The sequence below is a fragment of the Epargyreus clarus genome, unplaced genomic scaffold (genome assembly GCF_041222505.1).
Source record: "Epargyreus clarus isolate Ecla_fem2 unplaced genomic scaffold, WU_Ecla_fem_2.2 ptg000003l, whole genome shotgun sequence".
Lineage (NCBI taxonomy): Eukaryota > Metazoa > Arthropoda > Insecta > Lepidoptera > Hesperiidae > Epargyreus > Epargyreus clarus.
Window position 1 is genome coordinate 1,569,329 of NW_027332211.1, and position 253,874 is coordinate 1,823,202.

Here is a 253,874-nt window from a genome sequence, read left to right on the forward strand (position 1 = left end):
GCTCAATTTGATACAGTATTTTTAATTAAATAGACGGATATCGACTTCAAATTCAACTGATGATAGATTTATAGTTTGTAATTATAGATAATTAAGTTTCATTAAGGAAAATAACGATTAACTTTTAATAGACCAATAAATAGTTGGTAGGAAGTAGTTTTGTTATTTTCTATTAAAACACAAAACCATCTACATTTTAGGAGTAAACATCACATGTTATTCAGTACTAAATTGTTTATATTCTCGGAAATCCTATCATATTATGAATTCGAAAAACGAAAAATAAAGGTTCATTTCGATTTATTCAAACAGAGGAAAACGAGGCATTAAAGTTACAAAAAAATACAACTTTTACCCACCAACAATAGATATATGTTTTTTTAATAATATAGGAGTAGCAGACGAGCATTCAGGCATGTCATTGTAAGGGGCTACTGCCGCCCATGGACAACTGTAATCAACCCCAGATAGGATTAGATATTCCTACCTGAGGTCGGCCACAGATGCGCCGCTACCCTTAACGACTAAAAGGAAAAGTATTACCTTACCACACCGTTCATCCCAGAACACAGTAACGCTTAACGCTGCTGTTATGAGGCAGAAATACGTGTGGCGGTGGTGCCGCCGGAGTCGAATCACATAGGGTTCTACCGCCTTCAAAATAACTTTCCTGGCTACAGTTTAGCTTTATTTTATAATTTAACGAGCTTTTGCCCGCGGCTTCGCTCGCGTTACGAAGTAATATTTTCATTCCCTATTTTATCCCCTTGGGGGTAGAATTGATCAAAATCCTTTCTTAGCGGATGCATGCGTCATAACATCTACCTGCATGCCAAATTTCAGCCCGATTCATCCAGTGGTTTGGGCTGTGCGTTGATAGATCACTATGTCAGTCAGTCACCTTTGAGTTATATATATTTAGATAAAAATACTTTATCATATGCAAGTATGTGGTCAATTACGTTATAATTTGATTAAATTCTTTAACAAGTGAAACAAGTTATTATAATAAAGTGTTAATTAACTTTTGATTGTGATTTTTTGCCCTTTACCTCTGATTAATTGATAACAATAATTGTCCTAGGTTTCCGACGTTTATAGAGGCAATTTACTTCCGAAGTCGAATACGGAAGAAAAATTTGGTACTTTAATAAATAATATACAAAATTCTTAAGTATAAATAATTGGCCAAGTGCGAGTCAACAGGGAGGGTTCTGTATCTCATTTTTTTATTTGTTTTCATATTTTTAGTATCTGATAGCTTAGCAGCCATTGAAGAGAATGCATTGAAAATTTTAATTGTCTATTACGGTTCAATAGATAAAGCGAAAAACGTCGAAAAATAGTCCAGTCTCCATTATGGCGACCGCCACTTAGTTTGAATATTTTTTATTTTTAGTATTTATGGTTATAGCAGTCACCAATAATGGTTAATGTGTGTGTACAAACAAATTCTGTAAAATCTTCAAGACTATCTATTACCGTTCCAGAGATACAGCCCTGTGACAGACGGACAGACTGATAGACAGCGGAGGTTTGTAACGGTTCCGTTTTATGTACGGAACCCTAAAAGGTTATGATTACGATTATTTATACTTAAGAATTTTGTATAGTTATAGTTCTCTCATTCTTTTTGTTTGTGTAAAAAGACATTTACAAATACCTACACCAGAAATCAGGTATTTACACGGTTTAAACAATAGTGTTTTCCGATTTTAACGCAAATCAAAACATCAGTATAATTAGAACATTGCGATTATTTATGGTATTACATGTTTATAATATTTTTATACTTTTTGTAAAGCTTCGGTAAATAATCCCAAATAGATCAGTCCTATTCCTATAGTGGTCAACTATGGATGCGTTACGATACAATTTGGTACCTTAGGGGCATTGTCGGATAATTGAAAATTAGACGAGCTTACCTGTAAGCGAAGTCTGATTATAATTTTATGAATGGTGATCTGAAATATAATTGAGAATTACAATGTAGTATCCTTCTTCCCACTCGTCGGCATCGCGATTGTTTAGCCTTTTAAAAACAAAAAAGTTTTAAGACCTCTGACACTGCGTATGACAGTGACACTATATTGACAGCTACCTCACTTAATTTAGAGTCTATCATTTCCAACTTAGTCTCCTTGATAATATGCATGCTGTCTATATCTAGGAGACTCTTTTGTTCTTATTGTTGCAGTATGGGTTTTGATTTTTGGGAGGGTGGGTAATTATATTTCAGATCACCATTCATAAAATTATAATCAGACTTCGCTTACAGGTAAGCTCGTCTAATTTTCAATTTTATTTCATGGTGATCTGAAATATAATTGAGAATTACAATGTAGATGTTTAGAGACAACTGCAACAATGGAACATGTAATTAAATTAAAGATTTATTACCATACATATATATTATTATATGGATTTAATTACATTGCTGAATATTTATTCGTTCTGCATCATATGGATGAGATGTTGTGAAATCCATAGTGCTTAGTGAGATTTATTCTCAATAATAAAATATATATAAAAATACAACATGAAAATATCATATTAATAAGAAATTTTTGTCTTAATTAGGTATATACATAATATTATAAAATATACATAATTATTTACACATATCATTATGAAATGATAACAATTTCAGTTTTATTGTAACTAACATAGACATTATAAAGACTTAAGTGCAATAGCAATTCTCATATTATGCTTGTCTTTATTCCAGGGTTAATGGGCTGCTGTGTTATTTGTTGACCTGATGACTGGTGTATAAATGTATGATGCATGTTTCTATATAAACCCGGTGTTGCTAAAGGAAATGCTTAAGCAACAATATAAATAATATATTATTATTTGATTGCATTTTGTAATGTTGGGAGTACCAGGCTTCTGTTGTAAAACATTACATAGGTACTACCAATCTTTAGTCAATTTTTTTCATGATGATCAACCTCATATTTTAGGCAGTTATGTACAGTAAAAGTGAAAAATATGTGCAGATATTTAATAATTAACCATATGTTTGTGGACTGAACTTCCAAACCTTTAATTATTACTGTATTTATTCCTATTGAGTCACTGAAAGATAAGTGTAACGAAATCTAAAATGTTAATTTTGTATAAATTCTCACATTTGTACATAAAGTTCACTCTTGACATTCACATATTTGCATTTATGTCACATATGCCACATAAATAAGTAATACTAAACAAGGTTTTTGAATTATTTACAAGTATGGACATTTATTATTTAGCACATTTGTATTGTTATAGTATTGCAGGTATTGTTATAGTACCTGGCCTTAGAATAAATCATAAAGGTATTTGTGTCCAAAGATAACTCCAGACTTCTGGATTGATTTTATCACTGTAAACCAGTGTATTAAATAGATAATTTAAAAACTTCAATTCAAGTTACATCTATATATAATAGAGTTATATATATTATGTAAGCTCAATGACTTTAAGTAGGTACTCTGTACCAGTAGTTAAGTGGTGCATTATAGTTCTGATTGTACTCCTTGATACAAATCTCCTTAGAGTTATACCTTAACAATACGAGTATTTCCTGAAATCCGCAATATCTTGAAATACACCTAATCTGGATGTTAGGATATTCATATATACCTAGCCCAAAAGATATCAAATCAAACAGCTTTATATAGCTGGTAACTGATTAACTTTTATTATACATAATTTGTATATATGTGAGTAAGAGGTACTACAATATAACCCATGTAATATTGTTTACTTTGAGCCATGTATAGGTACCTGTTATTTGCTTATAAAACAGCTGAAATTGAGTAGGAACTATAGAGTATCCATAACAAATCAATGAACTCTGCTCGATTGTGTTGAGGTATTAACACAGAATGCTACTATCAAAGCTAGGACTTCAGACGCTGGATCCAATATATGGGATACTTATAGTATTCTTTCTTCATGTGACTAAAAATATATTGGACAGATATGTGTCAGTATCAATAAGCCGGAGTCTTGTTTGCTTAATCATTGTCCTCCTGATGTGGTTCTTTTGAGAGAACATGCCTTCCGTTCTATATCAGGTTAACATGAAACAGTTGTCATGTATATACACCAGTGTGTATGTGATAATGTGAAGAGCACATCTATTACCATTTGAGATCGAGCATTGGATTAACTAGTACACAAAAATAATTTTGTCATCAATGTTGTAAGATTTTTATCTTGACGCCATATATTAAATTTTAATATCATATAACACAATTGATTTGTGTGGAACAACCAATCTCAACCAATTTAAAATTGGCAACGGGGTGCTGCATAAAACATTTATGTCACAAATGTCTATTTTAGACATTGTTTTCTGATAAGATAGCTAGTCTTCTATCATTTGTAATGCAGCTAAGTGAGTTTCAATGTCTTCAGTATGATTCCGTTACATGAGCTAATGAGCATCATGCTGTGCAGTGAATCCTGATAAGATTCTTATATGCACGGGGTTATATTTGTTTTGGGTTAGCGCACCAGCAATGTGATGATTCCTATTTTCTGTTCTCCACCATGTATTACATATATTTTTATCGTGTGTATTGTGGTGGAGCATAAATGACCTATTATGACCTTTATAGGTAGCACTAGTTAAAGTGTTATTCTGAGAAGAGCATCAAAATGTACCAGGTTGATTCCCTCAGTTCTCATTGGAATATGTCATTCATCCAGTTGCTTCACACATACCTCCCAATTTTAGAGAACTCTGATGATATTATTGTATTCACTCGTTGTCCCAGTATGTTGACATAATATTTTCCATTTCTGTTAGGACACTGTTTTGTCATATAGTTACAAATATGTTTTGCTATTTGCAATAACTCCATGAATGATTCCTGAAATTATAGCTGGTTCTGAAAATTATTTTGTCAGAGTTGGTATAACAGGGTTGGCATAACCTTGTGTTGTAGCAGCTCTAGCTTGGTGCTTATAAATCATTCATGCTTTATACTGTGTATTGTTAGTGCAATAGCTAGTGATGGAAGCATTCAAGCCATTTGTCACATATAAATGTTAGCGCAGGTATCTCATACTCAATGGCGAATGAGTGAAACGTTTAGTGTCAACAAAGTAACACTTGGAGTATCTCGTACTCGACGGTTCTGATGCTTTGTATATTCGACCACTTGCCACATAGAAATGTTAGCGCGAGTATCTCGTACTCAATGGCGAATGAGTGAAACGTTTAGTGTCAACAAAGTAACACTTGGAGTATCTCGTACTTGACGGTTCTGATGCTTTGTATATTCGACCACTTGCCACATAGAAATGTTAGCGCGAGTATCTCGTACTCAATGGCGAATGAGTGAACCGTTTAGTGTCAACAAAGTAAAACTAGGAGTATCTCGTACTCGACGGTTGTGACTCTTTGAATATTCGAACATTTGTCACATATAAATGTTAGGGCCAGCATCTCGTGCTTAATGGTGAACATGGGAACCATTTAGTGTCGACAAAGGGGCGCCACGAGTATCTCGTACTCGGGTGGGTGGTACTCGTGGCTCGGGTGCATTTTATATTTGGACTATTAATTGCTAAATTATATGCATAAAAATGCAAGCATCTTACGGTTAATGGCGAATATGAGCACCGTTTGGTGTCTGTAACGTGCAACAGCGAGATTGGCGTGCGTGAATAGTTTTGAGGTTGTAGATACGAGAAAGTTTTTCGAACAATATAGTTTCTTTCTGAGCATATGTTAGTTATTTAGGCATTTTTATAGTCGTGCACACATACTGTAAAATGTGAATAATGCATTATTTTCTTACATACCTGGTAAGTAATTTGTACATAACCTCTGAACCGGTGATCCAATCCGAAGAAGTGCTTCGTAAATTCCTGCTACTGCGACTACAACTACGCAGACGTGATTCTTCATTCCTAGTTTCCATTTTCTTCATTTTTTCACTAGCTTTGCTTCACTATACACGTTTAACAAAACTTTGAAAAAATAGTATCACGATGCCTTGGAAGCGCGAAAAAGAAGTGAGGTAGCTGTCAATATAGTGTCACTGTCATACGCAGTGTCAGAGGTCTTAAAACTTTTTTGTTTTTAAAAGGCTAAACAATCGCGATGCCGACGAGTGGGAAGAAGGATACTACATTGTAATTCTCAATTATATTTCAGATCACCATGAAATAAAATGTGGGATTTTTGCTTATTAAAAACCCTTCGGTGGCCGTCCCCAGCGACATGTAGAGGACTTCGGGATCTCCATCGAATGCAGTTGAAGTACTCTGAGCGCGGAGCCCTTACGTTCATTGCTCAACCGCCTTTCGGGGGATCACGACGGCTTGCGGCCTCAAATACTGTCTTCTTTTCTGGAGTCGCTGGCTGAGCGGTACGAGTTTTCACCCCAGTCCCTGCAACCCTGAAAAATAACCCACATTTATTAAACTAAATTGTAACGCTCCCTGTTAGTGCAAAACTATGCGGCAAGCAAGATTCAAGGGACTTCATACCCACCGGTCTCTCATATGCCGCGTCTGCGGTTGGAAATGGGGGTGGGTAGGGATTATTCGGGTCTCGAGGGTACCCTCTTTGCCCTGGCAAGTTCTGAAGAGGGTGAATACCCCCCGGATTTTATAATATTATTATTTAATAATATTATAATATAATGAGACAATACTAAAATTATACCAACCCCGCTGTTTGGCGGGGGGAGGTAGAAATAGCTTGATACTACCTCAGTTACCACGGAAGTTCTCCACCTTCCCAATTTATTTCATTTATCTAGATATTTACAATTACCTAGCATTTCCTTAACTTTTGACTGGCCAACCTTGACACCTGGCATTCGCTTCTAGAAAGTCTACGTCTCGCCACATTTCACAATGTTTGGTACGAGGAATGTATTGTTTAAAGTTTATTTTAATTGTGGCGGTATGAATGAACCGGCGTCACATGACTGGCGACTGGAGACTCATTACGCTGGACAATATTGTAGAGGAAATTCTTGAATACAATAGAAATTACACCACCTGCCTCCCTGTTTGTTTATCTATACTAATATTATAAAGAGGAAAACTTTGTTTGTTTGTTTGGTTGTAATGAATAGGCTCAAAAACTACTGGACCGATTTTAAAAATTCTTTCACCATTCGGAAGCTACATTATCTACGAGTAACATAGGCTATATTTTATATGAAATATATTTAATAAATAGATTTTGAGGCGGTACAAAGTTTCTATTAAATAGGAGGTTGCTTTGCTTTTTATGTAGTGTAGCAAATGAGATACAGTCTGACGCATGAAGACTAGGATAGAATGCTTCGTATAAGTGTTTTAACAACATTACATCTCCCGCCAGGCAAAGCCATCTTACTCGGGGAGCAGCCGTACTCCGACAATGTTAGTTCGGAGCTTGTATATGTACCTACCTACAAGATGGTGTGAAAACATAGATAGCCTGATTCAGAAACGTCTAGCGCCATCACTTCACGACTAGTGGGTAGTCGCCACAGTGTCTTTCCCAACTACACCCTATAAATCAAAACAAAGCAGCGCTGAAAACTACTGCTATTCAGCAGAAATATGTGTGACATGGTACCTTTGGAGTCAAACCCCAAGTGGTTCTACCCTCTTCGTTTGATAACAACCGCCGTTAACCGTTTCTACCCAGTAAATTAGAAATGATAACATAACTTATACTTCGTTACAAAATGAAACGACTTATATTTTTGGTAGTTCGGGTCATATGTTTATTTTATTTGCGGTATGAAAGATGCGCGCGTGATCCCTCACATGACGATGCGACTCATTTACGTTATTTTTGTCCAGGGAGAGCTCTGGTTAGTTTCACTGTGCATTATAACTACCAATGACAAATAGTTCTAAAATTTGTCTGCTTAGTAATACTGGGCTGCAATTCTTTTTATGTTCCACTATTTGATACGAGATTCTCTTCATAATGATATGAATGTGGTAGAACCCTTTGTGGTTCGACTCCGGCGGCACCACTGCCACACCTATTTCTACCTAATAACAACAGTGTTAGGCGCTGCTGTGTTCCGGTTTAAAGGGTGTGGTAAGGGAGACAGACTTATCCGAGGCGTTCCACCTTAGTTCTCAGGGGTAGCGGCGCATCTGAGCGATCCGACCTCAGGTAGGAATATCTAATCCTATCTTGGGTTGATTACAGATGTCCGTGGGCGGCAATAGCCACTTACCATCAGGTGGACTGTATGCTCGTCTGCTACTACTATATTATAAAAAAAATCTAATTAACAGGAATACCTGAAGTGTACTTCACCACACTGCTCCAATGAACTGTTATATGCGAAGACGTACTCATCCAGTCCTACGTAGTCTTCAGTGGCCAACCTCAGGTAGGAATCTAATCTTAACAAGGATAGTTTACAAAATATGTCCATTGACGGTAGAAGCAAGTTACCATCAGGTGCCCTGCATGCTTTTTCCACTTCTATATTTTAATTCTAAAACCTTACAAATTGCATTATCAAAGCAACCTTTATTTCAAATGCTACGTCATTTCACGTCGCAAAAACACTGAGATAACCAAAACAGCCGAAAATCATAAACTGATGTTTCATATAAACAAGATTAGATGCGATATTTGCAGCTAAAAATAAATATGACCACTTCACAATCTTGTTGCAGAGTTTTCTCCTATGCATATTACATAACAATATCTTAAAAGTTAGTTATGTAGTAAGAACTTATTACTTACAACTATCTTAGTGTATACCTATTGGTCTATTCTATTAATATTCTGTTGTGATTATCATAATTATTTTTACGTTTTTAATACTCGAAGCGGAAATAGCATCCTAATGGAAGTTCTATTCACAAATAAAGTGGAACGTCTCTTCCGAGAGTCTCCTAGTTTAGTTTTATTCACAAAATGGAACCTCTCTTCCGGGAGCCTCCTAGTTTAGTTAGTTTTAAGTTTTTTATAAGATAGTTTGCCACCATATCGACATTTGGAGCAGAAAATCTTAGGATTTTTCTTTAGAAATCAGGTAATATATATAATAGGTTAAATTTAAAAATCAATGCAATTATAGTAATTGGCCAAAAAAAATCCTATACCTGGCACCTACATTATTTCTTCATTTCACCTCATTTTCAAATCCATAGCACTTTAAACAAAAATATATTTTCTTTGCATTTTTTATACTGATCTTTTGCAGGAAATATTTTCAGTTACGTCTACAACTAGATACATCTAAATCCAAATGCCTGTGATTTGTCACCGACTTTATTATAAAACTCAAAGCCATCGCCGACGCTTCCAAATTCGTTTCTAATCTGGTCTAATTAATGATGTTATATGTTACAACGACAGTAATTCGATAAACCCTCTCGACGGTCCCGAGGGAACGCTTTCATCATAATCCTATAACGGAAATATATCATAGACCACCCAACGGTTTGTTTTTTGTCAGTTTGTTTATGTCATTATGTTTTGTTTGTTAGTCGTTATAACAGCAGCAAGCGCTACTGTTCTGGGACAGGGTAAAGGGGACCTATCCATGAGAACTTACCGCCGTAATTAATAATCAACCAATTGTTGCCGACCCAAGATCGAAATGTATCAATTTATTGTAGACAGACCATGTCGAAATTTGGTTGGTTAAGTAATGCATAGATTGATTATTAAAAACGAGAAATACTTCTCAGGGGAGTAACGCATCTGCGACTGACGACAAATGTGGTTAGTCAATCGTAGGACTCTAATCGTTATTTACGACTGAATCCATATAACTATGAGCACATACCATCAAGACTATATTCTTTACCTATTTATATTTCATTAAAGGCATAATGTAACAATGTAAAATAATTATCATATGCTTCAGGCGATTCAGTTTCATCTGAATTAGGTAACGGTCACATCATATAAATAGACATTAACTACTTTTATCACACACTAGCTGACCCGGCAAACTTTGTACCGGCTCATAATCTATTTATCAAATATACTTCATATAAAATATAGCCTATGTTACTCGTGGATAATGTAGCTTTCGAATGATGAAAGAATTTTTAAAATCGGTCCAGTAGTTTTTGAGCCTATTCATTACAATCAAACAAACAAACAAAGTTTTCCTCTTTATAATATTAGTATAGAAAATATCAATAACAATTACAAGATTTATTTATTTATTTAATACATACATAGGCTTAAAACGAAAATCACAAGTAAGCCCAAGTCGTTAGTGCACCTAATTTTCCAATTAATGATTAAAGTAGATAATGTTAATTAATTAAATTAGCAATACGATAATCATTTCTAAATATTCAATACATAATTACAATGATGCATTAATTTACTTTAAATGTCATCAAAAACGGCAGTAAAGCAATAATAATAAAAAGTCGTGCAAATATTATCAATGGATTATAAATTATACAAGACGACTCCATACTTGTAATTTCTATTTATTAAGTTACAGTGAGACTACAAAGAAACAAATGTACTTATATATACGAAATCATGATTTTATCGCCTTTAAAAAAATGTTTTACTTTATTTTATGTGTCTCCACATACCACGAGACTATGTCGTCATACTTTACGACAACCGCAGCTAAAATGGGGATATTTATGTGTATCTGTGTGGTTTCAATGTAACGAGATGAAACACATTGTTTAGTATACTTGACTCTACATTTTTGTAAACTCAAAATTTCTGGAATCTTTTAAAAGTAGTACAATTCCATCACCACACCATGACACCATCTCAAATAATTCTACAATAGTTTTGAAAACACCAAGATTACTTATTTCAAAAGATGTCAAAATTGGAAATATTAACGTTAACGCAACCTATCTTATGGTTTGCCTATCGAAGATCGACATTTAACAACTTTCTGTGCACTACAATTTTTAAAATTTCGATCTCTAGTGACAAAAATGAAATAGTTGAAGTGTTGTACTAACAGTCATAATTTGAATGTAAGTAAAGTTAAATATCCGGTTGCTTGAGAAACAAATTTCTTGTCTATAAAAATATATAAGTAAGCACCTATTATATCTTAAACTTAGAATGGGACACTTTGAGTCATCATATCACACATTGAAATATTTATGCGTCGTAACAGATTTAAATATATTATATGTTCGCTGATTTGACAAAACATCGACGTAACGTTGGCGCCACCGACACAGCAACATGATATTAAAATAATTGAACAATGCAACTCCCCGATTCCGATAAAATCTAAATACGTGTTAGAACTTCTCAGAATTTTCCAGTTACATAAACAATTTGTGATTTATCTGTCAATTTATTAAGGTTTTTCTTAGATGAGTAAAATACATAGAATGATCACTCCTAACAAGACAGTGTAACCAGTTTTGAGAATTGAAATTGTTGCGTAAATAAAGTGCCACGTCTCCGGTCTAAAATGTCCCTGAAATGTTTGAAATACTTATTTATTTATACGTATATTTTCTCTAAAAATGTTCTTTATTTGTCAAGAATTCAAACACTATATGATAAAATCATCCTTTTGTGGCTTCATTCAATTTCAAGGCGGTGAAGTATCTACCTATTTTACCTATCATAGAGGTTTTTGTACACCTTGCGTTTATCAGTGAAGGCAAGGAATTTTCCGCAAAAATAGATATTAACTTAAGCATTACAGCGACTAAGCATTTTAGACCGAATCTAGCTGAGATTAGATTGCAACAAGTATATATACATTCTATACTAAGTGGCAACAGAGTTTTTATTAATTATACGAATACGTTAATCTGTGAAGATGTGTCCTAGGTAAGTAAATTTAATTAATATAGATGACATTACATACAAGTATCTATCTAATACCTTTAAATAAGCAATTCTTGTGTATATGTATACTAGCTGACCCAGCAAACGTTGTGTTGCCATATAAATAAAAAAATGTTAAGGGTGAACAACCCTTATAACTTAGGGGCATGAAAAATAGATAGTCGCCGATTCTCAGACCTACTGAATATGCATATAAAATTTGGTGAAAATCGGTAATGCCGTTTTGGAGGAGTACGGTTACTAACAGTAACACGAGAATTTTATATATAAGATAATCTGAATCTCGAAAGCGACTCCAACGATTTTTATGAAATGTAGTATGCTTTTCGGGGACGATAAATCGATCTTAGCTAGATTCATTTTTATTTTTGTTTAGATTCGTTGCATTTTTAAAAAAACATCGTTTTATAAAATACCGCAATGGTCGGCCCTTACGTTGCTACGCAATATGTGCTTGTAGTTGTGCGCAACAACTTCAGAGCGGACCAGGAGTTTGGCGCGGACTGTACTATGTATTTATGTGGAAGTTATTTATGTTAAAGTTCTCTGGGGTGACAAGGAAGAGGTAGGATCAGTGGCCGACTTCAAAAAGGAATCTAATCTTATCTGGAGGTTGATTACAGATGTCCATGGGTGGCAGTAGCCACTTACCATTAGGTGGATCGCACGTTTGCTACTGCTATATCGATTATAAAAAAATCTAAAAGTGTGAACTCTCGCAATTAACAACTCACCCTGCGAGGATATTAATACCCTATATTATAACAGTAATGGGTTCATGAGCAAACAGACAGAACTTTTTATATATACTCTCTAGACTACCCTAATACAACGAGGCTTTAAGTGACAACAGTACTATCACAAATATAATCAGAAAAAACCATTACAACACATCATTTGACTTATCGACAAATAGTGTAGCTTAGCCGAGTGGGGGGCCGATAGCGTAATGTGTAAGAGGCTTACGTATTTATAAATAACACACAAGTAGAAATAGACTTCAATAAAAATGAATATGGTAGAGTTTGGTCTGCGCGCTACCGTAAGGCCGCAGCCACATTAAGCATAATACCAGGTGTTAGGTCATTTTATATGCAAATCGACGATAATATCCAATTTGTTAAACTATTTCATAGTAATCCCCATCCTTTTATTGGTATGTGGTAAAACCTTTATAAATATCTTATGGTAGAAATTGTGTACTATATTATAACAGAACCGCTAGCACCTCTTGTTTCCAGAACGAGAGGTTGCTATCCGATGTCGGCTGATCTGTCCCCTAGGACGAAAGCTTGAAGGAGTTTAGTGGGTTGGCTTCCCTTAAGGATTGTCCTTTCAGGAGCCCCGAACTCCCCAGGTACCGTCGTCAATGTACTTAAGTTTAAAAATTATATAAACAGTAAATCGGCTCGCATGGGGGATAGATAATGATCGTATACACAGAGGGTGCGAAGTGAGATGTCTGGCCGAGCAGATATCTTAATCTGATATTAATGTTCTAGATCACGGTGTTTCCGTATCATCATTTGATTGCGTGTATATCCATGACCCCCACGACACGTGATACCTTAATATAAGATTATTTATAACTTGAAATGCTTTATGTATTTACCCAATGAAATATGTAAAGGAAGCAGAAAAGAGCATAAAGCCCATCGAATTTAAAATTTTGCAGTCGTCACTGCCATTCGTGGACATTTGTGACTAACTCCAAACAGATAAAACTTTTATCACAGGGCAATCATTGATGCTTTATTGCCCTAGAGGTCTACCATATAGCTATATAAATATATGCTCTACCGTACACCAAATCAAAACTGCTCCTATAAAATACATACAGGCAGTCCTCGACTTACGTCATTTTGATTTACGTCGAACAATGTTTTGACACTATTCCTCAAGCATACGTCAATTCTTTCGACTTACAGCAGGAAGATTCACTTGTCGCGAGGTCAATATAATTATTTTAAGGACTTTTAATAATAAAGTATCCTTTGTTATAATTACAGTGGTTTGTAATTTTGAGTCCTTGGGCATCCTAACCCTAGAGTTTTGCATTTAAACATAATATGAAAAAATATGTATTAACTTACGTTGCTTCGATTTATGTCGCGTACATCGAGAACCTAACATGCCGTAAGTACGAGGACTGCCTGTATAAAATACCATTTTATAGTAATCATCAACCCATTGCTGTCCCACTGCTGGGCACGGGTCTCCTCTCACAATGACAAGGTTTAGGCCATAGTCCACCACGCTGGCGGAGGCGAATTGGTAGACTTCACTTACCTTTGAAACCATGTTCTCAGGTATGCAGGTTTCCTCACGATGTTTTCCTTCACCGTTTAAGCCAATGATAATTAATTAACTTCTAATACGCACATAACTTTGAAAAGTCTGACGTGCGTTCCTGGGATTTGAACCTCGAACCCCTCGATCAAGAGGCCGCGTTTCTTAACCACTAGGCTATCACTGCATTTTATAGTAAACAAAAAGTAAATAAACATATTTTACATTGTATGCATGTGCCCTTAATGTCACACGTGGAACATTTTTCCTGCTTCTTGTTTAAAGATATAAATGTATGTTTACTAAACACTTTCCCTCATTTATTATGACGATACAGGAGTAATTAGTTCAAACGTATTTGCTCTTCGAGAAAGATAAGTAATACTTTACCACATAAATAACGGAGGAAAGTTTAAATCAAGTACAACGAACTTATAAGAAGGCTATGCTCAGTATTTCATTAAAAAGATACTTCACCGCCTTGAAATTAAATGAAGCCACAAAAGGATGATTTTATCATTTATTATTTGAATTCTTGACAGACTTGAATTTTAAGGAAAATTAACGAATAAATAACCAATACTACGTAATTTCCGTAATAAATAAGTATTTCAAACATTTTTGGGACATTTCAGAACGGAGACGTAGCAACACCATTTACGCACACAATTTCAATTCTTAAAAATGGTTACACAATAATCTGTGTTAAAAAAATTACAATGAATTTTTTATAAAAGTCAAAGTACTTTTAATTCAAGTGTTTTTTTATAATACATGAGTAGGAGACGAGCAAGCAGTCCACCTGATGGTAAATGGCTACTGCCGCCCATGGACATCTGTAATCAACCCCAGACAGGATTAGATATTCCTACCTGAGGTCGGCCACAGATGCGCCGCTACGCCTGAGGACTAAGCTGGAACACCTCGGAAAAGTGTGTCTCCCTTACCACACCCTTCAAACCAGAACACAGCAGCGTTAAACACTGCTGTTATTAGGCAGAAATAGGTGTGGCGGTGGTGCTGCCGGAGCCGAACCACAAAGGGTGCTTCTTACAAAATACTTTTCAAATTTATTGTGCATATATTTCGTCACTTGTCATTGACGTAATGTTCCTGACTTATTATCACGAAACGTTGAAAGCCACGTGAGTTGCATATGCATGTGTAAAAAAGCGTGACAAATCCAAAAATATAATCTGACATTTCTTTTATCAAAATAATCAAGTGTAGGTGCTATCTATTTGTTTGAGCATTGATATAATCTCTAATAAAAGTGTAAAATCTATTGACGCCTTTAATATTTATGACTGTAAAAGAATCGTTGCCTTATAACTTTATTAATATCTAATCTTTCTAAATTTTGCCTATCAGAGATCGAAATTTGAAAATTTCTATAATGTATAAAAATACGATTATATTTTTTGTGTATGCTCTCTGACTGATGCAATCTCCGTTACATAGGCAAAAAAAGATGAAACTTTTGAAAATCGTTGCAACGTCAAAATTATCTTTTGATCCGCGACATACAAGTCTTAACCGGTAACCGGCCGATAACGCATAAAAAATTAACTAAAGTACAATTTGATTGAAAAGCTGTCATTATCGAGGCTCATTATATCGAATCTATTATAAGCCTCATAACAACAGCGCTAGTCTCCCTTAGGAGACATATTTTGACGCTATACTTCTTTTAGCACATTAGGGTAACGGGTCGTAGTATATATCATCGGTTAAATAAAATAGGATATTTTATCTATTTTTTATCTGAGGATATTTGTACCGTGGAAGGAAGATGCGAGTAACGTTGTCACATTTTTTTACCATCGTTGTGTCTTATGTACAATAATGTACATACTAATACGAATATAGACAGTCATGGAAAAATAATTAGTGTTCTTAAATATTTAAGATTAAATTTTTAAAATTTATGATTCCTGGTCTGATCGATCACAAAAACCTATGGGCCAATGATTTGACGTATAATTTGATATATGATAATCAGTTCTGATACAGTCCGCTGGGGGCGCTGATTGGAAATGTACGGGTAAATGCGTAAATAATACGAAAACACTCATTTTTGTAAAAAACGTTAAAATTCATACTAAGGGTACTTGTCTGATCGACATTAAAGAAAATAATGTTTGTGACGCGAATACGCGGTATTTCTATGTTCTCTATTCTATGGTTACTTGTGACTAAAAATCGAGCTAAAAGGACGCGTTTGAAAGGTCACGTACCCACGTTTTAAAGGGTAAAGTAAGGGAAATACACAGAAATATTTGAACCAGGGAATCCTGTGCGGAAATATTTATTTTTAATCTATCCTTGTGGTTGGGTTATCAATTTTCTCGCAATTCTCCCGTACCTACAGCTCGCGGGTCACGTAGTTCTTTACTTGTTATTTTTAACTTTGACTTTTGACTTCAATAATGTGAATAAATCTGTAACTGAAATATTTTTTTAAAAGAACCTCTTGTAATAATTATACTTATTAATTTTCGCCTGTTTGTCTAAATACATTTTATCGCTCATCACACGATACTTTATGGTACTTTTAGTAAAAATAAACAAATACAGGAAGAATCACCATACGCATTTTCAAATATTTGTTCTTTTACTAAATTTGCGTGACAGGACTATAAAAATCTTTCGAGTCGTTTTTACATTACCCTAGAAGCAGTACCCTTAATCATAATGATATACATTAATTTAAAACTGCCAATATATTTTTCTTTTAATTTTACAGATTGTATCAATGTCGTATTCTATCGATTATATCAGTTGCGGTTGATCAATTTGTTATGCACTGATATGAATGCTGTGAAGCGAGATAATCGTTACAATCTGCTCTTCCTATCTCAAAGGGTACTGTGACCTGAAATCCCGTAGATGCCTTAATCATTAATGGATTACTGTAATTGGCAATTGCTGCTGGACACTTGCTTTCAAATTTAAAATAATTTGATCAAATAAGAAATTAAGAATCCAAAACATTTTATAGATCCTTTTTTCCATTTCATTTTATAGATCCTAACAGCAAGAAACAATTAATTTACCTTACACCCATTTCAATAGGTTATAGGTTATAAACCAAGCAATATAACATCATCATCAACTTCCCATTAACGTCCCACTGCTGGACACGGGTCTCCTCTCAGAATGAGAAGGATTAGGCCATAGTCCACCGCGCCAAGTGCATATTGGTGGATTTCACATAACTTTGAGATGTTTTATATAAATCTCTCAGGTATGCAGGTTTCCTCACGATGTTTTCCTTCACCGTTTAGCAATGTGTGATAATTAATTTCTAATACGCACATAACTTTGAAAAATCAGATTTGAAGAGGCCGAGTTTCTTAACCACTAGGCTATCATTGCCTTATTTATTCATTTATTATTTATTTTAAATAGTAATGCTATTCAATGTTTTATTCCTCGTAGTTTAAGGCGTGGTTTAGTGCGTTTAGTGGTTCTTTCCCTTCCCCGATCCCGATGTTAATGATCTTAAAATCCTTCTTCGTCATTCAAATTTTTCTGATGCCTTTATTTCACTTTCTAACCGAGTTAAAATGGTTTTAGTTAAATATTTTAGATCCCCTTTTGATGTATTAATTGTAACATAGTTTAGTTTGTTAACATGTATAAAGGAAATGTTTATTTGTCCTGAGTAAATACATTTGAGCCAAGCTAAATAATCTACTTAAAATAACAATAGTTTTTCGTCTGTAAGAGATACTGGATCACCATTAATTATTTGAAGTATTAACTATTTAAAGCTTATTTGAAGGTGGTAGAACCCTTTGTGGTTCGACTCCGGCAGCACCACCGCCACACCTATTTCTGCCTAATAACAGCAGTGTTTGGCGCTAAGGTTGTGGTAAGGGACACATACTTTTCCGAGGCGTTCCAACTTAGTCCTCAGGGGTAGCGGCGCTTCTGTGGCCGACCTCAGGTAGGAATATCTAATTCTATCTGGGGTTGATTACAGATGTCCATGGGCGGCAGTAGCCGCTTACCATCAGATGTACTGCATGCTCGTCTGGTACTGCTATTATAAAAAAAATCTTAATTTGTCAATCTATGATAACTGTAAGTTATTTCTAAGTACACGCATTTTCACTTACGTAAAAACCTTTTCCTTATTGTCTGTCCCCTCCGCTCCTACATGTAGGTACATTAGAAACTACTACATCAATTTTGACATAAGGTCCAATACACACGAGTAATCATATTATGTAATACATTTCATAACCCATTGAAGTATCTATGTACTAAAGACAATATCCTTATGTCTTTATTTCTCAAATCGTGCGTGAAATACATGCACGGCTGACCGAGGGAGCGGTGCGTGCGCAGTTTTTAAAACAAGATTCTTTGTTTAGTTACATTTCAATAAAATTAAGGTTTTATGTCACATGTCTACCACAATGGAACCTGATTTATATTTTGAGTGTGATTTCTGACGTGCGAAGTGTAATAATCGTAGTGGGAATACCACCAAGAAGATCTTACAGGAAAAGTTTTCTACAAGCTTATTTCAGCTTTCTATATTTTTTATTATCTTTCGGGCACACTAATGTAGGATATTTCAATAATTATACTTCATCATTTTCGACCTAATTAGTTATGAAAATAATAGAAATCTCCGTGCTGTAACTATGGAGATGCTACCACCATATTTACTCCGCCTCATACCTGGGATTGTTTACATATATCAATGAGTAGTCACCATTTACTATCTATCAAGTCATAAAGTCCGTATGATCATTAGCCACTTCTATATTATAAAGGGTTAAATATGTTACTATTCGTTTTCTTTTTTGAAATCGTTGGATCACAAGCTGAGATCACGAGTCATAATAAATTAATGAAGAGGACGCGCCCAGCCGGATTTGGAGGGAAAATCCAATCTGCTATGAAAACGTGCTTAATGCCTTTTATGGTTTTTATAATCTATTTTTTGTGATGCTTATGACAGCATGCACAAATATAAATTGGAATTATATCTAACATCCGTCCACCCATAACTTGTTCTAATTTTCTCTTAATATAGGGACACTGCACTGAAAAGACGAAGAAAAGTGACCTGACATAAGTTCAGGCCAACTAGGAAATTCCTTTTAAGGTCTGCTTTACCACATACCTACCTATATAATTCAAAACAAAACATGGTAGCGCCTAACATTGCTCTTTCAAGGCAGATATACATATTTTACAGGGGGTAGAACTCTTTGTGTTTCGAGTCCGGAGGCACTATCTCCACATCCATTTCTGCTTCATTGTGGGTGTGGTAAGGATTACATACGTATCTGAGGCGTTACAGCTTAATCCCCACTGGATTACAGATGACGATAAGCGGTCGTAGCCTCTTACCATCAAGCGGACTACAAGCTTGTTTGCTACTTCTATAGTATAAAAAAAAATGGTATAAAAAAGACGATTTTGTCGTAAAACCATGATACGACCTTCGATCAAAAATTGGTATTTTTGATCAAAGGATACCACTCATCAATTTAATCTGATTACAAATTCATGTTGATTCATGAGTAAACAGATTGGTCATGTTGCACAAAATAACAAAATTAAGTCATCATATAAAAGTAGGGAGTGTCTGTCTGCTACGATAATAAAACTGTAAAATATATCTGTGATAACAAAGTAAATATTGTACTCATTACGATAAATTGGTGTACTATTTGTTTTTATTAATGCATGATAGAGAAAACAAATGTTATTAATTGTAAGATAACTAATGTTATCGTATCCAGTGTTCCTTACAATTCTTGGAATTATTATTGGGATAGTCCTAGTTCAGAATAAACCTGAAATGTAGTTTAAGGGAAAACCAAATTAAAATTGATGTGAGATTTTAAGTTATACAATTATGTATGAGCTTGCAATATAATTCTAACTTTCAAATATCAGACGTACTTGCTTGGGAATCGAACCTTTGACCCCTTGTTTGAGAGGCTAAGTTCTAAGTACCACTCGCACTACACTTTACAAGATTCTAACTACTACACTTTACTTAATCAATCTCTAAGATTTTCACTCTATTATATATTTATTTGTTAAATATCATTAATTGGAAATATTTGGTAAATACAATAACATCACACTCCAAATTCATAACTCATTATTATGCAGCGGTTAAAAATAGACTGAAATGTGGTATGGGAGTATACTTAATACGGACCAATTTAATTCCAGTAGAAGCCATAACATATGTAATAGCAATACAAATAACAGATGTGAGACGGTAAAATAAACATTACTCCCTCTGTTTACTTTATTATATGTAACCAGCTATAATTATTTAACAATAGAAATGGTTGATTTTTAATATATAGGAGTAGCAAACGAACATGCACCATGCAAACATGCACCAACGAGCGTCCAGCTTATAAAGAGAGACTACTGCCGCCCAAGGGACATTTGTAAATTGCCCCAGATAATATGAGTTTCCTACCTAACTCCGACCGCAGATGCGCCACTACCCCTGAAACTAAGCTGGAGTACTAACTAAGCCTGAGAATAGTATGTTTCCCTTGCCACAACCTTCAAATCAGAACACAGCATCGCTTAAAACTGCTGCTATTAGGTAGAAATAAGTGTGACAGTGAAGCCGCCGGAATCGAACCACAAACATTCCACCACCTTTAAAAAACCTGGCATGATTAAGAGCAGATATGTTGTCCACGAGCGGCCGTAACCCCTGATCAGATGGACGGCAAATCCATTGTATACATTCATACTTCCTCAACACAAAAACAAAATATAGTAGGTACAAGGAAATAAAGTAAACCTATTTCGCGACCATAAACCACAATAAAAGCAAAATAAACTAAAAATAAACTTTATAACTCAATATATCGCAGACGGCTCCCTTTATCAGTAAATAAAGCAAACGATATCGAAAAGTCCCTAGAGCCCAAAACACAGACTTCAGTACTAAATTTTATTGATTATTCGCACTAAATGCACTATTACCACGCTAACACACTTTAGTTCAAATATTGTAAGAAATAAACATACTTTCTTATGTCCATAAAGTCCTTAAAGTAGTAAATGTGCATGCAGTCCACCTGATGGCAACTAGTTACCATCGAGATAGATATCTTTGATCAGCTCCATATAGGTTTGAAGTCCTACCTGAAATCGGCTAAAAATAAAAGTACAGCAGCCATTGATAAAAAAATCTGTGTCTTATGTGTAAAGAATGATTCCTGTAAATAGTTGGATAAACAAATCGTTGTTTTCATATTGTAAATGATATTTGTAAAGGCTTACAAAAAGTTTACAATGAGAATAATTTTACTATGATTAAAATGAACTTGCGGAAAAATATTACCTAATTTCATATTGTTCTAATACTACACTTTTCCCAATACTAATAGTAAATTGTTTTCTTATATATCAATCAATAAATAATATCCATAATTATTACAGTAGCGCTACATAAACCACCCATTTGCGCCAACGTGTGAACACGGGCGCCCGTATCAGCGCCGGCGCAGGCTTATCGCTGTAGGAGGGGATACGATTTAGTCGACTTATATTCGTGATCGCGCCCGTTCTCAGTCTTAAACCCGCGCTGTGCCTGTTCGGACGTACCGTGAATTTCAAAATGTGTAACGTTTGCACCAGAGATGTTGAGCCGCAGGTCGTGGCCCAACCGAAACCGAACCGCGCGTTGGAGCGAATGAAGAAGAAGCACAACATTGTCACCGACCCCACCAATGAGGAGATCCAGAAAGCTGTCGCCTACCAACCAGACCTCCTAGCAGTGTCCACCCAGTACTCCAAGATCGCGTACGACATCTTCAAGCAGGTCTTCGTGCGGCTCCAGGAGTCCAAGGCTTATGTGTAAGTACCTTATGTCGTAATATAGAAAGTAGAAATTAAGTCGATAAGGAACGTGCAGAATGCAGTACTTTCTTTGGGATTAAAATTTTCTTTTCGTACTTTCAAATTGACATTCGCGATTGATAAGATACAATCCAGGTCACGTGTAATGAATGCTAATTAATATAAATACTGTTATATTTTAATCTGATTTGGCAATCAGCTTAAAACTTTACAATGGAGCTTCGTGGTGGAGATTGCCTTAAAATTTCATTTATAAATACATATATTTACAGTTACAACGAATATAGATTGCCAACAAAACATTAATTTGCGTGAATACACAGAAATAAGATCTTAAAAATAGATAATATATAATTGCATGTTCTCAATTAAAATACATGTAATTCCATTATTACGAAATAATGCAGAAAGCATAAAAATAATTAACTCTAATTAGTCACTCTGATATTAATACATTTCTCCCAAGGTTGCGCGTTGAAACGTTCTATAGAGAACTCTACTTTGGAGTAGAGTCAACTCTATTAATGATAATAATAACAATGACTATGAAACGTCTAAATTGTATTAAAAACCTTTCTATTGATAAGATCTAAGTAAATGACCTAACATAGATATAGAACAATAACATAGTCATAGAAAAATTACCTATTTTAGGCATAAATAAAAAATCAATTGGCTATAGTCATTAGTAAAGGAATGACCGGAAGGGTCAGCCACCCTACAGTCTAGACTCTAAATAGTACTTATTTATTAGGCAAATTAAATTTAATATACGGCAAAGCAATATCTACCGCCTCCAACCGACCGATGTTTTTACGCTAAGGATATAAATGTTGAGCACTGGTGCTTTCCGGTTTAAAGGTTGTAAAGGGAGATATCTTATCCGAAGCGTCCAACATTAGTCCTTAGGGGTAGTGCCAACCTTCGATAGGACACATATCTTATGTAGGATTGATTACTGCTAGTAGTCTAGTACTGCAGTACCATCAGGTGGACGGCATGTTAAGGGTGGTAGAACCCTTTACTGTTCGACTCCGGCGGCACCACCGCTACACCTATTTCTGCCTTATAACAGTGTGAAATGCTGCTGTGTTATGGTATACTTTTACGACGCGTTCCAACTTAGTCTTCAGGGAAAGCGGCACATCTATGGCCGATCTTATCTAAGGTTTAATTACAGATGTCCATGGGCGGCAGTAGCCACTTACCATCAGGTGAACTGCATGCTCGTCTGCTACTCCTATATTGTAAAAAAGTACGTTTCTTACTTCAATATTATATAAAAAACTAATAATCCAAGTTAATTATCCACTTGTTTGCAACAGCTTCTATGTATATAAAGTAGTTTCATGATTGTGTTAAATTTTTTGCGGGCCACATAAGTGTATTATCGGACTTACACGTTTTGTGGTCACGCGTCACCAGGCCGTCCGCTTGCGGCGGACTTTATATCAATTCGATATCATCCTACATGTATACTGGAACTAAAGTAATTAGGATTGAACGTTCATAACAGTTGTTCTGATACCATTAACATAACTTAATTAAAGTATTGTGGATCGGTTGAAAAATTTTAGGATAATATAATGCCCGTTCTTAATACTTCATTTATCAATTTGTTGCCTATCGAAGATTGGCAATTGACAATAATTTTATACAAGAAATTGTCAAATTTCGATCTTTGGTAGTCATTTAGATAGACTGAATATTAATAACAAACTTAAGTATATGTAATCATATTTCATTTTTTACTTATAAACAAAGTGCGTATGTAAGGGCATGTAATTTAATGTTCGACCCCGGCCAGACAGATTTATAAATGATGTATATAGATTTCTGTTCCTGGGTCTGAGTGTTTGTGTATTATACTATGTGTGTGTCCATAGCACCCACGATACAGGGAATCCTGGTGTGGGGCTGAAGTGACTGTGTGAGTGTAGAAGGCGTTAAAAAAAGCTTTAAAATTGTCGAAGACCCTATGCGCGATTTGAAAACATCTGACTGATCTTAGCGACCCTCCCATGGTCTATACAATCCACTTCGCCTACATACCTATACGTGTTTCTCAGGCGGCAGGATATAAAAGGGATGCACTTCTGACAGCAAGATAACACTCCATCTTGCTGTCTGAAATGCAGTGCAAACGCTGCTATGCATAATGCTAGCTAGGAAAACCCCTGAGTAGAATGCATAATTTATTACCATGCATTTTCTACTAAAGTTTATAAATGACTAATTGTATATTATAAAATCTACGAACAATAGCATATTACATATGTTAAGCACATAATTAATGGGAAGTATGATATAGATGACGATAGATTTATAACATATAGGTTGATAACAAAGGATTTGTTCTTTTTCGTTCATTCTCTCGTGGTTTTTTTTCACTCTTTTCTACAAATCTTCGTCCTTGAACATTCGTAATAACAAGGATCAAGGAAACGAAATCCTGACCGCTTTGTTTCTTTTACAAAAAATAAAATACAACCTGTGGGTTTTTAAAACAAGTTTTAATATACTTCTTCTAATCACACTTGGTGCTAAATCTTCCTCATCACTTACCGTCAGCTGCAATCGAGGTTAATCGCATGTCAATTTCGATGTAAAAAATTGATACTTTGCCTCTTAATAAATTTAGTTCCATGACAATTATTTTGGTTTGTGTCTTGTGGCTTTTTCCGACACGGGTTTGTGCGTGCGGTTCTGCATGCACTTGTATTGTTTTTAGATACTTTTCCTGTCGCGTCAGCCACAAGAGCCCTATGACAAGAATAACGCCCTTAGTCAGGCAACATTCAATTTATTACTATTTTACTGAACAAAAGCTTGGATATTGAGACTAACATTAAAATGAGTTGGGTAAAATAAATCTGGAACTTTTCCTTGATGAACCTCAGATATATTTCATAAGTTCCTGGTTCTGACGAAATTTGCCCAGTGAATAAGGATAAATATCCCTATTATTTTTAATGCCTCCCAAAACCACGGAAAGTTCTATCTCTTTAAAAAAAACAAAACAACATTATTTTTGTCGGCTCAAGAATAAATGTTTCAAAGTATCGTGTGACGGTCTCTTGAGTAAGATTGACATTGAGGGCATGTCAATTTGGAGCCGGGAACAGAATCTCTTCACGCGTTGCGACGATAAAAAACAATTTTACTGTTGTTTTCTAAACATTTTTTATATAGACACATATTATTACTGCATATAATTAAAATTTACAGATATAAAAAGAGGGAATTTTAAGAAATAGATTTTATGGAATTAATTGGATATAATAAAATAATAACTTTAAAAGAAATATTGTAGCTTCTGTTTCATGTACAGAATAAAATTAATTAACATCTGTACATCATCCATTAACGGCTTCCGTAGGATACCTTCTATTAAGACTTAAATAAACTACATAATTTACTTGTTTGCGTGATTAGTGAAGTACGTGAAGTATCAACTTTCGAAAATAGTTACTTACTTCTAAAGAAAGGTAAAGTTACTTTACCGACTAATGCTATAACCAAAAATCATTTACTAACTTTAATACAGGTAAATATTCTCTCCAAAACTATATAATAACCCGATATAATCTACGTTGTATACCACAGCATAAATAAGCTTAGAAAATGGCATAAATTATACGAATGTTTATTTCTATTATACGATATTCGACTGTGAGATATAGCTCCAATCAATTCATATTATATTAGTACTGTGAGCAAACTTTCTAGCAGTTAGCCAACATTGTTGATGGACCAATGTGAGAGATAAAATCGAAGAATACAATGGTTTGTTCACATTGATTAATTCAGAAAAATTATCATGAGTCATAGAACACGGCTTGACTGTGATACTTATGGTAAGCAGTTAAATTAACGAACCTTTAAGTAAAGGGAAAGACAGAATTCGGATATTCGGAGAAAACTAAATCTTTTTTATGAAACTAAAGTAGCAAAGAAGCGTGCCGTTCATCTGATGGTATGTCGTTGGTGCAGCCCATGGATATCTAATTATCTATATTTGGTCGCAGCCTAATAAAATTAGATCTAAATCGGCGACAGATCTGTTTTTTCCGCTCAAGGCTGTTACAACGCCTCCTGCAAGCGCATCATAGCCTAAAAACCAGAACACAAGAACGTTTAATTCTACTTTTGTAAGGTGCAGATGTGATGGTGTTATGGTAAAGTGAAGCACGAAGGGTTCAATCTTTTTGTTAAGACCAAAAATCTTATTTAAGGTGAAATAAGTGACATCGGCAACATATTTATACATATCTTGAATTAAAATGTGTTTTACAACTTTATCACATTATTTATTCACAAATTCTATTACCTTCGAAATAAAAGTTTAAATACAAGTTTATAGCGTATTTATTACTTTATAATAGTAATAAATATATTTATCATAAGCGTGGGCAAGAGAAAACTGCGTAGGTAGACCTTAAATTAATTTAGACACATACAACGCCTATCAATCGCAAATCTTGTAACATGTCTCCAAACGGTATATTTATGCAAAACGAAACGATGAATGGAAGTTTAACTGAAGTTGACACGTACGGCGTGGTAACCGTATGATAACTGTGTGCAATATCGCTACGGGTTCATTCCCTGGTCGGGCACGACCACATAATGAGTATAGTCCTGTTCTAAGTCTGGATTTTCTGTAGGACATTGGTGCAATACATACTACAAAATACTTTATACGAATACAGTACCAATACAGTTACAATAACCGTTACTGACGTTAACCTTTAAAAGTTAAAGATTATATTGGTCCACCTTGCATTCAAAGAAATTAATATTTTAATGTAGTTACGTAAGAGTGCCTGTTCCAATATTTTGTACATACATCGACCACACACAGGCCGCATGCATAATATCTCCTATACAATACATTTTTATCTAAGAGAAAGTAAATAGTCCTCGGTCGTAATGTGGCCGTAATCGGTCTTAAGTGGAACCCAGGGATAATAAGTTCATGTCTTAAATAAGTTACCTGCCTGCTAAGCTATGCCTACTTTCTCATAATTTCGACCAGTAGTGCAACTGACTGCTTTGTGATATCAAAGCTGAATCCGCCGTGAAATGTCACGGCGTCAAGTGACAAAATAAGATAAAATAATATGTTTGAAGAATTCTATGTATTCGGTATTATGTAAGGTTATTAGCGTTGCATTGTTTTAGAAACATAAATTCACTGTTTCATCATCAACTCATTACTGTCCCACTGCTGGGCACGGGTCTCCTCTCAGAATGAGAAGGATTAGGCCATAGTCCACCGCGCTGGCCAAGAGCGTATTGGTAGACTTCATGTACCTTTAAGATTTTTATCTCTCAGGTATGCAGGTTTCCTCACGAAGTTTTCCTTCAGCGTTTAAGCAAGTGATAATTAATTTCTAATACGCACATAAATTTGAAAATCAGAGGTGCGTGCCTGGGATTTGAACCTCGGACCCCTCGATCGAGAGGCCGCGTTTCTTAACCACTAGGCTATCACTGCTATGTCTAATAACAGCAGTGTTAAGCGCTGCTATGTGGACTGAAGGGAGTGGTAAGGAAGAGATCCTTATATGATTCCAACTTAGTTCTCAGAGGAAACAACGCATCTATGCTTATCTAATTGTAACTCTCTTATAGGTATGATGTAGCCAAATACCATCCGACGGACACAAGATTGTATGCTCCTACAATTTTATCAAAATCAAGTTTATGACGTATCGTGACTCGAATTCGAGTTTGTATTAAAATGTTGTATTGTGTTCGAGTTTGTAGAGAATAGCGACCTGACCCCGTATCGCGATGCGTTCAATGGCCCATCGGCAGTCCACAAACAAATTGCATTTGATTGCGCTCCGAGGTGGAGACATCCGCATCCGCTGTCGTATGAGTGTTTCGAGGAATTGGAACGGTTTGCTTCCGAAATGAGTCCACAATAGTCAAACTACACCTGTGTAACTTAAGTAGTGTTTGACCTGTTACGTGTGGAAATATAAAGGGTTACGTGTTACGAAGAACTAAGTTTTAGTTTTCCCAAATCTCTCGTAATCATCAATTATCGTAATATTTGAATATACTATGACTATATTGCTCAATTAAAATTAGTTAAATTTTAGTTGGTTTAAATTTTAGGTATTTTGAAATCTCGTACGTATTTCTATGTTATTTTTACCCGACTGTTATTTCTTTCTTTGTTGTTTTTTATCGCATGGTTGTGTACATGTTAATGCATTACCTTGCCTTATCCGGTAAAGGAGAACCTTTAGTTTATCATGTTTACTACCCGAAGGTTGTTTGGGTAAAATCGCATCTCTAATGATAAGACCGTCTTTTTATGATGATGACTAAAGTTTGAGTAAAACAAACATTTTTTAGGTTTTACAGACAGTTCTGATATCTCATTCATAGTATTCTATTACCTCAATGAGTCCTATTTGTTTTGGTCAAATATTGAATCTACTTTAGCGGCCGAACTAAATGGAGTCGAGGCCGTCTGTCCGTCTGTCACGCCGTCACCTCGAACGTAAAACTAAACATATCCTGTGCGAGTTAAGCGTAATATGTTAAAAGTTATTTTGTTAAAGAAACCTAAGACGGAAATGATAAATGATCTGTTAGCTTTGGAGAAGCGGGAACCAAGTTGGATGAATTTACTTCGGTATAGCAACATTTCGAAGTTTGAATAAGTATTCAAGAAATACATCTAATTTTAATCTTAGAAAAATAACCAATGCAAGTGCAATTTTTGTAAGAAATCAATGAAATAATATTACTCTTATTGATTGCAACAAAAATTTAGACACACACAAAAACAATATACGATGAACCGAATATGGACGATACATTTTACGAGTCAGATATTATTTGTTTATGGCATTGAGTATTTGGCTACTAGAAAGTAAGGTCAAACGAATACTTGGTCAAAGTACAGTATAAAATACTTTGCAAATCAATTTTATAATATTGGTTATCGTCGAGACAAGCTTATGCAATATTGGCGCCACTTAAAAAGCGAATTTAATGGCAGCCTAACACTTAAACTTTAATTTTACATTTACGATCCATTGTCTTGTGTCAAATAATAAATTTTAATATTCTTTGAAATATTAAAATAAAGGATGGCGCCAGACTACAAAAGAGAAAAGATAAGATAATGCAATATTGGAAATGAAGCATTGACTTTGTTTCCATATTTTAAATAGCAGTTTTAGTGTGAAGGATGTAAGAAGTATATTTATGGATAAAAATTTTAATTAACGTCAAAAAAACAGTAACCAAAGATATTGTTCTAAAAGAAATATAATTACTCGCTTTAGATACCTCTAACTATTAACATAAAACAAAGTTTCACGAATAACAGTCTCCAAAATAAATGAGACAATTATTATGCAGGCGACAAAAACAAATTCAAACTTGAAATTATTTTTGTTTCGGCTACTTGCCAGGAGTGCGCTCTGACGTCATATTCAAAGTTTTCAGATTTAGGAAAACTGTAACGGCAACGTACACAAATTAAATAAATTGGCCAAAGAATTATTTATACTATTTAATGTTATTTTTGCAATTAAATATATTTTTTGTTTTTAAATTGTCTATGACGCAAATTCGAACCAAACAGGAAATAGGGCGGTAATTAACTACCATCTTTAAACCTTAAAGATTAATGGCCTCTATGATAGACGTATATTCAGTTATTTTTGGAATAAACTCTTTCCAAAACTAACAAAAACAATATTTAAAACGTGATAATTATTTAAATCCACATAGTTTTATAAAAGCATACTTTTATATCATAAACAACTCAAACGCATGGAGTGTTAGAAAATTTGAAAACTGTAATTTGTAACTGTTACTTATCTGTCTAATCCATAGACAATAAATAATAGCTTGGATTATGCGCACTTAAGCCCAAAGAGGATGTTTATCTTGTTGAGTAATTTAAAATTACCATCTGAGGAAGAGTTTTCTAATTCGGGACGCGGATAAGTTAAAGATAATAAACTGTTTAAAGTTTGAAACGATCGATAGTTTCGGATAAATTTACAAGCCGGAAGAAAATCGGACGTATGTTGTGTGTAAGTTTCAATATAAATAGAAAGCTGTACATATTTTTATGATATTTATGCAAAACGAGGAAAAACATTCACTTACTAATTACAAATCAAATGATATTGTTAAGTGTTTCTTTAGGCATACGTAACGTTGATAGATTTTTTACTTAATAGGTATCGCAGACAAGATAGACTTTATTCTGAAAATCTATAGAGCTTTGCAATGAATATAAAAAATAGACCACATTAAAAATTTATGTTTTGAAGGTGGATAATTTAACGAATACGTCAGGTGTATAGAATCTTTTGAAAAAGCGCGACGACGAAATGATTGTATTACCTTACTATGTTCTCATGTAAGTGACAACTGTCTTTATGAGAATAAATTTCTTTAAACACATAATTTTAAAGCATTTAATGACATGTGTTCCCAAAAAAGGGATCAATAATGTGAGCCTATGAGTTCATGTTTGTTTCAACTATAATCAAATAAAGTTTGAAGAACCCGAGCCTCGATCATACATCGAGACGTGATATTGACTGACGTGTGACTACCAATCCGAGTGTGTTTTATCAAACATAGTATCAGATGACACTCAAATTGGATGTACCTGGAACCTTCAAACTATTATGGAGGAACATACCCATATTGGGGTAGATGATGTTGATAGTTCTGATCTTAAATAAGTACATGATTTATCTAAAACAGGCATGGGATAAACCACGACTCTACTATTAAATAAAAATAGGTCCAGATTTATTTTTAAAACGAATTATTAAAATTGTCTTTAAAAAAGTTGAAGACAAATTAATTAATTAGAGAAAAAAACAATGTAATTTTAACGTGATTGTGGTGGTATTCCTACATTATAAAATCAAAAAAGTGTGTCTACATATCAGCGTAATTAATACGAGTAAAATAATGTTATACATATTCAAAACAAATAAATTATGTGTTACATCGGCGCGCGCAACTCTGACCCACTCTGAAAATATTCCCTGATCTGCCTTCCAACACTTAAAACAATAGACGGGATCCTGTGAATTCGTGTGTTTAATCTCTGCACCAACTACAAAGAACTTACACCATAGCGCAACTTTCTGTATGTCAACACACCTCACATTCGCAAATGAAATCCGCATATACGTGCTCGCAAGCACGTAGGTACCCGATGTTTACAATGCATGGAGCAACAAGGCTCCAGCTCCTCGCCAACTATAGTCTTTAAACGTACAAGAACAAAAGCCTAATTGGGTCGCCGAAGTCGTGAATGCAGGCGCGTGCTATATTTTCACACACTACTGACTCGCGGACAGAGAACTGTATATGTAGAGGTAAAACACATCTAAATGTAATGCATGTAACTCAGGTATTAAGCAATCATGCCAAAAATGTAAAACAAGAATCCTGCTCTAAATCGATCATAGACACGCTGCTGCTTCCAAAATCTAGGAAAGAACGTCCCAAAAAAGTGAATAAGATTTACCACATCATTCATTTTAAAACTCAACAACACACCACACACTTCAGTGGCACCATCGTCACTCTTTCTTTCTTATAGTAGTAGTTGTGTGTTAAGGTTGGCTAACACCAGACATTTCAAACATATGTAGGTACAGTGCAGTCATTCAGGTAGTCCCCAACGATTATGCTTCCTACAAAACATAATAAAATTGTGTATTTATAATGCGAGTGTAGTAAGCATCAAATAACAATAGTCCCTCTACAGGTATATTAATCTGTGGTCGGAAGCGATTTCAGACAAGTTAAACACATTGATGTATCGGTGTCGGCGGCTCCACCGAGTTTCGCAGAGACTGTGGGTGGCTTGTCATAGATTTATAGAATACAGTGCGGGTTCAAATCCACACTGTGATTTTTGAAAGTTGTATACAATTAATTAAAATTTTGTTTGAAGAGTAAAGAAAAACATTGTATGAAAACTTGCATATCTGATAACTATGTTAAAAAAAATGTTGGAAGTCTACCAATTTGCACTTATAGTGGTAGACAATGGCCTTCTAAGAGGGGTATTGCCCAGGAGTGAGATAATAATCTACGCAGAATTGATGAGATTTAATCGTAATATCATGATTATTGAAGCTGAAAGATTATCAATTAATCACAGATTACCTAGAGATAAGCTCTGTAATGATAATTAACAGATACAATAGATAATTTCCATTCAGATACTCAGACTCAATAAATTTTCCAAGATATTTTCTTGTTAACACGAGGAGTTCTCGTGCACAATAGTTGGATGAACCTTATTGATACCATTGTGATATGAACGTGTAAGATCTCCGTGCCAATCTAGTCTATTGTATATCATAGTGATGCCTCGTTACTCGTGTAACTTGCGTCATCTCTACGTAATAACACGGTCTTGAACGCGGGTTGGTCTCTTTTGACCAAGTTTCACACACAGTCACATGTTTGGAAAATATCACTACATATTTTTGTCGTAATAACATTTTCACGCAATTTTAAGAAAAATGCATGCATGCATGTACAGAGTGTACGCGTGCGTGTACGTGCTTGTGTGTATGTAGGTACACACCATCCCGATTAAAAATAAATCCACCTGGGTGTGTATACTAGACATGTTACTATGTATATAACCCTAAATTTTGTCGAAATCTGTAACAATCGTTAGGTAATGGTATACAATTCTATAGAATAGACATATAAACTACAAAGAAATTAAAAATACGCATACAAAATTTAAAACTTGAATCATACAAACGAACGAAATCATTGGTAAAATCAAGTTAGTCATTACAATATGAGTAATTAAGTGCCTGAAGTCCTTTTATTAAGTGGATACTTAAGTGATTTAACCCCAAACTGATAGTCAGTAGGTTCTTACGCAAAACGATGACAAAGCGTGAAATCCGTTACTACACCATCCATCATAATGACTATAAAATCTGATTCCTAGTACTAGTACTATTGCGAGCTATCTTATAACTAAGTAGTATTGTCACCCAAGTAATAATGAAGCTTACCATAAGTAACTTAAAATTATCCGAATTCATAAATAATTGTCGCAATACAGTTTAAGAAAAAGACCTATTTTCATGAAGTAACTGAATCTTTAATCAGATAAAATCGGATCGGAAATTTTTAGGAAAAAAATCCTTAACTTTATTTTTTATTTTTTTTATTACACCACAAACTAAAATGAACGCAACTATACCAAAGTCCATCTAAACATAACAGGGCCGTATTCAAGTGTCGATAGCGTCCATTGATGTAATAAAATAGGCGAAGGGCTCCTTTGATGTATTACCCTTTAATTCGGGAGGATCGAAGGTCACCTTCCGAATCCATTCGTCTTCATTCAGCCGATCAGTCACAAGTGACTCGGTGTAGAGTTCATTCACTTCGTTATACGTTGTCGTAATCAATCTTATCAAAGTTCCCTATCGATAGAGACTAGATCATGTTTTTGATTAACGTACATAAAAAATATTTTAATGATGTGACTAATTTACTTATAACGCGACCATTTTAGTCATCAGTAGCAACGCAGCTGAGATTGAGGTAGATCCCCTGTTCTTGGTTACAGGTGTTGATGGGTGGCAGTGACCACCTAACCATCAGATGGATTGCAAGCTGGTTTAGAACAACTTTAAAGCCATGTTTTTAAGTCTGTAATTTTATATTCAGTCCTGAATTAGATTTTTAATGAAAAACCTTCATGAACCTCGCGAAGTAATATTTAGATCTCCCCTATAATGAAAGAGAGCCCAGCAGTAATCATAAAAAGTGTACAGCCAAATGAAGGAAGCCTCTCGCATTACTTATTATTAGTAATTTTCCACAAGCTATAGGTAAACAATAAATATTCTTAGTATAGGAACTCAAATTTAAAATATGACAAATTTAATTCCGCTAAAATCCATAAAGACGTGTATCTATTCCAGACATTCAATAACGTACCGGAATCAATAGATATGATGATATTTCATCTAATCTCTTGCCTGTCAGATATGTACTCGTATGTACCAATTCATCTTGCTTTGTCTCCGTTCAGTGCTTTCTCGTGATTTGATGACGTCGCAGATAGAGGGATCTAATATAGTCGTATATTGTGAAATATAGGTAATCTTCCTTATATTAAGTAGTTACCCAAACTAGCCTATGAATAATAGACGTGAAATAGAATGGCATTAGAAAGTATAACTCTAAATAGTTTAGCTGCCACGACGTCGACATGTAAGGGTAGGTAACACACGAGCGTCAGTGACTTAATACCCGAGCAGTTCCTGTCGGAGACAGTCGACTGTCAGCTTTGACGTCGGCGACCGACCATGGCCGTCAGCGTGAGCTGTCGCTCTTGTGGTAACTCCCTTATCCGCTAGGTAGTATTTGAATAGTACGTAAGGTCCACGCGTGAACCCAATCGTATCTAAAGGTTACAGACCATGCACATTAGCCATAAGTATTATACTTATTACGTTTTTAAAACCAAAATGCAAGAGAGCTACGATGTAGATAAAACAGAAATACCTAAGTCTAGTGGTGATCTTAGCGCTATATCCACGATGCTTTATTGTAGAATTCACTAGAATCAGCATGTTTTTTCGTCAGATAAAAACTAATCCTAAGTGGATTAGTTCTCTGTTTATCTCTAAATCTAATACGTCAACGAGATGTTATTGCCAGACCAGTCAATCACATTTTATCTCTGATATTGGATGGAAAATTTTACATACCTACTAGGTATAGGCCTATCTTAATGTTATAAAGGTTGCAATCTTATCATATCTCTAGTTTTTGATTACAATAAATAGTAGTAGAAGTTAGAGCCTCCAAAGTTAATATTCCAGAAGTTACGAATTTATTTTTCTTTGAAGACGGTGATTTTAGAAAATTTTATCTTTTTATTAAATCTTTTTGATACACTGCAGAGGGTAAAGAATTTACCCTCTGCAGTGTATCAAGCATCAGAGTCAAAATGGCATGACGTATTTTAATGTATGAGATGTCGTTGCATCCATCTAAATTGCGGGAGTAACCATAGGTATTGCGAGTGTAACTATATATTTTTAAATATTCGGGCTTTGTTTTTATAACAATTGTTAGTCCATTATATATTAAATAACCCATACGGATGCATAAGAATATTGCTTGCATGTGTAAAATTAGCACGTGTGGGCGCCGTCGAGAGAATTTCTTAATGTAAAATCCTTACGTAATTTTGTCACAATGGCGAAAACTTGTAGCGAAAACAGTTGACTCAAATATATGTATTTGACCTATTTTCAGTCGTTTGTCAATGCAGTATGGAGAAATTTTCAGACAAACTAAAAATATAAACGGTCACGTTGACATCTCGCAGGTGAAAAACTGAAAAATCTAAAGCACTCTTTGCACTCTCGGTTTGCTATAATATAATCCGTATAACACAAAGATACTCGTATTATACCTATTTAAAGGGCTATAAAGCGGATATTGTCTTTCATACAAGCCTCATCCCGCTCCACACTGTCGCCACCATCTTACATGAGAGATTATTGAGTCATTATGTCTCTCTACATTATTTACGGAAATATTTTACTATGATAATTTCCTTATTTAAATTTAATAGAATCTATTAGTTATCTTAGTGTACTGTGTACACTACTGTTACTATGTTCCAACTACTCGAACGTTCGAGTAGTTAGCACTACTTTTAACATTTCATAAACAACTTGACAATATAAGGTACCTAAGTGAATCATTAATTTTATATAATACTAAATATAAGCCATAAGCTTGTGATCGTCAAAAAGAATTTAATGATAAAGTTTCATTAACTTTGATTTGGGATTCAGTTATCACAGTTACGGGTATGACATTGACACACATAGACTCACAAATTAATCAATGATTTATTTTCAGTATCACATCTAATCAATTTTCATTTGAGTCTTTAAAACAAAGAAAATAATGTAATATTTGAAATTTTCGTATATAATACTAATGGATAAGCCTAATACTAACTGCATATTATTGCATTGCGAACAATCATTATAGACAACATTCATAAGCAAAGAACAATATTGACTAGACATAAATCATAGTCAACAGTATTGCGTGTATGCGGGCGGCCTATAGATAGTTCCTCTTAGCGTCAATAGAGATCATCCTTATTTAGACGGAGAATACAATTAGTTTATGAGGCATATATTTATAGACTGTTTGTTGTGCCGCCTTCAATGAGAGTGCATTTTATTTGGTACTTGATTGCCTGACTAGACTTCGGAAGTTCATTAATCTTTATCAACTTTAAACTTAAGCATGGTTATTTCTCAACCATTGATGAACTCTTTGGCAGTACTTTTCCGTAGTTTATTAATAGTTTCAAGGTAGTTACTTTGACAAAATCATAGATTAGTAAAGATACTTCGCCGCCTTGAATGAAGCCACAAATGGCTTATTATCGTAAGTTCTTTGTTTGAATTCTTGACAAATAAAAACATTTTTAGAGAAAATTTACGAATAAATAACTAATACTGCGTAATTTACATGAATTTACATAATAAATAAATAATTATTTCAAATATTTTAGGGATATTTTAGCACGGAGACGTGGCAAGTTCTAGTTAGGAGTGAGTAATCTTTACTAATCTATGGACAAAATATACTAATTTATGAGCAGTGATAGCTTAGTGGTTGAAGGTCTGCCTCTTAATCCAGGGATCCGCAGTATGAATCAGGCACGCATCACTGATTTTTTAAAGTTACATACTATAATGTAAAAATTCACCAACTTTATTGAACGTTTTATTTAAATACTTTTTTTAATCAGCATAATAATATTATTAACTTATGTCTTTACGGTTGGTCTTTTGATATATTTGTGATTGAATATGCGATTAGTTTCAAAATTGCGTGATATCACAACAAAGGGCTTCAATGGGATTATTCAAATATAAATGCATTATGAATGCCTGATTGACTGATCTGTGTCAAACATTAGCATAGGTACACATTACGATCTGTCAGAGTCAGTAAAGTATCATACGCTTAGCATATATTAACTGTAGCATAGATAACATAGTTAAATACAGTAGTAAGCTTGCTTTTGCATGCACATTATATGTTAAGAAAATTGATCACTACTGAAGCTAGAAGGTTGAAGTATTCTTCTATATTGACCTATACATTTTTCTATAATTATGGGTCTAGTTACAAAACATTATTATGTAGTACAAACACTTTATTACATAATCGTAACATTAATGGTGCGTAAGGATCGGCGCTGCTTTGATATTCGCGTAGCTTGTATGTTAAGAATGTTGAGGAAACTTCGATGGCGTGATTCAGAACACGTGTAATTTCTTGCCAAGTTGGGGAATGTCGCCGACCATCAGATTGGCCTAAGTGAAAAAATAAAGAACACTGCTCCAATGAAGAGGAATAATCTCTTATACTAAATGTGCAACGACAATGAAATTTTTTTAAACTAAAATTGAAATTATTAAATATTAGAAAATAAAGTTTTTGAAGTGTAATAAAAAATAAGGCTTTGTACACTCATCGTCCCATATAAGTGTTTTCAGTATGTATCCAGTAGGTATGTATAATGTAAAAGACATAAACAGATATTTTTTATAGCCTATATAAAGAATTTGTATCAAAACTTTTATATTCAGTTGTTTTGCTTTATTCGAACGTTTGTTTTGGTTAATTTGCAAACAATTGGCGTGAACCCGCAAGTGTGTGGGCGGTATTATTATTGGCACACGACAACATCACGTAATATATGTATGAACTGCTACTATGTTACTCTTTATATTTATATCTTACTGGCAGGGCTGGCTACTTTACTGAAAGAAAAGATATGCCTATTGAATATAGGTAGTTCCGTTATTGATGATCTATATTATCTATTTAATTTGTGACAGTTCCTTGTATGTTATAGTTTATATTATTACATTATGTAGATTGACATCTACTTCTATTGCTGCGGCACTTATAAAATATTGCTATTTATTTAGTAGTAGAGTGGTCTGGAACAATTCCTGAGGAAACATTCATAAAAATAATAAAGTTTTATAATTTCGTAGGAAGTATTAAATTCAAGTGCTAAAGAAAGCTTCGCTTCAGTACTTGCATTTGACGGGAAATCGATTCCTTCCCTGTAAATAAATACGGTAGCTGCTCTACATAAAGTCAATTTAATTGTTTCCGTTACGTTACACCCGCCACACTGTCATCTTCAATATTGAACCCTTCATAATAACGGAACTATAACGCTTCAGAAATGGTATGACGGAATATCACGTAACACTCTGATGAAGCGTAATTTTCCGTGCGCTCTGGCATACTCCATAGTTTACAATAATACCAAAAATATACGTTGCTGCAAACGTACAAATAGGATTTTCAAATTGTATGTACACATCGCGTCGTAATTCCACGGTAGGTACTCACCACCCATCAACCCTACAACTGCTATTTATTGTCACTTACAATAGGAACGGGGTCGCAATGAAGTGTTAAATCTGTAAAACGATTAACAGTTTAAAAAAAATTGAGCTTTCATTATGTACCTTATTGTAAGAAAGCCTTGTTTAGGTATGTAATTTAATACATTGAGGAAAGTTTAAAGACAACAATAACATCTTATTCTGTATATTGCAAATATATATAGGCAATATCAAATATTAACTTAACTTTTACGAAGAAATTATTTTATTAATTTTAAATAGAAAATACACGAACTACCTAATATTTACAAAAAAAAATTGACTATATTTTCCTTAGCATTAGCACCAGTAAATGTACCTTAGAGATTGGTGCTGAAATTTTATGAGCGATAATCTAATTTCAAAATCTGATTACTGATTAGTAATTAAAAAAAATCTTCCACGACATATTCAACAAAAAAAACGCCAACCGTATTCGCGGCGTATCAACTTTCTACATCGGCTCGTGGATGGACTTATGGACTTAAGCTCGTTAACGCTACCCCAAATACGTCAACCAACCGGTTTTTATATATCAATCTAAAAATAAACTTGACCATACGTCAATCACTGATCATTCATTCAGCATTCCTCCCCTCTTCTCTCCTTGACCAGATCTTAAAGTTAATTTACGAGTTATGACGGTATGTAAACATCGTCTGCATAACTTATTTCTCATTTGCATAATATAGAGGTAAAGTACATGTATGTATGTCTAGATTTGGTAACATGAATTAAATGAGACACGGAAAATGTGACGATTTTTATCGACTTAAAAAAGCAAATTTGCGTCTATATATTGAGTCTGCATAAAAGCTTCGTATGGAAAAACACATATAATGATTGAAAAGAGCAATATCAAAAGTTACATTAATATTTATTTAATAATTTTACAAATTATATAAATTGTTATTTGTACGAAATATATAAATATATTATTAGTTAAACCTATTTTTAAGTGATCTCCTTGACTTCTTGCGGACTGTTTTAATATTTATGTGAAATTCGCAAAACGATATGACGTTGATTTATGCGGGGAATATAATTTGAAAAAATAAAAATAATGCAAAACTCGCGAATTGTGTAACTAAAGAAAAGTTATAATTATGTGCTAATATATTTTCGGAGGTCACTGGTACACTGACTGGTAATTAAGAGTTGTGATTGATCGGTGTGCAAACGCCCTAATTTCGCGATCCTTAAATTACAACACCTGCTTTTTAATTAAAATTTTTCGATGATATAGGTAACACTTGCTCTTTTTAATCTTGGGCTCATTTAAATAACAACTCTTTGGAAAAACGACATGTCATATGGTTCATACAAAGGTAAAGATGGAACAACCATTCGCGATTTATACATTACCGGCGTCTAATAAAGCTGATATCCTATTTGAAGTTAATTAATTTATGGGCAACAGTAGAGAACCAGCCAAATGATCTTCATAATTACTTGTTACGTCCTTTTAAAAAACGCAATCTTCAATGAAATATTTTTGCCAGATAAAAAACAGAGATTTCGTAGTTCGATATTTAAAAATCAGGGTAAAATCCCTCAGTCCAGCTACCGAACAGGTTTTACCAAGATAAAGTAAATTACCAGTGTTTCGTGGAAGTCGTTCAGGTTTATCATTCGGTTTTGCCGCGCTCGACACAAACATAACTACAAATTAATGTCTTCTAGAATCCGCGTAGACATCAACCGATGTTGTAGGATTAGATAGTAAATGAGAGCAATGTATTCTAGCACTATTTCTCTGTTTGGTACAACCCGTGTTTAGCGTGTTCTAATATTAGTCAAGTGGCTTTGAAATCACGAGCGTTTAGTCTAAGTCGTCTAAGCTATATTTGCTTGTTTGTTCAACCAAACACCAAAACAAAAAACTTGATTATTAAACTTCTCGAAGTTATAGGCAGTACTTTTCGCGCATTTGCGTGTCTGTTTTTAGAGTACAACGAAGTTACGCGTCGCCATGTAACACATAATTTGTTTGTAATATTTATTTTCATCTATTACTTGTTCGCTTAGTTAAAATGTGTTTGAATACATTTTTTAATTACGCAAAAGATATATAAATTCTTACGTGTAACAAGGACACACACGTTGTTTTGTAAAAATACGTAAATACGATTTTCCGTTAGCATTTGTATGTCGTAAGAGGGATAACAGTATCTACTCTTTTGTAATGTAAATTTATATGCAGTTCACGTGTTAAGCGGGTCACTGAAGCCAATTGTCACCCACAACCAATTGTAAACAAAAACATCGCTATGAATGCATTGTTACTGCAAGAATATGAATATTTACTCTCAGGACAAAGAGCTAAACATTTTTGAATTTTCTGAATTCTTTTCTCTGAAGTCATTTATATTTTTCATGAAAATATTGGGCTTATGAATTTCAAATCATCATGAACTGGAATCACAAAAAGAAAACGCGAGATAGCATTGCCAATTTGATCGTGTTTTTTTTTTCGATTCACGACGTAGATTTCCACGACACGACATCGCAACATTACACGACTAAACGACACGTCACGATGCGACGACGTATCGAGTGTCGTGAATCATGACTGACTTATTATAATAATCTGTAACATATTTATTTTAGAGTACTATCATGAAGCATGGAGTGCGTGACCAAATTCCGAAACGCATATAGCTTATATTCTTACAACCATAGACTTAGAATTTTTTCGCTATGACATCCTATATCTATGCTTACAACACAAAACATTTCAATGTGTTAGTTCTACCGTGCACACATACAGACGTCGCAGTAAAACTGCAATGAGTGCTGCAATGATAAACTGGAATACGCATAAAGCTAGTCATATAAATATTGCGATTGATAATCTACCACTCCGCCAACCACTCATGTGCATATTATAAATCAGTCAGTCGGCAAAAACCCTGGAGTTATGAAGTGGACCGCCCATTCTCGAAAGTTTATTATAAAACTCCAATCTCAGATTTATGAAGACACCTCACCCACTATGCAATACCTTCACAAGTTACTTGATGTATTTGTGTAATTGCAACATTCATACACTATATTTATTTTTGTATGAACTTTCCGAATAATATTTCATTGATGTTGTAAAGATATTCACTTGAACATAAATGCCTCGTGTACAGTAAGTCCTGTCATTTTATGGTGATAATAATCACGCCTTTTGAATTAAAATGATTTCTGACTCGTGCTAAATATGTAGTCAGGCTTTTAAGCATTTTTATTTATTGAAAACAGATAACCCAAAAAGTCTAAGACAATAGTAAAATAATGGTAAAATCAACACGTTTGACCGCGTTATAACATTTTGATAAATTACCAAAACAAAACACACCGTAGCGTGTATAGCCGCAACATTTAAGATTGAAAATAAATTTATTAATTAAAAGACTTTACTGATTGTACTTGTAATAAAACAAAGATCGCTTTTTGTAAACTTATTTAGTTTAGTACAACGTTTTGAATCCTATAAATCTTCATTACCTTTTAATTGCAAAAAGCCGCTAACAAGAATGTAGAGTTATCACACTAACAGTATGTGCATAGCAATGGCTTGATAACACAGCGTAACGAACTTCTCAATTCCACAGAATTAATCGGAACACGCGAAGATAACTACATTATTCATCAACTGGGAATCAATTTTATACACGGAAATACACGGAACCGTTTCATACGAATTCAATATTAATATGACCAGCAAGGCAGACACTTACATAGATCAATTACAGTATCTGTAAAACATTTACGAACCAAATAAGGCACTGCACTCGTATTCGCCCTAAATAAAAGTGAAAAATACTACAATGGCCGACCAGTTTTAATTTGTTGAAATAACGGAGAAATGTCAATAATGTGCAGTTACGTGTGATAAAGTTACAAAAGTTACACTGCAAAGTATCTTGCCAACTTCGTATTTTGACGTTATGTTTTCGTCCTTATTTTTGTGAATGGGATCTCCAAATAGGGTGTTTTAATTTATTTACCTACGAGTACTTACGTCAATATATCGACCGAATTGCATGGATCGCGGTCATGGCAAAATCAATCCCTAGTTATTTCCAGGAAAAAATATTTTAACATATTATGTTAATGTTATCCTTATAGAAGGTACGACGATATTATCGTTAGCAGGTTTAGCTATTCTCACAATAGGTACATGAATATAATTGAAAATTCAACATAATAATAGAAATAGCACATTAATAGGCAGATGTGACAAAATTTGTACTACTATTACTGTGAAGTGATAGAAATAATAGAATAAGTTAAATCGACCGTGAATATTCCCGATATTTCAAAGATTCACTTATTATCTTTCTCTTATTACTAACCATTACCATTTATTTAAATATTTTGCATATGATACACACATAAACCGCAATTTATGCAAAGGGCCCTAGAAATGTAAAACTAATTTGTGGTTACACATTTCCGTAAAGTAAGGAATCCCTCTTGCCTACTTTAAAGTCAATACGCAACCAGTACACAATCCATTCCAATAGATTATTTTAATATATTTAAATAATTATATCGTGTTGTAATATAATAAATATGGTACTACATATTATTTTTTACTGCCTACAAACTATTACCTATCTATATTTGCATACAACTAAAAATAGCATAAAGTTCTTCGTATAGTATGATTCAGCAATGACAAAAGCAACTATATTTTTTTACAACTTTTCTTAGAATACCTTGGATTCCTTTCTTTCTACCTAACTTAACCTTTTTTCGTTTCGAGTTAACAATAAGTTCATAGACAAAATGACACGCCGCTGGCGGGCTGTCGCGTTGTCGTGACGTCGTGACCTTGCCGCGTCACGCTGCGTGTCGTCGACCTAACTGTACCGCGGTGTGGGTGGGGCTGAAGATCTGATCACATGTACAATGTGGCATGATTAGTCGGACATATGGATTCAAACATAGACAAGAATTGCAATCATTGCACATCATGCACGGATAAACCGTAAATAGTCTAGCGGCAAAATATTTTTGGAAATTGTTTTAACTTGTATCACGTATTGTATTGGAAGTTGGAACAGGTGTTATATTACTTCTGTATCCAGTATGTGCCGCTTTTAAAACGAGATTATCATTATTTATCATATCGAAACCAGACATCGGACATGCATATAAAGATCCATTAATATCACCCAAAAATGTAAGGCCACTAGTGATATAATTAAAATCTAATCAGTTGTACATACAACAAGAATTATTTTAAATTATCTAGGATATAATCTAAAAATGCAACCTCCTATCGCTTTAAAATTACACATATGGTTGGCCACGAAACATCAAAGATATTGGCCCCAATACTGCGTTACAATTCCAATGATTGGTCACAATTAGTCTGTCAATGACAGTTACAATTACTTTAGTGACTTGACTACAATTTACAATGCCCAGTATTTTTGAAGTAGCACCTAGTCTGCTACTAGAGGCAGTATGTCACGTAGAACTAGGTAACGTGTATCGAGCTATCTAGAGTATTGTTATAATAATATGATCACTAGGTAGTGGCATCTATTGGACATCATTTTGTTGTATAGAACAGGACTCCTATATTAAATCTATCACAGATGCATCGTTACATCTTATACCTGATGAACCACGATCACTTTTCAAATCGAAATTCTTCTTTGTTGCTGTAAGGCAGACATCAAATAGACCCCTTCGTCTACCCCATTAGTTACCTATTACCATCCCACTACTAAGGCGGGCTCGCCTCATAATGGGCCAAGTTACACCATAATCCACAAGGATTGCGTAGCTATTAAATATCTACGAGTATTTACTAACTTAAATATGTGGAGACAATAGCTCGTACGTGTTAAAGCACCCACTCGATTATTAAATTATAGGTCGTAATCAATTGTGCAAACAGTTTTAAGGTTTGTTTGCACTTACAATACATCCTTGTAATAGAAATGATAATGTTTTCCGCCAGTTGCAACACGATTTCATAACGTTGTTTGCACAATCCTTAATATCTTCCCTGCAATCCATGTATTTGATGAATGACAACTTATCAACGTAATTAATTATAAAGTACAATTGAGTGATAATTAAATATACTTGTTCGATAAATGACGTCAAGGGTTTTTCAAGTAAAGCCATATTTATTAACGGAACGTTCTCATAGAAGTTTAAGAACGATGGAATTTTTCATGGCTATTGGGACTATCATCATTCCTCGTTTTGATGTCTAGCAACAGTGTAAGCCCTAGCGTTCCTGGCAGCACATTCAACATTCTAACCTAATTCTCCACAATATACTATTGTGTAAACAACCGCGAGATTGCTGCCTAGGGTACATGCTCGGACATGCATGATTCTAATACAATTGATTAAACAGCCATGGAAAGTTGGTATTATCATATCTTCACTTACCATTTAGAAGAGGTAGAAAGTGAAATAAATCAAAACAAACAACACATCGAGACAATACAGCCACAAACAAAAGCGAAAGCAAAGCACAATGGCCACGCCGGCCACCCATTCAACGCTCATGTTTGATATCGAATTAATTCAATTTCCGCTTCTGCAAAATTAATTTTCACAAAAACCTTTGAAAAAGACCACCTTACTCCATTATTCATCAAGCCACAAACTTTTTGTTTCCAGTCCCTATTCTTTCTTCGTCACACTCGCAGAAATTGACTACATCTTGCTCGCTCTAACATCAGTAGATGCCGCCGCTTATTACATCCAAAACATTGTCCCACGTCGTGTGAGAGATTTTGATTTAGCATTACATTTCTGTTTTATTCATCGCCCATCAATTTGTCGGTTCACATTTTTTGCCAACTAAATTCGCTTTTAAATCTTCATTGATGGAAAATTTCATTCAAGATAAGTTTAACCAAAAACAAGTTTGGAGATGATAATCTTGAAATAAAAATCGTAAATGAAGATTGCAGACTTTTTAAATTGCAGATTTTTTTGGGTTGATAGAAGTGTTTAGCATTGCTACGTTCTATTTTGAAGAGTGTCGTAAAGAAGAACAATTTTACGAGACGTTCTAATTTAGTTCTCAGATAAGTAATTCTATCTGAGAGTAATTATATTGAGATATTTAATTAATAATAATAACATTTACGTAACATATTTTATAAGGAGATTGTAAGGACAAGTAAGTCTTATATTTAACTTGATATGTCGTGTCAAATGTGTTGAAATATAATCAATATTGGCACATTCCACACAAATCAAAGAGATAGTGCAACTTACTAACACAGATTAGTAACTATTACTCACTCCTAACAAGAAAATGTAACCAGTCTTGACAATTGAAATTGCCATTGTCATCTATTTTCGTGTTTGAAATGTAGTTTTTACATCATTTACATATGAAGCGATATTTCTCCGCACTTTTTCTTCGATTTCGTGTCTTAACTGCGCATTTAGGCATTTTTCCGCGTAAATTACACCATGACAGCCGTTTAAGCCATTTAATGGCTTCCTTCAATTACAAGGCAGTGAGATATCTATACTTATTTATGCTTACTAATCAATCGATCAATTTATAATGAGATCTGTATAATGCAGAAGTAATAATATACACTAAGCACATAATAGGGTAGCTACATCGTTAAAATGAAAATGTTTATAGTGGTATGCGGCGTACATTAGTACAAAGTCGATCGCTGGACGGTAGACAGGAGACACTGCATTTTAAGTGAAGTGGCAAAATCCATTAAGTGTTCTTAAAGTTAAAACTCATTTACAAAGGCGGTTAATGGAACTCACATTTCCCGCCGAAATGGACAGTTCATTACACACAGTTGTACATTATCTGCTTTCAAATAAAGAATAAACTTCAATGGTCAATATTTCCTTGCGTTTGCTTTTTTATCTGTTTTACCGCCTTTTATTGACGCTCAAGGAGTTTGTTTATTTCTTTAATTAAGCAGACAAAGGCTTTCTCGTAAAGAGCTTGCTGACCTTTAGAAGTGTACGCTTCGGAATTATTTTTAGTATTGATCATCCAGTCACGGTAATTTAGCTGAGCCGACCAAGGATGAGCTTCCACTTTTAAAACTTGCGCATATTACGTATCACTAGTTTGTTTATTATCTATATTTTATTATTTTTATCAATGTCCTTTCCTGCAGACGAGCAGTTTTGTTAAAATACTTCCGTTTTTCGTATAATTGATAAAATTGCATATCCGATGTTTTATCTTATCTATAGGCCAACGACATTTATTTATTACTAACTTTAAAACAGAATCTATCACACTATCTATCTATTTATACAAAAATATAATATTTTTTTCATGTCATTTTGCATGTCTTGAGCACGCGTTCATTAATTTTTATTTACGAAATAATCATAATTTAGTCCAATCATCATATAAGGCTAGATTAAGTCAATAAATTGATAAAACCTGTTGATTCATATTCCTACAAATCATTTTACACACACCATAACATCAATATAATACAGTATACAACATAAATAGGAAAACAAAACATAAAAGAGATTAGTTTGCTATCTGCATTTGCTTAATTTTCTTTAACATGCATAATCTGTATTTGCTTAGTCTCGTCTAGACTGTAGTGTTTTGTGTACTTATCTAATTGTTAGATTACTTCATTGAGGATTACGATGATGATAAGTAAACACTAGTAATTAAGTTAAGTATACTCTGATGATTTATACCTAGTAACTGAATGGGTATACGAGTACATTTCTTGATGATTGATGGTAAAAGAATAAAACTAATGATCAATGTCAATAATAAAAATGTTGCATAAAATAATGTTTAGTAATAAAATCTATTTTAAATGTATTATAATTACCAGAATGATACTTGAGATGGTAACGGCTTGTATAAATTTGCGCTGCAACACTGGCATTTCATCATAAGCCATTGTTCTATAACCTCTAATCATAACTGCATTAATTAAATCGTTATCAACCATAACATTTTAATCACATGAATCTTATGTTTCACTTTATGTTCATGTCAGTTTAAAAGTTAGTACGATTTTTTTATCCTCGTAAGCCTTTTTTGTGTAGAGTTCAGAGAAATTTGGGTCATCCGTTTACAATAAATATATTGGTTATCTTATTAAGCCTCAACCTACCTAAAACAACAATGAAGTGTGCCCCTTCACGCTCCTCAACAGTGTATTATCTCTTACTACAATTGAGGAAATAAACTTGTAATATAATAAAGGAGGATATAAATATATATTTAAAAACATTAGCTTGAGTAGGTGCATCAGTCAAATCCTGCATAACGACACGCGCTTAACTCTACGTATCATTACTTTACACATACTAATACAATCTGTAGTACGATTCACGAGATGACCTCCAGTTCAAATCTAACTGTGCCGTTAGCGCTAGAACGAGGCTAGGTCTAGGCGCCACGTGCGCCCAGGCACGTCGGCAAGGCAATTTAATTCCTATTGATAACACGATACGTAATCAGCGCGATAAATTGAACCGCGCGTGGCTACAGTACTTGTAACAGCAAGCATGATGATATTATGTACACACGTAAGGAACTCCTCAGCGCCACTTCACCTACTTTTATCCTAAATAGTATTAACTGTTCTGTTGTGGTTTGAAGAGCGTGGTAAGACTAACACAAGAAGTTACAACTTACTCTTCAATTAAGAATCCGCAGTCGAACATAAAATGCAATATTTGGGATTGATTATAGATGCCCATAGGCGGCAAAGATCACTTCCTATGAGGTTAACAATTCGTGTGCTACTTCAACTTCATCAAATTAATTTTATTATTTTATACTAAGTAGAAACATTGCTGGGGTTCCACGAATCATCTTAAATGGTCACTTTAGCTCATGACCTTTTGGCAGAAAAATTAGCTATTTTTTCTGCCAGAAAAATTAGCTTGTATATTGTTGACTACAAGACTAAATTCAAGGATTTTCTAAGAATTGTATGCAATTACGTGATTATTAATTATTGTTTATAAATCCAATTTTAGACCGAAAAGCAAGAGAATACTGGAACAGCGTGGGGAATGGCGTCAACAGCCTGCGGGCAATAGAATATATTATTCCAGTCAATGTCATGATGAAACAATAGTATAATCGCAGAAGAAATCAGCTAAATAAAAGCCTACACATGTTCAAACCCACACAACGGAAAATTTCTAATATGCTGTTATCGCTATAATCAATATGTGCCAACGCATGCAATTCGTTATCGTGTTTGTGAACGTTAACTTTCGAACTTTTTATCAAATCTGATGTAAAGGCACTTAGTTTTTAGCTAGTACTTAATGACGTACATAAATGATGAGTATGACGACCTGCCGCAGAAGTGGCAACGCAACTGTAATAGATTTCAACTAGAACCCCTGTTTTATATGGAATATAACCGCTTATACTGTTTATATACCGCTCACTATTCCCGTGCACCTTCATGTAAACACAAAAATTGTAATTAGGAAATGTTAACTTTACTTCAAATAAATTGAAAAAAAAACCATGCAAAAAGGAGAATCAACTGAAATACACGTACGCCCATAAATCCGCACTAAAATAAATCTTCGCCCTACGTCACGCGCTCGAACGTAACGACCATGTGACAGCGGCGGCGAGCCACGTGACGTCACGCGCGATACATTTACTGACAGATGAATTAGTCATGTTACATATCGACTACTATCCTTGACACTTCGCAGAAGAGTTCAAGAAGATGTGAATAAACTCTAAATTAAAACATTATCACGTAAATGTCATTTAAATAATTCGTGTCATTAATATTGTCTGTTGAAATTAATAATTTCAACAGACAATATTAATGACACGAAATCTGTCAATAAAATTACTTTCACCTTTAAACTTACACAACACATAACGGCTTGACAAACATTGTGACGTCATCTCATTTAATCAAAACTGATAATAGACCTAATAACATGTTGACGAGCCTTGATAAATTATGTACCTACCATTTGTACCGACAATATTCGATATGCACGATGCGATCTAACAACAACACTGTGTGATAACAGGCTGTTCGCTATAATGGTTATCATTTGTTTTATAGGTAATTAATTAGGGGTAATGGATAAAACCCATGATAAGTCTGTCTTTTGGACTATGATCTTTTACTAGTTTTAAACTACGACATCTTGGTCGTTACTTATGTCCACCTAACGCTTGGTTAAAATACACATACAAATTTATACAACGATTATATAATATTTAAATTTCATTTATACCCATTAGTTTAAGAGTGCTAATGACACGTGTGTTGACGTTTTCAGTTATACTCTGTAGTTGGTGTCGGCCTAATATTTTGGCACCTAACCCGCCAAATAATATTTATCATTTCCTTTCTTGGTGGTCAACAAACAGTCACGATTTGCAAATTTCTTAGGAGTTTCTATTTAACTTAAATATTAGAAGTAATTAGTTGCCAGACAGTTGTTTTAACGGAAAAGTTATTTAAGTTAGTAATTTTCAGGATAGCTTCGTTCAGCGCGACAGTAGTTTGTTTCTAATTAAAACTAATTAGTGAGCTAACGTATAGTTCTTCTGGTTCTGGTGTTGTGAAAAATACAATGCGTTATAGTGAATATTATTCAAACTATTCGCGTTTTTATTTCGTAGACAGCTACGAAATTGGCTACGACACTGCATTTCATCTATGACTTTTATTACTATTATTTATTCATTTCTATAATATTATTTATTTATTTCTATTCTATTGTATAATTAAATTCAGATGAGAGAGATGTTAGGGTATCTAAAAAGCATATAAAGTTGATATACGAATACGAAATACTATATTTCTACTAGAATTGTACTGGCTACTACCTATATAGATGTTATAAATAAATTACTCCGGATAGTTTATAAGAATAAATGTTTTTCTTCAAATAAGTTTATGTGATTAGGCAGCGTCTAAATGTAAACGACTTGTAGTTAAATCGAAGTTCTCATGCAGAATATATCTTTACATCCTGATGGACCTAATACAAAAAAATTAAAACTTAAGTCACGCACAATCAGGCAACACTTCTACAAAACCACTTTCACAATAAACAGTGATATCCAAACTTACTACGAAACGTAAGCATCAGCATTACTTCTCCGTAATAGTAATTGTACTCAGTACTCAATTGCTACATGCGCAAATTCAATCAACGCCCATTCCACGTAGGAACCCGAATAACAATAAGCCCTTCAACCGATTAACGAATCACTCACAAGGATTACTAATCAACTACTTATAAGGTCTAAAAAGCCGACACCTTGAAATATAGTTATATTTCGTTATACGTTATTGTTATAATATTCCGCTATTTTATTTACGCTATTTTTTAATCATTGATGTATTTTTCTACAACGCACTGATTAGGTATTTTTATAAGTTAAAAAAAATAAAAAATAATCGATCGATTAAATCAGTTAAAACAGTTATTTTATGGTATTTTATTAGTTATTTCAACATCACAACTTAGCCGAACAAGTCGTTAAGTCTAATAGTTTATGATTATGACAAGCATAAGGGTTATTACACCTTATGCACAAGAAAAATATATTATGTGAAGTAATCACAGATGCGTTGCTAACGAAACTGAGTTTCCCTCACCACTAATACAAGCTACGTTCTTATATCGTTAGCGTGTGTTAGAGAATGTTGTGTCGCCATCTAGCGTTAACTCGAGCTGTAATATCAGCGAGCTACCTGTCTTAGACACTAGCGCACTCTACCGACTGTTCATATACTTCAATTCATAGCACAACCTTTCGAACTTCGAATACAACCGTAATAGAACTTAACGCACGTTATAGACGCTATTTAGTCGTTTTTGATAATATTAGTTTTACAACCGTTTCGTTTTATTTGTTTGAAAAAAAAAATATGGAATTTCTATTCAATTACCTAGGTCTAAGTTAGACCCCATTTGTAAAGTGTAAACTAATTTTAAAAGTGAAATTGCGTAGCTCCAACTACAATTACTTGTATCTCTTCCAGGATCGCGACACGAACGTCGCAGCCTTTCCACGTGCTGCTGGCGGTGCTGGTGATAGCGGCATGGCTGACGCGGCCCGGCACCAGCGGGAACGTGCGCGGCTGGCGCGCGCTGTACGTGGGCGCGGTGGCCACGCACCTCGGCGCGCAGATATGGATGACGTTGGTTTCTGGTAAGTCGAATTTTACGGGGTAGACTCATAGATAAGTAAAGATACTTCGCCGCCTTGAAATTGAATGAAGCCTTCTTAGTAAGTTCTTTTTTTGAATTCTTGACAAATAAAAACATTTTAGAGAATATTTACGAATAAATAAGTAATACTGCGTAATTTACATCATTATTAAATAATAATTTCAAATATTTTAGCGACATTTTAGCACGGAGACGTGGCAAAACTTTTTTACGCAACTATTTCAATTCTCAAAACTGGGTACATTTTCTTGTTAGGAGTGAGTAATCTTTACTAATCTATGGGTAGACTACAAAGATTTTACTAGGTAATTATGACGTCTAGTAAAAAGTATCAATCTTCTACCAGTAACTAGTTTCATTTAAAAATTGTAGACACATATGACAGTAACTTCGGCCTGATTATTACATTTATTCAACCGATTTTTCAAGACGGACTATAGCTACAGCTTTTCGAACAAATTCTAGTGATAAACATCGACGTATAAATCCAAAATATTCTCACGAAATAAATGTTTCCTTTCTTATTTTTCTAGGACAAGTAATCAATACATGCAATGTAGGAATAGTACTAACGGGAGAAAGTTAAACCATACATTTTCTTTACACGCTCAAAATTGAAAATAACTTTCTAAAACATGATAATTACTTCCAAATGTTGTAAATAATCTTAATAACATTAAGATAGTGAAGTCGACGCACGGTTACCTCGATAATTAGACATTTACTGCACATTTCGCTCAAAACTGCAGTCAGTTCCGAGACTTCCGAGAAATACGTTACCGCGGTGGCCGGAGAGCAATGTACTGGAAGAGATTCTCATTCTTTATGACAGTGTAGAAGTACCTGCATACTATACAAACATATAAATTATGTTCTGTAGGTTCAAAATTAAGCCATTTCAAAGCTCGTTAGCTAATTTTAACTAAAATAACCATGCAGTTAGTGTAAACAATTTAATGTTATCTTGGTTTTCCAACGGCTAGTAGATTTAATGTATATTACGTTAATCTGATTATTTTCTTTTGTTTTATGACTTAATTGTAATAGGACTAGTAATCAATCAATTACCATTGAAAATAGGCAGGTACATAGTTACTTACACAGACCAGGTAGAATACAGGTATGTGGTTACTTAATTGTACCTTTGTTCTAAATCAGGTATTTAAACAAAATAAATTCAGTTTCAGTTGAGTTTTGGTCATGGAAATAACAATATTTACAGTTAAAAATTAAAAATGTGAGGAATTAAGTTAACAAATTTTATTCAACAACTGATTTGTTACTCCGATACAATAAACAATGCTACAGCATTTTCCCATCAGCAACAGGATCCAGCCGCTGATATCCTTGCAAATAACCCGCTTTTTGGACCAGTTCAAAAACAGGAAGTACTTAAAAGGCTCTCACGGGCCCTCGCTGGATTTTTCAACTAATTGAAAAAATAAGAATGTTAATTGTGACAAATACGTCGCGATGTTTTGATTAATTAAGTTCTTGATAATTTCAGGACGTCAAAATTTAAACCAAATATACCTACTTAATTACAAAATAAAAAATATTATGTTAGAACGTCTTTTGATATTAAAGCGTTTTATTAATCATATTATGTAATTACATTACTTAATAAGATTTTATTTTAATATTATAACTAATTATAGCTAAATAAAAAAAAAAAAAAAAAATTATAGCTAATTAAATATTATTAGAATAAAACGACATACAGTGTTGACATTTACGACCAATATCTAACATTACAGGCCTTCCGCGGAATTTTCTTTATAAAACGTTATGATATATCCTTAATTTATATGAAAAAGATGTATTAACGATCACATTTTTTCTAAAGCAATTTCGGTACTTTCTTCAAGCCGTCGATAGCCCTGCACATTGACACATATGAGGTAATGCAGACCGTAATTACACACTGCGCCTTGCACGGCTCGTGTTTCTTTTCATTCCTCGAACCCACCACACATGGCAACAACGTTGCATCAACCTGTCATGTAATTAGATCATGTTTTAAAACTAATTGGCTATGGTATGTTTCTCCTCGGCTCTAACCATAAAGAAACTCGAGCCATAAACAAATATATCAAATAGGGCTGTGAATATAAACATGATGTGAACACGCCGTTCATATGATTATATCATAACCTTCTGGACATATTTAATTATTGATAAAATCATACAATATAAATTGTAAATCGACATACTTCCATTTTTACAGCGAATATCTACGTAGTTTCGGAAACGGAGTAACCGGAAAGTTTTAAGTGTAAATATTAATCAGTAGCGAGTTGTTTACTTCAATAAAATTCACAATAAAATACAAGATATTTAAACTTCCAAGACCTACATAATGAACACGTAAAATGCAAGTACATACGAAGTGGTTCTATAAAATGTGTTTTATGATAATTCACTTGTGTATAAATGCACTTTTAATAGCAGAGTAGGTACAGTTCTCAAGTGTATAAAAATAAAGAGAAAATCGTGAACTCAATTACCTGTCGTTTCTTTATTTTTGAAATCCCTCTCACTGTAATAAGTAATAACACGTTCATATTATGAAGAGGTATTTTAGCCAATGTAGGAAATTTTGTCAAAATGCATTAAAAAAGGCACCTGTTCATTAAAAATGCACCTGATAGTAAGTGGTGAGTGGCGCCAAATAATTTACAATATAATCGACTCAAAAAAATATTTCAGCATTTTTGTCCTAGAAGTCGTTCAAAGATGTCCTAACGACCAAGTTAAAACATATCCTATAGATAACTGTGTTACCACACCCTTCAAATTAGAACACCTTAAAATTACTAATAAGGGAGATGATTAGTTAGCCAAAGGCAGCAGTGACCTAAAAATACTTCGCCATACTTATTTGCAACAAGAAAATTCCACCACAAAAATTAGTACAGGTATATAGGTTCGACGTGACTAGTCTCACACTAGCCCGATACTAATCGCTTCCGAGGACAATTTGTGACGCGATTCTTCCCGATTCTATTGATTCGACCTCTAGATCATCGGTGTTAGTAATGACTCAAAGGAACTAGCGACAACGTTACCGTGCAATTTAGTAGTGATTTGCTTGAAGTCGTATAACACATTGTAAAATGTATTTTACAAAACAATAAAATATATCGTAAATAAGTAGGTGCATGGCCGGAAAGTCAGACACGTGTAAATTAAGGATACGGCCGGATGAACGGATGAACTTTGTTACGTGTTGCGTTGATTTTTCAAGTTTACGTCGGTTTTAGTTTTTAACACTTTATAATTTGAATATTATGCTATGAATTTTCCACTGTTTCATATCACTTTGTTCTTTGGATGATAGGCTTTCGAATTGTGTAAATTTTATGTCGAAAGATGCAATTTTTCTACACTTTCCGTTTTTTTTTTCCACAAGACGTGCACAAGTTAGTTGCGTTCCGTTTAGCGGCTCGCTCGTCACTCTTAGATAATAAACTCTCCATACCTCTCTATAACTCTCCATACCATTCCGTCAAATAATAAACTCTCCATACAAACTCGTCCTAGTCATAGGAATAAAATAATTTTCTCCGATATTTTGTTTCAAAACCGTCTTCAAACATGCCACACCGTTACTTAACTTCTGAAATGTTATTAATTCACGGATAGCCGTATTTGTCACACCTGAATAAATCTGATTTAAAACCTAAAGTCATTTCGAAGATGACACTAATTTTGCAATAAATAGTTCTTCCGATTAGTGATGTAAATGTTATTAGTCAAGGTCGACGTAACTGTCTTTGTTATGGTTCCGTGACTTCCATGGTTTTATTTTTGAATAGTTGAATAATTATATTCAGTTTTTTATTCTACAAAAAAATTACCGCACTGACAGTTTTTTAATGAACTGGATTATCGTAGTTAACATAAAACTACTTTAAACTTTTATCGTTAACACTCCTGTAACTATGCTAGTGGTGCTGAAGTCGAACCTTCATTTGTGGTTTTTACAACCCGCAAACCCGGTAAAATTAGTCGTTAGACGATGTTGTCTACGTTCAAACTTTATTCATCACCCTAAACCGCTGATCGGGACGTCAAGACCGTTTAAACATACAACGTCATTTCACGTATCCTTATCTCCCCAGGTATAGTGCTGTACTTCTCCCTCCCCCGGCACGAGTTCGGGCGCGTGCAGACGGTGCTGTTCCCGGTGTACTACGCGTTCAACTCGCTGGTGAGCCTGCTGGCGCTGCTCGCCTACTTCCGCACGCAATGCCTCACGCGCTTCGAGAATACTTCCTGGGTACAGGTGAGCATCAAATTCTTCTGACCAATGGCGTAGGTTAAAGCCGCCTCTATGACTAAGCACCTTCGATCTACCAGTTTTTGTAGTAGGTAGAAGTTGACAAATTTCAATATTTAATAAGAAAACATTGATAGAAAAATTATGAATAATAGGAGTAATACTAATACTAATACCGTGTAAAGTAGTTGGCACAATTGTTATAATAATACGTCAAGAGTTAACAGCTGTGTAAAACAAAACACAACAATATATTGTTCTACATTTGTAATTAAAAACAATGAGCAGTTACTACCTATATAATCACTAAAAAAAACAGTAAAAATATATGATTTGAATTTGTTTAAATTCTGGTCATAAATTAAATTGCTGTTAATTCCCGCACACGTTTATCACTCGTGATAATGCATTTAACGGAATCATTATTTCATTTATTTAAATCGCCAAGCTGGGTGGTTTTAAAGACCAAGAACTTCACTCCAAAATGAGCCCACACTGCAATGAAGGTTGCAAAAATTCTTTAAAATTTAACACGACAATATTTTACGTCGTTCCGTCATTTACATATGTATATCCAGTTTGCGCTAATTGTTGTGCATTAATTATAGGCTTTCTTAATTTAAATAATTAAAGTAATTGATGCTAGGGTTGTCAAGTAACATTGTCTTAAAAATATTAACAAGACAAATGAAAAAATAAATAAACAACTATCACATAAGTACCTACTTAGTTTCAAAAGTTTATTACTTTAATCTATTTTATGACGATATTATATATAAGCATCAGAAGAAATGGCTTAACCAATATATAATTATAACCACTGACTGACATATTTAATTACATTGATAATAATTGGTTTAAAGGTTATAGAACCCTTTGTGGTTTGACTCCGGCAGCACCGCCGCCACACCTATTTCTGCCTCATAACGGCAGTGTTAAGCGCTTCTGTGTTTTGGTTTGAAGGGTGTGGTAAAGGAGACATACTTTTCCGAGGCGTTCCAGCTTAGCCCTTAGGGGTAGCGGCAGATCTGTGGCCGACCTCAGGTAGAAATATCTAAACCTATCTGGGTTTCATTACAGATGTCCATTGGCGGCAGTAGCCACTTACCATCAGGTGGACTGCATGCTCGTCTTCTACACCAATATTATAAAAACATCCAAAAATGATTATATAATGTATAATATTTAATAATTATTACGTATCAAAAGAACCGCAATTTTTTTATTAAAATTGGCAATACTGGACGGCGCCAGTGTTCACCTTGATCTTTTCACTTCGATTGGTATTATTGACCTCAATGATTAACGGATTAAATAGCCAGCTTTAAGCTAAAGGGTTTTAATATTACATTTTAATTAATGGAACCTTTAGAACCCGCATGACTTCCTTATTATCGATAACTATTTTAATTGCAAAAATTAATCATGATCATTTTGTCATTGAGTGGTTTTATCATAATAGAGAGACTAGAATTAAAATAACTATAAATTTTATTATAGTACCGACATGGTAATAAAATTACCCGTACATAAAATATATATTAATAGACAGTGATCACCTGCCTACGCAACATAACCTTCTTTATGTTGTGCTATGTTTTTAGTTATTTAATAGTAAGAGTTCGTTTAATTTACTAGTTGAAGGAAAAACTAATTAATTGAAAATCATGTATATCCTTAAATGAATTTGTCAAGTATGTTGTTTGTTTGTTTGTTAAATAGTGTCAATAATTATGAAATAAACTATATTCATAAGTAGGTGATGGGTACAGTTAGAAGGAAGTTCAATAAAACTGATACTAATAAATTGATTGCATTATTGATATGCATTCGTAGTCCAAAGGTACGAATGTAACCTTGGGTGACAATCATTATACAAGCACTTAATCGTAACCTGTTCACTTTCAAACAATTTCTCTATTGCCGTTATTTAATCCACATTAAAATAACGATTACACATAGACCACTCAATGGTAAATCAATTTGATGCATTTAAATCATTTTCAATGACGTTCACAAAAAAAGGTTTTGCCAATTTGTTTTTAGAATAGTTTCTTTCCCGCCAAGGTCTCGCAAATTGCAAAGATCCGGTTGAAGGTTTTAAGATGTCTCACCAACAACGAATAGTAGCATTGTAGAGACAAGGACATCGATGTTTAGTATAAAAAACTCGTAATAACTGAAAAGTCATTAGTAGAATAGGGTGTCTCTAAGATAGTGAATTGTACATTCTATATTCTATTCTATTTTAATTTCCCTTCCCTTTAGAGATGTAAATCTAACGAACAATTGTCGCATTTACAGTCACTGCCATAAGTAGCTCTATGTGCTATCAGGGTCTTCAAGGATGAAACTAATGGCAAGGAAGATAATTATTTTCTTTAGCGATAAACTTATTGTCGCTTATATCATCACAGTGGAACGTGAGAATATAGCAAATTCATGACTGCATGACCGATAACAGTGTTGCCATTCAAATCTATATTTGATTTATGATTGCACTGCCATTTAGATTATGCGATATAACATTACAGCTTACAAATTAATATAATTAGGATGACCTTGTTACAAATGGAAATATAATGATTAGGTGTAGATCTGAAGATGAATGTGTATAATGCATATAAATTTTGCACTGGTGATTTTTACACTTTCGATTATAATACGATGTTGGTCTTGCCTTTGAATATTGACCATTGAATATTAGTCACGCTTTCAATGCAAAATTAGTTTCATTCATCATTAATGTTACCTTCATCGCAAATTAGCCACATCTTTAGCAAATTTTCAGCCTTTTTTTAAAATAAAAATGTTGTTTTGCGATCTTTAACATAATGCTTGGATTTAAATAACTGAAGTACATAGAAATAACCTTCACATATGTGACGCCAAGTAACATTCAAAATCATGTGACGAAAAATATTTGATTGATTTATCTTACGGATATCTGTCGTGACAGTCAAAAGCCAATTCCACTTATAAGTATGATAAAACAAGGAAAAGGAAACAGTTTCTAATTTTATGTGTTGAAACTTATAAATACTAGGTAAATAATTATTACCTAAAACAAGTATTGTATGACTTATTTGAAGTTTTTGACCTATTTAATTTATTCACCTTGCTCATAACTATTACAATTTAATTTTAGTGGGCAAGAATTTTCCATGTACCAACTTTTACGTTATACTCTTAATATTAAAACTTTGTGACAGAATTTTTATCTTTTCCTTTTCATATTTTGATATCGATAACTAAATCTTTGGCAACTGTCAATAAATCATTGACTTTAGGTCAACAGGTGGATAAGTATTGGTCCAAAATAAATATTTACTCATATTAATCCACATATGAGTAATTTTCTTACTGTAATTACTATAATCTACTTTCACTTTAAGCTCAATTTACCAAGGCTCCCAACAACAACTTAAAAGTTAAAAGTGAACTTTTAAACATTAATTAAATAACAACCTGAATACTCATACGTAGAAATAAATTCCCAAATGTTAGATATTAAACCTGTACAGGAGCAGCGTAGTACTCCTGTTAAAAAATACCTAGTCTTATAATTTCTAGAAAGAAAAAGCCAATAACAGTGTTTTTTTCTTGTCCACAGCTAGCGTTACTGCTAGTCGTATTCAGCATCGAAGCTTACGTGCGGTTGGGGCTGGTGCGGCCCATGCTGCGCGCCAAACACGTCAAGACCCAGATGGAGGAAGCCGCTGGTGGGGGACAGGAGGTGAGTCACTTCTTTTGTAACTAACTATGTATATTAAAAATACAACATGTAACCAAGATTCTTGGATGCTAATTAAAGGTTTAATTTGATCATTGAAATTGACATAATATTTCCATATACAAACATGGGAACAGTAATAATATGTAGTAAGTGTAACTCTCTCTTAACCTAAATACAATTTACGTGCAACAACCACTTTACAGTTGGAAGCTAACCCAATTTACTTTTTGCGAACACCTATTAAAGTGCGCGCTAACCGTAAAATAGTTTCATAATATAACCGGCTTTTCATTTGTTTCAGATTGGCCACTTAGTCCTTGGCGAGCTGGCCCATTGCCCCCGCTACCTCCGCGTCTTGAAGACCTTCCGTGCATACCACTCGACTATAGCCATGGGCACCATGATAGCACTGGGATGCTCCTTCTACTCCACCATGATATTGGTTGACTCTATGTGCCAATAAACGAATTTATGTAGAAAAATATAAACGCCAAATCGGGAAAATAAAGCCCGATTCCTGGCAACACTGAAAAGTCAATGCCAAATTTTGAATAAGTTCGACCGGAACTCACGTGACTATTTATCGAATCTGTAAATTATAATTTTTTAAATAAATGTCCTACAAAAGCACAAGCTTTTTATGTTTTGTACTTTTACAACGCCATCATCGGGCTTTATTTTTCTGTCTGTAATATAACTTAAACCTTCTCGGTATGTGTGCAATTGAAATGTATTTACGACTTGTTTAATTTCTTCTAATGTAATTTAGTGCTTAAATCGATGATGGAAGAGGAAAAATAAGTGAATCGATCGAGATTGTTTAAGGGTGCATTTCTTTAATGCAATTATAATTACTGTATCAGGCTGTGAAGTCTGTTATTTCACATAATTATTTTATATTAATTTGTAGCGAATTAACATTTTGAAGTGATTTTGTCGGGGAAAAAATGGTCTGCGAGGCGCTGGTCGCACGAATTGTTTTCTTGAAAAACAGGTATATTTCGTTCCAAAATTATGTAGATAGATAATAATAATGATTAAGGCTTATTGACGTGAGTAGAGTAGATTAAAAATATTTAATAAAAGATAGTATCACGTCTGAAATTATATTGGTAAAATTTATCGAACTTTGAAGTGAATTAAGTTGGTAGTTAGCCGTATTCTCATGGTAGTTTGCGGTAAATGTATTCTTGCCAATAATGGAACTAACTATGAAAAAGTCGCAAAATTAATAGCATTTACAAGCGACCGCAGCCATCACACCTATAAGCTGCTTGATTCTACTGAGCTCGAGTTGACTGCTCTCTAATTCCTGCGATACTGCCATAAAATAGTGTTAGAATGTAGATTAAGTTTTGTACAGATGTAATCGTCGGTATTATATCGAGTACTAATCGTAAAAGCGCTCCCTGAATGCAGGAATTTACGAGGCATGCAACTTTTTATAGTGCGTTCCGTATGTATTTTTTTCTCACCTGTAGGTATCTAACAATTACCTACAAACTTAGAAATCATGATCGTTGCCTTTGTGGGTGTCGAGTCCAGTGTTAAAACGAAATTATTTTATTGAATATCTTAGATATAGTTTCATGTAAGCATCATTACTTTAACAAAAAATCTGTTCAACACTTTTTGCGCTGGACCTGACCAATTTGGACTTCATACGAAACATTTTTTGATCGCCCATAACTCGTCCTTGGCATGTTATAGGCGATCATTAGCAGCAAGATCTAGTCAGTAATAAACGGAGTGTGGTCGTTAAATCGCAGTATTATTCGCGTAATGCATCTGGATGGAAACGAAGCTTAACATGTAATGATTTGAAATGATCGCACTCAATTAGTGGCATGCGATCAAGCAGCTTTGCCATTGCGGCTGATGGCTCACGAAATGAATTTAAACATTAATTACATGTTACTTGTGTATGTATGAGTGGATTTAGATTGAACGAGCGAATGCATTGTAGCGGTAACGAATTATTTTGGTGTTACAGTATTCTTTCGCATTTGAAGTGCAATCTTTAGAAAATTGAATATTGCTCTTGCGATGTAAGTTTGTTTATTCTAAATCCATTTTATAGTGTATTTTAGTGTAAGTGAGTGTATTGGTATTTAATTAAATCTATAGAAATTTATTATTATCGATGATCTGAATGTTATTATGTAAGATTTTGTTATTTATTCGGGAGCGTGATGAACGTAATTGATGAATTAAATAAATATAGACTATGAAGGCGTTCGTTTATTACTTATCCTCATACCTTTTTTTATTACCTAAAAACCCTAAAAAAACCTAAGTGCAATGCGTGCCTCGTAATCTTAATGTTAAGTGGTCACTGCAATCAAAGTAACATTATAGTAAACAAGAAAATAAATATCGGCAATAAACTTAAAATATACAGAAGTCCTATTGAACGTTAATAACAAATGCGTTGTTACCTATGCCTGGGACGTAGATAAGAGCTCCTTCGAGAACACTGAAGTGCCAAAAACTATCTTAAGACTAGGCTGGCACCGCTATCTTAGTAAAATTCTACGAGTTTCTGTCCATTTTTTATTTAATATTTAATTAACATTCAATTACTCATAGAAAAACACAAATTATACTTTGAAGATGTCACACATGTAGCAAACTTCAGGAGAAAAAATATATGAAGTAAAACTTGAATATTTTTAAAAATCATTACACAATAATTGCTAAGTTATTGAGACCATCGGCTTAAAAAATTCGAATGCATTTTAGAAGTTATCTAATTTTCAACAATAAACCTAAAATAAAGACTACTTTTCAATAATCCGCTATTATAATGGGTAGTAACGAATAATCGTCGTAAAGTCAAGTTATCCTGATGTTTTGGAGTGCAACACGTGTGGTGATACCACAGCCCTGTATCTCTGTGGGTGATAAGTTAAGTGATGTATATGATTTTGCATTAGAATTGAGTAGCTCGCGAGTGAGTGATATAAAAGATATATATCTCCAACCAAAGAGCTAATCACGCATCAACTCCGACATTCATATATAATTTCTTGCCAGTTTTGTACTAATTATAGGAATCAAAAATGTTGTCAAAACATTTTGATCTGATTCTTTGATATACTGATATAAAATGTCGCTTATATCTTTACAGAGCTACTGAGCTAAAGTGAGTTACTGAGCTAAAAGAGAGATATATATCACTGAGTAGAAAAGATATATCTCTCTCTTTTCACTTCAGTGATATATATTGCGCACCTCTATTTTGCATACGCACCTATCATATTGCGGAGATTATACCATTGCCCGCACTTATAAATATTATGTCATCGAATTTTGTCTGTACTAATCATTTATCGATAAGCGAACCACCGCACACTTCCCTAGCGCTTCGATCTTATTGCCCCACTGGCTTCGATCACTAATAAACGATCGAAGCCCACTGGTATAAATGTTCGAAAATACACTTTTGACGAGTGATATTTATTATCTAGTCTCGTGAACTTTAACCGCGAGAACAAAAAGAAATATAGGCTTAAAGTTCAAATACAATTTGATCAAATTATTATCACCACGTTCCTAAACGTAATGTAAATGTCATTTAATGTATGCTGTCATCTGTCAATTGTCACTGCTGTCACACGACAATGGCCTTACGTGTTTTTCTGTTATTAGTGTTTCCAAATATTTTTGCAATACAATATGAAATCTGATTTATTTACTGCAACTTCCGCGAAGATTTTATCAGTCAGTGGGCGTGTAAGTGATCACAACGACCATGTTGTTTATAGGTAGGCCACAAAATCCCGAAACCATGACGTCTAGTTTTCGAAAACAGTTCGAATCCAAAATGTTCCTGGAGAGATGCAAAACGGTGTTGATATTGTCGAGTGTGGTGTGCACGTTCGCTATCGTGGTGTCGCTGCACAAGCTGTTGAGCTACGAGGTGAGATACTCGAAGCCGTTTTCACCGATACCAGCTGGTCTGTACGGCAACTACCTCGAGCCAGTGGTAGACGACACTCCAGTGCAGTTGCCGAGACGTCAAGACAGTGCTGGAGATTCCGAAGCCGTCGTGTCGTTAAACGCCGCGTTGGAAATGAAAAAAGTCGGTAAAACCGACAAGGCTTTAAAACTATTCCAACACGCGTTCGCCCTCTCACCGAAACACGCCGACATATTGAACCACTACGGAGAATTTATAGAGGACACCAAGAAAGATGTTGTGAAGGCAGACCAGCTGTACACACTTGCTTTAACCAATTATCCAGAACATCGGGGAGCTTTGATGAACAGGCAGAGAACAGCCAGCATTGTGGAAAATCTCGACCGAGAGATGTTACGAAAGATAGACGAAAAACGAGATGCACTGTCATCTATACCAGAGAATAATTCAGCTTTAAGGAGAGCAAAAAAGGAGGCGTACTTCCAGCATATTTACCACACGGTGGGGATAGAGGGTAACACCATGACTCTGCAGCAAACTAGGAGTATATTGGAAACCAGGATAGCAGTGTCCGGCAAAAGTATAGACGAGCACAATGAAATTCTAGGTCTAGATGCAGCTATGAAGTATATAAATTCAACATTACTGTATAGATTAAGAGATATCACCATGGGAGATATTCTGGAAATACATAAGAGAGTGTTAGGACATGTGGATCCAGTGGAGGGTGGCCACTTCCGCAGAACTCAGGTATATGTAGGGGGTCATATTCCACCTGGGCCTTCGGAGATACAGAGGCTAATGTCCCAGTTCTTAGAATGGTTAAATTCTGAAGATGCTTTAGACTTGCATCCAGTTAGGTATGTATAAAAATTATTTTATTTGTAATAGATTTCAAATCTTGACTACAGTTTTAATTATTTATTTGAGTCTTAAATTTTTCTTTCAAATGCTATTTCATATTTTATACACTTACAAGATATAAATAGTCATACAATTTTGTTTAAATTGTTTTAAAATAGTTTTTATTTTATAGAATATATTCATAATGGTCGATTAGTGTAAATATCAGATATTGTTTATTTTCTTTATCATAAAATCATCATGTTCAAAATATTCCCTATTAAAATTTGTCTTTGATATTACTTTTGTATAGCTGAGAATCTTTTATACATACTTTATCAATATTATATGCACATCAATTACAGATATGCAGCCCTAGCTCATTACAAGCTGGTCCACATCCACCCCTTCGTAGACGGCAATGGGCGGACATCTCGCCTGCTGATGAACCTCCTGCTGATGCAAGCGGGCTACCCGCCCGTCATCATAGCCAAGCAACACAGGCACATGTACTACCAGCACTTGCAAGCAGCCAATGAGGGTGATGTTAGACCATTTGTTAGGTGAGTTATATTACTTTTAATGTGTTGTCTTATACTTCATGCAAATTTATTGAATTGTTTGAATTTGATCCTTATAAGCAACACTATCAGATAGTGGAATAATATAGAGTATTTTCTTTTTTTTAAATAAACTCGTTCGATTCCCAGCTAAGGAAAAAGATATTTTAAAAAAAGAATGATGCAGTTTTAGTTTTTATCAAAATCAGCCTCCCTCCTCAGTAACTCCTTTCAGTATTTTTTGCTAATCCTTATAGTTTCGGCTTTGGCATCGAATGCCTATTTGAAAAATTCACCCATGTATACTTGTAAATGAAACAAATTAGACAACTTTTTAGGAGGCAATGTCAATATTTTGAAACAAGTAAAAAAATAAAAGAACCACAGAACTTCCTGAATAAATAAACATTAAAGGACATTTTTCTGGAACTGTGTAATAAAAGGAATACAAGTAGATTTGTATTTTTGAAATCTGAACCTCATATTTTCTTTCAACTTCAGGTTTATAGCACAATGCACTGAGCGGACCCTCAACTTATATCTATGGGCCACCAGCGAGTTCAGCCACATGGTACCTGCTATTGGCGAGCCACACATCCTCACCGGTGAGCTGGACGACCCTGAAGACTTCCTCTGACACTCCAACTATACCTTGCTCCAAGCAAGGTACTTAGACTACTTAGTTCCTCCAATGTAATTGTGTGTATAGCTTCCAAAAAATGTTTTTTTGGGAATAGATAGATATGTAAAATGCCAAAGGCAATCAGTGGAACTGTGTGGGATATGCACCAGTGGCCTTTAATACTTATCAAGTTAAAAATAGAGAAATAGTTTAACATGACATGTGAAAGAAACAATTACTTTTTATACACATACAATTTGTGTACTTAACACAATAACATCTTCTATCATCTTAGTTAATCACCATAAATCATCTTAGTCTTGTAAAATTAGAAGCTCAATTTTTTACACTTGACTATTTGTTAAATTGTAATATAAAATCATGAATGAATAGGAAATCTATAGGTGATGAGGAACATATTTCAAAATTACCTATAACTAGTTAATTTGTTGATTTATTTATATGCTAGTGTAGGCATTGTTATCCAGTATTGTATTTGATTAAATATGTCCAAATTAACTATGTGCCTAATTGGGCAAAGCAATTTATGTATATAGAACTGCTACATTAGATGTGGTCATCATTGCAAAATATTTGCAACACTAAAGTTGCCTATGGACCATCGCATGATTTCTTTAGAAAACTCTCAATACACAGTTTTTAAACGGACTAAAAAAATATATAGAATTTATTAAGAGTGGTTAAAAATCTTTCCATAGTGAGAGGTGCATTGGATTAAATAATTAAATATATTCATAATTTGTAAAACCTATAAACAGCCTAAAACCTGAGAATCATGAGAGAACTTAAATTCATTCTTAGCCAAAATAGGTCTATGGGAAAAATTGTACTCATTATGTGGACATATTTCACTAACCCATCCAACTTTATGGAAGGTGATTTACATACTCATTTTACAATATACAATATTGATTTTAAGAAAATTAATTTTCAGGAATTTGGACATATTGTATACAGGGTTCTAGAATTCTAGATCCATTAGTTTAATATTATGGGTGTAGTATCTCATATTGTATATTGTGTGATTGTAACATATTGTACCTATTTATTTATTGTTTATATGTTATTGTGCATGTAATTTATGGACTTGTACCTTTTATGTAAATAACCAAAGTCGTCTGCAGGTGTAATACTTATTGGTAATTATTTGTAAAAAAATATTGGCATTACTTTAAATCAATTAACATAGATGTATTGAATACAATATTGTTTTTAACCCCTTTATATTAAGCAGTTTCTACGCATCTGCGATTTTATTCAAAAATACATATTTTCGAAAACGCACAGTTATATGTGAGTGAAGTTTAATATTTGCACAATCTGAAACTGTTCAATGTATGAAATATGTTTTTGAGTAACTAAAAACTCATACGTTATGCTTAATTAAATTATTTATATGTTAACCCGCCTAAATTTATATTATTTAGTATTCGCCAACATGAAGAGTATGTGCTAGTTCACATTAGGTGTCATCCATAAATTATTTTACATGTTAAGAGGCTGACCGGAGTGCGACATTGTGTTACAAGAACTTCTAAATTGATCTAACTTCTAGATGTAAAATTGCTAAATATGTGGCATCACACAAGGGGGTCTCATAAAATATAGTCAAGTGTGACCATGACATGGTAGGGGTAAAAAAATCAAGAATTTCGTGTGGCCTTATTTATGGATTGGCCCCTTAAGGAGCCAGACAGATTGATTGTGTGACCAGCTAGACCCTGCATTCTGCGAAGAGTATTTCTGGGCCAACCTAATGTGAACTGGCACTACGTTTGATGATAAGAATTATTGTATTGTGTACTACGATACATAGTTGGTTTTAGAAAAATTGGGATGACATAATATGTCTGTTTGTAAATTTGTATGTTCTGTGATATGTTAAGTATTTATATTTGATTGCTTTTTCTTGCTTTTTTATTTATAACTAACAAAGTAATATTGGGAAAATTAAAAGCATACCTAGTTGTTCTATGTAAGATTTTAATTATATCAGTTCTTGTAATTTCTGAAATTAAATGTCTTCAATGTCTGTTTTATCCAGTTGAGTTGTCTTCCATAGATTGCATATTTGTATGCGTCATTAATTGCATTTCTAAGATCCTAGTACAAACTCCTATAATGTCTTAAAATAAAAACTTTTAATCAAATTACGTTTCATTTTATATTTTTTTCCTATTTTAAAAACAATTATCTGGCTATCAACATACATACTTCTGATCCACTCCGGAAAGAATTAATTTTGTATCAGGAATTAGCTAATGATGTGTATGAACGACGGTAAACGATTGCTTAAGATTCAACACTACTTTCTTGTACATAAAAAATGAAGTACAAATAAAACAAGTCAATCAATTTCGATTAATTTATTATAATGTGCGATGTTAAAATATGTTTATAATAAAGCATTTCAACTAGTACGACCGCACGCCGCACCTCGCATCCCTCACTTGTCCATTTAACGCGACAACTCTATACAAAAACAAACCAATTCATTCAAGGCGATTAACTCAAGTTGCAAACTTTGTTTTACAATCATTAAAAATATAAATGTATGTATATAGAAATAAAGAGAGATTTCGTACAGTACACTCTAACATCGGCGCAAGCTAACTCTGATACAGAGTACCGATATTAGTGTATTTTTTAAATTATTATTATTATTCTTTTATTTATTAACAAGCACTATCTAATAAACTTTGTAAGCCGTAGTATACGTAGTACCTACCTCAAAACGGGTCTAACACTAGCAACACTGACAACTCGTTCGGACACTACCTCTGAGGAAATGCTAATCGTTTAGAAAATCTCTTCTAGTACATCAACTCTAAAGCTAGAACCTACACACACGTTGGAAATCGGATGAACAATTGGAATGATACATAATCTCGACGCGACAGGGGTAGTGTGCGAACCGTCCGCGCCCACGGGCAACATCGGTCCTAGGACAAATTAGAACATTTTATAGGAAAGCAACACAGTATCACCGCTACGCCTCTATTCGTCTTGGACCGGGCACACACGTTCCAAATGGAAAATACTTCATCATAAATACACTATACATACTATAAAGTTATATAGCTTTAGCCTCAAAATTTCTCCAACAAGCTTTGTTATGATACAAAATACTATCTACAACGTGTGTGCTCGATTCGAGCGACGACCGACGGACCTTCCCACTTCACACCATGGACCCAGAGGCGAATTAGAAGCGAGAATTCATAACCTAGCACCAGTACAGATAAAACGCAAGTTTCTTTCATCGCAAATGTTTATAAAGCGATCTGCCCAATTGCTCTTATAAAAAATATGAAACAGATTTTTTCTTTTATTTATTTTTACAAGCTGGAAATTGTCTACTTAGCAATATTCAGTGCAATTGGAAATTATGTGTATTGCTGAAGTACCTTATAGTTTTTTTTTTGAGCTTAAAAGCCGATATAATACATACATTGGACAGATTACTTCATAAAAACGATGAAAACGTAAAACAAGGTTACAAGCGATTTTTTCCATTATTCTAGCTCAGAGAGCCGCGCCACAGAGGCAGTGAACGCATCATACAAACACAATATTATTATAATTACTATCACAACATAATAAATAAGTCGCATTACAAAAAATAATGAAAAACGAAAATACAAGTATTGACTTGAAAAACTTACAATCATTAGTCTTTTTAAGTGGTTTTACTTTTTTTAATTACATATATTTTTTACGATTTTTATTTGATGAGATGATATTAAAATTACGTTCAGGAATCAAGAAATAATACGAGTAGTTCTAAAATAGGGGGTATGCACAAAATCTGGGTATCGATTTTTTCACCGGTTCTTGTCATGACATATACTTCTCATAAGGAACCAATTCCTCTCTCTTTCACTTCTTTAAGAGTAAAAGAGACAGAATATGACTGCAGTTCCGTGACGTATTTTGCGCGAGCGATCAAGCGATTGTCGTATAAATGTGGTCATTACGTAGTATTACACAACTACCCATATTATGTCCCACTGCTGGGCAAGTCTCCTCCGAACCGGGCGGAGGTCTGGAGCGTACTCCACAGTGCCCCATTTTTTCTTTACTTATTAAATGTTTTGTTAGCACAGTAATTCCCTGTCCGCTCTATACCCTCGACCAGCTATGTAACCAGTGATGGTAATTGACTTGAGGCTGACATGCTACTAAAAATTTTGAACTATATTTAGTCACAGGGTCTTCGCAGCTTCAGAGTAGATACAGGTCTGTTTTCAGGGTGTTACTGTACACAAACATGGGTGTAAGTCGATGAATAATATAATACGTCATATTACTTGTCACTTGTCAATACAAGTACAATACAATATTTGAATCGATATTATGATTTTGCCAATAAATTTTCATAGAACAATACGTAGGTGAATAAACCGAAATTAACAAAGCCATTACAATTTTTGTTCCTTTGAAAGGGCTCTACGCTGAAATAACGCTAAACATTATATGAATAGTGACTTAAAGTCAAGAGACGATATGTAACTGAAAATGCCAATTAATAATAATTTCTCGTTTTTACGTTTTAAAATCGAACACCAACAAACCTGTTATTAAAATAAGTGACAAATAGATGTTTTTTTTACTAATCTTAAGAGTTCAGATGTTCACAATTTTTTTTTACTTTTAGCAAATAATCCAATAATTACAGAGTATTATATCCGATGGTATTACAAAGTATTAAATCAGTCCGTTTAATTGGAAAATCTCTAGCACTATCTAAAAATATGTTAATATATCAATTTCTATTGTAATAAAAAAAATAATAAGCTATTTTTTTATCTCCTAAATGAGATGTCAATGAAAGGGGCTAAGAAGAACTAAATAATTTGTCCAACAGCACACACACATCACTGGGAATCCGAGGTCACTGCAGTATCGTTTTGTACTCAACCAATCTCAAAAGAAATTAACTTTATTATTTAATTATACACAACAACAAAAAAAATAATATCTACAATTTTAAATTTAGGCCTTTAGCGAAGTTAAATGCATCGAGGAGTTAGGTCACTTAATGTTAGGGAAAGAAATACAAATAAAAGTCTCTACATAAATTAAATAAGTCGCACCTGAGAGCATCGAAAGTTCTATACAAATTCCATTAAAACAATACAATAATAGCTAGATTTTATAAAAGAATCATTGTAAATGGAATTCCAACTGTCAATATATAGCAATTCAGAACTTATTCGATATAAGAATCGATTGAAACTCGATTCATCCTGTAACAACTGGAATCGATTTTCAATCGTACTCGTAAGTCTTCAATATCGACACAGATGAATACAATCGAGTATAAGTTGGCTAAATTAGTTGGTATGTAGCACTGCGCGCAACTTCAGTCGTAATATGCGTATTCGCTTAGTTTCGTTTATAACAATCATGTTTCATTGCCAATTTATACTGAACGCGCTAGCCGACAATAGTCCAACACTATGCAGAAGGCACTTCGCACACATGGATACTCAGGGTCCAACATTCAATATGACAATTAGCGTAGTATATTTGTACCAACGTATAAATGTACTGCGCTCATCGCTAAAATACTATGTATCGGAAATTTCAGAGCTAAGAGGAGTGTCAATGTGTACAGTGCCTAACTATCGCCCGCTGTTAAATCACGCGGGCGTTTGTGCTCTAAACACCCGATAACAGTCTATACATTCCATACGAGACGGCAACCTTCTTACTAAGCTTAGAACATCGAGTATCGAAAATATGCTTTTTAAAAACAGAACACAACAAAAAAAAAGTGTCACAACTCTATTTTCAACGGAAGCGGAAACGAAAGAGGCCAGCTACTTTATTTCACAACGTATTTTGAATTTTCAATACAATACTGTTCCGAGCCGTGACTTAGCGCGAAGACTATACAAGGCTACGTCGCCTGTAATTATAGTGTGTACGAGTGTCGCCGCTGTATCGACACTAGTAACGACACTCCCACACAACGCATTAACAGGCATTCTAAGTAATAGGAATTGTCGATGTGTTTACGTACAACTTTACGGTAATAGTCCACTCAACAACCACAAAGACCGCGGTTTAGGCACATTTTTGTCTATTCCTCTAACCATTTGAAAGCGGTATTTATGGTCGTCGAATGGAAAATCTCAATCAAAACTTAAAATAGAAATAGAAAATATAAATTTCTCTGGTATTTTTAGGATATTTGATAACTATTAACATTAATGATTTTTATGTAATAAAAGCTAATAGGCATACAGTCCATCTGACATTAAATAGTCACTGTCGCTTAGTCTTATAAACTAACCCCAAGTAAGTAAAAGCCAACCCCAGCCACGAAACATTGGAAAAATAAATTCTCACATCTATTCTCTGAATAATAAAGGACCACCGTAGTATTTACAAGGATGCTCGATTGGCATTTTTGTTATTTTACTATGTACGTTCTTTGAATATTTAAACTATTACTTTATTAGACATATACGTTGTCTGGAATTAATAATTTATTTATTATTTATTTATATATTTTATCGAAGGATCCACTAGGTTTAGATGACGTCACAAGGAGTCTTTAACTAAACCGCTACATTGTGGTGTTATGTGACTATATGGATAATTGCAAGTTATACACGTTATATTATTTAGTGTTAAGAAATAAGCTGAACCAATGACTATTTAGTCAGATGGATACATTTATAAAAGCGGGCAATGTACGGAGTAAATAATTGGACGGTCCTTTCGTCGCAGCGTAAACACATCGAACACACATTGACAACGAATCACATTCGTGGCGACACTGACGCCGTCGGAGTCGGCTCGGGGCCATTGTCCCAGCCGTCGGCCGCATCCCATTGTCCAGTTAGGTTAATTAATTTCAACGTTGTCCAGCGTGGCCCACTGGGAGCCACCGCGGGCCAGCGTGTGTCACCGTGGTCCAGTATGATCCAGGGTGGTTCAGTAGGAGCCATATTTGGCCGGTACAGTCCAGCATGGATCAGCGTGGTCCAGCGGGCCAGGGCGGTGCAACGACGCGTGGCACTGGCTGGCGTGGCGGGGGCCAGCGTGTGCCACCGTGGACCAGGACGATCCAGGGTGGTCCAGTAGGTGCCAATTTTGAGCCTGGATCAACGTGGTCGAGTAGGATCCAGTGGCAGCCGGGCAGAGGGCGGGCTAGTGGTGGCGGTGCGCGGGCGCGGCGAGCGGCGGGTTCATGCGGCGCGAGAGGTGCTCCTCCTGCGTCATCTTGTTGCGGAACTCCGCCACCAGGTCGCGCGACTGCGCCAGCACCGCCAGCTGCTCGTTCAGCAACTCCTCCCATTGCGTCGCGTACGCTGAGAGACACACACACTTTTAGTAAACTCACACCTACGTAGTACACATTAGATTAGATGAGCCATATTAAATTAAATGGAATACAGTTGATTAGTGGGAGATTACTGTAATTAATTATTAACATTGTGATTAAATATTTTAACATGGATTTTTTATGAATGTTAATACATTAATACCGCTTTTCAAAGCTCACAAAGCTTTTCACCTATCTAAATGAAATTTATATTTACCAAATAAGTCCCAGAAATACTTTCATTTCTTCGATTTTAAATACTGTATAAGGATCACATATTTTTAACCAGTTCGTTAAAGTTTAGTACAATTAGATTATGTAGAAAATTCAATTTACAATATTAATTAATTACTATATATTTATCAGTTCCAAATGTAGTAAATAATGTAAACTTCAAATTACACAAAAAGAAGTTAAATAAGTAAGATTGTAATTGTAACTTATTTAGATTTACAAATATCGAGACGACAGAAAGAAAGACAGAAATTTCTTAATTGACACAGAAGAAACAAAAAATAACGATTAATATTGCTAAATCCAATTCATATGAAATAATAATAAAACATTATGACGTTCTACAGGCGGCTATGTGTAAGACTTGTTTCAATAAAAAATGCAATCCAAACCGCAAGAATCGTTTTTTGTATTTCAACGTTAACACATACTGCAGAACTAGCGAGATATCGACGATATCATTATAGATTCCAGTCTCTATTAAAACAATGTTCACATTAATGAGCGATAGCATTGGCAGAGGCGCTTCGTAGTGAACATGTCGTGAGTGTTAATGATGTCAACACGGGTGCACACCTAGCACGGTGCGCCCGCGGCTGCCAAGGCCATCGCTTGCCCGCGCCCGCTTGCTGCGCACGCGCCGCCCTGCAGACATGCACACTACAAACATGCAACACCAACTACATACACAAATACATTCTACGCGACAGGAAAAGCGGACATACAATAAAGCAATGTTTATGGGACGTTCAATTTTTTATAAAACATTCGGACAAACATTGGGCACGTTAGCATATTAACATACACACACATGTTTTGTAACATGTGTGTGTATTTTAATATGCTAACGTGCTACTTTCACAGTGTTTATGTATTTTTTTTTTGATGTGAAACATCTATAGCCGCACGTAAAACCGATTTCTGGCGTGGCGACGCATGCCATGCCGTGGCGTCGCCACGCTATACGATGGTATATATATACAGTCTATATGCAGTAGTGTGTACGGTGTGGCGACGCGTCGCCATGCGCAATTGTAATATTTTATTTTATCATTATGACATATTTAGTTCCTATCACAATATGTTCTTTTCTGCATATTACTTTTACAAAATAATGTCGATGTTTCACATCTGCCAGGCGTCCCGTGACGGCTCACATTTTTTTTTAATCAAAACTATTTTTACATTTTTATTTTATTTAGGTACAAGGTGTCTCACCGTCCTCGTCGTAATCGACGTTCCGATTTATTTTTAAATTTAGGTACAAGATGGCGTCACACCGTCCAGGTCGTAGTCGACGTCCCGATTTTTTTTTTTTTTAATTTAAGTACAAGGTATCTCACCGGCCTGGTCGTAGTCAACATCTCGATTTTTTTTTAATCTTGCTACAAGACGTTGGCAACTCACCGTCCTGGTCGTAGTCGACGTCCCGCGTGAGCGCGAGCAGCTGCGCGCAGCGCGCCAGCGCGTGCTGCAGGTAGTCGCCGACGGCCTTGTGGTTGTCCAGCACCTCCTCCTCCGCGCGCTGCAGCTCGTCGATCGCCTCGTGGAACGTGTACATCTCCGCTGACATGTCGCCCTCCTGGAATATATAAATAACCGTTAGCGAATCGTTTATTGTACGGTTATCATTCTAAGAGGAGACCCGTGTCCAGCAGTTTGACAGTGATGGGTTGATGTTGTATATTTAGAAGGTGGTAAAACTCGTCCTGGCTCATTTACTGTTGAGTCTCCACAGCGCATCTGCCAATCTTTGGTAGAAATCAAAACACATCATAGGTAATTACTAGCGTGGTTTTGAAAATGGTAGACACCAATGTGGTTCGACTCCAGCGGCACCACCGCCACCTAATCCACCTATTTCCATCTCATAACAGCAGCGTTAAGCGCTGCTGTATTCTGGTTTCAATAGTGTGGTACGGAAGACATACTTTTTAGAAGCGTTTCATAGTCCTCAGAGGTAGCAACGCATCTGCGACTGACCTCAGGTAGGAATATCTAACTCTATGTAGGGTTGATTACAGATGTCCATACGGCATTAGTCACTTACCATCAGGTGGACTGCATGCTCGTCTAAAAAATTACAGATGTCGATACGGCAGTAGCCACTTACCAACGGGTGGACTGCAAGATCATCTTATGCTACTTCTATCTTATAAAAAAAGTAATACACAAGCGTATATTTAGAAACCGGTGAAACGTTGAGTGATTCTCGTGTAGTTGACTCTGGAGACACCACCGCAGCGCATCTGTCAATTTCTGGTAGGAATCAAACTATATCAAGGGTTTTCTCGAATTACGTATGTCTTTGGGTGTAAGTGTTCAATACATACGTTGAGCGAGCGCAGCTGCGCGAGGTCGTCGTGCGCGGGCTCCATGTCCACGTCGGCCAGCGGGGACTCCGCCCGCCCGCGCCCGGGCTCCGCCGTGCCCAGCTCCTTCACCCTGCAAACATAAATATTACACGTATCAGTGTAAAGTTACCATAAAAACTACTACTAAATAGTGAGAGATGAAGAATTATGAAATTATCGATATAATTACCATATTCATGTCATAAGTAGTGGTCTAAGTAGTACATAGTATTAGTTTAAAAATAGTGATAAGTCCAAAATTTCAACATCCATCATCAATAGTTCAAAATTTACAAAAAAAAATAACAAAAAATATAACCGACTTCTATATTACTACAAAGTAAAAATAATTCAAATAAATGTTGGTTTAGTACACATTTCTGAAGTCGGCGCTTGATTTTGATAAACAGCGTAAACAGCGAGTCCAATATGAGTCAAATATATAACATATGAGTTAAATATGAGCGTGTATAAGTGTCAATAAAAACATATATACGGTCGAATTGAGTAACTTCCTCCTTTTTGAAGTTCGTTAAAAATTACAATGCACAGACTATTTTTGACAATCTTCAATCACCCTATTTTTAATATAATAATTGATCAAGTGCAAGTTCAAGTGCAAGTTCTTTTTTAATTTTCTCGATATCGTGTTGTCGATATATTAGCGTTGATATAACCTAACTCTGAATATATCGTCGCGTCACTAGCAATAGTTTACCTGTCGGCATATCGCAGCGTGTTGAGGCTGTGCTCGCAGGAGGACATGGCGGGCGAGATCATGGCGATCATGCAGGTGCGCGACTTGTCCCCGATGAAGGAGTCGCGCAGCACCTGCGTCAGCTTGGACACGCGGAACGGCAGGTGGTTGTTGCCCTTCATGCCTAGCGCGCGGATGCACTCCTTCAACGCCAGCAGGGACTTGTTGATCTCTGCGCTTTCCATGCCTACAAGTGTACACACAATGATGTCATTCACCTATTAATTAGTGAGCTTCAAATTGCCAAATATAGAACTCTAGTTCTACCAAATTTAACGAAAAATGGCAATTCCTAAACATAGATTATGTAAGGTGGCTAGATCTTTCATGGGTAATTGTATTCGCTATTACAATAAAATAGCCGACTATATATTGAATCTCACAGAAAAAAAAGTTTAACATGTCGTTAAACGCTATGTAAAAATGCGTACTATAAACAAAGTGATTATTTGACTGACAAAACTGTGTGGTCTGAAGTAGTTCCAGCTCCACATGTACCATTACGTTAAATTTGACATTGTAAAAATGTGTTTTTTTTAAGATGTCTTTCGCCGCTTCTTCTCCATAACGAAACACCTTGTGAAGTAGCGGTAGTTGTATTGACATTCAAAAAGTGCCCTGTAAAGAACCTATTTTGAATAAAAAAAAATGATTTGATATGATTTAAAAATTATTTATACTGACGCGTCTGTCGGTTGGCGGAGGAGGTGTCGGCGCCGCGCTCGTTGCCGGCCAGGTCGATGAGCGAGAACTTGCCGTGCACGCGGTGCATGCCGGGCGACCGCACGATGATCTGGAACACCGCGTGCGACCGCGACGAGTTCGAGTTCGCTGACGTCTGCAAACGGCAAGGATACAAACACTTTAGGCGTTAAAAATTTACAAGTGTCTATCTGTTACGGTTCCAGAGATAGAACCCTGTGACAGACGGACAGAAAGACAGACGGCAGTCTTGGTAATAGGGACCCGTTTTTACCCTTTGGGAAAGGAACCCTAAAAATTAGTTTTATGGGAATGCAGGTCTCCCTGGTCTTGGTATATAAGAAAATAATGTAATAGAGCGCTACTGAACTTTATCAAATAATAATAATCAAGCTATGCCCACCAAAGATCGAAATGTGAAAATTTCTAGTAATTGTCATAAATCAATCTTTAGGCAAAACATGAGATAAATTGATTATTCATAACGCACGTTAACAAGGACAAATAGAAGTTATTGAAATAAAAGAATGTGGAATACTTATATTTCAAATTAAGCTGCAAACATAGGGTTAGAAGTAGACTATAGACATAGTCTGTCAACTCCACCGACATTACATAATGAAACAGAAGTCTCGCATACAACATCCCATAAAAAAAGCTTGTAACCTGTCCGGAGGTCCTGGCGGCGTTCCCGTGGTGGATGAGCTTGAGCACTTCCTCGACGGTGTCCACCACCTTCTCCGTGAGCCCCACGATCTGCACCTGCTGCTTGCCGTCCTCCAACACGCGCAACTTCGCCTTGTCCGCTAACAGGTCGAACACCTGCGACACAGACAACAATATAGGATTATCGGGATTGATTTTTCTTACTAGTAATATCTGCATCAATATAAAACTTAGATAGGTGTTCACTGTTCAATGATAAAAAAATGATTTGGGATAAATAAGTTTATCAAGCATATTCATTTCTGGACTTGACTTCTCCAGCAATCCAATTATTCGTATTTAATAAAAATAAAAATATACTTCTCCGCCAGCAGGTCGATCACCTGCGACAGAGCAACGACTGTTGGATATCGGGATTGGTTTTCCTTAGTACTAACATGGGCATCAATATAAAAGTTAGGTAGGTGTCCAATGTCAATAGGTAAAAAAATAGTCTTGGGGTAAAAATGTTTATCAACTAGACTAGTTTAGTTTACTACTAGATTAATTAGAACTAGATTAGTTTTTTGTCTAGACTCAACTTCTCCAGAAATCCAATTATTAATTATTTATATTTAATAAAAATAAAAAGTTACTCCTTTATGTGATAAAACAAAGAAGTGCATTGTACACATACCAGTGTAAAGAGCTACCATATATTTGCCACTGGAAAAATCATCGCTCATGATCCCATTGTGCCATTATGTGTCGTACACTAGGACACGCCATTCTATGACTAATATAACTCAATACATCAAACATCGATGGGTAGTGTCATACCTTCCCGGAGTAGATCTCGAAGAAGGAGGCGGACACGATGAGGTTGAGCGGCTTGTACTTGGGCGAGCGCAGGTACGCGAACACGTCGCGCGCCGCCATCGCGTAGATGCCCTTCTTGCAGTCCTGCGTCTTGCCCTACCACACCGCACGAAATTATTACAGATTAGGAATTACTTGATTAAACGAAAAAGTGATTTTAGCAATAAGAAATAGCTAAAAAAAGCAAAAAATGATTTCAAAAAAAGTTTTACGCGGACATCCATTTATCATAGTAATTAATTGACGTCTATTGTAAGGTTCGCTTTTTATGAGTGCTTAATTATTTATTCGCGATTCACATAATTTATATTGTACGTTTCCCATGTGAGATATACAATTAACAATTAGTGTAGTTTCCCCGACACTGATATCCACAGTATTTGGCTTGCTAATGCACCGCTCGGGCCGACGGTGATTATAAAATGACCACAGTGACGTATGCGCTCGAGACAAATACATATATACCCACACCACATAGACTAGAATACCGTGTCATTGAATTTCGATAATAACCCACGTACATTCGTTACACCAACACATTAAAAAATTATGTGACCGAATGTACTTATCGTAAATAACAATACACATTTGAATCAAATAGGAAATAATCTTCATTTAAAAATAAATTAATTCAAATAGAATAGTAATGTTCTATAATTTTAAAGATTAACTACCATTTCTTAACCTCATGCCCTCAAAACCATAAATCAAAAAGCAATTACTAAAGTATTATATCTTGAGATTTATAACATGTGTGTACCTGGAAGTCCCCGCCCATGGTGTGCGTCTTGCCGGAGCCGGTCTGTCCGTACGCGAAGCACGTGGCCATGCCGCCCTCGAAGATCGTCTGCACCAGCGGCTTGGCCGTGTATCTGCAAACGATTGCGAATCACGTCAGAGATTACATTACAAATACACCGTTTTTAAGCAAGAAATAAACAACTTGAACCATTTGTCTTCAATCTGAAACTGTTAACATTCCATTTTATCTATAATTCTCCTATAAGTAAACAATTAATTAATTTCTTTTTTGTTTATTAATTTACATTTTATTGAACCAACAAAAAAAATTGGCATTAATGTTCAGTATAACATAAGCATAATTAATGTTAAGCATTAAATAGCATTTTCTGCTAGTCAGCCTTATGGATGTGCAGAAAATGAAAGAAAATATTTTTCCTGGGTCTGGGTCCTTGCCCCGTCTTTATGTGTCCATACTAACCACGACACAGAAAATCTAATCTGTCTTCTATAACCGACTGTAGAGTAACATTACTAACTTATAAACAACTTCATTGGTGCATGTGTCGTCGAAAGCGTAGTCGAATCTGAACTTCTGGTTCTCGAGGTACTTGGTGAGGTCCACCTTGTTCTTCGGCTCGTGTACTATCATCTGGTCTTTCGTCGGCACGCTGATTACGTCCACCTGAAATGTTGTATTGCACATTTAAGTTTTTTTCGAATGAGATTTGTGATATTAATACATTTTTTTATCTAATGCAACTGCATAAGAAAGAGGTAAGATACTCGTATTTATGTGCCCTATATCAGCAGTAAAACGTTAATGTAATGTGATTGCTTTAAATAATGTCTGAGGTTTTCGAACATAGTCGTCATCAACTGAGGATTCTTCTTTGATTTACGTACTTTAGGCCGTAATCTACCACGCTGGCCAAATGTGGATTGATCGATTTCACACACCGTTAAAAACTTTTTTAAACCCTCAGTCATATACATTTATTCACGATGTTTTTCTTTACCATTTGGCAACGAATTAACTTCTAATATGCATTAAATTTTTCAAAACTGAGGTTCCTAGTATTCGTACCTGATACCCCCTAATTGAGTGATTGAATTTCTAACCACTAGGCTATCACTGTTTAGAAACAATATAGAAAACGCGAGAATGTTTACGACATGACCCCTTTAAACCCCAAAAATGTTTAAATCCCCTATCAGCTCCAAACAGCTCCAAACAGCTCAAACACCACAAACCTCCTTCTTAGTGATCTCCTTCTTGTTGAGCGGTCGCTTCCTCACGCACACGGTGATCTGGTGGTCCTCCACGGGCTCGTTGCCAGTCAGCGGCCGGAAGTCGATGCTGTTCTGGTACTCGCGGATCATCGCCAGGAACTCCCAGTTCGGGTTGCCTGGGTCCATGTTCATTAGCGCCTCCTGAAAATTTATAAGAGAATATAAATACCTAGTATGTAAAAGTTAGTAAACAAAAGATAATAGTTCGAAATCGAGAACTGCGATGGATTAAAAAGACTAAAAGCGTGTAAAAAAATATACAACTACATAAATGTTTGTTACCGGTAATTGAGAATTCGGTTGTGGTTATGATAAATAACTTTACAAGGAAGTACATTCCTACATCATTCTGATACCCCTTAGCGTTTAAAAGCGCTTCACCTCTATCATACAAGCTATGGAGAATATGACTTGCACTTCTTACTCTGTAAACTCAGTCAATCCCTGCTTCACAGATCCTCTAACTGCACAAGAAGTCCTACTTTCTCTAATTATTTCATCTTGGAGCTCAACCCAACTCTATTCTACAAGCTCCAAAACCAAGCTCTGTCCGTCTCTATCCCACAAACTGTCATCTTACTAGTTTAACAACACAAATCAAAGCATCATCATCATCATAACCACCCTCCCCTCAACGAGCGACCCACCTTCTCCTCCTTGAGCTCGGCCTGCCGCTGGCGGCGCTTCTCGCGGTTCTCCTTGAGGCGCTCCACCTCCTTCACGACGTTGGAGCGGCGCGCCGCGCCCGACGCCACCGCGTGCGGCACCGACGCCGTGCTCGCCACGCCCGCCGGCCGCGCAGAGCCCACCGCGTTGAACTGGAATCACAACGAACACATACACTTTCTTAATTTGTACCTTGTGATGGAATATTAACAAAACACACTCCTTACTATTTACTACTTACTTTGTCATTTATGAAAAGGGAATTATTATACAATTTATGTTTTTTTATAAATATAATATTGGAATAAAAAACGAGCGTGCGGACTATCTAATGATAAGAAGCTACTGCCGCCGGTGGACATCTGTAATCAACACTGTATGTATCTTACCACACACTTCAAGTTACAACCCAGCATCGCTTATCACTGCTGTTATTAGGTAGAAATAAGTGTTACGGTGGTGCCGCCGAGATGGGACTATCCACACCAACATACACTTTGTTATTCACTTATTTAAGAAAAGTGGATTATCACGCAAATAATGTTACGAATAATATACACGAATAACATTAGTAAATATCCTTATCGGTATTGCATTGAATTTTAAGTGGTATTGCAAAATGTTTTCTTACATTTTTACAGTGTGTGATTTTTAGTTACATTCTAATTTCAGAATGTTGAATTACAAACTATTTTTAATAATATCATTAGTATCACTTAAAATAATATTTTGATATAAAGTAAACGGTACAACATACGATTTCGTTGTGTTGTTTTGGTGTTCACATTACATCCAAAAATACAAATGTGTTGCTACCATTAATTTATGTACTATCTCTATACCCAAAAATACTACTAAATTATTACTTTTAGACCTGATGGCTACCTAAAACTAAAACAGATATCTTTGATTTTTTTATTATAGAAAAAAGCTAATGAACACCTTGTTCAATCTGACCTACGTCTACTAAAATCTACTAGATATCTAAACACACTTTTAAATAATAGGAAAATAACAAGGGATATTGGAAAGGAAAAGGTAACGAAACCTCTTTATTGTACCCTCGTCGCTGGGCGTGCATGTAGGGGGAATGCTGGAGTCCTGGCGGGACCGACGCGGCGCTGGGCGTGCTGCCCGAGCGGGACCGCCCGCCAGAGTTCGGTGGCTAGGGAGCAAGGGCAAGGGATCAGGGTGAGGTAGGGTTGAGTTTGGACATTGTAAATAATCTTATTCGAGTGCGGCAGTACACAATTCTACAACTGCAATGCCAAAAGAGTCTTTATCTACAAACATCGTACGTATCAGACAAAAAAATCATTTTATAAAATGTGTATGAACGTATTTACGTCTTAACACGACTGTGCAGATATGGGCCGTATCCGTCAAAATGTTGTAGGTATAGAAAAATATGATTTGGTCTAACTCGACACCTACAGCTATAACAATGTGGTAAGGCAAACGAGAGTCATTCCAACTTAATGTTTAGGGAACGCATTTTTGGTCGGTCGACGAGCGGCATGCTCACCTGGGCGGAGCCCGACGGGGCAACGCGCTAAGAGGACGTTCCTCTGGAGATCCCGGAGTCCGTTACGCAGCGCCGAAGACGGCCACCGGGGGGGTTTTAGTACGGTAAGAATCCCACATAACTCAGTGTCGCCCCCACGGCACGTTTCGAAGAAAAAAAAAGGGTTACAGTTATTCACACGATAGTCTCACCTGCTGCGTGATCCTAGAGTTGGCGGTGGGCTGCGGCTGCGGCGGCGGCTGCTGCGGCGGCGGCACGTTCTCGGCGCCGCGGCGGCCGGTCGTGTCGCCGCCGTGCCCGTTCGTGTACGCGCCGCCGCCGCCCGCGTTCGACACGCGCATCTGGTTGTTGCGCGTCACCCGAGAGGGCGCTGCAAAATACAAAAATAATATAAAAAGGACGGATCCTAAGAGCCTGTAATGTCTAAACAGCTTAGCGCTCGAAAATTGTATACATAATAATATCTATTTATTAATAATTCTACACGTTTTGTAAAAAAAAAAATATCAGAATCATCTAGCTACTAAGAAAAAGAGAATACCTGAAGTTAGTTGGAGTCATAAATAGTTCTTTTCTATTTTTTTATATCAAGGTATTTATGAAACTTTTATGCATAAAAAGTACTGTTATCTTGCTACTACAATATTCAAATATGTATAAAGTTATTGACTTTTATTGTATATTCGAAATAAAAATGCATCTGCACATATTATCTTCGAATTAGATTTTATTAAAACGATGGAAAAACTAAAGCACGTATTTAACAAAGAATAACCTCGTGTATAGCCGGTAATAATAAAATGAAGTTGCAAAAGAATTACATTTATAATTTTTGATATGACCATGTTCCTAAAATATTTTGTTATAAATATCCAGTTAACAACGGGCGCAGGTAAACAAAACTTTAATTATTTAGATCATGATAATATGCGTGATAAAACTACAATAAGCAAAGCCGAATTGAAACGATGAATCAAAAAAAAAAAGCTACAAAAACCGAATACGATTGACAGCCGAAGGTGCAGAAACAAAAAATAATCCAAACAAATAAGGTGCGTTAGCGACAGCCGAGTGCGCCTCTTACGTGACTTCGGCACATGCTCCTCTTCCACTGGGGGCTTGGCGGGAGACTCCGCTCTCTCGAACGCCTCCACAGCGGTGTTGGACTCCGAGGAGTCCGCGACTCGCTTCCGCCACCGGAACCACGAGCAGCACATATTTGGCAATCTGTTCAGTCTCTATATTACGCTATATTTGGTCATTAAGTGTTTCATTGGCTGCATGAGTTTACTTTATATCTCCGTCATCATTTTTTTCTTAACCTCAATTTGGAACAGAGATTTATATCAATTGACATGTGCTAGCCGAGAGACGGATAGTTCGAAATGGCAGCTGAATGCGTTGGCGCAAGGCAATCCTGCGCCTGCGCCGACTGCCATATTAGGATCTCTTTCCGTACTCAAGGCAATGAACCGTGACGCACGCGAGCCGGGCACGGTCGTGCGCGAAGGCGAAACAAAATAACGAGCACGTTACTTAAAACCACAACATACAAATTTAAATCGGCCTTGGCGCCCAAAGACCAGTAAAAACTTTCGCATCAGCCGCAAAACTAACTGTTGCGGGCCATAAACGACACGTGACCAGAACGACTAACCCACAAACACGATATAGGCGCAATAGTGAGATCAGACTCGAGACCAGCAAAAACAAAATTTGTAACAAAACGAACACCGCAACGACAAAAGTCTGACTGACGCTGAGAAAACAAGACGACGTCGGCGTAGATCAATTACTTGAATTAGTCAATAAATGGAGTTCTGCAATTGGAATCTAATGGAAGCAGACTATCGCGTGTCATGTAGGCCTGCTGTGTCCTGCCATTATTAAATATTCATTAGTCGCTGACGTCGCGCGAGCTTCCAATCGATAGTGTCTAATGATTGACACTGCTGCTCTCTCTAATATTTATTAAGGTGAACATGACAATGAAAGTCAAGTGACCATTAATTTTAAAACGAGTTAAAAACAAGTTTTTCGTTTATTACGTGCATCATATAGTGACGAACAAGTGCATACAGAAGCTACTTAAGACTATCTCGTTACTCGTCAACAGATGTCGCTAGGATTGAACATAACCACAAGAGCGCTATTGAATATCTACTGGAAATGATAGACATTTCTGAACAACCTCGATCTCATCTTAATATAAATAAATTTAAAAAGAAGAACAATGATATTATAAAAGCTTGTAATAACACTATTTTATCATCATTAATCATTAACCGATTGTTTAGTAACTTATACGATCAAAAGACTGTTGTAAGGAAGTCTAACGATAACATTCGCTTAAGAAGCTTTACAATAGATTCGTGAGCTAACCTACAAGCGTTCAGCCGTTCATTATTATAGCAACGTACAAACATGTCCAGTACTTCATAGCTCAACGTGCTCTAGCACGGAAACGCTAGATTTACAATCACGAACAACGTGGAAGACCAACGGTTATCGCGCCTCGAGGATTCCCATTTAACGTGGGAATGCCGTAATTCACGCTGCCTGCCAGCTTTTGCATAGGTTTGCATGCATGTGTTTTATAGCTCCATCACTTTTGCCGAGTCGTTAGTACTGAGCAGTAAAATTATCGCATAATAAGTCCATAGTTTGGAAGGTACAAATTAAATTAAGAATATCCTCACTATATTAGAACATGAGCTAGTACCACAAGACTCAATTTTACCACGACCCAAAAAACCTATTGCCTAAAGAAATAACAAAAATTCAATTCAATTTTTCGTTTGTAATATTTTAAAAAACCTTGAAGGTTAAACTATAGCTAATGAAATTTACAGGGATATGAAAAAAATTATGCAAGTATTCCATTACAGCATACATTAACCTGAATAAAGTGGAACAGCCATTGCCACGGCGGCATTGAACTTTATATATAAAACAGCGAACGAGTTAATTATGCGAACAAAATAATGCTACAATTCTAGCACTGAAGACTTAATAAAAAAGAAAACTATAATTTATATGAATAACTCTCACTCAACTCAATTCAAAACCGATTCTCATTTGACCTTTGCAGTTGTATTTTTTTCATACAAATGCCCTACAGCTGCGCATAAAGGTATATGATATCATATAAATAAGTTACTTTCATAAAATGATGTAATTATACAAATGATCACCCACATTTATAAAAAAAATAGATAAGGGAAAAATATGCGGACAAATACAAAAATTTACAAAATGAACATTGAAGAAAAATTTAAAGACAACACAAAGATGCCCACAGAATTCTTATGGACCACGGAGCTTAGTAAAACAATTTCAAAATACTTCTACATACAAAGGGTTATCAGAATCTTACTTACACGTAAGATTCTGATAAAATATTTTTGGAGTAGATAATATGAGGAGACATTCCAAATCGAAACCACTGGTAAATGGTACGGTAAGTCAGAAACAGAACACAGAAAAGATTCATGATTCTACAAATTCACGGTTTTCATTGATCTTCCAAAACGACGTCAAAGTAGGTACCCAGTTACGAAAGAAGAACATTGACCATGCAAAATCGCATTTGACCATTGACTCTTTAGTCTAATTCGATCTTCCAATTATTACCGGAACGTGACACAACGTGATTACGCTTCATCACAATGTTTGACCGAACGAATATTGTAATCATTTCTTGTATTTCATGCCAAAAGGAAAGTGAAAAATTTCTCTTGAATGTAAATTGACCATCTTACTACCCCATCTTCAATAATTGTCATCAAACATTTATTTTCAGAACTTTGGAGCCAAAATGATTTTTACTGTACTTTGAAAATATTTTATTCAACCCTTTCACTTGATATTTTACGTTGATAGAAAATCAATCAAAGACAATTAAAATATTGTAGGAAAGAATAATTAAAAAAAATCTCCAACTTCAGATAATGGGACTGACAACTATAAAACAGTTGAGGATCACTTTTGTCGCCGTAAGACACGGTGTCGTGGGAAATTCGCAACGGTCGTTAGCCGCTGCCTACGCTCATCTTAGCGCCTGATTCACTCTTGACTCTACCGGTGGTCGTACTCATGCCCCCTGTTTCGCACTATACTGAGTCTGACTAAGTTTAAATCTTAAGTTCCTACCCATAAGGACTTTTGAGGCATCTTCATTAAATCTTAAATTCGTAAACACCTCTCAACTGAGTCTTTGATAGTGCGTGGGTAGTTAATGATGACAAACGTATTGCAGGACGCAATGACACCCAAAATAATACAATTCATTTATTATTTAATTTATAATTAAAACAATCGTGGAATCCAATAGGAAGCATGTGTACAACATTTACAAGGATATCCTTTGTGTTGGTAATTGAGTTGTATTAATGAAACTACACGCGATATCGTTTTTCTAAGAACAAAATAATTATTGTTACCACCTTTTGTGAAAAAATACCACTTAGAGAAAACGTCTGGTTTAAGGTATATCACAAAACAATGGTCGGGAAATTACAGAACAACCGTCATAGTAGGCTCATGTAAAGTTTGTTGTTGATTCAATAAAACCTAACAGCACTGATGACAGAAATAGAACAACTATAACATTCACAATTCTCAACTTTATTCATTGATAGCCACTTTCCGATATGTAAACTTTCCAGTCTAATCTATCAATATGCGACGTCCATAGCGGGAAATCCATCCCCTGGAGGATACACAAACACACACCAAAATGTACCTTATTGAAACGATATACAGCTCAACATCCAGGCACATCACAGGGTTGGAACTTACAGCCCACGTTTATCCGCCGTTGCTGCATTTGCATGGTGCATCTCTCGTACAACACTGGCATGACGTATAGTAAAAAAAAAAACTTTATCTATGGCAACACGAAGGTCGGATTCCCCGCACTACTCGGTGTTCTCCATTTGTTTGATTGTGATGTTCGAGCGGTGCCAGGCGGTGTTGTGGTACGCGGCCGGCCGCGCACTGTCCGCGCGCGCCCTCGTCTGCCTACACTTATACGCGAACTAACGGAGTCCGGCTGACCGCCCCATGGAAAATTCAACCCCGAAACACGTCCGTATTAATCGTTGCACGCTACCAAGGCATTTTAATGGCTGGAAAAATATGGCCCCACATGAGCGAAACATATGCCGACCGAAAGGAAGAGCGTCCGGTAGTGGTGCGGCGTCCGGTGGTGGCGCGGTGAAAATAGTAGCAGTTCTTGCAAAGGTCGCCGATGAAATAGACGTAGCGGCGTTATCTGACCTTTGAAAATGTAATAATATTACTAAAGAAAATGTCACAAACTAACATTATCATTTCCGCAGAACGCGGGGAAACAAAAACTACTTACCGCTATGGGGACCAAAATAACTTACCAATGGACATCAAATAGAAATAAAACTTTATAACTTATACCCTTATATAAAAAAATTAAGATTGAGAGAAACTTGGATGCTTGTCCAATGGTAATCTGAGTCAAGCATTTGAGGAAAAGCTCAAATTAACATGATAAATCGAAATACATTATTGATTGCATATCTTATTAGGTTAATTTAATTAGTAATATAATCATACAAACATAATATCGCCATTCTCTTTTTTATAAACTCGTCTACTATAAAAAAAAACCTAGTGTTACTCGGACACAATTTTTTATCTAAACCTGACTGGCACACCTTGAAATATATGGTTCTATTCTAAAGATTTATAAGGTGTTGTGTAAGGTCAAAAATGTACTTAAGGAAGCGACAGTATGACATAAATGTTAATGTAGTATTCTAATGATTTATGAAGAAAAATTCTCCATAATTGTATCACAAATCAGTCAAAAGACTGACACTCCTGGCAGGAAATACCAAGTTATATGTCCTTAATGAGTACAATGGAAATTTAACCAACAAAGTTAAAAATAAGTATAAGTTTAGCAAGAAAAAGAATGGATTAGAGAAGTCAAATTCGTTTCAAGTTTGATTGATTTAAAAGCTAAAACTGCTCGAGGATGACTCTTGGCACGGCTTCAATAGAGGCCAACGCACTAGATATCAACATTGTACTAGACGAGGTGGTAATAATAAATTCATTATACGCCTGTCTCTAGCCGTGTGTTGCTATAATATGAAACGATTCATACAAATTTATAAACCTACGTATTCAGACGGATAAGAAGAATTAATATGAATGAATGCCTTTATTATGGTGAGCTGCTTATCTTTTCATCAGATGTGGCTTCTGTTGTTGAAAGCCCTTGTTCAAGTCCTTAAGATAATTTATAATTCTCGTTGAATAATTAAGTTTTGCATAATTTTAGTTTTCTCTAAAGATATTAACAAACAGGATGTGTTAATGAAAATGTAATTACGTTGTTAACATGTTTGCGAAATGAAGAAGCGGTTTCAGTAATTACTTAAAAACCAGGTCGAGGATACATCAAATAATAAAGATTAATTAGTAGTCAAAATTTAGTTAAAATATTTACATATTATGTTAGTATACCTATCGAGTAGTGCGAGTTGATTAATTAATGGTATCAATTAGGTATTAATCACGCGGCACCTCTTTCGCTTCAGTAAAAGTAGCCTCACCTCAATATTTATACTAGTGCAACTTATTTATAAAGTTCGATGACATCTGTGGCTAGCAGTAAACTTAACACTACTTTAATTCCATAATAGTTTTTATAAGATAAAAGTGACAAAGGAGTATGTAGTCCAACTGATGGCAGGAGAATACTGCCGCCCATGAAAATTTGTAATGAAATGCAGAGAATATGAGAATCCTACTTGAGTTGCTACCCCTGAGGAACAGTAGTTAGTGCTTAACAGTGCTGTTGTAAGCTTATAAGCCAGAAATAGGTATAGCGGTGATATCTCCGGAGACGAACCACAAATAACATAACGTAGATAGTATAGTAACAAACAATTATAGCTTAGTGGTAGAAACATGCCTATCAATCGAGAGGTCCTAGGTTGAAATCTCAGGCACACACAGGTAGAAATGAATTATCTCTTGATTTAACAGTGAAGGAAATTGTCGTGACCTGCATACCTGAGAGATCTTTAAATAGAAGTTTTCAAAGGTACCCATGTGATGTTTATCCGTTAGTACCTAATTCGCTCTTGGCTAGCGCGGTGGACGCCTATCCTTCTTGAGGTTTGTTGGGTTATGAGTTGCTGATGATGAAAATTGATAAAATGCTTCATTTGGGAATTTCGGTGCACCAAGCGTCCGCTCGCACGGCTGCCAGCGACACCGAGCATGTCCTGCGGGGTCGAGGCCGCGCGTCGGTTGCGGGCAGTGTAATGCGATCTTGACATTGCGCCGCGCGAAGGCCACTCCGTATCGTTATTCGTTTGCCACTTTATTATGTGTCGAGGGGAGCGAAGCTTTGTTTGTACGAGCAGTATGAGCGCTTCCACGCAGGTAAAGTCTAATTGTACTGTACCAATTCAAATATTAAAATAAGATTTCAATAATTCGAAAGAAATAATATTATGAGAAAAACAATATTTAAAACAAAAAACATCGTTCTGAATGTAAATTAATAATAAGAACATAGTAAGTAATTAATTGCATAACGCATAATTATTCTACTTAGAAATATTTAACAAAATATTACAGCGCAAAAACAGTTTCCTTACAAAGTCAATGAAAATATGTATAAATTTAAGTTTCATTCAAGGACGGCAGTTACCACTTAACATTGGTGGACTGCATATATTTTACTACTAACATCACATAATTAAAATACCTACGTCATAAGCTTAAAAACATGGAATTAATTCTCATATAAACTGAATAATTTACAGTTTTAAATGCCGCGAAAGTCGCAAGGGACGTCGTTTTTGCAACGTTTAACGAGCTCTCTACTTTCAGCCGGGAGAAACTCTTCAGCAAACAGCTGTGTACAAAGCTGTTTGGTTTTAACTAGTTTCAACTTTACCTACTCTTGTTTATTTTCGAAGACCTAAAATTAGTGTATAAACGTAAATTCTGAAAGAGAAATCATGAAACAGATAATTCAAGAGCGAGGTTTGTTCACGTATACCTACATTTTTATACAAATAATTCTAAGTTTCATTAGAGCAATTTTATGCACGACTCGAATTCTGCCCTGGAGTTGAATATGGCGATGCTCATGGGTGGGCGGTATTGATCATCAGGATCGGTAAATGCACATTTGAGCCTATTGCGACGAAGTCCTATGTAGATTTGTCCTTTAGTAATAACGTAACCAATGTCTTGTAATGCTCGTCTAGCAAAATTTGTAATTTTTGCCTATCGAAATTTTCAAATTTGGAGCTGTGGCAGTTAAGAAATACATAAGACTGTATAACCCAAGTATTATCTTAGGCATAAGCCAACAAAATTGTTAATTGTGATATCATCAAATGAACTTCTGAGTACGATACACCTACTTGAAATCGGTTTGTTATTGTTAAGTATGAGTCAATAGCGCTAATCAAAATGCTGCGCATAGCTTCAACGCGCAAGATGATGCAAACAAAATTGCGTAAAGGCGATTTAGAGCATTGCAAACTTGTAAATCCGACCGCGTAACTGGTTCGCTATGGTATCTACCGCCATTCAACATCGAAGATATAATCACGGTACTGGTCTGAGTAATTGGATTGATTTATCAGAAAGAACAACAATGTTATGTAATATCACTTATAAGAAATTTGTGATCGATGTTATTTGATGTAAAGGCGAAAGAAGGTATGTACCTATACATTTTTTGTAAAATTAGATGAATCTAAAGAAATCATTTTTTCTTGGTAAGAAAAGAAAGAATGTAACTCAAAAGTGGTTATGAAGAGAAATGCAAGGAACAGTGAAAAATATAATAAATCTCTTTAGACTTTAAAATTCTTACTAAATATGCTGAGACACGATCCTGTTGTTGTTCAGTGCGTCACTTCATCCTACAACTTAGGGTAAAAGGCGGTGTTATAAAAATCTAAAACAGAGCAAACGTGGCGAAAGAACTGAAGACGGTATATCGCACGTTAATGGAGTAATCAAAGTTTTCCCACTTCGATCCACCTCCCGGACAATCAAAATCGACACTAAGAAGTGGGCGGCATAAAGAATTGCTGTTTGCAAGGCAAGTTTCCATGTCTTAACTGGTGTAGAGACGAGCCGTACCAGTACCAAACACCAGGCCAAGTCGGGGCAGGTAAGCAATCGGTCCCAATGTAGGACAGATAAGTAGGCCACACAGCAACAATCGTTGCCAAAATCAAGTTGCATAACGCGAATCGACGCATCGGAAGTGAGGTGAGAAAAGCTTGTTACAATTATAACCCTACTGTTGATCAAATCATTCTATCAATCGTTTTATTGAAAGTAGACTATTTACATAATTATTTCTGAACGTCAATGTACTAACAGTTCGCAAGGTGTTTCGTTAATAGAGAAGAAGTGGACAAATACTTGAAGCTTAGTTTGAGACAATCGTGGACTAAAGATTAATGCAAAATTCTACTACTTCTAAATCTTTATGTCATAGATTTTTGTATGGCAAGTAAGATCCTTGGATAACGGATCCTTGGATAAGTAACCTTTGAATGGGATGGGACGGATGGGTAAAGTAACTTTTCGTAATCAATTATATCATAGGGGAGATATTTTATATTTCTTACAACTGCAGTGACAGATTTGTTTACATAATTATATGCAGAACCAAAATAATTACAATAACTTTATTTACCTATGCATAAATTTCTTACCAAATATACTCAAAATTGAATTGGAAATGTTCTTCCAAAAGGTTCTAATGTTTATTTAGCCTGCATGCGCGCATTTCTTATTTACGAGAGCCTGGAGTTTCATAAACAGAGCAGGTGCTTTAAATGTAAATTTATATTTATGATGTTTACAGAAAACCAAACATACATTTCAAATTATAATGTGTTCAGTGTTAGTATATTTTATGTAAACTTTGAATAATGAGATGATATTAGATAAAGATTTCTAGTATGAAGACGTTAATAGTGTGTAATTTGATGCAATTAGCAATGCTTACAATAAGCTAATCAGTAGATATTCCTCGTATATACAATATGAAACTGTCTTGTTTTAAAAATAATCCTATAAATAAATCTTGTGACTTTCCGCTGTCGTGAAATTCTCATTAACTATTAACTACATAATAATTACATTCCGTCATAAAGCAGTTAAAGCTTAATCTCTAAAGATGTAATTCTAGATTATATTTATAGGTTTCAATCAAATTTATCGTCAGACATAAAATCAGGCAAGATGTTATCAACATTAATTCAGTCGGACCAGGCAAAAGTTTTCTAGGTTCGAATTAGATATTGTAAAATTGAAAGAAATAGCGTTTTGCCTACTTCAAAAGATATTTAAAATGTGTTTCATAAAGACATAACCTCATTATAATTTTATAATAACAGACGGGCATGCCCCTGGATTTTCGGGCAACGTAAACAAATATCACTATAATTTGTTTACATAGTAACATTAATGTTTCATGGCGTGTCCACAGGTGTCACGACTGCGAGCCGATGACCGCACACCGATACAGACTTGACCTCTCTCTAACTACTTCCTTAAACATTTCTATAAAAGTACATGTTATTACAGATAGGTTTGTAGGTAAGTAGGCTTTATAATCATTGATTCTAGGTCTGGTCTAATTTGGAATAGCAATTTATTTGTTAAGTGTATGTTTTATAATATAATTGTCCATTCGATTTTATATCTTAACGCATAGATAAAACGGTACATCCTAAAAAATATTAAACTACTATGTTACTTATGTCAACCTATAACGTTAAATACTGTCTTCTCTTGATACATTCCATAAACAAATATTTTATCTGATCAACGTAGATACATCATCCATCCATCCATCAATAATACATACCTATCTTCGCCCTCAATAAGTCACAAGGACGCTCTACTAGAGTGAATCTCCATTGCTACTCATATCTATCCTTGATGGAGTCCACAAACAATTACCATCTAATCAACGTAGTCATCGTCACCCCGGAACCGCAGTCCACCGTCCACCTGTCCACAATGTTTACCCAACAAATGACCCGAGACCGTTGACCCCGAGCAAAACGCATCGCACAGATCCCGCGAAATTGCGAGAGCGATTCCGACAATCGAATCTAATCGTATATTTGTCCTTATCTAAACGTAAGCAAAGGTAAGAGACGACACTAAACCCGCAGGTCTGTTACGTGTACGGGTGAATCATCGCGTGATAGAAGACGAAACGTCGGTTAGTCTGCCCTCGTTCGCATACTTTTACCAATATACATGGTTCAGGTGTATCGCGTATCGTGGTAGTTGAACTGATTGCGGATGGGAATGACCCAGAAAAATATATTGATACTATTGATAGTTCGCCATGATTGATTTTGTTCCATTGTGTTTTCTTTATTAAAACTTTTTTCTACTTCATTTTCTGCATCAAAGTTTCGGAGATATTATTTTGTTACGATAGGGACCGCCTTATAAATGAGTCTTAATAAATTTTGAATATAAAACAAATGAACGTCATTCCATTGTCGCTGAAGTTCCACAGGTATTACAAAAAAATCAGGTCATAGTAAGTAAATCAAAAGCTTTTAATTAGGTATAAGTGTTTTAGACTTTTAAAATGCCACAAGTAATTGCAGTTCAAAAGCGGGGTCTCCACAAACGAATGCCTGGAAAGGAGCAAGACAACAAAGGAACGCGGCGCAAGGGAACAAAAACAAAAAGCCGAACAATAAGGCTCCATATAAGCGTAAGATCGTCATTTGAGATTGCTTCTGAAACCGTTAGCGTATGACTGTCTCGCCGGGTTCGTTGCTGCGGAGACTTTCAGTCTGAGCATAGTCGATGGTGCGTTTCAAATGTTTCAATGCAAAGCGTATACTTTAGTCACTTATATTTATTTTGTAGAGATAAGGCAGGTGAACTTAATGAACGTTTTGTAACACCAGCTAAGTCGCGAATGCATCATCGGATCTGTGGGGGTCATGGGGTGGCTCTTTTTTGAGAAACATTTTCATATTTGCAATGAATCTTAGATGGAATATAAGGATAGTAGATCCCAAACATGAAATTCTTTCAATGAACTCATTATTTCGTATCACGTTAAAGAACATACTCCTAATGGTTATTATGTATACAGTTCTATAATAATGGTGACTTTGGTAATAGAAACCCTAAAAGTTATTCTATTATTTAGTCTTATTTCTATGCTAAAGGGGAAAGCCAAAGCTTATTACAAATGACAGAAGAGATGACTTATTTACGGATCTATTAATTGACTTCTATTCTGGAGTTTCTTGAGGTCCTTTCTTTGTGCAACATTTCACTATATTTATCACACGATGAAACATAGGAACCGCTGTCTCGCGCGATTCAGATCATGAACAAACAGAACCAAATTAGATTTCCTGTTACAGCTGGATATTATCGTTGAAAGTAAATAATATGTGCTTAACTCATAATACGTCGCATGCAAGTATTCAAGCGATATTACGCCCATGCAGTCATTTAATATCACTTATAACACTTGATCTTATATCTTCATCATAAATCACAATGCATCTATGAAATGGTTAAATGTTGCGGAACATGTCATATCAAAGATATTATTTTATAAGTAATTCAGCGAAAAATTAAAAACCATAATCATAATTATAATCGGAATATAGATAACGTTACTTTAATCGATGTTGACGATAACATACCTTTTGTAGCTACCGGAATTGACTGCCGCGTCATGTCCTAAAACAGAAAAACAATATTACTAACATTTTAACAACCATAATATATTGATTTTTGACAACAACAGCACAAGCCCGTGTACAAATAAAACTGTATTTACAAAGTCTTCCAGCAGAGCCTCGTCCCAAAAGAGTGATAGAGGATTGAACTTTGCAAATACAGTAGAACATAATAAAATAACATAAAGCTTGAAAACTTCTAATTAACTCTTGGAAATAAGCAAAAGTAGAAACAATTTTCGTAAGGCAAAACATGCCATTAAAACACCCGCATGTGGATAACGAGGAGTTCACAATATACATCAGCTTTCGATAGGCTTCTCTTTAGCGGTACAAGCTCTGCATGCGGGTTTACTCATATACCTAACTTCTAGATATGTACATAAATATAATAGCAGAAATATAACGCTTAGTAAAAATACAAACGCTTAGGATAACATATTTTTGTAAGAAAATCTAAACTTAGTCTTCGTTTTTAAATTAAATAATATTTCTTGCTTTACGCATTTAATTATAACTGGCAGTACATCTAATTTAAGCTTTAGATGGTTCCAGTTAGTCGTATGTTGGAAGCATCATCGGTTTCACCTCTGTTTAGTCCCGTTTAAGGGATGAAATTTTATCATTCTTCCTTATATTTCTAAAGAAATCATTAAAATTAGAACTTAGAACTAACTTATTAAAAATAATTCCTTTCAAATCAATGAAATTTGACTTTTAAAGAAATTGGAAATGAAAAGGTTCCATTTATCGTAGTTATCTTATAGTGTTTAGATCGCACTAACTAAGACCGAATCAGCGTGAACACAGAAGTCGATAAATTTGAATTACCTTTAGCATTTTATATCATAGTACGAAGTAACACTAGATCCGTATCACAAAGAAAATTTAAACGTTGTAGAATATAGGTTACTAGAACATACTCGTAAGCAGTTTTAAAGAGAACATAAGAACACTTAAGACTAACAACAGCGCTAGATGGGGTCCGTGCAAACATAATGGATTTTCTGCAAACTGCAATATCGTAAGCAGGATGCTTCAATTACTGCTCTTTCAATCTCTACGGAGAACATAAAAATCAAATGAATCAAAGTCACAATAAATCTTACAGTACGTGAATGTTAAATGACCTGTTCGTTTAGAAGATAAATTGCTGTTTCAAAAAATATGGCTACATTGTACATTGACTATGTATGTAATTTTTAAGTCAATGTTAAATGAAATTTCTTGAAGTTGTTTAAGCTTTCAGACAGTTGGAATTTAAAGTAATTTTAATAATACAGACCACGATTTTATCTATGATTCCTTTTTTAACTTGTTAGTATTTTAGCTACTTTTCATCAACGCAAGTAAGTTTTGACCACAGCCGGCCCTCGATACCATTTTACACACATAAATAGGGTATTTAAACCTCTTTAGAGTCTAATCTAGAAAAGGAGTTGGTGCAATTGAGTAGGACCCTCCTGCTGCTTAATACTTAACTAAGAAAATCTGGAGAAGTAGCCATTGACTTAACTTATATTTACTATTCTCTTCTACACGACCTTTTACTAAATTGTAAGAGGTCTTTCTATGTAATAAATTCACGAGGTGATAAATTCCCATGGCGAATATCGTGATAAGCTTATATTAGTAAGGTGTGTTGCAAGTAGGGCAGCGGTTGCGACTTGCGCCGCGCCTCTCTATTTCCTTCTATCAGAGCATCCGCCATTTCCTTCGCAGAATGAGGCTGAACTGTAATTGCGTACAAGATGTAGTTGCGAGCTTCGATATCATCAGGATGACTTATTTTATGTCTTTGTAACCATAGTAGTAGTGTATTTTGTGTTTATTATACTTGGCAATATTCGTTTTAATTCATGTTTGAATTTAGTCCGTTTTAGTATCATTTAACTCTTTTTCCGCGTATCCATAATTCCAAGATGTTCAGGTAATGACGACAACATTCGTAACTTTGTTATGCTACCGCTTTAATATTACGTTGCGATGAAAATAAATAACTTTTCAAGGAATTGATACTACATGCTTATGCTTTCAAATTAATTATGTTTACGTAATGAAGGCAAAGTGGCGTGCGGTAATAGGGCTTGCAGCGTAAATGCACTGCTGACTCACGCCTCCAATAACTAATTATGCATATAATCATATGATATACGGTCAAAACATCGTTAATTACTGCAAGATTTATTCAGTTATAATATATAAAATATTAATTTAAATAATCACTGACATAAGACAGCCCGTCTGATGGTTACTATCACCCATGTCACCATTTATAACCAACTTCAACTAGGATTTGCCCTGAGAAGGTCTCTTGTAACTCCAAAGGACTAAGTTGGAGTGCCTTAGGTTCTCTTTCTTAGCAAACCTTTTGGGATAAGTGAGAAGTGTACTCGATGAGTAATTTGGCAAAAAATGGCAATAGTATCTTAAAAGTGTTCACCCCCAAAACTATTTAATGGGTAGTCTTAACCCATTTGATGAGACTTTAAGCAGACCACATTGATTATTGCAATTGTTAAGTCAAATTGTAAAGCAAATTAATTATTCAAGAATTTACCACTATCTCTTATTACCACCTGATTGGTGTATTACAGCGTAGAGAAAACAACTTAGCTGCTCCTCCGATCAAAAGAGACAATTATAGGTTAATTTGTGCATCTTGAGAGCTTGATTTGATGGCTGACTGAACTTCGTCCTTAGTAGTTATACGAAATAGTTATAATCATATTACACTTGTTCTAATACACATATCCATTAGTAATCAGACCATCCTTGAATAACAGGATTAACTTAAAGAGTTGTTGAGCTCATATAATTACAAAGCTTAGCCGGCATTTCATTACGTAGCAACGACTTGTAGGTACTAGCGCTATTTACTTACTGATACTAACAAATTTCAACATGTTGTCATTTCTAATATATACGAAAAACTTAACACACGTCCAAACAGAATACTGTTAACTAATGTTTCTACTACTTAAAATAGTTACGTACCAGAACTATTTTTTAAATAATAGTAAGAATGCTACTTTATTTTTGTGTAACTTACATTGACTTTAGTCACGCTATAATACTGTCACGGACGAATTTTAAAATAGCTTCAATTGATATTTTTTGAAACTTTTTAGGTACTACATAGTCTTTGGTAAAATTCAGATACTAACTAAATAAAATCGGCTATTTAAATTTTCTAAACATATACATTATACATGTTTGCTACAAAACTGTATACTTTTTAAAAACTTTATAACATAATTACGTTAATCCTAATGTAAAGAGTGCTGTAAGTGCATATACGTGTAGGAAGTTGACTCTATTGATGATGGGTGGTCATATACTACATATTAGAATATTTCAGACAAAAAGGAAAAAAAATGTTAAAATAAAATTGAGTAAGTGTATTCAGAAAGTAGCGCAAAATTATCATTGAATTAACTGTTCTAGATATAATACAAAACTACAAACACATCGGTCGGTGCTTTCGTCGCGCCGCCACGGGCCGGCCAAGCACGGCGAATCGCATTGTTCGCAACACACAGTCGCGACAAGAGCACCGCCCGGCAAAACCATAATAAGCCGTTCATAAATTGGAGCAACGTAAACAAAAAGGTGTAGCGAGTGGGAGGAAAATCTAAAAAAAAATTGTGAGCGTCGAGCAGTGCGAGCGCACCGCGTGGCATCCAACGTGCGAATGGTGTATTTCGTGGACAGTACCGATCGTGAGTTGCGCACGAGCAGCGTGTGGCCGGAGTCGCCGGCGCCCTCGCCCTCCGCGCCCTCGCGCAGGAAACCCCCGTCGTCCGACGAGGAGCCCGAGGGGTCCTTCGCAGCCATGTCAAACAATCACGTGCCAATCATAATAGAGAAATCATGTCGTTAACTTACTGTACATATGCTCGTTTCGTCCGGTTCCATATTTTTTTAATTTTCAGGGAGCGGACGATCGTGCTTATTGCTCTACTACGATTGGAAAGTGAAACTGTAAAACGAACAAGAGTCGAGGTGGAAAATCGATGAGCGAGCCGGTGTCCGGCGTACGTCACGAGTGGCCGTCCGAGCCGGAAGGTCGTCGGAGCATCAATCATCGTCGGACCGTCCATGGCTGTTCAGCACGCAACTATTGACCCAGCATATCGGTAAACACTATAGATAAAAGCATCTCTAAATATACCCATAACTTGTTTCGTGTTTCTTGTATGATTCGTAACGGTAAAACATGAGTAGTGTTATGATGGGCGGCGTGCACGGGTGTAGTGTTGTCTTGGTAACGGTGCAAATTTTCAAATAAACACTACACGGCAAGCTAAAATCTCTACGTGCTAGCTGCAAGTGATCACCTGCCAGCTGATGCTGTATGGGAACATCTCTACATCTTCTCCTACTCCCGGCAACTGTCGTGTAATTACAAGATCAATAACACGATACTTTCACTATTATTTTGATCAGCTTCTAAACACTAATATATTAAGTAGTCCCTATATGCACGGAAATAACGGCCACATGGCGAATAAAGCTTGCACGAATGAGATACAGAGGCGTCATGAGCTGATAACACATTCGACTATCGCGGATTTGCCGGTTGAACTGTGGCGTCGATTAGCAACGTGCTTCGCGACCCAAACAATGAGAGTGGTCGCGGCTTGGTACGCCGTTCGAATGCCCTCACTGATCGATACGCATTAACAAAAGCTTATATACAACCCCTTATTTAAAATGAGCTTCGACCACTTTAAATTAACCTATATCGTAAACTAAGGCTTCGAACACTGTACGTAACGATTACATCGGCGTGATTTTTTCCGAGAGGCACATACCGATGCCGGAGAAATTGGTTGTGAACTACAAGAGCCATTAGCGGTCGTATGAAGCTAGTAGCGCCTGCAGTCATGAGCTACATAAGGTCGGCGTGACCTTTGCACCTTAACGAATAAACCGTCTACGAGAATTTTTTTGCACTGCATAATTATTAAAACTCGAACTGCAACTGAAAGAAACAAGGCTAAAGAATAAGCAACATGAACTTCGTCGTACAAAAATGAAGGACGATTTAAATAATGCTATTCATAGAATTGCCCGACAAATTGAACAGAAATATGTTCAGGAAAGCAATAATTTTGTTTCTAACGACTTAATGGACGTTCTTGTGCATACTTGTCAAATGCAAATTGGCAAATTGTCTTACCAACAGCGGGCGGGCGAGAGTGATGAGTCCATTGACGCTCATTGAAATTGATTAATACGCTACTCTGTTACTACTCGCAGTTGTAACACACGGGTTACGAGTTATGACTCGTTTTGTTTAATCTCCTAATTCAAGAATAGTATTAAACATTAATAGGTCAATGAAATTTTGATTGCTATTTGCGATGTGTACTAAGTTAACCCAGATTTTAAAACTAGAGTTGACACCATTTGATCTACTTAAAGGTAATAACAGTTAATGACTTTTATTCAATCCACTACACTTGAACATCCAAAGATTTATTTACATTTGGAACGTTACAAATGTAAGGTTAAATGGTATTTGAATTGAATTTGAGGATAAACTGCAATATATACTCAGCAACAACCTATTTCAATTGGATGGAGAACGGGGTCACTTCAGTAATTTCATTCGCAGTTCGAGGAATAGAGCCAAACCATTCGTAGATAGATACATTTGCCGTTTAAGTTATGGAAGCAAAAGCCCTGAATATATTACATTAGCCTTGTTATAGAAGATACTGTGTCTATCAGCACAAATAAAACTATTTAACCTTCATAACAGCTCTGATACTTTCAAAAAATTTTGTCCCTCCGCACTTCAATCGTTCAAAAAGTTGAAAAAACGAGCATAGCAGATGGAATTGTGACGCAAGACAAGATGAAGATTCTCATGTTGATACAAATTCACAGAAATCAAAAGTGAGCTCTACATGACAATGTTCGTATTTTTTATAGAAGATTTTATAGCATTCACGCATATCCATGAAGATGCTTGGGTCTGCCTGTTTTTTTACCAGGAACAATCCGTGCCATGATGGACTAGAAGAAAATAAACTTTCAGGGTTTCTGTCAGCTCTAGTGAGGTTTTCGCATTCATCAGTATTATTCAATTATTCAGTAGGTAATAATAATATTAATTTACACCCAATTTTCCGATCAATTTGAGGAACGATATTATATTCATAACCCAAATAATTTTAAGAAAGATCATTCTATGCCATAATCTCATTTATGACCACAATCTCATCAAATCCCAAGAAACACCAATTGTACACCAACTTACCCTGGCCAATTTGTTGGGCATGGGCTGATGTGGCAGAGTGTGGTGCCGAGGTCCGCCGGCCAGCTCCGGGTTGAGCGCGAGGATGGCGTCGATCTCCACCTCCTTGCCCTTGGTCTCGCCGCGCTCGTACCATTCCACCGTCACCGACCGCGTGTCCAGGTTCACCCCGGAGACTATGGCAGAATGGATTCGCCCTGGAATCGATATGGAATTAAACGTGAATTATGGTGTCATAACATTTTTATAATTATATATAGTTTATAAAGAATAGAATAAACAAGTTTCGTGGAAATCAAAATATCGAAAAATCACAAAAATTCATAGACGTAAACTAGGAGGAGGTCCTCCACAAATGTGTTTCGTGTTTGGCTTTGAGTTGGATCAAATCATGCTACTTTTTATTTGCATTATCCTTAATTTTGAATGTCAATAAGAGGTAGGGTTCCTTTACGGATAGAACCACGATTTCCTCAAAAATAATCTTAGCAAAAATGTACAATCTTATGATCATTAATCAGTGTGACGCATACATTCAACTGTACATAACTAATTTTAATGTAGATAAACATAAAAAAAAACCATACTTGTTATGCTAATTACAAGTCTATGAGTCAGTCAATTCTTAATAACATGTTGTTAGCTTAATACCTTCATGCAATATGTGTGTATTTATACTATTTATTATATACCGTGACTCGTGTCTATGTAGTGTTCAAGTATCACTTTTCGCGACACTTCATCAATCTACATTTAAATTCCCACGCGCTCTCTTTAATACAACATTGATTAAGATAAATGTATCTCGCTTTTGTACAGACATTCATAAGACTAGTAAGTTATGATAAAACGTAATGTTTACGGGAATACTCTAATTACGAGTACTTTAAGCATTTCAAGGAATTTTGTGGTACACAAAAAGAAAACAGAATCATGTATAAATACTTATAAAAAATGCTTAAGTCACAACAAACAATTTTGTATGACTATTATTTTAATTATAACTGTATTCGCATTCTCATAATAGACTTACACGTCGTGTGTCATAGGGCTAGGGCTCCAGCCAGATAGATAACAATAGGGCGTCTGGAGAGTGGCTAGACACAATAAAAGGACGATATACAGCCCACAACACGACATTTTCTAGGCAGTTTAATGTACCATGCCAATAGTTTATGACCTTCATTTAATCGACATTATCATTCCATTAATTTTCCAAGGTATTCTTAAACTAAGACTAACCGCCATGTGAAAAATATCAAAATCCGTTATAGGAAGAACATTTGCCATAAAACAGTTAAAAGTTACGCCAGTAGTTCAAGCAGCGTGGTGAAAAATGCTTTAGACTCCTAACCTAAACACCCTCAAACTGTTATGTTATTTATAATTCAAATTATGTAATAACCTTAATAATTATATAACCTTAAATAGTTATAATAATCAATTATTTCATGCGGAACTAATATCTTAACGGTTCTCTATACATTTCATAAACATTACTTCACAGTTCAGTTTCCACACACACAAACACGTCTCATTGTTCCTAATAATTCCCACGAGCACGAACTTAATACAGCATTTTATTAAAAATATTTATATTTTCTCAAGACGCGTCGTAAAAACTTCTCACATTCTTTCGATTTTACGATCAGAAATAGGTCTTCTAATTTTAACTGAAATCTGGAATTCAAAATGAAGTTCTAGTAACATTTCATCCTACGCTTACTTATTATTTTGTCACACAGGAGACAAAATATAACGAATATTTGTAAACTTTGCAGAGAACGTTGAACAGTGATCAACATTGCATCGTCAAATTTAAAGTTTATTGATAGACGGGTAAATCATCATATTCTGCCATTGGTGATAGTTACATTTTTATAGTGCAGTTATTGTCTCTTTACAACAGTTCGGTTGATCAAATCTTGAACCAATATAATGTTTAGTATAATCTAAGTAAATCTTCAACGACTTGTTGTATTGAATATATGGCGACGATAGGTCAGAATATCCTCAATCCTTAATCCGGACACGGGCATCCGCCTTCCATATCTTGTCTTACAATTGACTTGCAGACGATAAGAGTCACGAGTAGTGTGCGGATAACGGATATTAAAGATTTAACAGGTATCTACAACCGTCCCGTATACGGTAAATGTTTGTAAAATCTCCAACTGAACGCTCAGGTTACAGCATAATACGATCCTCACAAGTCACCTGAATAGAATAAACTAGTCTTTGGCAATTTAGTCTCGTAACAATAACAGTTTTACCAAATCCTAAAAGCGTAGTAAACATAAATTAGACACAACATAAACTTAAACTCGCAAATTAAACTTGCGGGATTAATTACCACGATCCGGGGCAAGGTCGCCGACCTCCGACAATCCGCCGTAAAGAACGCGTCTGCCCCTTTCGTAATAAAATGAAATGCGTACAAAGACAAATTGTACTACAGAAGGCACTATCTATGCTTGTTAGAATTGGACAATCAGTTTAATTTAGGTCTTTTATACACTAGGTCACACAAAATATATATCTATTATTATATAGGGCGTATACACGAAGCGTTAATTACCGTATTGCATATTTTTGCTTTCATCAAGTTTGTACCAATATGTCGATAAAATAATAATATTATGCAAATTGATCTTGAATCAAATAAACACGAGAAATAACTAAATAATAGAAGAAGATTACTCTTGAGATCATTTTGATACGTACACTCACATACGGAGCAAAATGCTCCACGTGTCATAATCTAGCTAAATGAAGTAAAGTAATCTTGTTGTATATTCTCAACTCACGCAAAACGAGAGGCAAAATATTATCTATATTATTTTATTTTTGGAATCTGGGCAATTAGCGGAAAATAAACATTTTTTTCTGCCTTACTCTTTTTTGAAACAATACCCTCACTACGTTGCAAGCAAACTCTTAATCAGCCCTTAACTCATCCCAAATAAGTTTAAAGACACAATCTATTTTATGATATTGTTCAAATTTTCAAATCCAAATTTTTGGAACACGACAAAATTTTACTTTTAAACCTTATAGGTAACTCTGGGTTAATACAGAAGTTAAACTAGAGTGATCACGGACAAGGTCACCGACCTGGCACGACCAGACTGACGTGAAGAGCGTCTGCTCCGGGGATCCCTGCTAATGTAAACACGCGCACGAAATAGACACCACTCCGGGAAAAGAGCGCACACACCGAGCATAAACAAATGTTAACTACCGCCGGGTTTAGATCGTATCAACCAAAAACAAAAGTTAAAAAGCACTTAATGTTATGATAATATTAAACGTAACGTAAAAGTTAAAATCAGTTACATTTTGTGGAAATAGCTTCTATAAATGGGTAATCTAACCACGGATTTACAGAGTTAACGTTAACCGATACTTATTAAAATTAAGTATGCTTGGGAGATCTGCCAGAGGAACACCTCTTATTGGTATGTCTGGCAAACACTGAAATGCCGTTACCATTAGACTCAATGGTCTCGTCTCTGCATAATGTATTTTAAAAAAAATATAGATGTGGCAATATTGTTGCCGCAATCGATACGAAGACGATCTAATTTTCTATTCCACTTTAGTTCTTTGAAACGAAGTAAAATCTGCTTCTGCTCTTATTACAACTATCATATTACTCAAAACTCTAGCTACTAAGTAAGGAAGTCGGCAGTTAACCTGTGATTTGACAACAACACATACACAAGATTTATTGGCAACTACGATACTACAAATGGTTATTACTATTACTTTTAAAGCTACAATAGTTTTAAAACGGTGTCTAACATAAAACATAATAAACAATCAGCCTCAAAAAAGCCTTGTCATGTACAACTTTAGCTGGTTACCTATGCGTAAGTCAATTTTTAACAAAGTATAACTTTACATGCCCCATTACCCATTCACGTAACCCAGTTACATGAATGGGTAATGGGGAAAATAATACGATATATTTTGGAACCAGGCCTTAAGTAAAAAGACCAAGGTGACATAGATTAATGTGTGTCTCATACAAATTGAACATGACTGGTCAAAATTAAACTTTTAGTAGGTCGTATTCGGTAATAGATATGGGCGACATGAGTATACAATACATAGGTATATTTATATATATTGTTAGGAAATAAAAATAGTAATCAAACGGTAGTCCATTTAGTCCAGTGTAATGTTCGCCTTAGATGCTTTTTTACCTATGGGGATTAAGTTAGAACACCTCGTGTAAGCAATAAGCATATCTCCCTTACCACATTCCAAACCAGAACAATGCAGCGCTTGACATTGCTGTTACAAGGCAGAAATGCAAACATCCCAAGAATTAATATATGTTGATTTTACAATGCGGATTCTATCAACGAGAGGACGCTATATCATTTGAAAACATTGTACAATCTTATATTAATATTCATAATAATGGCAAAATAAATTGCTTTCTTACTGTTAATATAATTCTAATGGATATTATTGTTCTAAGAATGGCTCACTAAATTTAATACATATTAATATTATGCAATTATAGTTTAAAGTAATGTTAATAATTATGCAGTAGCGTTAATTAACGACGGAAAGTTAAAATTGAAGTGGTTTTGTAACCAATTTTCATCTAATTTACGTGACTTTCCAAGTTTCGTTTAGAATATTATGAATTGATGAAACAATAACAAAATCGGGAATATATTATTGTAATACTGACAGTATTAAAATAGCTGCACGTCTGATAAGTTTAATGCACTAAACCGTGGAGGCTGAACACACAAGCAAAGATACCTTTACATTTAAGTATAACATACTGATTACAATCATGCTAGGTTTCCATATGATGCCGCAACATTTACGACACCATCGAGCAGTCAACATCGATTCGCAAAAAGCAAGAGCTATTGAACACACGCTCGTTGCCATGGTTACGCTCCGCGACTGAACAACGAAAGTGGAACGAAATGCCGAAATGAAACTAAAAAAAAACACCGATGACATTGAAATTGCAGCATGTATTTTAAAGAAAAAAGTAAAGGTAAGAATAAAAATGTTCTAGTGTAAATTTGCGTCCAATGATAAGAGAGATAAAATAAATATTACAAATACTGTAAGGATCATGAATGTGTTAACACAATCAAAGGAGATAACCTACACATACATATTTACAGAAATTGAGAGAAAACGCACTCTCACTGTAAACTATAAAAATAGGTAAATATACTTTTCAACAAACTGTTTATAAAGTAGTAAAATAATGAACGTAACATTTACGACGTAGATTAATATTCCAAAGCTTTAAAGTAAAACTGCTTAGTTTAACCACGAATCTAAATTTATACGCCGCGTAACAATCAAAAGATATGGCCAATAAATAGTTTGGTGCGGAACAGATCACCGGTCGTTAATGGTGCTGGATTAGGCAAACATTTCGATATAGTCATGTTGCATAAACATGTCTATACAAACACGAGAAGTAAGGGTTTCCCTATATAGAACGTGGCGTCAGCCTTGCCAGTTGATGCAAATGACGTCGGTTATGCTCTTACTGACATAAGGAGAACATAGATAATGTGGAGGGACCCTAATCGAATCGAGAATCTATAAATGTAAACAGTTCTTAAAGATAATATAAATTACATATCAAACATAAAGACTCTTTTATTATAGAAACCATTCATATTAAGTACACAATACGATGCCAGATATAGGTAAGAGTCAATGTGACAAAAATAATTTACTTATCGTCAATGAAAAATAAAGTGAAATGAACTTTACAGTGAAGATATATTATGTGACCTAATTGATACTGTCACTATAAAGCCAGTCATTACATATTCAAGTCAATATGAGGAAAAAAAAATACACGATATAATATACACAGGAACAGTTTAAAATTAAAATCTATGCCAAAGATAAATGCAATATCAAGACAGTTCAATCTACTGGCACTAATACTATCAAGCCGACTATAATTGTAGCTAGCTAGAACGCTAGAGAACAATAGATTCGATATCAATCGATTGGAAAACACTAGGTAAGTACGAGTTACATTCCAAATGTTGTAATCAAAGCGAAAGCGAAACTGACACATTTAAATGATCCATATGAAACCGATTACAAATCGTCAACGACTACAATATATGATGCAAAAATCCAAAATCTCCAAACATACAACCCAAAAGTGCAACGTGAAAGGAGCCAAATATTTTTAGCGACCGTCAAACAGACTACGGAAATGTTTTTCGTAAAGGCAAGAACGCTTTCTAAGAAATGATTTCGTCTATTTTTAACAACGAAAACTAAATCTCTCTCATTATCGAGAATTGCGGACGGCGTCGAACATTAACATCGGCACTAATTAGTGCGGTGGCAGACAAAGCGTGTCACCTCGCATTATCAGTCGTCTCTGTGGTACAAAAAGTGTAACGTGAAAGTGATAGTATATCAATCGTATATCAATTAATAAGATAAAAACGTCAATTGGTAATTGGAAAATATTGGGCTACGATCAATATTCTCAATGCAATGGAAAAGACACCCTGAAGGACAGGCTATATAATTATTATTTCGTTAAAATTAAGATTTATATCGACGAAGAGTGTTGCTTACTTAAATTCTCTACAGTGCCCACTACATGTTCAACAAAGTAGTAAGAAATATACATTAGAGATTACACCCTACCTACAAGATTTTCCTTTCCAGCAGAGAAGCAAATGCCTAGCGATCTTCTTGGACATCAGAAAAGCATTTGATACAGTGTCCATTCCCCTCCTTCTGGCTAAACTAGAGTCTTTGGGAGTACGGGGAATCCCCCTAAAACTTTTAAAAGATTATCTAACCTCAAGAAAACAACGTGTTATGATCGATCACATGCTTAGCGACGAACTGACGACTGAATATGGTATTCCCCAGGGTAGTATAATCGGTCCAACCCTATTTTTAACCTATATTAACGACCTGTGTCAATTGAATCTCCGTGGTGGTAAAGTTATTACCTTCGCTGACGACACCGCCCTTTTCTTTCGAGGTGTTACTTGGGATGAAGTATTTGAGGCTGCACAGTTAGGGCTTTCTAGAGTTAATAGGTGGTTGCAAACTAACCTTTTGACTTTAAATGTTGAAAAAACTAAATATGTTACTTTTGTAAATAAACCAAATCTACTTCCCCCGGAAACTCAAACAATCACTATCCATTCTTGTTGTAGTGGCGTACCCAATTGCACATGCCCAATCCTCCAACGGGTAGACAATATTAAATATCTAGGAGTAATAATTGACCAGACCCTAAGTTTTAAACCACATATTGATGCCTTAGTTCCAAGACTACGTAAGTTAATTTATATTTTTAGAACCTTGCGACACATAGCAGACCGCCGCGTCATATCGATGGTTTATCACGCCTTGTGCCAATCACTCATAGAATATTGCATAACTACTTGGGCTGGTGCGGCCAAAACTCACCTAATAGAGGTGGAAAGAGCTCAACGTGCTATATTGAAAGTCGGTGCAGGACATCCGTACCGTTATCCTACTATCGAGCTTTATAAGAAATGGGATTTGCTAACAGTTCGTCAAATCTTTATCCTTAATACCATACTCAGACAGCATTCCCAGCTGGTATATGACCCAGATTTAGTAAGATTCAAACGCAGAAAAGGAGACGTTGCACCTACTAAATTATTCCGCACTAGCCGATCCCGCAACTTCTTTTGTTATCTTGGCCCCTTTCTATACAATCGTCTAAATTCAAAACTCAATTTTTACCCACAAAATTCTAATAAATGTAAAAAAATCGTTACTAGTTACTTAAAAACTCTCTCCCACCAAGAAACTGAAAATCTTCTACATACCATAATTTAATGTGATCTTCTTTCTCCTATTAGCAAGAGACTTTCATTTATCTCATAATTTCTTATTCCTTACGCTTAATTCACGTACTTTAATGTAAAATCCATCCATACATGCACTGTTAAATGCACAAAAACCGATACACACCCGCACACACATTCTACCACATATGTAAACATACCCATCACACCCATCATACACCCATTCATACACTCACACACTTACATGTACACGTACACACACATATGCACTTCTACACACACGTCTACTTGCATTCACACAAATGTTTATTATTTAGTCTTCCGCGGGAGGGCACTGGTGACCTGTAATTCAGGTATTTTTTTACCTACAATAGGCACCAGTCTCTCACTACGTAAGGTTTAAAATATTCATATGTTGTAATCATGCAATTTAACATAAGACCTTTTTGTGAGAGAAATAAACTATTTTCATTTCATTTCATTTCTTTCCAGTAAAAAAAATCTTCAATGATATATTTTCATACTGATTTAGAAGGTACTAACTAAAGTAAAACATCTGAGCAAACACGTAAATCCGTGGACGGCGTTGAGAAATCTATGTTTATGGGCAACGAATCAACGGCTGCAGTTCTAAAAGAGCTTTCTATTTGATAACATTGTAAAGGGAGGCTCATATTTCATAAGATCAAAGTGAGCTGTGAGAGGTGGAGTACGCAAGTTTCAATTTGACGTTCGCGAGCGGGCTCGTGTCATTGACCCGTTAACGCATTGCTATGAGCTAATTATAAAGCTGTTCCTTGTGCGTTGCGCTGCGGTCATCCGAATTGGTGGCGGAGTGGCGGACCGACTGCCGGCAATCTGTGACAAATGTTGTTTCCGTGAATACATTTTATGTAGTCAATACGCGTAACCGGCTGAACAAATGTTCTGTTCGGGCGACCGGTGAAATTTTCGCGTGTTGTTAAAATCTAATGGAGCGCGATCAATAATGTTGCGATATCAACTGTATTGATTATATTAGTCATACGTATAAATAATTTAGACCAAAAAATATTTAACGCATAAATATAGCACAAAAACTTATACAACGTGTTTCAATTGTTTTATAAATAACGATTTTACCCTGGATAGAGTTGCAAAACCGTTTGTATTTATAAGTAAGTTAGTGTAACCGTAAAGTGTAACCGTTTGTATTTATAAGAAACTTGCTTGTATAATAATCAAGATTAAAGAAAGTATATTGACGTATTGTATACCCCCACAATATACAAGACAGTATTTTGAAGTTAAAACAATGTCCGCAACCCTGAGCTGAACAGAAGACGCATAAAAAATCTATTTTGGATGTTTCTCGCTTGAAGCCAGGCCTAATCTAAGCCAACAGCATCTGGCAAAGATCCAAAGGACAACCATCCTAGCGAACAAAAAATATAGTGCATGATCAAATTTAAACCCTTAAAAACCAGAACTTTAAAATTATATTTCATATTAACTGACCCCAATAAAATGATTATAAAAACACTTGATGAATTATGTTAAGCTCCTTAAGATAATTGTTTGGCGATTATCTTTTCGCAATTAAAACACAATTATATAATAACAATATAATACGCACGGTTATTACGCACAAACACCTAGAGATCGTATCAAAAGTCAATCTTGCCAATCTCCAGATAATTGCAGCGCTATTCCGCTGAAAGGTAAAAATGGAAAAGAAACTCGGAGATGCGGCATTCCCACGGTCAAGTTTGCAACAACAACAAGGGAGACAGTGGGCCGGGCGACGAGCGTGCAATCTTCGCCGTGAACGCAGTCATTATGCGTCACGCGTGGCGTTCTTGCGGCTTCTCTGTGCGGGGCGCTACCAGCCTGATTGCCCCTTTGTATACGTTTTCACTTTCCACTCAATGTTTTAGTGATCTGCATTGGAAACCCTGTATACAAAACCGAAATTTGCTATACTATCATCTGGTAACTTATAGACTGGGAAATAAAGGTACTCTTATAAAATTCAGCCTCCGTACGTTTTTATTCACAAAAGTAAAACTACTAAGAAACTACTAGATTGACTTTAAATTTTACACAACCTCGCATTTCTCTAAATTAAGGCAACGCGACAGGAACCCAAAGTGCATATTACTTTTAGAATAGGCGATTAGCAGCTTTTTCAAAGCAAAACGCAGCGTTCAAACACGTTTAAGCGCCTGTCGCAAATACTTTTGAACGATCGATTGGAGCAACTACACGGAACAAAATGCGATTCAAAATTACTTATAATGTCTTACTAACATAATTAATATCAGATTCAGCCACTGCCAAGCGTGGTATATGGTTAAGTGGTATATGATTAAATTTATAATAACAAAAAGGTAATGAATAAGAAAGTTAATGGCTTTCTCACTAGGCTTTCGAGGTTCGTTGATGAGCGATACTGCTTAGCCGCATAGGATAATTCAATATAAAGCCTTAGCCTCGACTATAAATAATCGATTGATAGCATGGTTTTCCACTGCGACAACTGTCGTTTCAAGGACGTACACATAAAAATAACTATGACCTCGTTAACTGATACAACTTGAACTAAAGAAAGACCAATGAAAGACGGAAGGAAAATAACTATAATTCAAAAGGATTGCTCCTATACAAACAGCAGTGAACTATTCATTCAACTATCAAACCAATTGCGGAAGATGCTGAAATTACTGCAAGATACAATAGCAGATATCATGTAAGGTCAAATTCGTGAAATAGCTAGATGTCTTTTCCTAGAATCATTCAATTCCTTATAGGAGTTATCTGATGACGGCTTTGAAACACGTAACAGTACTTTTGCCAACGTTTAACAATATTGAAGACTTTGAACAAATTTTAAAATTCAATAAATTTTGACAAAAAACTAATTGTGATAAAATATCTTCAAAATTAGAATTCCTTACTTATTCAATTTCATAATTGAGAAACAGACCTGATTGAATGCAGTTAGGCAAAGGAACATTGATTGTGAATTTGTATCGAACATACAAACAGACAAAAATGCAAGACAAAAATTAATAAGGTCTTTTAAAATCAGGCTATATTGAACTATTGGGAAACCAACTTTGCAAATGGCTGATCGTGGCCCATATGAACACAATCGCCGTGATGTATCGTGAATGGTGACCATTTTGATCTAAGTTTCGGCACGCCGATCTTTATGTTTCGGAATATTTCGCATCTTACAGTACTATCTTTCGATGTCGATCGTTCTAGTATCGTTTATTAATTGGGTCATAGATACGAAAGTAAAGACAAAGCGCAAATAACTTTTTTTAAATATGGATACTGCATGAAATTTCTTGTGTATCTACCGATTGCTCTAAAAGTCCAATAACTTTTCTATATCTATAATTATAACATAAGCATCAGAAAAATATCTTGTATTAGTTGCTGTTATTTGCGAAAAATCATATAATGATAACATAAATGAAATTCTAGATCCATTTGATACATCACCTACAGCAGTACGTCTATTTGATACTGTTATCTGACATATGCTTTCTCCTGCGATAAGGTGATAAAGGAAATTTATACGCAGAACGTTTGCCGAAGCGCTGAGGTTAATTGGAATTTCCGTGCAGTTCTCATACTGTATGTATGAACAACGGGACCACCAACGGCACAGGGAACTACTATCTTAGATATTTAGGACTGTTAGTACTTGCTCGTTGTGGACAACGTGTAATACTTTAAAACACGGCAATTAATATAATAATTAATACTGATTGACGCACAAATAAGACAGTTATAATTTAAAATTTAGGGTGTTTGTAACATAAGAAAGACGTTACTTTTTCTAAAGCAAAATTAAAATTTTAACAGAATAGAATATTTTTCAAAATTCATGTATATAAAAAATATAAAGCCTACCAAGTATAAGCTGCAAGGGACCAGACATAATGAACAAAAGGCATTCCCGTACAAATAACATCACACGTACGAATATATCCATCTATGCAGCTCGAGCACCACTAGAGCGAGTAGCAACAAACGCATTGTACCAGTAAAAGCGTCTGAAGTGTGATGTAGCTTTCCTAGCAACGGTGAGGGGCAGACAAACAAAGCGACAACCCAACAACCCAGTATTATGGGAGATTAGCCTCTGTGAACACTAACGAGGGACGAGGAGGCTCGAGGTAAGTACGTAGCGTGTTTTGGAACTGATTGCGTGAAAATCGTCGACTGCTAATTGAGCCATACATGTGAACTTGAAACAAGGTGCGATTTACAAGGTGCTTACAATAAAAGCTAGGCCGAAACAATTGGCCTGCACTTTGTGGAATGTTTAGTAATACTAATTACAGTGTAAATAAATTATATATCAACAAATTTTCTGTGCCGTCGAGAAATAAGAAAGGTTAATATAACCACATTACAAAACACCATATAAATTAATAATGCAAACGAATCAAAACAATTCGATCATACTCAGAGAATCCCACGTATATAAGTAACATATCGCTTGGCAATTGTGCATGTTGCGTGGCTTGCATCACACATGTACGATGACATCACACGTCACGTCACTGCAACAGCATTCCAATTCCAAGCTGAGCTTTACAGAGCTTTTAGCGTGTAGTAGTGCATACACTGCTCATTGATGCACTCTATAAAATGTGAAGTGTGCTTGAACAATGTTCTTAATAAATAAACGATGTATTAGTAAGCTTCTAGCAATCTAAGTTAAGGCAAGCAATAGGTATGCAAATTTGAAAAGAGCATACGAAAACTCCTTTGGATAACAGCGATACTGTACTTCACGTACAACCTTCATGTTGGTGCAAGTTCTATTAATATTATCTTTACGTACAAAAAATCTATAAATAAAACTTTTTCTTGCATTTCGAGACAATTCTGTATTTTTATCGTATCAATTAAGTAATCAAATCATCAAATAAATCAATTAATAAAATTTCTAAACGAGTGCAGCATCTCATAATTTGCTTACTAATTGAACCTAACTTCAATATTCAAATTCAAAACAAAATATTTAAGAGCTCTGTGTAAGATGCAATTTGTCTGTACAATATCTTGCGCAGTATTCAATAAATCGCATGGATTGCAGTGTTGCAATTACAGCGAGCACGCGCGCGCTGACTCAGAGGCCGGGTCCCAACCGGCTAGCCGACATCACAACACCCTCGCTACTGGACTGACCAAACGCTCCGTTGCTAGGACCCGAGTCACGAGCTGGAGGCAGTTCCTTGTGATATTTGGTCAACACGGCGAATATTCGTTGCAATATCATTCATCAGGTGTCGAAGAGTGGAACGGACCTTAGCCCATCAAATTGCCTGAATTTAAGAAACAAGAACGCCTCAAATGATTACGATAAATTGTACTTTCGTTCAAGCGTTTTCAATACAGAAAGCTTACGCTTACCGCTCTTAACTTGGGTCGCTTAACCTTATACTTTGAAGACTTTGACTACATCTTTGACGTTGAGTTGTATCACAACTAAATAGAAACGATACCCAGACAGTGCCTAATGTACTTCAAGTACAAGTTAAATACTCTGATACAAAAATAATGTAAACATATAAATATTTAATTACATGATAGTAGAACGAATGAAATATTGTTATTTAATAGTTATTTACATAATAAAGCGGTCACAAGTTGAGAAATGATTATAATCGCGTACGACTGAAATCCGTTTAACTCGACAAACTCTCATGCGCAGGCCTTTTAAAGTTAATTTTAAAGTGAGGTAACAACTGCAGTAATAAAAAAATACGTCCCCATTATTCCACTTCAGACGGCTAGTTAGAAAACAAATTAGTTTTCAAAATTTGGAACCAAAAATCGTCTAGATTCGAACTAGACTTGTAATCAATCGGATTGAAATGAACCCTAGTTTCAGTGTCAGCAATACGCTTACAACAGACCAGACATTGTTCGCCCCCACAAATCGTGAATTGAGTCATGACATATTGTTGTTTGTTACAAAAGTACTCTTTAACGTAATATTTTAGAAAGTCACTTGGATTAAACGTTTAAACACTTTTACGTAAAGCCTTAGCAATTCTTTCGAAATGATATACTGAAGAAAAAACTAAATATAGATCGCTCCCCGCTTATAACTTGGGCAACAATCTACTCATGAATAAATGATAAGATGGAAAAGCGAAATAGTTGCATATACCACAACGATTATATGACAAGGTTACCGGACCATTTCTGAACCGTTAATTAAACACAGGATTATGGTATGGTCGTGTACACTCCTATTTTTTTCTCCAATGGTAGAATATACATGTTTAGAACATGTTAATGGTGTTGTATTCAAATTGGCTTGAGAATAACCACGATAAATATATTTTCTTATTTTTCTAGCATCTTATTTCACCCGCATGAAAGTCTTACGTCACAACTCGCACTTAAGCCTTGCAACTTACTAGTCCTCGTATATGTAGAGTCAACCTGAGTCAATTTGGATTTTTTGGCATATTTAGAATTTACCACTTATTCGAAGCATTTTTTTATAAGGTAACTCCGGTATAAAAAAATACCTTTCCCATTTCATATGCAACTAACTGCAAAATTAACTATTAATCATATGAATTTACTGCATAAACGCAGTCAATTTAACCGCGTTAGTATCGAGCTGAGTCAGCATTTTGTTAGGCGCACCATTGCAACCTCAGCAAAACGACCACGTTACGGATGTTACGTTAACAAAGTATAAAAACAATGCGCTTATATTTCAAGTATGGAAGCTGCTACTCATAATTAAGAATGTGGCGATATTCCGCTATTAGACACGAGATGTCGTTACACGTATCCTAAATCAAATTAACTAAGATTTGTAAATATGGGAATGAACAATATAGACGCGAATGGTCGTAGAATAAGACTCACCAAGATAAAGAATCTGCGAAATATAACCTAACGAAATCTATACGAGTTAATAGAATTAATACGTCTATTTGCTGCTTTAGATACTAGCCCCATCGAAACCAAAAAACAATAGCGGAAACACCACTTTTATAACAGAAATAGAAATATAAGACGAAACCATAAATAACATAGTAAAACCTTTTATTTACGAGTATTGTTATTTAAATTGATAGTTAGAGTAAGATAACACGTGTCAATAAACATATTTAATCGATAAATCTTCCAGTTACATTGAAACACGTAATATGCATGTAATGTGGGAAGAGTAGCAGAAGTCATAATTATTTAATGCATCATTCAATAAATAAACAAAGACATTGGACGATTATTTTATTATCTTAAGACGTACATTCATTAAGTGTTTAGCATTATAATGCACTCTAATTAATCATTTAATGAATTGTCATTTCCAAAGTTAATGGGCAACTTACTCGTATAAGATAAAAAACCTCTAAAATAATTTACGTCCAAAATTTGAAAACCAATTCAGGTAAACGGTGTCGTTAAATATTACAGGAGGACACCAACTTAATCCTGAGCTGTAGCAATGCAACTATAGTCAATTTAATATAGTCAGTACTTCAAGCCTATTTGAGGTTGATGCAACAATAGACATTCCATTAGCTGTTGTGGCTTCTTAACACCAGGTCGGAGGAATCCCGCAACGTTTGATAATCAATTTTTTTCAAAAGAGACCAAATTAAGAAAAGTGTGCGTAATCTTGTACAATCTACTAAAGATGACATAATTCCCTTAGAACATATGAAAATTGTTCATATTGAACACATTAGCTCTGACATTCTCAATCACTTTACTACCCCTGTCCGTTGAGCAAACACTGAAATTTCAAACCGTCTATTTGTCGATCTAGGGACACAAGGCTCCTAGTGGAGGGGGCCGATGACATCAACAGGCGGAACCACTCGCCCGCCCACTACCCACCTACTCGATGGCAGAGCCTTGCAAAACCCCGCTAGAACTTGAACATAATGAGAAGAAACGCGTTTTTAAATAATTCTTAATAAAAAAATATATAATAAATAATATATTATTTTAACTAAGTGTATTTTTTGGGAAATCTCTAAGTTTAATTGCAGCGTTCCTTTCTTCGTTCACGAGCCTCGAGCTGATACACTACACATTATTAATAAATCAAATCCAGTTATGATAATTGTGAATCGTTAAAAGATTTACCGATAATTATTAATTTATAACAAACTTAGTAATTATAACCAACTGTTTAAAACTGCCCTCTGAAGATCGAAAACATTGATCAAGCAAGAAGATATAATAACTTGACGTTCATCAATATCCAATAGTCCGAATTCGTAATGTTTAATCTAGCGGATCGCTTACTAATCGACAATAATATACATCTCTTAATCTTCTTGCCTCCCTTACACACAATGATTTTTAAGTCGGCTCAATATGACTATTTCCTTCACTACCGTCCATTCAGCGTTCCATCTTAATTATAAATTTCTTATCACGATTTGTTTCCTTCTGACTCTTTTTTAATAATGGAGAATACAAAAACTACTAAATGCAAATTAGAGTGGAAGTTCCGAATGTACATGTGTCAATCATTTACTGTAAGTACTGGACAAATTCAAATCATGATGAGAAAGTTGTCCTTTATAGTTACCGAAACGGGTTTAAGGTATTTTGAAGGGTGAATAGAGAGTGGTTCTGCTACAATGATTTTAATATTTCAACGTCAGCAGGCATTCTATGTACCACATGCTACGTTTGAAACGCATGGATAATGTGACAAGTCATACGTGCAATCCCAGTTTATTTATTGTTGCTTACAATACTTTAAGCGAGAAAAGAGTAATTTCGACTCGACAATAAGCCACTGGTAAATCAATGTTATATTATTCTAAATAGTTTTGACCCCACGACTGTTGACTTGGAAGACTTAAAGGTAAGTAATTTTACTTATTGGCAATCTATATTCTAGATTTTCTAGAATAGATTCTAGATTTTGTCAATTACAAATAAAACGGTCCTAGTAAATACGATTACATGGCTAGAAATGTTTGTCAAAGATGCCATCCCCTTCACAGAGTTGAAGTCTGTCCAGATTAGGATCAAACAGAGGATTAAGATTCTTTATAAACTAACATTTAATGTTACACAATGCAATACTCATTGTAATATACATTCATTATAATGACAGACGGCGTACATACCATACATAAACGATTTACCATAAACGCTATTAAGCCCACTGTGCGCTGGGGCTTAACACAAAGGTGATATATTCTGGCACGACAAAACATCATGATTTTAGTAATGGAACGTATCGCGTATGTTTATTATATCTAGCCACGTGACAAACATACCTTTACTTAACATATAATTAATATGTGCATCAGATTTAAATGCACCTGTTACAGACTAAATAAGGCAAGCACTAGATAAGATAGATAGATAAAATATTGGAGATATAAAAGAAATAAACAGACGTCACCGGCAGTGCGGATTAATCAATAGATTCAATTCTTAGTAATCATGCAGATAATAGAATCGTAATTTGACGTAAACTAATTAGTTGCTGCACAAGGAGAAAGTATTAATAAAAAAATAATTTAATTTATTTCCTAACAAAAGGATAAAACCATAAAAACAGTTAAGCTAACCAAAGTTTATTAAACTTTAAAGTCATAATTGGAAATTGATTAATCATTACACAGATGAAAACTAATATGTAAAATCATGAACCATACTAAAACCTAAGAAAAAAAGGGATGATTGAGTTTATTGTGTTGTAATTTGAAGTGTTGTAAGACAAAGGCATGAATGAATCCACACATTGTAACCTGAGGATTTACCTCAGGGGTAGTAAAGGGTCTGTAACCAACGTTTTGCAGGACTCCACTTCTTGTTTACGTTCATTGCGAATGTCCATAGATAGCAATGCACATTTACCATTAGTGCACTTTACTTGGAAATTACTTCAATTTCATAAAAGACACTGCGACAAGTCACTTGTCGAGTAGTAAACGCTAAAGTAAATGGCACCAATTTGTTCTTTATTGAGCGGCGAAGTGCGTTAACAATAACAAAGACGGTGATTCACCACCGAACGTCGTAGGAACTGGGATAACGCGATAATTGGCATCGCGAACTGTTCGCTCAATTGGCGATAACGAGTGTCGATGAACTGTCGCCTAGAGTCGCCACATGTTAGTGGATTATCCGAAATCCTAGATTAAATGACGAAATAAAAAAAAATGTGGAGAAACTGCCTTTAACTCACTTATTTTTAAAGTCTACTTGATAAATTAATAGGCGTATCCCCATGCAGTCTTTGCTTCTATTGAAAGAATTCCAAATAATAATATTGTCTTAACATCATGGCTATCATCAGTCAAGTAATAACATAATCCCGATTGTTACTAAGAATGTATTCATCAAAATACCCTGAGGTATCTTTTATGAAAAATATTTTGATCTCTTTTTAAACGCTTTTCTTCCGGCGGGCCGAGCTAATATTTGGATAGTCTAGAAAGGAAAACGGAACAAACACCGGCGATCTAGTTTCCAGCTGGAGGAAGTAAACTTTCGCCTTATTTTAGGCCCATTAACTATCGACGTAAAGAAATTTACAGGCTATTCCAAAGTTAAAGTTGAGTTTAACGCAATAGAACTTTAGACATTTGTAATAAACTTTTACACATACTATATTTCTTTTATTTCCGGCCAATTTGGCCGTTGTTAATTTTTCATGAAACTTATTCACAGATTCAAACATGAGACCACAATTCATTCTGAAACTTCAGGCTACCCCGAAAATACGCGTGAATCAACCCATCGCATCGTCGTTCTACAGGAAGTATTATTGACTTTTCGAACGTGCTTGCAATATTGACGAGGCCCTCTAATAACCTGCCCATAACACTTAAATAGACTCCTACTCAGCAACGGGTGACATCATACGCAAAATCGAAAGTGGCGCTTTGTCTATTTTTGTAAGTATTGCAGAAACATATTCGCAACGACGCACGTCTTGGGACAACGCGATTGATATGGCAACTTGACATGAAATATTGCGAATATTCATACTACAATTTAATTAAAAATAAATGAAAATGGATATATCAAAATAAGTCCCATTTTATAGAAAAACTCGTAGACTATACGTTCAGCGACATGGAGTTTATTTTTAAGATCTAAACAGCACGTGATCTAACGAGAATATAAAAATATGCGAGTCATTTGATCTTAAGTCAACTAGTATAAATCGCAAACACTCCGAAAACCTTCGCCCAATAATTTATTGACATCGATAACATAAACACCTGTAACATTCGAACAACCGGTGGCTAAAGATCCGATAAAACTACGAAACAAAAAAGGCGTTACGAATGTTACATCAAAATTGAATATAGATACAATCGAGAATTGGCAAACGATTGATTTTGCTGAAAAAGTGGAGCGGATCACGTTTCACAAGTGGGTTTGCATTGCCGTGTAAACTTGGTCATAGAATGTCCAATGAGCTGTGACGGCTATGAGATTGGCAGGAATCGAAGTAATGTTCTGATTACAAAACTTAAATTCCGAAAACGGTTCTCTTTTACAGGTAATAAAAAGCTTATTTGGATACAACCTTGTGATATCAAAAGACAAATTTGCTGTTGCCACAAGTTACAGGTCAATAAAATTACGACAAGCATTCTTCTGATATAATCGACAAAATAATAATAAGCGTGCTTAGCCCCTGAGCTTGTCTAGATCGTAATCGGTGTAGGTACTAAGTTCACCAACGTCCGAGTGTAACTAATCGAAATTTAACTTCATGATCATTACTATATTAAATGCGTGTTTCAGCACTTCAAAAATCACAAAAAGCCGTTACATGAAATACAAAAACCAATCGTTCAAACAAGCAGCATTTTTGAACTTCATACTGTATACGAAAGCTGTCCGTTAAATTAATTATGGAGCAACTGCAATAACAAATACTGCCTGAAGCATGAGCAATGTCCTCGCGATATCAATAAGCCGATCGTTTATCTCAATGAAGTCTTAACTACAGAGCACGAGCAGTAAACAGTAATTAGTTTCGGCCAACGGTCCGCTCCGCCTCAGGGTATCTTCGCCCACGTGTAGCTCCAACTATTCTTGAAACGATTCCCTTTACTTGCTTGTTTGCGCAATGTCACGCCTATTCAGTTAGGCACGTTTTTAATATCAACTAGACATTTCAAATTAAAATTTAATGTAATTATATCAGTTAAAAATAACTCTCTTATTATTTTCTAGCACGTGTAATACGTGTATAGAAATAAATGCGTGATAGCGTATTGAGTTCTTTTAAACATTAACCTTTAGTAAAATGATAAATACATAAATAAACAATATGGAACACGTTTTATTCTGTGAAGAAATTAGACATGTACGTTAAATATGTAAGGAGGTACACAATACATTTGAAAAGCGAAAGTAGGCGGTTCAAGAGACACTGATTGTTTAGTTTTGAGTGACACTGATTGGTTTCTTTTGCGTTCCACATACATTTGCGGAGGCGTCATTATTCGCATTCGCGACATTTGTACTGTCACATGGCCTCAATTTTGATTTTGTTGTTAAAACTATTTCAAGTTACAATATTATTTGCATTCGACTTTTATAAGAATGGTTTACCCTATCAGAATCCACGTCTTCAGTTGCGATAACTAGGTACGTGGTTGGCCCCGTGCGTGGTCAGCAACGTCATTGAACTAAGGTTGTTGCTAGTAATACCCTCAGCCACCCATTATAACCATAATGTTTACTTATTCTAACCTAACGATAATGCGGGTAACATTATCGCGCAAACAAAAAAAAAATATAATTAGTTCAGTGATTCTAGAGTTCGCGCATAAACGGATGTAGAGGCATTGTGACATAATGTAGTAAGCATAAGGATGTTTGGCGAACTAAATGATAAACCAAAGGCATCCATTAGCATATCATTATGACGAACTTAGTATGAACACATTACAGTTTTTGCGTTACTTACGATCGACCGCGGTCTCAAGTTACATAACACCTTTTTGTCATACTTTGCTGGGTCAATCGGTCCATTTCCAAGCCATCGTCGTCATAATGCATTTAGATAAGATCTTAAAGCGCTAATAGTGCAAGTCGTTGCGTCCCCATCTCTTATATCATGCATTTAGTCACGCTCGCTCTCGTCACCCACCAATCCAGCTTCGTTTTGTGTTCGATGTTTTATTGCATTTATTGCATACTGAATCTAATTTGTTAGTACTTCCTCGTCAGTCCGATGACTTTTTTTATTTTTTAGTGTCCAAAACACATCATCATTGGATAAATAAATTATGCTATTAAGTTTCTTGCAACGTCTTAAAGACATTAACGAGTAATCTTTAATCTCGACTTAATTATGTGATAGTAGTATCAAACGACACATGCCCGTTTGCGAAATACATGCATGTGATGTAAGGTAATCAGTAATCAGCATTACGAAACTCTGAACAAATACTAAAATTACAGGAATGAACAGTAACGCAAATTGCAAAGACGATTAAGCTAAAACACTTCGTATATCTTCTACTCGATAGAATACCAATTTTATTGTTAGCTGAACCAGTATTAAAATTAATTGATGTACACCATTACTTCCTGGTAGACAAGCAATGGTACTCACAAGTATCAATAATGTTTAGACTAAGACGCCACGTTGTTCGAGGGAAGCCGCTCGCCGATGACTCACAGACCAGTCGGTTCGGTTAGCGATCGAGCCTTGACGTAGCCGATTCGCCGTTTGCGTTGTGGCTTCAAGCGCATACTATCCAAACTACACGCTTTATACATTTTGTAGGATTTGGGCTGGAAGCGGATGATAGATTTAGACCGATAATAAACTAGATCAACAGTCGGCAACCTTATTTGAAAATGCGGGCAACATAGTTTCTAAATGAGGTAATAGCAAGCCGGCCACATTTAGAATGAAAAGTCTTTAATTATTCGCGAAATCGGCTCATATCTAGGATGCGACAGGGCACGCAAGGACGGTCGCCGACCGCACGTTCTCGACGACGCGTAACTTAAATATATTAAAGACATGTTAAGATTGAAACAGTACTGTTAGTAGGATTTTGTCCAGGATGCGTTTGACTCAGCAATTATAACACTGTTTACGCCGTGTGTGTGCCTAAGTGGCATTTCCACTTAGTTCTTGGGTATAGAGGGGTTGCGAACAAATTCTTAGCGACCTTGTGACCACAACGTTTAGTCATCTGTTGGGACTTTTTAACGTTATGAACTACATACGTAAATATATTGCATTGAATTGGCTGTACCAGAACGTACTAGATCAATATTCGGCAATAGCCTAGAAAAACATAAAGACATTATTAATAGACTTGCAAACTACTATTAAAATTGAAGTAGGTTTCCTTCGGAAGCCCTCAGCTAATATTAGCGTGGAACTCCGTATACGAACCTATGTAAAAACAAGTTGGCCGTCTACACTCATTATGGATTTGCGACTTTGTAGGTTTACGAGTATGTTAATAGCAATTATTTTCTGATGTTAATTTGTTCTGTGTCAAGTTGATTGAATTACTGTGTGTGCGTGTGTGTTTATAGTTGTAACAATATTGTAGATTCGATTAAGTATTTATTTCTAGTTAACTGAACAATTACAATTAATGTTTGTTGCATTGTATAGATAATCATAATGGGGGCATTTATTACACTTATATATTTTATAGACAATAAGGACATTGGCAATTTCAATATCACCAAAGTTCTTTTAGAGAACCGCGTGACTGAACGGTTCGCTAAAAGATAAGTTCCGTATCACAATAATTACATTTTTTAATCTAGTATTTACTGTTATATTATCTATAGAAGTAGGTGAATGGTAATCTTTTTAATTGTATAGCCAAGCTTACAAGTCTTGGTCATTGAAATAAAAACATCATTCTTGACAGACGAAGACCGTATAAATGGTATTAATGACAAAATATAGGACACGGCACCACGTGTACAACGTAAAGTACACTAATCTGTCGTCAAGTGTCTCGTTAAAGGTTTTATCGATGAGACAACCTTCGGCCGTGACGGCATTGAGGCAGGTTCGTACCGAAGATACGGACATTACATACTACTCGTACTAAAAGAAACATCAACATATACCTAGAACACATTAATTTTATTGTAGCAAGATAGTATGCTATGTGAAAAGAAATTTAGAAGATGTAGATCATACCAGATCTCGATTTATCGACCCTCCTACAAATACGTAACACTTATGGGTGTTAACTATTTAAGTCATTGCTTTGACATTTTGGATGGAGTGTAATGAATATGTAACTCAAAAACGCTATCTAAAGACCGGTCATTAACTTAATATTATTAAACGTATCATATGAGTATAAAAATAAAAACATAAATAACCTTGCATACGAACCCAAGATAAATGCACAATAGATTAAAACGGCATTAGAACAAGACGATATTATATTAAAACATTTCAAACGTGGCTTAGGCAGCATCATCGAGGGCTTATCGATGACGCAACCTTGCAGTCGTAGGCGGAGGCGGCCCTGGCCGGTCCTCGTGGTCCACGTTTATGAAGAAATAGTCCACCAGACACATCTCCGGACCGATCCAGTCGTAGGCGAGCGCGGCCCTGACCAGTCCTCGCAGACCATGTTTATGGGGTAATAGTCCACCAGGCGCCATCTCCAGACCGATCCAATCGTAGGCTAACGCTGCCCTAACCGGTCCTCGTGGTCCGTGCTAATGTGGAAATCGTCCACCAGACCATCACCGGATCGACCTTTAGACGATGGATGCTTCTTACGTAAAAGTGCAACGCGTTTTTGTCAAAATATTGCGCGTGACCGACAATCACTTATTCATAATCGCAAGATCTTTAAAATAACATTTGGACTGACGTAACTTTGCCTCTACAGCAATCTACATTATACAGAGCACTGAAATTTATTTTATTTATTAAAGGTAATTTAAAATAGAAGTAAAGAAATATGAAATATTCAGCATTTAATAAGGAACGTTGGAGAAACGAAACAAAAAATAATTGTGAATTCCTCATGACATCTAACTTTTTAATTACAATTGTGACTAAAACTGATCCTAGTATTACAAAGGAGTGAGGATCATGCTTTGAAAATCTCTCATACCGGCGTTTATATAGAAGACTCCCGAATCTACGAATATAGTGACAATTACCTACTGATAACTCATTTATGTAATGGTCCTGAAAATCTTGGCAGACTTACAATAATGTACAAATAGGGAAGGAATGGACAACTGAGCGATTTTGCTGCCAAGAATATTAAAGTTGAGTCATAGGGAATACGAGTTTGTTAAATATAAGAAAATTAAGCTGGCTTTCCTTCGATGTTTTTATTATTTATCTTTTTTTATTTACAACAGCTTTAACTCGTATCGCCTAGCCTAGATAGCGCATCACACACTAATATTCGAAAAATGATTAGATTATTAAATTAGTACGTGCGTGGATAATTGTTTTTATTTTTTTGGGGATTTTTATTCTGACCGTTAGTAAGTTTTGTCATAATATGTAGGACGTCGATAGTATACCGATCGGTGCCACTATTCAACGGACATCTGTAATCAATCCTCGGCTTTAGCATGTCGTTACCCAAAAGACTAAATTAGCGTGTTTAGTACCAATTTTTTTATATATTAATATTTAAATCATCCATGATAGGCTAATCGCTATTATATACGTCTATGCGCGCCATAACCTTGTCTATTTATTCAATTTTATTGCCGGCAGTGCGCACGCTCTGTATTGACAGCTTCCTGTGCGAACATAACATTTTATACACTATATTGCTTTTCTTTGATATTGGCAAACTCTCATTAAACTGATGAGTTAAACTGTATACTCCACTCCGCACAGTGCACACCAGAAAACCATTGAAAAATTAAAATTTAATCTAATATAAATCTAGCGTTTGAAAAATAGCATCTGTAATAATCAAAGATGATTATCAACAATCTTCTCAATAATTAAAAGGCGTTTTCCTGTTGGTACAAAACGAAGTACGTTTTAGTTATTTTAGCCATCTGGTTTAGTTGAGTATTCACGACAGATCAATTTATACAATGACAACAGTATAAATACCTGTTAGTGAGTCTTAAAGTTGGTTAATCCTACAATTAGGAGAGGCTTGAAATATGCCTCAGGAAAGTGAGGATTAGCTGTCAACTAAGTTGCAAAAGTTACGTGATGGCCTCCAACCAGGTATGATATCGATTACCTAATGATACCTAACAACCAATTAAATAGTCTCAACCATCCAAACATCGACCACATTCGCTGTATGACCTGAAATATTGATTGTGATACGCCGACAGAGATATGAATAGTGCACTTGCGTGATATACCGTGCAGACTCCTTGACGTATTTTGGCTATTAGCAGCCAATGTCAACATATTTTCCGAAGAGTAGGTTTTTGCGCATGCATCACGCTGTAGGCAGACACATAATATTAACTTCAGTTTGTAGTGCAGCCGCGATTATTGTTTTATAAATATAAAATTGATGTTGATAATATACGTACAGTCCATTAAAAAAGACCAAATAGAACTGAAAGCCTACTTACAGATGCATTGCTGCATATCAGAACTACGCGCTACGCGTCTCTACGCTCGGGGCATTCTACCTTAGTCTTTAGTTCCTGACTTCCAAGGCAGAGACCGTACCGTAAAATTCAAACTAGAACACATAATACAATATGCACTGCTGTTATGACAAAATCATATGAGCTGCGTGTGGCATTATGTTGTTGTGGCGCTACGCGTGGCGGTGGTACCGCGCCATGGAACTACAAGCGTTCCCAGGTTCCCGCCATCTTTAATCATTGTTTCGACTAGTTCAATAGACCAATACGTACAATAATAAGTTGTTAAGTAAAACAGTGGCCGGTGTATGCGGTGCCGGAGCCTCGCGCCGTATATGGCCGCTCGGCGCAAGGCCGAGGCGCGTCCTCGCCGCCCGATTTAAGTATACCGTATTCCACTGACCCACGCCCTACAACTTTCGCTTCAATATTGCCTATTACATTGATCATTCTTATAGATGCTTTAATCTATCTGTTTTGATAGGATACTTTTTAATTGACTTCAAAATAAAATACTTTTGTGTTCTTGTTCTAATGTTGATATTGTTAGTTATACATTTATGCCACAGCACTACAAATTACTCTATTGTAATGATAGAAAAAAATTACCACTATACCATATCAAGGGTTTAATGTAATGGGCACATCTATTATATAAAATAATATGTAAATTTGTCAATATAAAAAAAGTTAAAGGGATCACAATATTATGAAGTCTGTTTGTAAGCTCGTAAAAAGAAAAAGCTAATCAATTATACCAAGTCATGCAAATTGTGATAAAACATGTAAGTGGAGCTGCAGAGCCCAGAAAAACTAAATAAAATCTAAGAAAATCCTTGTATGTTCCAATTAAATATACTAGAATTTTACACACTTATAGCCCACACTAGCATCTTCTGTTATGGGTGACAATGACACACAAACATCTATTAGTAATAACTAATCTTAACCAATCTATGTTTACTAAATTATGCAATTTTAAATTTTTAACTGCCTAAATTGTCAAATTTCGAACTGTGATAGATAAAATTGATAGTACTTATTACTAGTGGTACATAAGACCACCTACCTAAAATGTTTATTTGTATGTCTGACTAACATAGATCATGGGAATCGGAATTAGGATTAAGGGAATTAAAATACAGCCTGTATTACTATTATACTATTGTGACAAGTACATAGTGTAAGAAAACACTACATGGTGGTAAACACTACATAGTGGAGAACATGGCGTGTTTGAATATGCTGCATGAAGTACAAGGCATGGGAGAATACACTGCATCATGAAGTATGCTGCATTACTAATCTGATGCATGTCTCAGTTATGAGAAGAGACCCACGTCCAGCAAGGTGACAAAAAATTCAGCACCATTTAAATTAACCCTATGTAAGAAGCATAAAATTCAAACTAAAAGTAACTGATTTCGAAAAATAGACATACTCTGCCCATTTATACAAGTGTTTGAAACCTGATCTCACACAACACAGGAAGTGATATTGCAATGAAACAAAATAATGTATCAAATTACACTAACTACATATTAAGCAGTAAATGACATTACATATACAAAACAGTTGAAGCAATGTGGTATAAAGTGTAAAATTTGTCTTACTACTTTATTGTTCCGGATTGGAATCTTATGAGAGTCAATATCAGAGGAGATCTTAAGACGCATAATGAAATTAAGGACAAAAAGTCTATCAATAGGGTCTAAACTCCTAGTATCCCGGGAAAGGGCTTGATCCTAGCAATGGGGTAATAATGTTCGAAGTTGGACTAAAATTAATCATATGGGAATTATTTGAAAACAATGGAATCTATGGCTATTCCGCTACATATCCAACAGTTTCACATTTTAAAGATCCTAGAAATATTCATCAACTATGGCAAGAAAAAAACCATATTAACTTCAGTGTTATAATATAAAGTATTAAACACTGTAGTGGTCTGGATTAAAGTGTGGTAATGCAGGCACAATTAACAAGCACAACTTAATCCTCAGAGGGCATTTAGTGACGTACCATAATTAGATCTCCAACACTATTTGGGATTGATATTAGATATCCATGAGCAGTAGCAACCACTAAATATCACACAATTTAAATGCCTATTTGTTACTTTTAAAAAATAAAGACTGCCTCAGAGGAGCTATAAAGCTCTATCAGATATTTCACAAATTCTTGTAGGAAATAATTTCATATTGCAAATCTTTTGAGCTTTCATTTAAGAGACATAATTTAAGAAATTATTTAGCAAATACAGTTTCATTTTAGTAAAATAATTAATTTAGATGTGATTTTACTATGAATTGCTGAAAACTTGATGAATAGATAGTGATTTCTTTAATGCAATGCTTGTGTTAGTAAAAAAAGGAGAAGTAGTAGATAGTTTTATGGAGTAAATCTGATTGTGATATAAAGGGTGCGTAAACATTATATTAAATTTAATAAAATCAGGGGTAACTTATGAATAGCAAAAAGAGGATCAGTAAACGTTTATAGGGACAGAAATACAAAACATAATAACGTTAAAATGTGGAATGCACACTAAGCAATAACTTATTGGGTAAAAGTCGATCTGATTCATCAAAGTTGTCTTACGTGTGAATCATTGGAAAATGAAGAAAAACGTCACATATTCTACCGCACTTTGGGGACATCATATACTCCGGAATTACACCCAAATTAATAAACTTATAATACAAAACGTTGAGCTCTCCAGCACGTTCCTACTCACCATCTGTTCTTTTTATATTGATGTTGATTCCCGACTGGATCCTCATCGCACCGTCATCCATTTTTGCACAGATTTATGCACCACATACACTAAAGAACATTATTTCGCAATGAACGATTGTTCAAAAATAGTCTAACACATTCGGAAATCACACATAAGAACCGGTGAAAATAACAAATAAATTTCTACACTACACCCAGATTGACAGTTATATCGAGCTAGCTATAAACTTCAGACTGGAACGTTTCAAATTTGTTTCGGTACAAGAGTCAAATCAATCACTTTTTTGCAATTAGAAAAACAAGGCATATGATTTAAATATTGTAAAATGAAATAGAACTGTTAAAGCAAAAAATGCAGTGTTTTAAATTATTTCGGTTACAACACAAAATTCTCAAAATTATTAGTATGAACACCACAATGCATTGGAAATTTATCTAATGTTGCCATAGTTGGTACTTGAATCATATTATAAAAGTAATAGTTGCATATATGAAAATTGTCATCTCCTCGAGTAATTTTTTAAATGCAATATTTTTGATAAAGCTAATAAATTTACAGTTTAATATGAATTTAGAATGCAAAACAATTTTATTGAAAAATATTATTAAACGAGTGGAATAAGAGAACTGAAATTCACTTCACTATTTCTTCAGCTATAGACAACATAGCTCGGATACTCGTACTGATAATTTTTCTTTATACACATGGTTTTCCTTTCCTATCTTAAGAGAAATGAAATTAGGAATGGTTTTATTGAAAAAAAGATATTTAAAATAAAAATAAATTATTTTTGTACGATATTGTACATGTACATGTTGGTCTTAAATTGTTTACCAATAAAATTAGTATATTTTCTAGTACAGTTATCTGATCATCAAAGCATCGTAGCCTAGCCAGACGATAGGATAGGTAGGCGTTACGTCAGTTAGCCAATCAGTCAATCAAATTATTTTAGGCTAAATAAATCCAGAATAGGAAATATTTTTAATACAAGACAAATAAATATCAATATGGATAGTGAATATAAATTATCGCACAAGGCAAAAAAACGTATTAAAGAAGTTAAGAGAAAGGCCCGACCCGGTGAGTACATCACTTGTGAATAGGTTGTAAATGAGTTCATTGGGTTTAAAAACTTTTCATGGATTCATAAACAAATATGAATTTATATGTTATTCTAATCTTAAAACTTTGAAATTCATGTTATAATTTACTTTGTATTAGTAATTATTCATATCGTATAGTTCTAGAATGATCTATAGAGGTAGTCACGCATCCCAAGTGCGACCTCGACTTTTTTACGGTTACTCAAAGCTTTAATATTCATACAACGGACATAATTGCGAAACGTAAGACTTGTTCAGAAAAGCGTTGGTTTATTTTAAGGATATTGCATTGAGTAACCCAATTTGCATAACCTATCTGCCAAAACATGAGTTGTAATTATCAGATAAACTTGATAAACCTACTAATAATCTTTTCTTTGACAATAATAATGTTATGTGACACTGATACAAATGAATTGCATTGTTAAGTATAAATAAATATACAGTTATCTTGTGCCCACAGAATTAGCTGATAAGCACCAATGGACAGCTTTAAAATATGCAGGAAAATTTGAAGAGTTCCTCAGATGCAACGATAATGCTGACAGAATAGATGCAAGTTTAGCATCTCCTGAGGAGTTCATTGAGAGATATGAGAAGATTTACAAACCTGTAGTCATAACAAATGTTCAAACGAACTGGCGTGCCAACCACAAGTGGACGCTGGACAGACTTGCCAAAAAGTATCGGAACCAAAAATTTAAGTGTGGGGAAGATAATGAGGGTTATAGTGTTAAGATGAAGATGAAGTATTACATAGAGTACATGAGGACAACGACTGATGATAGTCCACTTTATATTTTTGATAGTAGTTTTGGTGAGCACTTGAGAAGGAAGAAACTTCTCGAGGACTATGAAGTACCTAAATATTTTAGGGATGACCTATTCAAATACTGTGGGGAGGAGAGGAGGCCTCCATACCGTTGGTTTGTCATGGGACCACAGAGATCCGGCACTGGTATACACATAGATCCTCTGGGTACGAGTGCTTGGAATGCATTAGTGTTTGGTCATAAAAGATGGTGCTTGTTCCCAACTCAGACCCCAAGAGAGCTGATCAAGGTGACTGGAGTCATGGGTGGAAAGCAAAGAGATGAAGCTATTACATGGTTTAAACTTATATATCCTAAAACTCAACTTGATACTTGGCCCAAGGAATATAAGCCTGTAAGTTAATATTTTCATAATAAACTCATCACAGTTTCTTTGTTGGACAAAGGTATAATTTCAAAATAAAAATGGTTAATGGTTTAAGTTGATATGTTATGTGTTAATTTTCTAATCATATTTTTTTCTATATGTAATAATAATTTGACATGATTGTTTACAGGTTGAAATACTTCAGAAACCAGGTGAAACAGTATTTGTTCCTGGTGGTTGGTGGCATGTGGTTCTCAACCTTGATGACACAGTTGCAGTGACACAAAACTTTTGCAGTCGTACAAATTTCCCTGTGGTTTGGCACAAGACTGTCAGAGGACGCCCCAAACTATCAAAGAAGTGGGTCAAAGTTCTAGAAAGTAAGGACCCTGAGTTGTACAAGGTGGCCAGCAGTATGGACTTGAGTCAGGGTACAGGGGTTGCATCAGACAGTTCCTCAAACAGCAGCTCCTCTAGTAGTGACAGTGACAGCAGTTCTTCTGACAGCTCCAGTGAAGACGACAGTGGTCAAGAAAGCATCACTGCGCACAAAAAAAAGAGAAAACGAAAAGCATGAAATGATTATGCCTTATAAAACCTAGCAATAATCAGAAGCACCAACTTTCAAATGTATTCTTAACAGTTATTATATTTGTATGTAAGGAGCCCATTTTGTATTATTAGATTTAATGAAATGGCTAATTTAACATTGTTGTTTTCCAAATAGTGAGCAATATATTTTTTGTTAAAGTGACTACACAACTATCAAATAAAGTTTAGTATTGTCAATTTTGTGTTTTTATGATATACATAGGTAAGGTTGCAATGGGAAGTTATGGAACCCAAAAGCATGAAAGAAAAAAGTTATAGTGAGTAGATCTGTCATGTCTTTTATTCCAAATTTATATTTATGAAGTACTTATTACTTCATTATTGAAATTGAAGTAATATAAACGCCTCTTATAGTAAATATTTAATGTTGCTTATACTTGTAGCCTATTTCAAATGGGTTATCAGTAGTACTCTTGGATTAGTCAATGTTTGGTTGGTCTTAGGGCTTGAATTGGGAAGTTTCCTGTTAGTATTTTATTCAAATTTGAAATCAGCAGCTTTTAACACTGATGTTGTTATTTTATAAAGTTGAAGATGACCTCAGAATTAATAAATAAAGGCATCAGAGTGCAAATACATATTTTGCTATGTAATTAATGAATTATATTTGATATTATATACTTATTTTTACAAATATAGTAGTGTCATCTGCACTAGCATATTGCACAAGCAAAAGCTTTCATAGACACATGATGCGCCGACAATGCGCAACACTATTGACGTATGAATCCAAAGCTGGCAATCGTAGAGCTGTCAAATAGGTGAACGATTTTTAGTCTATGGTTTTCGGCAGCCATTTGTTATCCTTTTCAAAGTTCTCGTGAGTCTCCAGAACAAAATGCTGAAATCTGCTTCGGGAACGTTGGTGAATGTCCTCAAGAGGTCCCTGGTGCCCGCTACAAGGGTCACCGCAGTGATCCCCGCCAGGAGATCGCATGGCGGCCCCGTCGAATCCGATGAAGAATTCGACCGCAGGTTAGTCCTAGACCAAAAACTTCATGACGTTATGTAATTGAAAATTGTCATAACCCTTTGGCATATTGATGTTTTAACTATTCACTATTTATTATTACATCAATATTGCTGTATTCTCATTAACTATCCAATTTTTTGGCTGCGGAAATAATGCGTCCAGTCGATAGGATTGTAAGGGCATGCTTTTCTTGTACTTTAGATATAGATAACACATAGATAAAATTGCAATACCAGGACTTTAAATCTATGTATAATCGATATATTATATGCCTCGCTTCCCCAATTACTAGAAAAAATCTCATTTAGGGTAAATCTGCAAGATATATTGTTCAAACAGCATCATTGTTATGCCTGCCATTTATTGTGTTGCAGGCTCAAGATGATGTAAAATGTCTAATCGATAATTCTACAACATTCTCATTTAGGAAGTGAATTAACCTAAAACAAGTATTTAATAGGTGTGTCATTTGATATAATTATATTTAAATTTTTGTAATAAAAAGATTATCATTAATATTATATAAAAAAATTGTTGTCATAGCATACCAATACCATACCAATAGTTACCATACCTCAGTCAGACTCATATGTTACTGAGCTACAAGTTGTTATATAAAATTTATTTTCCTTATTTATCTATACAAATACATCATTTCATAGACGAAACATGAAATCTGTTGCCATGTGCCTATAAATTAACTATATGGGAGGATTAAAAGAATAACAATATTTGTATTTCGTTTCAGATATGAAGCATTCTTCAACAGAAAAGACATTGACGGCTGGGAAATCCGCAAGGGAATGAATGACCTCTGCGGCATGGACTTGGTACCTGACCCCACCATTATCAAAGCTGCCCTGCACGCTTGCAGGCGAGTCAACGACTATGCTCTCGCCGTTAGGTTCCTTGAGGCATGCAAAAACAAGTGTGGGCCTAAGGTCGGCGAAATCTACCCATACATCATCCAGGAAATCAAGCCAACACTTACCGAACTCGGAATTGATACACCAGAGGAACTTGGCTATGACAAGCCTGAATTAGCTTTAGAAAATGTTTATGAGATGTAAGGCGACTTGTGTTATCAGTTTAAGCTGTAGAAAAATTTGTATAATAGTTTTGTTGTCGACTTTATTTTATTGAATTGTGAGAAGTGCCCACTTCAAAGAATTATTCTAGTTCCGAATGTTATAATCGACCAGCTTGTCTAATGTAAAAACATTAGAATTATAAACTTGGTGTTTCATTTTTACTGACAAATATCACAATATGTTGGAAATTTTGCCACAGTCACAAAAAACTAAAATTATTAACGATATTAATTCAATCACATACAGTTAGTTATAATTACAGTGTAAATTCAGTTCGATATATAAATTTAGTGTGACCCTGTGCTATTACTTATTACATTATTTTGATTGATTTAAAATGATCATCAGTATTTTAAAAAAGTAATCTGTGAAAGTTAAGTGACTAAATTCAAATGTTTTGTAAAGAGCTTTAATTCCCATTCTAAATCAACATTATCAATATGTAGTTCATTTAATACTTTCACATAATTATTACACACATGCAAACATCTGTTTGAATGTTAGGCCAGAGTTGTGAGCTGGGTGCAGGTCCCACGCCAATAGCACGATGTGCGACATGCAGTCGCAATACGCTTTTTTTTAAGTTTCACTGGATGGCAAAATTTAATTTCTGAGACTGGAAGAATTTTATTATTTCCCGGGAGATAAAAATTTTACTTTACTCTGGGGCGGCAAGTTTTGGAAGACGGTCAGAGATTGATTATTTGTTTAGTACTCTTGCCCACACTAGTAATTTAGTCTGTATTTGTAGTAGTTGACTTTTATACTAAAAGAGTATTCAAGTTGTATATTATATTTTATAATATAGGAGTGGCATTCGAGCATGCAGTTCACTTGATGGTAAGTGGCTACTGCCGCCCTTGCATTTCAGTCTGTAATCAACCCCAGATATGGGTTGGTTCCTATTATTAAGCTAAAATAGGTGTGGCGGTGGTATCGCTGAAGTCGAACCGCCTTCTTCATTCGCTAAGAATAACCATTAACTTCTGTCCGATATAATCTATACAGAATTGAATCAAACCTAAAAAGATGCTACACGTAAGTATAAAAAATCTTAATTACCGTTATTAAAAGATTGCTACTGCCACCGCCATGTAGGTTTTATTTAATGAAAATTTACCGAAATTACGAAATACCTTACAGTAATCATATTTTGCTCACTTTATACAATTACTTACCTGCGATAAGATTAAAATCAGAACTCCAGATATACGTAAATACTTTAATGATTGTAATATTCACACAGTCATACAAAATATTTACAATCACAAATCATTGACTTAACAACAAAATTGTGCTTTTCATTCTATTCGTAAGGTCTAAACTCAAACATACATGGTATTAAGTTAAACAAAACAAAAGACCTGAAGAAAACAAGGAAAACATAAAACAAGAATAAAACATAATTTAATAAATAATAATAGTTGTTACTGTCTTTTCGTAAAATAAAAATAAGTTATACAATATGAAATATTTGTACTCTTCTATGACAACTACCTTAACCTCGGCAACTATATTTAAAATTTATAAATATTGGATTAATTAATTTAATCTTAACGTTTAACGTGGATGATACAACCTATTGTAGGCTGGTCGGTGGCCGCGCGGCGCCGACGCAAGCCTCGGGTTACTTTACGGCTTCTTTAGACCCTACACAATACATAGTGACGCAGTTGTAAAAACCCTGCGTTAGGATGCTTTCGATCGCTCATCGAATATGCACTGGACTAAGTTAATTATATTCAATAAATTCAACTATATAAATTTGTTACAATTTTAAATGACATAGAAAAGTTCGTTAAAGATCTAAATTCGGCCATTCACTCTCTCAACGTACACACTTTCACAGACTAGAACGATTTACTAATACCATAAGACTAGAATCAAGACTAGACATAACAATAGTTAATAATTACAAAATAAATTAAATGAACAACATTGCACCTTACGGATAACTTAAATAAATAAAATTATAAATTAAAGGAATGTAAGTACTTTATTTACATCATGAGGGGTTTGTATATCACTAGGATGTCTCAATAAAGATTTCTTGAACCGACCACGACTTTCATATCTAAGAATGAAGAGTATGATCTGAAAGAAATATAATTGAATAATACGACAAAATGCCGCAACATAGTTCAAATATCTTTACAATAAATACAGTGTTTTATAATATTATAATAAACAGCTTTTTTCACAGTTGTAATAATATTGGCGCAAACTAAAATCGAAAGCCAATTCTAGGGATAAATATAGATGTTCTACATTCAAATTAAACTAAGGGTAGTCTGAATAACTTTTGGAGCATTAATCAAATATGATCCTTCTTCATCACGGTTCAAGTTTATTTTACACTTAACTTGTCTAGGACAAGTTATAATGTACTAATGTACTAATGTGTTATAATATATCGGATGGTATAACATGCGTGAATCAAGATTAAAATATTTACAGGTAGAAACAACTATCTACAACTAGGATTTCTCTATACCATAATTTAATGTAAGTATAATTTGTTTTACGCCAATATATTTACATTCGATCCGCATAACAGTATGATAATTACTGTGGTATGATATATGAATAAATAAGGTGTAAATAAAAGAAAATATTGCACGAACCTACGGCTAATGGCAACAGAGGTAAGAATTTTATATACAAAAAAATGCCGTCATAGCCCTTTTTCTACTTTGCCTTTTTAATATTAATAAATTAAGTTTTATAAATAAAATAAATTATTCTTATATGATTCGAGGTCGACCTATACCGGGATCGTTACATTACAAGTATACCACATAAACATTGACCACATATTTAACTATTTAATAGCCTCACTGCTATTTCAATAAACAAACATCACAATATATTATTTATTCTCACTGCGCCATCAAACAGGAGTCAATTAAGCTAATATTTACCTAAGGGAAGTTGCACACCGGTCATACACTTGTAGCGTCAGATTTAAGCCTAAAATCTGCCGAATAACCTGCAGTTACCAATATTTTTAATTAAATGTGAATTAATATATGAAAAAATTGCTAACAACAATGGTTAATGGAATTAGGTAATCAATAGATTGCCATTTGAGTAATTTTTGGTAATAAAATTAGTTTTAGTTCATTAATAACTATTATGTGTACTTTTAAATTTCTTGATTGAAACTTGTGAAATTTAACTATTTTTGTGTAAAATATGTTGCATTAATATACAGATAACAGATTTTAGAGAGATCTTGCGATTGAATCTTATAAACTGTACGTATGTACGTATATACATGTAACTTGTATAGTTACATACGGTCGGTCTGTGGCTTTTACTATAAATCACGTAACTGTCTATTAGCTATAAAATCACTTTGATCACTCGTATAAATGCTACTTCGTGAATAACCGTGAACATTGTGATAAAGAATAAAGACATTGGCTAAGATATAACAAGTGGCTACCGCTGCGCGCCGGCTCGCCTCCCAAACTTGCATACACGGTTGGTCCTAATTTGCTTATAGTTGAAGAAATATTATTTGCACTGACATTGTTGTCCCTTGGATTTTTTTAAATTTAATGATGTATTAAAACCTTTTCAATCAATACTATTTAACGAATAGTTTCGTCCGTAGTAACGAATAGTACGTAGAGTTATTTTCTTACAGATTGTTTTTTAATTTGTATTTAGTGGTATTTAATGATACATGTGAGTTTTTTTACAATTACAGTGTAAACTCTATATAACGGCACTGAAGGGACTGTGCATTTTATGGCGTTATAGAGAGTGGTCGTTAAATGGAGAGAAGAAAAATCAGAATTAGAAAAAGAAAAAGTTTATTTCAGTCTAGTGTTAGTAGTTATGTACATAAAAAAGAATCTTATTTGAACGCTATTGCGTGTTGTTTTTTTTTTGTCTGACGTCTTTTGCTGCACCAGTAATTTTGTTGTATTTTTTTCATTATATTATTCATATCTTCTGATATTGAGGCATCTTGGTAAACAAAAGAACGAATTTCTTAGAAAGTTCCGTATGCATGATGCCGACAGTCGAGTTTATTGCGGGCTAGGATAATAAAGCGACAAAAGAACGTACACTGGTGCGCAGTTTTTACTAATTTTAGCAACTTAAAAGGTATTTTTTTACTCAATTGTGGTCGTTATTGAGAGTGGGTGTAATGCAATGTAGAGTGTATCATTGTATGGAATACAAGCTAAACCAACTAAGCCAATTGATTTCGACGCTTTATAGAGTTTGTCGTTAAATCGAGTGACGTTACATGGAGTTTACACTGTATTTGAATTTATATTAACATTGCAATCTAATATACATTTATCCCACAAGGATAAAATACCAAACTCTTTCATGTACACTTCCCCTTTCCCTTTGCCTAGCGTTAATAAGGTAATTTATATGGTGTCTTACCATTCTTAATAGGATGATTCAGTGCAAATAACATGTCAACTATACTACACCGTCAATATATGATTTGTGTCGATGTGCGATGATGTTCAGTTGTGTGGAGCGGCGAGCGCGGGCGGCGGGCGGCGGCCGTCCGGCGGCTAGGAGTCCGCGGCCACGGCGTCGCGCTCCGACTTCACCTGCTGCTTTACACAAATAAAAATACTTCTTTATGTGTACTGATTACAACCTTAACATTTAAATTTGCTACAGATTAGTAAAATACAGAACATTCTTAAGGAATATTTCCAAGCAAGAACCTTGTCAGTGCTTGTTTGTATTTAACCATCTTTGAATGCTTATCGTAAATTATTTCAAAGATAATATAAAATGTCTATTATCATAATATTTTAGCATACATTTTATTGTCAAATATAGTTCGCGGCAAACTACTAGACCGCTCTGAAGTTGTTGCGAGCAGATGTCGTCATAGAATTTGCTATTGCGACGCGACTCATTTCAATATGCAGAGCGGACTAGCAGTTCTAAGCGGACTATATCAATAATCAATTTACGTAATTTTTGCTTATCAAAGATCGAAGTTTAAAATTTTCTTTTAATACTTGTCTCAAACTATTTCTGAGATAAAAAAAATGTTTATTAATGTCAAGTATCAATAATCAATCTACCTAATTGTTGCTAACCAAAGGCCGAAATTTAAAAAAAATCTAAGATTTTTTAAAAATTCAATCGTCTATAAATAAAAGATTGATTATATTAGTGTACCGTACTGACCATGTGCTTGGTGAGCACGGTGGCGTCCTTGAGGCTGAGCACCTGCAGCACCTGCGGCTCGGCGCCCTGCAGCACCACCTGCGCCACGCCGCCGCTCATGGAGATGGCCTCCAGCGCCTCGCCGTTCTGCTCCACCTGCGCCGTGCACACATCAGCTCGCACGCGACTACACGCCGCTACTCTACGTAGCTATACGTACACTAATATACTATTAACGAACGACTTGGAAACTCGAAATTCTACTATATACTAGGGACGTCAAAATATCTACAGCATGTATCACAATCATACATAAAAATCTAAGTAAAATTTGATACACACGCAATCTGTGCAGATGGACAAATCCGAAAGGAGCAGCGAAAAAATTTAAATATACAATTTTAGTTTATTGTCAAAATTAACCCAGTATCTTTTTAGAGTATTTTATCTATGACTTATATTATCGGATTTAACCATCTACGCAATTTGATATAGTTTAAACTACAGCAAATAAAATATAAAACAAAAATACAAAAAACAATACTCACCTCAGCATGCTGGCAACACTGACAAAGGGTGGCAAGAGCGACCAAGCGGAAGTGGCTCAAAAGAAAAATAAAACGACACAACACATACTAGTGTTTATTACTGGCGGCACTCGCACACAACATAGCAAAAATATACTCTCAACTACGCACTAAAAGTTTTATGTCACTCGATACTTTCATGGATTTGAGAAGCAACTCAACATCACTTGATAGAAAGTATAAAATGGACCAACTAGTATAATAGTATCAATTTTATATAAAACTTGAATTTAGTATTACTATTATTGTTGTTATTTTGTATTATAATCAGAGTGTCATCCTTTTTTTTTAACCTTTAAGCAGTTAAAAGATTATAAAAAATAAGGAAATAAAAAATCAACAGACAGATACATTCCTCGTAATAATGTCGATATGCTCTGCAGTAACTGAAACTATATAAAATATCCAACAACATAAAACTCTCAGTGCAACATAACACAACAACAACAACAAAACATTGTGTAACATAACAAAATAATATAAAGCCAACACAAATAAATTGTACACTAGGTACATCCGACTGAGAGTGCTTAAATGCGTTCATTGTAAACGTCGATCGATAATCAACAACAAACAACACCTATTATAAATAATCAATCTATCGTCGATCGTCGTTTGACAATATCTGGTAGGAAGACATTACCTAATGTCGATCTTTGCCAGGTAAAACGAACGATAGATTGTATATTACTGCGTTTCCCAACCTGTGGTCCGCGGACCCCTGGGGTGTCCACGAGTATCATCTCTGGACCATACATAAATTGCTCATTTATTGCAAAAGGGCCGATTTACTGCTTTTTTCAACCACATATACCTATGTGAAAAGGAATTCTCTACTCTTGTTTATACAAAAAACAAATACAGAAACATCAACCCGAATGGGATATTCGGGTTGATGTTTCTGTATTTAAATAATGTGAAGGTTGGTCTGTACAACACCAACCTTCACATTATTTATTTTTTTCATATTTTTCATAATAAACAGTTATAATTATGTATTTGTTTTTTTTTCTTGTATCTGTAATAACTAAAATAAATACGTAATCCGTTTTTATTGCTGTTTATTTTATTAAGGAGGTCCGTGAAAACTGTGCTAGAGTTCCTAAGGGTCCGTTGACTGAAAAAGGCTGGGAGACGCTGGTATATTAATAAGAGTCGTCCATAAATAATATACAATTTATTTACTTTCTAGCCTTTAAAAGTCTTCGAGGTAGGGATCACATAATCCACTTGTTATTAATATAAGAGAGAAACTAATCTTTATTGTTCCTGCATTAGTTCTACGAAGTTTCAACTAGTTCTGTAAGTGAGAACTATTTTTTTCATCGCCGAATCTTGTATTAAAATTCTAACACATTTGTTGGCAAGATTTTTTTCTGTAAACTTCAATATTTTTAGTGTTGTATTTTTTTACCTTCAAAGCCTAACAAATTCCAACAGCCCCTGAATAACTTTGGTACAATCATAAAAACAAATGCACTTTACAAATTAACACTATTAACGAATCTAAGAGACATAATATATTAGTAACTACTGTAGTTGTAAATATATACTTTATTTGCCTTATCAATAACTTAAAAATGTACATTAGTAGCACCTCAGAGAGCACACACTATCACGTCCATATAACAAACAAAAAAAAACGAAACAAAACAATTATGCTCTTTGGATATTTTATTCGGAAAAAAATATACCGGCCGAATTGAGAACCACCTCCTTTTTGAAGTCTGTTAATAAAATACTGGACATGAGGAACTCTAAAGAAGTCCACGAAATAAATGCATGTAAAATGTTGTAGTCAACCAGTTTTTAGTTACACTTCTCATTATCTTAGATATTTTATTATTTTCTTTTATTTTTTTTTAACTGATCCTACCCGATTGTGAGTGGACGGACTACTATTCACGAAGGCACTATCCTACGGACATCTTTCTAAATCCTATCTGGGATTTAAGGTAGACCTCGACTCTACCTGTTACTTTTTTTGTTACTACATTCGTAGTATTTTACTAAAAAAATTGCCGAAAATAAGCCAAAACAAGGCATCACATAGTACTGCAATACGTGTTTTTTTCCTAAATTAAAACAAAACATTACAAGAAAGGTTTCTTTAAATTTCCTCAAGCCCTCACTTTTGCCTTAAATTTTCAAAATAAAACAGACTTTTTCATGATTAAAACTTTGGTATCTGTATAGTAGATGGTAACTTATACTAGTGACTATGGAGGGCTAAATCAACATGCATTATAACTAAGTCATGCAATGTTGTGTAGGTCGACAAGGATTATAAATGGATGTAGTCAACATATCGACCAACCACACAGTACTGTACAAGTTCCATTAACGTTACCTTTCCTTTTTAAATATTTCCTATTCACAACTTTTTTCTCATTTTAATATTATATACTTATAGTTTATAAGAGACAGAAAAGTTGAATTCAGGAAACTTATGAAAATACGATCATGCTTCTATATTGTGCGAAGATTCCGGTTACAAGTTACACAGAATGCGTTGACTAGCCGCTAAATACACAAAGTTCAAAGATTCTCCTGAGAATACTGAAAACTTATAGTGGCCGTCCCTGTCCATCAAAATGCTCGTCGACTTACACATACATCTCAAAACAATATACACATAAAATATTGCACAGTTATACAGCACTATCTGTAGTAATCAAAATGCTGGTAGCACTGATTTGGATCACATGATACCTTATGCAACCATCTGAACACTTTGTCAGCCCCATATTTGTTACAAAGGTATCGAAGGCCCGATTCAAGGGCACTTTTCCAAGTGCAAAGTATTTGCACTTACGTCATTGCAATTCTAAAGCTTTGAGCATTTTAGCATGAAGTCTGATTGCATATACTTTTTTATCTAGTAAATACGAGCCTCACATACGATCATGTAGATCATCATAATTAACATAAGTAAAATAAATTATTTCACAAAAACACAACAAGCATGCTAATTTAGAATAATTCAAATATTTGTCGAATTTAAAAGATGAACATAAGACAACGATTTCATTTATTAAAAAAATAGATATAATTTTGTAATAAGTGCGTAAGTGCGTTTTTAAAACACCAGAAGAGCAATTCCAATCCTGTATGGAATGGATTACATTCATTCATTCAAACTTTCAGGTCCATATATCTATTGTAACACAGCCGCGCCGACATGCACCGTGCCTGATAAAACATAATATTGAAAATATTTTTTTTCCTGCCACGGTCCTTGTATGACACGTTCAATGTTTGTAGTTATAAACGGGACCTTCCAATATTTAAATTCGACAAATATGTAAATGTAATAAAATGTAGCAATAGGCTAATATATTCTATGTAACGGGCATTCGTAACGAAGATCTAAGCATAAATTTATGTCTAACTTTATTCTACAAAAATATCACCATTATAAAAATAAATTATAATTAGCGACTAAGTGTTTAATGGCACGGATTTACATAATTAAACGCAAGGTGTGTACATGACATAGTGTCTTGTGACGTAATAATTTATATATTTGTATAAATATATCTTTCTCTATCTACCAATAGATTAAATGATAAAACTTTGGTATAATTTTAAATGGTATTTCGGATTTATGTAAAAGACTCGCCCATGCGTCGTCGATTTTAAAGATTCTCTATACATTTCTATAAAGCCTCATATATTTCCTACGTAAAATACTAAATATGGCCATAAAAATTACGCAATTTTTATAGATTCCATCAGTCTAAATACTGTGATAATTAAAAATAAACGTTTAACTATAATGTACTTGACTAGTATTATATTGCAATTTATAAATAAAATTCTATTGTTTTCAAACTGGTTTTTTTGTTATTAGAATAGCCTATCAATCAATTTGTAACTTATATTGGAATAAAACTGTAGAATATTTCTGATGAACCAATAGTTAGAGCGAACTTTTAAATTTACATTTAAGTTATTTGCTTGGTATTGATTTTTTTTATTTTGAGTTCAGCTCCGTCGAAGGGTGTTGTGTGAGTTATGTGTGTGTCATGCGGATATGATAAAACGACTAGGACTTCTATTCGAATAAAAATTGCTGTCGGCGGCTTAGGATGTATAGATAACGATTTACGTCCGATATTAATAATCAATCTATCCGATTTATATCATCAACCTATTTTCATCTCACTGCTGGGTATGGGTCTCCTCTCAGGATGAGAAGGATTAGGCCATAATCCACCGCGCGTATGTTTGAAAACTGTGTTTTCTTTTTAATTTATAGTATTTATATTTTTTAGATTCATAACAACCAATAATCAAAACTTAAAAATATCTAGTACAAAGAAATTGTCAATTTTTGGTTTGCCGGTCCAGATCGATTATCAACAACGGGCGTGAGCGCCGTCCCATCTAATCGATCTAGTACAAACAATTGTGAAATCATTATAACGAAGAAATTGTCATTTTTTAGTTTGCCGATCCAGATTGATTATTAACAACGGGGCGTCTAATCGATCTCGATCTTGACGGTGTGGTGAGGTTGCGGCACCTGCACGAGCGGCGCGACGCACACGCCGTCGTGGTGCTGCATGGACGCCACCATGGACTGGTACACGCTCGCAGACACCGGCACCGTGATCACGCCCGACACCGACACCGGGTACCCTGCAACACAACCACCGTACCATTATATACAAACCATTCACCATTACACATTAGTTTAGTAGAAACTTTTTTATTTCGACTCTTTAAGACACCGCCGTCCACATTCGAAGCGTTCCAATTAACTTCTCATTGGGGTAGCATAATAGCAAATTATCTGTGGCCAACCTCAAGTAAGAATTTAATCTTATTTGGGGTCGATTTCATCCATCAGCCTTCTAAGGTCCACTGCTGGACATAGGCCTTCAAACAGGTGTCTATAGATGGCATCGATACATAGTTGCTTATTTTGCCACTGGGTGCCAACTGTGGCTGACAAATATTCGTCCTATCTATTTTTTATATTCGTCGTTTCAAAGCAGTATAAGTGAAACAAAAGTGTGTACCGTGTCCGTCCTCGCCGGTGAGTATGATCTGTCCGTCGTGGTTGAGCGTGGCCTCGGCCACCGCGTTGAGGTCCACCGCCACCGCGCCCTCGCCCTCCAGCCCCGCCACCGCGCCGTCGCTGCTGTGGATCTGCCACCGAGAACAACACGTGTGAGAATACTTCGTAATGATAATGTACTTGAAACAATTTGTTTAAGTTAGAAACGTATGGTAAATTCATAAAATAGTATCATAGAAAATCTTTAGGAAAATAGTTTTCATAGATTTTAGAAAAAAGAACATCACAAATTATAAAATATCGAAAATGCTGATATTAATAATTTTTCATAACAAAATACATTGAGAAAATATGAAATTATGTTCCTTAATTTGAAATTTATATACTCGTACTTGTAAGAATTTTGGGCTAGAAATTCACCGGTTAAATTGCATAATGCAAAATTGCAAACTGAACTTGGTCAGAAACTTGAACGTGGTAAGAACTTAGTACATTTAGTTATAATTATTCTTTTGCGAATAAGAACAGAAACATGCAATTCGCCTAATATTAAATTGGTAATACCATCAATGTACTTGGTAACCAACCTGAAATAAATATTTTAACATTATTTTATAGAATTACTAAAAACCATCCAATTACCATTTAACAGATCATGCGTAACCAAAGTAAAGACGTTCACAAGTCTACTTAAAATATTACCAAAATAAAATAGTTCCAAAATGAATTACTTCTACATTACTACGTCGAGACTAAAACCAACGACACCGACAGACAACAACACATAGAGATATAACATAGAAACGGTATAAATGATGTGTCATAATTACCATACTAACCACTTGCGCGGTCGTGCCGTCGGGCAGCGTGATGATGGGGCTGTTGGGGTCCACCTGGATCAGCGACACCGTGCCGTCCGGGTTCGTGATCGTCTGGAGCACCGCCGGCGCGTACTGCGACATCTGACCACCCATGCCACCGTTATGCAACGTTTACATACCACCGAACAATGTGTCGAGTGACTCGCCAAACAAGGGCGAGTATTAAACCATCGCGGACGAATATATACGCGAAATTTTGTAATACGCTCTTGGAAAATAACATCCCGCGGATAATGGACGGATGGGCGGATAATGAAGATCGTGACGAATACCGTATATCTATACCGTTAGGTTATTCATATATTCACGCTTATTCACATGAACTCAGCGAGTATCTAAATGTTGCATAATATACGAAACGTGAACACACACACGTTGTGGCAATGGCTTATAAATACGCGAACATACATACGTTTTGTACGAATTTTCGACACCGGTCATAGTGTTTATTTGATGTAAATATATTTTATGGCAAAGCTATGTGTTTTATATTTTGTTAACTTAGTGATTGATTTAAAATTTGATTTAGTGTGAAACAAAGGCAATTTTATGAATGTAATAAAATGATTAAGTGTATTTATAATTAGATAATTTAATATTATTAAATGATTTAATATAAAATTGTTGGACGAACTGTTTAAGTTCAATTGATGTATTTTTTTAATGATAGATAAGATAGGTAAGAGAGAGAAAATAAAGGAAGAAAGAAATAATGAGGGAAAAAAGTAGAGAAGAATTAGGATAAATATGTAAGGGTAGCGTAAGGTAGAAAAACGTACAGATGAGGTAGAAATATTCTAAATAGGAAAATCTTTGAAAATAGTAATTTTTATAAGAAGTTGGTACGTATTTCTTAAAATTAACACGATTATTAATCACGTTCAAAATGTTGTCTCTCAACGGTTTCAATTGTGTATGATTAGCACATTCATATTGCAATAGTGTCAGTGTGTGCGTGCGTACGTCAACGTCGGCGAGCGTCATCTGGTCGATGCAGACGGGCGGCGACGCCAGCGCCGACGACGACGCGCCCTCCGACCGCGCGCTCGCGCTGCCCGCCGGCATGCACGCAGAGATCTATGCGCGCGATCCACACGCACATTGTCAGGAAACCGCGACACCGTCACACGACCGCGTTACAGAGAATAATATGTACGCACACAAACATGAACAACGATAGGCGACACCGATACGCGTCGGCGTTATAGAGAATATACACGCCCACGCACACGAGGAACGACATGTAACCGTGACACCGTTACGTTGCCGTTGCAGATAATAATGTAGACCCGCGCACGTACGTATATGGAATTCATATTGTACGTATAAAATCGCGTTATAATAAACAAGTCAAATTGTTGATAGAGAACATAGAACGCAACACGTATACAATAGAAGCGTAGAAAGAGAAATTTTGTAATAAAAATGTAATATAAATATAAATTTTAAATGTTACCAGATCCAATGAGCAGCATTCCAAAAAAAGTTAGCACAAACATTGAAAGAAAATTTTGAATATTCTTAAAAACTATTTTAAACACAATGTTCGAATAAATTAACACATCTTGAATGTTGTTTAATTTGTAAAAAAAAAAATTAAAATTTGACTATCACTTTCCGTAGCCAGAATTATAACATAATGTGGTTATGAATTTGTATTACTTACATATTGAACAATAAATCAAATGATCAACAACAACTTTTTTCAAATATAATAATATCTAATATTAGATATTACGATTCTAAAATCATAGCATTAATATCTAGGAGAACATCCGCCTGCAAACGTTAGTAAAAAATCATAACCAATACCAGTGAAATAATAAATTAAAAATCGTTATATCTTTCTACGAAGATTTATAACATTAGATTATTCCCAGTCCCACCGAAAATAATACTACAGATAATGACTAGTCCCCAAAACCAATACATACTACAAATATAAATAAAAGATAGTCTGTTGTACTAACGGGCTGTGTGGGCGGTCCTTTGTCGTCGTCGTCGGTGAATGCGGGCAGCAGGTCCTCGCGGCCGTGGTACTTGTAGCAGTTGATCACGATCTGCCGCAGCGCGTGCGTCCACGACATCTGGCGGGGGAATATTTTATAATCTTATAGTCCGCGCCAAACTGCTAGTCCGCTCTGAAGTTGTTGCGAGCAGGTGTAATCATACAATTTGCTATGGCGACGCGATTAATTTCTATATTCAGAGCGAGTTTTACTCGGACTATACTAACGCATACAAATATTGTAGATATAGTGAATATTGTACAAATATGGCATGAGAAGTAAACAAGCATCATTATTGTTAAGTTGTTATAATGTTTGTTATAAGTGGCATCCTAATTCAAATGAGACAAGCTCCAAATTGAATACGGGCACTTGAGCGTTAAAGCAAAAACGCACTTTGGCCGTGCAGGAAAATAATAACTTTTCAGGAAAACACCCGACACCGCAACCAATTTACTCACCATAGGAAGACAGTGAGTGCTAACATTCAATGATACAACACACGAATGGTATGGCGAAAACATTCACATTAGTTTGACACAGTATACAAAGCTTTTAACACTCGCATCCCCACACTAGGATTCCCTGTCGTGGGTGTCATGGACACACACACAAAGACAATAAACAAACACTCATTCCCAGAACAGATATCCATTTCATCATTCAATTGTCTGTACGGCCGGGGATCGAAGCAGAAATTCTTTGCGCGTTAGTGGATCTCGTTGACCGCTCCGTCTCGCGGGTCATGAAGAGTCTACAAGTATAAAGAGGTTACCTTCTGCTTCTCGTCCTCGGTGCGAGCGTCCATGCGCACGTTGGCCCACGGCAGGTCCTTGGGCCACCACGGCGGCCGCGTGGACTCGCGGCCCCAGCCCGGCTTGCCGCGCACTGGCCACAAGTGCTTTTGTTAATGTTTTGCTCTACCCTCATTAAACAAATATTTCTTGTTTTAATATAGTAATAGAGATACTGAGCCCTTTAATTCATTATGGAAATAATCGATACATTTTAAGTTAATTTAAATTTCTGCTGGCTAGCGAGGCTGCCAGAACCAGAGTGGCCTAACTGCATTTTAATAACTTTTGACCTATGTGTATTTTCGTAATTTAAAAATGTTGCACACTTTTACTTTTCTCCATATTGTATATTGTTTTTTGAAGTAAGGCTAGTCTGGTTCTAACTACTAGTACTACGGTACTAGGTTTTTGGCTATCTATAAAATGAATTACTACCACAACAACAGAACATCGTAACGTTCAACCACGATATGAGTATAAATTGGACAGTAGATTCGGAAGTACGTTTTAAGTGTGTAATACGTTTATGAACTCACCCATGGAGTACTTGAGCATAAGCGGGATGAAGGCGCGCAGCTGAGCTTGCGTCATCTTCTCCACCGGTGTGGGGATGCCGTCGATGATGAGCGGCGGCAGCTCGAACAGCGACGGGTCCTCCTGCGGCGGCGCCGGCGCCTGCGGGCCCCCGCCCAGCCCGAACTGACCCGTTAGCCTTGGCGACTCCGCCCCCACACACACGCACCCCGCCGCCGCGCCCGCACGAGCCGGCTAATGCAACGTTTAGATACTCGACGAACAAAGACGAATACGCGACAATACGGGTATGGAAATAAGGGCGTATTAAATTAGGATGCTTGCCCGATTTCTGTGCGAATACGATATTAGCTCGAATCAATGGACAGAGGACATTGTTCGGCGAGTTACTTGGCGAATTGTTCGCGAGTATCTAAATTTTGCATAATATAGATCGACGAACGTTTGCTAATGTGTCGCCGATCAATCAATTGCACGCAACCGAAAAGCGTTCAGAACTTATTTAAGTTCAGTCGATCGGTCCACGATCAATCCAACATTAGTTACTCGGTCGATTGACAGTTCATTGATCAACGATCCATATCCAAAATGGCTTTAGTTGTTCGACAGTCAGCCGATGGTAGAGCAAGACTGTGTCGTCAGTCAATCGACGTGGGTCGTGGGACGTGGGTTTGGCAACACTCTTACAAACTACTTTATACTGATAAATGATTTTAGTAAATTATGATGATGATAATGATAAATGAGGTACAGTAACACAGCATTAACTCTGTTAGCAGTTAAAAATGATAAGTCCCTAAACAATTATTTTCAACAATCTTTTAACAACTCGCCATCCACGACAGTCGTCAATCGACCACTTTATCAATATGTATCCAATTGATTAAATAAGTAATGTAACAATTTTTTGTTCTGTCATTAATATATTTTTTTTCAATGTAACACAAATTCCAAATGCTTCTGGGCTACATGTTTTTAATGTAAAGTGGGAATTGCTCCTCTTGAACATCTATAGCCAACTCCAAATAGGACAACGGTTTAACTTGAGGTTTAGAATAAGCATAATAAGTCTGCCTATGAGGTTTAGGTTACAATGTCTCGTAACAAAAGAGGTCAAAAAACAGATAAAATTATGGTCATGGATGCATTGCTGTTCCTAAGGATTAAATTAGATCGTTCCACAATAAGGTAATATGTCACACTAGTTACAGGTTAGGAAGCATAATGTAGGTTACATGGTGCCTCTTAATATTAAATAATTATACTAAGAGTGAGTCAATGAATGATTTGCTTAGAGCAAATAAAATGACACCTGAAATCAATGAGTGATGGGTTGTTGGTCTTGAAGACCATTTTTTAATAATATGCAAGTAACAAACGGGCATGCAGATGCCTGATGATAAATGGCTACTACCACCTCTGGATTGAAGATTATGGTTAAAAAACTGCAATTCATTAAATAGGCGTGGCAGTGGTGCCTCCGGAGTCGAACCATAGTGGTTACCCCACCATCACCAAGCTGCAATGTCTCACACCTAACTGAGATCAAGGACAAAATAAAGTAGGAAGTAGTCAAGTGAAGTGGTATTGGTGTTGTATCTGTTGCACGAGAGTGTTCTCCAGGGGAAGGATCAGATAGACTAAAGTGCACTAAAATGGGGATGTAATTGCACAGAGTTGGTGGTGTACCTGCTGCGCGAGAGTGTTCTCCAGGGGAAGGATCAGATAGACTAAAGTGGACTAAAATGGGGATGTAATTGCACAGAGTTGGTGGTGTACCTGCTGCGCGAGAGTGTTCTCCAGGGGAAGGATCAGATAGACTAAAGTGGACTAAAATGGGGATGTAATTGCACAGAGTTGGTGGTGTACCTGCTGCGCGAGGGCGTTCTCGAGCTCCTCCATGATCATGCAGCGCAGGTTGCGCACCACGTCCTCGAGCGGCTTGGCGCCGAACACGCGGTACGAGGTGTTGGGCTTGCCCGGCGTCGCCACCAGCACCACCGCCTGCTGGCCCACGCGCGTCGCGAACTCCTCGATCGTTTGCTGCGTGGAGGACCATCTTCAGTCAATAATTTCGCCCGAGTGAAATTTTAATATATTTTGTATTGTCGGTAATTTTACTTATTTTAGGGTGTTTAAGAAAAATTACGATAAATAATTTTTGCAACCATATAAAGGTCAACACCATAAAGCTGGCTATAAAAGTTGCTATATTTACATTTTTAAGTTTTACAGGTAGAAGTTGATACTTCTACGATGATTCATAGTCTTCAAGAGTCGCTCACATTTCGACATTTTGACTTCAGCGTATATCCCTATCTGCAAAATTGTAAAAGGGTTGCACCCCTGTGCACCCTTTTATTAAATTTGTAAGTTACTTCTTTACATTTGTGCAATGAAATCTACAGACTAAATTGTACTTTTAAAGCTATAATCATAATGTATGATATAAAATAAATCACAGTATTAGTTGCAATCGTAAGTAAACCATATTGAGTGAGTGTTACTTTGAATTTTTTAAATATTTTAATTGTACCTACCCTAAGCTTCCGTAACAGTCTGTTCTGGTGTCGCTTGCGCACAGAGGGGTTGGTCTCGAACGAGTGCGGCCGCTTGCGCTTCTTGGACGACGCGATGGCCGCCGCCGCCGCCATGCCTACTGGACCTAGGGAGACTAATGTTTTTAAACTCATGCTAATTATTATGATATGTGACATGTGCTATGATACTGACTGAGACCATTTACTTTTATACAATCAATTGTAAATGGTCTTAGGGCTCGAACACAAAACTGCGATGCGACGCGATGCGAATTCGCAACGCAGAAAATTGCGATGAGAATTGCTGCGATGCGATATCGTGCGGCGTAGCGTCTCTCAGGGTGACCAACAACAACAACCACTGTGCGATGCGAATCAATTCGCAAGTTCATGCGATGCGTCGAGGTAGCTCGCAGATTTTTGCGATGCGACGTCGCATCGCAGTTTTGTGTACGAACCCTTAGTCAATGATAAATGGAATGTTACATAAGTATTGACACATATTTCATGTCTTGCAATGCTACTTGGAGTATAGATACCTCGAAAAAACATCAGATGACCTCGACAGACTGACATGAATTATTGGTTTTAGGTTAATTTATTTAATTGAGAACAATATCTATTACGTAAATTGATTTAAAGCTGTTGTGTTCTGGTTCGAAAGTTAGGGGGTAAGGATAATAATGAATGAATCAATGAATGCGTCATAATGAAGCATTCCAATTTAATAGCCAGGTCTAGGAACGCCAATGTTGACGATCTGGTACGACAGTTTTTATTCTGTTTGCTATCTCTAAACAATCAATTGCACATCAGACGTGAGTCTTAGCTTCGCAATGTGACGCTACCCATGGCGCAACGACTGTCGCCTATTTGCTCGCCACTGTCGCAACTTCACAAACTTGTTTATAAAATTATATAAACACACATCCACACATATATAGAGTCCGTGCCAAACTTCTAGACCACTCTGAATATAGAAACGACTCGCGTCGCAACAGCAAATTTTAGATAAATACCGGGACGAAGACACCCGCTGCCCGCTCTCATCCACGAGTACTACATAGCTACGTTAGTGTTGCTACGGAGTATATGTGTAATTGTGTTCGACCTCATTGGCTTTCTGCCTACACCAGCGCGCAACAACTTCAGAGCGTACTTGAAATTTGGCGCGGACTTTACATCTAAGCGTGATGCTCACACGAATGCTTATTCCAACAATTAAGTTCTAAGGTATCTAAAAAAGTTTCACACGAACAACGACAAAATCACGTTACCGGCGGCGGCGAGCTGCTTGGTGACCTCGTCGCTGAGCGCCTTGCCCGCGTCCGCGTCCTCGTACGCGGAGCCCGCCGGCGACGACGCGCACTCGTCCTCGTCCTCCGACGCGCCGCTCAGCCCGCACCCCTCCACCTGAGACATCTCCTGTAAATGTAGCCCCATGGTCATCCGCCTCGTGTTTGCTCAGCTACTCTGTGACTACGAACCCGTTGTTCTATAGGAAGTTTTGAGCGTGTTCTAGCAGGAAGTCCTTCTGTATTGGCGTGTTGGCGAATGAAAGATATAAGTCGTCTTACTTTGTACAGATTATCTGATCTTACTTATGTAAGAGATAAGAGGAGTAAGTTAAGGCCATAGTCAACCAGGCTGGCCTGGCCAAGTGAGAATTGTTAGATATCACATCACACACGTGAATGTTTATTTGACCTACAATGCTAAGCAATGTTTAGCGCGGTAGGGAATTGGGACTCAGAGTAATCGCCAAACTAAAATTTCATACGCGCTTCCGCGCATTCAACTTGCATTCCGCAAATGCACGTTGAGCTGTCGGTTCCAGTTATTGAATAATAGTGGTTTATCCTTGTTGGTCGGCCGGTTGAATCCGCGACGAGTTGGCCACTTACCTGTAGGTACTTCCCTTTAATAACCCACCCAAATCTACGTTCAATTAATAAAAAATCCAATTTTATTAATTTATATAATAAACAAACTCATTTACAATAATGCTACTTAGTAGAAGTATTCCAAACGGAGACTTAGGAACAAAACGCCGGCCGCGATCGATATGCGTGGGCGGCGTGCCGACATTTAACCACGTTGCCGTGATACGAAAACTGTAAGGTCGGCCAATATGTATCAACGATACTGATCAAATATAAATAAATATTTTCGTGTATCTAATAACAATAGTAGTGCCGTATATATATTTGTAAGCCTGCTTTCATCTACTTAAAATTAGGTCGTTTATAAAAATCAGGTCCATATTGCGTATTAAATTTTACGATTTTTAGATGCGATCTACATACTGGTACGTAAATATTTTGTTGTATTTCAATTTTACAACTTAAAAACCGACTTTAGTGGTGTTGGGATGATGAGACTCAAAATCGGATGAGAATCAACAATAATAATTAGATTTGTGTGTTTAGGTTTATACAATAAAAAACAACTTTTCCTGTCTGCCTAATTGTAAAGAGCACTCCAGTGATTTTAACACATTAAATTTCATTGTATTGGTATGTTACCTCTTCCGTCATGTCCATCGACTCGGTGCTCACAGCGGAGTTCATCTTTCCCACGTCGGTGCCGCCCTCGTCGTCTCGCCGCTTCGACTCCAGGACCATTGGGTTCCAAGAAATATCCTACTTTGCTTAAGGGTGGTGCCACCCTATTGTTATTGAGACTCTATTCCAGCGTTTTGAGTTATAGTCTGTAAATAAATGGTTACAATTAAACTGTATTTATTATATTCAATATAAAGATATTCCTATTAGAATGTTCATACTCTATTGCGCTACCTGTATGTGGACGACATTTATGTGTTGGTAGATTTTCAATCTTACCAAGCACATAATAAAAAATAACTGGCAAGCATGTTTTTTCAATGTTTATCTTCATTGTTAAAACCATGTCTCAATTGCTTATATACATACAAGTACTTATAATTTTAACATAATTATACTCATAATACATTTATATTTCATTGTAAAAATAAATGACTAACTGGATAATAGTAGGGGTAATATAGTTATGCTACTAAAAATGTTTGCATATTTTTCAGTATAGTTGTATTTATATCACCTAGTTATTTGCTATAAAATTTGGTTACATTTACAGGTAGGCAAACAATTGAGACTAGATATTTACACTTATACTTTGTCTAGATGTGACTTGATTTTGAGTTTTTTTATAATAAACAAATAGCAAATAGGCGTGCAGCCCACCTGATGGTAAATGGACAGTGTCACCTTCAAAACAAAATGAAGCATTTAATACTGTTGTTATAAGGCAGAAATAAATGGTGTAATAGTGGGGCCTGTAGAACCAATCTATCAAATAATTTGCCATATTTGGTAAAATTATACTTATTTAAAAATATGCCCAGGTTTCGCTGTATAGTTGCATAGGACTGGTTTACCCATATCATAGGTCATATATATATATGCATATCACATATATAGCTTTTATTATATTTGTTTAGTAACGCTAGTTTCTTTTATATACAAGTAACATACCAACTTGCAAAAACAATGTTTCATCCAAAGAGTTGATAAAAAAGAAGCTAGTTTCATACATCGGACAACAATCACCCCAAAGTAGAACAGATATTATAGATTCATACTTTTAATCCACATTTGCATATGGCACACAATTGTTGTTTCTATTTACAACCCCTCACCCCAGTGCCAAATGTGTCTCATGTGAATGACCACCCCTTTCTTTTTCATACATTGCATAATGAGCCTTATAAATATACAAACTGAGCATAAAATCTAAGATAATGTTACAAAAAGTGTGTAATAACAGTTACTATTTCTTTTTTCTATCTTTGAAAATTCAAATACAAATTTTAATATTTTCCTGTTGATGAACTTCATTTACTTATTAGAAGTATCTAAAATATAACAAAGTTTTGCTTCAATATGATAACAGGTTTTCAATAAAGTCACTGAAATATTATTTATGTATTAATTGTATGTGGTAAATTGTTTCTATGTTACATTATACTAAATTAAAAAAAATGATTATAATTATAAACAAGTACATGTTTTCAGAAAAAGAAAAAAATATTTTATAATAACATTACTGTTAAACTCATTTCACTAAATGAATAAAACTATTTTACTAATCATGTAAAAATAATAGCTTTCATATTTATTAGAAGTTTTTATTCAGTTTTAATAGATTTTTCATTGAAACATTCTATCTGACCTCTTGGCTTGATCCAGCTGCTTAAATTTTCCACATCTCACAACTAATCAATATCAGCTAGGTTTAGGTTAAAGTCTGCCTAATGCTAAAATAATATCAGCTGTAGCATAAATAGTTGACGAAACTTAGTTAATATCCTGCTTAGAATCATATCCGAAGCTTAGAATAGAACTTTATCTATTCTTTTGTGTAGGCAGCTAGTTCGGAAAAATCAATACTCCGCTTTCCATTCAAATGTTACGAAATAGAAAATATCCTCAACCAAATCGAAAAACCCGTAGCACTTTAGCATAAACAGTAAGCTTATTTAGATATAAGGTCACTAGTATTCCAATAGGTTTTAAGCTAAAACATTGTACAGCTCGAACATTAGATTTAATATCCATAAAATAATGAAAAGCGGTGTACAAAAATGACGCATTTTGTTTCATGTTTTTGTTTATATGCATTCTGCGCTGGTTGCACGCAGCCAACCGATATTGAAGACGAATGACACAAACTCTTTTGCGACGGCGTAAAGGATAAGCCCAAATGAATGGCCATCATGAAGGGGTCGCGCGTTCGAGCAGGCCCAGACAGCATAGGAAGACTACGACTGCGTACGCACCTGCGTGATTTGATAGACATTTCGCACACCTACTTCAGCCTCTGCGAGCTCGTTGTGATGTAACCGCTCAAAAACAACACTTTTCCAGACTTTTTCACTCAACCGAACACTGAATTCACCAAACACTCGCAGAGCACGGAAGACACCGAAATATGCAAGTCCTCCATTGATATCGATCGGTAAACTCGGTATGTGAACATTGTACACTTCATACTTGGAGGACGCCATTTTGTACGAGTCTGCGCGGTATCGTTTTCTTTTGGTGTGGAAAGGGAAATCGCCCCTCGCCCGAGGGGGGACCCGGCATTTAAAATTGTGAGTAAACAATAAAAAGGGCTTAATTTATATAAAAAAACTTACATTTCTCTGTATCCGAATTTTGTGATTGATTTAAATATAGTACAATGAGTTACGGGCGATCAAGGAAGATCTCCAAGTTTATTTTCGAAAACATTGATCTTGTCAGACAGTGGCGCTCCCTCGTGCAATTTTCATAAACTAATTTTGACATTTAGTTTGTAAATAATAGTATAAATATTTCAGAGGTTGTATACTTGTAAACTTTTTCTTCATTTGTATGCAAAAACTACTAGTTTATCGCGTAAAACACTAGATTACATAAAATTTTATTAAAAGAAATAGTGTAGTTTCATATCGAGAACGATAAGGTAAGCTAAGTGTACCTTTATAATATTTTTAGATTATCAATATTTTTTACTTAAGACAAATCCATTTGTGAAGTTATTTATAATTAACAACCATATGTAGAAAAATCATTAACGAATAGTTTATTTAATTTTAGGCTGTTTGTTATACTTGTGTATTTTTGATAGGTTGTGGACGATGAGACCAGGGACCAGGGATTCATGGTATCGTGATCAATCAAACAATGATTTCCTACGTTTGTTAACCTAAACGCCCCCCTGGGACGGGACGTCTTTAATTAATATACTTCATTATATTGTTTCAAACATATTATTTCAATGTGAGAACCATAGCTTAGTAACATTAATATTTTAGGTCCTTTGCTACATATGTTATTGTGCAACCTTTTGTAATATAACCTGTAAACTAGACAATTATTATAAAACAAACCATTTCCCCCACACTTTAGATGAATCCAACAACACATCATATGTTCAAATCTGTCAAGCAATTTGGTTCTACTTTATTCTACATAATTCTCGTACCCTTCTAAAACCCACAATTGGCCTAAGATAAATATTGAAATAATTACCAATATGTTTAGATTTTTTTAAATCCCAAGTTGCAGCAAATAATAATTCTTATTGTGCTAATTTCCTTGATGTTTGGTACATTAGTGGAATTTTTAAATGCTGATACACTAAGATCCCTTTTCACCACTTTTTGATAAACTTATTCATGGTTAATTTGACATAATTGTACTAACTAAGGAGTAAGTTGTGGATAGTACAAGTTTATCAATAAACCATGTTAAAAGCCACAGTTTTAATAGGCCTACTACCTTATATAATTTAAATTTACACAGCCACTTCTGTATGTAAATTTCAAATAACATAACCAAATAGTAAAATTGTGAACTATATTATTATACCACCTTCCGCATAATAGTTATGGAGTTTTCAAAATAATACAACAGTTTAAATTTTAATGTTTATATTGCAAATTTTTATATCTATATAAAAACTAAACTTATATTCTATGACTAATTTTAGAAATAATGTTTTATGTATAAATTTGTAGTAAATTTACTGAAATCACATGTAAGTTAAGTAAGATGTCCGTCAGTAGCGCTGTTTTATCGAGGCCTCTTGAACTCTCCTGATTCCTCAGATGAACCTTAAATCAAATTTAATATTAATGTTAATATACATAAAAGGGATTATATTATGCTCTCAAGTTGCTGTCATTGTGATATTTTGTACTTAACACATACAAAGATCAAAATTGAGTTTTTCAGATAAAAATTGATTATATGTATTATTCATGAAATGTATGGTATAGTCAGCATGGGTGAGCACAACAATTTATTTAGTTCCCCATAACAGTTGAAGAAATATTGAAAATGTTTTAATATTATGATGAACAATGTTAGCGTTTTTGAATTAAGCTGCTATTTTTGGACTAAGATGGTAGGCCAGATAGACTATAGACGGATGTTTTTATCGTACCATGCCATGCAAGAGCAAAAAAGGTACACACATGATTATGTAGTACCTTACATGCATATTTCCATTGGTTGTGAAGTGTTCTGGGGAAAAACATTTGTAACCACAGCATATGGTCGAATGTTCCATTGTGTACGCTTGGCATACCTTGCGTGCGGTGACAGAAGCGCCCCCGCCAGCCGCGCTCGCAGACGCAGACGCCGGCGCGGCACACGCCGTGCCGGCAGCCGCGCGCGCACTCGCCCCCGCGCCGCCCCACCTCGCAGTGGTTGCCGCCCAGCCCGGCCGGGCAGCGGCACTTGTTCACACCCTTGCACCGACCGCCGTTCAGGCACGGGATCACGCACTTTGCTGTGGGATAGTGGCTATGGTTAGAGTAGGCTATTGGGGGTTTACGTAGTCTCATTCTGAATCAACTCGATAAAACTTGAGCGCTTACTGTGATAAATAGATTTATTATAATTTTAATAATAACAGTATTATTAGTTTAAATATAAGTGTAATTCAATCAATAAAAATAATAACTAGTAAACTAATTGTCATTCGAAATTAAAAACATCTCAATACCCTTTATACAGGTGCGCTATGAGTTTGTCATAGATACTTACAAAATTCACAGCGAAGTCCGTAAAATCCTTTCGGACACTCACAGGTGTCCTTTTGTATGCATTTCCCTCCGTTCAAACATTTCTGTGAACATATACCTGCAAACAAACGAAAAGAACTTCAAATAATCTTATTACTTCAACTTTGCTTTCAGTCGGAGGATGCTACGGCCGCCATCATTTCTACATCATGCGAGGCTCGCCCACACGGCTGCGTGGAAGAAAAATCCCCATGTAGGTGATATGTTACTAATATTTGAACTTCATTCTTTAACTTCGAAAACGTCTCACGTATACAATTAGTACCAAAAATCTCAATGCAAAACCTATCATGTGACTCGTATTATAATACTGGTAGTTTACCTGAAAACTTCCCTTGACAAGAAAATACATTAAAATTAATCTGATATTACATTTAATTGCAGCTGGATAAAATAATCCGCGTGGACCATGCGGGCGAGCTGGGCGCGGACCGTATCTACGCGGGGCAGATGGCGGTGCTCGGCAACACGGCCGAGGGCCCGCTCATCAAGCACATGTGGGAGCAGGAGATCAAGCACCGCGAGAAGTTCGAGGAGCTCATCACCAAGTACCGCGTGCGACCCACTGTGCTGACGCCGCTGTGGCATGTCGCCGGCTTCGCGTTGGGGGCTGGTGAGTTGTGTTCTTTATTGCAACAAGGTGCGGTCTTTGTGCCAAGATGGAACGAAGGTCTGATTTAATAGCCATGCCAGATTTTTCAGATGAAAACGCCCTTAAGGTATTATTTAATGTTTAGGCTATACAATAATAGCAACCGGGGATGGTGATTATTGGATAGCAGTCGTTAAAGCTCGTCTCGTTAACGAGTACGAGCATATACAGAGCGTGATTGTAATTAATCCAGAAGCAGTGAACCGTCCAACTCCTGACTGCGTCCGAGGTTAGCTAATATTATGAATCGGTCTTCATATAGAAAATCCTCAGTCCTACGATGACTATTGCTTCATTAGTTCGAAAAGATTCAACGGTGTCAATTTTCGTTACCGTAGGCACAGCCTTACTGGGCAAGGAAGCAGCGATGGCGTGCACCGTGGCGGTGGAGACGGTCATCGTGGACCATTACAACGACCAGCTGCGGACCCTCATGGAGGACCCCAACATTGACAAGGAGATCCTGGAGACCATCACCAAGTTCCGCGATGAAGAGCAGGAGCACCACGACACCGGGATCGACCACGGAGCGGAACAGGCCCCTTTCTATAAAGCACTTACTGAAGTCATCAAGACAGGCTGCAAAGCTGCTATTGCCATATCGAAACGAATTTAAAATGTGGAACTTTTGTAGGCTATCGCTAGTAACTTACAGTATTAGAAAGTCAGGAAAGTCCAAACAGTGCTCAGTAAATAATTGTTTATTCTCAGTTACTGTATATGTATGTAGTTGTAAATAAGGTGGTCAAATAAATAGTTATTTTTGAGAGAATAAACATTTGGTTTTTATTTATTTTCTAAAAAGTAAGATAAAGAAGCAGTAATATTAAGTCCACCAGTAATCAATAAATTGACAGGTGTTTCGAACTACCGCTTCACAAATTTCTTCTACTGTATTGACTACTGATTTGAAGGGTGTGTTAGAAAAAGATAACGTTTGGAGGTGTTCCTTTATAAATTTTAAAGTAATATTTTTTCGCTAGTTCCTATGCTTACTCCTGAGGCTACGAATTGGTGGATTTTAGGCAGGATTTTTCCATAAAAAATGTATATAGTTACAATTTGCAAGCAAAAGTGACTATATATATGCTGTTGTTAGCTATTTCTACATTAAAATCCATGCATTAGTACCTCCCTCGCAGTGGCGGCCCTGGTAGCCGGGCGGGCAGGAGCAGACGCCGGGCGCGGTGCAGTTGCCGCCGCTCATGCACTGCGGGTAGCACAGCGCCGTGCGGCAGTGCTGCCCCATGTAGCCCTCGGGGCACTGGCAGATCTTCTCGTGGTTGCACCAGCCCTGGTTCGCGCACTTCTTGTCGCACTCCGGGTCCGGCCCTATAGGGTAAATGCACCATTACACGCCCATTTAAGTTAGGGTACGAAAATATTAAATAACTTTTATTCAATGAAAAAAATATTTATTCTAAATTATTGTCTATATTGGAATGGAAAATTTTAGATTCCAGATATGATATAAGGTTTATAATCATACATTTGAATCCTCATTGCTTGTAAATATAAGACAAGCCATAGCCAGCACTTGAACAAACATTTGTAATGTATACGTACCTACATACGATTAAAGACAGTCAGTATATTAAACATACCATTGGAATTTTTCATCTGTTTAATTAATTCGGCTATATACCAATCAAGATTAAAGTATTTTTTTTTGTATTTTTTATAAGATTATAAGAATTGTCAATAAAAAGATAAAATAATTATGTAATATATTGTAAGCTTAAGTTACGAGTACTAGGCGTGTTATGATGGTATACGATATATGAAAAGCAAGCAAATGTACCAACCTAAAAACGCAAATGCTGTGAGCAGAGGCACCGTGAGTTGAGCCAGTCGGCGGACTCGACGATGTCCCGGAAAATAAGGCATTCGGTTAATTCACCTGACAGATTCCACCAGGCTACTGCGCGCCACTTGCAAACATTAGTACAATGGGAGAATAACAGCTCTTGACATTTTATAGACGACGACATTATGTTGGCTAATTTAAAGCTACGTTTCAAAGATGTATTGTGTTTCTAATTTTAAAAGCGTTACTATTATGTCTTCGTTAACCAAATGTACTAATCAATCAAAGTAAACAATAGACTAATAAAATGTCAATCGTTGTATTGTTCCACCTGAACACGTGAACACAAACACTGCGTAGTACAAAATGAACAGTAACTGAACTGGCGACGGGCAGTAACCCATACAAGCCATAAATGTATTATTAGTAGCTTAAGCGCAACTATTCTCGTTTGAAAAATATGAAATGCATTGTTTTAGTGTTAAAGTGTTCTTCGGCGACGACATGATTTAAATTTGAAAGTAGAAGCATAAGATATTATAATTAATAAGCTCGAAACGATAAATTAGATTCAGGATACAAGGTAAAACTTTAGGCAGTAAGTTAGATTTCTTACAGGAATAAATAAAATTAAATAAAAAAGCGTAACGCATGTGTTTCTGAAGTGGTGCTTATGTTAGCGGGCAATCACTTGGGTTTCCTTTAATATTGTAGTTTGAGTCATCAACGAAATAAAATAATGATGTCACCTATGAAAATGTCTTGCGATTGCAACATAAAACAGAATTTTGTAATGATATGCGTTACGTGGGAAGGTGTTTTATTATAATCAGGTCCGATTATGACAAGGGTACTGAACCGAAGCATTAACACTCAGAAACACAGGTGTGTAAGTGTTAAAAATGCGTTGGCGATACAATACCTGTCCTTTCTAAATACACACCTCTCTGTGCGCATTCCTTCTTTAGATTTAATCTTAAGGGAGTGCCCTTTAACGGGGTGCCTCGGCCGTTTTTAAGGACTAGGCCTATTTCGAAGGTAGCTACGCCACTGTTGTTGCCCATGCATGGCAAAAATATACTAAATTCTGGAAAAAAGTACTTAATTAATTAAGAGCTGTAAAGTTTTCAGCAATATTAATTTTATTACGTGGATCGTTAAGTCTCCATTGCGTAAAAGTATAAGACAAAAATGAAGATTGATAGTACCTTATTGAAGATAGGAAATAATGATCTTACCTTTTGGCGTTTTAGGCACCCGCCCTTGAGTCTTAATAGATAGTAGCGGCGGCTTAAGTATCTTTGGATCTGACGAAGTTAATGTGTCAAAGTTATAATAATATTTCTTTTTGGATCTCCACGTAAAATTAACATATCCTACTTCGGATGGAATTATTGGCAGCTTGTGTGAAAAGTGCGGATCTAATATATAAGGATGTATAAATCCGTTTTGAATTGCGTATACTTCCATAGATATTCCTGAAAATTTAAAAGACATACTTAAGCTTTCTAAATATTACCAGTAGAGGAGTAAAGATATAAGTATTGGCTTTCATATGGTTGGTTAATTTAGTTTTTAAAAAGTTTTTTTTTCATTTAATCAAAAAGAAAACGGCTATACACTACTTGTTTTAAATGATACCTGCAAATTTTGGACCTTTGTAACCAACCCTGAATTGAAATCAAAAGTAGTAAAGTCAAGGTATCCCTACCGCTAAACATGCGCACTTGACGCTGGTCAATCCACAAGGATATGTCACTGGCTTGACGAGCCTCTGGGTCCTTATACTCGCGTCGTCCAGCACCCAGTGTGAGTGACATCGCGAGCACCGCTGCGCACAGCCGCGCGCCCCAGGATGCCGAGGGCCACATGCTGTCAACAATAAAATTAATCTAAGCATCTACATGAATAAACAAAATGGAAGTGCCTTGTCTGTAATCTCCAAGTATCTGTCTTTTCTTAAGCTCATACTTTTATTACTTCTTGGAGTAATAAGTAATTGATAAACAATCATTTTTAATATTTTCTTTTGTCCATTTATATAAAAAGCTAAGTATATTTTGTTGGGCAATGAAAAGTCACTAAATGTAACAGATATAATACTGTAATAGTATGTAACTTAAACTACTCACTCGGGACTTCCACCTAAATAAAGTATATCTTGAACAACAAAGGTCAATAATTATAGATACAATGAGTTTGCGTATTATATATTGTAATTAAGAATATATAGTCTGATTCATAATTGGGTGTCCAAAATGTAAACAAAGGTGTTGACCTATCAAGAAAATAGGTTTCAAATGGTAGTTTCTTATTTTTGACAATATTAAATTAATACAACAATAATAAAATAATAATCTAAAAAAATGAAGATCAATTCACATTTTCTAATATTTATATTACCTTAATTTCGTTCCATACAGTAATAATAATAAAAAACAAGGTTAATGGTAGAAAATTAAAATGTGATAATGGTAACACAATCGGAACCCAGAACATTTCTTGTGCCGTCATTTTTAAGTTTCGTAGCTAATGTTATTCATTTTCGTGACTGTAATTGAACTCGAATGTATTATTGTTTTCATAGCGCGTTTGTTAAATTGTGAATAATTATAAAGTTTTCGTTTTTTGTAGAGTTTGTTAAAGTTTTTGTTTCTTGTTAATTTTGACAGTGACATTTGTTTGTTTACATTTTGGACACCTAATTATGAATCAGACTATAGATATATAAACGTTGAAGTACTATGTCCGACTGCGGTCCAACAGAGTACTGTATGCAGTGGTGGAATTATAGGAATAGAGTTATTATATTCTAGAGAAGCGAATGATTCAATATCTTCCAGCCACTAAGAAATAAGTTTCAAATGCGTCTATTCAAAAAAGTACTTACATACAAAATCCCTTTCTCAGTTCAATCCAAGCATAATTTAAGCCGATAATAAGCGTGTAACTGGCATATAATACGTTTGTTGACCATACAAATCTGTATCGGGTGTTCGGCCGACAAAAAATATGAAAAAACAAAATTATCACAGTTAACATAATTGATTGGGACCATTTGAGACGTGCTCCCACAATGGTATTATCGTGAGAAACGAACGGCGCACGAGAAAACCGACGACTTCATTAAATAACCCCTGTCAAAAAGTAATGTCTATTACTTTTTTCGTCGCTCCCGATGTCGAATTATACTAACAAAAGGTGTTAACAAAAAAGAAGACTCATACATATCTAGTAGCAGGGGTGCGGAACAGTTTCGTCTACGAAAATACGATTATAGGTAACGGAAACATGTGCGTTTACCTTGCTCGTTTATTCACACTTTCACACACACTTTCACGTTTCACACTTGTAAGACCGTATTTAATTTGCATTTAATTATTATTTATTTTTACCATATAATAGTTATTTTTGTTTATTTACAAATTCACTTAATCTTTCATAATAATTATGGCAGCATGATAATGTTATTTTGTACGTACTGTTTATTAAATTATTACTTACATATTGTGCATTTACCTACTTTTTATATATTTGAGCAATTGAGATAATGCAGACGTGCTGCCTGATGGAAAGAAGTCAACGTCACCTATGAAAATTTGCAACGCCAGAGGAGTCGCCCATGCATCGCCTTTGATGCTTGAGGCTTTGATGGAGAGCTTTTTGCACCTTTATTGGAGACAGGGTGTATGTGATAAAACACCTTTCAAATGAACCAATTATTTCTATTGTTTTTAACAACATTTCCTTGCATCGTGTTATGTTTAAAATAAATAAAAGCCGGGAGCATTTTTGCGATAAGTAAATATTTAAAAGCATTTTACCGATCCCCAAAAAATCTAAGTAGGTACTCGTAGTAATGGAAGTAACGTAATCAGTGTGGTAATGTAATGTATCAAATCATTAATCGCTTCAGTTTTAAAATAACAGCGGCTAAAAGATTTCATATTTAAAATCTTGTTTTGGAAGAAACCTTCATTCCGATATTTTTAATTGTTTAAAAGTATTGTAATCTAGCTTATTTTCAGACATGTCAGAAAGATTACAAACTTTTCAGTTTTCACCCATCTAATCTTATTTTATTATCACATGTAAATATTTTATATTGTTTTAGTTATATAGAATAGTAAATAGAATACTTACTCAGGAATGTAGGAATGACAAACTACTTATGTTGTAGAGAAAACGACGTAAGTCATTATCACCGGCTGTGATTACTAATTAATTAAGTACATTATTTTTTTGTTATTTTCATAACTAATGATAACGTATAATTGCACTGCAGAAGCGCCAATACGATGTATTTCTAATATTCTTAAGATTTAGTGCAATTGAGCATGTTGAAATTTCTTAACTAGAAAGACAAACTCAAATCACTTTTATTACATCTTATTTTGTTTAAAAAAATATAGTGTAAAATTTTTGGATACATTTTTCTATACTGATGTCATTCTGAATCGAATGAGTTATCTTCCATATTTTTAGGACCTTTATCTCTATATTTCTCCTTTCTAAACTTCTTAACACTAGATCAATTTATATGGAGGCACACAATTAATCTATGATGGATCAATTTTAAACAAGCCTCATTTATCATATTAACTGAAAATAGAATAAAAAAGTTAGATTTTACGAGAAAGGACATTTGAAAGTAAATTTAAATCGATTCAGTTCTGACACAGCGACACCGGCGGGCGCATCCTGCGATAACGCACGAGCGCGGGACAATAGGAATGACCGCGTGTGCTTTTGCCAAACTAATTCGCTCTCGCTTATCTTGTGTAAATTTAGCTTTTGCACCAGTGATTTAATATGTTTTATAAATAAATTTTACTACACTCGAAAATAAAAGTACTTTTTACTTTAATTAGTTACTGATTGACATAGCTACAGATTCTTTTATATTACTTTCATTATTTTTACGCTAATTAAAATTTACCTAATACTACAAAATTAATCCGTACCTATTTATGAGAAAATATCGTAATAAGTGTTCCATTTATGCACTTTACCATTCTTTCTTTCCAATAAAAGCCACGAATCATTAAGTGGGATAGACGAATACTAATTGTGAAGTGAATGGTACGGAACAAAGGTGTGGTACCCCTGCGGCGCACTTGTTAGGCTAACCAGCGGGCTGTGGACCCGTGGAACAGGTACTGGGAAAACGACGAGCTGCCGGCCCGCGCCCCGCCGCTAGAGAGGCCATGCGTTGCTTTGTTTTGGAATTTACTTAATCCGGATATGTAAGGTAAGGTAACATTTTTAAGATGATTGCAGATTACTAGCATGGTTATTTTATGAAAGTTTTAACTCGAACATATTGTTTTCTTAGTCTCGCTTCTTTTAACAAGGTAATAATAATTTCTTTCGGATAGTTTAAGAACATCCAACATTCACCACTGTTCCATATTTTAATATCGATCTGCATTGCTGCAATTCAGGTAAGTAACTTCTTACGTCCTCTTAACGGTGACCTGAGTCTTCTCTGTACTTTGAACGGTTTTAGTTAGGACCTCAACGAACTCAAATCCAATCCAAGTGGCGTATTCAAAAAATAATTTAACAGTTGTTTTATTCGATCATATTTCAAATCCGTTTAAACGGTATATGAATTTTCGGATAGATCATTTCGGTGTGGGCATAGAACGTTCACGAATCACGCCCATTCCGAGTATCAAAGTGTTAAGATTAGGTATTTGACGTTTTTTACAGGTTCAAATAACTATTTAATGTAGGACAATCCTGTCGTATTTCAGATATATGGTAACCACGTCAGGCAGGGCGTGCGACCGCGACCGATGTGGTCAGGGGACTACTCCACTTTAATGCGATATAAAGAACCACTAATAAGTAACGCCCATTTGTTACAATGATTTAATCCATATTTAGCCCACGAAATCCAACATCTTGAATTAAAATATTTTCGTTTTTAAATATTTGCAAATAAAATTTAAATAACTTACATCAGAATTAAACAAATAGGCACTTAAAATAGTTTACGACAAAGTGTTATAAAACAAATAAATTAATCAAAATATATGCAATCTTTAAAAATCTCAGTACAAGAGTAACAATAAAGATACCAGCTATCAGAAAGTAAAGTTTTATTCAATACATTTTAAATTAAATACACAATAGTGTTACGCGTTTTACAATACAGTGCAAATATTTATTTTCATAATAAGAGATAAAGCAATCGTGTTACAACCAAGTAAATAGTTATCTGTTCTTTCATAGTTGTTAAAAATAAATAATGCTCCATAGTCCATTAGTAATTTGTTTCCATTACAAAGGTTATCACTATCGGTTAATTATTTATCTATAAACATCCATTACGTTCATTGAAGCGAATAAGAATATTAAATAACGCTGAGTAGGTAAATAAGAAGTTAACATTTATGTCATTATAAGCTTTCATTGTCTATCACTTTTTGAAAATATTTTATTGGTTTTCATTTTATTACAAATCCCGTAATTTAAATTTTAAAGCGCGCATAAGACACGTATTTTTATTAATTTTCTACTTGATTACTATAAACAAACTAAATGTTATAACATTTGAAACGTTATTTTAAAGTTGTCAAAAGTTATCCAGAACAATATTTGCCAAAAATATTTTATTTGTGTTTTCGTATTCTGCCGATATCAAAACAAATCAGTGTGAATGAAAAGTAATGAAAGGATAGGGTCAGGTATTAAGTTTCCTAATTTGCGCCTATAAACCAGTTTGCGGTGCAAATCGCTCATCTGGAAATTGGATCGACATCTCGCCTTACCTGTCCGTTGCGCTGCACAAGTGAAGTCTACATAATATGATCCATACGACTATTAATAACTCTTGTTTACAAGTCAAATAGCATTGTTTACGTTTTTTACGTTATACTTATACTGCTACATGCGTTTTCGAGGGAGTTCGAAATTATACTGACAAAAAGGGCTTCTTCGTTGATACGAAAGTTATTAACTAACTCGTTCACTTTATTCAGGATAAAAATCCCTAAATAAAAAGAATTTATAGGCGAAATATTACAATAAAATAAAAATGTAGGTTGACCGAACCAAAAATCGGAATGACGAGGACACTTTAAAATGCACTCGATACGCTATCGATGGAACAATTAAAACACATAAGTGGGATCAACGATCTCCGTTATCCCGAACCAAATTCGCAATGCCAAATTAATTGCCAAAAATACGCATTGTATACCTCGTAATTGTTCTTATATTCCAACTACTACAAATATGGTACACACTTAAACATTATTTCTATAATTCACTGCACTTTGATCGCGGATACGAAAAGTTTTAACCCACTATCACAGCCACATTCAAATGTACGTTTAACTGCAGCGATGGTTGAGCGCCGACTGGCAATATGTTGTGTCCTCTCTCAATACTGAACAGTCAACTTTATCTCGAACACAATATAGTTCCATGGAATTTTAGACTTTAAGAGCTTTAGTTAAAAGTTTTGAAAAGGTTAAACAAGATAAAAGCATAGTTACAAACTTGTTGCGTCCAGGATTTTACACTTCCAATTGATTACCTGTAATCTTATTTACACTTATGGTCTAAACAGGGAGAAGTCAATAGGTGCATAATGTTATTATTTATGCTAATGGATATTGCTAATGAAAATAATGAAGTAACATTACAATGTTGAAGGAATCATCTGACTTCTTTTGTTTTAAAAACTAAGGAAGTTTGTTTTAAAATCGTACATATTTCCCGATACATCTGTTCACGTTATCAATAATATTTCTAATTCCTTAAAATTTAAGGCTTAAATAATGGAGTCATTCAATGCGCTGAGCGCATTGTATGACCGCATCAAAGCGGCTCATGTAACAGATTTCAGTTTTATTTCAACTTCAATTGCAGACTTCTCTGTATCAGATCACAATTGTATGGTTATACATAATAATCAGATATAATTACCTGTATCTACCCCTCTGATCTTTTGCGAACTTAAGAGTGTGGGTTCGGCAAACAAGGCTTACAAAGCTGCTTAAAAATAGCTAATAACATCGATGAGGAAAATCACGTTCGTTCGTTCGTTCGTTCGTTCAGTGCACTACAAGACACTCGATAGTTGATACTATTACTAATTGATTAAATATAGGGGTTTCTTCAATAAATAAGTTATAATTCAAGCGATGATCAGCATGTGAAGAGGCGAACAAAAAACTGCAGTAATGTTTGCTTTTAGTCAAACGTGTCAAGGAGCGCCGACGAAGATCTTTCGAGTAAAGTACATATTGGTTTTAACTAAGGTCGTAAAACAACAACTACCTACTATCACGATTAAGTAAGTACTATATATTTTATAACTGTTACTGTTCATTCAGCACAACACGTTAAAAAAACTATTTTGTCGAACAAATCAAATATTAACAGAGACTTACACTGATTTAAATTACTTTAACAATATTTTATGTAAGACTTCTTAATATTTTTTTAGGTCAGTTTATGGTATACCTTGGAATGTAAATAATTTAAGTATGGACAAAAATGTACACCGTGTGTGCGTTGCCTAATTGAGTGCAAACTCCTCAGTTTTAAAGTAGATTCAAATCCTGAGCCTGTTTCTACACCAGCGCGACAATAACTGATGTAGAGGAATAGCCTGACTTTATATATGTCTTTGGTCTGTAGTAGCTATAGATAAATATAGACATCTCACCGCCTTGTAATTGAAGGAAGCCATTAAATGGCTTAAACGGCTGTCAGCTATTTAATGGCTGTCATGGTGTAATTTATCCGGAACAATGCCGAAATGAGCAGTTCAGTGGTACAAAAACACGAAATCGAAGAAAAAGTGCGGAGAAATATCGTTTCATTCGTAAATGATCTAAAAACTTCATTTTTTTAATATTTTTCAAACACGAAAATAGATGACAGTCAAAATTTCAATTGTCTAAACTACATTGGTTACATTTTCTTGTTAGGAGCGAGTCATTTTTACTAATCTATGGTCGTAGTCATGGCGAAGTTAAAGTTACGTACAGGTGCTTAACCTGTACCAAAAAAAAAAAAAATTATATAAAAAAACTAGCGAATAAATAAAATGGGGATGAGTGGCCACTATAATAGCTACTTGAAACACTAGACCACTGTATCGTAGAATTACACTACTTTAATCAATAACCGTTATCTTAAGTCGATAGTATCTGCAGAATCATACCATAATAATTTTATTCATGACGAGTCATTTACCAAGTTTTGCATCGCTTTCAACAAGTTGACCCGGGGATATCTCAATTCAGTTATATTAAATGACCCCATTTAATTTGATGTGGAGTTAAAGCACAGTGTTAAAGGCGTAAAAATTGATAGTTTTTAGGGTTCCGTATTTTATTATCAGAGAATGAGTCTGTCAATAGAGCAAAACTTATTTAATTACCTTATTTTATATTTATATATGTATATTAACTTATTTTATATTTATTACAAACCAGTAATCTGTTACATAAAACAGAAGCTACACTTTCTAATTAAATGTTGAGAAATTGTAATTAGGATATGAAAGTTCATAAAGTGGTAGCTATAATTATACTCTTCACGGCAAGGCCACTCTCATTTTATTCACTGTGATATTTTTTACGGTGTTATTTAAGCTAAATTACTTCATACCAAAACTAGGAATATGACTAGGAATTTATTCGTGCAATATCATAATTATGTAATGTATGTACGAGAAGACATAAAAATAGAAGATATGTAATATTTTATGTAGCACATAATGTAGACAAGGTGCTAAAATGGTAAGGAAACAGGAAATAAATAAAAAACCCAGTAATTTCTTAAAATTTATTTTCTATGCAACATAAAAAAATATTCATCATAGTTACATAATAAATTACCGTCACTTAATGCAAACTAAAGTGTAATTTATAATTCGTGAACAGAAACCCTCGCGCGGGCGGACCCGGCGCCAGCTTGTCATGATTCAACGTCCAAACACAGGCAAACCATTCTGAACTTAACAAAATGTACATAATGTCGTCAGAGAAGCTTGCTAGTGTATGATCTACAGGCTTTCACCGTGACTCCCACTTCGGAAATATCATCATTATTATTATAAACCATATTGGATCTAAGAGATTGTCAGATTCGACGGAGGAAGCCTGTATGCCATATTTATTACAATAGTGTTAATACATATAAAACGAAACACAAGAGAATTGTCAACTAATAAGACATTCGGATTCATGGAGATAAATATAATTACTAAGGAAACTGCAATAATTAACTATTTTCATCTATGACATACACTTCGCCACTTCGAAGTACATGCGACCAAATAAAGTATAACAGAACAAATGTATTTTTTTCGACCGCATGTCTTATTGTTAAAAACACGAGAACTCGCGAGTGGCATTACGTTACAATTTTGTGACACGAGACTGTAGATAAATGCAAGTATTGTGCTTATTTTACGATTATTAGAACACCAACTATGTGATCAATTGTTTGAATATTCGAAATGTATATACTGGTTCTTTTAATTTTAAAGTTAAGTAGAAAGGCAAGTGTCGTCTTACGGACATCTACATTCAGTTAAAAGGTAAATTATAAAATGAACACATAGATAATTCTAATACACTTATAGGGAAAGGCAGTGATAAATATCACTGTAATTTTAGAGTTAACAATTTTTAACGTCATCAATTTGTCATTTTGAATGCTAACAAATATTTAAGAGAAAGATTTATCTTTAATCAATAACAGCTCGGTATAAAAAGCGACAAAACAGACGCGGCTCGAACAAGGCTCTCCTACAATATAATTAATATTAATATATATTAAATTCTTACTAGACAATAGACATGATAAAGACTCCTTAACAAACAACTCAAAGGGGCTACAATAACAGTGCCTTCAAATATAAATATAATGCAATGTATAAGGTACGAATGGTTACACAGTAAGCTCTAAATGAGAAAGGTCGAGGTGTTAGCAAATTATGTGTTAACTTGACAAGACGGTGCACTAACATTACATACAGAAGAATTATAACCGTTACAAGAAAAATAAATAAAACATCGTTCTGTCACAAACGGCAGTGTAAAGTTTTTAAAACATATTTCAGATTACATCTGACTGACGCGTCGTACAATATGAAACACGTTAAACAAACGGGACGTCTATAAAATCAACATGGTTAGACCGCGTGGAATGTATTGTTTAGGACCCGACACCTTTCAGGCGTTGAAAAAAAACACAAAACATATCATTTTGGACAGAAGAATAAATAGATCGTCGAAGCGATTGAAACATACGCGCAGGAAAAATATATACATTTCTACTCGCGTACATTTAACATCGATCGACGGTGTACACTAAGAAAATATCAATGACAATGCAAATAATAAATAGAGAAGAGAAATGCGAAAAGCGAACGCTTCAGCTGCCTAACATTATTTAACACGAGACCTAGCCTTAATCTAACGAGATATAATTGAGATTGCGTCGCACGGGGCGGAGACCATTGGTTTCGCGTGATGTCACACCATCTTAGCGAGTAACACTGGCTCCATTGGCTCCAACGAGAAGAATCAATAGTCTCCCTCCCGCTGGCTTTCAATATTTAAACATTAACTTGTTAATGCGCGGTGCAAACTTCATATACTCTCTAGTTATATGAAATCACGAAAGAGGTAAATACAAAAGTATTAAGTCGCTACGAGATGGTTTTTCCCGACGGTTTTTACATCACCGCAACATCGGAAAACATTTCGGACATCAAACACGAGTCACGGCCATTTTGTTACTAGATAGAAGGGAAATACGATAATGTAGATATATAAGGAGGCTCTGAGATTCATATAATATGATTTTATGTGACAATATTAAAGGTATAGCAGCCCTTTAATTCGCAGAGTACTTAATATTAAATGGATTATGTAATATTCATGATAAAACATTTTTTCTTTTTTGACATATTTTTTCCATATACATGACTACAGTACATTATGAATGACAGACTCACGCTATATTTCAACCTTAGCTTAGATAAATTAAAATTGAATCAAGTGTTCTCTGCTGTACAAAGACTTAAGCCACATTGAAAGCCCAATCAATACAACTTTCCTTACAATCCTCTTTTCATGGATTACGCCAATAATAGTAAAGCGACTGCTATCATAATCAATACAATGATATAAGGTTCGTTGAGGAAATATCGAAGCTGGTTATAAACCGTACAATTAAAATAACGGGCTAAAATAGCCATATTGTTTAAAATTGGCGACGTTATAACGCACACGTCAGGAACATGATATTGCAAGTACCAATATGACTTTGCGAATTAAATTATGGCTAATTTAACCTATAATTTCAATCGCACGATTTTACCCCTGCTCCGATATTACTCTAACGAACCTTACGTGGTTGGAGATCACCAGATAATCAGATCTCTGTAGGCGTTAGAACCAGGGAAAACAGCCGGACAACGCACCGTGCGCTAACGTGCGACCACAACGAACACGCCCCCACTCCGCAAAGCACCAACATCTCCCGGTGGTCAAACTGCGTTGCGTACAAAAATATTCACTATCTTATCGTATAGTATAATAAATTAAGGCGTTCTGTGACACCTTGTCCGGGTCGTGTCACTTTTTACATGTTCCAGACTTTTTGATTGAAAAATGTCTCATTCTACGACGTCACAATTCCATAATATCGACACGCAAGTTAAGATTAGCGACCGCACTAGAATGTAGGCAGTGTTGCCTTTTTTACTTCACAAAATGAGACTATTTCAGAAAATATAATATTGTCCATTAAATGTATTCCTAACGGGTATGGACTCGTGACTACTTTATAGTACCACCTATGAAATGATATCTTTCTGAAGACAAGATGTCACAGTACGTCTTTAAATATAAGAAGATTATACATTATTAATAGGTGCAGTAAATTCTAATAGATCAAGAAATATTTTAAATAGTAGGGTGCTATGTGATTATAATTTAATTGAATAATAATATGTATAACTATCATTTGGATCAATATATTTATAAGCGAGATTAGAAGATGTGGAGTGATTATTTAGATATTTAGAATGTTCGGTAGGAATTGTTACTGGCCAAAGATTTAATTTATTTAGGATCGACATGCTAAATAACATTAATATATGACGTAAAACAGATTGTAGTCAGAAAATAAAATTACGTCGTTATCAATATTGTTATAATCAGTTTTTTTTTTATGTTTCCCATTAAATTGACCATTTGTGTATATTTTAGAATTTTTTAGCCGAAACACGACTTTATGTATTAAAAATATATACCGGAGTGAACTATAAATACGTTAATAAGGTAATAATCAAATTGCTTTGACATTTCTAAAGATTAGTACAAAATAATTTTTCTCTATGGTCCATAGCAAATTTGTATGATAGATGTAAAGATACACGCATTCGATATAAAAAATAAGTGCGATAAGTTAATTTTGCGACTCAAATATAATATGTGCATTACTAAGATCACGCGTGATTTTATTTAATTTATTTTTTATTGTTTTCCGCAAAATATGGTTCCATTTACTTTTTTCTGAAACGCATACATATTATATTTAAGTCAGCGAAAGCGTTAAACGAGTCTGACCACCGGCATCCAGAGTTAAATTTATTTTCAATTTAAATCCATACCTTATCCTCTGTGACAAAAATAGCTCTTCTTATACTCAAGTCTTCGCCCTACCGTACCCTTACTTTACGCGTAATTGATATCGAACCCGAACCACTCCGTACTATCGAAACGAGAGAGAGAGAAAGATATTTTCAAACGCATAACCGTCACTCAGATGAATCGCTAATAGGACTATACCGTTTTAGACCTACGTGTAAAAGTTGTTATTTCACTGGCAAAAAATACTATTCTTCAAAATCCTATTAAAGTCAATAATAATAATAAAATGAGTGACGATTGTGCGTACGACGTCTAGTGTCAGATTATGATGACTAATTTACTCCATTACTTAAAATCAGTCTCATAAATAAACAAATACTATTTCAATGAAACACTGCTGCGAACACTTTAAACACTGACTTCAGACGAACCTCAAAGAGACATTTCATAGTGAACGCGACCGAAAGAGGGGGAAAAGTAGTGAAGTATAAAAATGTAATTAATTCCAGATATCGCCACTGTCGCGGCTCGTTAGGGCCAAAAGGATGTAGGCTCACACTTCCACTTACGCTAACTTGGCCCTTGCGATATTTTAAATTTAACTAATAACTGGTATCTCCAAGTAGATACCGCATCGAGAGGGCTAAAATATTTTTTAAGTTGGCAGTACAGAATATAAAGTTATACGCCTCTCGTATGGATGATGTTGCCAATATGATATTGCATCTTATTACATTTCACACGTGCAATACGCTGTAATGATGTTACAATTTACAACTACTTGACAGGTATTTGAAGCATTTACGCAATTTAAATATAAATACTAAATATTAATACAATTTACCTAGTAATGACAAAAAATAAAAGTATCACTTTAAACAAAATCGGAATTTTAATAAGATATTAATTTTATTTCAGTAATGTTTCAAAAATCCAATTTTGTTTTAAGAGTTGACTCAATTTAAATAAAATTACATATTGTTTTTATAATTGAAAAAGTCACGAATACGCCATAATATGGCTTGATCATTGAATAATTGAATGTTAAAGCTGCTGTCTCAACTTATCTTTATTGAGTCAGAAGCATTAACACAGTTACACAGGGTAAGTTACATAACTGCATCGAGCTACGGGAACACATAAACATAAATTACAATATGTATGTTTCACAGCACGACGCGAGTCACGTGACATCAGCTCGCTCCCCTTGTGGCGTGTCGCTACCTGTCAAGCAGCGTGCGTGTGTGCGTGTGGGCGGTGCTGCCTACACGTAGGTGGGCGGCTGCGCGGGCGGCGCCAGCACGCGCGCGCCCGGCACGTACTGCCCGATGAACGACCCGTCCTCCGTGAATCGACCTGGAAACATACACGAGATATTCTTATTTTATATTGTTTATGTTGATGACGTTTCACAGTAGCTTTGTATCGAAATACACCACTAAACGTCATATTAACGCTGCTTTGGTCCCATTGTCGATGCCTTTCACTACACAATCACCATCTGTAACTATGTATACTTTAAACGTATACTTCAAAGCAAAACATTTGTGATCAACCGCCAGTAAAACTTCTGTCGTTTAAAATTGGATATAGGGTTTAACAGCGTATGATCAGCATATTTATTTGCTACTTGTATTTCAAACACAAAAATACACTGATATAAATCGCCACACACGACGTTCACTTGTAAAATGTACTAATGATGTTTTATAAGTTTATTTTATTAAAACAAAAAGAAAATGAAATAAAACCAAATAACAACAAAGAAATAAACAAAAATAAAACAAAACAAAAAATCATACCTCAAAGAAAAATAAAAAGAAATGGCTGCTGCTAACACTCGAGCGATAGCGGAAAGGGGATTAGAAAGGGACGGAACCGGGATACGTCTACCTATCCTACTCTAACAATATTAAATGCGAACCAATAACGTAACACAAAGCCGTGCCTGTATATTATAAAATTAATAAAATATATCGTAAGTAGAAAACACTTTCACTGCAACTCACTCTGAACAAATAATATCTCTTTTTTTACAACCTAATTAATTACTCTTAAAGATATGTGTACTTATAACTAATCTATGATGTATAGAAAAATACCGATAGTAAAAAAAATATACGTGAAAAGATCTTCACTGCAACTATTTCTGAAATAGTACAATAAAGACCTCGGACGCCCAGCTGCCTAATAATAATATTAATTTTGTATAAAAAATAGCGAGATTTATCGAGATTCATCTTTACACAACCAGATGCAAAAGTCAGTGTTGCCACTATAATTATATCTATATAAATAATTGTTACTTTTTAAATCAGCTCTGAGCCCATAACATATTGGTGTAACCCGAAAATACATTACAATATGGATACATGATACATGAATAAATGCAAAGTCAAAATATTGAATTATTATGTTAATGTGGCAACACTTTTCAATAATTTAATGGGCGTTTTCACTGCAAATTGTCGACCAATCGGTTCGCAGAACGAGATCTCTACGACGATTGATTTAAGCGACAAACTTTTAATATGAATCCAAATGTGATGCAATGGCACTACGTTCAACATTGTAGCATAAACGTACAGTTCACATGTAACAGTATTTTAATAATACTCTATTGCTATAACGGGGATAACAAACGCGAGTGATTATTTGACTGATAAAACGGTGTGGTCTGAAGTAGCCCCAGCTACAAATGTACCACTAGCTTAAGAGCCATTGTATGAAACATTTTTTTTAAAGATGTGTGTTATGAAGTTTCTTTCCCCGCTTCTTCTGCATAACGAAACACCTTGTGAAGTGGTGGTAGTTGTGTCGACTTTCAAAAAGTGCTCTGTAAAAACCTATTTTGAATAAAATTTTGAGTCGTTTGTAATTGTCGAGCGTTTGCTACGTAGGCGTCGGGGGGTTGGGGGTAGAGTGTGGGGCGGGGGTTGCGGGGGTGCGGTGGGTCTAGACGAGCGTGGCGAAGGCCTGCGAGGCGGAGTCGGGCTGCGCGGGAGGGCGGCGCTTGCGGCCGTACTGCCCGATGAACGAGCCGTCCTCGTTCATGCCCGCTGGGTAAACAACCATGCATCAGGCGATGCCACTCGTTACGCGCATGCACAGACCAGACATCAAGTAGAAACTAATATAAAGTAAAGTGTTATGTAACGTGTTTTTCCGTATATCCACATAAACTTTTATAAATGTGGATGTTTATTGAACTCTATAGTTCATGAATATGATTAATTATAATTAATTATGGATGGAAACGAATAAACTAAAATGTCTTATGGATTGGGTGCAATAAAATAATATTGAAATTGAATAAATACACGAAATAAATAATTAATTTTGATATTATAAATACCATAATTAAATGTTATCGCAAATGCTTTTAGACCATTTCTACTCGATATCTGTTCTGTGGGCACATGCATGAAAAAAACACAGCTGGTACATTGCACTAATGCGTTACAAATATTAAGTAGAAATAATCACGCACATTAGTAGAATGCAGCCATGTTGCAGGTAGTAAAACAAAAATAAAAGCAACAACTTTAAAACTATATTTATTTGGAAACTGTCAAATTAATTGTTTGTAATGGACATGAAATTAACTGAAAAAAAAATCAAATCAACAATACAAAAAAAAGAGCAAAATGTGACATGCAAATGAATTTCAATCTAAATGCAAGTTATGGTTCAAAATGGGAATTTTAATAGAAATTTAATGGGAAATGAAGGATCTTTTAGTGGATTTTGAACGTACCTGTTTCACCTTCGCCGTACTCAGCCATGGAGTCGGTGTCGCTCTCGGGGCCCGGCTTCGTGCCGCTGCTCATCGAATGCCGAGATTTGTTGTCCAGTCTGGAAAGTTATGCATGTTTATCATTTAGTGATATGTTAATATTTACGTTTTTGTATGAATAATGCAGAGACGTATTATCGGAGGTGAAGTAATGTTGTTTTTAAGAATTTTCATATAATTTACTGCATTGTTATGGTCTATTTTTTTTACCGAGTTTTGCCGTTACAATGATCCACGCAACGGGATTAAAATATCGGCAGAGAAATTAAAACCGTATATAGTGACGACCATGTAGCAAGATAATTCAATTCAGATATTCGCAATTGCGGATTTACTAAAGAAGACTTGCAAATGTGTGGTTAGCGTAAATACGCGCACACGTATCATGTCTTATAATTTCGACATTGTCTGTCCTTATAATTTCGTATGTACACGTAGCGTTCGACATTTTCGTTCGATATATACATATGTGTGTTGTGTGTGCATGCTCGGGTAGGTGTAGTGCGGTAGCTCGCGGTCGTGCACGTCGTACTTTTGTGTGTGTATGGGTGTGGGTGGGTGTGGGTGGGTGTGTGTGTATGTGTGTGTGTGTGTGAGTGTGCGCGTGTGTACGTACGGGTGCGTGTACTCGTGGAAGCCGGCGTCGGGGTAGTCGCGGCGGCCGTGCGCCAGCTCGCGGTCGTGCACGTCGTACTTGCCGCCGCGGTTGCGGCGCGCCACGCACACCAGCACCAGCACCAGCAGCAGGAACGCCAGCGCCACCATCACGCCGATGAACCAGCCCGCCGTCGCCATGCCCTCGTCGCGCATTATCATCGGCGCGTCTACACCAACACAACGTACACGTGTATCAATAAGCATTGTAATAAAAAATAAGAGATGGCGTATATAGATCTCCCACACATATTGTAATAAACGAAGGAAATGTAAATAGGGGCCGCCATTTTAAATGTAAATTTTTCGAATAATATTTACTATTGTTTTTTTTAAGCATGTGTAATAATAATTTACTGGATTATATTTTTTATTGGATTATTTCTGAAGTGATTACTACATAATAGGCCTAAATACATGTTCAATTATTCGACTTAAATGCACTACAAAATATAAGTATAATAATTTTACTCACCAATAGTAGTGTCAACATCCTTAATTTCACTGGTACTGAAGTACTCTCCATCGTGCGCGGTCACCTTCACTTCGTACACTTGGCTCGGCTCCAACCCAGTCAGGATAACGTAGTCGTCCTCTGTGACCTCATTGCTTCTCAACCAGTCAGGATGACCCTTGAGCCTGTACCACGCGACGAAGTGGGTACCCGCGTGCCCATCCAGGGACGGAAGCCAACGGACTAGAATATGAGCAGTGCCCTCCTTGGCGGGCAGAGTACTAGTTTCGAAGATCGGTACATCGGGGACTGCGTTAACAACCGCCTTTGTTGTTTGTTCCACGTAGTACTTGTCTCCTTCGCCAGCCTTAGTCTTGGCTCGGATCTCAATCCTGTACTTTGTGTTGGGCTCGAGACCAGCCAGCTTTGCGCGGTCGAACTTAGGATCGATTTCCTTCTTCCTCTCCTGCAACGGGCCCAAGTCTGTGCCGGTCACTTTCTGGTAGTAGATCTTGTAGCCAGTCAAGATACCGTTTTCATCGACCGGCTTGTCCCATTTCAGGAGCATCGCCGACGATCCGATCGGGTACACCTCGAAAGACTTTACCGTGCCGGGCTTTCCTTCGGGGGTGACGAAGCTCAGGGTTTCACTGGGGGGTCCGTTGTACCTTCCATTGTAAACCAAGATCTTGGCGTTGTTCTTCTTGAACGGCTTGAACTTGGAGACCAAGGCGCTTGAAGCATCCGCCTTGATGAGAATTTCCTTGATCCTGTCCTCCTCGCCGTCGGTCCAGGTCTGTATCTTGTATCCCTTGAAGTGTCCTCGAACGGACTCTGGGGGCACGGGGTTCCAGCTGAGCACGGCGCTGGTGCCGGCGGTGACCTGCACCAGCGTGAAGTTGGTGGGCGCCTGCAGCGGCGTGTCCTCGCCCGACCAGCCGAGCACTTCGACCGGAGCCACGTTAGATGTACCTTTAGAGTTCACTGCGACTACCTATAACAAATAATATACATCTTGTGATAGACTAGTGGTTAAGAAATTCGGTTTATTAGGTTGGTTAAGAAATAACACCATAAAAGTCTCAAAATAAAAGAAAAAGCAACTAATCTCTATCGACAAATACAATCACATACCTTGATCTTATACGGCTGGAAGGTGGGCGTGTTGGGCACCACCAGCTCGGTCTGCTGCCAGTCCAGCACCTGGTGGTCGCTCCACGGCTGCCCGGTGATGTCGCGCCGCCACGACACCAGGTAGTAGAACCCGGGGCCGTTGTGCTCGATCTGAGGCATTTTCTGCACGGAGGAATACAAATGGGTTAGTAAAGTAATAGTGTATGGAATTCCAACAAACGGTGGTTCATAAACATGATAAAAGGAAGGAAATTAAAAGTTACTTGACATTTTTAAATAAGATAGATGGATAAAATTTATTTATTTATTATGTACAGTTTTCGTAATGTCGCGACGTCCAGCCAGTCATCTCAATAGATGGTAGCCCCACGACATTTTATACTTGTGACTCATGACCAACAGTGGCACGAATCTGGTCGTGCCCAATAGTGGGACAAAAAGGCTCTCTAAAACTTCAGAAAAATCGTTGTCGATTTAGTGAGAACTTATCATTAACTAAAGTGATGTCAAGTGTTGATATCAAATCTCACCGTCCAAGAGATAACCATGTTGGTGGGTTCGCGTCCCTTTCCCTCGACATTATCCGGGTTCTTGTATGGCACGTCAGGCTGCGTGGTGCACACCGCGGAGTGCGCAGAGGGCGCGGAGGGCCCGATCTTGTTCCAGGCGAGCACGCGGAAGGTGTAGTTGGCCCAGGGGCTGAGCTCCACGGTCCACGAGGAGTCGATGGCGGGCACGCCGTCGCTGGCGAGGTCCCAGGCGTCAGGCGTGAAGGTGGTGTTGTACTGGATGGAGAAGCGCAGGATGGGCGCGCGGTTGTCGCCCATGGAGTGCCAGTGCAACGTCGCCACCTTCTCCTTGCAGTCCACGGATTCAAGCGCGGGCGCGTTCGGAACATCTAAAAGCAATTATGTTTGTATTTAAACTAAAACGAATTTATATTTTCAAACGAACGAGTATTTAAGTAGCTGTAATACAATTCCCGACGCCCCGCGTGGCGGAGCGACCTACCGGTCTGACGCGCAAAGGGTCCCGGGTTCGATCCCCGGCCAGACATATATCTAAATGATGAATTTAGATTTCTGTTTCTGGGTCTGGGTGTTTGTGTAATTGTCTATGTGTGTGTATGGCACCCACGACACAGGGAATCCTAGTGTGGGGCTGTGAGTGTAGGAAGCGTTTTTTTTTAATATCGTCGGTTTGTACAGTAAACCAGCAGTTGTCGTGTTGTAAATTCCGTTGACACAAAACAAAGATAAGTACAAAAACATGAGAAACATTAAACTTAATACATAAATTTATGATTCATATTCCAGACATAATAAATTGATCATAAATCTTATGTAATCTACTGATGTATGTTTATCTCTACAATATTTGTAGTATTATGATGTGAAAAAGGGGTGTAGTGTGTGTAGGTCTTATATTTTTACAGAATTCTTATCACGTAATTGCCTCACCTAGTTATAAAATCCATGAAAACTGAGGATAAAGCTATTAGAGACCGATTCTATTTCAACAACAAATGAAAATCATGTAAAACACAAATGCATACCTTGTACAGTCAGTGTAGCCTGCGCACGTGCCTCATCGATAGCGGTCCTCGCGATACAAGTATACTCCCCGGAGTCCAGCTCGGTGGTATCAGAGATGAGCAGCGAGTAGTCGTTGGTCATGCGAAAGCGCGGCTGGTTCTCGAAGTCGATGGGTTGGCCGTCGTTCAGCCAGATGATGTCGAGCTTGAGGGAGTCGTCCGCGTTCGCGTTGCAGCGGAACGTTGCCGATGACCCCGCTGCCACCTCGTAGTGCTCCGGCTTGTCCGTTATCACCGTGCGCTCTAGGAACGATATGTTATGGTTAGTTGCTTATATTTATACGGGACTGTCTCTTATATCAGATAAAATAACGTTTTCCCTTAAAATATTTTGACAGGCACTATCCGTATTTGGTCGCGTTTTGCCACGAACGAGTAATGCACCCTAAGACGTACAGGTCAACAGAAACTATTTAAAAAAAATATGTAAAAAATACCCTGTAATATTCAATTGGCGATCCTTTTATTTGTTATCGTAATCATTATTAAGTTAAAATAATAATACAATATTCCAATGGATAAAATTAGTTCCCAGAACTAATGGTACTTATCTTGCCGATAACAATGTTTATGTTTATATAAAATAAATAAATGCTTTAACTACAAAACCTTTTAAAAACAATTGAAATTAACAAGTAACAATACTCGATAATTTCAATTGTTTTTATTTGAATATTTAAAACAAATGTAAAACACAACTAACTCTTGACAGTGAGGGATCCGAAAGCGGACTTCTCGCCGAACTTGTTCTTAGCGTAGCACTGGTACGTGCCCACGTCCGTGTACGACACGTCGCGGATCACGAGATCGCCCTCCTGCGTTATGTTGTATCTGTGAACACACATTTTAGTTTTAAAACTCTTTTTCGAAAAGTGGTAGAGCCATTATGGCTCGACTAGGGAGTTACGAACGCCACACCCATTTCTAGCGTGAAGCATTTCGATGGAAGGGAGTGGATGCCGGCTTACTTACACATGACGCAGTCCTGGCAGCCCTAAGGAGTGGCAACACATCTTTGATTTCTTTCAGAAATAACCTATCCTATATGGAGTTGGTCACAGATGTCCATGGGCGGCAGTGACTACTTATCGTTAACTTTCAGCTTGATTGCTACTGTAATCTTATGACAAAATAATATGAGTATTACCAAAATTAGAATAATAAATCAATAAAATCATGAATCCCCGCAAACATGGAGCTCACTGGTAATTATATAAATGTCATCGAGGGTTGTGACTCCCTCAAAGGTCAATCTAAATGTAAAATTTTGTGACATTTTAGAATACTGTTTTCAATTTATACCTTCTATAATTGGCAATTAAAAAAAGATAAAGCTAACAAGATTTATTATTTCATTGGAATGGAAACAATATGTTTTTTTTTAATTGAAGTAGAAAACGTGCATAAAGTCAAGTGTTCCAGAGGTTACTGTAGCTTGTCTTACGTCAACTTCAGTAGGATTGGAGTCCTACCTAGAGTAGACTTCAAATACATTGCCAAACATGAGGTACAATAATAATGAGTAACAACTTGCTGAGGTATCTCTCCCTTACAACACCCTTCAAACCAGGACACAGCTGCTTAACTTAGCTGTTATAAGGCAAAAATAATTACAAACATCAAGTTTACACAAAAAATAAGTAGCACAATATGCCACACACAAAGTGCACACACAAAAAAGAGGCAACAGCGACAATATCCCACACAATTAGTCGACTAAAGTGCAGTTGACTACCCACAAGGGCTACAGGGTTGCCCCTCCGGTAACCCGACACCACTAACGAACCCACTCTATTAGTTCTTATTAAGCAGGTGACTGCACGAATGTACACAATGCGCGCTTAAATAACACCCCACGCGGTTTTTACGAGAAACAATTAGTTTTTACAGAGCAGCTAGGGAAATCAACGTGACTCCTTCATTAATCACACTCACAAGTCACAAGTGACATGTAAGTGAAACTTCGTCGTGTTAACTTTTACTTATGTCACTTTTACTGGTATAGTAAAGTAAGTTAGTCATAGGCAAGAATTGATTTTGAACCAACATTAACATATACATATAATTATGGTCTTTGTTGTTTATGAACATGTATAGGTAATAATTAAAGAATATTTTTAAGCTGTTCTGTATCACCTATCAGTTTCAAATCAACATAAAGTACCATCTGACGTTACTACGCTAATGGTCAATTTTTTATACAAAATTCGAGACTTATCTAACAAGTTGCAACTTAATTCTTAGGGGGTAGAAAATAATCTGTGACCAACCTCATGTAATACTTTAATCATGTAGTACTTATCTGGGATTAATTACAAATGTGCAAGGGCGGTTACCATCAGGTTACCACTTACCATCAGGTGGACTGCATGCTAGTTTGCTACTCCTACATTATAATAATTATAGTTTAAAAACTAAAAACCTCGCCAACATCGCATAAGGAAAATCGTTAATCCTGCCGATCCTGATGAGGAGATTGGGACAAAATTATTATAAACACGTGATTTTCATTGGTTTGTCATCCGTTTTTGATAAGTGCTCAAAATTTTCAAATTGATCGAACCGATACATACAGGCCAAACGAATAAAAGCGTGTTAAAAAATAAAATATCAGTGCGACTCACTTGCCGCCGGTGACGTCGACGTCGTCGCGCATCCACTTGACGATGGGGCGCGGCGCGCCGAACACGCGGCAGCGCAGCACCGCCTCCGACCCGTCCACCTTCGTCAGGTTCTCCGGGCCCTCCTTGATCTCCGGCGGGATCGCTGCACATTATATCATGATGCTTTTATTAAATTTTGCATTAGTTTTGTGAGAGTTACTTAAGATAATGATAGTTTTCGCCGGGATAGTAGTTAGTAGTATGCAGTGGCTGTGGAAATAATTTCCGACGCAATAGCAATTAGCAGTAGGTGGTAATCGTAGTATCGATGTAAAAAATGTATAACGTTAAAAAAATGGTCGAGTATAGACCACCGTACGAAATCGAATACAATGTACGGATTTTTCATTACAATGTACGGAGATCCAACTGTTGAGTCCTTCGATTGATCGAGTCCTCAATAGAGAACTTATACTAAGGGTACTGTTGCAACTACAAGAATGATATTTGAAATCCAATTTCGATCTTGATCATATCTTATCAAAAAAGAAGATATATACTCATATATGGAGAACGATTAGCAAACCCACATTTAATGTGTAACATTTTTTATTTATTTGTTTATCACAAACATCAGTTGTATATAGCGCTATTCTAAATAGATGATTCTGATCTAAAGATAATAATGGGGCCAGTCTATCCGCGTCCTTCTGATCTACATAAAGTGCAAGGCTGTCTTCAAAGAGTCCTCATTATGAGAGCTTTTAGAGTGGAAATCTCGACGCTGGTACGAGGCGGTTCGATTAATAAGGTTTTTAATTTTTTGTGCCTTTCAGCCCTTCTAAAAGACAATAAGGTTTTATTATTGTATTATAAAGCGTTTAAAAAATAATTTACAAAAAAGTATGGCGTGTCACGATCAGTTGTATATAGCGCTATTCTAAATAGATGATTCTGATCTAAAGATAATAATGGGGCCAGTCTATCCGCGTCCTTCTGATCTACATAAAGTGCAAGGCTGTCTTCAAAGAGTCCTCATTATGAGAGCTTTTAGAGTGGAAATCTCGACGCTGGTACGAGGCGGTTCGATTAATAAGGTTTTTAATTTTTTGTGCCTTTCAGCCCTTCTAAAAGACAATAAGGTTTTATTATTGTATTATAAAGCGTTTAAAAAATAATTTACAAAAAAGTATGGCGTGTCACGAGTGAAGTCCAAAATAAATACGAGATTTTGTTCTAAATTTAGGTATTTATATACTCGTTTTACATGTCCATTGATCACACAGCACAGTAAATAATAGTATGTGTAGAAATTTATTATAAAATGACCAAGTGCCGGACGATCAAGCATTTATCAAAGATTTGTTCCTATTAACAGTAGGGCTTTTGCACGACCGTTAAGGATATACCACAGTAGACACATAATGACTAAATACCGGAGGTGAGTAATTCCACCAGGCAAGCCAAGTGAGGCAAACAAAAGCTAGAGCCGTCCTAGAGAAGTGTGTCTATGCGTATTGACCGCATCCTGATCCCGCAGCGCCCACGCCGCGGCAGCGTGCGGATGCGGACGGTTACCGTCCACGCACGTGCGGGAACGTACGACAACAATACATTTGGATCATTCGTATCTTTTGGTAAAAACAAATCTTGATAGTATTACGCATAGTATACTATAGTACGTGAATGGCAGAAATATTTTTTATGTAAAGTCACTGATGAAGAATCTTGCTGCTGAAATCGAAGACAGATCCGTTGCTGTTTTTGAAGGTAAAACAGGAACGCCTCATCAGTGTCAGTCTTACCACAACTCCTAAACTAGAACACAGAAATGCTACATTGCTGCTATAAGGGCACGTCTTAGGTTTTGAAACATGAATTAAAGTAACTTTTGTGAGCAAACCTTATTATGTTCTTTACATCACGAAATAATGATCTATTGAAATAAGTAAATATTAATTTATTTAATAACAGAATTTTAGTAATGTTTAAGGCCGAAACCCAAAATCTATAACGTAACGTAACCAATATTGTAAAGTATAAATTACATGACTAAGCAGAAAGCCAGATTCTGATAACAAATACAAAAGGTGCTAGACTGAAATGTTGTTTACTCATTCGCGATAAAGTCTAAATTGAAATAGATAAGGTATCGCTTAGTTCAGATCGATTACTAGCGGGGTGATTGAACTATTGTGTCAGAAAAAAAATTCGGAGCCCTAACGCACGTGACCGCGCCCGTAGTTTGAGGGGCACAGAAAATTTATTTCAGGTAGCCATTACGTCATACGAACACGCGAACAAAGCCGCCAGCTGCTTTTAATATTCGTAGCTGGAACATTTTTACTGTACACAAAAGATAAGCAAAAAAATATCATCTGTCATAGCGAACAATACGGAGTGCAACGATTGTTAAAATTATAAAACCAACAAAATAGTTTCGCGTAAACCGATTAGTTGTGACGAAAATTGGGTTACGCACAACGTCGAAGAGCGTGAAAAAACGGATATCGTTTTTTTTGGCATTTTTGTGAGTGATTGATTGCCGTACTCGCTATATGCCATTGATTGATCCACGCAACCCTTTTTAAGCTACATTTACACGTATTTTTCTACTTTCAAAATAATTGCAACAAATTTATACAGATCAGATATAAATCTATACTAATATTATAAAGAGGATAACTTTGTTTGTTTGTTTGATTGTAAATTCATTACACGATAAATAGGATTTTGAGCTTAAATTCATTAGGCTCAAAAACGACTGGACCGATTTTAAAAATTCTTTCACCATTCGAAAACTACATTATCCACGAGTAACATAGGCTATATTTTATATGAAATATATTTGTTAAATAGATTTTGAGGCGGTACAAAGTTTGCCGGGTCAGCTAATAAACTTATATAGAGAATTTATTAAGATTTTTCAATAATTTTAAAATGATAGATTAACAATGACTTTTACATTAAGACATCGAGTACTAATGTAATGCGGGCTTATGAATAAAAGTATACACGAATACTAAAAACGCAGCATCAAATTAGTAAACAAAACACGTTTGTTACAAACGCGATAATTATAAATATAACACCATCGTGTTTTGACGTTTTGTTTAGAACTAGACAAACTTGTTCGCGGAGTGGAGGCGTCGGGTTGCAACTGTTGCAACACGCTGCATATGAGAATACATTGTAAGTTTAGAGACCGCCTAAAAAGGCTGAGAACATCGTGGTTCTACATTTAACTTTTTCGACATTTTAGTGGTGACATTACATTTGAGAGAGAGACATTTATAAAAAAAAAACTCAAAGGTATGTGAAGTCTACCAATATGCACTTGGCCAGCGCGGTGGACTATGGCCTAATATTTCGCACTCTGAGAGGAGACCTGTGCCCAGCAGTGGGACAATAATGGGTTGATGATGTTGATGATGATGATGATTACATTTTTATTCAGGAGGTGTGTTAAGGATGCATAAGACTAAAATGAAATGATATACATTTATTTTGTATAGGCCTGCGGAGGCACTTACAAAATTTGTACAATATTTTTTCTATTACTACTACCGGATCGGAACGCAATCTCAACTGAGAAGATCCGGTAATAAACTCAGTGGGTTTGTCTTTTTTTCCAGTCTCAGCTATATAATATTTATGCGATCCGGCTTGATGTAGGACTCATATCTTATCTATAACTACCACAAGCTGAACTCAAACTTGAGGTTTTATAGGTAACATAACATAATCAATCACTTAGCCAGTTAAGATATAATTTAAAGTTATAGCCGGCCACGAGGACGAGTGTACTCAGAGTACTCGCGACAAGACAAGACTAATGACTCCCGGAGTTTATTGAAAATGACGAATGTTTCCTGGATGTGACATAATACTGTACGAGACCAATGATTTATTTGAAGAAAAAGCATTTAAAAATTACATAACACTATTATGTTCATAAGTCCTCACCGCATTATTATCAATAGTTGTGACTTTAATATTAGGAAAAAATATGTATAAACAAAATGAAGGAGATAATTATTAGATAATTTAGTGATCAGAAATTAACATTGCAAAATTTTAATTTACTTCCATTTATAAATACGAATGAGTCATTCAATATTTCACTGGTGTGCACCGGGCTACACTTAGAATGAAAGGGTCCCAGGCCATATATCCATCACGCTGGTCATATCCACATTGGGATTTTTTTAAAATACAATTTAACACAACAGAGCAGCTGCCCAAAATGATCTTAAGTTCCACAAAACCTACACACCATTTGAAGCTACAAGGTTGAATTTAGTCCGCCGTCCAAAACGACCGTCAGATTATAATTGACAGTTATTGTTATGGCGTCCAGCGCTATTTATCTTGTAATAAAACCACGAATTACACCCGACGCCGGAACATTCTTATAAAATTGAGCGAACGGTAACGGAACGGAAGCCGGTAATGTAATCATAAAAGCATTTATAACACGCATGTTACATGTCTATTGTTTATCTTTTGTTTACTGTCGCCTGTAACAACATAATATTTTACATCGGAAGTTAAGTAATCTAATATATAAAATTCTCGTCTCACAGTTTTCGTTGCCATACTCCTCCGAAACGGCTTGACCGATTTTGATGAAATTTTTTGTGCTTATCCGGTATCTATGAGAATCGGCCAACATCTATTTTTCATCCCCCTAAATGTTAGGGGTAGTACAACCCTAATTTTTTTTTTATTTATATGGCAATACAACGTTTGCTGGGTCAGCTAGTTATTTATATTTATTCTGTTTTTTTTTACTAATCTTATCAATGTCGTCACTATTACTTTTCATTGACTGATATTTAATTACTCATTTAACCTAAAGCACTGAGTTTATTTACTGAACAATAATTGGCAAAAGATCGTTTGCTATCAAGTAAATATCTTCCAAAAAATGTTGTTTTCAATAATTTGATTACTTTGGATGAGGCTAAGTTACACCTAATCTTTACATCTTGTATACAGGGTGAATTTTTAAAACGGGCCTTCAGGGCCAAATCCGAAACTATAAGGATTAGCGAAAAATGCTGAAAGGAGTTACGAGGCCGATTTTGATAAAAACTAAAACCTCATCATTACTTTTTTAAAATTTATTTTTCCCTAGCCGGGAATCGAACGAGTTCATTTTGAAAAAAAATACACCCTCTATATTATTCCACCATCTGATAGTGCCGCTTATAAGGATCAAATTCTGGGAAATAATGTTATGTGACAAATTAAAGGAAAAGGAAAATTTTGAAGAAAATACATATTTTTCCATACATTGCCATAGTAATCCTTAAGGATTATACATAACAAATGATTTATGTGTAATTCTTTAGAAACATACGTAAGTCATACCATTGAAGAATTTGTTGGTTAATCAACTAATTATTCGATGTTATAACCGTGACATACGGCTTAGTATGAGAAAGTAATAGTTTGGCAAGTAAATTACCGCCGTTTTTAGGATTTATGTTTTAATAATAATAGATAAGTGATTAAATAGTAAATTGTTATTGTTTGTTGTTTATAACTACGTTTCAACAGTAAACATGATTTTCTATATCTCTTTGTTTAGTTATCACTCGGATTTGACTCGAAAAAGACATTCTCGCAAATTGTCAATTTTACATCTGTATTAAACGAAACTCCGCCCATAGCAAGTTAAATCTATTATAATGGTCCTAAAAGTAACCTTAACTAAGTCGGACATAAAAATATAAATCCTTGAAGAACAAAACGTCCATTTCGAATGATTTGAAACATTGAGCCAAAAAATTGTTAATACGCGAAATGTTTAAATTGATGAATGGCGGGAACTTAACTGCCAAATTAATATAAAAAAATATGTATTTTCTTAAAATTCAGGCTTTTCCTTTAGTATGTCATTCATCATTACTTCCCAGATTTTGATCCTTATAAGCAACACTATCATATAGTAGAATAATATAGAGGGGGTATTTTTTTTCAAAATGAACTCGTTCGATTCCCGGCTAGGGAAAAAGATATTTTAAAAAAGTAATGATGCAAAATCGGCCTCGTAACTCCTTTCAGCATTTTTCGCTAATCCTTATAGTTTCGGATTTGGCCCTGAAGGCCCGTTTTAAAAATTCACCCTGTATATGGTCTATAGTTATCGTTAAACATATGTATATATTTCCGACAAAGTGTGAGACACTTATGAGACGTTTAATCAAATATAGTAGGTACTTGGAGATATCCAGTTAAATCAACCAACTTGTGCATAGCAATGACACTTGAAGGTACAATGAGGAAGAAACATACGTCTAATTTATTTTTGGACACATCTGAAATTTCGTTGACGGATGTACCGAATATACCTCAAGGATAATACTTAATAGTGAACGCAGATGTACTCACATTGCACGTTGATGAAGACGTCCTTGTACACGTAACCGTTGGAGTTGGTCGCGTTACAGCCGTAGTTGCCCGTGTCCTTCTTCACCAGGTCCGTGATGATGATGCTGTTGGATGTCACCTGCCAAAGGGATGCCAACTTATTTATAAAAATATAATTTTGTATTAACTAAATAGAATTAGAATTAGAATAACTAAATAGAAACTAGCCATTTTTTTTAACTAGCCACTGGTTGTAGCCTATATTACGCTCACAATTTAGACGAATCCACCGACACCTCCTATGTTAACCCAAGCTTTTTGGGCCTTAGGGCGTGCTAAAGAATGCAACATATTTTTTATATTATAGAACTAGCAAACTGGCATATTATCCATCTGATGGTAAATGGCTAATGCCGCTCATGGATGTCTGTAATCAACACCAGGTAAGATTCCTATCTGAAATCGGCCATAAATGCGTTCTTACTTCTGAGCACAAAGTAGGAACGCATCGGCAAAATAAACAGAACACAGCAGCGCTTATCACTGCTGTTATTAGGCAAAGATAGGTGTGGCGGTGGTGCTGCCGGAGTCGAACCACAAAGGGTTCTACCATCACCACCAAATATTCGGGTAAACACCGCATCCAGACGTACCTGCCGGCGTTCGTTGGGCTCGGCCTGCTCGATGGGCTTCCCGTTGTGCACCCACAGGATGAGCGGCTCGGGTGTACCGCCCGCCTTGCAGTTGATCACCGCCGTCTCGCCCTCCGCCAGGTTCTGGAACTGCGGCTCCTCCGTGAAGAATGGTGCCGCTGTTGGAAGAAAAAAAAATCCATTACATTTTTGTTAACCAAAAAAACGAAAAATGTTTTTTGTATCATTTGTTTTCATTCGGTAACAGCCCTGGTTAGTACCAGTTACTGATCTGATGCGAAGAGCGTTCGAGGTTTCATCTAGGACTTCTAAGGTATCTAAATTATTTAAATTACCCTTCTAGATCTAAGTGTTCGTGTATTTGTATACGTTTGTGTTCCTAAAGGAGTATGAGCGTAGATAACATGACATTTAATACCGCTAGATAAAAATTACAATTTAAGAAAGATAAATAAGACTCTTATTTATCTTAAACTTCTATCTTTGTAAAGCCATTTTTTTACAAATTTTATGGACATATTGTGTAATAGTATTACATTTGACACACTTGGAAAGTTCAGATGCAATGTTGTATTGTAAGGGCAAACGGAACGTACAATGTTGTTATTAGCGTTTCATATTACGTTAATGGACCCGACGTGGGTATCATTGCATGTTATACTGAAACTTTCTTTGCAAGGTTGTAGCGATAATTGTGACTAATCACGCTCATTCTTCAAACATTAAAACTATCTAAGCCACAATTAACGTAATAAAACTAAACGAGTACGCAGGTCACTTGGCTAAGTAACCATGTAACAAAGCTCATATAGAACATAATCGCTACCTGAGGTGGTCATAGAACGTCTCCTAAAAGATTCTTGCAGAAATCTTATCGTATTAAAATCAGTAATATCACACAAACCAGAACACATGAGTGTTACACTGCTGCTATAAGGAAGAAAGTGTAGTAGTGGAACCGTTTCAGAAAAACATTATTTTCAATATATAAAATGTATGTTCATAACGTTGGGAATTTATTTCTTATTATACGCTTCGGTTCTACATGAACTCATATCGGAGTCTCAATATAATTGTCGTTAGAGAAACAATATTTGGTATGTGGCTCTATGGAGCTTAATGAAATTCATTTCACCTAAGCTTAAGGGTTCAGCCCTCGTCATCCCAAAGTAATAGGGTCGGATCACGACGTTGAAAAAGTAATATGTGGCTGAATAGGTTTTCAGGATCCAGAGGTCAATGTACTTTTTATCTGCTCGAGGTACTTCCTGGTTCTTTCCTTCTATATGTAATTCCACTTTTTAGAACTTTATTAAGGGCACTTTGCCCTGTACCATGGGTACCATGGAAAACATATTAAGACAATATACAATGGAAAGCCCACGCTAGCCTTAATACAACGCATCAGGTGCATAGGCGCAATACTGTTAAACGTCGTGAAACAGTTTCAATTATTGTTCTGAAGTTACTAAAAATAATGAAACGATTCAATTCGTCATAATGTCAAACTCAATAACAGACGAATTAACGTAATTTGCTTAAAGTGATAAACTTCCGACTGGGCTAGCGCTACTGCCACGCCTATTTCTGTTATAGCGTAACAAGTACTTGCGCTAAATATTATTTGTAACTATGCTGTGTAGTATAAGGCACTCTATTTTAGTCCACAAAGGCTGCAAAAAGCAGAACTCTATCTACTGAAGAAAAAGTATATCTGGAATTGGTTATGAGCTGGACAACCACCATCATATAAATTTATATATAAGTAAGTAGAGTGTAGTCCACACATCCTCAAGTTGCTGAAAATATTCGAGGCCATCGGAGACATAGGAGGGTCAGTCCAAAGTTAGACGGCAGTGACAATTTACTACTAAATCAAATGCATCCCTACTACTTAAATAACATAAATCCCGTCCACAGCCACATAAGCCACGCCGTCAAAAGGGCTAAGCGTTCCAATTATATTTTTTACGGAGCGTCAAACTGCGTGGCGAGCCGCCGCCTCGCGTGTCCGACACAATTACGCGGAGCAATACGTTACGCTAGTTACGAGCGGGATAAATCAAGACACAAACACGTTATGCAATTCATTAAACGAGGGATTTAACTGAGAATACGTATACGTATGTACGCGTGTCACGGATACTGGGGATGCAATTAGGGTGTAGCTAAAATCTAGTTACAACACTATTCATATACGTCCTATTGGGCAAATTCAATGTAAGTTAAGCATTCGTGAAATTTAATAATAATCAATTTCTTTCTTTAGAACTTTTACGAAGACACAACCATCTTTTGCAACAAATATAAAATATTCTAATGATTCTAAGTAATATTTTAAGTTTTTCATCTCTATGGAGAACTCTAGAATCGTAGTTGTAACGTCAAATTCAGATTATTCTACATATTATTCATAGTTTTCATCTATTATTACGTTATTTAATGTAGCAGTATTCTCGAGAATGTCACTCCATTTAATGATTCCAGCTTCATTAAAAATAACGCATTTACTGTTTATTCGTTAATGCATAGCTCTACCGCACTTTCGAGATGATAACAAAGGATTCACGCTGCCAACAATTGTTCCAGCAGCATACATTCAGCATACAAATCGTATTCGTCTCGTCTGGTTGTGTGGAAATGGAAAACATACTCAAAAGCATTGCAATCTGTGCCAAGCTGCATACAATGTATGACACAAGGATTCCGACGCTAATTAGCTTCGCGTTTTCAAATCAGTAATTGGATTAATTCTCTCTGCTATAAAGCCCCTTTGTTCCGAAACGAGGTTTATGAACTGTGGAGCAACTCCTCACTAGGGTAGCGTTATGAAAACGCTTTCATTCACTATTCCAACGTTCTAATTAGGCTATTCACGAAAAACAAACTTAGCAGAAATCAAGTTGTGCTCAAATTTAAACTTTTGAATCAAATTTTCCCACAAAACATATTTGAATTTGGAAGTTTATACTCGAATTATCAAAAGCATTCGTAAAGCTTTGAAAAGCGTTTTAATTTTCTTTTTTAAGTAGCAAACTAGCATGCAGTTGGCCTGTACGGTTCTTGCTGAAATGCTGACCATGGACATTTATATTCAGCACAAAATGGGAGTGAAACCATAGGTACCTAAGGTCGGGGCTGATACGCTACTAACCTTACGGTTAGTAACAATATACACTGTATACACCTGTATACACTAAGTATCTTTCCCGTATCAGATCCTTGAAACAAGAACATTGCAGCGCTTAATACTCCTGTTGTAAAGGTAGAAATCGATGTGTCGATGTTGCCACCGGAGTGAAACACTGTATGTTCTTCTATGGCCTTCCTTTAAATTTCAATTATCGTTTTCGTTTAAAGTTACTATTATCGATTATAACTATAAATTATATATTGTTACACAGTTATGGTTGCATACACGACCGACATATGGTAAGGTACCTGTATTCTGAATGGTCAGTTTTTGCACGTCCCAAACGACGTGCCACAGTGAAGTAGGAAGCGCGCACGGTATGGCGCGGGTCAGCATTGGGCATGCATTGTCCGAAAACACGTCGTATAAGGCCGGTGTGCTTGGCTCGGCTCAATTCAATTACACGCGAGGGGCATTCTTCCGAACCACAATGGACAAACCATAGACACAATATGGAACAGAATTATTGTACACATGTTGTAGATCTTTATGTCTGCCTGTGTCTTCGAAACAAGCTGATTAAAAAATATCTCATTAATGCGATATTAAAACTCCCGTTTCCCACGCCCTTTTAGCATCCGAAACAGGAAAGCAAAAACATTATTATTTCGTCCGTACAAATAAACAGTAAGTCTCATGTTTGTTTGCACGACAGTATCGCCTTATTTGTGTGGTCGCACTTATTTTGGAAACGATTGAAATGATTCAGACGTGATGCGCAAAGCGCTTATGGTCATTTTAACGTCTGTAAATATAATGTAAATTAACTTAAATTCCTTTATATACTTGTTTGTGAAATTCAATTTACACATAGTCATTGTTATTACTGTATTGTAGCTATGTTTAAAATTAACATAATATTTATATTCAAAAATTATTACTGGAGAACTCTTTTTGGACTTTTTATTTTTATTAGCTATCTCCACGTGTGTTATGTTCATAAGGGACACATAGTATACGTCATAAGAAAATCCATAGGTGTGCTTGCGCATACAATCGTTTATTGTTATGCATTTACGTCCATCACAGCCTGTTGTGATTCTTAAAATAACTCTTTGTAGTAAAGTAATGCCTGTCATCGTGCGCCAACAATAATAGGAATGCTCTCGGGAATGCTAAAGGTCGCAAGCGGTGTAGCTATGCAAATCGATGATGCAAGATCCTTACGCAATTCTTACTTATTGAACTATTTTTCTTTTGTTATGGAACCAATCAGTACACTTGAACTTATACAAAGAAGTAAAACTGGCGTGATTGTATGCTGCTTTTAAATAACTGCTATTTTCTAAAGTTACATTCTTAAAGGGACGACATGAGAAGACGTTGAAAATTTTTGTTGTGTTTGATTTATTTCACAAACAATATAAGCCTTTACAGATAATTTTATAAGCAACGATAATAATTACAACAGCGATAATAACTGCATTTCGAGAATTATAGCGATTAACAGTCTGTCAAAATTAAATTCTGTTTTGAAATTTGCAATAGACACTATCTGTCTGTAAATTTGTAGTGTAATTCTCAAACATTTAGACGCCAGATCTTTTACGCAATTGACTCTATTTCAGCAAAGAGCCGCATCATACGTCAATAAACCCATAAATAAAGCAACGTTTAATTACTTTGGAAATAAATGCAAGAGATGATCGGCGTGTTCAACTGTTTACACGATCTCGTTTCGTGAGCGTACGTATTTGATCGTTAAAATGTAGAGTGCTTACGTGGGATGTGGAAGAGTTAATGAAAAACAATTAATATATGAAGAATTCAGTTGATTTGCTAAAAAAAAACTTTGCATGTTTAACATACAAAACATATTTTTCAAATGTCAAATCGCTAGGATGAATCATCTGGGTAAAACAGTAATTGTACGCGAAAATTCACCACTAACAATATTTCCACAAAATTTTATGAAGTGTTTGATGCGTCGAACAGCTTTTTGGAATACATATTATGAATAAAATCGGGAAAACATATGCGCAAAAGCATAACACCACATATATAGAGCCGAAATAAATAATAAACTACAAAGCATTCACAAAAGAATAATATAATTTCGATTCATACAAACAAAGGCGTATAAATCAGAGCGTGGCAATATCAATTAACAGTGAAGATGATGAACATTTTCTAAGCATCCACGATTAAACATTACAAAGGATCCGTGCAGGTGTTACGTTTCCACCACACGTAGGGAAACCCTACGCAGTGCAGCACAATGACAGATGGGCAAACGTCATGCCAAGTTCATTGACGCATTTGTTTATTAAAATGTACTAAGGGTTAAACAATGGACAAACAATCGATTGCGTATTAGATACCTATAATTACACTGCACAAATACGTAAAGGAAATAATAGCCCATATTTTGAATTCGACATTACATTAAGAGGAAAATGTATTATTATTTATTAATTAATATATTTAATACGAATTCAGAGATAAATACCTTACAGTCATCTCGGTTTCAGAAATTACTATGAGTAATTTATAGTAATCCTATGAATGATGTGAGGAGAGGCAATACATGACTAATCATTGAACAATGAATCTGCTAGCAGCTAATGCGAATATCGAAGCAATAAACATGTAAAGTAAAATCATCGTTCAGTTGCAGAATAAAAGGGATTTATAGTAAAAATAGACTTTTATAATCAATACAACTTAATAAAATGTTTTTATCGAAATTTAAATCAAGGTAAAATACGCTTTGGAAATTTTTCACGGCTGGGAATTACTTCTAGGTTACTAATGTAAACAATGGGTAACATTGTTATTAAATGGTTGCTGTGGAGTTATTTTGTGTTTATGTGTATTATAGAATATGTGTGTTATGAAGAAAACCAATTTGTAGTAGAATCAAGTTTGAGGATATTCCAATAAGTCACCAAGCGACAGGTTTGATTTATTGAAAAAAGAATACCACATCAATTAGAGGAACCACTGAAGACAATCCAATAAGATCAACGAGCGACAATTACTCATCAAATAAATTTCGTAGCACGAGAACAGAAGATACAATATAATCTTAATCTTGAGACGAATCTGAAGACGTCTGAAACGTGTTCCTAGCGCTAAAGGATGACAATAACGACAAAAACCCTAATTACAGTACTTAGTGCACTATTGTATCGCCGGTGGCGTATCGCGTTGCATTCCCTCGTAAATGCGCTTTGCCTCGCCAACTTTTTGCTGCACTTATACGTGTTTGCTGGGACTCGTTTTAATTTGCAACGGTAATATGAATCGTACTGTGGATGGTGAAGATACCTACTACGTGTAATGTGTTATTATAGTGAGTTATTTATTGCAGATAGTTATTGAATAAAATTATCACTTCAATGGTTATCGAATCGGAAATGCACTTCAGCGTTGCAAATCATAGGTTTCATCATCGACCTATTCGGCCACTGCTGTGTACAGGTCTCTCGGAAATGGTAGACTTTACATTTCTTTGGAACCTTTTGAAAAATATGAAACATATAACTTTCCTCATTATATTTTCCATCAATCTAAAGCATGTAAAGGTGATTTATAAATAAGTATAAAACAGCACAAAATCGACGTGGGAATTGAATCCGAATATGAGCGACCGAAATTCATACCACTTAACTGTACTATCAGAAGATCAGTACCCACTGGATCAGAAAATTATAACCTTCATTATTATCACCTTTCCCAGAAATCTAATGATAACCCACCAACTTCAAGGGTCAATCCAATTACAACATACGTGGGGCTAAGGGCAAACCCTGTTAGCGATGGAATCGTGAATCCGCCCCCCGGAGCGAGGGGAGACATCGCCGCCCCATCACATATCAACAAAAATTATAGCAACATATTTTGTACCTCTCCCTACGTATAGTCATTATATTTTCTTTATGATCCGTTTCCATCTAATAGGAAACTATTGCAGCATTTGAAATAGATACATTTGATACTAAATTGTCTTTACAGCTATTTTTAAGGATTTAACTAATATGTTTTGTGATAGTAGTTAGAGACCTTAGACGATGCAGGGTCAAAAGTGAATGAATTTGGCAGTAACGAGTAAGCTTATCGCGTGGTGGTCCCGGCTGTACCGGACCAAAGCGCATTCAATATTTACAGCACGTTCCCACCGAACGTATTGTAAGCGTGCTGACATATTCGTATGTGAAATCATTTGCTAACAATACTAGGCATATCGGAATACACTACGCATAGTGTAGTGTCGTATTGTCACGTTGGTATGACCAAAAATTTAATTGTGTGGCAGCAAAATAGCAGAAGGAAACAACTGCGTAAGATTTGCTTTCATCAACTGAAAATACTAATAGTCAGAACCTAGCGTTCTGGGGTTGTATTGGTTTTATTTAAAGCTATTTTTTCAAAACTTAACGTGGAGACTGGGCACACAAATTATCTCCTCTCTTAAAAATATTATTATATGACAACTTCCAAAATGGGCTTTATATAGATAACCAGTTACATAATCCTGAGTGTTCATAATAATATATAAGTCCATATTGTTATCACCTAACAAATTGTTATGTGAAAAGAAGCAGTTAAAACTTGATGTTGCGAAATTTACGGTCCAAGTTCGGCTCCTATTGTATGCTAAACAGGCGATCGGCAGTTCTTTTATTGTCATTTTCCCCTCTTTTAGGGTAACTTTACAAAAAAAACTTTGCAATTTGTGTGGATTATTAAACCGCGTACTTTGTAAGAACTTGTCAATTTCTATGCAATATTCCATCGGTTTTCCAAAAATACTTCGTGAATAATTTACAGTTATAGATGTATCCATCGTACCAATATCACATCAGATTTAAAAAAAGGTTATTATGAAAATGAGAACAAAATCAGAATGGTTTTAAAAGAAAACTTTTCTTATAGTGAAGCATAACGTTTACCTCCCTCGTCAATTGTGGCGAGCGATTCATACACATAAAAGAATACAACAAACTAAACAAATTATCTGCTAACTATACAAAATATGATTTAAACTCTCACCTTCAATAGTGAGCTCTATGGAGTAAGTCTGCGCGGTGCCGACGCCGTTGCTGACCTCGCAGGTGTAGGAGCCCTGGTCCTCGTAGCCGGCGCGCTTGATCACCAGCGTCTTGCCGTAGTTGTCCTGCGTTATGCGCTGCGACGACAGGATCGTCCGTCCGTCCTTCTTCCACACCACTTGGGGTAACGGCCTGGAATATACTGCCATGTTAGGAGAATCTCGTATGAAGGAGGAATTACCTAACGACCTAAGTACCTAAGGGAATTTGTGCCATGATTGTTACACAAGATGTTTGTTCTATAGAAATTAGATCTGTTTGTAGATATAAACTATGATGGCTAAATGAGAGTTGAAAGAATATGATTATTATTATACACTGATTCTAACGAATGTTTAAAATGAAATCATTCGTTTTCTATCCATTTTACTCATTATAATCTTACGCCAATATATACAAGTAGTAACATGTATGATGGTAGATTTTTAGACGTAAAAAGAAATATACTACTAATTAAAAAAAAAAACATTTAGTGAAAAAATAGGAATAAATTCTTATTATCAATAACTCCTTCCGTTAACACAACACCTAGCGAATATATCAACGAGAGCGGAACGTAGCGTAAAAACTATTGTTCTGTAGTAATCATACTTCATTGACTATGAGGTAAAGGTACGTGTAATTCACCGATAGTGGATGAATGAAGTCACATTATCCTGTTCATTTCAAGGCAAACGGGGTAATTGAAATACTGAAACATACTCTCTGATAAGGAAGCAATTACAACTTTATATTACTTAATGATTGAACACGTTACATACAACTACTGTGTGGTATTTGATATTTGAATATATTTTTAGAGAATGCTTCTTATAGTTATTGCTAAGTAATACTACAGGTACTTTTACAATCGAAATAGACTTTCATCTGAGAATAATATTTGTAAAACATATTTTAATTTTTAATTCAATGGGTAAACAAATTTATACGCAGCTTCAGAACTTATAAGAAAAATAATAAACAATCTATCCCATATTTCATGTGTTTTCTGAAGTTCCGCGACTTTAATTTTTATATTTATTTTCCATCCTTTAGTTGAAACACTAAAAGGGACTTCATTTTTTAAGATTATACAAGCGCGTAAGATACTATTGACATCATTAACAATACTAAAAACAACGGCCTTCCAAATTTCATCTAAAGTGCCAATATGGATAAAATATTAATAGTGCCGTCTGAGTAACATTGCTGTGATATACAGTTTTGGTTTTTTGCCATTAAGGTATCCTCAAGAGTATTTCGAGCGATCTAGTTTGAATAACATGTTTCGATTTTGAATATATTCATGCATTAACGTAATTTCAACATTTGACGGTCAAAAGGACAGACTTATTGACGTAAACATGTATAAGAGTTATCCCGAGTGTCTTGTTTGTGTGGTTACATTCACCATGCGTGATTTACTGACACTAAAATAGAACTGGAATCGTAACGAGACGTGACACATTGCCGCGATTGCAGTGCTGATGCATAAGGGAACTGATTCATTGAATTATAGCCGCAATTAAAACAACGTCTGCGATGCAAATGTTGTATGCGGCCAGCGAGCCAAAAGGCGACCTATTTGGCAAGTCGGTACTCCTGCGACGCCAACGGGTCAAGATCCTACGATAAGCATGTCGAGAGCAGGCAGCGTTGACAACTTGGAAATTCTCTTTGAATTTTGAAAAACTTCCTGTCGCAAATAATGAGTTTGGATGGCTGTTGAGCTGAGAGGGCGAAACTTGTGAATCAAATTTGTCTCTCAAATTCTCTTACTAACATTTTGTCGCTTGAAGTTTAGGAAAACTTTTCAAAAAACAGAACAGAAACTTCAAATAATAAATTTCAACCCTTTCATCATAATCCTCAAAAAATCGGATAGCGTAAATTCGATAAAAGAAAAAATATACTCACGTCCCGCCATAAATGCAATAGAGTTCCACTTTCTTCCCACGCCACGCTTTCTCTTTCCTCCTGGTGGTATACTGCCTGACAGGTGCGTGCTTGTTCGACGTCGGCGATATGCCGGTCTGGTCCACTTGTAAGAACACTTTGTTACCCAGCTTATATTCATTTCTGAACACCGACTTGGCGGCACAGGTGTATGCAAAATCTCCGCTGGCATCGAACCTGGTCACGTTCGAGAACCACAAGTTTCCCTCGGGGTCGAGAGTCATGCGTGAGTTGTTGATAGTTTTCAGCTGCCCCTGGTCGCCTTGTAACATCCAGTACACATTTGGGCTAGGGTGGCCATCGGGAGGTTCGCAGGTGAGATTGAAGGGTTGTCCTTCCTGAGCCCTAACGATCAGTTGGGGTCCATCAGTTTCCTTGAACGAGTTGAGTTCCGCTTTCCTCAGGAACACCGAGTTGGACGTGGCGGTACCCCATTCGTTGTAGGCGAAGCACTGGTACTGTCCCAAATCCTCATCTCGCGGCTTGCTCACCACGAGCGTACCGCGGCCGGGTTGCTGTGAGATTCGATTGTCGTAACTTGTGTATTCGAAAGGTTTGCCGTTTTTAATCCATCGGTACCTGTTTGAACAAAAAAACAAGGTTAACATTATGCTTAATGTGTACAAACCACGAATTTTGTAAGTAGCTTTAACTAAATAATAATGGAGGGGTATCCCCGATCGTATTAAATTTATGAATAATTTTTTAAATGCCTATTGTCAAACAGCTATTTTTTACTTAATTTGCAAAGATTTTTATATAACTTGAGTAGTGTTGCTATCTATATGTGAAAGAATTTTCCGATTCTAATGAACGGTTTCAAATATTACCTCTTGTAAACAACATATAACTTTACATCCTCATGTTTGTATAGTATAGAAGTTAGTATAGAAGTTACGTCAGAAACATATAGTATAAATTAACGTAATGACGTCAGTGGCATGAGATGAGATCATTAGTTCTACGGGTAACGGCACAACAGTCATTCATGACTTTCAAGTAAACAAACATGTTAAGGACAACCTTCTTATATGCCTGATTTTGCATATGCTTTGATACAACCAACAACAAGACATAAGTAAAGAACTTAAGACTAATTTTATAATACTTTATTATTGAGCATTAAATTCTTTATAGGGCGTGGATGTGCAATGCCCAATTACTCATCAAGCTAAATATACCCTGCATTCGGAATTTTATGACACATGTTCTCTTGTACGAGTGATGGCGGTATAGTATGTCGAACCTTTTCTCTATGCTGTAATTTTCAAGGCATGTGTGTATCCATCATAAATAAAAATATGACATGTCGTCAGCTATAATTAAATGAAATGAAATGAAATATATTTATTTTGTATAGGCCAACGACGGCACTTACAAATTATCAGGTACAATATACTATATACAATATACTATACAATATATATAAGTATATTATTAATATTAAATAGTTTATAATAGTGCTAGTCGTACATGGAATACGGAATATAACAAATACAACTGAACTAACAACTTGTAGAAACGCATGTATATAGTAAGATACGATATCTTTGGCACGCGATACTCAGAAGGGCAATGACGTGTTACGGTGGCAACGGAAAAATAATAAAATGAAGGGCGACTGTTCAGTCCCTTCGTATTTATTTTGCACACGGGAATGAGTAAATATTCGGGAAGCGTACAACCTGATAAAGTTTTACGAATATCAGGTACATGTATGGAGTGGTTGATATTACAAGAAACACTAATAGTCTAGCATTCATAAATAAGAATGTATGAAAATTGTATTTTGGATACAAAAACAGATAGACGTAGCCACCTTGACGTCGGACCTTGTGCCGAAAATACAAAAACAACAAACGAGAAACCGGTAGATAAAACAAATAATCGTAACGAAAGCAATTTCGAGTAAGAAGACGATGTAGTAAGGATGTACGTAACACAACTCATCCCGTACCTTTTCGCGTTCGATGGTACGAAAGTTTCCCCAATAACTACCCCCAGGAGAGCCCTCAAAGGAGTCGTGAGGGTGCACTTTTTCGATGGAAAGCCCTCCGGGTATCTCTCAAAGGCCGGAAGCGACGTAGCGCTATAACTGGCGGTACCGGTTCGAGTATGTGTAGAGTGCAGACTTGTATCGGTTTGATAGTCACGTTACAACTTTGTTTGAGGAGAATACAACTTCGTTAGAGATTTCATTTTGGGAGTTACATTACAAAAATAAATTACGACCAGAAATTTTATTTGTACATCGTAGTTTTATTCCAATATGGTAGTCATATATTATATGTCAAATGGAATTTGTTTACCGGTGTAGAAATTACTACTCAATAAAATTTATGAAGTATGTTTAAATAACAAAACCATCGTAGTTCTAATTTCACATATAAAAATGGTTCGAAAATATTTCCAAAGTAACTATTACAGCTCCATTTCATAATTGTAAGAAAATATTACTTCATTATCTGTACGTAAATATATGACGAAACTAAACTCATAAAAAGTTCCGTTGAAATTTGAATTTCCTCCACTGTCTATGGTTTCAACCGTTAAATTATGTCAGCGTTCGAAAATTAAATTCAGCGTGTTCTCCGAGCGTCAGGGCTCAACGACCAAGTGTTCTAACCTATGAGTAAACAAACTATATTAACGGTGACATAATAATATTTCCGATGTATCTCAGCCCGCGAGATGGTAGCGTTGACTCAGTCAAGGTTGAATCATGAATAATTTATAACTGTTCGTTTGATAACACTACCTATGTACGACGGCTGTGCCCGGCGCCATGTTGGATTTAGACAGCGCTCGGTTTATGTTTACGAATTGAATGTTTTAGTACGATTGCGGATTGATCGATAAAATCAAATGTAATGTGGTTAGAGTTCTAGTTCTCTATGAAATATTTTAGCGATTATTTCAGTGCGTGAATAATAAAGTTTAGTTTCATTTGATGTTTGTTGTCAATTTCAAATTCGAACATTTGCATCCAGCGACACAAGAAATCTTATATAGGATACTATCTGACCCGGCAAACGTTGTGTTGCCATATAAATAAACAAATGTTAAGGGTGAACAACTGAACAACCCTTATCACTTAGGAGTATGAAAAATAGTATAAGGGTATATTTTCATAACAATACTTTTTAGTTATTTTATGTTAATAAGACTCTGTTTAATTGCTGGTGAGCCGCAATGTAGCGGGAAACTGTATAAAAAGAAAGAAGGATATTATGTTTTTTAGAGAATAAGATGTCAAGGAATGAATTGTCAGAGAAAATAAATAATGGAGTTGTAATTGAATCTTTTATTATATAAAATAGTATTTCAGGAATATATATCAGAATAATTTAATCCGCGAAGCCTCTAACAGATAGTAGCCGACTCTCAGACCTACTGAATATGCATATAAAATTTGGTGAAAATCGGTAAAGCCGTTTCGGAGGAGTTCGGTAACTAACATTGTGACACGAGAATTTTATATATAAGATGATTCAATTTCATATTCTAATCGTAGCTCATCACTTCACAGTCCACGGTTGTTTAATTAACTAATGTATTTATTTGCATATCAGCCCGCTAACCTAGAAAGTGTAGGCACGCCTCTCCGTACCTTGTCATGCATGACTGAAAGCATGTTACATTTTAGTATTGGAAAAAGTATATTGCTCTAATACTATTATAATAATTCAATTTTGAAATAATATAGAAGTTGGCACGGGTCTGCTCCAGAAATTAAAATGGAAATAGCATGACCTAAAACAAAAATATATTATGTCATCCAGAGCAGTTATTTAAGAGGATAACGAGAAGATCTGGCAGCATAACAGTAATATGATTTAAATATTTAATGTATTATATAAATTCAATAAATATGACATTTTAATTAATTTCAAACCTAAAACATATAATTATGTTTATAAACATAACACAAAATGAACGAGTGAAACGACTCAAGGTAAACGTTGAATACGGCTTAATTAAATCCCGTCGCATTTACAGGACACTCTTGTGTAATTTCCCGAGTGACTCATCAAGGCGGAGTCTGGAGCGCCCGCGAAACATGAATTTCAGACAACATCCCCCAATTAAGGAAGTTACACTTCAGGATAAGCGCTGGCCTCTAATATAAGTATTTTAGGGTCTTAAGGGCTGCTTGAGGAAATATTATTCAAAAAGTAATTACGCTGAAAGAGCTTGTGACAGCGTCAATAATTATAAACTTTAACTGAAAATAATAGTTGAATATATAGCAAACGGCTTTATTTCGTCTCAACATAATAAGATTGTTTCACAGATCTTTAAGTTAACCGCCAAACCGATCGATTTGATACGGAATATCAATGTTTTAACAACAAAAATTACTACTACTTACTATGATTTAAATGTCTTTATGGATATTTACATTTAAGAGATACTTGAATATTACTAAAAATATATACCTTTCTATTTATTCACTCTTAATAGTTATACAAGTAGGTAAATTCCTATTCCACGCCTCATCCCTATAACATTTCGAGAATGGATATTGCGATGTTGGAGATGAGTAGATGTCCAGTTTAGTATGCATGCTGGCCATCGCACGTGACTGCGGCAACATTCATAATTTTATTATTCACAGGATTTGTCCTACCTATCCCTTCTGTTTGTAGATGCCTTATTTTATTTCCCATGAATACACTTTTGAAATGAATAAACGTATGTAGATTGTAGGTGTCGACAGTGCTTGTTCATATAGTTAGTTTACAAAGCAAAATAAATCTAAATAAAATAGTAGGAACCTTTGGGAAACAGCCTTAGCTACTATACATTTGGATACAGGACACTTGGACCAACAAAAACATTTGAAACATAACAAAGAATTGCAAATGCTTTTTAAACGAGTTCATAATAGTAGGAAGTTAAAGGTTTGCTCTAGCAGTATTTTTAAGAAACCCATGCCTATTCCGTAGTTTTTAACCGTGAAACCAACATGTGTACATAGTATGGCTAGCGGAAGACGAGGAAGTGATCCGAGGCGGTCTCCCAAGTGGATTAGGGTCCGTTTGCGTCTGAATTGCTCGTCGTACATTCTTAGTGAATGCGCTCACAGCTCGGAAACTTGTCTGCCTACAGGCTTTTAACAACATACAAGAAACGCAAGACGCACTCATGAGTTTTTAATTCTTAGGCACTTTAAGATACATCGACTTCATGCGTACCGCTCTTATAGCGGCGTTGTGTTCTTGCACATACGTATATAGAAAGAGCAGATTTTATTTACTGTGAGGTTTATAGACGCATTAACACGATATTAAAAATAATACTAAATAACTCGCCAAACAGAACGACTAAAGTATGGTTTGCTTAAGACACGGCAGCATTGAACAGTAAATAGCCTCCTTAAATAAAAAAATTAAAACCTTGAAATTATGTCAACACATGTACTAACGCAAGCTACATGCTTATTCCACTATAAGACTCTATACGAGTATAGTATAAAATAATAAAAACATGTATGTATTTTCAACTTTTTTGTTAACTGTAGGTATAGGTATACCAAACCATATCTACTATTATGTACCTGGAGTAACCCTAACCCCATAATTCCTAAATGAGCCCACCGACGCGGTCAAAACGGCCGAGTTGACATGAAAAACCGGTTAAAACGAGCACTTCGTATACGACGTGAAGTTCGCACTTTTTACAAGCATCCCTCCAGCGCTAATGACTATCACGTAGACGTGTAGTTTAGAAAGCATTAGGGACAACGCAATTTGATATCATGGCAATTTAAACCGTGGCACTGGTGGAAAAGGTTCAAAAGTTAACACAGAAAGACCCCAGGTGTAGGTAAAAGCGACTAACTGCAGTAATGATTATTTACCTTGATGTTGAAATGATTCGAGCGAGCTACGCTAGAGGAATAATCGTGCAACGTTCGTATCCTGCGAAAAAATAGATTGCAGTTCCTATTTGTACGACTTCAACGACGTGGGTACATAGTTTGAGATGAACTCGTTCAAACTTATTTAATATCCTGAGTACTGATGATATATCGTTTGTAGGTACGCGTTAAAGAGTTGTTCCATTATAAATGAAAATTTTATGAGGTTTACTCATTATTTTCTTCGATGTTTTCAAACTTAAACTAGTATACTGCACGCATATAATACTCTCATACGAAAATCTAATACAAAAGAAGCGAATAAAAAAGCTCTCTTTAAAAATCGACAGCCCCAGACCAGAAAACTGCTTTCATTTCAACGCCGCGGCATGACGCATGAAATTTGAAAAAAGTTTCTTTGTCTAACCGGAGCTGGAAAACTGTCAGACATTTACATACACTGCCAGTCACCATAGGAATAAAAGAAGTGGAAATGTCCTCGTGGCTTGTAAAGGTCCGACAGTTCGACACGTAGACGAGTAAAAAGTATACACGTATTGATCGATTGGAGGCAGTCCTCACGAGAGGGGCTCGCAGCTCCCCATCACTGCTCTACGTGTTGGCTCGTGGAGGGGAATTCACGTTTACGTAGGTTTTCGATTTCCTCGTAAGTGGAATTCTAATGGTAATGATTCAGCACTTTATTTGGGGGAACCTCTTAGTAAAGATTACAGAACGTATTTTTTCTTTTAGGAACTTGAGACAAGACTGAAAGCCGAGTATTAATACGCTTTTATTAGCTTGAGACGTATGTATGTTGGTATGTTAGTATGTAACGGAATCTTTGAACATGATTTTAACCCCCTTCAAAACCTCGGATTAACTCGAAATTTGGCATACTTATTAAGGACTGATGACAATTCAATATTTTAAACATTCTGACCCGTTATCCTTACTAGGATAATCAGGATCAGGGTGCTTTTTAAGATATTATCAAAATTATAATCCTTCTACTCAATATCTATCAATAAAATATTTATAACTATTGACACCATGCACCCCACGCTTTTTTTACAATAAAAAATATTTTTATCTTATTTACACTATTCTTAATTCAAATTTAAAAAAAAATATTTTCTATTTTTTAGTTGGATTTTCTATAAAAAGTGTATTTTTTTAGTTTTTTTAAAATATTATTTATTTTTCATTTTTTGGTCGATTTTTTTATAAAAGCGTATTTTTTAGTTTTTTTAACTATTATTTATTTAACTCTATTTTGGTTAGCAATGATTGATATTTCTTACATGACTTCACTTTATTGATGTTGACGACCAAATTGAAAGGCTAATATATATATAACCGACTTTTCGTCGCAGTTCGTTGCAAAGATTTCAGAAAGCGTAAGGTATAATTTCAAAATGGCGAGCTGTGCACAAAACATTAAAGGCAAGATTCAGTTCCGGGAAATTTACAATTCAATGGCGCTGCAACACTTGCGGGGTACAAAATGTAAATTTAACGAGTCCTGCCGTAGCTTTCCTTATCCACCAGCGACTGGAATATAGGGCATCGTTGTATCGTCGCCTTCTTTGCGATAATAATGTGGCTAAAAGGGTACGCAGCAAATGTTGACGAAAACCTCGAAATCTTCAATTGAACAGGTTTTATACAGTGTACTTGTAAGAACTGTTTCGATGCCTCTTTTAATTAATTTATTTATTTATATATTCTTAAAACACCATTACATCTATCCTTACAGGCTAAACACCCAATACGATAGAGAGGCCTTATTTTAAATACTTAACTAAATTCTTACCTACATTCCTACTTCATTAAACATATTATATGAAGCACAACTATTGCGAATTCACTCAAGTTGCATGAAAATACGTCAAGTTGTTCATGCGCCTGGTTGAGTGTACAGAGTGCTCGAGTGAGAGGTGACTTAGCCACTTAGCTTAATGAACAATGTTCTAGAGAAAAACAATATATATAAAAGCTATATAAAAAGCGCTATATAGAAAGGACTGACTGTCATACTATTCAGATGAACATAGAAAATACAATTAAGTACAGCTGCTTTGTGACATAAATAGATGTGACGATGTTATGAAGGGATCAAGTCCAACCTATTTATGGAAAGATACATTGCTAAGTAGTTAAGTTCTCGTTCTTTACTTATTTTGTAAGATATTATGTCAGATATTTCTTAAATGACTCTACACGAATAGTACTATTCGCATAAGAGCATATTAGACTTGGGTCTCATGGCGATAAATAAAGACCCGTACTCAAATCTTCAGACCCAAAACTGAAATTTAAATTCACCATCTAAATGTCTGCCCGATCATGGATCGAAACCCAAACTCTCCGCAGGTCAGACCGGTATAGTAACCTCTCCTTCACAAGGGGTCGTCAATTACTTTTTTGGGAATGAATCATGCACACTACCAATACACAGATATGTGTTGTTCCATGAATGTATAGGATAGACTGTGGGCGGTCGTTATTAGAAGTCTCGACTCTCATTGAACAAAAAAACTTGAACTCTTAATTCTAGATGCGGGAGTTATTAGCTACTACTAATTTTCTTAGTCATTCATTGTCGAAATTAAATCATGCATCAGACCGTTCAAAATAAAAAGGTTCGGTTCTATTCTTTTATCGAAGAAGTTCACATTCTGTATTTTTAAATATTGGTTTCGTAATCTCCGATCAATGCACACCTGAGACATGCATGCCATTGACATTTCCACAATGTGAGCTTGCAGCGAATGCGTTATGATATCACCGACCTCGCGGACTCGCCGTGTGACGCCATTCCAAATCCGACCATTTGTTCGTTTAAGGCGCGGCCGACGGCGTCTCCGAATGAGTGCGTTAAGATCTGATTTCTAAATCTGAGGTTTTCGTAAGAACTTTGGTCGCGTCTGTGGTTTAAGATTGGATTTAATCTAGAATTTCAAAAGGTTTTAAATATCTAAAGCAGATAGGATAGATAATTTGCATGACATGTCATCATTTACATCTAATCAGATATCTAATTCTTGCTTGTTTGCAGCTACAATGACATAAAAAGACTACTACAATGACAAAAGTTGAAATTTTAAAACTTGTAGCTAATTCATTAAATAAACATATTTTAATAGCAGCATTTTACGATTTATTTAAATTAACGATTATCACTTTTACTTCATTAGAGTTCTTGTATTCCTTTTGCAGTCTATTAAGCTTTCTTTTCACAACTCTAGAGACTCTATAGACCTTTAAGTTTCCAGCGCTTGCAATGGTAATAGAAATTAGCGCCTTTGATTAATAGCTCCAAAGTGTCTTCTGAACAAACATTGCATGGAGCTGTGCCAAGCCCCAGTGATCCACTTAGTGTCTTCAACTTGGCATTGGATCCCATTTATTACTTAATCTATACCGTCTTGGCACGATGCAACTCATCGGGAGTCCATTAACCTAGTAGTACTACGTGGTATACGTCATGGCAGCAGTTTGGGGTCTACGATGTTTATAGTGCGAATCCAGCAGATTAATGTGAGCTGTAGAATAAGAACACTGAACTCGTAAATTATCACTAAGTCATTAAAAATAATATTTTCATATTTCCGGCATTTTTCAATTTACGGGGTGTTAAAGTTGAATTTGTGTGTGACCTCGTTTTATATTATAATAAAAAAGCATATTATACTAATGATCATTCTATAATAGAATTCTGTGCTTTTAAGTCGCAAACTATTTTTCATTGTCGCTAAATTCCATCAAATCTTAAGAAACCGTTTCAAAACTTACTGAAGTTACCGTTAGATAGATATTCTTGATTCCTTAGATAATCTAAGTCTTCTAATCGAACATTATCAAAGTGCTTTTTAAGACGAAGGGTAGCATCTTCTGAACTACTTATTATTTTATTACATAAAACATATTTTGTATATATAAGTAGTGATACTAGTGATTGAAATAATTGCCTTTCTTGTTTGGCTCATTTTTATCCGGAAGCATAATCATAGCCTTGCATTATTATACTGAGAGGTTTCTTCATATAATTTTTTTTAAATATATCCAAGCACTAATGTTTGTTTCATCAACTTAACACAATTAGTAAATTTAACCATTGCATATATATACTCAAACCGGTCCTATCAAAAGGAGACTGGTGATCTCTTAGTAAGCAAGAAATGTCGCACAGCGAATATACATTTAGGTAGCAAATAGTATTTAAGTGCAGGTACAGATTATTGAATTGTAAATACGATTCTCGGAGAAGCGGTCGATGGTGGAACGGGGTCACTGTGACACACTGCTTCGCTCAAAGACGCGGCGGCGACACGACGCCGACCCGCCGTCGCCGCCGATCCTCCTATTTACTAGTCGTTGAATTATCTCATTACTGTGGTATGGCACAGCGTGAGTCCTTGATTTCGGATTCTTCTGGATATAATATTTCATACGACGCTATTAAATGAATATGATGACTACATACACGTATATAATAAATAAGCATATTTTATATGTGAATCGTGTGCGTCGAATAACTTGAATAGTATTAATTTGGAACATTTGGATCGGCGTCTAAAGAAAATAAGGGATTCTAAAAATAGGGGTCAATTATTACAATAGTACAGGTACATTTTTTCAATATACGATTCATGCGTTACCAAAAACATAAATTTTAATATTCCACGTGTAAGACAAATACGAAGCGAAACTGCAAATGATTTATCGATTAATCGCAATAAGTAAGATACCATAATTGTAAAATTATCGCCTACAATCGATAGGATTATTTAAATGATGATAGAGCACGCTAAATGCATGCATGACCTCAGTAGTTCTGCGAATTCGCAATTTCTTCCATACACAGACAAACCACGACTACACTGGAACTATGCACATAACAATTTTATTACGACGCCAGTTGGCCTTGCCAGAGCTGGTGCCCATAAGTCTACGACATTAATTTATATAGTGATTACAATCAATAGTTTTTAAAATACACACGTTGGTACAAAAGTGGTACGAGGTCGGAGCAAAAATTTAAACTTTTTGTTAGAAAAGTAATTAAGGGACCGTACGAATGTGCCATGTGGTTAGTATAGGCATTGCATACATGTAATTTAAAGTTGAAAGAAAATATTTCATTTGCTTGTACCCCGGGGTTGTACCTGGAAGACTAGAATTGTATCGATGATCCTACTAGCCATGTTAAAGAAATGATTCGTAAAGTCTAAATGCTGTGATAATTCATAGAAGAATGTATAAAAATAATAAATTTGAAATACATTTGCTAAGATGTTTCATTTAATTTGAAACGCTGTTCCAGAGACCTAGAACCTTATTTTAAGTAACGAAAAACACCATGATATTATTACCAAAACAAACATTTTAGTTTAGTTTATTTTTATAATTAAGGCAAAACGAACCGGTAAAGATGGTAAAAGGGCAGCGCGCGAGAGTGGTCACGCGTCGTCGATTCGAAGGCAACTTCCGAACCCAACACCACAAATACGGGTTGTGCGCCGGACAACCGACACCGAAACAGAAATCTGGGTATTTATAGATTTTGTAATTGGCCAGTTTAGACACACTCCGATAATACTGAGCTAGCAACAAATCATGCAGTTACTTTTAAAACTTGTAATTAAGAATAAAATAGTAATCGAAACTCAAATCTGGCTTACGATTCCAATATAAGGCAGAAGTAGAAGACTTTACTAATCTCCTTAATTTAATTCGACTAAAGAATGAACCAACGCTTAAAGATCAATTACAATGTGAACTAATTTAAATTCAATGGAAGCTGTAACCCAATTTGGCAATTAGCTGAAATGAATGAGTTCAGGCAACTTTTGATTCATGATCGAATTAAATGGGTACTTACTATACAGAAATTTCATATTGAACATTTAAGATTGATGACTCTGTGTAGATTGCAGTAAATAAATTAACATTTACTTATGTACTATATGTGAGAATTCAAGATCTTTTTGTGGAACACGCGAAATAACGAAACTGAGAGTGGCACATGTTAACCACAATCATATTACGAATTTTAGTTTTTGAATATAAAAAATGTATTCGCCTACATGGCATTATAGTCCGTTACAGTCTTAATTTGGATGGTAACGTTGGTGTTCCTAGATCAGATGAATCTAAAAACCTTGCATGTGCAATTTAGATTCTTTACGACTAAAGTTGCACAATTTTCTACAAGCAGTTATATCAGGAAAATGCAGATATTTAAGTAAATTCCGAATAGAGACGAGGAAGCTCAGATATCTCCAGGGAACAGTAGACAAAGAGGAAAAAGCGGAACGAATCACGATTCTCGACTGAACGACATTTTCAGTAATCGATAGGTTTGTTTTACTAATGGCCTTTCACAGTTTGTTTGTACAGGACGTAGATAGTGATGTACCTTGATAAAATCACCAACTGTTGTATTTTACTTCCTTCCGTTAACGTTTGATTGGAATGTTGCGATAAGTTGCAAATAAAAACACATTTCACAATGTGCCAAACATTGAATTTTGGAAAATTATGGTTTTCTCTCTTTTCCTCTTTAGGCCAATTTGACCAAATGTTGTCTCTCGACGATGTAATGTAATAGTAAGTTAATTGCACTGCAGAGCGCAGACATTACTACATTCCGGTTTTAAACTTATGAAAGTAACATAGTAAGCAATGAAATAGGATTATCAAATACAAGATTCTGCTCCTGAGTGTGCCTGCATGCACTCGACTCGCCTGTATAATTTATCGATATCATCGATATTTATTATTGTGTTTGTCATACATTATGCGTATTATTATATGCATTAATGTCTGGTTGTGTGTTACTATGTTTGCATTGGTTTCTGACTCACAATGATTATAGGTCCTTTCGATTACTTCCGTTATCTACGCCGGGTACTCATCGCCCTTAGCCTGACTAGCCGAGCGTAAAACCTTATATCCGCCTGGCATTCCTGTTCACACCAATAAAAACTTATAAACGGTCAGTTATTAAAAAAAATCGTCTATTGTGTATGCAGTCATTATATTTTTGCATGATGTAAAACTACACAATATTGTTTCTAAATTCCGTTTTGTGTGAGTAGGTACTATTGATAGATTAATTTTAACGGACCTTTTCTAAAGATTAGAAGATATCGCAGGAAGTAACATGAGACTGATTTTATCTGCTTGAAGGTAAAGTTTATATTTGCGAGGAGTATCAATTTCTAAATCAGGTTAAACGAGGAATAGCTAGCAACTAGGCACATCCTCTACTCCAGTATAGTTGCTAATTAGAGATCCCTAGTTTCTGCACAGCCTACAGTCGGTCGGTTGGGACAATAATAGGCCGCAAGGTGAGGGAGAATTGTCTGAAATAGACACACGTGTAACAGATAAATAGTGGCAACTAATCGGTCAAGTAACGATTGACCTCCATTTGAGCTTTATAGGGCTACCGAGGTCTACTTAATGAGACCTTTACGACTACATAGATGTATCGTTCATCTTTAGTTTTTTTTTTTTTATTTATCGCACAATTTCGAACAGTATGCAACAAATTTTACACTGTTATTTACGACAATGTCTGGAAACTCTCGCTAGTACAATGCGAATTGTTAAGAAACTTGAGAGAAGTTGCAATTATTTCTTACTGTAGCATTGAAAAGCGCATTAAGTCAGTCTTTAGTATTGCTCATTACTATAATTTACTTTTACTACCATGGAAATTACTCTTTCTCCTTGTGGTCTGCGGCGCTTGCTACGACTCTGATTATAATTTCAGAAGTTGGACATATACCTACTTTGTTTTGGCTTATACTGTTACTGGAATATAATCTGAACAGTTTTCATAGAGCATAATAAATTCCTTAGATATAGTTACTTAAGGCGTTCCGCATTAGAATTACTGCAACGCAACTATGATCAACTTCAAATAAGACCTTTGTCCTTTTTTTGATTTGAAAAGTTGTGTACGGGCTGTAATGCCATTTACCAGATGGACTGCTTGGCTACACTAATTTCATCGCGAATAGACAACTCTCTAGGGCAAAGACCTGTACGAGTGAACAGTGAAAGGGTACAACAATCGCAGACGTATTCGTGACCCACGCAGCCGTTGGCGTGTTGCATATTGGGTTAATTAACTCAATATGCAACACGCCAATTTTTTTCGACTGGCAACACTCGCGTCAGCTGATCGTCCCGGTCCTTAATTAACATTAATTTAATATTTTAACTGATTAAAACAGTTTATTTATAATAATAAGTCGCAGTATATTTGTAAATAAGGTCAAGTAAATGTTAATTTTGTAAAATAACTAGAAATACAATTAAATTTCGTGTAAACATATCTGACGTATAACTGTGAGGATACGTTAGGTTATGTGTTTTTAAAATTACAGTGAAGTTAACAGTTAAAACGGATTGTCATTATAATAACTGGGTAAGTGTTCATTAACCATTAGTCATTTATCTGTTTTGTAACGAAACAGACATAATTTGACGAGTTTGTAGATTGATTACTTGCCCGGCATAACCTCTCTCGCTGTCAGACTTACCGGAGCAATCTTTCATACTAAATATCGATACTAGCCTGGGTTTCACCTGTAAACCGAGTTAATTAGTTCATATAACGCAACGATGACGACCCGCAAGGCGTTCGCTAACCAGAAGGAGTCCCAGCTCCAGGTCGCGTTGCAGGAATTAAAGATTGCTAGGGACAGGTGTGATCAGCTGAATAACGAGAGAGATGATAACGAGCGGGAACTGTTGGAAATTCTAGATAAAAATAAATTGTTAAGAAGTGAATTAACCGATATTCACTTACAGTATAGTACTGTATGTGAAGAGCGGGATAAACTTGTAGGTATTGTTGAAGGGTTTAATAAATGTTGTGAGGACTATGAGGTAGCATTGAAAACCATAACCTCGTTAGAAAAACAATTGCATGAAGCCCACCAACAAATTATGAGGCTTGAATCAGTTACCCATAAGTCCGAGGAACAAAAAACCCAAAGCTTGTTCGATGAATTAATAAATTGTGACCATGTTTCTGTTACTGCTGCTTCTAGTAATCCCAACAACATAAGTGTCATAGATTTAACAGGCAATGATACAATATATTCTGCCTCTACGAAGGGGATTACTCGATGCAGCAAAAACAAGTTAAAAAAATATGTAAAAATCAATAGATATATACATAAAACCCAAACTTTGTTAAATACTCAAAAGAAATTCCTTAAAACTGTGCCAACCACAAAGAAGAGGTTGCACTTACTACAAGAGCTTAATACATGTACAATTGAATTAGAAAACAATAGATTAAAATATGAAGCTGAAACACAGACACTAAATTCCGAAATAACAAATTTAGAATCCTCACTGCAGATGATGACCTGCATGTATGAGAAATCTCAGGCTTTGGTCGAGAGGCACTCTCAGGCTCTGACCGACCTCTTAGAATTAAATAAGTTTAATGCTGCCCGTTTGCAACTGTTGGAAAGTGATTTTTTGTCATGTGGTTGCAAATGTGCCAGCGAGTCACAGCCGGGGTGTGGGCTTTCACCTCCATCTTCTACAAAAATAAAACCTCAGTCATCACTGTGTGTCAGCTCGAGTTCATTAAATGTAAACAACAGTTCCCTCAAATACAGTAATGATAATGTAATGATATACTGCGATGAAATTGGTAAGGACATGGGAAGTTTACTAAGTTCTCTCTCGGGACGATCAGTATTAAATAATTGTATGCCTAATGCATCTTTCCATGAGATTATGCATAATGTATGTAATACTGAATTAAAGAATAATACAAGCTTAGTTATCTTTATAGGAAATAGGGGAAATGTGAACAAAAAGCATTTATTACATTACTTGGATACTTTGTTAAAACTTAATTTAAAGGAAATTGTAATGTTTACATTCCCCTATAGTAAAAGTTTGCCAGTCGAAGAGAATGATATTAGATATAAGTTAAATATGACTTTGCACACTGCAATGTGCAATAATAATAAATTTCATTTGATTGATACTAACTCGTTTAGTATGAATTTTTATTTGACAGGGGATAATTACTATCTCCCTAGATTTTATAAAAGACGGATAGCTGTTGTGCTAGAATTTTATTTTGACATTTCTGCCAAAAACTTGGCAACCAAACCTGCTTCTATTGAGCAGAATAATAATTTAAAATTATTGACATCCAATAATTTAAATTTGACATTGGAAAATTTAAATTAAATGATAGGACAACAGAGTGCACCTCTGGCAAATTATTTAATTTACAACCATTGTCAAATAGTAATTCATTTAATAACATTGACATATCAATAAATAATTATGTAAGTAATTCATATGAATATAATAATAATAAGCAAATTAAGAGACATATTTCAAATAAATGTCTTCACATGGGTAAATTTAGTAATAATAAAACTAGCAATAAAAAGTTTTCATCTCTAAAAATATTGCACCAGAATATCCAGGGTTTTTCAAGTAAGGAACTGGAACTGGAGTTATTTTTAGAGAGTAACAATTATGATATAATTTGTTTAACAGAGCACTGGTTAAAACAAGGTGAAACACAAATAAACTATATAAATCACTTTATTGCTAGTTCGTTCAGCCGTGAGTCAGCTATCCATGGTGGCTCATTAATAATAACTCGTAAAGGTTTAAAATCAAGAGAACGCTTGGATATAGTGGGGCTCTCGGTTGAACGTGTTATTGAATTATCATGTGTCGAGCTGGATAGCCTTATTGTGGTTAGCGTGTATAGGCCCCCTAACATAGAAACATTTTCTAGATTTGAAGGTGTAATGGAAAATGTTTTGGATATTATTTGCAAATGTAAGAAATATGTTGTTGTTTGTGGTGATTTTAATGTGAATATTTTAGAAAACACCACATTGAAAGTAAAATTACTTTCCTTATTTAGATCATATAACTTTGAATATAGTTTTTTTGAGCCAACCAGGGTGACTTCATCCTCTGCTACTTGCATCGATAACATTTTCTGTAACTGCTCTGTAGTTGAAAAATCTATAATAAATCAGATTAAATCTGATCACAAGGGGCAGTCTGTCCATATCCAATATAACATATCCAAGGAAGGGAACATAAAGTTTCTTCATAGACCAATTACAAGTCACCGTTTATTAAAATATAATAAAGTGCTACTAAATAAGTTGTCAGTTCTGAACCATAGCACTTGTGTTAATAATTTATATTCTGCATTTTTCTCCACAGTGCACACAGAGTTTAAAAAAATATTTTCTGAAGTTAGGTATGAAAAGAGTACTAGACTTAGTTTTTGTGAATGGGCTACTAAAGGTATTCGTCTAAGTAGAAGTAAACTTTTCGAGCTTTATAGTGAAAGAGAGAATAACTGTAGCCCTCACTTCAATGAATATGTTCGTAAATATTCTAAAATATTTAAATCAGTTTGTATGACAGCTAAATCTAAGTTCATACATAATAAAATAAAAAATTCTGATAATAAAATTAAAACAATCTGGAAAATAATTAATGCCGAAACACGAACTTGCAGATTAAGTATCAGTAAAGTATCTCTTACTACTGAACGTGGTCAGATTACCTCAGATAAAGAAATTGCACAAGAATTTGAAACTTTTTTCTCGAATATACCATTTAATACTACTAAATTTTTAAAATCATCCCCAGTTAAAGCAGTGACCATCCTTAAAGAGAATTTAAGTCAGTGTCACATTAAATTTAAATTTAGACATATTTTAATTAATGACATATTAAAAGCTTTTAAAGAATTAACTGTTAAAAATACAGAGGACATTTGGGGAATGTCAGTAAAAGTTTGTATATCAATCATTAAAACTTTAGCTCCCTACTTAGTCACTATTTTTAATATGTGTGTTGATCAGGGCTGTTTCCCTGATTTAATGAAACATAGCAAAATAATTCCATTGTTTAAGGCAGGTGATACTAAAGATCCCAACAATTATAGACCCATCTCAGTACTGCCTGTTCTAAGTAAAATTTTTGAAAAGATCCTCTTACAGCAAATGTTGCTTCATTTTAAACTGAATAATCTTTTACATCAAAAGCAATTTGGCTTTACTAAAGGCCGTTCTACCACAGATGCTGGTGTTCAATTGCTGCGACATATTTTTGATTGTTGGGAACAAGCACATGATGCTATAGGTATTTTTTGTGACTTGTCTAAAGCTTTTGATTGTGTTGATCATAAAACCTTATTGTTAAAATTACAATATTATGGTATTCAGGGAAATTCTCTAAAGTTGATAAATTCTTATTTAAACAATAGAGTCCAACGAGTGCAAGTAAATGGAGCATTATCAGCAGGTTCTAATATTAAAATAGGTGTACCTCAGGGCTCCATCCTAGGTCCGTTTCTATTTTTAGTTTATATAAATGATTTGCCAAATGTAGTAAAGGATTTATCTGAGGTTGTTTTGTTTGCTGATGACACTTCCTTGGTGTTTAGAGTAAAACGACAAACACAGGATACGAACGATATTAATGAAACTCTTTGCTTGATTCAGAACTGGTTTGATGCAAACAACCTACTCTTAAATTCTAATAAAACTAAATGTATTAAATTTATGCTACCAAATGTAAGGAGTATGGGGATGAATGTCGCTCTAAATGGTGAGACTTTGCAATTCGTCAACGAAACTGTTTTCTTGGGGATTACCATTGATTCTAAACTCCAGTGGGGTCCCCACATCTCTGCTTTGTCCAGCAGACTTAGTACTGCAGCTTTTGCAGTCAGAAGAATTAGACAGTTAACAGACATACCCACTGCCAGACTTGTCTATTTCAGTTGCTTTCACAGCATTATGTCTTATGGCATTCTACTGTGGGGCAGTGCTGCTGACATAGACTCTATATTTACTATTCAAAAAAGAGCAATAAGGTCAATATATAGTCTGCGGCGTGGTGAGTCCCTAAGAGAACTGTTTCCCACTATTAATATATTGACGGTGCATAGTCAATACATTTATGAAAATATTATGTATGTAAGAAAACACACTGATATGTTTGAAAGAAATAGTAACCACCATAACTTTAATACCAGAAATAGAAATAAATTAGTAATTCCTAAACGTAGATTATGTAAGGTGGCTAGATCTTTCGTGGGCAACTGTATTCGCTACTACAATAAAATACCCGACCACATTTTGAATCTCACAGAAAAAAAGTTTAAACATGTCGTTAAACTAACGCTATGTAAAAAAGCGTACTATAAAGTAAGTGATTATTTGACTGACAAAACGGTGTGGTCTGAATTAGCTCCAGCTCCACATGTACCATTACGTTAAGTGAACATTGTCAAAAACATTTTTTTTTTAAAAGATGTGTGTTATGGAGTTTCTTTCGCCGCTTCTTCTCCATAACGAAACACCTTGTGAAGTGGTGGTAGTTGCTTTGACATTCAAAAAGTGATCTGTAAAGAACCTATTTTGAATAAAAAATTTTGATTTTGATTTTGATTTTTGATTTCAACCGCTAAAATTAGGCCGATATGTAGGCCGCGATGGACTTCAAATATACATATATCTACGCGTACGGTGATAGCTGGATATAAATACGTGATGGTTCTCGTGAACTTAATTTAATTCTGCGTTGTAACCACTTGTGTATCAGGTCAGCGGCAAAAATACGGGTAAAAATAACCTACATTTTGAAATAGCGGAACAGACTATGGTGAGTTTTAACGGAAACCGCAAAATATATACACCGCAACATATGTAAACTGATGTTTTACATTGTTCAAAACCAACACGATACATACATAAAAATCAATAATTGAACTACGTGATTATGGTGAACTACGTACTTAGTTCTTTTTGTCCCTGTAGCTCCGGGACCAGAATAGGGCTACGGTATCCCCTGCCTGTCGTAAGAGGCGACTAATTGGGGGCTCCGGGGTTGCGGGCGGCGAGAGTGGGAGATCGAACCGTCTAGCAAGCGACTCCTGGAAGGACGGCGGTATGTGTGGTCGCATAGCGTCGTAAACACCAGACGGTGTGGCGAGCTCTGAAGCTCATCCGGGCGGAGCCCGAAGGGGCAATGCGTTCAGAGGACTCCGGTTGTGTTCCGTAGGAGATCCCGGAGTCCTCTTTGTAACGCTGAGGACGGCCACCGGGGGGGTTTTAGTGCGGTAAGAATCCCACATAACCCTGTGCCGCTCCCACGGCACCGGGTACCTTTTGAAGGTTTCCCCCTCGTCAACAAAAAAAAAAAAAAAAAAAAAAGGTACACAATCATTGAAACGAATGAATTGATCCAAACGTGTAATTATATCCCATGTTACAAAACCACGAACTGGAATTTTGTAATTTGGAAAATATTGTAGCTCATGTAGTGCTTTTAAAATACTTTTAAAAGTAATAAATTTCCAGGACGCATGTTAAAAATGTTCAGAACAACATATTCCCGGCACGCGAAATGCAGGAAGAAAAATATCTCGTCGGAAAATCCTTACATCTCGAGCGTATTAATTTTAAAAGCTTTTTTAATTAAATGCGAAGTGCATATGCGAAGTGCAAGTATGTAGTAAACTATTCTGCGATACCTTCTGCAGAGGCTTTAGGAAAGTAGATGCAGAGAAATGCTCTCGAATGAATGGAAGAGTTGAAAGCGACCAGCAGAACGGAAAGTTTCTGAAGCCGTTCCGTAAATTAAAACATGAATTAAACCAGAGTCCGATCTTCGATGAACGTTTAATTGAGAATCTCAGTACATTGTTCTGCAGATGTAATTACGCTAATTACTATTATCTATGTTAAGATGAAGCCTTTAAATAAATTAAAATAATTTAATGATTAATCACGTCTATTGTCTAATGATTTAAGTGGATAGCGTTTAACAAGTAATTTGAAATACCAATTTATGTAAATGAAAAATTTGTACTTGGAAAATTGTTAATTTCAAAATAATAGTAATTTTGTTAGCTCGTACATAATTAATAATTATACATGTGTGTGATACAAATATTTTTATTTTCTTGTATTAGTATGCCTATACGAGCTGATATTGTGAGCTGACTTCTACCATATCTTTACGCGAATATTTAAAAACTTAGCCCGGGTACGACCCGCACCCGTTCAATAAACTAAGTAACGAACTGAGGTTCAAATATTTTGATACCATGAATATGACTTTTGGTTTTAATATGCGTCATCACAACCAACCTAAGCCACTGGTCGTAGTATATTCAAGTGATTATATCATTATATGAACTTATTCACGTTAACACGTTAGCTGCGGAACGCGGCTTAAAACACCTCGTCCATGTCTGGTCGTTATAGCGGTAAGAAAAAACATTAACTTCTCTGTGGTGCGAGAGGCATAACTTCCGTCTGGTTCAGTGTAGGAGAGTGATAACTATATGTTTGTGATGTGCTACTGATTCCTAGTTCTATGGTACACCAACCTAATGTCGGGTTTGTTAGACCTCGTACCGCACTGAACAAATAATAATGCTAACACAGTGCGGAACGAGGTTGGGAACGCCTCGTTTCCCCACGCACCTCGTACCGCACCCCACGCTAGCTTCACGTGGTTAGTGTTGTGCAACGCAGTCGAGGCTGCGTAGCGACGAAGTAGGACCGCTGTCTTTATGTTGAAAATTATCATGTCGAAACGTTGCCGAAAAAAGTTGATCATGGAGGAAGATGAAGAAAAACCGGTTGAAAAATCTGAGCCAGAATCAGAATACAGGAAGATATTTCAAAAACAGGTAAGTCACAAATATACTCTGTCTAGGTGAAAGTCCAGTAGTGAGACTTCGCAGGCTAGGCGTATATCCGTATAGTAAGAAATTACATTATAGATAATTACGTTTCCTGTTATGGTTCAAACAAAAGTTAAGTAGCTACATTATTGATATAGGAAACGTAGGCAAAATCGTTACCGAGTATTCCGATTACTCTTAACCCTAATCTACTCGCTCCTACTTTTCAGAATCCACTGCAAAGAAAGCACATCATCTCGATAAGGGTCCAAAGAAGAAGAGATGTGTCGGATGCTACGAAAAACTCCGCACATTCTTGACATGTCGTGAGGCAGACAAAAAAACCAAAAAAAAAATCTCACGGAATGCACTGTTTGCAAAAAACCTTATTGTCTGAAATGTTTCAATGAAAAACATCCATAACTTTTCCCCTTTTTGTATTCATTCTGTCCATAACGTTGATAAATAAAAACAATAAAATAAAATCGATATTTATTTTCCCATCACTAAATTATATGGAAACCTGCCATTTTTCAGTGCGGTCCGAGGTGCATTAGACCCACATTTTATTTTACCCATAGAATCTAAAGTAACGAATTTAACCAAGGGCGGCGGCAGTTTTAGGTTAATCAACTCATTGTTAATAATAATCAAGACAAAAGCCGTCGATTTTGTCTTATTTGGCGCCAAAAAAAGGATTTTAGTCTCCTTCGGGCGGTGGGATTTAACACGCCTCGTGCCGCCACAATGTCGGATATAGGACGAGGTTTAAAACAACTCGTAACGCAGTAATGGAAAGTACAGAAAAATCTGTGCCGCAGGGAACGTGTTAATACTATTAAAATTCTATGATTCAACAAGATTGATGACTTCCGCTTTCAGACAGTTTGGAAACCGTTTAATAACTTTAGGATTTAGACTACCAAAATAACATAGAAAAGTCTACTATAAAACAAAATCAATAAATCTAAAGAGCTGTAGGCGCTTATTAATATTTGAAAATAGTATTTTGGGCTAAGAACCGAATTTTGGGTACATTTAGGTTAAGATTATGCAAAACGACTAACAAAGTGTAAAACCTGTAATTTTGGAAAAAGGTTCAGTACTTACATACTTGGAAAAATATTATGATTATTTTAGTACGTACTTGGGCGCGGGCTCTCCCTCGGCCTCGCACTCGATGATGAACGGCTTGTCGACCTCGCCTGGCTGCGCCACTTGGAACAGCAGCTCCTCCACCGTCGGCTGCTTCACGATCCGCGGCGGTGACGTCACTGCACACAACACACACTGCTCGTACACAATGGAAGTGCATACATATTTCATGGCACTATACGTTTCCCTCTATATCCCCTCAGTTAATATTCTATTGACAAATATCAACGCCAGCACACAAGGTAGACAAAGATTAGACATGAAAAACAACTTTAAACATGTGTCAGCAAAGTCTCGGAATAAAAACTGCGATTAAGTTCGACACATTTATCATTCAATACTTATACACTAGTAATTTTGCATATCTAACAAAATATCTTAGACCACCCTGGCTCATACTTTTAATTTAGTTATTAAGATTATGATAATTTAATGTTCTGCCCTAAAGGTGCACAATTTTTACGTTACGAAAATTGAAATAATATGTGTAAAGGAAATAGAAGTATGGAAAATGAGTATGTTGAAAATACTAATGAATAATTATTTATACATGAAAATTACATACACTTGTTGTATAGTATTAAGTATAATAAAAGATTAGCGTATTAATTTATTACAGTGAATTATTATTATGTTGAAATATTATTCAGTTCTTGTTATATGGAATCTATCAAATTAAACTACTGAGAAAAATATTTCAATCATTACCAATATGCTTGAAATGATGATTGTTACAATTATAGAATAAGATCGTAATAACGATTACATTTACGCACACGACACTCACGCGAGTTTGCGCGCACAATTAAATAATTCTCATGAAACGAAGAAGAAATTGCTCACACAACAATAAATCCAATACGCCATACCGTATTTTAATTAGAGACATTCCAGCATTGCTCTCGTCGGTATTTTGTAGCAGCAAAAATAGGCAACAGTGAAATTGGTGCACTTGCATCAACTTGTATTTAGGCTAAGAGGCCCTCGGCCCTCGGCGCCCTTTGTTCGAAACAAAATAATAATTACGCGACTCCAAATACGCGGGGCGTTGCAATCTCCTGTGTACCTACATTAACATTTTATAAGGCTGAATGGGCACTTGAGAACAATCGGAAAGGATAAAGGGGTACGTAATAAGTAGGAACATTATCCTTCCGGCGATTGCAGTAAGAATAAGTACATATTTTAAAGAACTTTAAGCTAAGTGCACATTCTTATAATTGACTTTTAAAATATGCAAAATGGTTTCTTCTCACATGCAATAAGGTCATTTTTTCACAATTATTTTACAACAAAGGCATATATTTAATGAGATAAGTTCTAAAAACCACAATTACAAAAATCTAGTTATTTGCATTATATGATACTCGTGTTTGCTAAATTTACATTGTTTTTAATGAAGGTAATTTATGATTTGACAATTATATCACTTTGGGTAAGTGAAAAGTAGTAATTTTATATTAATATAGATATATGCACTACAAAAATTAATAGTTGTCATCTTTGGCAAAAACTATTGTTTACTGAAATATAAACAATGACAAAAATGAAATCATACATAGATGTCAGTCAAGGCTGAAACAATTTTGCCAATTAATCTGACACATTGTGTAATATGCAGTCATTTAATGCTTCAATTATAATTACATGAACTAACTATCTTACATTATTACATGATTCAATTCAATGCTATGCTGCCTTGTCGATAGTGATAACATCTATAGTCATTCAGAACTACCTAGTTATATATATCTTTGGTAGGAGATGCTACTGTTCATACTCCATATTGAATCCCTGAATTCCCGATGACCATGGAGAGGAAGTATTCATTATAAAAAAAGGAAGAATTTCCGTGATATGAAGACTTAACAGAGTTAACATCAATAAATAAAGAATTAAAGGTCATTGACCTTAATACTTCTGCAAGAATTTCTGGATATTTAAAAAAAAATTATCTAACAAATTTTAAACACTATTTATTTATCTTTACTTGATTTTAATTTTGTAACGTTTAGAAAAAAGAACCATATGTCAATTACCAACCGGGGAGAGTGATATGACATAAAGTCAACGGGAATCCAGTTGATTCAGAAGCCACATGAGCAGTTTGGAGTGGCACCAATTATGGAATGATTAAGTCCAGCAGTGGACCTCAAAAAGCAGATGGATTGAATAAGACTGTATAGGGTCAAATTACATATGAACAGGGTGTTTGGTTTCATTTGGGTTTCAATGGGAATAAATGCTAGTCTTTGGTAACTATTGTTTTATTGGCATTATATTTATATTGATGTAGGTACGTTTGCAGCAATTTCATTTTAATTTCAAAAGAACATTTTGAGACAAAATAGTATAGAAAGATAAAAAACAATAAAATTAAAACTAACTTTTGCACTAGTTTAAGAAATTATATTGGACCCGAAATAAGCGTTTAAAATAAGTTTGATAAATAAATTAAAATACTCCTTAACAAATTCAGAGCTTAAACAAAATAAACCAACAATTAATGTTAAATTGCACTTGATTTCTTATTACTTTTGTTCTGTAGTATCAAATAGGTATCAGACCCGATATTTAAATAATATAATGCTGAATTTTAATGCAATATTCAAATCTTATCCTTAGTGTTCAACACCTTATTAGCCATGTTCTAAATTATGGCTACCATTTCATTTTAGACTACAGTTACAGTTAATGGTTAGGACAATGTAAATTAGTATTTTAAGGATGTTTGTAAGCCCCTTTAATACTTTAAGTTTTTATTCTTTTGTTGTTCTTAGTGTTTTTAATGTTTGGTAAGTAGTATAATTTTCGATTAGGTACATGTTTTTGACAAGAAAACATAGGTATTTGACGTGCAGAAAGTTATTAGCCCGTGACAAGCTGCAACTGCGAAATGTTGAAGGAAAAGTTGAATGAACTTCGCACCAGACGAAGCTCGAGAGCCGATAACAACTTAAGGAGCTTACAAGCATTAGTAAAACTAAATAGTATAGGAGAAAACACTTACATAGTGCCGCCGCTTGCGATAAAACGGCGAACAGACATAGTATTCTAATCGTATCCATGGTTGCAACGCTCTGCTGCCTCGTAGATCTAATAAGAAACCAAACAAGCCTGTTTAATTTACGCCAAAACACATTTCCCCGGCACACATGTTCACCACACTCGATGACCTAATCCGAATAAAGCTCCCACAATGACAACACCCACTAAAAATAGTAACAATAATATCACAAAACTGCCGCCCGGTATAACACAAAATGCTTTCGCGCAACCTCAGCGACTAACGGGAACCCTTCCGCCCTTCTATTTACACGATTTTTTGACAAACTAAAGTTGGGAAGGTGCACAATATCACTTTGCAACCGTACACCGTAAATCGATAATTACATTCCGATGAATAGCGCTCTTAATAATAATTCACGTAAATTATTCTTTAACAATAAGTGGTTATTCGAATATATTACCTATATGTCTGTTTTATAATAATATCATCGCGGTAAGCCCGTGTAAATTATATTTACAGATATAAAGGCGGGGCCTTTGAGATTCTCGTTCGACTGTGATCAATTCAATTCAATCACGTCCATCCATCCATAGACAAAAAATTATGCGCTTTGCGTTGTTCAGAACGTTGAATGAATGGCTGTTCCCGTTGACTTGCCATTTAAAAAAATAGCTAAATAAAATAAAATAAAATACTAAAACTTTATGGTACGATTTACAATTTACTTTCATATTAAATATTTATATTATAAATTTTATTCAAACATAAGAAAATATGAATTTATTAAATCATAATTTATATTTGAAAATGTTTTTCACTACCTTTCTTACAGTATTAATGTTGCCATATACGTATAAAAGTATGAAAGATTTACGGCTGCATCCACACTGTGATATTTTCCGCGTGTGTTATTTTCCCGTGTGCATATTATTAACTATCAAATTTTCATGGACGGAAAGGAAAAACATAAATCACCAATGCCTGTTATCTAGTATAAACTTAGTATTAGGTCTTTCGTGACTGCAATACACTTAAAACCGTCAAATGTAAGACACGGTTGTTAAATAATCTAAAATAAATACTTGTGAACAATTTGTATTCGTCAAAATTCAACATTATGCCATTATAAAGATTTAGGATGCTGATATATTGTTGTATTTTGTAAAGAAGTTAACTAAATATTTATGTACTAGTACTTTTCTATATTTTTAAATTATCTTTGTACCAGCTTTAAATATTCGTTGAATATTTAAAGTGAATCTGAGTACGTAAATACCCTACATGGTACCACCACAAAGTACAATAATCTATGGTCACCATGACGCTGGTCCGTTCTCTGCAGCATGTAGATTTTTCAGTTAAAGTCAAAGGAATAATCCCCTGTAATCGTACGCAGCGTTTACTCGTCATTATTCGTTACAAGTAAACTTTTGTGTTATAAACTTGTTTTGTAATATAAAAGCTGGTTAAAAAGGCTTCTTCTTTCTCCAAGGCAAAAAGTATCTTAAAATGTTAATTATTATATTAACAATTTAAAGAAACGTGATATGTCGTGGGTGTCATTCCTCCCAAATAAATACATAATAATATTTAAAATATGACTTGATACTTCCTTCGCGAGCATTACTGCTTCGCAGAAGGAGCGCACTGCCTGCCACGACCCGTCACTCTCGACCATAGCACGAACCACGGTCGAGAGCAAGAGGTCGCCCCCAATACAGAGCTGAGCGCACTGCGTTCCGCATTCCACGCAGGGCAAACCTCCAGCGTGTGCTGGGCCGTCTCATCGAGGCAATTGTGGCAGTAATGGCATCTGTCTGTCGGCTCTCGATTCGTCACAGATAACTCCCGAAACAACCACGTTCCGAGAGTACCTGTGTCAGACGGAAAAATAGGACGCCGAATCGCCTACCTAACCACTGCTGAAAAATTGGACGAATTCCCTCGATAGTCTGCTGGCCGGCGGTAGGATTCGCCAGCCTGGACGTTCACATTTTGGTAGCCCGTTGACGCAGCTCAGCTCTGTGCCCCTCCAGTTCCTGCAGAGCGTGTGAGCGGCCCCAGGATCGGTGCGCCTTCTCGCGACAATGACGTAGCGACACAAGGACTCTCGCTTCCAAATCCCAGGGCAAAGAACCCGCCAGCACGCAGGCTGCCTCACACAAGATCGTGCGAAAGCCCCGTATAACCTTGATCGCCAATACCCGCTGGGCTCGCATTAGTAGAGCGACGTTGTGACGTTGTGGCCCATAAAGAAGCCCCGTACAGAGCCATCGATTTCACGATGCTCGTGTAGAGACGACGACATGACGTCTCTGGCTCGCCGAGGTTCGGCAGCAGCCTGCCTAAGGCCGCTGCCGTCCTCAGTAGCCGAGGCGCTAGGCATTCGAAGTGGGGCCGAAGTTCCACCGGCTATCCAGGACGAGCCCTAGATACCTTATCGACGGCCTCACGTCGATGCGAACTTCGGAGACGACAACATGGCAATCCCGGGGCGGCGCTTTCCAAGAGCCATGAAATATCAAAGCCTCAGATTTTCCGAGCGCCACCCGCAAACCCAATCGCCGTATGCGGCCCACCACGAATGCCGTGCCGGCGGTGGCGCGGAAGGAAGCAACCCTGTGGTTCTCGCCACAAGCAGTCACCAGAGTGTCGTCAGCGTAACAAATAACGCTGACACCCGAAACGAGAGCTCCTCACAGGACCCAGGCGTAGCCAATGTTCTACAAGAGGGGACCCAACACTGCCCCTTGTGGAACTCCGCACGATATTTCCTGCCGACACCACCGGTCTTTGCCGGGGTATTCCAACGCACGCCCAAACAAGTAGCCCCTGATGATCCGTTGCAGGTAAGGGGGCACTCCGTGATAATGAAGCGCCTCCCTGATGCAACCCCAGGGGAGGGTGTAAAAGCGTTGGCGATATCAAGAGACACCGCAACACGACCTCACCCCGGGCGACCGCATCCTGCACTAGGGACTTCACCTTCTGCACCGCGTCTACGGTGGATTTTCCCGTGCGGAATCCGAACTGGTTCTCAGAACGATCCGGACTGATCCCCTCGAGATGCCTAACGATTCGGGACGCCACAACTCTCTCAAAAAGCTTGGCATCCTCGTCAAGCATCACGACGGGACGTTCATTATGTATAATAGCTATTTGATTACTTTGACTATAACATATACAAACGTACTCTGTGAACGAAGTTAAAAATTGGTCGTTCTAGTTCTACACAAGGAGGTTGTACAGAATGAAACCTTTTTTATTTCATTGTATTTTTTCTTATAAAGAAGCACGTTCGTTAGTCATGTTTTTAAATATTTGTATAGTTTTAAATTGAACATTTTTGTCAGATGTTTATCTAAAATTTACTGATGAGTCGCATATTTAAAAATTATTACGTGTATGCAATGATAATTAATAATAATTAAAGGTAATATAAACAGTTTCAATAAAAGAAATCTGTATTTTGTAATTATACAAAATGTCACAATGGTCTTCTTTAGATAGTCAAGAAACAAAAATTAAAACGAGACATAGTTTTTATAACACAGGGTCTCCTAATGCGTCAGTGCCCTCAAAATCGGAAACGTCGAGGTCTGAAGTTAATGTTCTGAGGACTAAAGATTTCCCTAGCATTATCGACAGCGGGTGTGTGAATAGGAAAGGCCTACTTGCGGATGAAAAACACTCGGAAGAGTACTATAAGAAGTATGAACATGACGAGATTCCGGTAAAGGATGATAGCAGTCTTAGCGTTGAGATAAATAACGACAATGGTCCAGATAATGATAGGAAAGAGCTTACCAACTCTGACCTCGATAAACTAGAAATAAGAATATATAAAAATATTTCAAAAGAACTTCAGACTGACCAATCCTCCACAGACAGTCTTGAATACAATATAAAGCTCTTCAAAACAACAGTACAGGAGATATTCGATAACTTCAAAACCAACATGCGCGACTTTGAAGGTTATAAAAAGAAATTTCAAGAAATACTCGATAAGAGCCAGGAAAACACGGTTGATGAAATGGAAAATTTTATAAAAGAAATGATCCAATATATTATATCTTCAGAATCTTGCACATCAAATGCAAGTAATGAAACAAATTTACTGACATTCAGTGAAATTGCGACAGAAGCCAACAATGAAATGGACTCTACAATATTTTCCTTGGGTACTGATCAGTTAAGTACTCCAAAATCGACAGTGGAGGCGTTCAAAAATGAGAACTACTTAACGGATTCAACTATTGACGACGAAAGTTCCAAAGTAAATCGTAGCGAGAATAATGAGAAAATTTACAATATTTATTTGTTAAGTGGAAATCCCTGCGTCGAAATTAAAATGGATGGACGAAATTTACTTTCCGAAATCAATATACGAAACCCATGCGTTGAAGGTGCAGACGAAATCGCCTCTGCAGATAACATCAAAAGCGTAGCTGCGAAGAAATTACAAGTGGAAAAGTATATGAAACACCAGGTAGTGTGCCAAAGTAATGACAAAATCATACCAGTGAAGATATCGTACGCTAAAAAGGATATACATTCCGAAGAAGTTTCTGAAAATGTCGATGATAATAATAAGTCGTTCATTTTTAAAATATGCAACTACTTGTGCCGTAAGATACGTAAAAACGCATTTAGTTGATCACTTGTTTAACATGTTATGTGGGGTGTCTTAATAAAAGAAAATATGTAAATTTTAAACAATTATTTTATTGTGGACTAGAGGTTGGTAAATGGTAATACAGGAACATGGTTATCACGTTTCACAGTTATCTTCAAAATTAACTATGTAATACCACCTTATCATTGTAATGTGCTTGCACAGTTGCATCGCGAATTCTTTCTTCATGTGCAGAAAATCTCTAATGATTGGTAAATCTAGCATTATAAAGGCTTGTCCATCTATTTCTTCCTGTTTCATCTTCTCTGCAATAAATTTACAGTCATCTGTACTAGACAAGTAATTGTATACATCATCAACTGTCCAATCTAATGGATTGGGCGAAAGCTTCATCTTACCTTTGATCCAGGACATTGCTGTATCATTTTCAAATGTTTTATTGTCCGATGGTAGTGGATCGTAGGACGTAAACTTCAGTTTCTTTAACTCCGGCTCCTCAGAGTCCGAGACATCTGAAATGTTTTTCGCATCTCTAGAGTTGCAGCTGCTTTCATTTGTTTCATTTTCAGTATCACTGTCTGGCGAATTTTGTTTCTTGGTAGCGCAAGTGTTGTTGTATATCGTCTCGACGTCCTTCTTGTTCCAATGTGCCTCCTTCATCTGCACCGCGAAGTTCGGTAGTTTGGCGCCTCGGGTTTTCATTTCCAGTTTGGGATACTGGTTCTTAGGTTCTCGCTTTCGTCTGTATCTCCTCTTGAAATCGGAGACGCTGTCTGGTGAGTTGGGCCTGGTGCCAGCTTCTGACGGCGGGGTGGAACCAGCGCTGTGTTCACTTTCAATGGATTCTCCATCCCTATTATTTTCCGTCCCTTGCATTGGTTGCTGTTCCTTTTCGCGTTTCTCAGGCATGCCCTTCTTTTTCTTCTTTCGGCCATTGACGCTACCTTTAGGTCTTCCTCGACGCTCCGTACCATTATCTGCAAACGATGGTAATGAAAATTCTTATTATTTCTGTATCATACAGCAGTAATTTTGCAACAAGTCAATCAACAGAGTTAAGGATCTTTTGCGTAAATTGTCATTTTACACTTTCTGGTTCTAGTATAAAAAGAAATACATTGCAAAATGTTTCATTGGGTATGCAATTCAATTGATATTGCTTTTGCTACCTACGGACTTTACAGTTGAACAAAACTAGAGAATGATTATTGATTTGACAGAAGTAAGTACGCCTTCTTATTCATAAGCTAGAACCAAGCAGTGGAACTACCAGTCCGAAATTTAATAGTGTAGTTATAAAGTAGAGCACTGATAGCCTAATGGTTAAGAGGTTCAAACCTCGAATTAAAGGTTTTCTGGATCGAGGGGTCCGAGGTTCAAATTCCAGGCATGCACCCTGGATTTTTCAAAATGATGTACGTATTAGACATTAATTATCACTTGCTTAAACGGTGAAGGAAAACATCGCGAGGAAACCTGCATACCTGAGATTTACGAAAAAAACTCAAAGGATTGTGAAATCTACCAATACGCAATTGGCCGGCGCTTAATCCTTTTCATTCTGAGAGGAGACCCGTGCCCAGCAGTGGGAATATAATGGGTTGATGATGATGATAATGTATGATGAGTAGTCAAAACATTGAATAGATCGATTAGTAATAACAACTAACGGAATGTGGACTTCTCGACGTGCTGGCAGTCGTTGGGGCAGAGGTCGGGGTAGTCCTGCGGGCCGAACAGGCAGGGGCAGGCCTGCAGGCGCACGCACACGGCGCGGCAGAAGGCGCGCACGCCGCGCACCGACCGCGTGATCGGCACGTACGCGTGGTACGTGCTGCTCTTCAACCTGCCATTATATTATTACGTGAGTGTTATGTGTTTATTTATTTATTTACTATTTATTGGCCATGTTAAAAACAATGTGGTGCAAAAGGCGGACTTAATGCTAAATAGCATTTTCTCCCAGTCAACCTTAGGGATGGGCAGAAAAATTAAAGGCAGTACGCTACAACTATACTAAAAAGAAAATTATAATAATAAATAGGAAATAAAATTTAAAAAAAGGAGAAAGGAGAACATAAAAGAAAGAAAGAATGAGAGAAAGAGAGAGAAAGAAACAGAAATAAGATATAAATAGATGACAAGTAAATACATTTTAAAATAAATTACTACGTGAAAATAAAGAAAAATGGTGTCTAATGATGAACTAAATTACAATAGTGAGCAAAGACATTCTTTTTAAAAGTGTATTTTGTTTGTGTGTCTTTTTAAGTGTGTTGTGTATATTATACAATATATTATGTAGTATGTATAGTGTGTAGCGTGGAAAGACCATGATCGTTTACAGGTGGTAGATCCATGCATGCACCAAGTTCAATAAAGGCATCAAAAAATATTTTTCTCAAATGCCCCCAAAAGAAGTAGTTCCAAACAATTCTCGTTGTGCGGCAAAATTGTTTATTTATATTTTCTGTCAATTTGTAATAAATGGAAACGGTCTAATATCTACTTATGATAAGTAAAAAAATTGACGGATTAACAGGCGTAAGAGTATAGTGATATATGTTGCAGTGTTCCAATTTGAAGGTTGTAGTAAAGAAGAGAAAGTTACAAGTGTTTCAAATGAATCCTCAACTACTTAGTGATAAGTATATTACAAGCAACGTCAGAGAGCTATTCAATAATCTTAAATATATTATAGACACATGTCCAAAATCCTATTTATTATCAGATGGACTACGTAATATAGAAAAAGGAATAGGCAAATAAAGGGAAAAATATATGTTAGAAATTTGTTATGAATATGTGTTAATGTCGAAAACTTACTTTGCTCGTAGCATTTCAAGCCGCATGCCCTCTTCAGGTGGACCCTCTGTCTCCCAATCTTTCAACAACTTTGCTGGCTTATATGACGCCGATATTATTTTATTTAAAACCTCCTTTAACACTAACGACAAGGGCCCAGGCCCGACATGCTTTGGCAGTTGCGATAATTTGTTCCGACTAATAGACGGGCCAGCATAGCACTTGTAATTGAAGAAGATTCTATCGCACCATTCCTCTGACGATTTCATTGTGTTATCCTCCTTAGCCCGTAGTTCTTCCACAGCTTTCACGGGTTCCCTGGGGTTGGTGTCCGGAATGTGTAATTCATAGCTATTACTATCACACCACCCCACTGGAAAGAGGAGGTCGCTATCCTGAGCATACCAGTATTTCTCGCCGATAGGCACTAGCTCCACATACAACATGTGCTCCGCGATAGCATCCACTGACGCGACGTGTATTTCCTCATGGTTCATTGGATTTACTGCCTCTAATTTCATATTCAGCTCGATTCCTTGGAGAGGTTCCTTTTTGCCGAAACAATATTCAGGAGCGGGTACCGATGACGTCAGAGTGAGGTAGTCGTCCCAATCGAAGGGTCCCTCTTTCCAGATCTTGGGCGGTTTGAAAGTGATTCCGTTCTTTTCAGCCCAGCCTATTGGATATATGTATGGATGCATGTTATCGCAAAGCCAAGCGGTTTTAGTGTCTTCGTAGTCGTCCAGGTGGTCATCAATGACCACTAAAAAGTGTAGGTTGTTGAATATTTTGCTGACGGTTGCCGGGCGTATCGTTCTCATGTCCTGTGGGTTGAGCGCTTCTAGTTTCATGCCGGTTACGAAGTTATGGGCTTCTAGTACTGGACTGGGCTGTAATCGACATTGCAATGAATTAAATTTAAGTTGATGTTTCATTTTACAAAGATTTTCTATTACATTTCTGGAATATAAAATCCTAGAGGGACCACCTATTCTTGACTAGTAACATACCTACACAAATCACGCGAACACGCACGAGCGAGGCGTTTTGTTTCGTTCATCTAATTCTTTGATTTCAATAAATGTTAATTAATATTACTTTAAAACAAATGTTTAATTTGTGGTGTACCTCCTAAAATTTAGGTTTTCCTAGATGTACCTTGAACACAAAAAGTTTGCGGAACATTGGTGTAGAGCAGCGTTTCCCAACCTTTTTCAGTCCACGGACCCTTAGGAAATCAAGCACATTTTTCACGGACCCTCTTAATAAAATGAAGAGCAAAAAAAAAAACAGCCAAAACATAATTTGAAAGAGCGATTTATGTTTTTTGTTTTTATTTAGATTAATAATAGTGTTATACATCATTGGATGCATATTTTTTAATTTTTTAAAATACCGTGTGCTTAGATCACGTTTTTCTAATAAAACTGGTTTGCTGATTTTTCGTTTTGCGGCCCTTTTCCATTTAATGAGCAATTTATGTATGGTCCGGAGATGACACCGCGGACCCCCATACATATACTCACGGTCCCCCAGGGGTCCGCGGACCACAGGTTGGGAAACGCGGGTATAGAGTATTATTATACCTGAAACAAGTCCGCAGGCGTGGGTTCCTTGATGGACTCCTCGGCGCTCTGCCGCAGCTGCGCGCTCAGCTTGTTCTTGCATGAGAACTTGTTCACTTTGCTCGGGTACTTAAATTGCCAGGGGGACCCCTGGAACAAATCAATACGAAATAAATCCCTATACAATATTATTACATTTTGTTATTTGTTTTATAGTAGCACTGGTACAATAAGTGTGAGAGGTATGAGTCCACAGTTTGATTTAAGATAAGAATTTTTTTTGTATTTACTAGACTGCGGAGGGTGATGTTTTTTGAGCGTATGTATGTATATAGCAACAGCTCAAACGCCTTGTCGGATTTTAACATATTAGGGCTTTGAGTTTATCTGAATTGTAAGAGTGCCACAGGAATCCGAGACGTCGTCTGGCTTGGAAGTATCGAGGTTTCTCGTCAAACTTACGAGAGAGCTCCGAGATTTGAACATTAGTTGCTCAAATCCTTTTTGCAGTACATCATGGTTTCATGAAGTGCTCGTTGATGGCGTCTTAAGCTCAGCAATCTCCACTGGCCTCATGGTTTCCAAAATCTTATCGGCCATGGCGGCTCTATTTTAGAGATTTTTCGTGTCTGCCACCGTTAAAACTCCCTTGACTGACGCAGGTAGGTGTCGCACCCATAGCATTAAGCATGCTATGGATGCGATGTGTCCGCATTGATTCGATTGTGATTGAGCCGCATTTTTCTCAGCAGCTGGGAGGGCTTTTGTTCGCCTAATTCCATTTGGCTGAGCAGCTTTTCAATTGCCTGGTCTCACTCTCCTCATACGTAGAGATGAGGCGGGTTTTCAGGCTTTGAAATTTGATGGAAGCGGGTGGGTTACGCAGTAACTCGCTGACCTGCTGAACTACCTCTTTTGGCAACTTGCTGACGGCGAGGTTGAATCGGTGCTCATCAGATAATTTCTGAGGTGCAAATATGGAGGGGTTGTTATCCAAAAGTACAGGCCTTGATTAATAAGGCAGAATATTGCACACAATAGTTTATTACTTATTACAGACACGCCTATAATTCTACGCGTACCCTGGTTTATACATAGCGCGGGGAGGAGACAACTGCTGCGCGTGAGGCGATATGCCTACGTCAGCAATGTATCCCTACACTATAGTTTCAGGCACTTAGTCGGGTTTTTTGTTTTTATAATTTTGTATTATCACTTTACAAGTGGAGGTTGATAGGCGTTACAATTGACGAAGATAAAGTTTTCATATATTTGTGTAAATAATATAAAACCGAAGCTTCTTTTGTTCTCTATAAGTAATGACCGCAAAGCGGCGTTCCGCAATTTCGTTCAATACAGATTTCGTCATTCGATTTGTTATGAAAAAAAAAACAAAACTATAAACATCAATGTTCGTGTACCTTATTGGTGACGAAGCCGAAGCTGCTTAGGCGCGGGTTGGAGAAGAATATCCAGAATTGCGACAGATCCTCATCAGCGCCGTCGTATCGGAACAGCAGCCGACCTCCTACGTTTTCACATACCTGTAATTATTCATAAAATGAGGTATTAATTATTGATACAAAATTAATGTATTATAATTTTTACCCCTGCATGAGTTTCTTTTCTCTACGGATTGAATTAATCCTGGATATTATATCCTGGGTGGTGCGACTCGTTCGACGCCACTGCTTCACCGATCTATCAGTAATAGTTCTGGTCTTTAAAGCGCATATTAAGGGAGATACTTGGATTCAGCCCTCAGGTGGTAGCAACGGATCTGTAGCCAACCTCAAACGGAGTTCAATCTTATTTGAGATTGATTTTAGATGTCCATGGAGTGGCTCGACTCCTGCGGAACCACCGCCACACCTATTTCTGTCTCATAACAGCAGTTTTAACGCTGCTGTTTTGTTTTGTTTTGAAGACTTTTCCGAGGCGATACCTCAGGTAGAAATGTCTAATCCTATCTGGGATTGATTACAGATGTCCACAGGCGGCAGTAGCAACTTACCATCAGGTGGACTGCATGTTCGTCTGCTACTCCTATATTATAAAAAAAAAAACAAAGACCACCGTACCACCATATTTACTACCATAGGAAGTGGATTGCATGTTTGTCTGCTACTATTTCATAGAAAAGGCTAAGAATAAAAATACTTTGTACGTAGCTATCGTCAAGAGTATCTATTTAAATGATAAGTACTAATTAACAAATTTAACAATGCTCAACTTTATAATCTGATGCTTCAAAGGTAGTGAACAACAAAAGGTTACGCGGCGTATTGGTGCGCGAGACGTTAGCGCTAAAAATAAACTCACCGTAGCGATCCAGTATCTGTAGGGGTCCATGAGATTCTGTATTTCCACCTTCATGCCTACTTTGATCCTATCTATTGGGGACATGCCCTTATTGTTTAACGCCTCCATGGAAACAGACTGACCGACTAATAAGGCATTCTTCATTATATCTATTATCGTGTCGCCGCATTTCTCGTTAATATCATCCGGCGGTTCCACTTGCTCGTCGTACTTGCCACACCAGCCGAGAGGATGGACCTTTGTGGTGGATATATCACACCAGAAGTCGTTGTCGGCGCCTATGAACTTGATGCGGAGGAGGTGCCCGCAGACCATAGTGATCTCGGCTATCCAGTACACGTCTGGGTTGGTCTTGTGGCAGACTTCCAATAACATACCCTGCTTGATTCCATTGTTGAGGCTTGCTTCTACCTGTAATTGTAATACTGTGTGTTTGAGTTTTTGAAGTATACCTACTTTAATTATTAAGATGGGACATTGGGATGCAAATCCACCTCGATACCAAGGAAAATATTTTCAACATAAATCACGTCAAAAATTTCGATACATTCATAGTAATATCGCAATTGTGAACGATCGTATCAGAAACGTAAATAATCAACTAAAAGGTACATAGGTACACGAACTAATATGTGGTGTGAAAAACTTAAAAATACATATAAAGATTTACTGAAGACTTTCGCTAACCATCTCCTAGCCCCATCATCAGATCAGCTCCAAGATGGTATAGTATTGTCAAACGAAGTTTTGTTTCGATTATACAATTACAAGTAGGTTAAAACTTTAAATTGACTTCCACGATTTGACAAGTACCTAAGCACATAGTTTCAAGTGAAGCTAACAAAAACGTTTTAAAAAGTAGGTCATAATGGCCAATAGTATTTTAGATTATATCAATGATAGTGGCACTGTTTATTTCAATTCGGAGTATCATTATTCTTACAATAACAGCCAACAATTCATTACAATTTTAAAGCCCTCATGAATGAATGCCTAAGTAGATATCCGATATGGAAAATAATATTTGGTTTTTCATTTCGCCTATCCTAAGATAATAAAATTTCATTAAGTATATGTAAAGAACTCAACTGGACACAAATTTCTATTCTTTAAAACAAAAAAAAACGTTGCTAGCTGATAAGTGGCCACCGTGGCCTGTAGATATTTGGAACGCGCATCCCGATGCAATGACGTGTCATATTTAAAGCTAAACTCAAACGCCTTTTATAAAGAGCTTAATGCGTAGACTAGTTTAAGAAGCAGGATTGAAACATACTAAACAGCATTGTATTTCGAAACCCTTACATGGGTTTCATCTTCGGTAGAAAGTAATGATAGTTTAGTAGTAATATGTCGGATCCTTATAATTATATGAAAAGTTTGAGGTTCGAGTTAATAATAGAATATATTGTTATGATTATTAGTGAAAAAAATCGTAAGAAAAATGACATGCTTTACATTATTAATAGGATATTCATGGCTGTATGAAGTCCACCTAAATAATACTTGGCCAGCACTGTAAACTAATAATAAGGATAAGGAATCACTTAAATGCTTTTTAAAAAATTCAAATACAATAAGTTAAACATTGCTATAGGATACTCAGCTATAGGTGTAGGACAGGGAGAATAGAATGAAAATGTTAGGTATTATCATCAGGGTCATAGGTAAATTGTGCTGCTACATCCAAATTTTAGTTTTAGAACAATTTTATTCTAAATCTTTATTTTAACCAAGGCCACAGAACTAAAACCGGTAACAGGAAAATTGCCTTATATTATAAAGTGAGGAAAACGTAGGGTTCAAATACATTAAATTATTGATTTCTTATGAATACATCATATATGTTGTAATTGTATTATAATCTGACATAATATACCTACATACATCAGCTTATAAATATCTACTAACCAAGTCTATTACATAGATCAATATCTATGGTATCTAATCTATTAAAGTAGTTATTTATGAAAGTAAATATATATATTTGTTACTGCTTTCTTAAAAGAATGCTGTATTTCTTTCAATAAGTGCTGTTTATGCACATATACACAGGTATCACAAAAAAATAGTTTTAACAGAGATAATAATTTTATTTTAATAATAACTGAAATGCTTTGTAAAGTAAATAGACGGCACTGTGGGGTGGTCTCTATGTTTGAATAGTAGAAATGTCATATATTTTTATTGTAAATCTTTAAAATATTAAAATAAGAAAGGAACATTAATATTGGGCCAAGCTTAGTTTTTCAGGTACTTTATAATTAATTGAAAGATCACCACCATTTGCATAAATTCAGCAAGTCATTGATCAGAAATAAGAGGTGTGCTTAGAACAACAACTAAATTGTGTTATGCAATTAAACCCCATGTTTTAAATTACATGTTTTAAGTCTACCGTACCATATCTTTCTAATATAATACTATAATTGATACTTTAGACCAAATCATACCTATATTTCTGCCTTATAACAGCATTGTTAAGTGCTGCTGTGTTCCACTTTAAAAGGTGGTAACTTGGTAAGGGAGATATACTTCCAACATTCTCAAGAATACCTGAGATACACCCATAGATATGGGTTGTATGGGTTGGTTAGGTAGGAATCTAATGTGGAGTTGATAATAGTTGTCCATGGGCACTTACCATCTGGTGGAGTGCATGCTAGTTTGATACTACAATATTATAAAAAAATATTAATATTGAAATACGATGGGCAGTGGGTGGCATCACTGATTCACTAATTACAGTTCTAACATCTACCTTATTAATACTTATTGATATCAAAGTTAAGTTATAAAAATTATTGATTGTATATTTTATAATATTAAGTACTTTTGGACATGTGGATGTTTCCTTTATATTTGCAATTAAGTGTATAAATTACTAGTTAATTTTATATAAGATGTTATAAGTTTACATCATACCCAATACAGATATTTTAAAATTAATAAATTCTATTAATTAATGTTAATATTTTATAATTTTGCACCTGCAATATTTTAAGAAGCATATCTACTTCATCTTCATCGATATACTTGTTATAAAATATCATTTGAATATAATTGCATACTTTGTATATTATAATTAATTTGATTCTTATGGCAGAGCGCCATACACCTCTGACATGCAAAGGGTTCCGGGTTTGATCCCCGGCTAGCTAAATATCTAAATGATGAATTTAGATATATGTACTAGATCCGGGTGTTTGTATATTCGCCTTTGTGTATCCATGATACTCACAATACAGGGAATTCAGTGTGGGACTGTGAGTGTAGTGTTTTTTTAAACTTTGTTAATGCAAGAAATTCAATTAATATAATCAAGGATATTTTATAATCACCTATAATAAACTTAAACCTGAACATATTTTATTTTAATCTTTTTTCTGTAGGCAAGTTTCATATTATTTGCACAATAAATAAATATTACACTTATTACATAAGAATTAATAACTGTTCAGATTTTATTGGAGTACTGTTAATTAATATTAAGCATTATGGCCAGGCCAAAATACTAATGAGGTGGCATAAACCCCAAGTGTATTACCGAAGCATAAACCATATGGAATAATACAAACTAACTATTATTTAGCTATTGAATTTATTTTTACGTCATAAAAACAACTTGAAAAATCATTAAACAGCAACGAGAACCTTATATATTTACTGGAGTGTCGTCTAAAAATAGAAAATCGGAACATTTGTTAAACGAATGAGCAATAAAAACGATTTAAATTGTTTACTCACACCCATTAATTATAAATCTGAACCTATGCGAATAAAGCAAACCAAAAACATTTACAAAGTATAACTGTAACGTAGCATTTGTAGAATAAATATTAATTTGCAATTAAAAGAATAAATTTATTATACAATACACATCAGCGAACTCGGAACTTACATGAGAAAATAGTTCTTCAGGGACAGCAATGCATCTATTGTTTTCTAAATAATTATTCCAATCGAACTCCATAACTAAAAAGTAACAACAAACACTTTCACGATCACATTTAAATTAGTTAAATTAATTTTAATTCGTTATGAAGTAAACCCCGAACTCGTGAGCAAACTCGCTATCTTCAAATTTCATTTCGTTTCAGCTCAACAACTCATCTCATTGAAGATTGAATGAAATTGAAATTCACCCACCACTTTTCTTGCATCAAATCAAGACTGAGAATGATATATTTCCATCTCATTCTAGGACCGTACTTCGTTATACGCCTATCCTACTCTCTATCAAGCATATCCATCGTTCAATGTTACGGATTTATATATTTTGCAATAAATGTTTATACGACCAAATAAAGTTTGATTGAGTCCGCAATATGTGATGTATCAAAGTATTTCGTAACATGTTATTACAATAAAGATATAAATACTCAAATCCTATATTAAGTACATTATCAATATAATAAAAGTTGATAGTCCTGTTTACAAGAGTAGGCAGCGGGGAGCACACGCCTCAATTCCGTCAGTGACACGTTGTTTTGCCGTTTTGCCGTCACTAAGGCAAATAAGCTTTTTGCTGTACCCCCTAGAAATTAAAAAAATCACTTCCATACACCAACTGAACTCCGCTGAATGATCGGCTAATGACGTCCTGGGTGGTAAAATGTTATTTATTCTACAATATCTTAAATCAGAGATATTACCGTAATATTTCACAGCCAGAACTGTCCATATGAAAATTAAATGACCTCCTATTATGCATTACATGTTTAAGTATTAATAATGTAAAAGAAATATCAGTTTTGAGTACCTATATAATGCTATTGAAAATATACAATCATTATTACATAATAAAAAATACCATCTAAAGCTATGCTATCTATCTTTAATAATATAATTTTTAAATTAGTAAAAATTACCAGATGTTGTTTATTTGCTTCTGATCATATAAGACCTATAAATTTAAAATTATAATCTCATGGCTTTATAAGTCTTGTAAGTAATTTAATTATTTTCTATGCTTTAAAAAACAAATATTTTATAATGAACTGTTTAGGAATACTATTAAATTATCGTTTAAGTAGATATTAACAAAATTTGCTTTACAAATCAAGCTTATCTGAAACGGAACGTAAAAGTCATTCTTTTCATTCATTCAAAGTATCAGTCATACGTTTTGACTTTTCGTTTTTGTGTTCTGTCTGACGTCGATCGTATACTATCGAGTATAACAATATCTGGCTCGGAACAAAAGTAATTTTAATCTAATCTCTATAGGAGTTGCTCAGAATTTGGATAGTGATTGTTAATTATCAAATTCTACTTAGTGGTCATTGCCAGCAGTGTTAATTCGCGAGACGCGTAATTATGTGAAGTTATTGTGCACCATACGTATCGTGTTGCGACATCAACAATGAGTTGGTTTGCAGAGCAGCTGCTTTACTCCCTGCCAGCGAACAGCTCCAATGGCACCGACGACGAGGGCTGCATGCTAGTGAACACCTCGCAGAGCGTCATCATAACCGGAGCGTACAATGGGATTCCTCAGACATTGATTTTGAATTTGATATCGTGGGCATGCCTCATCATCCTGTTCTCCGTGTTGCGGCGGACAGCATGGAACTACGGACGGATGGCGTTGGTGCAGCGCTCCAAGAGCAGGTGGACGAACTTGTTCTACAGGGGGCGGGACGGCGACTCGCTGGTGGAGCGGCGACGCAGCGCCGACGAGGCCTTGAACATCGACGAGGGATTCTTCACGTGGCTACCCGCCGTGTTCCGCGTCACGCGGGAGCAGGTACTGGCAAAATGCGGGCCTGACGCAGTGCACTACCTGTCCTTCCAACGACACGCCATCACGCTCATGTTCATAATAACTATCGTGTCTATAGGCGTTATACTCCCTATTAACTTCCAAGGAACAAACTTACAAGTAGATGCCAGCACATTTAGTCGGACCACACTATCGAATCTGAACGGGAGGTCCTACTGGCTGTGGGTACATACTTTAATCAGTATCTCCTTCTTGCCCATCTCAGTTTTAATTATGAGGAGATGTACCGGCAGGAAACCAGTCCCAACATGTTTAACTGGAACTGTTATGATCACAAACATATCAAAAGCAGACCGAAATGAGGGTACGATTAGAGCATATTTTGCACATAATTTCCCACATATACAAATTGTAGATCTTAGACTTGCTTACAATATTAATAAGCTAAATGAGGTCCAGGAGAAAAAGGAGATGGTGACAGAAGCTCTATTGTACACAGATACATATTTTAAGAAAACTGGAAAGCGTATTACTGTGAGGCCCACATTATGTGGTCCGGAAATAGATGCTCTAGAATTTTACAGCATTGAAGAAAAGCGACTGAAGGATGAGGCTAAGAGATGCCGTGCTATTGTCCTGAATGATCCTCTTGGCATTGCCTTCTTGACCTTACCATCTTACCAACTAGCGGAACATGTAATCAATAACTTTAGCTTGCACCGTGGTTGGGTTTTGAGCCACGCAACAAACCCATCTGACATTGTTTGGGAGAACCTAAGCATTCAACCTGGTGTATGGTACCTCAAGGCCATTGTAGTCAACTTCTTCCTTTTCATTGTTCTATTTTTCTTGACAACCCCGGCTATCATTGTGAACTTGTTTAATACAATGGTTGTCAAGCCCGAAGCACCAAGCCGCATCAGTAGTCTCATCTTTGAGTTCCTCCCAACACTCCTTCTGTGGACCATGGCTGCCGTCATGCCTGCCATTGTTTCGTTTTCTGACAAGTTTCTCTCCCATTGGACAAAATCCCAACAAAACTATTCCATTATGACTAAGACTGTTTCCTTTCTTCTTCTGATGACATTGATATTACCTTCTCTGGGACTCGCTAGTGCGGAAGCGTTCGTTTTTTGGACATTGCATCACGAAAACAACACCTTACGTTGGGACTGCGTATTCCTGCCCGATAAAGGAGCATTCTTTGTCAATTACGTCATAACTTCCGGGTTCATCGGTACCTCTCTAGAATTGATCCGCTTTCCCGAATTGTTTCTTTACGTTTGGTATCTCCTACAATCGAAATCGAAAGCTGAAAAGAGTTACGTGAAAAAAGCGATCCTGTACGAATTTCCCTTTGGAGTTCACTACGCCTGGAGCTTAGCGATATTCTCCATAACAATGGTGTACAGTCTCGCTTGCCCCCTGATTGCGCCGTTTGGGCTGATATACTTCATGTTTAAGCACATCGGCGATAAACATAATTTGTATTTCGCGTACGGACCGAGCGATATGAGTGGGGTTGGTGGCGGTCGTATCCACGCGACGGCCGTGAGACTCATTCGGATCTCGGTGTTACTGCTGCTCGTAAACATGGCGGCGTGGGCCGGGCTGCGGGCAGGCTTCGAGGCTCGGACGATTATTTTAATTATGGCATCGATAGTCGCTTTCGGCACTTTCCTATTGCTCAGCCCGTTCCCGAGTTGTACTCCGCCCGCTCCGTTGCAAGAAGAGTCGAGTGTTCGGTTCCCGGAGTACATCGCGCCGGTGCTAACCAAGCCCATGGATTCGCCGCCCACTTCGACCCCGTCGACTCCCGATTACGGGGCTTCGTCCCCCGTCACCACCCATTCTTACAGCCCTGACCCTATAAATATATAAATGTTATGATTTTAATTCATGCATAATTTGAGGTGGTTTTTTATCGCGAGATAAAGAAATATCATAGATAAACGGCATTTTTGATAATGACGAGGGAGGTAAGTATTAAAAATATGTAAATATTATGAATGCAATATTTTTGTATCACGATAGATAAATATAATCTTACGTGATGAATATAAGTAAATTTTATATTTTATCTAGTTTATCTTTAACGAAGCACGTACTTTATTGAGTACCGAAATGCAATATTTGTTCCAAATTGATCACAATGAAATAATTGACTCTAGGAATATTATCATTCATATCTCTTTAATATATTTAAAGCTAACGTCACAGAAATAATTGTAATATCGTGTAGGTGTCTAGATTACATACTTACTAATAAATTAATACATAATATCAGTATGAAACAATAAAAACGATAAAAATATTGTGATAGTCGCCTAAGTACCTAACTTGTTTCAATTTTAAAAGCTTGGAAGCACATAAACATATAGAAGCATAACTTTAATTTGTTTATAATATCACTATTTTCACCTATTTTATTATAGCTTATTAAATTATCACTTTTTGTACTTTTGGAAATCAATGTAAGTTGTAATGTTCGTTGATAAAATTCACGTATATGTATTGACCTAGTTATCGTGTAACCTTATTTGGGCACCTCAAAAATTATTATTTAAAAAATATTATTTTGACATCGAAATATGGAAGATTTTTTGAATTGGTTAGACAAGTCATATAATTAGTACTTAAATTGTAGGAAATATTCAGATGGCCTTATAGGCTTTATTTATATCTGAAGCTCATCAGAATATTATGTTCTCACACAAGTTTTAATGTCTTAGATATAAACTGGACATTAATATCTATTACTATGAAAGTCGCCTACCGATTTATCATCCGTTGTATGAAAATCGAGATTAGCCTATCACAGTTGCGAGACATATAATGGATTATAAGATGACATGGAAGATGTATCATATTAAAATCTGAATAGTCATATTAAAACCTGAATGGTTACTTGTATTTTTTTATCATTTATGTTATCTTTGTGTTTCTTAATTTCACAACCGCAACGTACGCAAGTAACTATGCAACAAGTAAATTGAACACCAGTCGCTAACTTTGTCGGAAGCCCTATGGTCGGTTTGAAAACATCCAACACAAGTGGGCCACCTAATCCTACCTTGCTCTACCAATCCACATTAAAGTAGCGTGGTAGAGTATCTATGTCAGTAATATCCGAGTCAAATTACTGAGACGTCAGTCAGAGACTAAACGAAATATAGGATTCCATTTTGGTACCGAAATTCAAATATGCACGTCGATATTGTGTTATTTTTATATTCAAAAGGTTACCATGAATAGGTCAATATCTTTAAGGTATTTTTAGAATAATTATCGAACAAAAATAGGATGTTTAGATTAATATAGTAATATAATATTATTTTGTAACAAGGACCTCTATTGTACATACTTGTCTGTATGTTAAAAAAATCTAGTACATTGCAAAATTCTGTTAGAAAAAATGATGACTCGGTACGAGAGTTCACATTGACAATTCCATATGCCTCGTTATCAGAGGAAATTACAGTTTAGTCGAAGTCGTCAACTCGTCATCATTCGTCATTGCCATCTGCGAAGAACGTTTTATTTTTGTATTTCTTGGTGTCAATAGTCCAATCTGTATTTTTACAGAAGTGTTTTTGAAGTGAGTTCAGCGCACTTATTGCAATTTGGATTATGGTTAATACTAATGAAATCTATGTTTTCTTTTTTTTATTATACGCGAGTAAATATTTCAAGGTATAAAAACTACGTAAACCGTTTCCCCTATAAAGTTTTTTGCTTATTAGTGGGCTAGTGGACTTTGTCCCCGTATATTACTACGACATAACAAATGTTATATTCGTTGTCCATTAGTACCTAATATACCATTAATTACAGTTAATAAGAATATGACATTACTTTTTTACGTAGTACCTACTTTGTGAGAGGCGAACACAACTTTATTGTAGTCTTGTTGATTCAATTGCACAAAATATCGACAAACCTTTGGTATTCTTAGCCGGTGACGTGATTATTTACTCAAATGGTTAAGGAAATTATTCGTGAATTGTTATATGTAGAAATTGATTCTTTCGTGACAACCTGCTTGGGTTACCTAACTCTATTTTTGGACACTTTAGGGTACGTGGCAGGTATGTGACCGGCTAGCGTACCTGTGTAACTAAACTGTAGTTTACTCTATTCGTCAGATGTTAAAAGACAATAACTAAATTTATTTTCACAGTTCAATAGTTACTTTCGGTTATATTATTTATGATTCTGTGTCCAGTTTGATGGGCGTTTTTAATGAACTATGTAAATAATGTATGTATATGTTGTGATTTGCAATGGCTGTCTAATTTGTTGCTTTAATTTGTTATTTGTAACATATTAATTTATTAGCTATGTATGTTTGTATAAATGATAATATATAATATATTTTTGTTATAATGTTGAAACGGCTAATATAATTAATATTAGTTATTGTAAAAACACAGAAGTATGCATGTACCTACATATCTACTTATAGTATGAGTACAACCACAATAAAATTTATGTTAAACGGTAGTCAATTTTACGTATCAACAGTCTGTAATTCTTCGATCACTAATAGTTCTTATTAGTGATCGAAGCTGTAATTAGAGGAAAATGATTTAAGCAATGATAATGACATATAGATCTAGGGGTTTCACAAAATGTATTTTGACATGGGATAGGGGATCATGATTCGCGTCATAACATTCTTTTGAAAAAGTCTTTAATATATTAAACAATAATTAGTTAAAAATATTGTTCAATGTGTAAGTAATACGTGATTATCAATGATTTTAAGTAAACTAAATATCATTGCTGATGTCACGGATGATTAAAGGATTATGACTTACTTTTATTTTTAAAAGGTCTCAAAATTTTCCGTAATGTTGGCTACCGGAATTTTTGCCTAATTGGCGGATAATTATGAAAAATTAACTATTATTTGAGCGAAAGACAAACACGTGATGTATCTTCAGCTTTATATTTTATTTCATGGTGATCTGAAATATAATTGAGAATTACAATGTAGTATCCTTCTTCCCACTCGTCGGCATCGCGATTGTTTAGCCTTTAAAAACAAAAAAAGTTTAAAGACCACTGACACTGCGTATGACAGTGACACTATATTGACAGCTACCTCACTTCTTTTTCGCGCTTCCAAGGCATCGTGATACTATTTTTTCAAAGTTTTGTTAAACGTGTATAGTGAAGCAAAGCTAGTGAAAAAATGAAGAAAATGGAAACTAGGAATGAAGAATCACGTCTGCGTAGTTGTAGTCGCAGTAGCAGGGATTTACGAAGCAATTCTTCGGATTGGATCACCGGTTCAGAGGTTATGTACAAATTACTTACCAGGTATGTAAGAAAATAATGCATTATTCACCTTTTACAGTATATGTGCACGACTATAAAAATGCCTAAATAACTAACATATTCTCAGAAAGAAACTATATTGTTCGAAAAACTTTCTCGTATCTACAACTTCAAAACTATTCATGCACGCCAATCTCGCTGTTGCACATTACAGACACCAAACGGTGCTCATATTCGCCATTAACCGTAAGATGCTTGCATTTTTATGCATATAATTTAGTAATTAATGGTCCAAATATAAAATGCACCCGAGCCATTGAGTACGAGATACTCGTTGCGTCGCTTTGTCGACACTAAATGTTTCCCATGTTCACCATTAAGCACGAGATGCTGGCCCTAACATTTATATGTGGCAAATGTTCAAATATTCAAAGAGTCACAACCGTCGAGTACGAGATACTCCTAGTGTTACTTTGTTGACACTAAACGGTTCACTCATTCGCCATTGAGTACGAGATACTCGCGCTAACATTTCTATGTGGCAAGTGGTCGAATATACAAAGCATCAGAACCGTCGAGTACGAGATACTCCAAGTGTTACTTTGTTGACACTAAACATTTCACTCATTCGCCATTGAGTACGAGATACCTGCGCTAATACTTATATGTGGCAAATGGCTTGAATGCTTCCATCACTAGCTATTGCACTAACAATACACAGTATAAAGCATGAATGATTTATAAGCACCAAGCTAGAGCTGCTACAACACAAGGTTATGCCAACCCTGTTATACCAACTCTGACAAAATAATTTTCAGAACCAGCTATAATTTCAGGAATCATTCATGGAGTTATTGCAAATAGCAAAACATATTTGTAACTTTATGACAAAACAGTGTCCTAACAGAAATAGAAAATATTATGTCAACATACTGGGACAACGAGTGAATACAATAATATCATCAGAGTTCTCTAAAATTGGGAGGTATGTGTGAAGCAACTGGATGAATAACATATTCCAATGAGAACTGAGGAAATCAACCTGGTACATTTTGATGCTCTTCTCAGAATAACACTTTAACTAGTGCTACCTATAAAGGTCATAATAGGTAATTTATGCTCCACCACAATACACACGATAAAAATATGTGCAATACATGGTGGAGAACAGAAAATAGGAATCATCACATTGCTGGTGCGCTAACCCATAACAAATATAACCCCGTGCATATAAGAATCTTATCAGGATTCACCGCACAGCATGATGCTTATGAGCTCATGTAACGGAATCATACTGAAGACATTGAAACTCACTTAGCTGCATTACAAATGATAGAAGACTAACTATCTTATCAGAAAACAATGTCTAAAATAGACATTTGTGACATAAATGTTTTATGCAGCACCCCGTTGCCAATTTGAAATTGGTTGAGATTGGTCGTTCCACACAAATCAATTGTGTTATATGATATTAAAATTTAATATATGGCGTCAAGATAAAAATCTTACAACATTGATGACAAAATTATCTTTGTATACTAGTTAATCCAATGCTCGATCTCAAATGGTAATAGATGTGCTCCTCACATTATCACATACACACTGGTGTATATACATGACAACTGTTTCATGTTAACCTGAAATAGAACAGAAGGCATGCTCTCTCAAAAGAACCACCTCAGGAGGACAATGATTAAGCAAACAAGACTCCGGCTTATTGATACTGACACATATCTGTCCAATATATTTTTAGTCACATGAAGAAAGAATACTATAAGTATCTCATATATTGGAACCAGCGTCCGAAGTCCTAGCTTTGATAGTAGCATTCTGTGTTAATACCTCAACACAATTGAGCAGAGTTCATTGATTTGTTATGGATACTCTATAGTTCCTACTCAATTTCAGCTGTTTTATAAGCAAATAACAGGTACCTATACATGGCTCAAAGTAAACAATATTACATGGGTTATATTGTAGTACCTCTTACTCACATATATACAAATTATGTATAGTAAAATTTAATCAGTTACCAGCTATATAAAGCTGTTTGATTTGATATCTTGTGGGCTAGGTATATGAATATCCTAACATCCAGATTAGGTGTATTTCAAGATATTGCGGATTTCAGGAAATACTCGTATTATTAAGGTATAACTCTAAGGAGATTTGTATCAAGGAGTACAATCAGAACTATAATGCACCACTT

The 253,874-nt window shown here is 35.7% G+C and overlaps 12 protein-coding genes and 1 long non-coding RNA gene across 35 annotated transcripts; 8 read left to right on the forward strand and 5 right to left on the reverse strand.

The window, feature by feature from the left end:
• The first annotated feature begins 1,905 nt into the window (after positions 1-1,905).
• LOC140749575 (uncharacterized) lies at positions 1,906-3,202 on the forward strand. The gene is made up of 2 exons (XR_012103107.1): positions 1,906-2,278; positions 2,729-3,202. It is a non-coding gene; the product is annotated as an uncharacterized LOC140749575 (long non-coding RNA).
• Positions 3,203-21,643: 18,441 nt separating this feature from the next.
• Positions 21,644-61,895, forward strand: LOC140749581 (transmembrane protein 205). The gene is made up of 5 exons (XM_073082690.1): positions 21,644-21,946; positions 51,456-51,625; positions 55,770-55,933; positions 59,541-59,663; positions 59,965-61,895. The coding sequence occupies exons 1-5, from the start codon at positions 21,708-21,710 to the stop codon at positions 60,124-60,126; spliced, it is 858 nt and encodes a 285-aa protein (XP_072938791.1). The 5' UTR covers positions 21,644-21,707; the 3' UTR covers positions 60,127-61,895.
• Positions 61,896-63,248: 1,353 nt separating this feature from the next.
• Fic (FIC domain protein adenylyltransferase) lies at positions 63,249-67,099 on the forward strand. The gene is made up of 3 exons (XM_073082701.1): positions 63,249-64,445; positions 64,794-64,991; positions 65,490-67,099. Exons 1-3 carry the CDS (start codon positions 63,418-63,420, stop codon positions 65,623-65,625), a joined length of 1,362 nt encoding a protein of 453 aa, XP_072938802.1. The 5' UTR covers positions 63,249-63,417; the 3' UTR covers positions 65,626-67,099.
• An 883-nt stretch (positions 67,100-67,982) lies between these two features.
• Klp10A (kinesin-like protein 10A) lies at positions 67,983-130,374 on the reverse strand. The gene is made up of 17 exons (XM_073082710.1): positions 129,945-130,374; positions 101,808-102,001; positions 99,254-99,361; positions 95,501-95,537; positions 82,958-83,136; positions 82,290-82,406; positions 81,223-81,393; positions 80,537-80,716; positions 79,822-79,967; positions 79,302-79,413; positions 78,503-78,637; positions 77,684-77,839; positions 77,000-77,153; positions 76,277-76,502; positions 75,538-75,649; positions 74,612-74,786; positions 67,983-72,956 (listed from the first exon to the last, which is right to left on the reverse strand). The coding sequence occupies exons 1-17, from the start codon at positions 130,003-130,005 to the stop codon at positions 72,796-72,798; spliced, it is 2,424 nt and encodes an 807-aa protein (XP_072938811.1). The 5' UTR covers positions 130,006-130,374; the 3' UTR covers positions 67,983-72,795.
• A 453-nt stretch (positions 130,375-130,827) lies between these two features.
• On the forward strand, positions 130,828-132,982 carry PSR (bifunctional arginine demethylase and lysyl-hydroxylase PSR). Its single transcript, XM_073082720.1, has 3 exons — positions 130,828-131,030; positions 131,517-132,220; positions 132,384-132,982. Exons 1-3 carry the CDS (start codon positions 130,958-130,960, stop codon positions 132,768-132,770), a joined length of 1,164 nt encoding a protein of 387 aa, XP_072938821.1. The 5' UTR covers positions 130,828-130,957; the 3' UTR covers positions 132,771-132,982.
• A 583-nt stretch (positions 132,983-133,565) lies between these two features.
• COX5A (Cytochrome c oxidase subunit 5A) lies at positions 133,566-135,012 on the forward strand. Its single transcript, XM_073082729.1, has 2 exons — positions 133,566-133,780; positions 134,527-135,012. The coding sequence occupies exons 1-2, from the start codon at positions 133,644-133,646 to the stop codon at positions 134,846-134,848; spliced, it is 459 nt and encodes a 152-aa protein (XP_072938830.1). The 5' UTR covers positions 133,566-133,643; the 3' UTR covers positions 134,849-135,012.
• Positions 135,013-139,154: 4,142 nt separating this feature from the next.
• On the reverse strand, positions 139,155-157,702 carry ewg (DNA-binding protein Ewg). Of its 17 annotated transcripts, none has more exons than XM_073082745.1 (14): positions 157,583-157,702; positions 154,929-155,113; positions 153,681-153,828; positions 152,404-152,537; positions 151,733-151,906; positions 149,866-150,097; positions 149,308-149,420; positions 148,494-148,610; positions 147,487-147,600; positions 146,473-146,604; positions 145,644-145,773; positions 145,145-145,260; positions 140,051-140,185; positions 139,155-139,458 (listed from the first exon to the last, which is right to left on the reverse strand). In XM_073082745.1, exons 2-14 carry the CDS (start codon positions 155,025-155,027, stop codon positions 139,417-139,419), a joined length of 1,686 nt encoding a protein of 561 aa, XP_072938846.1. In that variant the 5' UTR covers positions 155,028-155,113; positions 157,583-157,702; the 3' UTR covers positions 139,155-139,416. The 17 variants fall into 17 exon arrangements, with proteins under 17 accessions (XP_072938846.1, XP_072938868.1, XP_072938953.1 ...); XM_073082767.1 differs by lacking the exon at positions 157,583-157,702 and adding an exon at positions 157,223-157,364 and having other exon boundaries at positions 153,681-153,816; XM_073082852.1 differs by lacking the exon at positions 157,583-157,702 and adding an exon at positions 157,223-157,364 and having other exon boundaries at positions 146,482-146,604; positions 149,866-150,004; positions 152,404-152,528.
• Coq7 (ubiquinone biosynthesis protein COQ7, mitochondrial) lies at positions 157,145-161,446 on the forward strand. 4 transcript variants are annotated; one of them, XM_073082905.1, is made up of 4 exons: positions 157,145-157,224; positions 160,133-160,211; positions 160,403-160,631; positions 161,009-161,446. In XM_073082905.1, the coding sequence occupies exons 1-4, from the start codon at positions 157,151-157,153 to the stop codon at positions 161,284-161,286; spliced, it is 660 nt and encodes a 219-aa protein (XP_072939006.1). In that variant the 5' UTR covers positions 157,145-157,150; the 3' UTR covers positions 161,287-161,446. The 4 variants fall into 4 exon arrangements, with proteins under 4 accessions (XP_072939006.1, XP_072938998.1, XP_072938990.1 ...); XM_073082897.1 differs by lacking the exon at positions 157,145-157,224 and adding an exon at positions 157,252-157,410; XM_073082889.1 differs by lacking the exon at positions 157,145-157,224 and adding an exon at positions 157,397-157,537.
• Positions 158,844-169,862, reverse strand: LOC140749718 (protein shifted). Of its 2 annotated transcripts, none has more exons than XM_073082865.1 (8): positions 169,688-169,862; positions 164,189-164,349; positions 163,716-163,955; positions 163,400-163,564; positions 161,802-162,002; positions 159,981-160,076; positions 159,520-159,723; positions 158,844-159,043 (listed from the first exon to the last, which is right to left on the reverse strand). In XM_073082865.1, exons 2-8 carry the CDS (start codon positions 164,346-164,348, stop codon positions 159,003-159,005), a joined length of 1,107 nt encoding a protein of 368 aa, XP_072938966.1. In that variant the 5' UTR covers position 164,349; positions 169,688-169,862; the 3' UTR covers positions 158,844-159,002. The 2 variants fall into 2 exon arrangements, with proteins under 2 accessions (XP_072938966.1, XP_072938972.1); XM_073082871.1 differs by having other exon boundaries at positions 163,421-163,564; positions 169,688-169,861.
• Positions 169,863-175,644: 5,782 nt separating this feature from the next.
• On the reverse strand, positions 175,645-229,949 carry LOC140749757 (neuroglian). 2 transcript variants are annotated; one of them, XR_012103122.1, is made up of 17 exons: positions 229,790-229,949; positions 229,330-229,415; positions 226,312-226,438; positions 203,524-204,141; positions 201,569-201,759; positions 193,381-193,538; positions 192,749-192,866; positions 186,371-186,512; positions 184,450-184,577; positions 183,708-183,989; positions 182,683-183,050; positions 182,153-182,314; positions 181,040-182,012; positions 180,527-180,734; positions 179,872-179,969; positions 177,917-179,173; positions 175,645-177,470 (listed from the first exon to the last, which is right to left on the reverse strand). XR_012103122.1 is itself a non-coding variant. In XM_073082920.1 (16 exons), the coding sequence occupies exons 2-16, from the start codon at positions 229,385-229,387 to the stop codon at positions 177,379-177,381; spliced, it is 3,723 nt and encodes a 1,240-aa protein (XP_072939021.1). In that variant the 5' UTR covers positions 229,388-229,415; positions 229,790-229,949; the 3' UTR covers positions 175,645-177,378. The 2 variants fall into 2 exon arrangements, 1 of the variants encoding a protein (XP_072939021.1); XM_073082920.1 differs by lacking the exon at positions 177,917-179,173.
• Positions 229,950-232,605: 2,656 nt separating this feature from the next.
• On the forward strand, positions 232,606-234,048 carry LOC140749785 (uncharacterized). The gene has a single exon (XM_073082950.1). It carries the CDS (start codon positions 232,814-232,816, stop codon positions 233,984-233,986), a length of 1,173 nt encoding a protein of 390 aa, XP_072939051.1. The 5' UTR covers positions 232,606-232,813; the 3' UTR covers positions 233,987-234,048.
• On the reverse strand, positions 234,035-244,819 carry LOC140749770 (scm-like with four MBT domains protein 2). 2 transcript variants are annotated; one of them, XM_073082937.1, is made up of 8 exons: positions 244,559-244,819; positions 240,658-241,068; positions 239,757-239,879; positions 238,357-238,485; positions 236,792-237,660; positions 235,636-235,811; positions 234,364-234,942; positions 234,035-234,270 (listed from the first exon to the last, which is right to left on the reverse strand). In XM_073082937.1, exons 1-8 carry the CDS (start codon positions 244,628-244,630, stop codon positions 234,101-234,103), a joined length of 2,529 nt encoding a protein of 842 aa, XP_072939038.1. In that variant the 5' UTR covers positions 244,631-244,819; the 3' UTR covers positions 234,035-234,100. The 2 variants fall into 2 exon arrangements, with proteins under 2 accessions (XP_072939038.1, XP_072939031.1); XM_073082930.1 differs by having other exon boundaries at positions 234,035-234,942; positions 244,559-244,816.
• A 965-nt stretch (positions 244,820-245,784) lies between these two features.
• Tmem63 (transmembrane protein 63) lies at positions 245,785-249,368 on the forward strand. Its single transcript, XM_073083046.1, has one exon. It carries the CDS (start codon positions 246,023-246,025, stop codon positions 248,261-248,263), a length of 2,241 nt encoding a protein of 746 aa, XP_072939147.1. The 5' UTR covers positions 245,785-246,022; the 3' UTR covers positions 248,264-249,368.
• The last annotated feature ends 4,506 nt before the right edge of the window (positions 249,369-253,874 follow it).

What these genes read in the sequence shown, in the direction of transcription:
- Klp10A (XM_073082710.1), bottom strand. Translation starts at nt 130,005, where the DNA reads ATGGATGACGGTGCGATGAGGATCCAGTCGGGAATCAACATCAATATA. An exon ending in TGCCCAACAAATTGGCCAGG is followed by an intron (nt 99,362 to 101,807) that starts GTAAGTTGGTGT and finishes ATGGCTGCGAAG; the next exon opens with GACCCCTCGGGCTCCTCGTC. An exon ending in CCGAGCTCAAGGAGGAGAAG is followed by an intron (nt 80,717 to 81,222) that starts GTGGGTCGCTCG and finishes ATAAATTTTCAG; the next exon opens with GAGGCGCTAATGAACATGGA.
- Coq7 (XM_073082905.1), top strand. Translation starts at nt 157,151, where the DNA reads ATGGCCATCATGAAGGGGTCGCGCGTTCGAGCAGGCCCAGACAGCATA. An exon ending in CTACGACTGCGTACGCACCT is followed by an intron (nt 157,225 to 160,132) that starts GCGTGATTTGAT and finishes CTTTGCTTTCAG; the next exon opens with TCGGAGGATGCTACGGCCGC. An exon ending in CGTGGAAGAAAAATCCCCAT is followed by an intron (nt 160,212 to 160,402) that starts GTAGGTGATATG and finishes ATTTAATTGCAG; the next exon opens with CTGGATAAAATAATCCGCGT.
- LOC140749757 (XM_073082920.1), bottom strand. Translation starts at nt 229,387, where the DNA reads ATGGATACGATTAGAATACTATGTCTGTTCGCCGTTTTATCGCAAGCG. An exon ending in AGCCCAACGAACGCCGGCAG is followed by an intron (nt 192,867 to 193,380) that starts GTACGTCTGGAT and finishes TCCCTTTGGCAG; the next exon opens with GTGACATCCAACAGCATCAT. An exon ending in TTCCACGAGTACACGCACCC is followed by an intron (nt 179,970 to 180,526) that starts GTACGTACACAC and finishes ATAACTTTCCAG; the next exon opens with ACTGGACAACAAATCTCGGC.
- COX5A (XM_073082729.1), top strand. Translation starts at nt 133,644, where the DNA reads ATGCTGAAATCTGCTTCGGGAACGTTGGTGAATGTCCTCAAGAGGTCC. An exon ending in GATGAAGAATTCGACCGCAG is followed by an intron (nt 133,781 to 134,526) that starts GTTAGTCCTAGA and finishes ATTTCGTTTCAG; the next exon opens with ATATGAAGCATTCTTCAACA.
- LOC140749770 (XM_073082930.1), bottom strand. Translation starts at nt 244,630, where the DNA reads ATGGAGTTCGATTGGAATAATTATTTAGAAAACAATAGATGCATTGCT. An exon ending in TCGGCTTCGTCACCAATAAG is followed by an intron (nt 238,486 to 239,756) that starts GTACACGAACAT and finishes GATTTGTTCCAG; the next exon opens with GGGTCCCCCTGGCAATTTAA. An exon ending in CTTGAAATGCTACGAGCAAA is followed by an intron (nt 235,812 to 236,791) that starts GTAAGTTTTCGA and finishes ATATAATGGCAG; the next exon opens with GTTGAAGAGCAGCACGTACC.
- LOC140749785 (XM_073082950.1), top strand. Translation starts at nt 232,814, where the DNA reads ATGTCACAATGGTCTTCTTTAGATAGTCAAGAAACAAAAATTAAAACG.
- LOC140749581 (XM_073082690.1), top strand. Translation starts at nt 21,708, where the DNA reads ATGTGTAACGTTTGCACCAGAGATGTTGAGCCGCAGGTCGTGGCCCAA. An exon ending in CAGGAGTCCAAGGCTTATGT is followed by an intron (nt 21,947 to 51,455) that starts GTAAGTACCTTA and finishes TATCTCTTCCAG; the next exon opens with GATCGCGACACGAACGTCGC. An exon ending in AGAATACTTCCTGGGTACAG is followed by an intron (nt 55,934 to 59,540) that starts GTGAGCATCAAA and finishes TCTTGTCCACAG; the next exon opens with CTAGCGTTACTGCTAGTCGT.
- Tmem63 (XM_073083046.1), top strand. Translation starts at nt 246,023, where the DNA reads ATGAGTTGGTTTGCAGAGCAGCTGCTTTACTCCCTGCCAGCGAACAGC.
- Fic (XM_073082701.1), top strand. Translation starts at nt 63,418, where the DNA reads ATGTTGTTTATAGGTAGGCCACAAAATCCCGAAACCATGACGTCTAGT. An exon ending in TTAGACTTGCATCCAGTTAG is followed by an intron (nt 64,446 to 64,793) that starts GTATGTATAAAA and finishes CATCAATTACAG; the next exon opens with ATATGCAGCCCTAGCTCATT. An exon ending in GATGTTAGACCATTTGTTAG is followed by an intron (nt 64,992 to 65,489) that starts GTGAGTTATATT and finishes TTTCAACTTCAG; the next exon opens with GTTTATAGCACAATGCACTG.
- PSR (XM_073082720.1), top strand. Translation starts at nt 130,958, where the DNA reads ATGGATAGTGAATATAAATTATCGCACAAGGCAAAAAAACGTATTAAA. An exon ending in TAAGAGAAAGGCCCGACCCG is followed by an intron (nt 131,031 to 131,516) that starts GTGAGTACATCA and finishes TTGTGCCCACAG; the next exon opens with AATTAGCTGATAAGCACCAA. An exon ending in GGCCCAAGGAATATAAGCCT is followed by an intron (nt 132,221 to 132,383) that starts GTAAGTTAATAT and finishes GATTGTTTACAG; the next exon opens with GTTGAAATACTTCAGAAACC.
- LOC140749718 (XM_073082865.1), bottom strand. Translation starts at nt 164,348, where the DNA reads ATGTGGCCCTCGGCATCCTGGGGCGCGCGGCTGTGCGCAGCGGTGCTC. An exon ending in TGTGTATTTAGAAAGGACAG is followed by an intron (nt 162,003 to 163,399) that starts GTATTGTATCGC and finishes TTTACCCTATAG; the next exon opens with GGCCGGACCCGGAGTGCGAC. An exon ending in GGGCCGCCACTGCGAGGGAG is followed by an intron (nt 160,077 to 161,801) that starts GTACTAATGCAT and finishes GTTTGTTTGCAG; the next exon opens with GTATATGTTCACAGAAATGT.
- ewg (XM_073082745.1), bottom strand. Translation starts at nt 155,027, where the DNA reads ATGGTCCTGGAGTCGAAGCGGCGAGACGACGAGGGCGGCACCGACGTG. An exon ending in CGATGGACATGACGGAAGAG is followed by an intron (nt 153,829 to 154,928) that starts GTAACATACCAA and finishes CTACATTTACAG; the next exon opens with GAGATGTCTCAGGTGGAGGG. An exon ending in TATGCTCAAGTACTCCATGG is followed by an intron (nt 149,421 to 149,865) that starts GTGAGTTCATAA and finishes ACTTGTGGCCAG; the next exon opens with TGCGCGGCAAGCCGGGCTGG.